Source organism: Crocodylus siamensis, chromosome 6 (assembly GCF_052110815.1).
Source record: "Crocodylus siamensis isolate JL-2025a chromosome 6, ASM5211081v1, whole genome shotgun sequence".
Lineage (NCBI taxonomy): Eukaryota > Metazoa > Chordata > Crocodylia > Crocodylidae > Crocodylus > Crocodylus siamensis.
Genome location: NC_143400.1, coordinates 64,962,985 through 65,203,533, shown reverse-complemented (window position 1 = coordinate 65,203,533; position 240,549 = coordinate 64,962,985). Strand labels below are relative to the sequence as shown.

Sequence of the window (240,549 nt, the reverse complement as noted above, 5' to 3'; positions counted from 1 at the left end):
GCTTCCTTGCTTTAGTCAGTGCCACAAAGCTGAGAATGACCCTTGCAGTTCTTCAGCATCCCACGATGCGCTGCTCCCCGCCCATTCCACCCCAGGGTCCTGGCCCCCAGCCACAGCTACTTGCAGCCCCCCCGGGGCAAGGTCTGGCCCTGCAGGCAAGGGGCAGTGTTAACCCTGAAGGTGCCACTGTTCTCAGCACCTCCCTACCCCGTGCATGCAGGACCCGGCACCTGCGGCACGTGGCGACAGGCCCCGCTCCTGGGGCCGCCCCCAGGGCCGGGCTAGGCCGGGCGCTGCCTGTCTTGGAGCGGTGCCCTTCACTATGCAAATCAGCGGAGGGAGGCGATCAAGTCCGTGCTCATCTCCCGCCTCTACGAGACCCGGGGTCAAAGGCAACCGGACACTCCTAGGGCGCATGCGCCGCCCCGACCCCCGGTTCGATCCACGCCTTGGCCCCGCCCCGCCCCCGCCGGAGCAGCGACTGGGATTGGCGGGCGGATTGTGTACACACACGAGGCAGCGCCAATGGGCGGCTGCCGGCGCCTGACGTCAGGCGGAGGGCCGGCCAATGAGAGCGGGCGGTTGTCAGACGCCGCCAAGCTTGTGCGGGGGAGCTGTGCTGGGCTCAGGCGCCGGGAGCTGGGTCCGGGTCCGCATCGCCGCCGCAGGGCCGCTCTCCGCGCCGGGCCCACCGGCACCTGGTAAGGACGCGCCGAGCGCCGCGGCGCCCTCGGAGCTGCCTGCGAGCGCGTCCTACTCCCCGGCGCGGCAGGGACAGCGGCGCGGGCGGGCCGGGCCCTTGGGCTGACAGTGCACCGGGGCTCTGCGACGGCGGCGCGGCTGGGTTGGGCGCGGCGGGAGCAGGCGCGGCGGCTCTTCCTGCTCCGGGCCGGGTGGTGGGGGCGGGGCCTGAAGCGCCGGCGCCGCCCGGTCTTGGCCCTGCGGCGGGGCCAGCCGGGTCCTTCCCGACTCCTGGCGGCGGCGGAGCAGGCAGCGCCCGCGGTCGCTTTGCGCCGTCAGGGCCCCGGGAGGAGTCGGGCGTGGGCGGCTGCCGACGCGGCCTGGGGTCGGGGAAGGCTGAACAGCCCGTGGCTCGGCCGAGAAACGCGGCTCGGGGCTGGGTAGCCGCTCCTGCGCTGAGGAGGAAGTTGTCCGGCTGCCCAGAGCTTCACCCGCATCCTTGGTTCACCCTTGTATTGCCTGGGAAGCCAGGCCTGGCCTCTTCTTGAGGCGGCTCTGTCCTCTACGAAGGGCTTCGGCCTCCTGTGATGTCCACCTGGCTCGACTTGTGCCCAGAGTTGCCAACTTAATAGAAGAGTCAGCATAGAAAGGGGGGTGTTTGGGGGCCTGTTTAAGTATGCCAAAGCTTCTTTCTTCTTATTAAAGCAACTTGGCTTTCCTAAATTTGTTCCTCTTCAATAACTTAAATCTTCTTCCTTGAAAATCTGGTTACATTTAGCAAAGATATTGTCTGGTGGTGACTGGGTCACACAGACGTTGCACCTAGTTCTTAGAAATTCCCCTGTAACTGGCTCGTGAGCTGGAACTTGGATTCTGTTACCTGGCAAACGTGCCCTTGTATGCTAGAGTATGCTGATCCTGAAAGCAACTGCCTTCTCTTTAGGTTAGTTTGTGGCTAGTAAAACAGTTGATCTGGTGACTGAGCTTTGTCTTTCACAGTATTCGCATCAAGGTGATAGAAGTGAGTTTACCGACGAGTTATCTGAACTGCCAAATGAGGTTACTTGTTTGAATCCTAGCACTGATATTTTATACATATAGACGCACTTAATGTGTGGAGCCCTTCCTTAGACTAGACTACTGGACATTAGTGCAATGCCTAGACAGCAACTTGATCAAGCCCTAAGGAGAAAGCAAAAAGTAGGGTGCCTCACCCTAACTGGTTCAGAGAGGCATGAGCTTTGGTAGGCAACTACCTACTTAATTCGGAGCATCTGATTTAACTGACAGAAGAGAAATTATTTAATGGGAAGGAAGAGGCTACAACAGCAGAAGTGGTTACAAGAGGGGGATGACTTTTTCCAAAAAAAAAAGAGGGGGTGGAGGGAAGGGAATACAGAATATTTTCCCCATTCCCACCACTACCTCCCCAAGACAACTTTTGCTTGTTAACTTTAGACTGGGATGACCTCTTCTAGCGGAGATGCCGATCACATGGTACACCTGTGCCCTAAAATAAGAGGGAGAAGAAAAATGGTAACACGGGAGTTCCTCTTCATAGGACTGTTGTATATTAGCTAATTTCTAAGAGCAATCTTGTATTCGGCTATAAAACCCTCAAACTTTTATAACCACTTCCTGTTTGTGCACAAAATCATTGCTGTAATACAAAAAAAGAAGAGGCAGTTAGACTTAAGTTATACTTCAGTGGATACAGTTTATAATCTTTATTAAGTTATACACCTGTCATTTATGTACTGCTGTTAACACAGCGCAATGCAAGCTTTCTGCCTATCTTGCTACTTGTAGCCTCAGCTGAGCAGTTCAGGTGTTACTATATTAAATATAATCTATCTAATATACTATCTGATTATTTATTACATAAAGTGGTTACCTTCTGATATCAATTGATGAGACAAAAACCCTGTATGTTCCTCACTTTTTTTCATCATTCATTTCAACATGAAGCTGAAAAATTCTGTTCTTCTAGTACCATTATTTAGATGCTTAATGTGAAGACCTTTTTCCTTGGATGATCAAGGTATTTTAGTGAATTACTGCACCTGTTAGAAAACTTCAACTCTAGTAATCTTGTGAAACTTATCCTGTTGTTTTGTTCCTGGTGGGTGCTTTTCTACACTAGAAGTTGTGTGACAGTTAATATGATTTGATATAATCTTTCTGCTCATCAAAAGCCTATTGCTAAAAGTATGGCAATTCCTAATTCCATTCATTTAGTTGTGTGAAGAAGCTTGCTTGATTTTAGGCTGTCTATTACAAACTGCTTCTAAGACGTTCAAGCAGAATGATGTTCAAAAGGTGCTTATTCTTATGTGAGAATTTATTGAATTTATTCTCTTTGCATACTTTTTGGAGCTTCTTGTGCACCTGGAAGGTCATGAGCAACCTCAGATGAACTGAGAAAGGTGGTGTCAGCTTCATTCTGCTGTAGAGGAGAATCTACTTACAGGAACAGTACCAAAAAAAAAAAAAGCCATAGAGTGGTGTAAGGGAGGTTCCTGGAGAACTTGATCAAATTCAGTAAGAAAGAATAAAGAGGGGATATAGCTGGGAAAGGGAAACTGTTTAGCTAAGTTGTATGTCACATTTTTAACTGCAGTTGCTACAACTAAACAGGCTCAGATTAATTGGGATGGTTTTATTGATGTTTCCTTAAAGGTTTTGGCATTGCATTGACTTTTATTTGCTTTCTAAATGTGTGGCAATGATTAGAGGAAAAATGCCTCATTCTCTATTGGCATAATTTATGGGATCTTACTACTAGCTAGAGGGTTGTATGAGTAGACTTTTGTAGACTAGTAGGTAGTGGATACTGAAAAGTAAAGACAAACACATTTTCTCCTGCCATGAAACATGTTCTTGAAGCTGGGCCTTGGCTGTATCCCCATAATGTTAATGCGAAGTCAACAGGCCACACAAGTCCATGCTTTCTTAAATGTACCTAACTTTGGTGTTTAAGTAATTCAGTGGAAAATCAGCTAAAATAGATTAGTCCCCTGAGATATACAAGTTAAATGAAACCTGGCAGTTTAAAAAGCTGGTAAGAAATATCAGTATGGTGATTTGAGGTTTCTTTTCTAACTTTTTAAAAGGTGGGGTGCAGAAGGTGGTGGAAATACTGAAACTCTGAATCATCTTGGCTTTTACGCTTACAGTTGGCAACTAAATGTTTACGCTTGTATAAAACTGTCTTTTAAGAGAAATGGCTTAATAAACTTAAAAATACAGCTGTATTGTAAGAAGATGGTGAAAGATCACTGGCCAGTGTCTATTTCTGTAGTTTTTCTGAAATAACATTTTGCCATAGTACCAATTTTTCTAGAAAATGATGGTCTTTAATAAAAAGCATTTACTGCTTCATGAAATGCAAGTTGTGTCTTGTGGTTTGTATGCTTTTACTAGAAAAATATAGAACTCTCTTTAATTGAAACTAAATCCTTATTTCAATTCAGTTTGAAGAATATTATAGAAAAAACTATTAAACTACTTCAGTACCGGGGTAGGACTTGGCATAAAATCAAAGCTTTCTCATAGGATATCTTAATTCTAGTAAGAAGTGTAGTTATTAAATAAAAAGTAAGAGTTTTATAAGAAGTGACTTCATCTGGTCAAATAGACTGAATTGTCAGAACTGAGAAATTCAGGCCTTTAGGTGCAGTTAGTAGAAGTAAGATTTCCCACAACCACTTGTCTATCAGAATTATTAAAAAGCAATTAATCTTGAGAGAGACTTCAGAACAAGTTCTAATAAATTCCAGAAATAAAGACAGCCAGTTGAAAACATACACTGTATGCCTATAACAAGCTAGTGAAAGCTAGGATGCCAGCTGTCTAGAGCCACCTGTTTCAGTGTCTGAACTGTTATCAGTTCAGACATGTCATTTCTGGCCAACTTGTTTTGTTGAGAAACTTTCCTGATTAGTTATCAGGAAAATATTTCTTGAAAATTAGCTTCAGTAGTGCCAGACTTTTGGTCTAAATGTTTCGGTCTGAACCTCTAAATGTTTGTCACCAAGCAAATGTTAAAATAATCAGCTTGCATTTAGCTCGGATGACTGTAATAGAAAATCAAACCAGGTTTGATACTGTTCTAGAAAACAAACAAACACCCCCCCCCCCAAAATAGCAATATCTGTACACTTTCTACTGCCCCATATTGCTATATTTTTTTTCTTTTAATTATACAAGATGAAATTTCATGGGTGCTTTATGAAACAGTCATGAATGCGTAGTTTGAGGCCTGAGAGGGCTTGCATGTGAGCAGGTGCCTGTACCTGGTACTGTTAAGACAGTAACTTCTGCATGTACCCAGAAGCAGAGTTTTATGTTTTCTGGGACACTTTATTGAGAAATATAAGATGCCTTGTAGTGTGAAATACGGTGGAAAATATAAGGTGGCTGCTGAGTGAGGATTTTCAGGATTGTGAGAGGCAAAGACTTTTTCAATTTTAAGCATTGAAACTTCAGATTCAACTAATGTGTTGGTAGGTTGACCATATTTCCTTAGTCTTAAAACAGGACTACCTTTCCCCAGTGCCACTGTAGCATACTCAGCTGAGTGCACCAGAGAGTAACAGTCTGGGAGCTGCCAGGACTCCAAAATATTGACTTTGGTTCTATTTCTTTTGCAAGTGCCTGATTTTTTTTTTCCCCAACATCTTCTGACATTAAATATTCTTCTTGGGTTTTATATTGAATGCATGTCTCCAGTTGACAATCTGTGCTTCATTAGTGCTGGTCTATAATTTGATAGTGCTATGAGTGCATCAGTGTCTGGTTCTGGTTTTTTTTGGGTTTTTTTTTTTTTAATTTCTTTTAGAAGTTGCTTTTATATTTTTTTTGCCACTCTGATCTAATGTATTTAGATAGCCACTAAGCCCCATTGTTGCCAGTGTCTAAACCAAAATCTCAGTGCCAACGTTTTGAGCTTATATCCATCGTCAGACACTCCTATATCAGGTTTACCATATGTAAGAAAAATAGATTTGATGTGCACTATGTGCATGACTGGGAACATCTTCTATGAAGCTGTCTCAGATGTGAGGGGTTTTCAACCCTTTTTAACAAGTATACCCCTTCTCTCAAAGTTTCTGCCTGGGTACCCCTTTATATTTTTTTTTTCTCTTTTTTTTTTTTTTTCTAAGGGGGGGAGCAGATCATGGCCCCCACAGTAAGGGAGGGAGTGGGGCCGGGACTGCACTGCCATGGTGGAGCATGGGACAGAGCCGTGGGTGGATCGTCCGGGGGGCTGCCCAGTCAGGGTGGGGTGTGGGACTGAGCAGTGCAGGGAGTGGCTCCTGCTGCTACGTGTACCCAGAGAGGGTATGGAGGTGTGTGCCCCCAGATCTGTGCGTGGGGTGAGGGTGAGCTGCTGGTGCAAATGGGCCAGCACCGGGTTCTTCCCTGCGGAGAACTGAGCCAGGCTGCTCTCAGGGTTGTGGGGGCTACAGTGAATTCTGGAGTGGCTGCAGCCCTTCCTGTAGCTCCCTTCCAGTACTGCTGCTGCTGCTTGCCCCAACCACAGTTTGGTGCAGCCCTGGCCCCAGCCTATGTGAAGATCCGGAGGCATATCTCCCCATACCCTCCCAGGGTGCATGCAGCAGCAGGAGCTACCCCCTGCACAGCTCAGTCTGGTGCCCTGCCCCACTACCTCCCCCACTGGGGCCTCAATCTGCACCCCCACAGGCACCCTTCCTAACAACATGCTTACCAGCTGGACCTGGCTGCTCTCCTGGCCACCTGTGCTGACAGTGCATGCATGTGGCATTTATTGGACATAGTCATTCTGTGCATCCCCTACAACCTTTTTAAGTACGCCTAGGAGTACATGTACCCCCGGTTGACAACCATTTGTCTATAGCAGTGAAGGAGCCAACCTTTTTGGTAGGTGGGCACCCCCTCCTCCCCCCCCCCCAAGTGCCACCTTGATCCCTCTCCCTTACCAGATCTGCTGCTTGGCTTTCTGCTCCCAGACCAAATTGCTGCTTTGCTTTCTGCCTTGGCTCTCTTGCCTGATCTGATGTTCATTCTGCTCCCATCCCCATCTGCTGCCTGTCCCCTTCCTCAGGCAGGGTGACTACCCCTGTTGTAGAACACATAAGTAATCCTTTTTTTTTTTTTTTTCTTTTACTGTAGACAAATTAATGTTTATTTTTCTCTAAGAACACAATTTATATATACCACAGATGTGAGTTCTCTTGCTTAATCTGGACTGTATTTTGTCATTTGTAGCTAACTTTGTAGACTTCCTTGATGTTTCTGTCAATATAATGTCAATCTTTGATATTCATTAAACCTTTTTAATAGCATCTTTGTTGTAATTTTTTAAGGCTCACTATATTGGTGCTTTCAGACAAATTCTGTTTAGTACTGAAACAACACCCTTGTAATGGAAATAGGTGCCTGGGCTACAGCTCTTCCAGTAGTCATATGCTAATAGCTATAACTGCTGTGTGCAGGATCTCCTTCTGCACTGTTGCTCAAACAGCTGTCCCTATTTTCTCTGAAAGTGGACAATTTTGTTTTCTTTCTCTCTTTATTTCTCAGGTACTCCAGAACTTTGTATCTGCATCCACTAGATTTCTTCCTGGCTTGTATTCAGTTTTATAAACTATACAGTTGTTACAAGGGAAAATTTTTAGAGGGGGAGCTGTTTGCCTGGCCCCTTTTGGCAAGAACAGTAAATTGCCAGTTTATATTGGCCATCATAAAATAGTTAAGCTTTTTACATCTAGAAACTGAAGCCATAGCTGCCTTTTCTGTATGAGTATATTGACATTTAGTTCTTGTAGACATGTATAAAGTCCTTGGAGGTACCTATGAATAGCCAAGTATCTGTAAACCTGTGCCTCTTTAATGCCTTAAATGTCTTGGATTTTTCAGAAAGGCTAGGGAGGGATTGGACATCCTTATGCTTTCTCAAGCTGAGGTTCAGCAGCTGAATTGGGTGGATATTTCCCTACTTAAGTCATAGTTCTGAGGAATTTTTATATCCTTTCCTTGTCTTGGAGGTGGGCATGTAATTGGTGGTTTCAGTCTTGCTGCAACTTACCTGTTCATTGTTCTGTTCTCTTTCAAATAGGTTGTTTCTGTTGTAGAGAGGTTTGTTCTGGTCTTTCTTCAGACTGTATTAAGCCTCTGGCCATGTTCTTACTGTCTTTCTTCCAGATAACAATGTTCTCCGTGTAGACTGTAGTACTCTATTCACTACCAAAATCATACTTATAGGGCTGGAAGGGACCCCGAAGGATCATTTGGTCCAGCCACCTGGATGAGCAGGAAAGACATCTGGGGTCAGGTGACTGTCCAGTCTTCCCCTGAAGACCACTAGGGTAAATGATTGGACCACCTCTTGGGGGAGCTTTTTCCATAGTTTGGACACCCTGGTTGTAAAGAAGTTTTTTTTCCTAATGTTCAGCCTGAAACTATCTTCCAGGAGTTTGTGGATGTTGTTTCTAGTTTTCCCCCAGGACATCCTGGTGAACAGTTGTTCACCAAGCCCCTGCTGTATACACCTCTGATATAGTGGTAAGCCACAATCAGGTCCCCTCTCAGCCTTCTTTTCTTTAGGCTGAAGAGTCCAAGATCCCTCAGCCTCTCTTCCCTCAGATATGAAGCTGGCAGCAGTGTGGATTCGCCATGGCTGTTCATCCTAGCTCCGCTCATCCTGAGGTGGCCACCCTGATTTGCACCCCCCCCCCCGCAGGGACAGTTCTGCTCTTGAGCTTTAGCACATCCTAAAATGTTGTTGTCTTCTAGTGAAACACTTTAGGTGCCAATATAACCAAAGTGGTAGTATGTGGAATCGGTGCTTTTTGAAAAGATATTTTGCCAAAATGTTGTATCCAGGGCAGAAATGATATGTGCTATCAGCTTCATTCTGTGTTTCTGTCCTGCTAACTAATGGATGATTGATTTGGATGTGTATGTAAGCTAAATGTTCCAGCTCTTTCTACAATGACTTCCAAGTTTTACCCTCTCTGTTCTGCTTGCAGTTGTTCCCAGAGCTATGAGCTTACTTTGCTCCTGTCTTACTTTAAATTGTAAGGGAACCTTTTTTTTGGGGGGGGGGAACGGGTGTTGTGGGGTGGTTGTACTTCTAGCTCTGTTCAGTACTCTGAGGGTGCATGTAAACCAGACTAATCTACTGTGCAGTAAAACATCACTATGTAACCGAGAGCTGAGTCCTGCAGGCTGTCCTGTGCAACTGGGAGATAGGTCCCTTCCGACCTTAGAAACTATGAAACTGAGTAGATAATCTAGTCCGACCCCCTGTCATGGCAGGAAGGAGTACTGGGGTCAAACGACCCCAGCAAGGTGTTCATCCAGCCTCCTCTTAAAGACCCCCAGGGTAGGAGCCAGCACCACCTCTCTTGGAAGTTGATTCCAGATCCTAGCTGCCCTGACAGTGAAGTAGTGCCTCCTGATGTCTAGCCTAAATCTACCCTCTGCCAGCTTGTGACCGTTATTCCTAGTTACTCCTGGTAGTGCTTGAGGGAACAGGGACTTCCCCAGTGCCTGCTGATCCCTCTGACTAGTTTGTAACAGGCCACTAGATCCCCCTGCCCCCCGCCTTCTCTTGTGGAGGCTGAACAGGTTCAGGTCCCTGAGCCTTTCCTCATAAGGTCTTCCCTGCTCCCCCCTGTCTATGCGAGTGGCCCTCCTCTGGACCCTCTCCATGTTGTCCACATCCCTCCTGAAATGCGGCGCCCAGAACTGGACGCAGTACTCCAGCTGCAGCCTGACCATTGCCACATAGAGGGGGAGTATTGCCTCCTTGGACCTGCTTGAGATGCATCTGTGGATGCATGACAAGGTACGGTTGGCCTTCCTGACTGCATCCCCATGCTGCCGGCCCACGTTCATCTTGGAGTCAATGATGACTCCAAGATCCTTTTCTGCCTCTGTACTGACAAGAAGGGAGTTCCCCAGCCTGTAGGTGTGGTGCTGGATGTTCTTCCCCAGGTGCATCACTTAGCACTTGTCGGTGTTGAATCCCATCCTATTCTCATTCGCCCACCCATGTAACCTGTCTGATTTGTAGCGTATTGCTCCCTTCTAGTGTGCCCACATCTTAGTGTCATCAGCAAACTTGAACAGGATGCTTTTTACTCCCTCGTCCAAGTTGCTGATGAAGATGTTGAACAGTGTGGGCCCGAGGACCGAGCCCTGCGGAACCCCACTGCCCACGTCCTTCCAGGCTGAAAATGACCCATCCACCACCACTGTCTGGGTGCGGCCCTCCAGCCAGTTGGTGACCCAATTGACTGTATGGGTGTCAACACCACAGTCCCCCAGTTTCTTAATGAGAACAGGGTGCGAGACAGTGTCGACGGCCTTCTGGAAGTCCAGGAAGACTATGTCCACTGCTACCTCTGCATCTCGTGATTTGGTGATCTGATCATAGAAGGCCACCAGGTTGGTCTGACAGGATCTGATGCTAATCAACCCGTGTTGGTTGTCCCTAAGCACACCCTCCTCTGCTGGCCCCTCATGGATATGTGCCAGAATAATTTTCTCAAAAAGCTTGCCCGGGATTGAGGTAAGACTAACTGGCCTATAGTTTCCTGGGTCCTCCTCCTTCCCCTTTTTGAAGATGGGAACCACAATGAGTACCACACCAGAGCACCACGAGTGCTCGTAAAGCCGTGCCAGGGGTCCTGCAATGATCTCGGCCAATTCCTTTAGTACTCTAGGGTGGAGATTGTCTGGAATGGCTGACTTGAATACATCCAGTCCCTCCAGAAATTCCCTAACTAGTTCCTCACTAACCCTTGGCCTAGGTGCGCCTCCCCTGGGGCCTGAGTGGCCCAGTGAGGGGGTGACTATTCCGGTCCCTGCTTAGGAAATTGGAGGCAAAGAAATCGTTAAATATGTTGGCTTTGACGTCTGGTGTGACGACCAAATTTCCTAACGTGTCCTGCAGGGGCTCCACATTACCTGGAACCTTCTTTTTACCCCCTACGTATTTAAAGAAGGACTTATTGTCCTTAATCTGGGAAGCTAGTCCCAGTCCCATCTCTGCCTTGGCCTTCCTGACTGCCCCCCTGCATCCCTGAGCAACTGCAGTATAGTCCTCCATGGTGATGGCCCCTCCCTTCCATTGGGTCTACGCCTCCCTTTTAGCTAGATGTTCCCAGATGCTTTTGGTGAGCCATGGGGGCTTGTGTGCCCTCCTGCTCCCTTTGATCTGTGTTGGGATTACCTCCCTTTGGGCTTGGAGGATCGTCTCCTTGAGGAGCGACCACTGTCCTTGGACACCTGGCTCCCCTCCCCTCTGGGACCTCAGTGCTTCCCTGACTATATTCTCCTTAGCTCATTGAAGTTTGCCTTCCTGAAATCTAGGGCTGCTGCCTTGCTGCAGGCCTTTGCCACCTTGCACTGGATGGTGAATTCCAGCAGACGATGATCACTGTCACCCAGGTGGTCGAATACCTGCAGCCCCCTCACCAGGTCATCTCCCATGGCCAGCACCAGGTCCAACAAGGCATCTCCCCTGGTGAGGCTGTGCACCTCCTGGGTTAGATGGAGATCCTGCACTCTGGCTAAGAACCTATGTAAGCGATCATTTCTGGCTAACTGCCCTTCCCAGCAGATGTCTGGGAAGTTCAGGTCCCCCATGACTACCACATCCTTAGGTGGGTCAGGAGAACCACACCTTCTGGAATATTGCCCTTCTTGAGGGGATGCTGGAGGTGCAGGAGAAGCAGGCTGCTGTGCTGGCTCAGGCACTCGAGGCCATGGAGGAGGACCCCCAGGTGCTGAACACCAGCCTGGCCCTGGTAGTCACCTGTTGTGCTGCCTGCCACCCAGTCCCCAGCTTCAGTCCCACCTGGCAGCTGGCCCTGGTTCTGCCTGCCACCTGCAGCCCCACACCAAGCCCCCCGTGGGCCTGGGAGGATGCCAAGGAGTGCTTGCAGTTGCCAGGCCCTCTGGCCCCACTCCCCAGCTGGGTCCCTCGGCAGCCAGGCTGCTGCCCACCACCTCCCCACCTACCATGTAGCCCCTGATTATGAGATGGCCCCTGGTGGACCCGGCCCTGTGCAGGAGGAGAAGGGAGCAGAACCTGGGCCATTGTCTTTGCTTTAGTGTCTGCGCCATGGTGGTACTACCAGAGGCTGGGGTACCAGGCACCTATCCTCTGGCTCCACACCATAGGCACCTCCAGCCTACCATTCCCCTTAACACTCGCACCCACCACACTCCTTTTGGGGTGGGGCTGTTGTTGGGGAAAGAGTTGCGGGGAGGAATAAAGATTTTTGATTGGAAACTGTCCAGAGTGTATATAGTCTTGGGGGATGTTCTCTTGGCCTCGGGTTGGTGGGCAGACACTTGGGTGCCTTACTGCAGGGGATGGGGAAGGGGGAGGAAGTGGTCTGCAAGTACCCTATGAATATGGTGCCCTGTCTACTGCTGCCAGGTGGAGAGCGTGGAGCATCCATGGTGCAGTTGCCACAGGCTCCTGGGACAGCATCCCCTGCCAGCCTGAGTCTGCCCTCCCCATAGAGACCTTTGGCACCTGGGCAGATGCATCTGGAGCTTGCAGCTCCCCATGGCAGCTGCAGGAGGTCAGAGCAGAGCAGGAGCAGGCAATCTTGATGGGGGATCTAGTGGTTGTTTACAAACTGGTCAGAGGGGACCAGCAGGCACTGGGGGAGTCTCTGTTCCCCCAAGCACTACCAGGAATGACAAGAAATAACAGTCACAAGCTGGCAGAGGGTAGATTCAGGCTAGATATCAGGAGGTGCTACTTCACTGTCAGGGTGGTTAGGATCTGGAACCAACTTCCAAGCGGAGGAAAGGCAGCAAGAAGGCACAGCAGCCCCCCTGGCTCTCCAGAGACCTAGCGGACCTACTGTGGCTAAAAAGGAAAGCCTACAAAGGATGGAGGATGGGATTCACCTCCAAGGAGGATTACTCCACGCTGGTCCGGTCCTGCAGGGAGCAAACCAGGAAAGCCAAGGCTGCAACTGAACTCCAACTAGCTTCAGGCATCAAGGACAACAAAAAGTCCTTTTTCAGATATGTGGGGAGCCAGAGGAAAAGCAAGGGCAACGCTGGACCCCTGCTAAACCAGATGGGGCAACTGACAACTGACGCCCAGGAAAAAGCCAACCTATTAAATAGGTACTTTGCGTCCGTCTTTCATCAGTCACACGGGATGCCCATGCCTGCTATGGGACAGGGAAATCTGGGTGAGGGGGATCCCCTACCCTCCATCAATGCTGACCTCATGAAGGAACACCTTGAGAAGCTGGATACCTTCAAGTCAGCTGGCCCTGACAACCTGCACCCCAGGGTACTGAAGGAGCCGGCGAGCCTCATAGCCCAGCCCCTGGCACGGATCTTTGAAAACTCCTGGCGCTCTGGTGTAGTGCCCGAAGACTGGAAGAAGGCCAATGTGGTGCCGATCTTCAAGAAAGGGAGGAGAGTGGATCCGGCTAACTACAGGCCCATTAGCCTGACTTCTATCCTGGGGAAGATCTTAGAAAAGTTTATTAAGGAGGCCATCCTTGATGGACTGGCCCAGGCTAACATTCTAAGGGATAGCCAGCACGGGTTTGTTGCGGGTAGGTCTTGTTTGACCAATCTCATTTCCTTCTATGACCAGGTGACCTATCACCTGGACAAGGGAGAAGAGGTTGATGTCATATATCTTGACTTCAAAAAAGCTTTTGATCTGGTATCCCATGATCACCTCTTGGCCAAACTGCCCAGTTGTGGCTTTGGCTCCACCACGATCCGCTGGCTGGGAAATTGGCTTTGTGGTCGGACCCAGAGGGTTGTGATTGATGGCAGTCACTCATCGTGGTGCCCTGTGACCAATGGGGTCCCTCAAGGCTCTGTCCTGGGACCCATCCTGTTCAACATCTTCATTAACGATGTGGACATTGGAGTCAGGAGTGGACTGGCCAAGTTTGCCGATGACACCAAACTTTGGGGCAAAGCATCCACGCCAGAAGATAGGCGGGTGATCCAGGCTGACCTGGACAACCTCAGCAAATGGGCAGACGAGAACCTCATGGTGTTTAACACCGATAAATGCAAGGTTCTCCACCTTGGGAGGAAAAACCTGCAGCACCCTTATAGGCTCGGCAGTGCTACGTTGGTTAGCACTACAGAAAAAGACTTGGGGGTCATCATTGACCACAAGATGAACATGAGCCTGCAATGCGATGCTGCGGCTAGTAAAGCGACCAAAATGCTGGCATGCATCCATAGATGCTTCTCGAGCAAATCCCGGGACGTCATTCTCTCCTTGTACTCGGCCTTAGTGAGGCCGCAGCTGGAGTACTGCGTCCAGTTTTGGGCTCCACAATTCCAAAAAGATGTGGAGAAGCTTGAGAGAGTCCAGAGGAGAGCCACGCGCATGATCAGAGGTCAGGAAAACAGATCTTAGGATGACAGGCTGAGAGCCATGGGACTCTTTAGCCTGGAAAAGCGCAGGCTCAGGGGTGATCTGATGGCCACCTACAAGTTTATCAGGGGTGACCACCAGGATCTGGGGGAACATCTGTTCACCAGAGCGCCCCAAGGGATGACTAGGTCGAGCGGTCACAAACTCCTGCAAGACCGTTTCAGGCTGGACATAAGGAAGAATTTCTTTACTGTCCGAGCCCCCAAGGTCTGGAACAGTCTGCCAGCGGAGGTGGTTCAAGCGCCTACATTGAACACCTTCAAGAGTAAATTGGATGCTTATCTTGCTGGGATCCTATGACCCCAGCTGACTTCCTGCCCTTTGGGCAGGGGGCTGGACTCAATGATCTCCCGAGGTCCCTTCCAGCCCTAATGTCTATGAAATCTATGAAAGCGAAGTGGTGTTGGCTCCTACCCTGGTGGTCTTTAAGAGGAGGCTGGATGAACACCTTGCTGGGGTCGTTTGACCCCAGTACTCACTCTTTCCTGCCATGGCAGTGGGTTGGACTTGATGATCTGCTCAGGTCCCTTCTGACCCTACCAACTATGAAACTGTTAATCCTATAAGGAACAAATCTGATTCCAACAGGATGCATGTGTAGACACCTTCCCAGGGCTCTCCTACTGTGCAGTAAGTCTAAATAGCATTAATTGTGTAGATGCACCCTCTGAGTATCCCTAACCCCTGGAAGATGTCTTCAATCTCTTCCTCAGTTGTTTGGGTCCTGGGCATCCTCTTGATGGGGGCTTGATTCACTTGGAAGCTTAAAGAAACAACCAATTCTAGTTCCTTGAGAGTTGCTTAGAATTTTCCAACAGTAATTATGAGTCTTCCAGTAGTCTCTTTCTGAGCCTTGTTTGATTTCCATTAGTCTTCTGCTAGTTCCCAGGATTGCAAAATTGACTCTTCAGCCTCAAATTGCCAGAGACCCTTTTGCAATTCTCTCTCTTTTACCCTTTGTGTAAAACCTCTTGTTTCATTTTTATTCAGAGTGCAGTATTCAAATATCTTTACTCCTGCTTACAGTTGTCTACCTTCATTAACTTGAAATGGTTAAACCTCAAGTGCTTCAGAACTGGTTACTGTCAAATAATACTTTTTTCAGTGTTGTGTGGCTGGCTTACTTTTTCCTGGAACTCGATGGCTATAGATGCAAGGTGAAGTACTCTTTGAACTTCATCCACTTGCCCTCCTATACATTCACAAGAATTGAAACTTAGAAGCTTAAGTGTTTAGTTCTGCTACTCAAGATATTATTTTTAATCTTTGCATTACATCTGTCTCTCTCTCTCTTATTAAGCCCTTCCTTTTCTCAGTGTTCTTCTTGTAGTACTGCCTCTATTAATACATGCCCCTTTAAAGACAGCTACTTGCAGGAAAAGCAAGGAAAATCCGTGGTCCCAGATATAAATGGACTCAAGCTGATGTTTCTCTTGATGTCATATACACTTATTTTGTTTCTCTTTTTTTTATTTTAAAAAGGATATTAACCCTCTGTAGGTAAATGTTATGGCTTGTTTCCCATGTTACATATCCAAATGATTAAGCACACTTTAAATTTTTGCTTAGCTGTCTTTTGTAAAATATAAATAGGAAGAAAATGAAATATCCATATATTTCACGGTAGGTGCTCATAAAATTCAGGGTTTGCCCACATATTAAGTCTTGCTTGTATATTGGATAAAAGCAACTGGATGCTGTGTTTTCTAAAATGATCACAACATGCTTAGTTTAAATAAAGTAGAATTTCTGAGAGGTCCCAATTTGTTTATTAGCAAGCCTGTAATTAAGTTGTCACTCAGGAAACTTAAGAATTTTTTTCCCCCCTCTTAAACTAGATACACTGATTAGCAATACTTTCAGTAATGGTTGTTTTTATGACAACCTGGAATTTACTTCATTTGGGAACTGAATATGGCAGTATATTTGGAGAAACAAGATGGCAGTAGTCTTCCTATAGAGAGAAAAATCTGATAAATGCTTGGGCAATTAAGGACTTTACTGGTCTGAAAACTGAGACAGTTAAGTAGCATATGTGTAACAGGTGGTCTAATCCATTTAGCCACTGTGCATAAATTAGTGGTTTAAAATTGAATTTGTACTGATTAATCCTGGAACCTTTTTGTTACTCTGTGGCCTTCTTGAAATCAGTCTTGTTCTGCACTGGGCTGAAATATAGTAGCACCAGAGCTGTATACAGAACCCAAACTTGTATCTTCTAGGACAGATGTTTACACACTCACTCACTCTCCAAGTGCTGCTTTCCTTTTCACAGATACTGCCAAGCTAATAGTGGTAGAGTGAGTGTGATTATGCATACTGCTGCTACTGCTAGGTCTGCTGTATCTGTGAAAAGGAAAGTAGTACTTGGAACACATTAAAATAAGATTCACATTGCAATTAACAGGAGCTATTAAATTCCTTGGCTAAACAGATTGTTCCAGTACCTTTTAATCAGATATGTAAGTACTGTATCTGGGTACAGAAAAAAAGATACTCCTGTAAGCAGGAGTAAAGGTATTCAGATACTTAATGGAATACAGGAAAATTGTAATATTACACTTCATTAATCCACAGAGTAGCAGAAGGACCTGGTTCCATTACTCTGAAGTTGAGAGAGCAATTAGTTGGATACTAGCATCATAAATGGCACATGACTTCTTGAAGACTGTTGCAGAGGATTATTGGCTTTTACGCTGGAGAGTTGATGTATGGTGCTCGTCTTTTTGGAGACGCAGTGTCCAAGATGCTGATCTGGAATTTGTGCCAATCTAATTTTAAATTGAGGAAGAAAGTAGCTGTAACATGGTCACTGAAACAAAGGAATACATAGAAATAGTTCCCCTCCACCCCCTCCCCTTTCCAGTTTAAGACTGTATGTAGTTTTCAGGTGTAAGTTTGTTAAACAAGTCTGGTTAAGTTAACAATTAGACAGAAGTTACGTCAGTATGTGATGGAACATATTGTATGGCATGTAAACATCCTGTAACTTGTGCTGTATGTTTCCAGTAAATTAGCTGTATTTTAGAGCTCTAATATTAATAAAAGTTCAGTGCTGAACAAGCTTTTTTTAAGCTGTAGAGTAGGATCAGTTTAAGTTGTGGGTTTTTATTGCACTAAGTAACTCAGTTGGACACGGCTATCCCTTAACTAAATTGATAACAAAACAGGGTCTTAATTTGTTATAGCATGTAAGTATTGAAACCAAACTTCTGGCTTGTCCTGGGAGGTCTGCCAAGTATAAGCCTGTAGGCTTAAGCTTACAGCAGTTTTTGTCTTGTTTAAGTATCTGTAATGAAAATTCCTTGGTTGGTTGTTTGGTTAGCTGTTTGGTTACATTCTCTTTTAAAAAAAAAAAAAAAAAAAAATCCTAAATTCACAGGAAACAAATACCCCATGCCCTAGGACTCTGTAGACTTAGTTTCTGCAGAAAACAGTGGAAACAAAAAAGTCAAGTTTTTACATTTCTCTATCTGCTTGGTGCAAGCTGTCAAGTAGCAGTTGGGAATAAAAAGAATCTGTTTTGAGGCCATCTGTGTGGGTTTCTTTGTCTGGAACTGACAAGAGGTCCTGGCAGATGGTGGGGTCACAAAGTTTAGCTGCTTCTTGAGCTTGACAAAATGTGTTCATAAAACTGGAAGAATACCAACTGTTCCTACTGGCCAAAGAGAGCTTGGTGACAAAAGACTAGCAGAGTTTTTGCAGGAAGCTTCTGGATAATTAAACTTATCCTCTAAAAATACTAAGCAAACTAAAACCATTTAGCAACTACATACTTTTCCTAGCTTCAGTATACTATCAATAACTTAAAAGGCTCTTAGATGTTAGAGTAGATGGAGAACTTCAAAGAAGTTGGGGGCAAATTCTATCAAATGCTGAAATGTTTCATGCAAATTAATGAAATCCATAGCTATCTATCCACCCAATTTTTATGAGGGGAGAGAAGGGGATGAGTAGGGAGAGCAAACAATGTTAATGGAGAGTAAGATCCCAATCCCATTTTCAAGATTGATGTTGGGGTGCGGTTCTGCCTCTCCCTCATCCTTTTGTACCCTTGTAGAGAGGTGGTGGACATGTTTATGTAGGGTTTCTGAATCTCTGCACTTCTAGAACCACAGGTTCAATACCCCTTCCCTGGACTTTCACCCCAACCTTTTATGCTCTATCCTATGTCAGGTTACTTCATGAAGTAGAGGAGATATGAAGGTTAATTGGTATAGCAGTTCTCCTCTCCACCCAAAGAAATTGGGTGACTAACAGCTTTGTGATATAGAGAATATTAAGAATTTCCTTTGTGCTTCAGTTGAGATTCCTTCTCAACAAAAATAATTGAATTCAGGCTTGAGGTTTTTATTGCTATAGTTTCTGATCAACTTTGAGGGGTGGGGAGGATGGGAAGGCTCTGGCCATGGCAGTGAGGGCTCTCTTCCCCCCCCCCCCCCACTCATGGGTTTGCGGAGCCGGCTGGATGGGGAGGAACACAAAACTTTTTGCTAAACTGGTCATCTTCCAGTTTCTCTTGCATCATGTTTTAACTTCAAAAAATAACTTCAAGGTGTTTACTACTTAAAGCATCTGTGCTTTATGGTGAGGTTTTTGCTAGTTGTTGAACTAGTCCTAACATTAAAGTGTTATAACATTAATACTGTCACATTAATTTCCACATTTTCCTTGCCTCCTAAAATATTTCTTTATTAGATTTATATGCTACCCTTTCAAAATTGGGTATCTAAATAAAAGTTGTTAAGCAATTTTGTCCCTGAGATTAGACTTTTTTTTTTTTTTTTTTTTTTGAGAAACTTATACACAAAATGGAAACACTTCTTTTTTTATTACCATTTTTGGTGATTACTCATTACTTTGCTCTGTGGGCATTGAAAATAGAATAGTTAACTTTCTTAATTCACTTGTTCTGGTGCCTCAAATCAGAAAGAAAGAATGAAAAGAAGAGTGCACTTTTTGGATTGCAATGCAACTGAAATTTGATTAATCTGTTGCAATTAATGTGCATCTGGAAATGGCTTCCTCTGATCTTTACATTTTTTTTGTTACAAAATTTTTTTTCTTTAGGAACTGATTTTGACTTTAGTGTTTAAGATGTAGCCACTTGGGATTGTGTTCAGTACTCTTCTTGAATGGCTTCTTAAAAATCAATCCCAGTGACTTAAATTAGGCGCTGTGTTTCTGTGTACCTAGCACAAGGCATGGCCTGATCCTCTTGTCTAGTATGTTACTAGATCTGGGTTGAAGTCTAAAGACTTGGCCCTCTGAAGCATTATGTGGGACCTGAGATGCAGTGGTGACTGCTCTGCTGCTGCTGGGCTCCAGAAAACTTGGCACCTAGCATTTCATTGGATGGAGGATTTCTGAGACATTAGCCTGCATGAAGGACCTGGGAGGGATGCATGTTATTTTCATAGTTTCATAGTAGTTTCATAGTTTGTATGGTCAGAAGGGACCTGAGCAGATCATCTAGTCTGACCCCCTGCCATGGCAGGGAAGAGTACTGGGGTCAAATGACCCCAGCAAGATGTTCATCTAACCTCCTCTTAAACACCCCCAGGGTAGGAGCCTGCACCACTTCTCTTGGAAGCTGGTTCCAGACCCTGGCCACCCTGACTGTGAAGTAGCGCCTCCTGATACCTAACCTAAACCTACCCACTGCCAGCTTGTGACCGTTATTCTTGGTCAGTCCTGGCGGTGCTCGGGGGAACAGGGACTCCCCCAATGCCTGCTGATCCCCCCTGACTAGTTCATAACAGGCCACAAGATCCCCCCTCAGCCTTCTCTTTTGGAGGCTGAACAGGTTCAGGTCCCGTAGCCTCTCCTCATAGGGCCTGCCCTGTTGTCCCCTGATCATACGAGTGGCCCTCCTCTGGCCCCTCTCCATGCTGTTGACATCCCTCTTGAAGTGTGGCACCCAGAAATGGACACAGTACTCCAGCTGCAGCCTGACCAGTGCCACATAGAGGGGGAGGATCACCTCCCTGGACCTGCTCGAGATGCATCTGTGGATGTATGCCAAGGTGCGGTTGGCCTTCCTTACTGACTCTCCACACTGCCGGCCCATGTTCATCTTGGAGTCGATGATGACCCCCAGATTTTGCACAGGCCCTTCACAACTCGCAGTCTGTATTTGTTGTAGATGATAGTTTCATAGTTGGTAGGGTCGGAAGGGACCTAAGCAGATCATCTAGTCCAACCCATTGCCATGGGCAGGAAAGGATGCTGGGGTCAAATGACCCCAGCTAGGTGGCTGTCTAACCTCCTGTTGAAGACCCCCAGGGTACGGGCAGGCACCACTTCCCTTGGAAGTTGGTTCCAGCTTGTAGCTGCCCTGACAGTGAAGTAGTGCTTTCTGATATCTAGCCTGAATCTACTCTCGGTCAACTTATGGCCTTTGTTCCTTGTTACCCCCAGTAGTGCTCGGGGGAACAGGGAGTCTCCCATTGCCTGTTGATTCTCCTTGGCAAGCTTATAGGCGGCCACCAGATCCCCTCTCCTCCTTTTCATAGCATCATAGAAGTAGGGTTGGAAGGGACCTTGTAGATCTTCAAGTCCGACCCTCTACCTGGGCAGGAGAAAAAACTGGGCTCAAATGATCCCAGCTTAGGTAGGCATCAAGCCTCCTCTTAAAGATCCCCAGGGTAGGAGCCAGCACCACTTCCTTTGGAAGTTGGTTCCAGATCCTAGCCGCCCTAACTGTGAAGTAGTTCTTACAAATGTCTAATCTAAACCTACTCTCCAACAACTTGTGGCCGTTATTCCTTGTTATGCCAGGGGGTGTGTAGCAGGAGTCCTACTTCCGGAGTCCTTCTGGACGTGTGGCTCCACCCTCCTGCAATGGGCCAACCGCCTGCTTACTCTCCTGCCATGCCTTGATCTTACTTGTGATTAATAGATGATTAGAATCAGTAGGAGGCTGCCCATTTTTATGCGCCCTGATGACAGGGGGCGCTGTCTGTGGCTCCTTTTCCTCCCGTACACCGCAGCCCAAGCCTCCCAGATGGTGCTGGTATGATCTAGCTTGGGCCGTATTGTTATGTCTCGGCCCTTCGTTTGCTCTCAGGGATCCTCGCCGCCCCTCTTCATTCGGGGCTCCTTGCTGCCCCCTCCCAGCTCCAGGTCTCCTTGCTGCCCCCCCCCCCCCAGCTCCGGGGCTGGGCCAATGCGCCCCCAAACAAAGTTGCACCCCCTCCGGTGCTATCATGGAGCTCTTATGAGGCCTCATCCAACCCCTTTATAGCCTCACTCGGTCCTCTGGTAAAACACAAAGCCCCCGGGCTACAACATAAAAGCTAGACCGTTCTGGTCAAAATACAAATCTCTCCCTACCAGAGAGGCGGAGAGAGAAGAGAGCGCATCAACCCCCAGCAGGAACCAGGGGATGTTCTGACTGTCAGAGTTCTCCACCTTGTTCTGGCTAAGTTCCTCATCCTTTGGCTGCTGGAGGGAAACTGCCCTCCTGGCCTTCTGCCTGGGCTTAAGAAAGGCTAAGCTCCGCCCCTTCCTGGCTCTAGGTTTCTCTGGTTGCTAGGGCAACCAACACCTGTGCAGTCCTGGTGACCGGCAGCTGTGCTTCCCCCTTCCCGCCACTAGGGGCCTCTCCCAAGCCATTTCTGCTCTCAGTTGCAGAGCACCTGAGAGCTCTGTGACAGGGTGCTAGGGGAAACAAGGTCTCTCCCAAACCCTTCTGGTCCCCCCTAGTGAGTTTATAGATGGTCATCAGGTCCCCCCTCAGACTTCTTTTGTGAAGGCTGAGCAGGTTCAGGTCCCGCAGTCTCTCATTGTAGGGTCTGCCCTGTTGTCCCTGGATCATGCGGGTGGCTTTCCTCTGGACACTCTTAATGTTGTCCACATCCCTCCTGAAGTGGGGCGCACAGAACTGGACACGGTATTCCAGCTGTGGCCTGACCAGTGTTGCACAGAGGGGGAGGATAACCTCCTTGTCCCTGCGTGAGATGCACCTGTGGATGCACAACAAGGTCCGGTTAGACCTGCCAACCATGACTTTGCATTGTCGGCTCATGTTCATCTTGGAGTCGATAATGACTCCAAGATCACGTTCTGCCTCCATGCTCTCAAGAAGGGAGTTTTCCATCTTATAAGTGTGCTGCTGGTTACTACTGCCCAAGTGCAGCACCCTGCATTTGTCAGTATTGAAATGCATCCTGTTTTTGCTAGCCCATCCCTATAACCTATCCAGGTCTTGCTGCAGTCTCTCTCCCTACTAGCATGCTCACCTCACCCCAAATTTTGGTATCGTCAGCGAATTTAAACAGGTTGCTTTTCACCCCGTCGTCCAAATCACTGATAAAGAAATTGAGCAGCGCGGACCCAAGGACCGAGCCCTGAGGGATTCCGCTGCCCGCTTCTCCCGAGGTCGAACATGACCCGTCCACCACCACCCTCTGAGTATGACCCTTCAGCCAATCTGCAATCCATCTGACTGTGTAGGCATCAATGCCACAGTCGCCCAATTTTTTTTAATGAGGCCTTGCTGAAGTGTAGAAAGACTACATCCATGGCGACACCTGCATTCAGTGGTTTTGTGACCTGATCATAAAAGGCAGTCAGGTTGGTCTGACATGACCTGCCCCTAATGAAACACCACACCCCTGCCTTTCCTTCCTTCTCTATCCCGCCTCAAAAGCGTATAGCCCCTAATGCTCCTTTTGTGGAGGCTGAACAGGTTCAGGTCCCGTAGTCTCTCCTCATAGGTTGCCCTTGAGCATCACCTCTGCAGCCAGCCCATCGCAGATATGCTCCAAAGAGTTTCCCTAGGATTGAGGGAAGACTGATGGGCCTATAGTTGCCCGGGTCCTCCCTCCCCCCTTTTTTAAAGATGGGGTCCACGTTGGCCATCTTCCAATCATCTGGCACCTGGCCCGAGCACCACGAGTGCTTGTAAAGCTGTGCCAATGGCCCTGCAATAACCCCTGCTAGCTCCCTCAACACCCTGGGGTGAAGAGCATCTGGAACTGCTGATTTGAACGCGTCCAGCCCTTCCAGAAGCTCTCTAACCCGGTTCTCCCCAACCTGAGGTCTGGAGGTGTTCCCCTTGAGGCCATCTTGCCTCACAGTGGGGAAGTCCCGGTCCCTGCCCAAGAAAATGGAGATGAAGAATTGGTTAAAGAGGTCTGCTTTCTCCTCTGGCACAACCACCAGATTGCCCAAAGGATCTTGCAGGGGCCCCACATTTTCTTCATCCTCTTAGCTTTCCTGACAGCCCCCCTACAGGCCCGAGCAGAGGAGGTAGCGCCCCCTTCCACCGGTTGTACACTGCCTTTTTGGCAGTCAGGCATTCCCATACACCCTTGGTGAGCCAGGGGGGCTTTCAGGCACTCCTGCCCCCCTTGCTTCTTGTTGGGATGGTCACCCCTTGGGCCCTGAGTATCATCTCCTTAAGGAATGACCACTCATCTTGGGCACTGAGTTCCCCTGCCCTCGAACCCCAGCGCCTCTCCAACTAATCTCAACTCATTGAAGTTGGCCCTCTCGAAGTCTAGGGCTACCGCCTTGCTGGCCCTTGACACCCTGTGCTGGATGGTGAATTCAGGTCCAACAGGGCATTTCCTCTGGGAGGACTGTGCACCTTCTGAATTAAGTGGAGGTCCTGTATCTCGGCCAGGAACCTCCTGGAATGGTCCGACCTGGCTGACTGTTCCTCCCAGCAGATGTCCAGGAGACTTAGGCAAGGGATATAGTTATCATGGGTAATTTAAGTGCCTCTGCAAGCTGGCCTGAAAATTCCTGGTCCAGCTCCTCCCCTTGGTTGGGGGGGGTCTGTAGTAGACCCCCGCCGTTGGATCCCTCTCCCCACGGCCCCCTTGTATCTTGTCCCAGAGCACTTCCGCTTGCCCCTCTGACCCCATTTTGCTGGCAGAGAATGTGTATTGCTCCTTGACATAGAGCACCACACCCCCGCCTTTCCTTCCTTCTCTATCCTGCCTGTAAAGCCTATAGCCCCTAATGCTCCTTTTGTGGAGGCTGAACAGGTTCAGGTCCCATAGTCTCTCCTCATAGGCTGCCCTCTCATCATGCGAGTGGCCCTCCTCTGGACCCTCTCGATGCTGTCCGCATCCCTCCTGAAGTGCAGTGCCCAGAACTGGACATGGTACTCCAACTGTGGCCTGACCAGTGTCTCATAGAGGGGGAGGATCACCTTGGACCTGCTCATGATGCATCTATGGATGCATGATGAACTGTGCTTAGCCTTCCTGACCATGTCCCCACATTGGTGGCCCATGTTCATCTTCGAATCCAGTAATGCCTCCAAGATCCTTTTCTGCCTCTGTGCTGACAAGAAGGGAGTTCCCCAGCCTGTAGGTATACTACTGGTTCTTCTGCCCCAGGTGCAACACCTTGCACTTGTCTGTATTGAAACCCATCCTATTCTCATCCGCCCACCTCTATAACCTGTCGATCTAGTTGTAGCCTGTCCCTCTTTTCTAGCATGCTCATTTCTCTCCAAATCTTAGTGTCATCTGCAAACTTGAACAAAGTTCTTTTCACCCCCTTGTCCAAGTCACCAATGAAGATATTGAACAGTGGGGGCCCGAGGACCGAGCCCTGGGGAACTCCACCGCGCACATCCCTCCAGGTCGAAAACAACCCGTCCACCACCACTCTCTGGGTTTGGCCCTCTGGCCAATTTGTGACCCATCTGACTGTGTAGGCGTTGACACCACAGACACCTAACTTTATTTTTTTAATGAGGATGGGGTGAGAGTGGTGAAGGCCTTCCTAAAGTCCTGAAAGACTCTGTCCACCACTACACCTGCGTCCAAGGCTTTTGTGACCTGGTCATAGAAAGCCACCAGGTTAGTCTGACAGGACCTGTCTCTGATGAACCCATGTTGGTTGCATAAACCTAAGCATAAACTTCCCTGCTGGTCCCTTGCAGATGTGCTCCTGGATAATTTTCTCAAAGAGCTTCCCCAGGACCGAGGCAAGACTAACAGGCCTACATTTTCCTGGGTCCTCTTTCCTTTCTGTTTTGAAAATGGGGACCACATTGGTCCTTTTTCCAGTCCTCTGACACCTCACCAGAGCACCACAAGTGCTCATAAAGCTGTGCCAGAGGTCCTGCAATGACTTCTGCCAGTTCCCTAAGCACTCTGGGGTGGAAGTCATCAGTACTGCTGATTTGAACGCCTCTAGTCCCTCCAGAAGTTCCCTGACTAGGTCCTCATGGACCCTGGGCCTGGCTGCGCCTCCCCTAGGTTTGTCCGGAATCCCAGTGGGCCGGATGTCCCTGTCCCTGCTCAGAAAAACGGAAGCAAAGAATTTGTTAAAGAGGTTAGCTTTGTCATCTGGTGCCACCACTAGATTACCAAGCATGTCCTGCAGAGGCCCCACATTATTTGGCACTTTCTTCTTACCCCTCTATGTATTTAAAAAAGGACTTTCTTTGATCCGGATTGCTAGTCCCAGTTCCATCTCTGCCTTAGCTTTCCTAACAACCCCCTTACAATCTCGAGCCAAGGAGGTATAATCCTTCTTGGTGACGATCTCTCCCTTCCATTAGGTGTACGTCTCCTTTTTAGCTGGAAATTCAGATAGGATTACTGTTTGGTTATCAGAGGTGCTTTGTTTTGTATGGCCACGGGAGAAAAAGCAAAGGGCAGCTAATTCTCAACGAGAGTAAAGCAAGACTTCTTTATATACTGATAAGTCGCATACAGATCTGCCCGCCCCGTAACATACTCTTGGCAGTCTGACAGCAACTCATCGTGGTGTCTTGCTGAACCAGGTGCGTTTTTCTCAACCTGTTTCCTGATAAGCTTATCTTGAAGGCCACCGTATTGTTCCTGCTTGGCCTTCACCCACATCCCCCATGCTGCCTTGACAAGTATACACTTCTTTCAGTACTTTTCCATTCCTCATCATTTCCCCCCTTGTAAGCGCTTGTGCTTACACCTCTATATTCATAAGGCCTTTGACACTTTCTTGTCATTTGCACTCATAGGCCACCTCCTTGAGCACCATCATATGTAACTTGGTCCTAGAGAGTCTAGAAACACTCTGCAACTGTCTCCTAATTGTGTGGAAGTCTTTTTCCACTCTTTGGTGCTGATTGATCCAGGTGCAGCAAGCATGGTTCACGACCACACATACCCTTCCTTGGGCAGCTAGAAGATAATCCAAAGCCATACAGTTTTTGGTAGCCACCTGTCCTATCTGGGTGATTATTATCATTAAGAGCTCTTAAAGGATTGATGCTGGCATTAAAAAATTTCTCCATAACTCCCGAAATGTTTACAATGGTCCTTTCTAATTCAACTACCCCCAACCAAGGGAGAAATGTCCTGGTAAATTGATGGAATCCAGTGGGTTGGTGAACCAGTGGGCTTTCAACAGCTCGCGTATGTCTGGGCAAACCAGGTGGGAGATTGGACACCTCATGCTGAGAGAGGCTTGGATGTAAATCGAGCTCCAGGACGAGTCTCCCCACGGTACAGGTGCCGACCCAATGCCATGGCAAAATCTTGTGGGCATCATTCCTGTATAGCCAGAACAAGCCTGGAGTGGCTATAGTGCTTGGGTCCCTACAGGTCATGCTTCCAATTCGACACTTCCGATTGACCTGTAAGGCATAGGAAGGGGCACGTTGGCTCCCTACCAACCTGCTCTGACATACTGATTGATTACAAGAAATAGAACCTAACAGCAAGTAAAATGCGGACCTGTTCATTACCAGACTATGGGTATTTTCCAGGGTTCTATGGATAGCGAGAGACGTGTTGGTACATTGAAAGCGCATGTTTCCCAGCAGGATCCCAGATGTATTATGGGAATGATAATCAAAGGTTACCCGGCATTTGGGGTAGTGCCCCACTGAGTAACCAGCTTTGCCCATCCTACTGCTTCCATTGGATCTATAATAGAGGGCTGCCTCAAGTCTAGAGGACGGTCTCCAGCTGTCTTGAGTCTTTTTCCACCATTTAGGGATCAACTACTGCGTTCTATTAGAGTGGGAGGAAAATCTGGCAAAGTTAGTATTGGTACTGTTTCCCCAGTCCTCAAAGGGAATCAGTACCCTAAGCATTGGGATTCCTCTGGCTGGGTGTGTAAGCCCATGTATGCACACCCAGCAGTTTGTAAGGTTTTCTGCACTAGCAATGCTCTGCCCCAGGAACATAATATTGTTCTCTTCCCATGCCCTGGCTAAAACTCCTGGCATGAAGCAGAGTAAAAGAAAAGATAACATCTCAGAGCCTACTTGAGTAGTATCCCAAACGCTGCTATCCCTTGGAACTTTGAGGGGCTACCCTTAACTAAAATTTTGGCCTCCAGCACACTACTACCAATAAAATACTGACCATAAGAATACAGAACAGTGTTACCCCCTAGGGAGTTTCTAAATCTATGTAATTATCTGCGTCTTCCCAAGGGTTAGTGTGATTTCATACTAAATTACTAAAGGCAATTCAGCTCGTAGAACAAAAGTTCATAGCCTCAAGTAAAACTTGGCTAGCTGTGCAGGCTGTTTTTTCGAGATTTCATTGTCTGATCTTCACTCGCAGGGAACCCTCTGGATCTTGGAGGTATATCGCTGGTGAGAGAAGCCTTCCACTCTATCAGAGCAGTTACCTTCTTGCAGTGGGAGGTATGGACCCAAGCAGAAACCTTGGCAACTTTCACAGCAGTTGAGGTGGTTAGTGGAACCTGGAAAGGCTCCTTCCACCGAGGCTGCAGGCAATCCTTCCTCTTGTGGACCTTAATCAGAACCCAATCTCCTGGTTGGACCGGATTGACAACCGAGCCACCATCTAGAGACTGATGTTGCGCTGTGGCCTTAACCTTGAGGGCCTTGGTGAGCTCTTGGCAGTAGGTTAATAAGGAATCATGGGGATGAGTCAGGTGTTTGGTGGGGAGGTGCAGCAAGTCCCCTCATGGGTCAACCCATAACAATCTCAAAAGGGGTCAGACCTGAGGACCTCTGAACAGAAGTTTGGGTTTGGAAAAGTACCAAAGGGAGGGCCTTGGGCTACTTTAGGCCAATTTGTTCACAAGTCTTCACCAAACGAAGCTTAATATCAAAGTTTTTTCTGTTCCACTTCCCTAGTTTCATAGTTCTTGGGGTCAGAGGGGACCTGAGTAGATAATCATGGCAGGAAAGAGTAACGGGGTCAAACAACCCCAGCAAGGTGTACATCTAGCCTCCTCTTAAAGACCCCCAGGGTAGGAGCCAACACCACCTCTCTTGGAAGTTGGTTCCAGATCCTAGCCGCCCTGACCATGAAGTAGCACCTCCTGATATCTAGCCTGCATCTACCCTCTGCCAGTTTATGACCGTTATTTCTGATCACTCCAGGTAGTGCTTGGGGGAACAGGGACTTCCCCAGTGCCTGCTGGTCCCCTTTGACTAGTTCGTAACAGGCCACTAGATCACCCCCTCAGCCTTCTCTTGTGGAGGCTGAATAGGTTCAGGTCCCATAGCCTCTCCTTGTAGGGCCTGCCCTGCTGTCCCCTGTCCATGCAAGTGGCCCTCCTCTGGACCCTCTCCATGTTGTTTACATCCCTCCTGAAATGCAGCGCCCAGAACTGGACACAGTACTCCAGCTGCGGCCTGACCAGTGCCACATAGAGGGGGAGGATCACCTCCTTGGATCTGCTTGAGATGCATCTGTGGATTCATGACAAGGTACGGTTGGCCTTTCTGACTGCATCCTCACACTGCCATCCCATGTTCATCTTGGAGTCAATGATGACTCCAAGATCCTTTTCTGCCTCTGTACTGACAAGAAGGGAGTTCCCCAACCTGTAGGTGTGGTGCCAGTTGTTCCTCCCCAGGTGCATCACTTAGCACTTGTCAGTGTTGAATCCCATCCTAGTCTCATCTGCCCACCCTTGTAACCTGATTTGGGGTGTGGAGCTGGTATCAGATGGAAAGGACCTTGCAAACGTGTTGGACCACCTGGCCAACAAAATGGGAGCCACAGTCCAAGTCCAGGGAAAGGGGTAGACTGAAGCAGGGCAGCAGGTCAAAAAGAAGCTTTTTGGTCACAGTGGGGGCATCAGCCCATTGGCAAGGGTATGCCTCAGGCCAACCGCTAAAAAGGCAGACTGACCAACACATACTTCCAGGGTCCCAACCTGGGCAACTGGATGAAGTCTATCTGGAGATGGGGGGGAAAAAGGGTAAAGACCTAATGTCTGTGGAATGCGTGTGGCTGGCGGGGTGGTCAGCCAGGATTGTGTCGCTGACACTGTGGGCATTGGCGACCAAAAATGGGCGGCCACGATGGAAAAATTGGGGGCATACCACTGAAAAACGGGGGGCATACCAATGGCGGTCAGCTTCAGCTACCATTGCCCCTTCGGCTGAATGGGCCACTGAGTGGGCCATTTGAGCCAAGAGGGATAGCAGGGCCTGGGGGATACAAGGTGACCAGATGGATGCCACCACAAGGAGTCAGAGTGGAGAGAGCAGCCCCTAGAGATCCGGGCGTCCTTTTTGGCGTCTGGGGTGACATCCTGGAGAAAGGGAAGGTCAGGGGAGATGGGGGAAGAGAGGTAGAGAGCAGCCTGAAAGACCAGAGAGTTCTGACAGGGTGGTGGTCTTGGCCGCCATGTCTGCCCTAGTGTTTCCCAGAGTCACAGGATCATCAGTAGCAGTGTGTGCTTTGCGCCACAGAACAGCAAGGGTAGAGGGAAGGAGAACAGCATCCAGAAGAGCAGTAATAAGGTGATGGTGAGAGATGAGAGTCCCAGCAGAAGTAAGAAAACCCTGCTGTTTCTAGATCTGTCCAAAAGAATGGCAGACACCAAAGGCATAGTGAGAGGCTGTATAGATTTTAGCAGATTGTTCAACGGCAAGGTGACAGGCACGAGTGAGAGCAATGAGTTCAGCAGCTAGAGCACTAGTAACAGAAAGAGGAGCGGATTCAGTAACAGTGTGATTGGAACAGACAGCATAGCTAGCTTGGAGAATACCGTAATTATCTCAAACAGGAGCCATCAACGTAGAAAATGAGGTCAGGGTTAGTCAGAGGGGTATCAGAAAGATCAGGACGGGGAAGAGAAACAAAGTGCACAAGCTGAATGCAGTCATGGGGTTGGCTGTCTGAGGGCGAAGGAAGAGAGGCAGGATTGAGAGGATCGCAGTGGACAAAGGTCACATGGTCCACAGCCAGGAGAACCACCTCATAGCGGGTTAGACAGCCAGGGTACAAGTGCTGAGTCCTGCCACATTGGAGGGTGAGGACAGCGTGCAGGACAGCAACAGTAAGGGGGTGCCCAAGGACAAGGTTGTCAGTTTTAGAAACCAGCAGAGCGGCAGCAGCAATGGCACAGAGGGAACTGGGAAGTGACCTGGGTCAAGGGAGGCACTATAGTAAGCAATAGGACAGTGTGGGGAGGGTCCGAAAGGCTAAGTCAAGACACCAGAGGCAGTGTCTTGGTGCTCGTGGCAAAAGAGAGTGAAAGGCTTAGAATAATCGGGCAGACCTAAAGCGGGGGAAGAAGAAACGGCTTGCTTGAGCTGACAGAAGGCAGATTCATGGACGTCTTCCCAGGGTAGTGGGTCAAGGGAAGAATCACAGGTGAGAAGGGTGAGAGGTCTAGAAAGTCTAGAGTAATTAGGAATCCACTGTCAGCAGTAGTTGGCAGCACCTAGAAAACCGCAGAGTTGGTGTTTAGTCTGCGGGCGTGGGAGGGAAAGAACAGTAGAAAGATGATCAGGAGACAGGTGACGGGTACCGTGAGAAATGATGTAACCCAGGTAGGTAACAGAAGTCTGACAGAATTGGAGCTTAGTGTGGGAGGCTTTGTGGCCCTGTGCTGTAAGTTGTTCTAAAAGAGCGACGGAGTCAACTTGGCAATGAGGGAGGGTATCAGAACAGAGGAGCAAATCATCTGTGTGTTGGACTAGCACAGAATCATGAGGCAATTGGACTGTATCGAGATCAGACTTGAGAAGTTGGCTATATAATGTGGGCGAGTCACGGAAACCTTGGGGCAGATGGGTAAAGGTGTATTGCCGGCCCTGGTAAGTAAAAGCAAATAAATACTGAGAGTCAGGGTGAACTGGTATAGGGAAAAAAAGGCAATACAGGGATCCACCATGGAAAAATAGAGTGGAAGCAGGTATTTGAGAAAGTACATTGGTGGGGTTGGGTACCACAGCTGTCAAGGGAATCACAAAATAGTTAATTGCATGCAAATCTTGGACAAAACGATAAACAGGCAACCCCTCAGGTGTACATTTCTTCTTTTGAACTGGAAGGATTGGGGTATTACAACAAAAACAGGTAGGTACAAGGACACCCTGTTCTAGGAGACCTTGTATTACAGGAGCAATGCCTCTGGAGGCAGCAACTGATAGCGGGTATTGCAGGATCGATGGGGGAGATGCTCCTGATTTAACTTTGATAGAAACTGGGATGGCACCCTTGAAGTCCCACATAGGTTGTGGAGTGGGACCAAAAGGACTCAGGAAGGTGAGCCAATAGTTCCTGTTGCAACGACGAAAAATTGGGCTCAGGTTCCTGTTCCTTTTAGTGTCATCATGAAGGCAGGAATTTGGGTCTGGGGTAACATGAGGAAGACCCCATCTGGAGAACAGTGAACTGTTGCCCACAATTTGCAGAGGAGGTCTCGCCCCAACAGACTTGGAGGTGCAAGGACTCAGCAAAAAGACATGTTGCTCAGTAAGGGGACCCAAGGTAAATGAAAGTGGCTGTGTAATGGGGTGGTCAATGGGCTGATCCCCAATACCTACAGCAGCGATTACTTTACCAGAAATGGGAACCTTAGAAACAAAACTGGATCTAAGCATAGACAAAGAAGCACCGGTGTCGACAAGAAAGGGAACAGTTTGTCCTCCCACAGTAACAGGTATCGTAGCATCGGAAAAGGTAGAATGTAAAGGGGCTAGAGTCTCTGGGTCTTCTTGGCTGTCCTAATACTGATTTTCAACTTTGAGGGACTGGAGAGGAGCTGGTCCGGGCGGTGGAGCTCGGTGGGCACATGGCTGAAATGGACGGGTACTAGCTGAGTGGGGGCCCCCAAGGTTTATTTGGGCACTCATTCTTCTAATGGCTTTTTTGCTTACAGTAGCTGCAGACATCAGTGGGAAAGGCAGAGGGACCGGGTGGTCGGGCCGAGCAAAATGGTCCTGGAGGGCACCGGGGTCTGGCACCACCCTGGAGATCTCTGATTTGCAAAGCCATCAGTTTGTCCTGAGGCTTTGATTTTTGCTGCTGCGCTCTAGTATAGAAACGAGTGGCAGCAGCCAAAACTTCAGTGAGGGGTTTAGTTTCCCACCCAATCACAGTGTTTTGCAGGGCCTCAGAGATCCTAGGTAACAGCCCTAAAACAAAGGTCTGAATAATCATGGCAGGGAGGCTAGTTTCTGGGTCCTGATTGCCAGAATGTGCCTTAAAGGCTTGGACCAGGCGAGAATAGTAGTTGGCAGGATGTTCTTCTGGCTTTTGCTGCTTAAATTTTTCTTCATTATCCTTATAGGAAGCCACAAGGGAGCGCTTGTGGCATTTTTCGGACTCGTCTTCCCATAGGTACCAGGCTTCCATTTGAACAGGGTGCTTGCTTTCCAAATTCTCAGAGATGCTTGAGGATATGATGATCCCATGACTCATCTAGGGACCAGCACATTTGGGGTCACCTGTCACAATGGGGCCACATTGGTATACCGGTTCCATTTAATTAAGTACTGCGTTGACTGGGGCCCATATTTCAGATACATAAACCAGGCGGGATCCCGTGGCGGGACCTCAGAGGTCCCACTACCCATTGTCACGCCTAGGACTTATTGACACCGAAACAGGCAGGTACTCACCCTGGCCAGGGATTTTTCCAGAGCCAAACAGATGGATGGTAGATCAGGGTCCGGGGTGTTGAGGCCACAGAGCTGAAGAACCGAGTTGAGGATAACCTTCTTGGAGCAATGGAGTTGAAGATCTGAGACAAGGGTCCTACTCAGGGCGGCCTGTGTGAGGGCACATCCTGGACGAGCCCCCAAGATGAAGTGGAAATTCAGATAGGATTACTGTTTGGCTATCAAGCGCTTTATTTTGCATGGCCATGGGAGAAAAAGCAAGGGGCAGCTAATTCTCAACGAGAGCAAAGCACAGACTTCTTTATATACTGATAAGTCACATACAGATCTGCCCGCCCTGTAACATACTCTTGGTAGTCTGACAGTGACTCATCCTGGTGTCTTGCTGAACCAGGTGAGTTTTCTCAAGATGTTTCCTGATAAGCTTATTCTGAAGGCTGCTGTGGTGTTCCTGCTCGGCCTTCACCCACATCCTCCATCCTGCCTTGACACATATATACTTCTTTACTTTTTCCATTCCTCATCAAGGCATTTGTGGATGCATTTGGTGAGCCATGGGGGCTTTAGAGTACTCTTGCCCACTTTGATCTGCATGGGGATTGTCACGCTTTGGGCTTGGAGGATTGTCTTCTTAAGGAACAACCACTCTTCTTGGACTCTCAACTCCCCTCCCCTCTGGGACCTCAGTACTTCCCCAACTAGTCTCCTTACCTTGTTGAAATCCGCTCTCCTAAAGCCCGCTGCTGTCTTGCTGCAGGCCTTTGACACCCTGTGCTGCATGGTAAATTCCAGTAGGCAATGGATGCTATCACCCAGGTCGTCGAGCACCTGCAGTCCCTTCACCAGGTTGTTGCCTGTGGCCAGGACCAGGTCCAGCAAGCCATTTCCTCTGGTGGGACTGTGCACCTCCTGAGTTAGGTGGCGGTCCTGTAACTTGGTTAGGAACCTACGCGAACAATGCAATGATCACATGCAACAGAGCATTGTCTGTAGCCTACAACCAAAAACTGTTGTCTTTAAAAAAGAAGTCCAATGGATTTTTCTGTGAATGTGTTAAAGGTAGAACAACATATTTGCATGTTTACTGGAAGTCTTTACTGTCTTATGTAGGAATAGTTTCCCATTACCAATATCACTTCAGAAAATTGGCAGTGTAAATTTCACCTTCTCTATAAATTAGTGCTCACAAAGCAGGATATTTTAATCAGCTGAGGTTTTTTGTGATTTAACTTTCTTGAACTGCTGGAAGCTTTGACAGGTATTTCCAGAAACAATGGTATCTGTTATCTTCATGAGAGAAACCATGTATGAGATAATGAAGACTTCCTAAAGAGTTCAAAACTTTTTAGGTTGTCTTCATTATCTCATATATATGGTTCCTCTCATGAACATACGAGTTCATTCCAGCTTAGGCTTTTAGTAAGGAGTCAATGTCATAACTGGGTTGGTTGGAACCTATTCTTGAAGACTTCAATCTTAAAAAGATGGCCTGAAAATATTAAATGTGTTTTGCATTTTTGTAATGTCAGACACCTGGAATCTCAAGTCTTTTGTGTATTCTGAATGCCTAGTACTTTAGTAAAATGTGACTGAAGGTGATATTTTTGTTTAATTTATTGAAACTTCTCACCACTTAAAGATGTGTGTATACAGTCTGTAAAGTAATGCACTAAATTAGTGATATGTTATTGAGGAATGCATTCTAACTGAGGTGCTACAATTTGACTTCTTAATAGGATGGTCTTTCTGAAGATTTCTTGAAGATGAAAAAGGATATTTGATGGTTTTACTGAAGAGAAAGCAATATTGTCTGACATGACGGCAAAAAATGTAAGTATGTAAGCCTACAACAAATACTACATTTTTCATACCGGAAAAATCTGCCAGTTACTTCTGGCTATGTGACTGTAGTCCATGTGGAGCTCCTGTATGAACAACTGTATCACCCAGGGGATATGAGTACATCTCCAATATTTTGTGTGTTAACATGGACCAAAAGGAGTCTTGCGTTTTGGTTCTGAAAAGTAGTTAGATTTCTGGTTGTTTTATGTCTTCCTCTTGGAGTAAGTTCTGTAGTCAGAGTTAAGCTGCAGTGATTTCTATCTCTAGCTCAAGCCTTTTTCCAGCGAACTGACAGTTCGGTTGCTTTGGTTAAACATAGATGTCTCAGGAAGCTCAGGTTGCTGAAGGAAGGCTGTTGTCTTGGATATCTAGGTCCAGTCTTGTAAAAGTATTTCAAAAGCAGGATAGTAACTTTTTAGCAGTCCTGTATGGTAGTAGAGGGAGTCTCGTGCACAGAGTAGAACACTCGGAGTATTTTGTTCAGTGATCTGTATTGCTAAGCAGATGGACTTTTGCTTTTTCTGGAAGTGTAGCTTGAGTCCTAAATGTAACAAATTGGAATGCAAAGCCTATGAATGAAAATGACCCCTGGGATCTAGACTAAGAGGATAACATGAAGCCAGATGTATACTGTAATGGCGGGTAGATGAGGCAGATGGTTTAGAACTTCCTGCTTCACTGCAACGGCTGAATTTGCATCAAACTAAATCTTCCCACTGAGACTCAAACTTCCAGAGTTTTAACTGAAAAGCCTTATTTATTCTACCATTGCTTGTGTGTCCCTGATGCCACGTTCCCCCTCCTGGCCTGTGAGAACTTGATGGATTTCTGTATTTATTTATTCCTTCCTCTGAATATGGTCCAGGTATGTTTAGAACCCTAGCAGTTGTCCTTGTGCCTTCTATCCACAATTCAAAGGAGGCATCCAGTACAGAATCATAAGATTGACATGTTTCCTGGCTGAGCACCATGCCTGATGTACCTGAGCTGAGTGTGCTTTCATTAAATTTCTACTTGGTGAATGAAATGCTATTTTTGCTACTCTACAGCAGACCCTCTGGTGGTCACTTTATATCAAAAGCAGCTTGCTTCAGTTGGAGAACCACTTTAGGAATCATTTAATAATGTAAATGTGAGAACCGAGTTGTGAAACTGATGAAGCTACCTTAGGGTTATCTCAGGATATTGCTCCTGTCTCTCCTTCCCCCCCCCCCCCCCGAAGGATTTGATCATCACAAAATTTGGCATGCCTGTTTGGTTAGGTTGACTTCATAAACAAAGATTCTTGTCCTGTTGGTTTAGTTATAATGTAGTCTGATGTGAAAGTTGAAGTTCATGTTTAATTGTCACATGGTGACTTTGACGCAAACTGACAAATGCCAGAGAACTGCTGCATCCAAGACTCCTGGCTGTTTGCATTAGAGCATGTTTAAAGAAGGGGTGGGGGGTGATGGGAGAGGAAGGAGTTTTCAGGTTGCTAGTCTCTACTCTTCAAGCAAAGGATTCCCTTTGTCTTGGTCACTGAGATTCTCCATGTCTACCTGCTTATCCATGTGGAATAACAGAGGGAAAGCCAGATATTCCCCTATACCTCCCTTATTCACCAAGTGTTTTGTCTAAACACCTTGCTGAATATGATCTGTGAGCTAAATATGCAATTTTAGAGTAAACAAATAGCACTTTATTGTAGTATATGGGACCAGGCCCTCCCTCAAGTGCTCAGGCTTGGATGGTTTTTATGCATCAGTCGTTCTTGGGAAGAACTTAAGCTGCATTCCAGCTGCAAAATCCCTTGGGACTTGTATATGTGATGCCCCTGTCCCCAGTGCACTCAAAGGGCTCAGGGCTACTCCCTGCCAACAACATCAGTCTAGAAGACTAGAGGAAGGAGAGCACACTGGAGGGCGTTTGCACCCAACCCTAACTCTATTCTGTTTTTTTAGGGGCGTGGGGCTCTTTCCTGCCAGCAGTGTCAGCACAGACAGTAGTTTATACAGTGTTCCGAGGACTGTAAATTGTGATTGAGACTGGCAGCAGCACTGGAAAAGCTATAGCTTTATATCCAACTTGGGAAGGTATAATAATGGCATAGACTTCTTGCCACACCTAGAACTGGAAGAGATGTTGTCCCCAGCTGCCGATGTGGATTGTGTCCTATTACAGAGTTTCTCAACTGGTAGGACTCAGGTTGTAGCAGCAAAACCAGAAGTGCCATGGCGGGACTCCCAGCTTCACATTTTGTGCATTTTAATTGGCTGCTGGGGGACCTCCCTCCCAGTCTTTGACTGGCCTCTGGGGAGCACTCCCCCTGTGTGCCCCCCCTCCCCCAATAACTGGTAGGACCAGGATTTTTATGACCTTATGTAGGTGGAACGTAAGGTGCAAAAGGTTGAGAACTGCTGTCTTATTAGATAGTAATTTCCATGTTGCTGTTGGTCTCCAGGCCCATAAGTCTAGGTTTAACAATATTACCTTTATGAAAAATGCAGCCTGGACAGAAAAGAATCCACGTTTACTCATTACTGGACACCCTACTTGTCTGAGCCTTATCCAGAGTGGGTCATAAATGCCTTCCCTGACCTTGGGGGGTGGGGTGGGATAGGAGACTGTCTATAGCCCTTCTTTTGTGAAAGTCAAGCTTTGGGTAGAAACTCTTAGGAAGGAAAAATGAGGGAAGCTGAGAGAATGTCTCAAAACAGTCAGTCTTTCAAGGGAAGAACTCATCACATGCTCCTCTAATCTCTGTTTAGTGGTCTCTGTGGGTATTTTTAGCAAAGTTATGCTTTTAGGCTGCTATAGAGAGAGCTTCCCCTTAGTTGTCCCTTAGGGAAAGGAGGATTCTCAGGTTACTTTTGGCAGATGAGCTGGCAGATTCAAGTTAGCGTGGAGAGATGGAGCACTTACTTGGGTCAAGGACAGTCTAAGACAGTGATGCTCAACTAGAATGCTGCAGCACCTTAGGGTGCCATGAGGTCCTTTTAAGGATGCCTCACAACATAAGCACTGTTAAGTGTCCAAACTTTCACATGATTCATAGGATTAATCCAGAGCTTTGAAATGGGAATCTGTAGTATCAAAAGCATTCTTATTCAATAAGGTCTTTCTGAATTCTTTGTAATGGAAGAACCTCTTTATTATTTTGTCCATAAGCGAAACATGAGTGAAAGCTAAAAGCTGGCATTTTCTGAGGTGACTTGAGTCTAATGAGCCTGAGAACCACCAGTCTAAAGCAGGGATGGCATCCTGTAACGCAAGTGTCACAGGTGGCATGGGCAGCCTCTGTGTGGTGTTCAGCAAAAGGGGGAGAGAGCCGGTAGCACAGTAGCAGAGCAGTAAATTGGGCAGGGGAAGGGGATCAGAATGGCAGTTGCGCAGGGTGTTGGCCTAAGTTGTGGTATCATGCTGGGCTGTATGGCTTGTCTGTAAGAGTACAGGCACCCAGGGTGAAAGGTGCACCAATGGATTCCAGCAGCAGGGAACAAGTTCCCCTGTGCTGCGTGAGTCTTGAAAGCCCAAGTAGCACCCTGATAAAGTCCAGAATTGGGGAACTAGTTTCTCCCATGTTGGGCTGTGTGGCATAATGGGAGACTGTTATGAGGTTATTTGGAAAGAGGGAGTATGCATACTTTTTTTTTTTTTTTTTTTAGCTTTCATAAAGAAACCTATGAGCTTATATTCAGGGGCCTGACTTCATAGTTTCTAGCGTCAGAAGGGACCTGAGCAAATCATCTAGTCCAACCCCCTGCCATGGCAGGAAAGAGTACTGGGGGCAAACAACCCCAGCAAGATGTTCATCTAACCTCCTCTTAAACACCCCCAGGGTAGGAGCCTGCACCACTTCTCTTGGAAGCTGGTTCCAGACCCTAGCCGCCCTGACAGTGAAGTAGCGCCTCCTGATATCTAACCTAAACCTACCCACTGCCAGCTTGTGACCGTTATTCCTGGTCACTCCTGGCGGTGCTCGGGGTAACAGTGACTCCCCCAGTGCCTGCTGATCCCCCCCCGACTAGTTTATAACAGGCCACAAGATCCCCCTTCAGCCTTCTCGTTTGGAGGCTGTACAGGTTCAGGTCCCATAGCCTCTCCTCATAGGGCCTGCCCTGTTGTCCCTTCATCATACGAGTGGCCCTCCTCTGGCCCCTCTCCATGCTGTCGACATCCCTCTTGAAGTGTGGCGCCCAGAACTGGACGCAGTACTCCAGCTGCAGCCTGACCAGTGCCGCATAGAGGGGGAGGATCACCTCTTTGGACCTGCTCAAGATGCACCTGTGGATGCGTGCCAAGGTGCGGTTGGCCTTCCTAACTGCCTCCCCACACTGCCAGCCCATGTTCATCTTGGAGTCAATAATGACCCCCAGATCCTTTTCCGCCTCTGTGCTGACAAGAGGGGAGTTCCCTAACCTGTAGGTATGGTGCCGGTTGTTCCTCCCGAGGTGCATCACCTTGCACTTGTCTGTGTTGAAACCCATCCTAGTCTCATCTGCCTGCCCTTGTAACCTGTCTAGGTCTGATTGTAGCCTGTTGCATCCTTCCAGTGTGCCCATGTCCCCCCCGACATCTTAGTGTCATCAGCAAATTTGAACAGGGTGCTTTTTACCCCCTCGTCCAAATCACTGATGAAGATGTTGAACAGTGCGTGCCCGAGGACCGAGCCCTGCAGAATCCCACTGTCCGCGTCCTTCCAGGTTGAGAAGGACCCATCCACTACCACCCTCTGGGTGCGGCCCTCCAGCCAGTTGGCGACCCATTTGACTGTGTGGGTGTCTACACCACAGCCCTCCAGTTTCTTAATGAGAACAGGGTGAGAGACAGTGTCGAAAGCCTTCCGGAAGTCCAGGAAGACTATATCCACTGCTACCCCTGCATCTAATGATGTGGTGATCTGATCGTAAAAGGCCACCAGGTTGGTCTGACAGGACCTGCCACTGATGAACCCCTGTTGGTTGCCCCTAAGCATGTAGTCCCCTGCTGACCCCTCCTGGATGTGTGCCAGCATAATTTTCTTGAACAGCTTGCCTAGGATCAAGGTAAGACTAACCGGCCTATAGTTTCCCAGGTCCTCCTTCCTGCCTTTTTTGAAGATGGGGACCACGTTGGCCCTCTTCCAGTCCTCCGGTACCTCACCAGAGCACCACGAGTGCTCGTAAAGCCGCGCCAGGGGACTTGCAATGACCTCGGCCAGTTCCTTTGGAACTCTAGGGTGGAGATCATCCGGACCGGCTGACTTGAATACGTCCAACCCCTCCAGAAGCTCCCTAACTAAATCCTCGCTAACCCATGGCCTAGGTGTGCCTCCCCTGGGGCCCGAGGGGGGCCCAGCAGGGAGGTGGCTGTTCTGGTCCCTACTTAGGAAGACGGAGGCAAAGAAATTGTTAAACATGTTAGCTTTGCCGTCTGGTGTGACGACCAAGTTTCCCAACACGTCCTGCAAGGGCCCCAGATTACCCGGGACCTTCTTTTTGCCCCCCGTGTATTTAAAAAAAGGACTTCTTATTGTCCTTAATCTGGGAAGCTAGTCTCAGTTCCATCTCTGCCTTGGCCTTCCTAACTACCCCCCCTACATCCCCGAGCAACTACAGAATAGTCCTCCCTGGTGATGACCCCTTCTTTCCATTGGGTGTAAGCCTCCTTTTTAGCAAGGAGACATTCCCGGATGCTTTTGGTGAGCCACGGAGGCTTGTGTGCTCTCCTGCTCCCTTTGATCCTCGTTGGGATTACCTTCCTTTGGGCTTGGAGGATCATCTCCTTAAGGAGCGACCACTCTCCTTGGACACCTGGCTTCCCTCCCCTCTGGGACCTCAGCGCTTCTCCAACTATCCTCCTTAGCTCGTTGAAGTTTGCCCTTCTAAAATCTAGGGCCGCTGCCTTACTGCATGCCTTTGCTACCTTGCGCTGGATGGTGAATTCCAGCAGGCGATGATCGCTGTCACCCAGGTGGTCGAGCACCCGCAGCCCCCTCACCAGGTCATCACCCGTGGCCAGCACTAGGTCCAACAAGGCGTCTCCCCTGGTGGGGCTGTGCACCTCCTGGGTTAGATGGAGGTCCTGCACTCTGGCCAAGAACGTACGTGAGCATTCAGACCTGGCTGACTGTTCTTCCCAGCAGATGTCTGGGAAGTTCAGGTCCCCCATGACTACCACATCCTTAGCCTTCCCTACCTCTGTGAGCTGACCCAAGAATTCCTGGTCAAGCTCTTCTCCCTGGTTGGGTGGTCTGTAGTAGACTCCCACTGTTAAGTCTCTTTCCCCTCAACTGCCTTGTACTCTAACCCAAAGCACTTCAGAGTGCCCCTCCCCTGACTCCTTGCTAATTGACAAGGATGTGTATTCCTCCTTAATATAGAGTGCCATGCCCCCACCTCTCTTTCCTATCCTGTCCCTCCTGTACAGCCTATAGCCCTTGACATTCACCGCCCAATCATGCAGTGCGTCCCACCACGTTTCCGTAATCCGCACTATGTCCGGGCTGGTGTCAGCCAGCAGGAGGGTGAGTTCCTCCTGCTTGTTACCCGTACAACGAGCGTTTGTGTAGAGGCATTTGAGGCCTCCTGTGGATGTGTGTACTGACCCCCTAGTCCCAGCGTTACCCTGGCCCCTATCTCTTACCTGTTTATTCGCTTCGCTTCACTCGTTGGGCTGGGCTGGGCTGTAGTTGTGGGTGCTGTTTGGTCTGGCAGTCTGATGTTTCCTCCGCCCTCATCTTCCCTTTCCCCCGACGAGCCTAGTTTAAAGCCCGACTTAATTACAACAGTTCTGTTACTCTTTCTGTGTGATCTTATAACAGTATATAATATTTTACATAGTCATATAGGTATCAAATGCCCTGAGTTTTCTTAATGGAGCTATACCTTTCCAACTACTGATTTGCTCTGCTTCTCAGGCTTCATAGGTCCAAATCATGGATCTGTTTTAGCTTTCTTGCTTGAAAGCTTCCTTTTGTGAGGTAAGAATAAATAAATTGTTCCTATTCCTTGATCTGTGCAAAGTGTAGCTGCTGAGATAATCTTACTGGTTTGTAAGTTTGCCTAAGTTCTACCACCTCCCTTGAATCCATTCATTTGCCAAAAAGAGTGAAAGCCAAGAACTGGCACGTTCTGAGGGGTGTCTCAAGTTAAACCAGGGTTCCTTATTGCATTTTGTGCCTTTTCAAAGCCACGGTTTTGATGCTCTTTATCAGCGTGTGGTCTGGCAGCATTGCCAACTGGCCTCTTAGAAGTTCCTGTGCATTAAGATGGAGTAAACAAACAAACTATAATAAAAGTGTTTATACTTTTAAGGCCCCTGGTCTGATTTGCCGCCTGCAAAGAATTAATGTAAATATTGTATCGGGCTGAGAGCCTGAGTTGAATATTGATTTACATTACCTACGATGGAAGAAGGAGAAACTTTTTCCAAGCTGTTGGGAGTATCTGACCTCCAGCTGTAAAAAGGAATCTTTTGTTACCTGCTGACTGAAGAGGATGGGCTGAGGTCTATTTAAGATACAGAGGCAACTGTTGGCAAATTAGCCCAGATCACTTTAGAATATCCCTGGATGAAAACTGTCTCAAACATCACCTGCTGGGAGAGGGGTTTCGAGAAGTGAGGCAGACATGAACAGTGCGTAGAGGCTAACTGACAGCAAAACTAACTTACCACCAGGTATGCTGCAAATAAGAATAGTAGTCAAGTGTATGTGTGGGCCCAGAATAGGGGCACCTGCCTCGTCCAGTTCTGGCTAAACTGCTTTTGGTTGCAGAGTTTGAATGCTGCACATTTGCCTTGGGAAGCTATTCCAGATCCCTTCCTCTTCCCCAAAAAAAAAAAAAAAAAGTCCTTATCCATCCCCATCCAAGAGCCCAGCTACTGTTATCCTAAAGATCCTTTTTACTTGATCAAGACTGGAACAACAACTGGCTGGAGGGCTGCACCCAGAGAGTGGTAGTGGATGGGTCATTTTTAACCTGGAGGGATGTGGGCAGTGGGGTTCTGCAGGGCTCGGTCCTCGGGCACGCACTGTTCAACATCTTTATCAGTGACTTGGACAAGGGGGTAAATAGCACCCTGTTCAAACTTGCTGTTGACATTAAGATGTGGGGGGATGTGGGCATGCTAGAATGGAGGAATAGGCTGCAATCGGACCTAGACAGGTTACAGAGGTGGACGGATGAGAATAGGATGGGATTCAACACTGACGAGTGCAAGGTGCTGCACCTGGGGAGGAAGAACCAGCACCATACCTACAGGCTGGGGAACTCCCTTCTCATCAGCACAGAAGCAGAAAAGGATCCTGGAGTCATCATTGACTCCAAGATGAACATGGGATGGCAGTGTGAGGATGCAGTCAGAAAGGCCAACCGTACCTTGTCATGAATCCACAGATGCGTCTCAAGCAGGTCCAAGGAGGTGATCCATCCTCCCCCTCTATGCAGCACTGGTCAGGCTGCAGCTGGAGTACTGTGTCCAGTTCTGGGCGCCGCACTTCAGGAGGGATGTGGACAACATGGAGAAGGTCCAGAGGAGGGCCACTTGCATGATCAGGGGCAGCAGGGCAGGCCCTACAAGGAGAGGCTACGGGACCTGAACCTGTTCAGCCTCCACAAGAGAAGGCTGAGGGGGGGGATCTAGTGACCTGTTACAAACTAGTCAGAGGGGACCAGCAGGCAGTGGGGGAGTCCCTGTTCCCCCGAGCACTACCAGAAGTGACCAGGAATAACGGTCACAAGCTGGCAGTGGGTAGATTTAGGTTAGATATCAGGAGGCACTACTTCATGATCAGGGCGGCTAGGATCTGGAACCAACTTCCAAGAGAAGCGGTGCTGGCTCCTACCCTGGGGGCCTTTAAGAGAAGGCTGGATGAACACCTTGGTGGGGTTGTTTGACCCCGTTACTCTTTCCTGCCATGGCAGGGGGTTGGACTAGATGATCTGCTCAGGTCCCTTCCGACCCTAGAAACTATGAAACTAGTAATGCTACAAGTCTGTCAGGTTGACCATCGCAAAGATCGTGTGTAGAAACGTGCCCTTATGCTTAGTGAACTCTCCATAGTCATAGCCTCGGCCTGAAATGAGTATTCAGTGGGAAACTTGCTGCAAGGCTGTTATTTCAAAGTATTTGCCTGTGTAGACAAGTTCCTTGATTTTTACTTTTAAAAAGTAAATATATGTACTTAGGCAAAGCTGCTCTGTGCATGTCCTTTCACAACATCTGACTGAAGTGAGCTCAGGCTACCAAAAGGTTTTGCAACACATCTCTAATAGAGTTAATATGTAAGGTACAACTCTGTCGTTGGGGACCTACCTAAATCATGGTTTTGCAGATTTTGTGGAAACTGCCAAAAACAGCATTGGCCACGATTTTTTGCAGACACACACACACACACACACACACACACACACACACACACACACACACACACACACACACACACACACACACACACACACACACACACACACACACACACACACACACACACACACACACACACACACACACAGCAGTATTGACAGACTGAGTGTAAGTACTCTCCGCTAATCAGTAGTGAAGGTCGGGACCATTGCAAAATGCCCACGAAATTGGCTCTGCACTGCAAAAGTTTTTGTCTCACTGTGACTTGGGTCCCAACTATCATGTCTTCAGAAATCATTTTGGTAAATTTTCCATTGTCGGATGCCAAAATACATGAAATTGCCTTACAGACCGCAGAAGTATCACTGGGATAGTGTTATTGCTTCCTGCAGTGTTAAGCGCTTGAAGAATACACCTTTCTCTATAGCCTGAATTATTTCTTTGGCTTATGTGTGTTTATAATTCTCTCTGGTATTTGCAGAAATTACTAGAAACAAGTTAAACTGTAATTAAAAACCCTCTTATTTGAAACTCCAAAAAAGGAAAAAAAGCTTCTTGTTTGCAGATTTAGCTCCTTTGAGAGATCAGATACTTTCACTTTTTAAATATTTGATGGATATAAATTCACTTTCACAGCATGCACCTTTTCACTTATTCTAAGGGTACAAATGATAATGGTTTTGTGAATCTTGCATGTCACATAGGGAAACTACATGATATAATCCAATCAGTAAGTTGTATTGAATGACTTGTTCATGCTTCTGACTAAAGTAGTTTAAAAGTTGTGTGCAAAAGGTAAATGCAGTTATACTTATAAAATGCACCTTCCTTTCATAGATGAAACATTTTTTTGAAAGCTTGCTGTGAAAGTTTCTCAAAGTGGCTTGTTTGCTTCAGAGGTTTATGAAGAATTTTATGCCGCCTCTGCGCTTCAGAGATGCATGCTTTTTACAGCAGTACATCTTTCTGAGCTGGGATGCAGGACAGATGACACTGCCCTGTAAACCACAGGGCACTGAAAGAATTGACTGAAAGGATACTTTCTGCTTTGCTCAGCTTTGAATATTTATTTAAAGTTTGCAAACTCCTTAATTTTTTATGGTAAATTGGTGGAGCATTTCTCCTCTGCTGGATTGCCACACACTCTTTTCCAAGGGGGGTTTCACTTCTTCTTGAATACTGTTTGTGTGTGGATGAAGGAAGTTTCAGAAGCACTCCCTTTTTTTGTGTGTGTGTGTGTGGTTGTCATGGATATTAAAATTATTTGGGACTTGTAAATCCTCATACTAGAACGCTGTAATGTGCCTCTGCTTGTAATGCAGCATCACAACATGGTACCAAACTCATCATTTTCATTGTCTGACGGAATAAATAAACTAGTTCAGATAAGTTCCTGGTGAGCTGATTTCTCTTTCTTTGTCAAGTTCAGTTTGATTTTTCAGGCTGTTATAAATTCTGGATATGGACTAACAGGGTTGCCAACCCAAGAATTTTGTTTTTAATTGATGATCAAAAAACTTTTACAGATGCATTTTTACTGTTGGTTTAAAAAGTGTTGGTAACCCTGTGTGACTGCAGCAATAGTTTTACACTGCTACCCTCGCTACAGGGGTCCCTTACTAAATGCACACCAGCACATATCTCCAGCTGTTCCTGGCACCATGTGCTGCCCCTACCCCCCTGCCATTCCAGTATGGACTCCAAAAAAGCTTATCTGCAACCTAGCAGAATTACAGGACTGGAAACAGCAGCCATACTTGGCAAGAGGAGCAGTCTACAAAGCGCTGTGAAGCTTTCCTACAGGGTGGTGTGCTCCTGCTTAGACAGGAGGTGGTGTTGCTCTTCTCTTATCTATGCTTTGATCAAGCTCCAGCTGTCCAGTTTTTTCTGCAGAGGGAGGTTCACAAAGCAACTAGAGCTTGATTCTTTTCACAGATGGCTTAAATTTATTTATGGACTTTTCAGGCAGGCATTTTTAGCCTGAATTTTTACTCATTGTCTCTAAATGTACAGACAGTGGGCAAACCTGTAGACTACATCCAAATGGTGTTACTTTCACAGGGATTATAATTGTTGAGATGAAAACACCTGTCTCATGGGAGTATTTCATTGAGAGGTTAAGGATGAAATGTTGTCCTGAATGTGGGCACTCTTTACATGCATCACTAAGCTTCTGCTATAATGCTAAATAATTTGAGTTTTTCAAGTTGTCATTCCAATTTTCCTTTATAGCTAGCTTATTTCTTTGTTATTAACAAATATTAAATGCAAAATCATTTCAACTGTTCTTTGCCCCATTCCATCAGTACTAAATGGTCTAAATTCATAATCTTTATAAAGAATAAGAATGTAAATGAACAAAGTTTTAGTACAGGAAACGCCTATGCTATTGTCCACAAATGTAGAGTGCCTTCAGTGTTCTGTTGAAATGTATAACTGATGCAATAGGAAAAACAAACAATTGTAGAGCCTGAGTTAAGAATTCAAGCATAAATAAATCTTAAATGGTCAGGTATTGTTCCCAAGGACAGTGATTCCTGCCTTTTGCCTCCTTAACAATACTTCTGGCTCTTATCCGTATTTAGTGTTCCTAACCCTTATTCTGTCTCTTCCCCTCTTCGGTTCTAGCTAGTCAAGGTCTTCTTGCTATTTCTCTCTAATCTCGCTCCCATTTCTTTCTGGTCCTCCTGCTGCCCTGCTATGAGGTGGGGTTCTTATGGGGGGGGAATATTACATAATTATTTAATGTATGTATGCCTTGTGATACATACAGAACAGTTAAATCAAGTTGCCTGGGCAACCTTAATTCTGGTATTTCCTTACTTTTGAAATCTTGACTTTGCGGTCGCAGTGTTCTTCGAAGTAGTGTTTTCTATGTACCTTAAACTTACCCCTCCCACTCCCCCCCCCCCCAATATATTTCATTTTTGGGAATTGTATTGATCCCCACTAGTATAACTAGTGGTTCTAAAGGTGTCTTATTTAAGAACGTCTGCTAACCCAGATGTGGACAATTTATAGACAGCCTCTGTGGCATGTGGCAGATCAGGAGATGGGCAGTGTGGTAGCAGCTTGGGCATGGGAACAGACTGCAGAGTAGCAGATCAGGTAGGGAGCACAGGGCAGGGGAAGGGGCTCACAGTGGCACTTGGGGAAGCTGCAAAACTAATTTGTGGCACAACTGCCAGAAAGGCTGGCCCTCACTGCACTGGAGGGTGAGGGAAATGCATGTATCGTTAGTGACTTTCACAGCTACTTTCTAGACAGCCGGGATATGTGGAATAATGAGTTCTGGTTCTTTAAGGAGTGTGCTCCATTTTTCTTCTCCAAGCACCCTCGTTACTACCCCATACTTGGGTGAGGGAGGCTCTTGTTTCTCCTCCTCAGGTTAGACATGAGCCAGGAGGAGGAAACTATAGTCTTTTCTGTGCTTTTAGCCTTCCTGCTCACAGTTCTAATGCTTGATGCTGCAGTACCCAAATACTGGGAAGAGCAACTGCAGAAGAAACCCTGCTCTGTTCCCACATAGAACTTACTCGGTTGAGATGGAGCAGGGCCAATATCTTCTTTGAGTTTAGCTGATGAAGTCTGGAAGTCTGTACAGAGGATATGCAAATTGGAACTTCTCAGAATATTATCATGTGTTGACAATGCAGGGAAAAATTATAAATGATGGTAATGAGCCATGAAATACCGTGCCGTGGGAAAATTAGCTCTCTTTCTTACCTCCAGAACTTTTCAACTAAATAGTTTTATATATATTGTACACACTTAAGCTTCATCTGATGATCTAATTTTTGGAAATGATTGAAATGCTTTAGCAAGAAGAAAGAATCCCAGAAAAAATTGGCCCAAATGATTGTTTTTTACATGTAGCTACAGTTTTTTTTGCTACATGTGGGGTCCTCTGTAAAATATTTCCATATGTAACTTGCAGAACCACCAGAAAGTCAGACTATCTGCATGATCTTACTTTTTTAAAATAAAGCCTATATCCTTCCTTGCCCTTTATGTATCTTCTCAGAAATTTACATTAAGTTCATAGAATCATACCATAGGGTTGGAAGGGACCTTGTAGATCTTCAAGTTTGACCCCCTGCCTGGGCAGGAGAAAAAACTGGGCTCAAATGATCCCAACTAGGTAGGCATCAAGCCTCCTCATAAAGACCCCCAGGGTAGCAGCCAGCACCACTTCCCTTGGAAGTTGGTTCTAGATCCTAGCCGCCCTGTCTGTGAAGTAGTTCTTACGGATGTCTAATCTAAACCTACCCTCCAACAGCTTGTGGCTGTTATTCCTTGTTATGCCATGGGGTGCTAGGGGAAACAAGGTCTCTCCTAAACCCTTCTAGTCCCCCTCTAGTAGTTTATAGATGGTCCCCAGGTGCCCCCTCAGCTTTCTCTTGTGAAGGCTGAGCAGGTTCAGGTCCCGCAGTCTCATTGTAGGGTCTGCCCTGTAGTCCCCAGATCATGTGGGTGGCCCTCCTCTGGACCCTCTCAATGTTGTCCACATCCCTCCTGAAGTGGGACGCACAGAACTGGATGCAGTACTCCAGCTGTGGCCTGACCAGCATCACATAGAGGGGGAGGAGCACCTTCTTGTCCCTGCTTGAGATGCACCTGTGGATGTACAACAATGTCCAGTTAGTGCTGCCAACCCTGACCTTGCATTGTCGGCCCATGTTCAGCTTGGAGTCAGTAATGACTCCGGGATCCCTTCCTACCTCCATGCTCTCAAGAAGGGAGTTTCCCAAGTGCAGCACCCTGCACTTGCCAGTATTGAAACGCATCCTGTTTTTGCTAGCCCACCCCTGTAACCTATCCAGGTCTTGCTGCAGTCTTTCCCTCCCTACTAGCATGCTCACCTCACCCCAAATTTTGGTATCGTCAGTGAATTTAAACAGGTTGCTTTTCACCCTGTCATCCAAATCGCTGATAAAGAAATTGAACAGCGCAGGCCCAAGGACCGAGCCTGGGGGGACTCCGCTGCCTACTTCTCCCCAGGTCGAATATGACCCGTCCACCACCACCCTCTGAGTACGACTCTTCAGCCAATCTGCAATCCATCTGACTGTGTAGGCATCCATGCCACAGTTGCCCAATTTTTTTAATGAGGATGGGGTGGGAGACGGTGTCAAAGGCCTTGCTGAAGTGTAGAAAGACTACATCCACGGCAACATCTGCATCCAGTGCTTTTGTGACCTGATCATAAAAGGCAATCAGGTTGGTCTGACATGACCTGCCCCTAATGAAACTCTGCTGGTTGCCCTTGAGCATCATCTCTGCGGCCGGCCCATCACAGATGTGCTCCATGATGATCTTCTCAAAGAGTTTCCCTAGGATTGAGGGAAGACTGACATGCCTATAGTTGCCCGGGTCCTCCCTTCTCCCTTTTTTAAAGATGGGGACCACGTTGGCTATCTTCCAATCATCTGGCACCTGGCCCGAGCACCACAAGCACTCGTAAAGCTGTGCCAATGGCCCTGGAATAACCCCTGCTAGCTTCCTCAACACCCTAGGGTGGAGAGCATCTGGACCCGCTGATTTGAACGCATCCAGCCCTTCCAGAAGCTCTCTAACGCAGTCCGCCCCAACCTGAGGTCTGGAGGCGTTTCCCCTCAAGTCCGTCTTGCATCACAGTGGGGAAGTCCCGGTCCCTGCCCAAGAAAATGGAGGTGAAGAATTGATTAAATAGGACTGCTTTCTCCTCTGGCGCAACCACCAGTTCTGAGGGCAAGGAGTACACTCTTTTTTTCATTTGCCTAAAAACCCAAAGTATGTTACTAAGATTATATCCAAATGGATAATTTGGGACTTATTCAGTACTTGCCCATTAGATGAGGCTGCCTTAAAAAAGAATTTGTATCCAAAGTAGAAGGCAGGGCAGAAATCCTTGCTTTTTAAAACTTAAACCTCTCTCCCCCATAATGAGGCAATCTTATTGACAAATATACCTTATCTAGAAGCTGTTAAGCCATCTCCTATAGACATGTGCAAGTTGGACATAAGTAAGCTCAGACTGTCTTAAGGAATCCTTTGCAGGTAAAGCAGAGGTATCAAAGATACAGCCTGCAAAGTCCTATGATCCAGTCCATGGTGCATGTGGTACATGGAGCCTGTTTGGTGCATGCAGTATGCAGGACCTGGTCTAGGGCATGTGCTGCATTCAGTGCCCATGCCAGACTGGCCTAGCCCTGCATGTTGGATCCAGGGCCAGTCTGGATTGGATTGACAGACCAGCCGTGTGTACTGCATGTAGCGTGCCCTGAACTGGTGCAGCAGGTAGGGCCAAGGCATATACTGCGTGTGGCTCATGGGGCCAGCCAAGGGCATGCACTATTTCTGGTGTGCAGGGCTGGTCTGTGGGCCCAAACCAGCCCATGAACTAGCCCTGTACTCCATATCTGTCTTTTGGGGCCAGATGACTTTAATACCACTCAAATTAAGTGTGTGGCTCAGCTCTCAATTAAAACCTTATCTCCTTCCAAGTTTGAGGATTTAAAAAATTGAAATACTGTGAGAATCTCAATCTAAATACCCTTTTCCAATTATTTCTTTCCAAGTTGAAAGCACTTGGGAGTGCTCTGAAATGTATTGGAATAGATTTTAATTGAGAAACAAAAAAACCAAAATGACTGCAAGTGAAAGTTGGAAACCAGATTCATTATGTCCCATCTTTTTGTTTTGTCCTTGAATAGAACAGTGGGATACTGGTCCATGAGGCTCTAGGCACTACTGTAATAGAAGTAAATCCCAAGACTGAGGATGAAATGATGTATCCAGCTGGTGAACAAAATAATACATTAAGTAGCTTGAAGGGAACTCTAGCTTTTGGAGCTTCATTCCACAGCTTTGGAGCATATTTCCAGAGGAGTAATGAGCTCCTTCAGTGGCTGGGTAATGAGGGGTATGCTGACCACTGGAGAGTGGGGGCATGAGGGGAAGGGAGAGAGAAAGCTGTCTTACCTGCTTATTGCTCTCTGCAGTGAAGGCAGTTGCTGCTGCTGCTGCTGCTGCTGTTGTTGTCACTGTCCCTGGTGCTATAGTAGTGTTGGCTTAGGCAGCAGCAACCCTATAGCTGAGTCTCCTGAGAGCTGTTCCTGGTGCCCTGTTCCCCTAAATATGCTACTGAGCACAGAGATGCACCTGCTGTGGCAGAGACACCCTAGGGGTGGAAGGTACCCCTTTATGCTCACCCTTTGGCCCCCAGATATGTTATTGGGTGCAAGGTCAGATGCCCTGCCTGGCTCCTATGGCTGGGCAGGGGCAGCACAGGGCTGTACTGCTATGGCAAAGATATCCTAATAGTTGGCACCCAGGGCTAGTGCCCCACTTCCCCTGTCCAATTTATGCAACCAGCAGTTTCATATTCTTAAAACCAGTATCTTACTCCTTTTTGTATATTTTTGTATTTTATTTTGGATTACTATTTACAAATCAGCAGATAAATGATTTGTAAGCATTTGAGGATGCAAGCTTACCTCTTTAAAAGTGCTCTTGTTTGTATAGTGGCAAATATAAATATACATATACATATTACCATATTTTAAGACTTCTAAAATGTTTTGTTCAGGTTGGTGTAGCTTCCACAAATGGAGACTTGAAGGGATTTATAGATCAGAACCAGAGTCCAACAAAAGGTAAGAGCAGTTGAATTTGTTTATCTACAGTACTTTGAAATTGGGAGGCTTATTTTTTCTCTTATTATTAAACCAACTGAAAACTTGCCCTAAATTTTTTTTATAAACCTCCACTATATAGTTGATTCAGTTTTGTGGGGGTTTTTTTGTTTTTTTTTAAGACTTTCACTGGAAATATTGAAGCTTTAAAATATCAGGTACATCTATATCTATTGACCCATAACAGTGGCTCTACAAGTAAGATTTTTAAGATGGCAAGTCACTGAGCTTTATAATAAAAGCTGTTAGAAAATTTAAATGTCACTGCTTGCAGGACAGATAGAGTATCTCAACTTTCAAACACAACCCTCAGGCTGTTTCAGTGACTTCCTGGACCAAAGAAAAGTTTGATCAGACTCTTTCAAGGACTTATGCTACTGAGGGAGGATAGGTATGTGTTTAAGTTACTGGACTGGGACTCAGATCTGGCTTCATTTCCCAACTCTAACTCCTGCCTGTCTGGGCTTGGACAAATTGATTAACTTTTTGTTTCAAAAGAATTTTAATACTGGATTAGATCTGTGGTCCCTCTAGTCCAGTTTCCTGTCTACAGCAATGATCAGTTATAAGTTGTTTCAGAAAAACTTGTATTCTGTCCTGTTCTATGTAGATTCTTATACTGTCCTCATTGTTATAGTACAGGGATAATTAAACCTCTGGCCCACAGAGCCTTGAAATGTGGTCTGCAGAGCTCCCAAAGAGAGAGGAAATTGGGTGGTGAAGAAGCAACAATGGTTTTAATACTGCCACCTCTCCCTGCAGCCAGAGTCCCATGTGCTGGATCAGGGCTGGGCCGTGCCCCCTTCTGTCTGCATTTGACTGGGGCTGTGGCTATGCCCTTCCTGCCCTCAGGATTAGAACCAGACTAAGCCCCCTTCCCTTGCGTGGCTGGACCGGGTCTGGGCTACTCCCTGCCACCCCATCCACATGGCTGGATGGATCCCTGCTGTGCCTTCCCATACTAGATTGTGCCCACCAGCTGGATCTGGCCTGTAGAGAGACTGGGCCCTGCCCATCCAGCCTGTTGGACAAGACCACTGAGTACCACTGCTGTAGTATGTAAGTGCCTTCCAGTAGTGTATAAAGTAATTTGACTGTGCACTGGTAAGAGAACCTGCCCCCTGCATGTTACTGGCTTAAACCTTGAAGCATGAAGTTTTATACCCAAAAATGTAACAGGAGTTCCAGACTTACTGTAGTTAACACTTCCTACAAATGTCTACACCAGCCAGGAATCTTCTGGGGAAAGTATTCCACAGACTGATTTATGTATTATGGTGTCTCCCTCCATTCTCCATCTGAAAAAAAAAACTGTAATAATTTATTTGCCTTGGTTATTTAACTCAGACATGTTCAGGTGGCTGTTTGGTGGCCAGATGCAGCCCACAGAATCCCAGTGTAAGCCTCTCATTGCTCCAGCTGCTGCTACTACTAGTCATCAGGCCCTCATGCCTTTCTACTTCTGGGCAGTGCCCCTGGGGGGCAGAGCAGCGTGGTCTGTGGGGCAAAGGAAATTCATGCCCCAGATGGTTGGGACAGGTCTAGGGCCCCCATACAGTGAGGGGGAAGGGACGCCTGCCATGTGATGCATCGAGGGGGAAGGGCATGTGTCAGGCATGGTCTGTGGGTAGTACACAAGTAGGGTGTTGCAGTGTGGAGACTACCAGTACAGCGTAGGTGAGCGGGGCTGCTGGCATGCAGGACAGGGTAGTGTGCTGTGTGGCCTGCACAGCATGTGACACAGGGTAGTGTGGTGTGTGGCTAGGGGTTCCTGACCAAAAGCTGGCAGCCCTTATTTAGCTCACAGGTCTATTGGAACAAGAATTGTCCCTCACAGTATCTACCACTATGTGGCCCCAATTCTTGTGGGCACTATGGGTGTTGTTGTAAGGTTAAAGAGATTCGCAAAGTTTAGAGCAGCTTAAATGCAGTTTAGACCTGAAGGGGACAGACACAAAAACCTGTTAAACCAGTTAAAGATGTGTGGAAAAGTATAAAAATATTCCTGGAAAATCAAGTACTATTATGAACCTGTTCCCTGTTCAATTGTATACATGTAAACCATAGGTTGGAAAAATATGACCTGAGGGCTGAATCAGACCTGCCAAGTGGTGCCATCTGATCCATGGCAAATCTCTTGGTCTTGCTTGGCCCAGGGGGAGGGGGAAGCCTGGGCTGTGGCATAAGTGGCTGGTTCCTCTGCCCCCAAGTGTTTAGCTGGTATGGGGTGGCACAGCTGCCAGACTCTGCTTCCCTGTAGCCCAAGGAGCAGTGGCTTCATTTGTCTGCCACTGACACCCTGGCCCATCTGTCCCCCACCCACTGCCAGGGGTGCCTGATGGAGCAGGTGGGCTGGGTTTCCATGGAAGCTGGCCTGGGACTTCCGTGGACAAGGTGCACTTGGCTGTGTGGATGGAACGGGGCTGCAGGTGGGTGAGGGAGTGGGATGAGTGAGCAGGACTAGGCCTGGGAGCAGTGATAACACAGGACTGGGGGCCCAGGGCAGAGGTCTTCTGCCAGCACAGCCCTGCCTGTGGAACTGGCATCCGTTGCAGAGATGTGTGGGGAGTGGTTATGGTCACCATTCCCCAATCCTGTGCTGTGATTCTGGCCCCAGCCCTGGCCCAACCTGTCTGTCCCACTCACGGATACTGCACCCCACCTGCCCATGGCTACATCCCATCTGCCCAACTGAGTACTCCCTGCTTGCGCAGGTCCTGGGCTAGTCATCATGGAGACTCAGGATCACTGGGCATTGCCAGTGCAGAGCTGGACCCCTGGGACAGAGGCATTTGGGGAGTTTTGGAGAGCTGTTGCAGGGGAGGAGCTGAGTCAGCCTGTAACAGCTCTCTCAAACTCCCTAAGTGGTCCTCAGGCCCAGATAATTGCGTGTGGGTGTTATGGGCTGGGTTAGCCTAAATAAAATGCATTGTGGGTATAATGTCCCATTGATGTACTTCTAACTGTTATTGTTAGTTGAGAATGTGCATTCAGTGATTTTTTTTTGGCATCTGGCAATATGAATCAAACTATGCTTTATCAGAATTCTTCTCAAGGTTTTATTTTAATTTTTATATTTTGCCTCTTATGGATTTTTATGTTTAATTCATCTTAGAACTCCAAATTAGGGTGTATTTTTTTTCAGATGTTAACACTATGGTTTGTAAAAATCAAAATATTACTCAATATTCAAGGGAACTTTTCCTTTATTAAACTCCTCAAATTATTGATTAAATACAAAGAAACTGAAAAACAAATCCTTTTCTTCCAAAATGCTTGACACTTTTTCACTTGCCACTGAACTGCAGCCTGTGCCAAGTTGGAAAATGGAGTGCCACCTATGGATAGTCAGCTTCCTGTTGCTTCTCCAGTTTTTCCAAGTATTGAACAACCTAACTCTGCTTCTTTGGAGATTTAATTTTAAATAAAATTCTCATATCCATATATTTAGTGAAGAGGGGATCATTTTGGGGCTTGTTAGTATAACAAAGAAGAACATATGGATCCACTTGCTACTGCTATATCTATATATATTAAAAAAAAGTATAATACAATAAAAAAAAATTTTTTTTCAGGTTAGTAACTTTTGTATTTTTAAATTTTGTATGGTTTTGTACTACTCTTCCAAACACTTTTGGATGTGCTTGTTTAATTCAAAATAAAACTGTTGCTGTCCAGCAGTTCTCCTAACAAATCTAATAGGTAAGGTGTGAAAGCTGGAGTGCACTAAAGTCAGTAGTAAAACTTTCATTGACTTGTGCTTTTTTAAGTGCCTTCTAATCTTCAGCTAAATTTGGAGAAGTCCTCTGTGGTCCAGTAAAATGTGTTGCGTTGAGTCTGCTGTAAAATACACAAATGATCTTGGAGTCTAAGCTTCCATGTTTCTCTGCACTTGGACAGTTTCTGATTTAAAGCATCTTCAAAGTGATTATAGATTAATATATATTACCTACGTGTTCCTGTTTTTATTGAACACAAAATTATCACGTCTCCACATGCTGAAGAAGAGGTGGTGCCTGACCTCAGTGGTGCACATTATCAACTTGCCATCTAACTTGATATAGCTTCAGCACTTGTCAGTTGTTCATATGTCATATCATCCAAAAAGGCCAGAACTGCCGGCATTTTTCTTTACGGTGAAGAGTCCTCAGGGCATGACTCAATAACTAGCTCGTGTATTGCCTGATATGGGAAGTACCAGGCTGCAACTAAGCACTAGCCTCCCTGAGAATAAGGCCACTGTTTACTATGAGGGAACAAAACAACCTGCCCAAAGCTCCTGTGGAGCTGTCCTAGAAGTTGAGGTTCTATGGGAGAGTCTCCTACATGTACTATGCAGGGTAAACCCCACCATTCCCAGCATAGTGAATTGGAGAAAACTATTAGTAAAAACTTAAGAGTTTACCTTGTTCCTCTGTGGGTTTTTTCTTGTGTAGTAGGAATGGTATAGGCTTCAGAATATCAATACCTATATCAAGCTATAAGTATATAAAATTAATTGTGGAATAAAAACATTTTACTACAGAATGTTTGAAATGTTTGAAAATCCAGAAGAGTTTATAGCATCACAAACCACACCTGCATGCTCATCTGGATGTGCCTAGAGAGTTCAGATAGCACATTTACCAGTTAAAATTGGTTTAGGATGGTGTTTCTGATAACTGTGTTCCAGAATTTAGGGCTATGGAGATACTATTTTTATGAATAGTAATGGAAGCCAGTGTAAAAAATAAATAAAAATTTACAATACTTTTGTTTTCTGGGTGAGGAGATGAGGCACAGTACTTAGAATTTCAGAAATCAACTATAGAGACTGCAGAACAACAATATTTATCTACATTAGGTTTATCCCTTATGTCAGTGGTTGTCAATCAGGAGTAAGTGTACACCTATGGGTGTTTAAAAAGGTCATAGGGGGTATGCAGGCTGCTTCATGCCGTTGGGAGCTGGGGCTGTGCAGGCAGGCAGGCAGGCATGTGGGGACTGAGTGTGCCCTGGGGTGTGGTGATGGGATCTCCTCCAGCACATTCCCATACTTTGCCTCTTACCCAGGGGTGGGGTGCATTGGGCACTGCCAGCCCCACATGACACATTATGGCCCCCCCCCTTCCCCCACCTCAGCTCGCTTTCCTGATTTGCTGCTGGGTTGCTGCCCTCAGCTAATAGCCAATGGAGAGGAGGTACCATGGCCACCCCCTTCCCGCAGAGCTGTGAGGCTCTGAATGGTAGGAAGGGGGGTGTAGTAAAAACATCTACTAATAAAAGTCAATCTGTTCTCTGACTGCACAATTGGCTGGGCACGAGACCCAGCAGTAGCCTCCTAAGCCACACACGTGGCCAGCTGTGGGAAAGCAGCATGGGGTGTGGCACAGGGCCAAAGGGGGTGGCAGTGGTAGTGCCAGGCATTGGCCTGACCATAGGTAGAGGAAGAAAATATGACTGTGTGGTGGGCTGAGCACTTGCACACATGCACCCCCCCCCCCCAAGCAGGTAGGTCTGTTGTTGGGAAGGGCGGAGGGGGCAGATCGAGGCCCCCGCAGTGAGGGAGGGAGTGGGGCAGGGGCTGGAGTGAATGGGGCCCCAGGGCAAGTCATCCAGGGGTGTCAGGGGGCTCCCGGTGCCATGTGCACAACCCCATGGCAGGCACAAGGGGGCATGTGCCCCCTGGATTTGCATGTGGGGCAGAGGCAGCTTTTGCTGTGGGCTGTGCTCTGCACCCTGCTGCTGGTGCCCTGGCAGCCATATGATGCCACGTGCTTCCCACTACTGGGCAGGCAACGCAGCCAGCGTGCAGGAGGCACATGGCATTGCACTGCTTCTGGGGCACTGGCAGTGGGGTACAGTGTACACCCTGCAGCAGTAGCTGCCTCCACCCTACACACAGATCCAGGGGACAAGTGCCCCTTGTGCCTACTCCTCTGGGGTTGCACATAGCGGCAGGAGGCCCTCCCTTCCCCCCCCGCCCCCCCGATGAGCCACCTGTGTTCCAAGCATTCCATAACCTACCCTAAGGCCTTTTTCACACCCCCCCACCCTGCCAGGGGCCTTGATCTGCCCCTCACCTCCATGCCCCTTCCTTTCCCCTTGCGGTGCTGCAGCTGCCTGGAGCTTGCCTAAGTCCTGTTAGCCCTGGCCTTCTGTCACCTATGCCCCGACAGACATGACACAGCACGATTCAGCCCTGTCTGACACATTCAGCCAGCAGCATTATCACCCCAGCAAGCTACAGCTGTGGCTGTGACTGGTTTCCCTCATGCCATGAAGGGCCTATGTGGCCATCCCATGCTGAGGAGGCTCTGTGTGCTCCTGCCGCGGGGGCATGGGAAGCGCATTTAAAAACAAGAAAAATATAAAGAGGTACATGAGCTGAAACTTTGAGGCAGAAGGGGTATACTTGTTAAAAAAAGGTTGAAAACCCCTGCCTTATGTAGATGGTTCTTTTCCCTCACCTGGCTCCTGTGTTTTTAATCAACGCACAGGGCAAGCTGTGTACATTTAATGAAGACCTCTCCAGTAGTTTTATTGATCCTTACTATTGAAAGGCTGTCCTTTTGCTTTATTTACTATCTGCTTTTCAGATCCTTGTTGACTTTTCCTTAGTGCTTATCATGATAATATCAGAAGGCTTCACAAACATTGATTTTTTTTTCTTTACGCCCCTGTTACATGAGGAGGGTATTATTGCCTTTTAACAGAAAGGAACTGAAATATGTAACACCTACATTACTAAATACTTTCGATCATTAACTGAGATGCTATAGAACAATATTTTTGTAGCATAGTTGTCATTATGTAATATTTAGTATGTTCAAACATAGCTCCTTTTGACATTACAGTTCAAACTGCAGTAATTCACTTGGAAAATGAGAGAAATAGTGACTAGCTGTGAAAAATTTTGTTTTTGTAATATGCTAACTATCAGATAGGAGCACACTGGTACAAGCAGAGAGAGAATTCAGCTTGATAAGTCAGTATTTAAATATCTGAGTCATAAAGTAGTCCTTTTTCTTCCTGAAGTCTCCTGCCTTATTCCCTGGGCACCTTCTACAACTGAAGCAGCCAAATCCTACAGACAAATCTCCTTTATTATAAAGCCCTGGTTTACCCCTGGAAGAGATTTATGTGTACTGGTATGTGCATTGAATCAGGTAAAGGTTTCCCAAATCTGCCGTTGTCCTACTCCTGTTTCTTCCTAACCTGAGGGTCTTGCAAAACCAAGAACACCCTACAACATGCCATGATAAAATGCAAGGTACTGCTGAAGCCTGTCACTGCAATGGCAGAGAAATAATTGGTTTGCACAGGGCTGTCAAACAGTGCAGCCAGGGGTCAGCGTGGAGCCCCCAGGTCATACATCTCATGGCCACACACTGAAGGGGTAGGTCCTTGCAAGCTCCTATCACACAGGTCATGCTGGTGGCACACAATACCCACAGGGGTGTGAGGAGGGTGTGTGTGCCACCCCTTGCTCTGTGGCTGTGCTGGCAGCATAAAATCTTTCCCCCCAAGCTGCTGTAGCAGCACACTACCACAATTAAGCATTCCTTTACCTGTCTCCCCTGAGGAATTCAGTCTGCAAGACATTCTCGGAACACACCTTCTACACCAGACTCTGCGAAGTAGAGTGGCAGTTACCATTTTCTGTGGTGGTCATAACACCACCATCACTACCCTTTTTATACAGGTGCAAAATATAGGAGAGTTGGGATCAGATCCCTCCTCAGGCTGAGGGAGTCCAAACCTACATCTTCTACTTTTCAGGAGAGTATCCTAGCCACAAAGCTGCAACAGTTTTCAATGCTCTCCTTCCTTCCCATGAAAGCTGTTCTGTGTCACAGGGAATACTTAAGAGATTCACTGGGCAAGAGAAATTGAGAGAGACCGACAAATGTGACATGACTCTATAGTTTAGTGGTTAAAAATACCAGGCTGTGCAAAGCTTTGGGTCCTGATTTGATTCAGAGGTGATTAGACCCGATTCGGTGGCTGTATCGAATTAGGGGACCAGTGGAAAGGTCTGAATCGATTTCAGAGAGCTTCAGAGATTTGGGCAGTCCCCATTCACTGCCAGAGGAAGCTGGACTGGGACTCTGTGCTGGTAAGTAGGGGGCAGGGGAGGGGTGGCTGAAGGAAGTGGGAGGGTACCATGGGGGGAACCCCACCAGGCCCCATCCCCTGCCTGTTCCCCCAGCCACCCTGAGCACCCTCGACCCCTGCCCACTCTCTCAGCCCCGTCAATGGCTGCCCTGCCCGGCCCCAGCTCCTGGCTCTTTAAAAAAAAAAAAAAAAGGCCCCACTCATCAGCTGCTGCCAGACAGGTGGGGGCGATCCCCACTAACCCCCCACTGCCCCATGCTGTGTGGCACGCTCTGCCACAAGCCCCCGTCCCACCCCCCATGGTTGCCCTACCTGGCCCCAGCTCCTGGTTGTTTAAAACAGAAACAAAAAAACCCCTGCCACCCTCACCGGCTGCTGTAGCAGCCGTCAGGGCTTCTGGGGGCTTGTGGCAGACCCTCCCCACATGCAGCCTGGGGCAGTGGGGTGCACCAGGGATCACCCCCCACCTGGCAGGAGCCAGGGAATCAATCAAGGATGGAGGACGGGATTCACCTCCAAGGAGGATTGTTCTGCACTGGTCCGGTCCTGCAGGGAGCAAACCAGGAAAGCCAAGGCTGCAACTGAACTCCAACTAGCTTCAAGCATCAAGGACAACAAAAAGTCCTTTTTCAGATATGTGGGGAGCCAGAGGAAAAGCAAGGGCAATGCTGGACCCCTGCTAAACCAGATGGGGCAACTGACAACTGACGCCCAGGAAAAAGCCAACCTATTAAATAGGTACTTTGCGTCCGTCTTTCATCAGTCACACGGGATGCCCATGCCTGCTATGGGACAGGGAAATCTGGGTGAGGGGGATCCCCTACCCTCCATCAATGCTGACCTCGTGAAGCAACACCTTGAGAAGCTGGATACCTTCAAGTCAGCTGGCCCTGACAATCTGCACCCCAGGGTACTGAAGGAGCCGGCGAGCGTCATAGCCCAGCCCCTGGCACGGATCTTTGAAAACTCCTGGCGCTCTGGTGTAGTGCCCGAAGACTGGAAGAAGGCCAATGTGGTGCCGATCTTCAAGAAAGGGAGGAGAGTGGATCCGGCTAACTACAGGCCCATTAGCCTGACTTCTATCCTGGGGAAGATCTTAGAAAAGTTTATTAAGGAGGCCATCCTTGATGGACTGGCCCAGGCTAACATCCTAAGGGATAGCCAGCACGGGTTTGTTGCGGGTAGGTCTTGTTTGACCAATCTCATTTCCTTCTATGACCAGGTGACCTATCACCTGGACAAGGGAGAAGAGATTGATGTCATATATCTTGACTTCAAAAAAGCCTTTGATCTGGTATCCCATGATCACCTCTTGGCCAAACTGCCCAGTTGTGGCCTTGGCTCCACAACGATCCGCTGGCTGGGAAACTGGCTCCGTGGTTGGACCCAGAGGGTTGTAATCGATGGCAGTCACTCAACGTGGTGCCCTGTGACCAGTGGGGTCCCTCAAGGCTCTGTCCTGGGACCCATCCTGTTCAACATCTTCATTAACGATGTGGACATTGGAGTCAGGAGTGGACTGGCCAAATTCGCCGATGACACCAAACTTTGGGGCAAAGCATCCACGCCAGAAGATAGGCGGGTGATCCAGGCTGACCTGGACAACCTCAGCAAATGGGCGGATGAGAACCTGATGGTGTTTAACGCCGAAAAATGCAAGGTTCTCCACCTTGGGAGGAAAAACCTGCAGCATCCTTATAGGCTCGGTAGTGCTATGTTGGATAGCACTACAGAAGAAAGAGACTTGGGGGTCATCATTGACCACAAGATGAACATGAGCCTGCAATGCGATGCTGCGGCTAGTAAAGCGACCAAAATGCTGGCTTGCATCCATAGATGCTTCTCGAGCAAATCCCGGGACGTCATTCTCCCCTTGTACTCAGCCTTGGTGAAGCCGCAGCTGGAGTACTGCGTCCAGTTTTGGGCTCCACAATTCCAAAAGGATGTGGAGAAGCTTGAGAGAGTCCAGAGGAGAGCCACGCGCATGATCAGAGGTCAGGAAAACAGATCTTACGATGACAGGCTGAGAGCCATGGGACTCTTTAGCCTGGAAAAGTGGTATCTCTATCCCTGGAAACTTTCATTAACAGGTTAGACAGACACTTGGCTGGCTTAGTCACGAATGCCTTGAGCAGTGGAGTGGATTAGATGACCTTTTGAAATCCCTTCCAACCCCACTTTCCTACAAACTTGTGACCAACACAACCCAGCACCACTGTGTTTTGAGATTGGATCCTGATCTTGCATTGATGATATGTACACATAGGGCATTTCATAACTTTCAAAGATTTCATAGACATTAGGGCTAGAAGTGACCTTGTAAGATCATTGGGTCCAGCCTCCTGACCAAGGGGCAGGAAGTGAGCTAGGGTCAAAGGATCCCAGCAAGATAAACATCCAAATCTTTCTTAAAAGAGTCCAGAGAGAGTGCTTGCACCACCTCTGGGGGGAAGTCTGTTCCAGGCCTTGGGGGCTCAGACTGTAAAGAAGTTTTTCCTTATATCCAGCCTAAAAAGGTCTTGCAGGAGTTTATGACTGTTGGACCTTGACGTGCTGTAGTGAACAGGTGTTCCCCCAGATCCTGATGCACACCGCTTATATACTTATAGGCTGCCACCAAGTCATCCCTGAGCCTTCACTTCTCCAGGCTGAAGAGTCTCATGGCTCTTAGCCTGTCTTCATAAGGCCTGTTCTCTTGCCCACTGATCGTGCACGTGGCTTTCCTCTGGACTCGTTCAAGCTTCTCCACATCCTTTTTGAATTGTGGAGCCCAGAACTGGATGTAGTACTCCAGCTGTGGCCTCACCAAAACTGAGTACAATAGGAGGGTGACATCCTAGGACTTGTTTGAGAAGTGTTGGTGGATGCAAGCCAGAGTTTTGTTCGCTTTGCCAGCTGCATGATCGCATTGGTGGCTCATGTTCATCTTGTGATCAGTCATGACCCCCAAGTCTCTTTCGGTCACTGCTAGCGAGTGTAGCACTGCTGAGCCTAAGTGTGATGCAGGTTTCTTCCTCACCCCCTCTCCGAGGTGGAGCACCTTGCATTTCTCCATGTTGAATGCCATCAGGGATAGGCAAAATACAGCTTGTGGTCTGTTTTTGGTCCACCAATTGATTCTATCTGGCCTGTGGGTAGGTGGCACTGGCAGCAACTCTGGCCTCAGCTGATGCCACAGGAGACACTGGCTGGAAGCAGCCCTGCCTTCCTGGCTCTGTGTGGCAGGCTGGGAGCAAGCTGTGCTCAGGCCCTAGCACTTCTGCTTAGGCTAGGCTGGCTGCCTGCCTGCAGCTCAGAACTGGTGGGAGCTGCCCTGGGCACTAGGAACAAGTGGTGGGCACTCTGCACCTGTGCCTGGAGGTGGCGGAGCTTACCCAGAGCTTCCTGGCAAGTCAAGCTCTGGTCCTGGCCTCAGCCCTGGCCTCACCTCCTGCTTTGCCCCATGAAGCGCCTTGAGCTGGCCTAGCACCCTGCCACCTCCTGGCTGGAGCCAGTGCAGCTCCCATTCTGTCTGCCCAGGTGAGGCTGCCCCTAGCACCCTGGGACTCCTTCTGGGGGAAGGGGCACCCCTGGGCTGTGGGTGGGTGCAGCCTGCATGGCTCTGAAGGGGGCTGGTGGACTTTCCCAGGCTTTGTGGGGGCAAGAGTGGACAGGAAGGGGTAGAGTGAAGGCAGCTCTTGAGGAGCATGTCAGGGTGCAGGCTGAGGCAGGAGCTTCCTTGTGATTTGGAGGGTGCCTGGGTGGTGACAGAGATCTGATGGAGGTGGAGGTGTCCTCCCTTGCCTGAGTGTCCTGCTGGCTGGTTTTGTTCCCTTACGAGAGAGATTTTATTTTGAGCTGTTATGCAGTCACTTCTATATATACACTACTCAAAAAAACAAATCAGGACAAAAAATTATTTTTTGAAATAAGAAAAAAATATTTTATAGTAGATGTTTGATTTTTAGCATATGATTTGGAGTTTTTTAAATCTATAATTTGTTAAAATGGTATCTTCACCATTAATTTTACGTGTTCAGTCAACAGCTCACCAGAACTCATTAAGTGGCCCACCAGCTGAAATAATTTCCCAACCCTAACCTAGAAGATAACCTGATGATATAAGCTACAGTGAACATGAATTTGTTGAGAATAGGCTATGCCACACCAACCTGATTTCTTTCTAGGACAAAGTCATGGGCTTTGTGAATAAGAGTGTAACACTGGATGTGATATCAGATTGGTACAGGGGGGAAGGCAGCTCCCGTCACTGCTTGCACCCTGGGAGAGCACAGGTGGGGGGGTCCTGTGCCCCTGGATTTGCATGGGGGCAGGGCAGGTGTGCTGCAGCTGCAGGCTGGAGCCGGGGCTGCGTTGGGCTATTCTCAGCAGGGGCTGGGCTCGGGAAGGGGGCTGCAGCCGCCCCAGATTTCACTGTAGCCCTGCTCCCAGTGCTCTCACCACCACTGCACACCCAGAGCAGCCCCAGCTCTTCCTGGGGTGTGGGTGGAGGTGGGGCATTGAGCCAGGGGTATAGTGAAATTTGGGGTGGCTGCAGCCCCCTCCGTAGCCCCCTTTCCGAGCCCAGCCCCTGCTGAAAAGAGCCTGACACAATCCTGGCTCCAGCTCACAGCTGCAGCCTGACTGTCCTGCCCCACGCAAATCCAGGGACACACAGTTCCCCCCCTCCCCATGCCCTCCCGGGGTGCAAGAAGCAGCAGGAGCCGCTCTGACAAACTGCGGCTCCATCCCACATCCTACCTTGCCCCAGCTGGGAAGCCCCTGCCCCTTTCCTCACCATGGGGGGTGTTGATCTGCCCCTCCACATCCCTTCCCTCCCCCCCTCCCTTTCCACTACAATGGACTTACCAGCTGCATACAGCTGTATTGGAAATCTGTTTGTTGTCGACCAGTATGCCTCCTTAAATATTGGCTATCGGTATCAGCCCCCAAATTCTCTGTTGGTGCATCCCTACTAATTAGAATGCTCCAACAGCCTCACCATCGCATGTATTCAGCACCCCCACTTTTCCATTGAACGAGCTTTAGTTAAAGCACCACTGCCACCATTTTGAAGTGCAGGATGCTGAATATACAAGACATTGCTGGTGTTTTCATCAGTGTCACCCTGGATCACGTGTACAGATCCTCACAGAGAACAGGATTAGGATTCAAAATGGGCTTGATAAATTGGGAAAAATGGTCAGAAATAAATAAATTCCGTAACAGTGGGTGCATCTGAGTGACCAGGGAGCAAGTGAACAGGAACTGCGAACAGGTTAAGCAGTTTACAGGCAGTTTGCAGGCCAGTTCATGGGCCCCCACCCCTTTTTTAGGGGCAAGTCTTTCAGCTTGGTGTGAGGAAGCAGGGGGGAAAAAAAGAACCCTTTGGGGCAAGGAGCAATAAACAGGCCCGTTCAAGGTGAGTTTGCTAGAAAGGGTCTGCTTGGAAGAAAAGCAATAAGATAGAGAAGGCAGATTAAGAGACCCAGGGAAATAGGTGGAGGACATTGCAATGCCAGAGCCACTGCCAACTGCCTCTGCTTGCACCTGTGAGGCTTCTCTCCAGGCAGGACTGCTCACCCTCGAGGCTTCCATCCAGGTCCAGTTTTGGCACTGGGGGGACTGCAGCTTGCAGGTTCCTTCCAGTGACGGCCCGGTCGGGGAGTGCCTGCAGTGTGAGGAGTGCCTCCTGGTGGTGTCTCTCAGGGAACAGGCAAGAGAGCTACAGGAGGAGGTGGCGAAGCTCCAAAGTAGCCTCTGACATGAGGCACTTATCGATTTGATGCTTGAGGAGACCTCCGGGACTGTGGAAATGCCAGATGCAGAGCTAGAGAAGAGAGAGAGTGTGCATTCCTAAGAGGGTGGAAGCTGGAGCCTTGTGACTTCTGGCAGCAAGCAGTGATCTTCACCTCCATTTGCAGTTGTTCATCTGGAGAACAGATATGCAGCTCTAGCAGCATAGAGGGAGGACCGTGTTGCATTGGTGGAGGAAGACAGGCCTGGACTCACCAAGGTGGGAAGGATTGAGATTTCGCTACCAAGAAGAGCGATGGGTGGTGGTTGGACAGAGGGTACCATCTGTCAGCCTGACCTCTTGTCTTGGGAGGTCTGCTTCTTCCCCGGGAAGACTACTACTGACTACTACCTCATGTTGCTAACCCATGTGGGCACCAATGATACTGCCAGGGGGGACCCTGAGTGTATCAAAAGTGAGTACAGGGCTCTGGATGCAAGGGTGAGAGGGTCTGGGGCTCAGATTGTGTTCTCGTCAGTCCTTTCAGTCAAGGGAAAGGGTCCAGAAAGGAGCAGGTGCATCTTGAACACCTGGCTGTACAGGTGGCTTCACCAGCAGGGATTTGGCTTCTTCAACCATGGGATGTTGTTCCAAAAAAGAAGGATTGTTGGGAAGAGATGGGGGGATCCACCTGATGAAGAAGGGGAAGAGCATCTTCGCACACTGGCTCGCTAACCTAGTGAGGAGGCCTTTAAACTAGGCTCAATGGGGGATGGAGACCAAAGCCCTGAAATAAGTGGGGAAGCAGGAGACCTGGAGGAAAGGCAAGCAGGAGGGGGCAATAGGGGAGGTGCTGTCATACTCCTGAGAAATCAGGGCGATTGACTAGTTACCTCAGGTGCCTGTACACAAATGCACAGAGCCTGGGAAACAAGCAGGAAGAATTGGAAAAACTTGCACAGTCACGACACTGTGATGTGATTGGAATAACAGAGACTTGGTGGGATAGCTCACATGACTGGAACATTGTCATGAATGGGTACAAACCGTTCAGAAAGGACAGGCAGGAGAGAAGAAGAGGAGGAGTTGCACTTTATGTAAAAGAGCCATATAATTGCTCAGATCTCAGGTCTGTTGAGAGTCTCTGGGTTAAAGTTAGAGGGGAGAACAATAAGGGTGATGTCATGGTGGAGTTGCTATAGACCACCAGACCAGGAGGAAGTACTGCATAAGGCTTTCTTTAAACAGCTAATGGAAGTTTTCCAGTCACAAGCTCTGGTTCTCATGGAAGATTTCAATCATCCTGACATCTGTTGGGAGGGCAATATAGCAGTGCACAGGCAATCTAAGACATTTTTGGAGAGTGTTGGGGACAACTTCCTGATGCAAATGCTGGAGCAGCCAACTAGGGGCCCTGCCTTCTTGACCTGCTGCTCACAAACAGGAAAGAATTGCTGGGGAATGTGGATAGCAGCTTGGGCAGCAGTGACCACGCAGTGATTGAGTTCAGGATCCCGAGGAAAGAAACGATGGAGAGCAGCAAAGTAAGGACCCTGGACTTCAGAAAAACAGACTGTGACTCATTTGGGGAACTCATGGGCAGGATCCCCTGGGAACCAGACTGAGGTGGAGAGGAGTCCAGAAGAACTGGCTGTACTTTAAGGAAGCCTTACCGAAAGTGTAGGAACAAACCAGCCCAATGCACAGGAAAACTACCAAGAATGGCAGAAAACTAGCTTGGCTTAGCAGGGAACTCTTTAGTAAACTAAATCACACAAAGGCAGCTTATAAGAGGTGGAAACTTGCAGAGAGAATTTAAGAGCACTGATTGGACATGCGGGGATGAAGTCAGGAAGGCTAAAGCACAGTTGGAGTTGCAGCTAGCAGGGGATGTAAAGGGAAACAAGGAGGGTTTCTACAAGTATGTCAGTAGCAAGAGGAGGATCATAGAAAGTGTGGGTCCCTTACTGAATGGGGGAGGCAACCTTGTGACAGAGAATGCAGAAAAGGCTGAAGTGCTCAATGCCTTTTTTGCCTCAGTCTTCACAGGCAAGGTCTGCTCCCAGACTACTGCACCAGGCAGGAGTTTGGGGAGGAGGCAAGCAGCCCTCAGTAGTGAAAGAATAGGTTAGGTACTACGTAGAAAAGCTGGACGTATACAAGTCCATAGGTCAGATGGGAGGCACCAAAGGGTGTTGAGGGAGTTGGCTGATCTGATTGTAGATCCATTGGCCATCATCTTTGAAAACTCATGGCAATCAGAAGAGGTCCCAGATGCTTGGAAAAGGGCAAACTTAGTGTCCATATTTAAGAAAGGGAAGAAGGAGGATCCAGGGAACTACAGCCCAGTCATCCTCACCTCAGTCCCTGGAAAAATCATGGAGCAGATCTTCAAGGAATCCCATTTCTATGTGGGATTCTTTTCCTTCTTGGAGGAAAAGAAGGGGATTAGGAACAGTCAGCATGGATTCACCAGGGGCAAGTCATGCCTGACCAACCTGATTATCTTCTATGACGAGGTGACTGGCTTTGTGGATGCGGGGAGACCGGTGGATTAGTGTACCTTGATTTTAGCAAGGCTTTTATATGGTCTCCCACAACATTCTTGCAGGCAAGCTAAGGAAGTATGGGTTGGATGAATGAACTGTAAATTGGATAGAAAATTGTCTGGAGCATTGGGCTCAGAGGGTAGTAATCAATGGCTTGATGTCTAGTTGGCAGCCGGTATCAAGTGGAGTCCCCCAGAGGTTGGTCTTGGGGCTGGTTTTGTTTCATGTTTTCATCAGTGACCTGGAAGATGGCATAGGGTGAACCCTAAGCAGGTTTGCAGATCACACCAAGCTGGGAGGAATAGTAGATATACTGGAGAGTAGGGCTAAAGTTCAGAGTGACTTAGACAAATTGGAGGATTGGGCCAAAAGGAATCACATGAGGTCCAACAAGGACAAGTGCAAAGTCCTGCACTTAGGATGAAGCAATCCCATGCACCAATACAGGCTGGGGGCTGACTGGCTGGGCAGGAGCTCTGCAGAAAAGGACCTGGGGCTTACACTGGACACTAAGCTGACTATGAGTCAGCAGTGTGGCCTAGTTGCCAAGAAGGCTAATGGCATACTGGGCTGCATTGGTAGGTGTGTTGCCAGTAGGTCAAGGGAAGTAATTATTCCCCTCTATTCAGCACTTGTGAGGCCACATCTGGAGCCCTGTGTTCAGTTTTGGGCCCCCACTACAAAAAGGATGTGGGCAAATTGTAGAGAGTCCAGCAGAGGGTGACAAAAATGGTGAGGGGGCTGGGGGACATGACGTATGAGGAAAGAATGGGGGAGCTGGACTTGTTTAGTCTACCGAAGAGGAGACTGAGAGAATACTTAATAGCAGTCTTCAACTACCTGAAGTGGCGTTCGAAAGAGGATAGAGTTAGTCTCTTTTCAGTGGTGGCAGACAGACCAAGGAGCAACGATCTCAAGTTGCAGCAAGGGAAGTTTAGGTAGCATATTAGGGAGAACTGTCTCACTAAGAAGGTAGTAAAACACTGAAACAGGTTACCCAGAGAGGTGGTGGAAGCTCTATCTTTGGGGGGTTTCAAAACCCAGCTAGACAAAGCTTTGGCTGGGATGATCTAGTTGGGGCTGGTCCTGCTTTGATCAGGGGGTTGGACTAGATGACCTCCTGAGGTCCCTTCTAACTGTAACTTTATATGAATCTATGATCTATATGAGATGCTTTACTGAAGAGCTAGCTAATTAGGTCTGCAGTATAGCATCACCATGTACGTGCGTGGCGCTATTAGGCTGCAATAAATTAACTCTACTGTAGCATAGTACTGCCAGACACAAGTACTATCCTACAGTGGAGTGGTTTCATGTGGTGAAACCATGTGGCTGGCTGGGGCACAAGGGGGCTATAGTATGGGGACTGCCTGCTGGGTAGCCCCATGCTGTAGCACCCTCGTGTCCCAGCTAGCCCCTCTATAGCATGTTGGGCCAAGGCGGGAGCAGCTGTGGGCTGGCAGGGTGACCCCCTGGACACCTTGCTAGCTGGGGCTGTACCACCCCAACTCAACGTGCTATGGTTCCAGGTGCATGTGTAAATGCAACTGGGAGCATTAAACTCTGGCGTGAATTAATGTGTCATTAATATCATGTGTAGATGTGTCCAATAAATATAATATACTATGCTTAGGAAAGAACAATCAGCTACATGAATGCAAAATGGAGAGTGATTGGTCAGGCTGCCATATTGCATGAAAGATTTTAGGGGTTATAAATAGATCAGAAGTTGAATCTGAGTAGGCTTGGCAGAATTAGATTTTTTTAAATATAATTTTGATGGCTAAAACCAATGTTTATTTATAAGTATTTGTTTTGAGTTTTATTGATTTTCATTTTCAGAATTGTGCAAAGTTAGGAGCGTGGGGGGCAGACAATTTAGTAATGACAGTATTCTGTTTAAAAGCTTTTTAAAATCTCATCAAAGTATAAAACATAACTATTCATAATTCAGTAAGCCATACCTGCTTTAAACAATTCTGTTCATTCATTGGGGAAGAGCTGAGTGGACAGAAACTATAAGAGGTGGGCAGTGGCAGTCCCAGAACTCTGTGTACCCAAGGAGAGACCATGGCTGCCTTCAGCCCCCCCGCTACCACCTAGGGCTTGGCCTGGACAGGACCCTGCTGCTACTGGTAGCCTGTTACCTCCCTCCAGCCTGCTTCTGGCATCTGTGAACAAGCAGCCAGTTGCTTAATTGACAAATAATTAAGCTTCCCATTGTTTTGTTCTTTAATCCCTCCACCCTCTGTCCCTCTAGCTCTCTTTCTCCATGGTTCAGTAACAGGGGCAAGGTTTCCCCTTTCTATAAATTTCAGTTATTACTGATGGGAATATTTTTCTGTTGATCTGTGTGTGGGGTGAGATCGATGTTTATCAATTTAACAACAACAACAACAGATTTTTCCAAGCCCAAATATGAGTCACCAGTGTAAAATTGTTTCCAAAAAAGATAGTGGCAGGCTGGATATACTAACAGTAATGTTGTATATGAGTCATGGGAAGTGATTCTTTTGATTCTGTTCAGCACTTGTGAGGCCTTGCTAAAGTACTGTGCCCAGTTTGAGGCACTGCACCAAGAAAGATGCGGGCAAGTTGGAAAGAGCCCAGAGGAGGACAGCTAAAGTGATTACAGGTTTAGAAATTGTGATGGATGAGGAAAGGTTGGAAAAACTGGGATTGCTTAGCTTGGAAAAGAGAAGATTGAAGGGTGATTTAATAACAGTCTACAAAAAAGGGTTGCAGTAAAAATTATAGTAACCAATTATTTTCTTTGTAGGGGACAGGAGAAACAGTAATAAGCTTAAATTGCAACAGAAGCCATTCAGATTAGATACTTGAAAAAAACTTTCTATGAATGTGGTTAAGCACTGGAACTGGTAATCTTGAGAGGATGATTAGAATCTCTATTATTGGTAGCTTTTAAATAGAGGATGTTTAGGATGGTTTGATGGGGATGACCTTGCCTTGTGCAGGAGGTTGAGGATGACCTCCTGATGCCCTTTGCAAGCCTATTTTTTATGATTTGTTGATTAAGTAGAGTCAGTGAATCAACAAATTATTTCTAGTCACTGTATGCCAGTTTTTCAAAAGCACTATTTCGAGACCATCTAGTCCAATCCCCTAGACAAGAAGGGAAGATGTCTCTTTTCATCTAAAGATGAACATAGATCAAGGCTGGTTAACTGGCAGCCCACAGGCTGAGGGGTTAAAAGGTGGCCTGAGAGCTCCTGCCCAGCTGCTGCTCCCTGTATTGTTCTTGATGGGGCACCTGCCATGGTCTCCAAACTCTCCCTCTCTTCTCCATCTTCCACTTTCTGCCCTCAATTCTGGAAGTAGGATGGTGCACTGGGAGGGGGCTGGCTTTTGTTTAGTGCATTTGTGGCAGGGTTCTGGAGTGCCCGTCGTAACTATGTGGCAGGGGCACCGGGGTGCCCAAGGGAAGGAACGGGCTCTGCATACAGCGGGGGAGTGGGGGGTGTTGCCAGTGCAGCATCCCCAGCCAGGAGGGGAGTGGAGCTGTGTGAATGGCGGGGGTAAGCCGGGCTGCCTGCGCTGTGCAAGTGGCAGCAGGGACAAGGACTAGGCTTCCTGTGCGGGGAGGGATGCTGGGGAGGGGCTGTTATTTGCATGGGAAGCATCCTACACCAGTGTTTCCCAACCTTTTCCAGCCCAAGGCACACTTACATTAATAAAATTTTTCTGTGGCATACCTGTTAAGGCATTCCCCATCCTCCTACCTATTGTAGCTCATTGCCATGGCAAAATTCCATGGCATACCTGTTCATTTCTGACCGCACACTTTTGTGCCATGGCACACTGGCTGCGAAACACTGGCCTACACAGAGTGTCTCTCCCAGGTCTGCAGCCCGTGTGGCAGCCTGACATAGATGATGTGTAGTCAGATGTTTCAAAACACCTAAGCAGGTTAAGTGCCTAATGCATGTTGATTCAGGGTTCTTTGGGTAGATGTTATATCTTTTGTTAGACCAACTAAAATAGTTGGAAAAAAGTTCTTTGCAAACTTTCGGGCACAAACACCCTTCTTCATGAAAGAGATTAAATCAATGGGCATTAGACACCTTAACTACTTTATGCACTTTTGAAGATCTGCTGGGAGTCCACCTGCATCTTTAGGTACCTAAGTACCTTTTCATCTGATTAGGTATATAATTAAAACACAGAGTTATTTAAATTTGAGGCTAACTTCTTGATTTATCATTTTATTTATTTTTTAAATACTTTTAAAGCATCATATTAATTTTAGACTTTAGGGCACCATAATCAAATTTTAATTTTAAATGGGTTTCTATTTAAAAAGAAAATCTATTTAATATAATACAATATTTTATTTCAGCAATATCTACTTTTTAAGTTGTGTATATACATTTTTGTACATCACTGATTGTTATATACCTGTTCCTCACTAATATCAGGAATGGATTTGCTAGCCAGAGCAAACCAGATCCAGATTTTTCTCAAAAGTTCTTAAGTGGGACTTGGGTGGCATTCAGGTGCCTAGCCCACAAAAAAGTAGTCCAGATCAGCCATGAGCTTGTGAGTGGCCACAAAACTACATAAGTTCCTAATGTTATTAAACATGTCCATTTTGGCCTGAAAGATTCCCAGGTATCTTGGTTTGAGCTTGCATTTATGTTTAGAAGTTATCCATCCTATGGTTTAGGTGTCTGTCTCCCACCCAAGCTCAACTGAGTCAGTGTTGGAAGTCTGTCTCCCTGATCTCTTCCTAGGCATTTGTGGAGCCCACAGATGAGGGGCTTCAGTGGCAGACACTTTGCATGAGCTGCCATTGAAAGAAGTGGCAGCTACAGGTGCTTTGGGTGCTTTCACTGTGCTGCCACAGGGAGAAATAGTGGCTGTAGGTGGGTCCTTGAGCCTGCCATACCACCTCTGACCCAAGCTGGGTCATTCTGGCCTGGCAATCTCAAAGGTTGCTGCCCTCTCATTTAGACAGTCATTGGTTAAAAAAATAGAAATAACCCTGGCAGCAGTGGCAGGAGAAGCATTCAAGAGCAGAAGTTATTGCGGGCACTATGCCATGGTGCTCCGAATGCTGTTTTGGTGTGACATAGGTACTTCTACTTCAGGCATCTCCATCATCATGGGGTTCAGAGCACCTAATTTGCTGCCCTAAATCTAGAGTCTACGCTTTGGGAAGAAGCAGTAAACCAAACTCACATGTGTTTCATATTTCCTGTTGGTCTGCTGTAGTCACCCATTGCTCAGTGCCTACTTGCCCTGGATTGATCTTGGGAGGTGACTCTTTGTCTCTGTGGACTGTATGGGAACCCAGGTGCATAACATGTAAATGTGCATTGTCCTCTTTGTGGATGTCTAATGTAGAGGCATTGCAACAGCTATGGGGGTGCCTATGAAAATGATTTGAATCCACCCAAGGTCAGACATGTTGTGAGGAGTGTGAGGTAACTGTTCCAAAACAAAGAAGTGGGCATCTTAGTTCAAAATTTAAAATGGACTCAGAGCTCAGCTCAGCTTTAAAGATGTATCAAGGCTTCTCGCTCTAAGACTGTTAAAGTTTTGATGCAGCCTGGGAGCCAAAAGAACTTACCAAATAATGCAATTTAGAGGCTTCACTATTGCAATTTTTATGTGGAGATGGTATAACTGCTTGAATTAAATTAATGACGTAAATGGTAGGTAGACTATAGAAGACATGACTGAGTAAAAACAATTCTTTTTAAAGCCAGGAGGAGTTGTTCTGTCTGCAAATAACAGAGTATCAGTTCTTGCAAAATGTTTTATTTTAACTTCAGTGTTTCATCTTTATTAAATAGAGTTGATGCATAACATCTGTCCAGAGCATCTTTTTGGTATTCTAGCTAAGTATTTGAAGTGGATTTGTTCTGAGTTTGATTGGTTATGTCTGGCACAGTCTCAAGTTTCCTCTGAATGGTAACAAAGACTGTAGAGTGTTGTTGGTACTGCTGTGAAAGGCATGCTTCCTTAGTCCAGGTAAGAGAGATCATTTTGTTTCTGTCTGCTGTACAAGTATTTTGCAACAAATACCTTGCAATTTAAACAGCTGTTGTTTAAAATTAACAAAGAACTCCTAGGGGGCTAAATTTAAGACATTCCTGAAAGTTGCAGGCAGGAAAACTACACTCTGTTGAGGGGGAGGGGTAAAGAGTTAGTTCAGTTTGTCACTTAAATGCATAAACAGATACGATAGAATTTGGAAATCATTTGATCTCTGTAGCACAGTGGTAGGATGTGATGTTGGCTAATAAAAAAGCTCTGAATGTGGCATATTGATTGTGGATTCAGGCCATTAAATCTAGTCAAAATAGCCATACCTCCAGTTCCTTATTTTAAATTGCTAAAATGAACTTTACCCCTTGTGATTTATACATTATTAATTCCTTGTTTTAGTAATGTGCAAGATGCAAAATGCTTATGTTTTTATAGATTATTAGAAATAAGTCCAAAAGTAGATAGCTGTGTGTGCATTTTACTAGGTGGTATTTTACTATCTTAATTAGTATCTGGTACTATTTTCTTGACGTATTTGTGCTTTGAAAATGTCAGCTGTATTCTAATGAAGCCAGGGTATTGTTTGTTCATAAAGGGGCTAGTGCATTCCACTGCTTTATGGTTTATTATGAGGCACAGTGTGAGAGTGTGGGTGGCACCATTTGGTGTCTGCTTCTAGGATTGTAATTGCTATTATGCAAGTTTTTTTGGATTGGCAAAAAAATACAGCAAATGAGTTTCTGTCTACATCGACTCAGCATAAGCAAAGACTTTAGCAATGTATATTTTTAAAAGTTGAAGAAACATACTTGAGATACCTAGAATGCTTATGTATACTTTTAATTCTGTTTATCCATTGCATACCTTGCCATGTACACTATTAACTTTTTTAAATTTTGATTTTTAGGGATGATTCCTTCTAATACTTTGCAGGTTTTGTTTGTGGAATAAAAAAAATTGTAATCTGCTCAGAATTATTAAAATAATAATTAAATCCCTGTTGGGAATAAAAAAGATCTGATTTTTTTGAAAAGCTCTTGATAGTCTTTGAGCTGGGAAATGCCTGATGATGATTTGATTCAGAAAAAAAGAAACAGATGTCTTTCCTGTTACAATTGCGGTTGTTTCAGTCAAAGCTTGCAGTTGCAGATGGGGGTGAGTGGGTCATAAATTTAACTTAACCAGCTTATTTCCACAGAAGAATTTACTGAAAATTAAATTATATTTATTTGATTCTCTGTTTTTAATTGTACTGTAGCAGCTTAGACTTAGTTTTTATCATTAACTTATTTCTAAAATTCTTAAATTTATGGGAAGTTTGAAAATACCTGCAAAAGTTGATTTACACGTGAATTTAATTATGTACATAAGGAATTGACTTTGTAGAAATATTTTATTATAAATTAATTATATGCCCAAATGACTTGAGAACATATCTAGATATGCTAATGCATGCGACACATACAGAAGTTGCCTGAATTTCATTTTAAGCTCTTCTACTGAATTTTAAGGTCTATAGCAATTGACACATTTTGTCTATGAATAGGAGTCAGCAAGCTGATAGTTATCAGTTGATAGGGTGTGGAAGAGACAAGTGGTAGCATTTAATTGACTTATTTAAATATTTATGGAAGTGCCTGTTTTATTGTAATGTAAAAAATATAACATAGCATTAAGATTCATAGCAGTAATTTAAGAGGAATTAAGGGCTGAATTTTAAGTATTCTTGTATTTTATTTTTTTGTGATAATATTCCATTAATGTTCATAACTTTTAATATTTATTGTTAACAAGATAAATAACTTAGTCTTCAATCCTGCAACTGATTTTTTGAAGGAAAGGCCTCTCTGCCTCAGTCTCCATTGAAATCTTTGGGCTTTGGATCAAAGCACTTATTGGTAACAATTTGTGCTATTGTAACAGTTTACAGTATTTAAATAAAATAAAGTATTCTTAATACTAAGTTGTGATCCCTGATGCAAATGCAAAGGTCAACTCCAAAGGTCCAATTGTAGGATTGTCAGCAAAGACATCAGTTGGCCACTTTTTAGGATTGGATTCATAGACTTTGAGCCACTGATTCTCAACTGGTATACCATGGCACTCTGGTTGTCTTGAGATCCTTTCAAGGGTAGTTTGGGGTAACAGTGTTAGCACTGTTTGGTGTGCAAACATGATTTACAAGAGATTACAAATAGGGATTACCCAGAGATTTCAGATAGGGATTTATGGTGTTGAAAACATTCTGTCCTGTTGTGGTGTTTCAGAGTTCTTAGCAATAAAAGGATTGCTCTATTATTTTTGTAGCCAAAAATCAGGTGGAAATTAGGAGTTGACATTTGCTGAGTGGTGTCTTGAATCTAAAAAGGTTAAGAATCACTGATTTAAGTACTTCAGGACTTGAGCTATATAATGTACAGTGCCTAGTTTGAAAATGATAACTGTGAGCTGGTGATGTCCTGTTTGATCTCACAGGAAAATTATCCATGTTTGGTACAAGGTCCCTCTTCTTAAAACCAATATATTTACCATTTAATATTTTGCCTTTCAACACATGGCATAAGCCAATACGTATCTCAATAAAATAATTTTTTTTTTTACATTTTTTCCTTTGAAGATTATATACTTTCTTTAATTTAGCTTTTGTTTGGTAAATATATACAATAAATAAATAAATATTGTATATTAAAAATATATGTGCCTTATAGTAGTCAACAGCAATGTAGGGATGTGTCTGAGTGCCCAGGGCAAAGTAGAATTAGCGACTACCAATTAATGAATGTGAACATACAGCTGTCAGCGGCAATCACCTTTTTCCTCCCCAGCAGTTGCCCTTATGCCCCTCCAGTTGGACCCACTGGTAGTCAACTCTGCCATATATTTTACTGTGTCATATTATGACTTCTGTAGCTCATTTTAAATGTTTCAGCTTAATAGAAACCAACACATGGGGACAAATCACATATCCTTATTGCAAAATATCCTAATATACACATCCAGTATTCTATAACTTTAGCGCCTGTGTTAGATTTGATTTTTAAGGTTTGCTGCAGTCTATAATTTTACCATTAAAGTAACTTAATTGTAGATCTAAGCTGAAATCCAGTGGCCAGAAGTTTCCTAAATTATAAGTATTCTTTGGATATTAATTTCTGGGATTTAAATCTAATTCCAAGTTGGCAACATATTCTTAAATTAAATGCATTTTCTCTACTAAATGCAAAGGCTTTCTTTCTTGTTGACATATATTCAGTGTTGCAACCCCAGCTGAGTGATGTATGCTTCCCCCATGGTTTGCTTCAGACGAGCAGTGACAAATTCTAGAGTCACGGATTGACATTGTTTCTAGTTTAAATTTTAACAAAACTTAAGACCTGGCAGATTTTATACAGAAAAATAGATGGAAGATCTCTAGCTCTGCCTTATAAAAGATGCTATTTGCTAAGTTTAAATGGGATGCAATATATAAACTAAACAGTTTTTATAAACTAAGTGTGGAATGATTGACTCTGGTTTCTCTTCAGATTGCATAAGTCTTTTGCCTTTTACTAAAGATTTCTATGGAGGAGAACTGGTTAAATTTTTGTTATAGTATAGAGTAAGTTTAAAATTATTTAGTGATTATAGGAGTAAAACTTGAAGCCAAGTAGCATAAAAATGAAATATCAGGCTATCTCTGTAACTACCTGTAGGAAGTGTAGCTTTTTCCTGAATTTCTTGCATAGATTAATAGGTCCTACTTTTTAAATAGTATTTGTATTTTTCAAAATATTAAATAATAGTAGAACTGGTGATTCTGTATGATGCCTAATTATAATGGTGATAGATACTGACAGAAAAAAAAAATTTCTATTATGCCCCTCTGTCAAGAGAACAATAGTATTTTTATGTATATATCTACTAACAAATTTTTATTTTGAATTTGTACCAGTGACCAATAGTACTCATCTTATGCATTGTTTTGCATACAGAATGGTTATAGATACAGTGATGGGGAAGTTTTTCACCTCCCAGTGCCTCTTTTTTCATATTTAAAATAGAGGTAACTATATTTTTCCCCTTTGTAAAATGTTTTGAGAGCTGCTGATGAAAAGTGCTATATAAAAGCTAGGTCTTACTATTACATGAATCTTTGCAGTTGGATTCAAATATACTCACCTTTTTCATCCATGTGATGGGATTACTGTGACTAACAGTAACATTTTGCATGTGCTTACATAGTTGCTGGCATGTATTCTCTAAAATGTGAATTTGCAGTCTTTTTGTCTTTTGCTTTTCCCCAATACACGTAGAAAGCCCCAGTGATTCAGAAGGATTGATGGTTGCCTACTGACCAGGATATGAGGGACACCAGTAAAATTTGTCATCTGTATAACACTTTCTCATGTGTAAAGGTTGTCCAGGCACTCAGTAATTAGATATATACTCCCTGTTTGACTTCTGATAGTTAAAGAATTATAGAATCATAGAAAATTAGGGTTGGAAGGGACCTCAGGTGGTCATGTAGTTCAACCTGTGCTTAAAGCAGGACCATCCCCAACTAGATCATGCCAGCCAAGGCTTTGTCTAGCCAGGTCTTAAGAGCCTCTAAATATGGAGATTTCACAGACTGTCTGTGTTACCCGTTCCAGTGCTTTTCTGCACTCCTTGTTAGAGCCTAAACTTCCCTTGCTGCAACTTGAGACCCTTGCTTCTTGTTCTGTCATCTGCCACCACTAAGAACAGTTTAGCTCCATCCTCTTTTGAACCCCCCCTTCAGGTAGTTGATGGCTGTGGTTAAATCTCACCTCAGTCTTTTCTTCTCCAGATGAAATAAACTCAGTTCCCTCAGCCTTTTCTCATAAGTTGTGTTCCCCACCCCCCATCTATTTTTGTTGCCTTCTGCTGGATTCTCTCCAATTTGTCTACATCCTTTCTGTAATGGGGGGCCCAAAACTGGACACATTACTCCAGATGTGGCTTCATCAGTGCCAAATACAGGGGAAGAATCACTTCCCTCAATCTGCTGTCAGCGCTCCTACTAATACAGCTCAGTATGCTGTTAGCCTTATTTGCAACATGAGCATACTGTTGGCTTATATTAAGCTTATTGTCCACTGTAAGAGCCAGATCCTTTTCTTCAGAGCTGCTGCACAACCCTTCAGTCCCAGCCTGTACTGGTGCATGGGATTGTTCCATCCTAAGTGCAGGACTTTGCACTTGTCCTTCTTGAACCTCATGAGATTTTTTTTTGGTTCAGTCCTCCAATTTGTCTAAGTCATTCTGAATCCTAGCCCTGCCCTCCAGTGTTTCTACTTCTCCCCCAAGCTTGATGTTATCTTCAGACTCGCTTAGGGTGCAGTCCATCCCATCTTCTTGGTTGATGATCAAGATGTTGAACAAAACTGGCCCCAGTACTGACCCTTGGGGTACTCATACTGGCTGCCAACTAGACATTGAGCCCCTGACTACTACCCTCTGAGCCCAATGATCCAGCCAGTTTCTGTCCACCTTGCAGCCCATTCATTAAATCTATAGTTCCTTAGGTTGTTTATGAGAACTTTGTGAGAGACGGTATCAAAAAACTTGCTGAAGTCAAGGTGTATCGCGTCCACTGCTCTTCCCGCATCCACCGACCCAGTCATCTTATCAGAGAAGGCAATTAGATTGGTCAGACATGCCTTGCCCTTGCTGAATCCATGCTGACTGTTTGTAATTATCTTCTTCTTCAAGAGAATATATATACCTATTACACTGAGCACGGACAATTTATTACAGTCCTCCTGTTCCTATTTAGAGGAGACCTGCAAAGAGAAACGTGTCTATTTCCTCTTTTGATTCTTTAACATATAGAAATAAAACCTAAAAAGCTTATTTTATTGTTTATTTAATATGGAACACTTTCAGTCTTAATATGTGTATTTTGCTGAAGAACTAGTAGTCTGTAGGTGTGATTATTGCAACTCATAATGACAAAAGAAGCCATGTTTACTTAAAAACTTCCAACTGGTATAAAATACCACAGACAGTCTGTTTAGCAACCCATTATTCTGCTTTCTTTCCTGGCTTCCAGTTCAATACAATTTAATTCAAGATTGGTGTCCTGATTTTAAAAGCTCTCCAGGTCCCTGCTGTTTTAGGATGATCTCTTTTGTGACTGTGATCTTTTCTAGCAGTTCTGTTCCACTGGACCACTGAAATGGTTGACCAGCAGGGGAAGGTCTGTGAGTGCAGGAAGTAGAACTGTCACTGGGCACTATAGAATTTACTTGCATATTTGGGCTTCACTGTTTGAAGAAGTAAACATAATACTCATTTGAGGTGCTTACCCAAACAAATGCAAACTCTAGCAGCTATCTGGCAAATTATCCTATTTAATTGGGAAGAAAGAGGCATTTCTGTTTCTACCTGTTTGGGCAAAGTCAGGTGAACACCTGGGCTGTGAGACTCAAGAAGAGTAAAATTGGAGAGAGATTTTTTTAGTTAGGTTGTTTAAAATGCTTTAGCATTTCTGTAACTCGAGCTCTTGACAGATATTTAGAAATACTGCTCCGCTCAGAACTTTTTCCCCTTTGGTGTATTATGAAAGAGTCCTTGCCATACCATTGCTTAAAAACCAGGAAGCTAAAGACCGATATTTCCAAGATAAAAATTATAGTAGGATCCCTTCTCTGTTGCATTAAAATGTTTAAGTTTGTATTTTTTTATCTTGAAGCAAAAAAGGAAAAACAATTGTGCAAGAGGGCCAAGAAAAAATAACACTCCTTTTAAGATTGTTTCTTGGGGCTGTAAGTTTACCATCCAAGGGGGATTTGTGGAGGTACTGAGAGGAGGTAAAACAAAAACAACAAAGAAAATGCACAAAGCTATAACAATGAAGCTCCACCAAAAAGACACTTATATACTTATTGTGTCTGAACTATATATATTGTCTTTGCCTAATTTAGGACTATGAGCTCTTTGAACAAGATTCATACCATCAACATTTTTATAACATCAAACACAATAAAGGTGTCTAATAAATAATTATGACTTTATGGAGTCATCTAGGTTGTGTTAGAGTACAAGACACAGTAAGGGTGTGGCTGTCCTATGTAGTAGGGGTGTGTGGCAGGGCACTGCAGGTGCCTGCCACTTTAAGGGCCTGGAGCTGGCAGCTACCAGGTGCCTGATGAGGGCAGCCATTTTGAATCATGGGCTGCCCATATCAACAGGGCAGTTCTGCTGCTGGGGGCCAGGCAACAACATCGCCTAGCTGCAGAGCTGCTGGTGTTATCTGGAGGTAAGGAAGGAGCTGTAGGGGATGGTAAGGAGGCTCCTGGGCCTGGGCACGACCTAAAACTGTACCCTGCCAGGAGTGGGTGGCCTGGTAGGGCTCCCAGTGGTGCAGGAGCCCCCAGGAAATGCCAGGCCAGTTACCAACCTGGTGAAAGGCGGGTTGGGGTGCCTTAGCCCCTAGCCCCCACAACCAGGTGGGTTACCCCTTGTTTGGAGGGCCTGGAGGGTGGACCCCCAGAGAGAGAGAGAAAAGGCCATAGACTCGCACCTGTCTGGACATCCCCTGGCTGGTCCATGCTGGGGCCAGGACCGGAAGAGTCATAGAATCATAGAATCATAGAAGTAGGGTTGGAAGGGACCTTGTAGATCTTCAAGTTCGACCACCTGCGTGGGCAGGAAAAAAACTGGACTCATATGACTCCAGCCAGATAGGCATCAAGCCTCTTCTTAAAGACCTCCAGGTTAAGAGTCAGCACCACTTCCCTTGGAAGTTGGTTCCAGATCCTAGCCACCCTGACTGTGAAGTAGTTCTTACGGATGTCTAATCTAAACCTACTCTCCAACAGCTTATGGCCATTATTCCTTGTTATGCCAGGGGGTGCTAGGGGAAACAAGGTCTCTCCCAAACCCTTTTGGTCCCCCCTAGTGAGTTTATAGATGGTCCCCATGTCCCCCCTCAGCCTTCTCTTGTGAAGGGTGACCAGGTTCAGGTCCTGCAGTCCCTTATTGTAGGGTCTGCCCTGTAGTCCCCAGACCATGCAGGTGGCCCTCCTCTGGACCCTCTCAATGTTGTCCACATCCCTCCTGAAGTGGGGCGCACAGAACTGGACACAGTACTCCAGCTGTGGCCTGACCAGTGTTGCATAGAGTGGGAGGATCACCTCCTTGGCCCTACTGGAGATGCACCTGTGGATGCATGACAATGTCCAGTTAGCCCTGCCAACCGTGACCTCACATTGTCAGCCCATGTTCATCTTGGAGTCAGTAATGACTCCAAGATTGCGTTCAGCCTACGTGCTCTCAAGAAGGGAGTTTCCCATCGTATAAGTGTGCTGCTGGTTACTGCTGCCCAAGTGCAGCACCCTGCACTTGCCAGTATTGAAACGCATCCTGTTTTTGCTAGCCCACCCCTGTAACCTATCCAGGTCTTGCTGCAGTCTTTTCCTCCCTACTAGTGTGCTCACCTCACCCCAAATTTTGGTATCATCAGCGAATTTAAATAGGTTGCTTTTCACCCCTTCGTCCAAATCGCTGATAAAGAAATTGAACAGCGCGGGCCCAAGGACTGAGTCCTGGGGGACTCCGCTGCCCGCTTCTCCCCAGGTCGAATATGACCCGTCCACCACCACCCTCTGAGTGTGACCCTTCAGCCAATCTGCAAACCATCTGACTGTGTAGGCATCAGTGCCACAGTCGCCTAGTTTTTTAATGAGGATGGGGTGGAAGACGGTGTCAAAGGCCTTGCTGAAGTGTAGAAAGACTACATCCACGGCAACACCTGCATCCAGTGCTTTCGTGACCTGATCATAAAAGGCAATCAGGTTGGTCTGACATGACCTGCCCCTAATGAAACCGTGCTGGTTACCCTTGACCATCATTCCTGAAGGTGGCCCGTTGCAAATGTGCTCCATGATGATCTTCTCAAAGAGTTTCCCTAGGATTGAGGAAGGACTGACGTGCCTATAGTTGCCCGGGTTCTCCCTCCTCCCATTTTTAAAGATGGGGACCACACTGGCTATCTTCCAATCATCTGGCACCGGGCCCGAGCACCACAAACACTTGTAAAGCCATGCCAAAGGCCCTGTAATAACCCCTGCTAGCTCCCTCAACACCCTGGGGTGGAGAGCATCTGGACCCACTGATGTGAACACGTCCAGCCCCTCCAGAAGCTCTCTAACCCGGTTCTCCCCCCTGAAGGGCTGGGGGCCCACCGCAAGGAACGCCCAAAAGCCAAGGGCCTGGGGTCCCAACTGGCTTGGAGGTGGGCCAGGGCTAGTGAGCTGAAGGTCCCGGGGGGACCACACCCAAAGGGGAAGCGGTTCAGGGAGCTATGCTGCCTGGTATGAAGGCTGATGAGACTGCCTAAGGAGAGGAATCCAGGCGGGGTTCACTTAGGAGGATTCTGGGGCCCAGTTTGGGGGCCGGTGATTATGATAACATCTGGATGCCATCAGCAAAGATTGGGCTGCGGTGTAGGGGAGGAATGGAGCCTCAGATAGTGCCCCCTAGCATCGGGGCAGAAAATGGGCAGCTTCCTGCTTAATTACATCAATGAACTAATTAACAACAAGGCGTGGTGGGCAAGAAGGCGGGCGGTTAGCCCAGAAACAGGTGGGCAGGCCACGGTTAAATTGGCCCCAAGAAGGCCCCCTGTTACAGGGTGCTAAGTGTCCAGCCCACAGGGCTCCCCCAGGTCTGAAAATTTGGTGGCAGGAGTGCAGTGTCAATTAATACTGCCACCTTCTCTGGCTGCCAAATTCCCGAACTCCAAGCCCTGCAGGGGGTTGAGGCCAAGCCACTCCCCCTCTCCACAAAGCTGGATCAGGGCAGCCATACACTCTGGAGGTTGGATCAGAGCCCTACGTTTAGTCTCATCACTGTCATAGCAGCCACTAATAGCTCGAATATTGTAATGGAACATAAAGTTCAAGTGCTGGTCAGTGCTGGTGTAGTATGTTTGTGAACAAGCCTAACTGGATACTGGGTGCATCTGCACATGAGCCCAACTGCACAGTTGTTACTGTGCAACCATTTAGTACTTGCTTTAGGAACTAGACGTCGAGCCATGGCTACTGTGCAGTAGCACTGGTATCACAGTTTGTGCCCGCTGACACTATGTCGCTATGGTGTCTCATGTAGATGCACCCAATATCAGTGAAAATACACCTATATATAACTTAATTTTAAAATGTCAACTCCAGGTGGGCATAGATAAACTCAACTTTATGAATATGCTTTCCCCTTTCTGTTTCTAGTGGGAGTACATTATTGAAAGTTTTAATGGAAAAGCTGTGCTTTGTGTGAGGGCACCTCGGGATGGCATAGAAGAATGAGTAATGGGAAGTGAGTAAAGGAAGTATTTGAAAGAGAAGCTTGAGAAGGACTTGGGCAAGTAAGTGTGAAGGAAGTGAAAACAGCCACCTTGGCAGAGGAGGATTTGGCCTTGTGGTGGAAGACAGGAAGTTTGAACATGATGTGGAAAGGGAACGGAAATCAATGAAGGAATGTGGGGAAGAGGATAAATTGGACCAGTAAGGAAGCAGATTTTTTCGAGAAGTAACATTTTATATAACCTGTGCAAGGATGAATGGGACTGAGCTTGGCATAGATATGTCTTCCAAATGTGGAGGGATGGTGATGGACTACTAGTGAAGAAGGTTTTTACATTAACTTGGCTATATGTTGGTAAAAGAAGAGAGGTTATCACGTTTATGCGCTGGGGAAATGGAGAAGTTGATGGTGTTGTCAACTAATGGAGAAAACAGAATTGAGAGAAGGAAATATGTTCCAGATCATGCTTTAGTTTAAGATGATATTGTACCCAAAACATGATGATTAAGGTGAGCCATTCAGTAATGCAAAACTGAAGAGAGACTGTAAAATTGGAGGTTACAAGAGAAACTTCAAAGTGTGTTTTCTTACACAGGAGTCAGCAGCCTTTGTCGGTGTGAGTTGCCCTTTGTGACTCAGCCCCCTATAGTGAGCAGCTGCTTGTAATTACCCTTATCACTGATCCCTAACCCCTCTGCAGTGAGAGTAAGTGCACACATGGGGAACAGCGGGCTCCGCAGCGAGGAGAAGCATTGTGGAAGGGATGGGTGTCATGGGGCAGCTCCATGCCATTGATCTCCCCTATGACAGATCAGTCGTTCATGGGTCTGATTGGACCTCTTTGGAGGCTGTATCCAGCCTGAAGGCCATGGGTTGCTGATTCCTGACATAGAAATAATAACTGAAACAGAGCACATAAAGTCACTGAATAGTAGAATGTAGAAGGGGAAGAAAATAGATGGAGGATAACATGTTTTGAAATTCTGGGGTGATTCACTTTGCTGACCCGTCTGTGGGCATGTAAAGGAATCTGCCACATGATGTAATAAGGTCTGTGTCACCACTGAATAGTAACTCTTCCTGTTTGTTGAGTAGTAACTCTTCCTCTGCTGCTTAGCCAGTTATAGCAGAGGGATGACAGAATATGTGTGGGTTTTGATGTTTAAATATCCTTGTGATCTCTGGTGCCTCATGTGTCATAGAGTATGCATTGGAATGTAAACCTCCACAACTAGAGCACCTGCTGTATTTCCCAACACCAGTTTGATATTCAACTTACAACTTCTTGAGGTATATAGTGATGTCTCTTTGAAAACTTTTCGACAGTGAGTGATAAATTTATGCTGGTAGAATGGTGCTTTAGTGTCAGTGCTAGCCCACCATAAGCTTTCCAAAAAATAGCCTTTTTTTTACGTGTGCTTTTAGCTCATTCCAAGAGTCAGCAACATTTCAGTCTCAGGAGCTTGTGGTCGCAGGGTTCCAAACTGATACTATTCCTGGGGAGCATCTCAAGCTCTATGCAGAGCCAAATATTCGAGGGAAGAGGTAAAAACTTTACCTAAGCTCCAGTAGACACCTTTCTTTTTTTTGCTGAGTATTCATCCTGGCCTGTCTTCTGAGAAAAGACTTAAAATAATATATGCACAAAGCATTTGGTAATTTTTGCATTAATTCCCTTGTGAGGATGAGTTTTATATAGATATATCTATAGAAATATATTTAAGTACTTACTTTTTCGTGCTAATTCCTGAAAGTATTACTGTTCTTAAATATGATTCCATTTATCGCAGTTCTGATGCTTCTTCTACTTGATCCTACCATGAAATTGTATTGTTGAATTTATGACTCTCCAATCATTTCATGGCAAAAGATTTCTTTCCTAAATGAAGAACTGACCTCACTTCAGGATCAAATGCAGAGAGGAGCTGGACAGTGTATGCTTACTGAAACATAGCTTCAGCAGTTAGCAAAAAGAGGAAAGTTAGAGGAAACATATGAAAGGTCAGTGGATTCATGTTTCCATCTGACACATTCTGAAGTTATTCCCAGAGATTTTCTTTTGTTCCTAAGTATTTTCCTGGTAAGGGATTATAGGTATAGATAATCTAATGGTTACATCTCACAAGGTATATTTATTTAGGATATTGACAAGTTCTTGTAATTGAAAATGTGACATACCAGCTATATTTTAGAACCTAATAAGAGCTTGCAGTAGGTACTCCTTTGTTTATTAGATTTATATGTTGTCCTTCCCAACAGAGGCTCAGGGTGGCTTACAGTAGGAGACATAAAAGCAAATGGAGTAGGATTGAAGCAAAAGCTTGTTAAACAGTATCTTAGCCTCTCCTGGATTACTAAATGTTTGCCAAAATAGGACGGTCTTACAGTGTTTCCAGAAGATGTCTTGGCCTGGACTTCAGCAGGCCTCAATGGGGAGGGAATTCCAAAACCAAGGAGCTACTATTGAGACAGACCTATATATTTTTGCCAGGCAAGCTTGCTGCACTGATGCATCAAGGAGGAGATTGCTCCCAGCTGACCTTGGGGATCAAATGCAAATGCAGTGGAGCATAAGGGAGATGTTACATACTTACAGCCCAAACCTACCCCTAAGGGACTTCTCACCCTTGTGCTGTGTTGCTCTGATTTCTTTGTGTATGTATTTTGTTGGAGGCAATGTAAGCAAGATTCTCAAAGTCCATGAAAACTAAGTAGACAGGTTAATTGGAGTAAATGCTACCATCTAAGTATTAGGATGTGACTATAGGTATGATTAGATAAACTACTAGAGCTCTGTTCCTGACTCTTGTGTGGGCTTGCTTCAAGGGCTTGAGCAAATGGTGCAGTCTTCGTGCTTCATTTTTCTCCTATGTGAAATGAAGAGAGTACCTTTCTCACAAAGATAGTATACAGCTGTATCAGTTAATACTGGTGGAATGTTTTGGGATGATGAAAAGTGTAATGAAAAGTGCTGACACAGTGGCCATGTCTATATTGTATGTATACATGTCACTGTGGAAGTATTGTTGTGTTGGTTTATTTTTTTCAGGCTACTCTATTGAGTTTAGCTTTTTTTAGTGTACCAGCCTATAGGTTCTTCTTTTTTTTCTAACAGAATCAAGAGGATGCAGAATTTAATACAAGTTTTAAATTGCGTAAAGTTTTGAGACCTGATAGTTTTAACAGGACCTCTTAAAAAGGCTCAACTTGAGTTTTTTTGAAAGTATGTTTAAAAAAATATGTAAAACAAGAAATGTGTATGGTTCAAAGCCAAACATTACAGTGAAGATTCACCAGTGTTATTGACAGTTTACTTTATAAAGGAATAACTTAGAATTTCTCTCTCTTTTCTTCAGGTAGTATTTCAATAATTGCATTACCAGTTTCCAGTACAAACTCACCAACCAAGATATTGCCAAAAACCTTAGGACCAATAAATGTGAATGTTGGACCCCAAATGGTAAGTAATATAATTCTGGGCAACATTAAATTGCTGGTGTGAGTGATTTCCTGTTTTGTGTAGCATAACATTTTTAAATGTGAAGATGTAAACTATGTTAAGTTCTTCTTGCAGCTTCCTCCTGCAGTTGTAAAGGCTAATAAATAGATTTAAATGAGCCTCCTTGTATAGACAGGTAGTAAAACAGGTACAGTGATCTTGGCATTCAACCACACTGCCAGTCCCAAGATTCTGTGTTTTATCTGAGGCGTAATATGCCTAAGCTTTATAACGTGAGTGGTCACTAGTACAGAAATGGACAGCTACACCAATTGGTTGATGTTTTATCTATTAATCAAAATTGTATTAAAAAATAGAGCAGCAGTATTTTCCCTCATCTGAATGTTACCGTAGCTGCTGCAGATTTGTGTGTGTTCTCTCCACTCAGGCCCTCGGATTGCCAGAAAATGCCTGGCATTTGGTTATGTGCTCAGAAATGTAAGTTGTTGCCATTTCTGTAACACTACTAAATATGATCTTTTCCCTATCTATGCTAAGTGAACAGCATATAACACTCATGCAGGGAGCTGTATTCTAGAGAATGATTTTCAGGAACTGCTCAGTTACCTAGGGAAGAGGGAGCAGTAATGGTTACCAAGATAAAGGTTACAATAAACCCTTACTTGACATACCTGAGACCTTTGATCTACATGAAACAGCCAGTTAAGGTGTAAGAGAGGGCTTGTCCAACTGGTGGCCCATTGATTACACACAGCCCACAAGGGGTTAGCGTGCAGCCCTGAGGCTTCCGTCTGGCGGCCACTCCCCTCCATTGCTCTGGCTGCTATAGATAGGGGGCCTCTGAGCTCCTCTTTTCTCCTTTGGCTTCTGCTTCTTGCCCTGCTCTTGAGGGCAAAACAACATGGTGAGAGAGGAACCAGGGAGGGGTCTGTGCTGCACACATGGCTAGGAGTGGAACTGACTAGCTGAATGGCAGGGAGGTCCCCAGGAGGGCTGTCGCCATAGTCTGCAGGCCATGCGCTCTGAGGTTCTGCCGTCTGTGGAACTTGCCACCCCTGCTACCACCTAGATTAGAGTTGGACAGCCCTAGTGTAGAACAAGAATTTGTCATAACAGTTTTTGGTCAGCCACAATCTCCAGTAATTTTCTGTTCAAGTTAGGTAGGAAGCCACAAGCATGAAAGGCAGGGCTCTTAACTTCATTTCTCTGTCCAGTGCCTTGCCTTGCTTGCAAATGGAAGAGAGAGACACCAAGTTCATACAGTCACTGCTGTCTAAGCATGCTCCTGTTCTATGCTTATCCCTTGTCTTTTGGCAAACATGGGCTCTGGAAGCAACAGTAAAAGTTATAGTGTGACATGTAGTACAGCATTTTTACTACTGTTTTCTTCTCATTCTGCATCACATCCACACATATACACGGTCTCTTGAGCTATGTCTTGGCCAGATTAGGCAACATGTTGGTGAAAACTCCTGGCTTGCCTGAATCCTGTAATGCTAATTTTCACTTTTGCTATCAAGTGGTGAATTATGGGTCATATTTTTATCAGCCTAGATGCAACTTGTAGCCAGTTTCAAATGTGTAAGTGAGGGCAAGAGGCTGGGAAGTGACTTATTCTGTTAAAATAAAGCCACAAAGCTAACACACTTTTGATATGTGTTTACTTCGGAGGTGTCCATTTCAGGACAGTAGGTTAAACTAAACTTAGTTTAGTCCACTGTCCTGTTAAATTTGTTGATCTGTTATTGACAAGCGCACTTAAAATTACTACAGCTAAGAAATAATAAAGAGAAAGTAATTTCATTTCTCAAGTAGACTTCAGTGAGACTAATTGTATGAGGAACATCAAACACATAAGAAACTAATCTTGCCAGTTTACCTGTTGTGTGCATATGATTGTCCTTTGTCTAACATTAACATTACATTAAGTCTTCACTCGAGTCATTTATTCTTCTTTTTCACACGGTAACAGAAGACACCCAATTTAGAAAGACAGGAAAATAATTACCAAATGACAACACTTGACAGTAGAATCTGGGAGCAGGTATATGAGCGATTTCAGATTCTAAATTCTTCCTTTAAAAAAACCACCAGATTTCAAGTGATGGGAGTCTCTTGAAATACATGCAAATGGCACATGTAGGACAGCTCTTATTTTGACAATCAACATTGAGCTCACTAATCCAGTCTTGGGTAGTTAGGCCCCCTTATAAATCTGGATGCCTAATTAACATCTTTCTTCACTGATCTCTTGTTTTTTTTTCTAAAAATGAACAAAGGGAAACATTTGTTTATTAAATACACTTGGTCTGTTGGTTCTTTAATTAAAACTAGCTTGAGTCTTTTTCTGTCTCCTCTCTTTTATGCTTCATGGAAAAGAGTTTTTATCTAACTGTATGGAGGGCACATAGATGACAGCCGACATAAATACAGTAGTAAGGGCACTACGAGCTGTGTAGATGGAGTTAGATTAAGTTGGTAGGTAGGGGGTAGGAGCTTGGAAAAGTAGCTGTGACCCCTCTTCCAGACATCTGGTAGCCCAAGGAGATCTGAGAATTTCTTGTGTCCTCACTCATCCAAGAGACCCCAAAGCTAGCTGTTACGCAGGAGGAATGCTCCTGAAGGGATTGAGAAGCTGACTAGCAAGTAGTGCTGGTCAGCCTGGTTACTAAACACATCTTCAGCTTGTTTCTTTCAAGAGCCCGTTCAGACATCCTCCAGTTCTTTCCCTTCTTCTTGTCAAGATTTCTACTGGTGGAAGGATAGAAACTGTTGAGATTCACACTCCAGTGCAAAGTACAGGGATTATAGGGCTCCCTAGAAGAGGAAAGCTGGGGAAACTTTCAGCCCATTTCATTTTTTGTCTGTAGCATGGAGAGAAAAGGTGGCCAGCCATCAGACAGGTGTTCTTGTGATTCTGCAAAAACAACAGAAAGCAGGAAGCACAATGTTTAAGCCTCTCAGTTTCACTGTATGCCAGCCTCATGCTCCCTGGAAGAGTGTAATGACTGGGGAACAAGTGGTCATATTGCAGGATACTGAGGATGAAAGCTGAGAAACATAGGGACAAAGAGAATTTTAAATGAGCTGTTTAAAACTCTAGGATTTGAGGACTGCTATTTTGACATCAGAGACTAATGAACAGTGTGGCATAGTCTGTGTTAAAAATGCAGGTCCTGGACCTTCCAGTTAAGATGGGGTAGCTCACAGTAAATGGACATCTCAGAAATCCTCCCATTAAAACATAGCGATTGTTGAACACAACATTCTTGATATTTTAAGATAGAAAAAGAATTGGTTAAAACAACATTTTACAAAAATCAAAACTCAATTTTAATAAGATCTTTACAGGGCACTTTTTGAATTAGTCCATCAGTACTGCACTTCAGTCACTTCCCAACAGCAGGAATTTGTATGTACATTGGAAAAGCAAATCAAGTTGTAGCAGTTAAAAGTACAGTATGATTGAACCGCTGTAGCAATCTACCTGTAATCATGTTAAACACCTGGAAAGTCCCAGACATTGACCTGGTCATAAAGACGTAACTGTCCAACTCTGACATACTCTTCACCGGCTTGCACTCAAGACAGTTGCTGTAATTAGGTCTGTTCATTTAACTATAATTGTAGAAAGGGCCTTAATAAGTGGAGGATGAGGAATGACATCTGTAAAAATGACTTACTCTGTTTAAGTTCTAGACTGAAGGTGCTTATCCTTCGGTCTGCAGGCCAAATGTAGCCCACAGAGCCGTGGAATCCAGTCCACTGGACTCCCGAAGTGTTGGAAATTTGGCAGCAGGGGAGCAGTGGCAGTTAAAGAGTAAATGTTTTCGATCCGAGCCTTCAAGAGGCCGAGAAGCGATACTACCACTTTTTCCCACCACCAAAATCGCAAACTCCACACAAAGGATTGGGGCCAGGCCACATCCCCTTGCCTCCGCATGGCTGGATTGGGGCCATAGCTATGCCCCTTCTCCCTGCACAGCTGGTTGAGGGGCAGGCCATGACCCTTTCCCCCTTGGGGCTGGGTCATGCCCCCTCCCTCCTTCCCCTACATGGCCAGACTACGGCCAAACCAAGCCCCCTTCCTTCACCCCTCCTGTGTGGCCAGATGAGTCCACCAGCTGAATCCAGCTTATGCATGAACTGGGCACTGCCTATCTCGCCTGCTGGACAAAGTGGTTGAGAACCACTATTTTGGACTGTGCCCATGGCCTGGTGTCTGAGGGCATTTCACTACCCTAGCAACATAATTAGTTTTGGCAATATACTTTTCTTTTCTGTTTTCTGGTCCTTTCCACAGGGGAAGACTGCATGCAGATAGATTGTTTTCAGTTTGAATTTAAAAATCGAATTGTGTCTGTTGTTTTTCTTACTAGTAAAGGCTAGATCTCAGGAGTGTGCCGTGGGCTTTGAATGGAAGTTAGTAAGGTATGTGGTCATTTTTAGATCTTCTGGGGGTTCATCCCTGCCTTGGACCAACCCCTGTTCCTTGGACCGAGGAAGTTATTTTGAATTAATAAGTACTTTGAAGGTAAAGCCCAAGACCTTCAGTTTGGTATGATATTTTATGCAGAACTAATGTAATCAGTAGAGGATAGGCCAGTTGTGCTTGTGATAGCCTGTATTGAAGAGGCAAGGTGCTATTTTTCATATTAGTTATAATTTTTCTGAGGCTGTTGCTTTCATGTCTAGATGGATTGCACTGCTGTAGTCTAGATGGGAGTTGACAGAGGGGACCAGGTTGTACTTCCCAGGATGTATTATCATCTCCCATAAAGTGATTTCAGCCAGACAATGCCTCCCTGGGTGACAGCGTTCTGAGGAATAGAAATTTGGTGTCATCTGCCTATTGTAGATGTTGAGCCTGTGTTGCTTTGCCAATTGTTTAAGTGATTGTACATTGAATAAAAACAATGGGAGAATAGAATTTTATGGAGTTCTCTATATGTGAGGAGCGTGGTGGTAGCAGTGTAGTTTTCCATCATTATCTTTTAGGACATCTTTCCACAAAAAGGACTCATAGAGTGCATCCAGATGGATGCACATATGCAGTCTGCAGTGCCTCAGAGCTGTTTGAGGCACCACAAACCACACGCAGTGCACATGCAACCATTCGCCATGCTGCAAATTTGACACTGGGCTCTCCTGGTGTAAAAAAAAACCCAACTGCTGCTGCAAAAAAAAGCATTGTTGTGGTGCATGCAGTAGCAGGCCACCAGAAATGGAGCCTGGACACCCAGAGCCATGCTGTGGCTGCATGCCAGGCTCCATGCTGTTGGATTGGAGGCCCCCAGGACTCCAGGTAAGACTGCTGGGGCCAGCACTGGTGGCACTGGTGCTGGCCCAGCCTCTCTTACCACACCCAAGACGATTTGGTGCATGTCAGAGCACACGGGGCACATGGGGCAGGGGCATGCCCTGGGGCACAAAGCAGCAGCACAATATGCCACTGCTGTTGGTGCTGCAGCGAATGCATGTCCCTGCACATGCACACTTGTCTTGATGTGCCCATCAAGTTTTATTGCATGCTTTGGATCCCTGCCTCCTGCCTCCCCGACTCCAACCTACGATCAACTGCAAAGAATGCTTCCATGTCTTCCTGTCCCGTCCCAGTGCAGCTGCTGTTGCCAGAGTTCCACTGACCTCGGTCCATTGTGCAGGATGTATAGTACATAAGGCCACTCTCCCTCCAGTCTTCTCTTCACATGTCATAGAGTGCATATGCTATCAAGTGACCCCTCTTGCAGCAGAAGAAAATAACTAAAATCTCTTTCATAAAGGTCAGGCTCTTCAGATTTTTCTTCTGCTGCAAGAAAAGAAAAAAAGTGAAAAACAGATGAATTAATTCTAAAGACATTTGGGATTGGAACATGTTTGCAGCTGTAGATATGGTAGATATGGTTTTCCATTTTTCAGTGCGAAAACTTTCTTTTCTCATTTGTGGGTTTGCTTAAACTGTCTGCTGTTTTCTGGTCAAACCTGCATTTCCTTAAAAAACCCCACAGTCTAGTATTACCTTGCTTAAGCTTGTAGAAGATTATATTTCAGAAAGCTATCCCGATCTTAAATGTGCACATTTAATTCTATGATATAAACTACAATAATGACACCATATCCAGGTGATCACTTCAGAAACGAGCCCTTCCTTTGAATGGAATGGATGTATTTAGAAAAACAAGAAATCTTTTGTTTTAATAGCTTTTCAAAGTGGCTTTAACTTTAAGAGTAAATAGTTTGTACGCCATCAAAATAGCATCTTATACAGACCTTTCATATAGAATATCAATCCACTTAACAGATGTCAGCATTCTTATGTATAATAGTTGGCATTAGATCTACATTTATAAGTATATAACTTGTGCTCCAGACTCTATTTTGACTCTTTATGCTAGGAAATTTAAAGTTGGCTCAGTTCAGCAGTGCTGGTAGAGGGCGTCCTGTCTACAGTGAGGGACTCAGTATTGCTAACATAATTTTCAAATTTAGGAGCATTAGGCAATTAAATCCAAAAAACAGCCCTAAAGACTAACTAGTATTAAGTTAGCAGCCAAACACTACCATATAATAAAATAATTTTCTTTTTTTTTTTTAACTGTTTGCACTAATTTTGTGCTCTTTGGCTAATGTTTTATTTGTCCTTTTTCAAGAAATTGTGCCAAAAATCTTGTTAGCATTTCATGTGTATCTTTACTTTCTACTCGCTGAACTTGTTGCATAATTGAAATTTCCCAACTTTCTTCACTAGAAACAAATATTTAAAATAAAAAATTGGTGAGATTACATGGGATGCAACTCAGCAGAGGATTTTGTAAGATCCTTCAGCCTTTTTTAATCACAGAAATTCTTGAGTTTTTCCCTGCTTTTGTAATGGCATTCTCTCAGTACCAAAAGCTTCTCTGCAGGGAGAACATTTTCCTTTTGTACAGTATCTGTTTTTATAAATTGTTGCCTCTTGGTTGAGAGATCATTGATTTCAAGGCTTTAAAGCAGGTAGTTACTATTGTTACAGAGAAACAAGAGTCACAGAATTAGGTACAGTATGATTTATTTGTTTATACCATGCAAAAGTTGCACCATAGCTATGCTTCTTGTTATTCTTAAACTAAAATACACCCAACTGCTCACAGAACCTCTCAAAACCACAGCGCAGTTGTCCTGAAAAAAACCGTGTCAAACAGATGCTTTCACTGCTGTTTTGACAAGTCTCCAACTATTCTCTCAGCTTCATTAAAACTCTTTCTTTTTGGCTGTCCTATCACCTGCTTGGAGAATCAGGAGCCAGAAAAACATAATTTTGGATTCATCCTAACCACATCATGCTCTCTGCTAATGTGTTGTTGCTATTTAGCAGATTCATGTCTTGGTTATAGAACTTGGTTGTGTTTTTCCTTATGCCTGACTTTTTAGTCAGGCTTCTTGCCCTACCCTAAGTGGCCAGTCTGCAAATATGTAACTGAATTTTTTTATGACATTACATAATGTTTCCTGTCCCACTTAAATTCTACTAGCTTTTATCACTTAATTCAAAATTAGGCAAACTTGTTTGAAGAGGTTGTAGTCCATCTTGTTGAATCTCCTCTGATTCTACAAGAATGATTTTAAGCAAAATTTGAAAAGATAGTAGCTAATTGTTTGAGGCTTTCCCCCTTCCTTTTGTGAAAATTAAAACCCTTTCCATATTTTGTATAGGGGAAGGGTGATCAGGGAGGAATTTCTTCACTCTGAAATTAAACATCTATTCCCTCAAGGGAATGGATCTTCTGCTGTCTTCAGTAACATGCTCTGTCAAGCACAGCACTAAACTAACTAAAATTAGCCAAAAAGAAAGCAACGGTTTACACTTAAAAATATGTATCTTTAAAAAATCTTACACAGTTAAACTGTTTCTTTAAACAGGATGTTCTTAAAAGCAAAATATATTTGGACCTTAATTTTAATGGAATGCTTACTAAGAAAAGAGTAGACATTTTGCAGCTAAGAAAAAGCATCATATCAACATTTTAATGCACTTTACCTCATTATGGAACAACTTATACTTCAGCCAGCACAGAATATGTTGAGTATTATGTAAGTATTACCATAGTGAAATAACACTTATATAGCATCTAAGTAAACTCCAGATTGGTCCGTAAAGTGCATCTAATTTAGCTGTCACAATGTGTAAAGATTAAGCCCAGGATGGTGAATCAAAGAAATGGGCACTTTGGATCCAAATACAGTCAGTGGGGAGAGGTGGGAGTTCCCATGGTTCTGGCTGGTTTGAAACCAATGGTTGTCTCATGTAAAACACATGAGCAGTCCAAGGAGCAGTGACTGCAATATAGGTACCCCTTCCTAGGCTCCTAAGTGAGGTTCCTTCTTGCTTTCTCTCTTCCTCACATCTTGGATCTTGCATTTTTGGCCCACTTTCAGCAGAAGTCGAGTATGCCTCTATCCAGATTTTCCTGTAACATGGTAGCTAGGGCACTTTGTTGAGAAGCATGAAATGTGGGTTTGAATCCCCTCAGGCTGAGGTGGGCCTAGAACCCATGTTTTCTATTTCCTGAATTAGTGTAGTCTCTAGAGTAGGGATACCAACCTCCTGACTTAGGCCCTTTAAGCTGGGCTGGTCCACAGACCAGATGAATGGTGTATGCTGGGCCACTTGGCAGATCATAGTGCAAACTAGCCCTATGTGCCAGCTCCAGCACAAGGGCCAATCTGGCATGGGTGCCACATGCAACCATGCCTTTAACGAGCCTCACACATTGCATGCAGTACACCTCCCAGATCTGCATTTGGTATTTGGGTCTAGTCCAGGACTCATGGGCAGCACCAAAGAACAAATGATTAAGCTCCGCAGACCAGATCTAGCTTATGACACTCTTGCTCTAGGGTAGGGGTCAGCAACCTACAGTCCATGGAACCTTTGGGTGGTGGGGGGCTTTGGTTGTGGGTGCTCTCCCCCGCAGCCACTGGAACAGCTACTGGCTAACAGCCAGCTGCCCTCCTCTAACCAGCCCAGAACCAGACAAGGTTGCCTATTCCTGCTCTAGGGTATTTGGGAAAAGGTAGACACCAGAATAATGAAGTCTTTGCCTTTTTGTGTAAAAGTGTGTGTGGCTCCTGTGTTCTGTATTGAACTCAGGGCTGCTGGTGTGCATTTGCCATGCTGACAGTATATCTTACTGACCACATCTCTCTGGGGACCAAGAGAGAATTTAGTGCCTAAATTCTTGAACAAATGGAACTCAGACAGAATTAGGTGCAAAGGTCAGGGTACTTCTCTACCTGTGCAGAAGCCAAAGTATAGACACATAGGGATTTTTGCAGTCCAAAATATAGGTACCAATTTTTGGGCTGGTGGAGTAGGGATATTCTGAATTGCTCTTTTTGTGACATAGGTGAGATTTAGGTATCTTAGTCCCATTTGGATTCCAAGTTTACCAATTTCAATTTAGCCTTAAGTTTCTTAGGTCCATACAAAGGAGCTTAGTTGTGTGACTCTGGACTCCCAGCTTAAGAGTGGAATTCATAAACCTGAAATAGGCTACTAAAGCTGCTTAGACATTAAAAAAAAAAGTGGTGCTTTAATTTAAACTTGGCATGCTCCTGTGCCAAGCCCAGTGCATACCCAGAAGAGGCATTGCGTTACTTGGACCTTGCTTGCCCAATGTCTGTATAGATCCAGGTGCTTTTGTGGGGTTTTTTGTCGTTTTTATCTAATAGCTAATTAAACCAGCTTTAGATAAAAGTGCCAAAAAGCCCCACTGAAGCGTCTGATCTCTACAGGTGCTACAGAACTGGGTCGAACTAACGTGCTGCTTCATTCCAGTAAAGCACATTTTGGGGTTTTTTGTTAATGTCTGTCAGCAGCTTAAGTTTCCTGTACAATGGATAGGAGCACTGGTGTGCCTATGAATAGAATTCACCATAAGAAGTGTGCTGAGTGTACAGTGCCTAGTGTAGCCAATGGGAAATGCTGGAGAGATGGATATATCTGAAATCCCAACTCTACTTGATTTAGGCACTTGTAACAGATTGGGATTCAAAGTTCAAAACCCCTAACTTGTTTTAGATTCCTGCGTTATTCCTTGGATATAGACTGGCTCACTCTATTCTTCAGAACACAATAAGAGTTGGTAGTTGCCAACCACCTTTTATATAATAACCTAACAATTGGAGCAGGGGTGGGCAATTATTTTGGATGGAGGGCCACTTAATGAGTTTTGTTGAGCTGTCAAGGGCAGCAAGGGTTACACCCCTTGTCAAACTGCTAAGCCCCCTTAACAGGTGCCCCATCCCCTGGATGCCGTCTTGAGATTGGAAGTCCCAATCCTCCTCTGTTAACGCCTTGACCTTAGCCACCAGAAGTCTCACTCCCACCCCAGAAGTACTCCTTTTTGGAGGAGGGTTGTGGTTTTGGAACCGGAAGTCCCACCCTGTTACATGGTCTATGGCATAAGAAGGCCCATCCATCCAACACCAAACCTTGCCCCGCTTTTCACCATGTTGGTCCCAGAATCTCCTGCCCCCATCATGTGATCCCTGACATTAGAAGGTCCACCCCTTGACTGGGAAACACTATCCTTCCATAGACCCCACCCTCAATAGTGCACGGCCTGCCCTTGGGGACCTAGAAGTTCTGCTGCCTAGGCAGTGAGGCATAGGCATGACCTATCGGGTAGCTATAGGTTGTGACCCTTCTAACATCCTCCCCCATGACCCTCAACCAGTCACATAAGTGTCCTTGCTGTAACAGCTGCCCAGATGTTCAGGAACTTGGCCAGGTAGCCAGGTGGGGTCTGTGATCATGCCAGTCTAGCGGGCAGTCTGGAAGTCACGGGCATTGTGCCATCAGGGGTAGAACTGGCGCACGAAGAGCAGGCACATGTGGGCCAGTAACTGGGGAGGAGCAACAGGCCTTCTGCGGAGACACCAGCTGCTGTCCATGTACCTACCAGGGCCTGGCCCAGTCTGCATTGCCCACAGCTCCTGGCCCAAGTCCCAAGTGTGGCAGAAAGCGGGTCTGTATTGGCCCAACTCCATCACCTACAGCTCCCTCCCAAGTCCCAGGAGCCCCTCATGGGGCAGAGAGTGGGCTGGGGCTGCTCAACCCTGCCGCCTGTCTTCCCACGGTTCCCACCTGAGTCCCGGGAGCTGCATGTGGAGATGTGGAGTCAGCCCAGGCTGATGGCGCATAGATCCTGCAGCTCTCAGCCAGAGTGCCAGGAGCCCCACATGGTGGCACAAAGCTGACCCAGCCCAATTACGCATGGCTCTCCATAGCTTCTGGCAGAAGCACTGGGAACTGCAGGGAGCCACACACCATCAGGCTGGGCTGGCTCTGTGCCTCCACGTGAGACTCCTGGCACTCCAGTGGAGAGCCATGTGTGAAGACACAGAGCCAGCCTGGCCTGGCTGAATGGTGTGTGGCTCCTGCAACTCCTGGCTGGAGTGCTGCGAGCTACATGTGGTGGCACAGAGCCTGTTCACTAGCCTGATGGTGCGTGGCTCCCAGCTTGCATTCTGGGATCTGCACATGGTGGTACAGAGCTGGCCTGGCCCGATGGCATGCTGCTCTGCAGCATCTGGCTGGAGTGCCGGGAGCTGCAGAGAGTCACACTCCATCAGGCCAGCTCCATGCCTCCATGTGGATCTCCTGGCACTCCAGCTGGGAGCTGCAGGTGGAGGCACAGAGCTGGCCTGGCCCAGCCAATGGTGCACAGCTCCCTGCAGCTCCTGGCTAGAGTCCTGGGAGCTACACACAATGGTGCCAGGCCAGCCAGAGTTCCTGGAGCTGCACATGTGGTATGAAGTGGTGCAATCACCCGTGGCTCCCCCAACTTTCTCCCAACAAGAGTTCCTGGGGCCCTTCTTATCTTAAGTTCCACCCTTGCATGGGAGGAGGACTGGGGAACAGCCACAGAGTTGCCAGGCGGAAGCCTCTGCTAGGCAGAAACTTCCTGTCTCCAGTGCGTGCTACCTTGGAGCTAGGGGTAGGGCGGATCAGTCCAGGCTGGGGTGGGGGTTGGTTGTTTAGCAACCAAAGCCCCTGAAGTCCATCCCTCCTGCAGCCTGCCCCTCCCAGCAGCTTTTAGAGGGGCAGCTGCAGGCTGGTAATAATTGTCTTTTGGAAGAGCCCTGATAGTCCAGATGGAATGGCCTGGCGGGCCATATATTGCCCCGTCCTGAATTAGAGCATTGGCAAGGAAGTGAGAGGCCAGGCACTACGTCTTGCTGACCCTGAGGGTCTCAGAGATAGAGAGAGAACAATTGGCTATTGAAGTCCTGGGGAAAGAGAGATTTAAGTTTAGTAACCAAAAGTTTCCTTAGTTATTTATGGCTTTGAAAAACTGAAAAATCCTCTTGGTCTCAGCAGCCCATCTGTTAGAGAGAGGGAGAATGCATTGAACGCTCATAAGAGGTAGCTGGGGTTATGTCTACTCGGCAAAACAAATGTGCGATTGTGGCATCAGTTAGCTTATCTGTGCTAGCCCAAGCAAGAACATCAGTGAAAATGTGGCATCATAAGCTGTAGCACATTTTAGCAGCCAGAGTACAAATTTTCCATGGGACCTGGGTGCATACTCTTGTTAAATGCCATAAGGCTTCATCTTCACTATTAGTTACAAGGGAGGGTAATATGTGTTACCGCTGCCCCTTATGGTGAAGCCATACACTTGGTAAGAATTACTTTGTACTGGCTTTGACAATTTGAAGCAGAAGTGCTCGCTCCCCAGCCCACAGGCCAGATTTAGCCCCTGGTGCTGTCATTGTGGGGGGCCCCTGGTAGCCCCCCCCACAAATCCTATGAGGAGCTTCCTGGGCTGTGGCCCCATGTGCTAGATTGGGTGTGCAGGGTGATGCAAGGCCTGATCATGGCATGTTGGTGCTGGGCAGGGGTGACATGGGGCCCCAGAGCCCAATCCCAGCTAGGCAGGGGCAATACAGAGCCCTGTGTTGCCTCTGCCTGGCTGGTATAAGGTCTGGGGTCCCACATAACCTCCATCTAGACCTGGGGACCCATGCTACTCCGACCCAGCTGGGGTCAGGCTACAGCTGGGTGGAGGTGGCCCAGAGTTCAGTCCTGGCACAGTGCCTGGTCTGGCCTATGGACTGTCCGCAAGCCATTCATCTAAAGCAGCAGCTGGCAAAATGTGGCCCATGGGTGAAAGGACTTTGGCCTGCGACATATTCTTCAGTCCAGCCTGGCCCAGGTGCCATCCAGCCCATGGCATTTCCTGCTTCCCCCAGGGGTGCAACAGGGCTGGGTGGCTCCACAGCTGGACTGCATTTCTAAGCAGGCCAGGCAGCAGTGGCTTCTTTTGGCTGCTACCACCATTGCTGCTGCTGCTGGCCTCAGCTCCATGGTACTGACAGGGACCTGCACACACAGCCCTGGCCTGCACCTGGCCCACCCCACACCTGCTCTGGACCCGCTCTAGACTATCTGGGACCCACATGCACAGTCCTGGTCCTGTCCTGCCCTGCACCTGCTCCAGACTGCCCACCCATGATGAGCAGAGGTGGCGATGGCAGCATCTGGGCAGAAGCTGCTGCTGGTTGCAGGGGAAAAGCAGCCATTTCCCCCTCCCACTGCCGGACTCTTCTTGATGCAGCTGCTCAGAGTCTGTGCCCGAGCTGCCCTGCGGCTCCTCTCTGCTGTCGTCACCACTAACTCTGGCCCACGCAGTAGGGCAGCAGTAGCAGTGGAGAGGAGCCGTAGGGCAGCCTGGGTGTGGGTTCCAGGTGGATGCAGTAAGAAGGGACTGGCAGCAGCAAGGGGGAGGCAGCCACCTTTTCCCCCCACGCAGGAGCAGCTTCTGCCCAGCTGCCACCATCACTGCCCATTGTGGCTGGAGCGGTCCAGAGCAGGCATGGGATGGCCTGGGGTTGGGGCTGTGCACAGTTCTCAGCTGTCTGGAACTGGTCTGGTCTGTCCCGGGTAAGTCTGGAGTGGGTGTAGGGCAGGCTGGGGCTGTGTGCTCAGCTGCTCTTGGGCACTGGTGGCCTCAGGACATGAGGAGCCTCAGGGTGTGAGGGCTCCAGGCTGTTGTAAAGGTGGGGCAGTGTTAACTGGCCCGCAGCAGTTCCCCAGAACTGTGTATGTGGCCCGCTGACCCAAATAATTGCCTGCCCCTCAGCTAAAACAATATAGAAACTATTTTATCATTGTGTGTTGCAGTTCAGCTGAAAGAATTTAAAGAATCAGTCTGTCTCCACTAGGAAAATAAAAATATCTTTCAACATGTTAAAAATCTTAGTGAAGACAAGACAGTATGTCATTGTTTAAGTTTGTCACGTATTAGTGATTTACCTTGAACTGCTTGTGGGTAAAAGCTATTAGGTGTCTTCCTTTGTCACCTAGTGATAGTTACAACATGGCAAAAATGAACCTCTTATTTTCTAGTAAAGTTGAGGACAAAGTGCAAATAGGCCCCTCCTGTGTAAGCGTGTTTCCAGTTAATGCTTAATAATATTGGCCTGTAAATGGCCCTCTGCTATTGGTAGGTTTTGAAATGAAGACACCTATTGAGGTAGAGTTGGAGAGACTGGGAGTGAGGCAAGACCTGTTAGATGAAAGGGTTCATGTACATGGGAGAATTTCCTGGCATAACCAAACCTATATGACTCTACTGTTGTATAATTTATCCTGTAGATAGAAAGGAAAAGAAGGGTGTTTTTTTCCTGGTTTATCTTATGTTACTAATTTATACAAGTAAACATATATCTATTCTGGTAAACTTCCCCATGTAACATGCCCACAATATTTTGCCTGCTACATTTTTGCAAGATGCAGTAACAGGGAAGAAGGATTGTTAGTTTGCACCCTGAGAAACTGCAGATTTGAGTGAATTTTTCTTTAAAGGAAAACTTCAGATTTTACATAAAGTAAATAAATGTAGGTGCTAAAATAGCTTATTCACTATGTTTTGTGCTTCCTAATTTTTCAAGTGATTGATTTATAAAACTGAAAGGTACTAGAAAAGATCCATACCATCGGCAGTGCTGATCCAGGGCTCTCCAACTTCTAAATGGCCACAGGCTGCACCAGTGAGGGCTTCACTCTATAGGAGCTGCACTAGTGGAGCCATAGCCCCCCCTGAGGCTTCACCCTACACATCTGGGTAGGTATTTCCCCACCCTGCTGCCCTGAGTGTGTGGGTGGGTGTTCCCACATCAGGGTGAAATGTGGGTAGGTGCTGAGTGTGTGGGTGGACAGACATTCCCAACCTGCTGCACTGCTTATGGGTGGGTGGGTACTCCCTGACTCCACCTTTGCATGATATAGTATCTCAGCTGCAGTTTCCTACAAGTTTCCCCATGGTGTCATGCTGCACAGGTGCTCTGGTCTGTCAGCTTCCCTGGCACTACAGACTGCCCCCTCTGGGATTGGGTCTGGTAGCAAAACCAAGGGAGGGAGAGAGCTCCAACAGTCTTGGCTGCTGTTGTAGCCAGGACATTGGGACAGCGGTGGCTGCAATCCTGGAGGCAACAGGTTAGCCCAGGGGTGGGGAAAATGCAGCCCGTGGGGCGAGTGCAGCCCGCCAGGCCATTCTATCCAGCCCACAGGGCCCCTAAAAATTTAGAAAATTAGTATTTATCTGCCCCAGCTGCCTGTCATGCGGGCCCTGATGGCTTGCCAAAGCTCAGTAAGCGGCCCTCCACCCAAAATAATTGCCCGCCCCTAGGTTAACTAGCCCCTCATGGTCTACTAGTTGGGTAGTCCTGCATTAATCTGTTAGAACACCTATTGTATTGTAAATTGTGGCTGGGAGCTCTGAAAGGATGTTGTGTGCACTGTTGTCTTTTAACTCTAGATGGCACCAGAGTACAAAAAGTGAAGATAACAAGGTCCATGCTTTTGTACTACATAAATACACAATGATTTTAACAGTCTGATTATAATATACTGGTTGTCATAATAATGCTGTTATGACCCGGTTAGTCTCTTAATGATATATTAGAATTGTGATTTAAAGGAAAATTCCACTCATTTAACACAATGCAGTTTTAAAGCGCACAGGGGTTGCATCTACAAGTTCATTATGAGCTTTAGGAGGTACTACATAATGTGTCTACACATGGGCTGTAATGTGCATTATACTACTTTAATGAGCATTAGCTAAATAGCACGGTTTTTTGTGATGCTTTAATGTGCATTAAAATAGGCTAATACGCGTTAGTGTGCACATGTAGACACATGCAAGGAGAAGAAAACATCTCTGACAATTAACTACAAAGCATTTGAAAATAAAGTGTTAACATTTTACAGTAAAATACTCATTATCTGGCACGAGTGGGGAACGGGGGGTGCTGGTAATCTAAAAATGCCTGTTACCTGAAGCACAGGGGTTTCTGGTTAGACATGGAGTTGGGCTGGGTGGGGATGGCGGCAGCGGCCGCATGCAGAGCAGTGGCAGCTGCAGGGTGCAGTGCAAAGTGAAGCAGAGGCAGCACAGGGCAGCCCATGTGGAACGGCAGCAGCATTCAAGTTCCCCACCCCCTGCATCTGGCCGGCAGAGCAAGGGTGGTGGGATTGGGGGTGGCAGCCACTGTGCGCGAGCTTTGTTCTGCGGCCAGCTGGCTGGCCAGAAATTCCAGTTAACAGACTATTCTGGCTAGTTAAATGCCAGATAACTCATACATGCCAATTACAGTAAAATCTCTGCTATGTGCTGGTCAGGCACAATATCCTAAAAGACACATCATGCTGCTAGAGATTGGTATAGGAAAAGGTTATTAAAATCTTAATACTGATTTTACAACTGGACAAATTATTAGATTCATATTTTAATGAAAATCCTTAATGTATAATTACTCAGTTCTTTCTACTATGTTGTTAAGCCAGGTCTAAAACTGATAAACTGTGTAAAAATCAGTTACCAAAGAGTGGTAATGGTTAATTTCTACTGCTCAAGTTTTCTGGTTCTTAAGCCACTATTGAAGTAAGTTTGCAATGGGTCTGTATTCCCCTGGCATCCATCTGTACTCTACTGATATAACTATCTTGCGAATCTGTTTTCCCCAACACTGCTTTTAAACAACTCACTTTTTAAATTCAGATAACCCTGAAAACAGGCCAGTTTTGTAATGAATATAACTCAGGTAATATCAAAATACCTTAGTATCTTCAATTGCATTGTTTCTCCCATTTCCAAATGAGTCTCTCCTGCTCAGGTGAGCTGCTACTAGCATTAGACACTGAATTGCTATTGACATCTTTTAAAAAGGAAACTCAAACTGGATGGAAAAAAATATTTGCTATATTGGCACCATTTTAATTATGTTTGTTGGGAGCAATAAAATAAGCCTTTTGAGAAAAGTATTCCACAACAAAGTTACCAGAGAGTTTACGGGAATAAAATGGAATTGCAGGAGTAAAATCATACATGGTTTTGTATCTGTAATAGTTTTAAATGAAGGAAGAGTATGACATCCTGGTGTGTGCTACCTGCCTGCAATCTCATTGTTTTGTCTGAGCCAGCACCTTGATATTGCAGTGAATTGTTTTCCTGTGCAGTTTCTGGTATTTTGTTTATTAGAACTGAAATTAGAAGCAAGAAGTGAAGGAGTGAGTCTCTTGGTTTGAATGCACATCTGAAAATAATTGGTATAATAAATGGGCTGCAGGGTAGGCAGCTTGTAAATTGATAAGTCATTTGTTCTGTGATAAATGAATGGTCCAATTTATTCACAATCCTCTCAGCTCTACTATTCAAAAAATTTTCACCAGGTCTCATTTTATTTCATGAGGTTGAACCAGGTCACTGTTCTATGTGACAAATACTCTGGAGACAGAGCTGTCTCTAGGGGTGTGGGGCCCAGGGATGGGGGTGGCAACTGCCTGCAAAGGCCACGGGGGCAGCGGGTGGCAACTGCCTGCAGAAGGCAGTGGTGGCGGGGCCTATGCAGCACTGTCCATGGAGCCTGGGGTGGTTGCCCTGATTTGTGCCCCCCCCCCCCGGATGGCCCTATCTGGAGGACATAAAAAAAATCACGATGGAAATTTATGCTTAATTATAAATGAGGCAAAGAGATGAACATGTCTGAATAAGTGTTAGACAAATAAAAAATATTTTGAACTTAAATGTTTTTTGTATAATAATAATGACTAGCAGTTTAGTGGTAATAACATTTGCTTGTGTGGCAGCTTTGCATTCTAGTCCTATGCTAGGATACTGCAAACATTGGTTTTTTTGATTATATGGGACATTGCTCCGCTATCTAAGGGCACAATCCAGTGGACCCATAAGTAATGCTCATCACTGGAAAGGGCAAAATACACTTTCTCTCAGAAGCAAGGTCCACAAGATATAAGGTTTTTAAGGTTTAGAGCAGGAGAATAACAGAAAGAGTGCACCGTCACTCTAGACATCTTGGCTCAATGAAGAAGTTTATTTAGCCTTAGCAGCTATAAAGAAAAGCTGCAGAGGGAGAATTTCCTCCATGACGGAGTCTGAGTGACTTTCTTGGTCATGTGATTTTGAATTTCCTGTTTTCTAAAAGCAAATTAACAAATATGAAACCTAAATAAATCTGATTGATTTTTAAAATGCTATCAGAAAATTATCTTGTTTTACTGTATTTCTGCCTTTGTGAAATATCTTTTGTGAAAAGGAAACAGTGTCTTTTTTTTAATGGATTCTGGAAAGAACAATAATCGCTGAGGAAACCTGAAACAGTGAAGTTGAATCCAAGAAAGGTGGTAAAGTGAAATGCAGGAAAGAGGAGAAAGAGGTGGGTGCTGATTAATGTGAGACCTCCTTGAACTAAACGTGGAAACTACATTGCAAAAGAGTCCCTACAGTTCTTAATACATGTCCATGTTTTCCTTTCCTGATAAGGAAGCAAAGAGACTTTTTAGTGCTTGAGTGTGGCCTATATCAACGAAATAAAGACTGGAAAGCAGTGATGCTTAACCTCTGGCTCATGGGCCAGATCTGGTGTGCAGAGTCATGTCATCTAGCCCATGGGACTCCCTATAGGTCTGGAAATTTGGCAGCAGGAGAGCAGTGGTAGTGTTAATGGCTGTGGCTCTGGAAGTCCTGGCAGAAGCTGTCTCCTCATCTTATGTAGAGCCACAGTAATTAACAGTGTCGCTGCTCCCCCATCGCTAAATGTCCAGACCCATGAGAAGTCCTGTAGGGCAAATGACCCAGCCCTGTGGGCTAAACTGGACTGTGTCTGGGTCTGGCACATGGGGTCATTGTAGCCAGATATGGTATGTGGGGTTGGGCCTGGCGCCCTGGATCTCATCCATGAACTGGCGTCATGCACTAACCCCATGCTAGAATAAGCCCAGGGACCACCCCTGCCTGCACGATTCGTCCCCGCATCCAGACCAAGGGACTGAATTTGAGTACCGCTTCTGTAAAGCATTATGGACATTAAATAATTTAAAGAAACATTTCTCTGGTGTTATCACCAGTTCAGTTGAACAGATGGTAACACTGGAAAGTTCTTTGTGTAATACAGTTACTGGGCATTATAGCAGAGTTATTTGCATTAAAAAGTTTAATTCTAAGATTAGTAGCAGTATCCAGGGTATCTGATAAGGTCTCTTTCTGAGAGATGCTTATTTCAGGGCCTAGGAAAACTGAATAATGGATCTAGGGATTGCTGTCATTTCTGTCAGGTAGCTAAGACAAGAGTGAGAGTCAGGAAACTTCAGTTCCATTTTTAACTGCTGCTAGTTTGCTATGTGACGATGGACAAACTGCTTACTTTCCATGCCTCGGTGTCCCCATTTGTAAAGCAGGAAAACTGCTTCTTGCATACCAAAGTAAAGCATTCTCCAATCTACGTATGAAAAGTAGGTTGTAATAGTGATAAGGATTAAGTAGTTTGTTACCCAGTAGTATCCAGGAAGAATGCTGAGAACAACACCAGGAACTGTATATGGCCTTTATTGATTTGACCAAAACAACTGCTGTATTCCCAACTCAGCCACGGACAAAGGACACATGGAGCAAAGGAAACACTTCAAGGACACCTTCAAGGCTAACCTTAAGAAGTGTGGCATTGAAAGCACAAATTGGGAGAAACAGGGCTACATGGCAATGCCTCGTGAGAGAAAGTATGTCCAACATTGAGGAAAAGCATCTCTGTCTGGAGGCAGAAAAATGATAGAAATGGAAGGGAAGGAAAGGAAACAAGACTGAGAAATCCATGGTCTGACCATCCCTTTAACACCACCTGTAGCATTTGCCAGAGTGCGGCTCTAGGATCAGCCTTCTTAGCCATCAACAGACCTATTTTACAACCCTTTATTTGACCCCTGGGAGAGTGATCATCCTCGATCATGCAGGATCACCGCTGCTGCCACGAATTCAGACAGTAGGAACAATGACCAGGGAAATTAACTTTTATTCTGTATTTTGAGATTAAATCCTCAAGGGATATGCAAAGAGATTACAGTGAAATTTATTTTAAAAAATAAGTTATTTTTTTATTAATCTTTATAATGCCATTTTGTTTTAAAGGTGCATGGAAACTACCTAAATACTATCTTAAGCTGAAGTCCTATCTCCACTTTTCATGGCAATTGACTTTAAGAGCTGTATTTTACACCTGGTTTATGAGAACCAAATAGTGTTCTACTTAAAACATTAAATTTTAGTAATGTTTCTTTAATATTTGCTTAAAATCTACTGTGTAAACAAGCATTGTGAAACAGCCACACCATGTTTGAACAACTACTGTGCATCTGAATAGCCTTTCTACATTACCAAAATAGGCTGTCCTGACAGTATGCTTTAGCAGTAGGTATAGCTGAACCAGTGATGAATCTGTCCTTTTCTTGTCTGTGGGCAGACATACATTTGCAGCAGCTTAAAAAGGGGAAGGAGAAGCATACATAGCAGGTGTTACCTTGTTATTGTGCCTGAGCCTATAGGATACAAGCATAGCACAACCGCTATAACTTTAACCCTGCTTCATCCAGGGTCAAAGATAGTGCCATTTAATGTACTTGTATGCCTACAGGCTGTGTACATGCAACAGTTTCAGCAGTGATTCTCAGAGTGCTGTGGCATCTTAGGGTGCTATGAGGTTCTTTAAGGATGTTGCACATTATTAGCACTGTTAGGCATGCAAATACCTACACATGATTCGCAAGATATACCCAGAGATTTCAAAAACGAATCCATACTGTCAAACCCAGTGTCACCTGTTGTGGTCTTTCTGAGTTCTTTGCAACAGAAAAATGTTGGTATTTTTCCAGAGCCAAAAAATGAGTGAAAGCTGGCATTTTTCAAGTGGTGCCTTGAGTCTAATGAGGTTGAAAACCACTGAATTAAAATATAACAGCAGGCACATGCCCTCATTTTTAAAGCAGTTGCACGTGTACATTTGTCCATACCCACAATCAGCAGTATGTCTCTACTTAATGTTTTAAACAGAATGTTTTATTTTAATGATTAAATCAGTGGATGTATATGATTCATGCATCCGTCTTTAATTCTGCAGAATGTTCTTAATTCATAGATGCCGCAACAGCCTGCCTTTACTTGTGGCAGTATGCATTGTAAGTTTTTGTAGAACTGGGGTTTAATGAGGATAAAGTCTTTATTGGTGAAATCTCCCAGTGATGTAACTGGGTAGGGGGAAATTTCTGAAGGCCAGTGATGTTGGGTCCTGATTTTTGCTTGAGCTATAACTTGCCAAAGTGGTGTTTTAAGAGGAAAAACATTTTAATGATGTCTCTTTGATGTTAAATATATTTGACTGAAGTTTACACAGTGCCAAAAGTGCTTTTCTTTTGATTAAAGCCATGGTCAGTATTGATTTATGACCAGTGGCCTTTAATTTTTCTACAAAGTATAATTTGTTGTTTTTTTTCTAATTTTCGTAGATCATAAGCACACCACAAAGACTGACCAATTCAGGGAATGTTCTGATTGGGAGTCCATATACCCCAGCAGCAGCAATGGTCACTCAGACGCACATAACGGAAGCTACTAGCTGGGTTCCAGGGTAAGGTTTTATTTTGTTTTAAAATAGGTGTAGACGAGCGAGGCTTAGCTGCTCTGACTTTCTTCTGTTTACCCTTGTGTACATATGATGACTTATGTCCTTGGTCCTGCCCAGTTCGGCTGTGGGGATGCTCTTCAGCATACTTGGCAGTTTTGATGTCTGTTTTGTGCAAGCAGGAAGCTACATGTACCAGTGATTTCATATATGATTCATTTCATTACCTTTTTTGTGTGTAAGTTTATAGCAACGCCTGTTTTCATACAATAATGAAATACATTCATGCTATTTGCGCAATTAAAACAAGTCTTTACAGTTTCCTTGAACTCCTGCCAAATGTACAACATCCTCATTGTAGGGTATAGTGGCATTTGCTACAGTGCAAAGTTGTGTCAAACATGTTCCCAGACATAGTTTGAAAAATAAGCCATAATTCTAATGGAAACCTACGTGTTGTCAATGTCTTCATTTTTGTATTGCTGAATTACAGTATTGCAGTCAGTAAACAGTGAACAGAAGGGTGATTAATTCTGTGGGCCTTGTGTTACAGTTTTGATCTTTAAAATATTTCAGGACCTCTTTATTCCCTGATTCTAGTATCCTGTATCTGTAATCTAGACAGATTTAGTGCAGCACTGTTGAAAATTTTTAAAATATTTTCAAAAAACATTTCTACAGTGGGTAGGGCCCTTGCCAGGGAGCAGGAGACCTGAGTTCTAGGCTCCACATACACAGATGGGGTTTGAACTGTCTCCAGCTTCCCAGAAAGTGGCTATGAGTGAGGCTTTACCCAGAGTGCTCTCCAGCCTTTATTTTGAAGCTGGCCTGTTGGCAGCCAGGAGAAGATATGTGAAGCCATGAGGAGACCAAACTGCAGCCCTGGGCTTTGCCTCTGAATGGGACAGAAACTCTCCCATTACTGTTTAACCATTTTTTCCAGAGCACTTGCCGGCTCTCCTTTTGAAGCTGGCCTCCTGGAAAGGAAAATAAGAGGGGCCAGGAGGAAGAGAACAAACCAGAGGAAATGTGGCTGGAAGGGAAAGGAGCCTTGGGCCCCTCCCCTCACTGGGACAGAAACCATTGCACTGTTGTTTATCCATTTTATACAATGAATATCAAATACAAGGTGCAGTGGCCAAGCTTCAGGAGGAGTGCTAAAGATACTCTGGGCTGTAAATGGAGCATTTTGTTGGGAAGCAGGAGATGCAAGTTTAGACCTCCTCTGGGTGTATTTGTGTGTGTGCCTGGCACCTGAGTTTTCTGCTGTCCAAGCAAGTGCCGTAGCCATTAGGGTTTGGGCTACAACTTGGAAAGACTGTCTTTGTCCTTTATTTTACTTTCAAAAGGTACGTGCACAGGATGATTTGTTCCACCACAGAATCCAAACTGTGTAAGTGCAGAAAGTGCCATTCTGTAGCTATGTAAATGCCACCTAGACATGTCAAGGTGAAATAAGATTTATCTTTAAGCATCTTCCCTGAAAGCAAATTAATGACAGACCTAGGAACAGAAGCCAGTTTTCCTGAGCTGGTAGTCTAGCCACTAGCCCATGCTACCTCCAAAATCTTAACTATTTCACTCTCCAGTGAAACAGCTCCAGTGAAATTCTGTCCAGTGTTACAGAAGCATCATTTTCCCCTTCATTATAGTTTGCATAGTACATTTAACTACCGTATTTTTCGGACCATAAGACGCACCGGACCATAAGACGCACCCCTCCTGGAGCCTCAGTCTCCGCGGCAGCGAGTCCCTCCTTCGGACTCCTGCCCCGTCTGTTCCGGCCGGCCATTTTTATTGCCGGCTCCCGGCCACCGGCACGGGCGCCGGCTTCCGGTCTAAACAAGCGGCGGATGTCCCGCTCGGGCTCTGCCGCCTCCGCGGGCAAGCTCCGCCCCGTCTCCCCGGGACACAGCATAAACAAGCGGTGGGTGTCCCGCTCGGGCTCCGCCGCCTCCGCGGGCAAGCTCCGCCCCGTCTCCCCGGGACACACACCTTCGGACCATAAGACGCACCCTCGTTTTCCCCCCACTTTTGGGGGGAAAAAAGTGCATCTTATGGTCCGAAAAATACGGTATGTTAAAAATGATTTTTTTTCAAATGCCCAAACACAAGTTACTAACACTTATCTTCAAATGTATATTCTGGATCTACCTAAAACAGATGTCAAATTCTCTTAAATTGTCTTTCTTTCTTCCTAGGGACAGAAAACGGACTCGGGAATTTATAGAATCAGATTTCTCAGAAAGGTGAATATTGCTGAATGTGCTCCTTCTGTATACTTATACCCAGATTTACTCTTGATTCAAATGTGATGTTTTGTTCCACTCAGCTTTATTATTCAGGGAGAAATGTCTAGGTCTCACGTTCAGTGGTTTCCATTCTTCTTCAGAAACTTTATCCTGCACTTCATTCTAAATCCATTCCTTCAGTACTTTCTTAGCTTGAATATTTTTAATGACAAATATGGAAAATGCTATTACAAGAGAAGAACAATAGCCATAAAAACAAACCAAACATGTTCTCAGTAGTAAGATGAGTCTGGTTGTTTTTCTAGCGGAGTTAGCAAATAGCATTCATTTTCGCGTTGTTTCCAAATAAGTCTCTAAAAAGTTGTTTATATTTGCTAATTGAATAGAAAGAAAAAAGATTTCAGCTGACTGGCTTTCCCAGCCTCCTACTCCATACTGACCTTGTACCCAGTGTAGTTTTGTTACCTTTTCCTTTTTTAAAACACAATTTTTTTCATATCCTTCAAAAATGAATGAAAAATGTAACTATACTACCAAGGAGAGAATCTGATCTTATTTCTGTTTTTTTTGGTAAATTGGTAGATGTCTCTAAAATACATAATCAAACTAACTAAATACTGATACCGTGACACACACATTTCAAAAACAATATGAAGGCATAAAGCCTGGGTGCACTGGAAATGGTACACCAGATTTTTTTTACGACCAGAAATGCTGACTAGAAGAATACTGGCACAGATTGTTCCAAAATGTAACTAATGCATTAGATTGAAAGCATTGTTGCTTCCAGTTTCCATATTAATGTTACAATCAAGAATGAGGGATAATTCCTGTATAGCTTGTCCTGGAATACTTCAGCTGTTTGGTATTACTGTAATTGTTTTGTTCTATCATATTTGATTCAGACATATTTTGAGCCAATGCCTTATAAAAGGTAAATTGAGCTTTTAAAAGCTGACTTTTATCAAATATATTTCAGAGATCTGCATTATATTTTTAAGTTTGGCAAAATTAATGCTTCACTGAAAATCCCTTCTAGAATGTATTCACTATGAACTCCCTTACAATATAAAATATTTCCAGTTGTATTTACAGTTTACATCTATAAGCCAATTAGTTACCTCAATTGAGAAGTTTGGAAAATTTAGTGAAAGAAGGTGAGCTTCAGTTTGTCTGTGTGCTCTGCAGTAAGTCTGTCTGGCTTTCAAGCCAGATACAGTGTAGATGACCCTTCTTGTCAGAGTTAATAAGCATATTATGATAAAGATCCTGACTGAAGTTTTCTGTTCTTTTAGCAATCCTGGCAAATATTTCAGACATCTGAAATCCCTTGCTATATACACCTCCAAATTTGTTTGCAACCTGCTTAAACAGTAATGCTGTCCTGCCAGTCATAATAGTTCTGTTTTACTATTTTGGGTGATAATTTAGGCTAAAATAGGGGAGCTGGAAAACTAGCCTGCAGGCCAGATCTGGCCTTTGGAGCCCTATCATTCACCCTGTGTGCTGCCTGTGGGTTTTGGACTGGCCCTGTGCATTATATGCAGTAACACAACCCTGGTCCTAGTAGTTCCCTGGTTCTTAATCTAGTCTTGGCAGTTATCAGTGTTAAACTCATCAACCCCAAAGAATTATTGGAGGTAACTGATGAAAATGGTCATGTGATCAGCAGTACCTTTTTAAAGGCATCAATGATTGTGTATATTTTAGAGGTGCACCAATACATCAGTCTGATATCAGATTGGCACCGATATAAAGAAAATTGACTATATCAGAAATCGGCCTGAAGTGGCCAATAATTTGGCTGATAAACGCCCGTGCGTGCGTGCAGCTGCAGCACACCACACAGGCAGTGAACAGCACAACCCAGCAGCATGGAGAGCTGCGTGCAGCTGGTATGTCTGTTGTGGTAGAAAGGGAGGGGGAAGGAAAGGATCGTGTGGGGGGCAGATCACCGCTCCCCATAGTGAGGGAGGAGCGGGACAGGGGCTGGGGTAGGCGCTGTTCAGGTGTTGCAGGGCACAGGATGGAGCTGCGACTTGTCCAGGAGGCACAGGGAGGGGGAGCGGCTCCTGCTGCTGCGCACACCCCAGGAGGGCATGTTGGGGGGGGCATGTGCCCCTGTATCTGCATGGGGGGTTGGGGAGGGTTGCAACTGGGGCTGGGGGCCACGCCAGGCTCCAGCCAGTGAGGCGGGGTCTGGGCCACACTGTGCTCGGGGCGGGTGGCAGCGGCGCTAGGAGAGAGGCTATCGGGGAGAGCGCTGCAGCCACCCCATATTTCTCCATAGTTCCCCCATATGCCCCCCTGCCACTGCCACATGCCTCGAGCGCAGCGTGGCCTACACCCCACCCCCCCACTGGGAAGAGCCTGGTGTGGCCCCTGGCCCCAGCCCACAGCTTCAGTCTGCCCCTTCCACACAGATTCGGGGGCACACGGCCCCCCCCATGCCCTTCTGGGGTTCACACAGCAGCAGGAGCTGCTCCCCCTCCCTGTGCCCCCCAGAAGAACCACAGCTCTGCCCCGCCCCAGATGGGCAGCGCCTACTCCAGCCCCACTCCCACCCTCACCACAGGGGACACTGATCTGCTCCCCCATGCCCCTTCCCTCCCCCCTCCCCTTCCACCACAACACACTTACCAGCTGGATGCACCTGTATCAGAAATTGGATCAGTATCGGCCAACGTGCCTCTTTAAAAATTGACTATTGGTATCAGCCCCCAGAATCTCTATTGGTGCACCCCTAATATATTTTTAAGCACAATAACAAAGCATAAGTTATTTCCAAACGTAAAAATTGTTTCCAGGCACGAAAGGACTGAATGAATAAGAATGTCACCAAAGTAATGCTTTTGTTCTCATTTATACTGCTGCTCAGGCAAACTGTTGTGAAATTACTTAGTGACTAAGACGAACTAGAGCTAAAACATTTTGCAGTTAAATTTTAAAAAAAAATCATATTGTAGCAGTTCATGAGGTCTGGATGGGAGATTGTACTCCTCTAGCATACTAACATTTAGTTTCAGAATGGACCTCTTGTTATTTCAGTGACCTGCTTTGTCTGTGGATAACCAAACTCTACTTCTTTTCTATCTGCTGAGCAGCAGAATAGTATCTTGTATTTTGAGGGATCATTCAGTGGAGTTTGCACTACTCTGCCTTTTAGAGAGTGAACTTATTTTTACCCCAACACTGGCTTTGGATTTCCTGGTAGAGCATAAATTGGTTGCATGGTTAGCCATTTTTGTATGAGTCACTACTTGCACTGTGGTATGTAATCCTACCCGCTTTCACACCCTAGTCTCAAGGAAAGAAATTTTCTGTGAATCCTTATGCGCTGTGCACAGGTACACAAGGGAGGGGAAGAGCGCCTGCTTTGCTCTGCCACCATCAGGAGAGCACAGAGCTATTACTTTTGTTCAGTAAGAAAAGGTTTTTTACGAAATTTGTTTTTAAGAAATTTGTAATGTCCTGTCAGTAGGACATTTCCTTGAATAAGATGATTGGGGTCAGGCCCAACAGCTACATCCTATCACTGAGGATTACAGCCCAGAAAATGTCATGGTTTTTAATACTGGCTTCCATTTTTGGTCTCTTAAGGGCTTGCAGTACCACTGTACCAGTGAGTCCTGGCACCAAGGGACCCCAGCACATTCTACCCTCCCACAACAGCAGACACATTCCAAACCTAGAAAGATACCACTGAGGCCACTCTGAGCCTCTGCACCTTCAGCTCTGGGTCTCTGGCAGGCCTGAGAATGGCTGCTAACAAGAAACCTGGAGTAGCCTCACTGGCAAGCTCCTGGGCTTGGAGTGTGCAAGTGGTCAGGGTGTTGCTCAGCTATCAGTTAGGTTTGAGCAAAAAAACTTCAGATACCCATTGTACTTCTTGGAAAACTCTACTTGATTTATTTATTTTACATAGATCATGCTTTCAAAACATGCAGTTTCTTTATGCAGGAAGGCTGGCCAAAGTTAGGTTCACCAATTAGCACTTTTTGCTAATAACTTCAATGTTACTGATGTTAATTTAGAAGGAATATGTATAGAAGTTATTTTGTATAATACTTTTGTTCTGTTTTATCTTGTTTGCAATTGAACCTATTTTTCTAGGTTCCACTCCTAGCATTGTAGTCACTGTGATTCCTTGACTTTTTGTATCTTATTTTGCTACCAGGAGGTGATTCAGTGTTTCATAATACAGCGGTTTACTAATAGAGAGATAGTGTTTGAAACTGCACTTTTTTGAAAATATTAAAGTGTATTCTGAATATTATGTAGAGTCCAAATAAGCATTGAAGTACAGTAATGCTGTTGACTAAACTGGACAGTAGCTAGACCCATAGTTTGATATCATTTTATTACCCACCTCCATTATTTGGTTAACTATTGTGGATGAGGAATCTGAAACAAATTTATTTTGACAGCTGACTGCTTTAGTCTGACATCTACCAACTGATGATGATGAATTTCTCTCTCACTGAGTCACCTCTGGCAAATATGAAGCTTTTGTAAAGATTTTAAATGGATAATATGTATAATGTGCCAGAAATCAATATTGTTTTATATCAGGGCTATCAAAGACACCTGTGCCCCTAGCTGGAAATGGATCTTTGGGCATTTCACAGGCTGGATTCAGACCATAAGGAACCTTCTGGGATGGATCTGGACCTGGCAGGGATGATAGGACAAGCATGTAGTAGGGAGCAAGTGGTAGAAGTGATGAGGCAAGCAGGGTGTAGGGGTTAATATAGCCATCATTCATTTCCCACCCTGCCACCAACATGTGTGCTCATCCATAGCAGGGCTTCATAGCATAGCAGGGAATTCAATGGCCGGCTCTGCCCCTGAATTCCTGATCCCTTTGAAAGCCGCCCCGTGAGCCAGATTCAGCTCACAGGCCAGATGTTTAACACCTGGTTTACACCAATATTTTGTTAGTAGCTTTCAACATTTTGGAGAGGAGATATGAGAAAAAGACAAAATTCCAAGTTAACACAACAACAGCTGTACCAAAATGGTAAAAGTTTGTCTAGCCCTGAACAGAGACAGAAGTGGCTCTATGCATTTAGGGGTCTCCGCTCTGAGATCCCAGAAATTTTTCAAATTCCTTGGTCCTGTTTGCTGCTCCTTGTCCTTAAATCACTTTGCCTTTCATATCAGACAGGTGCTTTTTTCAAAATTTTGCATTACTCGCCATGATATCAGTGGGATTGGATCCAAAGAAGTTAAAATAAGCCAATCTATATATTGCCCTGATTCTTTGTTTCCTGTACACCCAGACTTCCATTTCACTTCAATGCTCATTTTGGATGCAATTGTCATCATGTCATTTCTAAGTATTAAACAGAATTTTTCTGAGCCAAAAGGATCCGTTTTTTTAACACTAACATTTTAAATTTTCTTTTTCCCAACTAAAGAAAATAAAACTAATCTAATTGGCTCTGGTAATTTACATAAATATGTGACACCAGTTGTCTGGAGCCAGCCATCTTCCTCTCCAAAGCTATTATGAAAGCTTAACCTTTTGCTGCTCCACCAAATAAAATAAAAAATCCATGCATCTCAATTACTTATTTTTCTCTCTCAGCAAAAGAAGCAAAAAAGGAGATAAAAATGGAAAGGGTCTGAGGCATTTTTCAATGAAAGTGTGTGAAAAAGTCCAACGGAAAGGAACAACATCCTACAATGAAGTGGCTGATGAACTGGTATCAGAATTCACAAATTCTAACAGCCACTTAGCTACAGATGCGGTAAGTGGATATGTTATGTTACTTGTTATTGACTGCTACAAAATTATTGGGGTTCTGTTGGAATCTACTCATTCTGTTTTTGATCTGACTGGTCATGTTCTTTATTCTCTTCCGGTCATAGCTATAGACTTAGGCCCAATCCTTTCTGCTCAAAAATAAACGCACAATACGTATAACACAGATTCAATTTTAAATATAGAATTACCTCCACTAAATACTCTGTAGAAGGCAACAAAAAAGGTACTGAGTTGAAAGGCTGCCTTAAAGTTGGCTTTTAAAAATTCTGCTCCTCACTTGAGGCGAATTTCTCACTTACATGAGAAAATGAAGTGCTTTGGTCTCCCTGAAATGGAGGACACTTAAGTGCACAGTTTCTAATGTATATGTACATACAAAACTGCAGAGGTTATTATATTAGACTGTAATCCTTTTTTGCTATGATGGAGAAAAATCAGTTTCTATGGAAATTATATTTCTGTAGGATATGGTACGGTCATGGTTTTGTTGGCTGAAGTTGTTAATACAAAAGAATTTTAAGTATTCCCAGCAGTAAATTAATTGGCAGCACAGTTTTATTCTACCACTCTCCCAGTCCCTCCCAACAAACTGATAGCCCTTAATATTTGCCTGCGTGGCCTCTAGCTGCTTTCACTGTGTCATGTGGCAGAGCTGGGTTAGTGACATGGATGTTGTGTCAGATCTGCAACTGTAATACAAGGAAATCTGAGGTGGTCCTAGTCCTCTGTACGGCTTGACCTTCCCTATGTATGTTAGCAAAAGAAAGAGGTGCTATATATCTTGAGGAATTCAGTATGCTTCAGTGCTGTGTTCTGTACATTGTGTCAGTAATGTCAAGAGTCTTCCTGCCTTGGAGAACATTTAGCAATGAGCTGGGATATGAGATTTAAGAGTAGGTGAGTGAAAATATAAACTTAGAATCCTGTGTGTAAAAGTGAAGGGGTTATAACAGGACATGTAGAGATCATAACATTCATCTGGTATGGGATCACTTCTGTGAAGTAGACAGTGTTTGAGAGTGGAATGTATGTGGGTATAATTCAACTAAATACATACTTTGTCTTAGCAAAGAAAAGGCTCTAGTTTTTGTGTTACACTTGTCATCTGCTCTAGCCCCTGAGTGATGTGGGGTGTCTGCAAAGGGAGAAAGTAAATGTATGTCATGAGTGTATTGAGGTATCACTCGAAGAGGGCAGAGTTCCACTGGCATGCACCTGAACTTTACGTTTTCTGGTTTCCAGACTTTCTAGTATTGCCAGATTCAAAGTTGGAAAGGCAGTAGATCAGTGGTCAACCTTAGACCCATGAAGCCATGCCATCTGCTCTGTGGGGTTTGCCATGGATCCAAAAATTTGGTGGCAGGGGAATGGTAACAATATTAATTGTTCCAGACTCACAGCAATTAATACTGTCACTGCTCTCCACTACCTAATTTCTGGACCTGTAGGGAGCCCCACAGACCAGATTACAAAGTACACCCATGCCATGTCACGCAAGCCCCCTTCCTCCACATATGTCACCTGCCATGCTAGGTCGTGCCAGCATATTGGATCACACCCACAGACCAACCCTGTATGCCAGCCCCATGCTGGATCAAGCCTGAGGACCAACCTTGTGTGTGGGATCTGGCATGCAGACTAGACCTGCCCTACTCATCTGGTCTGCAGGGCTAGAGAGGTTGAGCACCACCGCACTCTGTATTAATGAAGAAAACTTGTCAGTGAATTGTAGTCAGTGTCTGATTTTTCCGTGCCCTATTGCTGTGTTGCTCTTAAGTTGTTGTTTTTGTTCTTGGGAGTATTATCAGAATACATGGTATGAAAATGTTCTCAGTAGAAGTGGAAATGTTGCTGGTAATGGCTGTTGCTCTTGCCAGGCATTTCCACCATTTTGTTGCAAACAAGATACATTTTTATTCCAAGCAATACCATAAATTAAAAGAGTTGTATTAGTGCCATATTCACTTTAACTGCATTTATTTATATGTCCTCATGTTTTTGACAAACCCACAAAAGGCAATGCCAGCCTTCATTTTAACTTTCATTTTCACTGTGGTCTTGACATAATTAACACTACAAGGTTTTTTAGCAGGCTTATGACCAGAAGAATATTAGGCGGAGAGTATATGATGCCCTCAATGTGCTGATGGCAATGAACATCATTTCAAAGGAGAAAAAGGAAATCAAATGGATTGGCCTTCCTACAAACTCAGCTCAAGAATGTCAAAACCTAGAGGTAAGTAAAAGAGATGGGAAATCTGTTATAATGTAGGTCATGTTCTGTGGTAGTAAAGAAGTTCTACTCTAGAAGACTGGGGGAATTTTACATTTGCATAATAAATATTTAAAAATATGATCTTGCAAAATAATCTGATAGCATGCCTGTAAGTGTAAAAATCTCCTTTTGAGCTGTAATATATTTTATATCCAGTCCTAAATCTTGTTTCTGTGACAAAAATAAGTATCAATGAAGTAAGACAGAATGTTTAAGAACTAGATTAACTGCAGTTTGAATTAACTACAGAAGTGATAAAGGGAATTTATAATAAAGTTGATTGAAGAATATATTGACGTACCTATTGATATGAATGAAAAGGAAATTGAGTTTGGAGAAAGGAAAAGCTGAAATCTATATATACATGCAAAGTACAGGCAGTCCTCGGACTTATGACACAATTGGTTCCTGAAAACCACGTCTTAAGTCGAAACGTTGCAACTCACAACCAATTTTCTCATAAAAACAATGTTATATATGGGGGATTGGTTCCTGAACCAAGGCCCGATACCCTATTTTCACCAAAACTACCCCAGAATTTTGTATTCGATCAATTATAGATGAGTAATATAGCTTCATTAATGTATTTATATTGTAAATAGCAATCATATTGATTTGGAAGGACTTCTTTGAGGTGACTTTGCTGGACTTTTTGAAAGGCTCTTGGTTGGACTTTTTGAAGGGTTCTTGGCTGGAGTCTTCTCAGGAGTCTTGGCTGCGGGTTTTTCTGGAGTCTTGTCTTCTTTCTTAAAGAAAATGTCCAGGAAGTTTGAACAGATGTTCTCCAGGGAGATAAGCAATGCAGCAAACTTGTTCGCTGGCATGGCATCACATTGGATCAAGCATTGTAAAGTCAAAACTGACATCATAAAGTTGAAATGGTGTCAATTTATAAATGTCATAAGTGTGAAACGTTGTAACTCAAAACATTGTAAGTCGAGGACTGCCTGTACTGATGAAATGAAGGAAGAAATAGTTTAAAAGTCCATATATTGGAGTCTTTGGCCAGTATTTCCAGCAGGCAGAAAATAGCAGGATTCTTTTTTCAGAGATGTCAAACTTTCCCTATGAAAATGTCACTTATGTGGTAGAAAACAGTTATTACTTTACACAGGTATACATGTCACTGTGTTCACAGCAAAATGTTACACTGACTAGCTGAAATTCAGTGTCAGCATGTGTCAAGTTTGTGAGATTTTGTCCATATTTGAGGGAAATACGAGATATTTCCATGTCCAGAACAAACAATGTATTTTATGTAGTAGTCCTATCCACCTTTGAGGGTTTGCAAGCAGGAGATGAGAGAAGATAAAAAAGAAACACCTGTACTGTCTTAATTATTGTGTCAAAAAATAGCAGTTTGATATGATATAGCCATGGAAAATGGCTGTGCCTAATCATTTTAAAGTAAATTTTACACTAAGTATTTTGTGGTGTTTTTAGAGTCTTTGATTTTAATTCAAATCCATTTTTAACCTCTGCTCATATGAAGGCATAAGTGAACTTTTTGCTGTGTATCATGTTGCAGTGAAATGACAAACTTTGATTATATGTTTTCTCACTGTCCTATCTGCAATAAAAGAGATTGATCAAATTACTCTCATTCCCTTCCATGTTTATGGCTTTAATTACAATTGCACAAAGCATTTCTATATTAAATTGTGTCAAGTGACATTTAACAGAAAAGAAGTAACATTGCTTTAAAACAGTAGATTTACCAGTTTGTAGATATTCTCCAATTAGTGTTCTATATTAAGGCTACCTTAATACCAAAATACATTAGTATACATAGGACATGTCTACACAAGGTGCTTTACCGTGCACTAGACTAATCTGCTGTGCAGTAAAATGTCACAGTCTACACATGCAGGGCATTTACTGCATAGTAAATTAGGCTACTGTGCAGTTAGTTAGTATCTGTACTAGATTAACTGTCCAGTAGCTACTGTGCAGTAGTGCACGTGTATATGCTGACTGGGAGCAAATTTGGTCCTGGTCAGCCTAGGCAGCTGGGGGACACAAGGGATAGGGAGTTCTCTGTCTCTGGTCGTAGCGCTGCTCAGCTCCCAGTGCCACCTAGAGCCACTCAGCACCAGGACTGCAGAGTTCACTCCCCAGAGCAGTTCTGCATGGCACAGAGCTGGGAACGCAGCTCCCACCCACCCCCTGGAGCAGTTCTGTGTGATGCAGAGCTGGGAACTCCAGAAGGAAATTAGGGGCTGGGAACCCAGCCTGCCCTCTAGAGTTAACAGCTTTGTGCTGCACAGAGCTGCTCTGGGGGGCAGGCGGGGGCTAGGAACCCAAATAAGGCAGCTGCCAGCGAGCCCCCTGCTGAGTGGGGGGCACATGGCGCTTGTTGGCAGCTACCCCGCACCCAGGATAGTTCCCAGCCAGCTTCCTGCCAAGTAGGAGACCTGCACAGCAGGAGGCTCACCGGCAGCTTCCCCACACAAGCCCCACCCGGCAGCTGTATGTCCCAATGTGCACAGGGCCAGGAGAGCTTTGCTGGATGCAGTGGCAGCTATCTTCTGGGCCCATGGACATATTCTGTCCCAATGTGCACAGAGCCAGAAGACAGCTACCACTGCAGCCAGCAAAGCTCTCCTGAACTGGTGGGCATTAGGACCAGCTCTGTGCCCCAGTCCCCAGTGGAGCTCCCCCTGGCTGCTACAGGGGGGCAGAGCAGGGTAGAGCAAATTTGCTTCCAAGAGGGTGCACATGTAGACTTGCTTCCAGGGAATGCTTACTACACAGTATTTTACTGTGCAGTAAGCCTAAAGTACATTAATATCATGTGTAGACACACCCAGAGAGAATATCTAAATTAGACCTGTTAAAATTAACTGTATTTGATAGACTTTTAAGTTTTCTGAGTGGAGCAAGGCCCTATACTTAAATGCAGAAAACACTTTAGACAATTATAATAGCATTTCAAAAGACATTGCGGGGGGGTTTCTAGTAGAGTTAAGCGTCACAGTATTATTAATGTATGACTTGAGCTATATCATTTGAATGTTTAAACAGGATGTTCCCTGATCTAAAGTATAGAGTCTGCTGTACTGGTAGCCTGATATCATGGTCCAGAAATACAGTTATTCCAAATGCTGAATGGTAATTTCAAGATCTGTTTGTTTTTCTGTTTGTGGCATTGCAATGCTACAGGAAACTGCCTCCCTGCTAGTGCAAAATGGACAAGCTGTTTCTCTCCATTCCTTCTTGCATTTTGTCTGGTTACTCATTTCTTTCAGATTAGCAGTCAAAAAAGGTGTTCACTCTTAGCCTAATGATAGTACACTATTGCATGCCATTCTAGGTCATCTTAAGCCAATTCTTTCTGTTTGCCTTTCTGTCCTGAATAGATAGGAACTTTTGTGGAGTGGACACTATAGCGTCCATATCCATATTTGGGAAAGAACATGGAGCAGTAGGGTGTAGTCTACAATGATGCTGTATAAATTCTGATTCCTGGGGAATCCTCCTCATGAATACTTCACATGAAAATGGAGAAATCATTTGGCTTCTGGGAGGACCCGATAAGGTTTTGCAATTTATGTTGCAATCCACCACCCTGCAAAAAGAAAAAGTGCTCAGTTTTGCACAGAGAAAAAGATCAGGTATTTGATGTATTTCCAGTTTTGTATCCTAATGTGCCCAAATTTATGTTTTAAAGATAGAGAAACAGAGACGAATTGAACGAATAAAACAGAAGAGAGCCCAGCTACAAGAACTGTTATTGCAGGTAAATTTAATTAAATTGATGTTGTTTTAAACAGGAGCATCAGGATAAAACCCAACATTTTAATAAGCTCTTGTGTTTCTGGATATCATTCCTTTTTATTAATTTAGCACCAAGGAAAGCGCTACTGTGCGTGCCCCAGTTTAAACTGAAAATACCCCTGGCATTCTTTGAGTCTTAGCCTTCCTGTGCACGTTTGCTGTGCAGCAGAATAATATGTCCTGTCCATTGTAATCTATACAGTTTGTAAACATCCCCCTCCTGTACCTTTGCTACTGACTCCAGTGGAAAAGGGAGCAGGACCATATGCCTCCCATTTCATCCTCTAGCAATTAAAAAATGTCAGTTTTGACACACATTTGTATGGGTTTAGTTGTGCATTCTATAGCTCAGAATCTTCTGTTGCTGGGGAACTTAAATGTTAGGGTTTAATATAAAAGACTAATGAGTCTGGCATTGGTACTTATTTCACATTCTGAAGTAGTCACCTAGGGAAAGTTTTTATGAAATCTGCTGATTTGGCCTGGAATAAAGAAGTGTTGTACTTCAAATGCATTTTTGTTTGCAGATAGGCATTTCTTCTTCTTTATTTTAAAGTCTGTAACTGTATTTATAGTATTTGGATGTATGCCTGGGTTATGAATACTTAACATAATGGAGCTCTTGTATAAAAATCATATGAGTTAAAGTCATAGGGTAATGAGGCTGAAAACTTTTTCATCTTGGTGCAAATATAACAAAGCAGTTTTGCATCCCATCAGATAGGCATTGACATTCAGAGCTTTCTGATGTTCCTGATTTTTTCAGTAGCAAAAATCGTTTTTAGTGAGTGCATTTACACATGCACCCGACTGCACAGTTGTTACTGCACAGTCACTTAGTACTTGCTAAAGCAGGTGTTACTGCGCAATGGGGTCAGAAACGACTTGTGCGCCACCAGGACTGCGCAGTAACGGTGGTTACTGCACAGTCATTTAGTACTTGCTTGTTGCTACTGCACAGCAAGTACTGCTAAAGCAAGTACTAAATGACTGCATAGTAACTGCACAGTCATAGCAGCACACAGGTCATTTCTGACTCTACTGCACAGTAGCAATGAGCTGCTGCGCAGTAGCATTGGTGTCATGGTTCACACCTGCCAACACTATACTGCTGTATTGATGAGCTATGTTGCCATAGCTTGTTGCTATGGCAATGTGGCATCTCGCGTAGACGCGCCCAGTAGGGCCTAATTCTGACCTTATTGGACCAGTGTAGATCAGCAATGAACAACACGGAAGGAATTGTAGAGGAAGTGAAAAGCAAATCTAGCCCCTAAACTGTTAATTCAAAAAAAGATTTTCCTTTGCTTGTCTGCATTTTCAATACTGCTGTGTTTTATAATACCTCTTCAGTAGTTGATTTTACTCAACTTTTTAAATATTTTTCATAGCTGAAATTACTTTTAGCAACTCTTTCCATTTATTTGCCTGTTCTCTTACTGTCTGTATTCAGTTGCGCCCCAAACTGGAGACAAATCCCAGATTATCTTCAGTCCCTGCATGTCAGGAATACATACTCAATCCCAGGTCTCTGGCCCACCTGTGTCCCTTTACTAAAAATTGCACAGAAAAAGAGGAGCTGTGGAACAAAGAGAACACATAAGAGGTAGTGTGAAGGGAATGTTTGCAAAGCTAATGATTTGCAAGGACTGGAAGTTGTGGAACAAAGGAGAGAGATGATGGATGGAAAGGAGAATAGGGATCTGTTGAAGGTTCTGTTTGCCATATATACCACTAAATTTGGCCTTAAGCATTGCTTTTATGTTTAAACTTTCTGCCAGTTTAATTGAATAAGCACCCAGCTGTCAGATAAAGCCTCTGTTTTGCCCTTAAATCTCAGATCCTCATTATAAATGGCACAGAAATCCTGTCTGCCCTGGGTGCAATTGCTCAATACTGTGCCTCATTCCCAGAACTCCAGGAGCTGCATGGGAACATGTTTAGTGTGCCACCCTTGTAAAAGGTGCAGCATCCACTCCTTTCTGCCTCTGGCCAGGTTGGTTGGCGGTGCAAAAACTGAGGTTTTAGTTGCTTCCTCTTTGGAGCGATGCCAGACAGGTGTGGGAGATACTTGGTTAATACAAGACCTGTGAAATCCTAGCTCAAGGAAGTGTTTGTATGTACATTTGACTATCCCTTGATCACTTTTCCCTTTCTTTCAACAGCAAATAGCTTTCAAAAACTTGGTACAAAGAAATCAACAAAATGAACAACAGAATCAAGGCCCTCCAGCTTTGAACTCTACAATACAGCTCCCTTTCCTAATAGTCAACACTAGCAAAAGAACCATTATAGACTGCAGCATATCAAGTGATAAGTAAGTGGGATGTGGAAACGCATACTGGATTATTCCAGTCTCCTTTGTAGTCAGCATGGGATTTTTCTTTGAACAAAAATGGCCAGTGCACTTCACACTGAATCTAACTTCTTTATTCTGATACTTCTTTCAATGCATCTGACCACCACTTGATTGCATAAGGCTAACTTCATGGCTATCATCCTTTGGCTTCCATCTAGGACAGCAGCCACAGTTCATATATAGGAGAGTTTGATTGCATAAAGTGGATTGTTTTTGCTGTACAAATAGTTGGATTTGTTTGGCAATCTAGTTTGTTCAGAATTGAGATACAAAAATAGGCAATTATTAAAACAAATAAATATTAAGTCTTCTTTACTATTCACAATTTTTCATTAGAAAGGGTACAAAGACACAGAGGAGTAAAATGTTTAATTTTTTTGGTTTTTTATGCCTGAGATTTAGTTGTGAGCTTTTCTTTGCTGCTAACCTGAGAATCATGTTTACATGAGAGATTCCATACAAGGGATCTTGGGTTTTTGCTGTGTTCTTACTTCTTTCGTGGATATTATCAACTTGCAAAAATAATAGTGTCATTGTTAGTGTTGTTTACTGTGCTGTAAAAAGAGTCCTTCAGTAGTAAATGGATCTATTTGCTTAAAAGAGATCTTTATGGACTTCATTCTGTGGATCATTGGTAATGCACTACAGTCCTTCTAGTGAATGTAGATATAACAAAATTTTGTGAAAAGATGGTCTATAACTATTTCAGTTTCAGCAAGCAAATTTCAATTTTGGCTTTAGTAAAGAAGCTAGGGAACAGGTAGAATTGGGACCCTCAGTATTCTGCAGTATATCAGTGCAATAGTATACAAATTCTGTGACAGCTACTGATGAATTCAGTAATTTGCATTTTTCGTTTAATGTACACACATTTAATACAGTATAGTGCATTATTGTACAACCAAGATATGGATGGTTAAGTTTGACCTCAGGCATCAGGAGCAGACAAGGTTCAGACAAGTATCAGGGGAATCGAGATCGGGCAGGTCAGGAGGCTGAGGTCTGTTAGGGACAGAGACATAAGTAGCCACAAGCCAGAAGAGGTGGGGGGAGGGTTAGGAATAGGAGGCAGCAATCCAGTGCCCTCATCTCCCTGCTTTACCTGTGGGAGGTCAAAGGGGATTTTTGATGCGTTGAGCATGGTTGTTTTAAGAATAGATTTGACAAACACTTGTTTAGTATGGCTTAGATGGAGATAATCCACTCTAACTTCCTTGCTCAAGGCAGGATTGTCTGTGAGGTCCATTTCATACCTATTTTTCTATGAGTCACTAACCAGAGAGTCTAGGGAAGGTAGCTGTAGTTGTAAGGGAGCAAGACATGGTCAGTCACCAAACTCAAGCCATGAACCAGAAGCCAAATGTCAGAAGACAGGGTCTGGACTGCAGTCTAGATCAAGGTAGGGAGAATATGGGGTCAGGAACTTGTAAGTCTAGAGAAAATGGGTCTGGCCTGTGGAGACAGCAAGCAGGAACCAGGATGAAACAAACAGGACCCAGGGAACAATGAACAAACATGAAAGAACCAGGAAGAGGGAGTCAGAAGCACAATGTTGGGGGTTTTTTACATAGAGAAATTATAATAGCTAAGCTTTTCATTAATTATACAACATCCCAAACAATTACTATAACTTTCCACTCTCCATGGGAACGTAAATTCTAAAGGCCAAAATATAGCCCTAAACAAACAAATCTCTTTCCATTATATTCTCTCCCCCCTAATTTGTTCACACTATTCATTATTCCAAAGGAAATAAAATTAACACATTGGAGTAGGCTTGTTACATTCACAGCTTCATCAGGGCCCTGTCCAGATCGTGTATTTAAAAACAAAAAATGTAAAAAACAAAACAAAACCAAGACACACACATTTCCTTTTTGCTGCCCCTCTGCAGCCTACTCTATTTGCTGCGTCCCTCACCATTAATATATGGTACAGTAAAGGGCCCTTCAGCCCCAAATTTTAAAAAGACTTCTGTAAAAAGAAATAATAATAATACTACACAAGAGCCATCACTGTACCCATATATCCCACTTTCCCTTTGCCTCTTCCACTCCTCAGTCTCTTAGGGTACTTTTACACATGTTCTGGCGGTGGGGGAGCAGCACTTTAATTAGAGCAGTTCCTAGAGCTGCTCTAACTAAAGCGCCATAATATCTTGTGTATCAGCGTCCCTGCACTTGACAGTGGCAACGGGAGCACTTGAATTAAAGCTTGTTCAATGAACTTTAGTTCAAGCATCGCCGCTGCCATTTTGAAGCGCCGGGATGCTGATAAATGAGACACAGGAGGCTACTGGAGTGCAGTAATTGCCATAGTCCAGCAGACCTGATTAATCAAGTCTGCTCTGAGGTGTAATGACAGTGCATTCTCCATGCTCGTGTATAGGCACCCTAAGGTTCAGACTCCTTCCTCATGTTCCTTCTCTGGTCCTTCCACCACTTCTGTGCCTGACCTTTCTTTTTGTAGCCAGTGATTTCTGGCATGTCCCCTTCTCTCCACAAAGGTCATGTTGCCCACAACTCTGTGCTAAGTGTCCTACCTGCCTGCACGTTGAACGAATAGTTAATGTGCAGGCTGCTGCTAAGTGTCCCAACCCTCCATATCTCTGAAGAACTTTGGACATTCCATAATACATAGCACTGCCAGTTAGCACTTATTGCTCTTGCAGTGAGGGGGGTGATATATTTTCCCCTGGACTTAAAGGGCATTTTTACACATGCTCTGGAGGGACAAGGCAGGAAGCGCAGGCATTTTAATTAGAGTGCTTCCAGGATTTGCTTTACTTAAAGTGCCTGAAGCATTTCATGTATCAGCATCCCCACACTTTAAAGTGGCAGTGCGGGCACTATAGCTAAAGCTTGTCGAATGAGGTTAAGTTAAAAAGTGTCCCCACTGCCATTTTGAAGCACAGGGACACTGATACATGAGAGACAGAGGCTGGTTGGAGCACAGTAATTACCACACTCCAGCAGACTCAGTTAATTGAGTCTGCTCCAACATGCTATAATTACAGCATGTCAGAGCAGCTTCCTAGCTCATGTACAGGCACCCAAAGGGTTTGCTTTCAGCAGGACTCAGGCCATTCAGGCACCCATCCATATCCAGTCTTGATCCCCTGCTTTACTAGTCTCTCCCGCTTTTTCACAGTGCCTCTAGGCACAACTCTGTTCACAACTCTGTTTTAGCTACTGTTTTAAATACATTTTCAGTACTACAACTCTATTATTTGGGGAGATACTAGAAACAAAATGTCACAGTACTTACTCAACACTAGCCTTCTGAACCCCTAACACTGCATTCCCAGTCCAGTCTCATGGGCACAGCCATTAACAGTTTAGATCTGCTGGGAAAACATTCTGAAGTACAGTCCGATGCATTTCTAGATGCATCATCTCTAGTACCAGATATATCATCTCTGGTACTAAAGCAAAATTCCACTGCTGCATGTATCCTCACAACTAGGAACTGCTGATTCCTGTAGGTTCACCAGTCATCACCACCATTCATCCTCTGTTCTCCTTCCCCTTCCCCAACAGGAAGGGTAGAAAGGGAGGGTTCCCACAGTCACTGTTCAGTTCCTACCAGTCATCCTGTCAGAAGGTCAAGTAGGCAAGAACCCCCACTGCCTAAGCAGTCAAAAGCCCACAGCACTAGAGAGAGGGGTATCTGTCCTGATGAGTAGCCTCCTGAGCACTGAAAGAGCTTTTGCTTATAAGCAGGCAACCATCCCCATCTGCAGGCAATTGGGGCCACCAAGGGATGGTTAGGCCACTAACAGCCAGGCTAACTCGGGTAACCAAAGCCAGCTGAGAGCAGTTTAGCCTGCTTGCTGCTTTGACTCCTGACAAATGATTCATTCTTCAAATTCTGTTCATTATTTTTAGACCACCCTAGAGGTGCGCCAGTACATCAGTCCCGTATCAGATTGGCACTGATATAAGGAAAAGTAACTGTATCAGCAATCAGCTTTTTTAGGCTGATATGGCTGATAAGGCAACTGATTAATGCCCTGTGCATGCACACAGCTGCAATGTAACATGTAGGTGCCCAGGAGCGCAGCCCGGCAATGTAGAGAGCAGCCAGGTTTGGCTCATAAGTCTGTTGGGAAGGGAAGGGGTGGGGGGAGGGAAAGTGTGCAGAGGGGGCAGATCAAGGCCCTTGCAGTGAGGGAGGGAGTGGGTCAGGGGCAGGGGTAGGCGCTGCCCAGACGGGGAGGAGAAGGGGAGGTGGCTCCCACCACTGCATGCACCCCAGGAGGCATGGGAGGCGTGTGCCCCCAGATCTGCACATGGGTCGAGGGCAGGCTGCCACTGCTGGCTGGGCTGGGCTGTGCTTGGGGCAGGTGGCAGCATTGGGCAGGGTCTATGGGAGGGCACTACTGCTAATTTTGGGGTGGCTGTAGCCCCCCTGTAGGCCCTCTCCCAGACCTCTGCCACCCACTCTGAGTGCAGCCCAGTGCCCACCAGGAAGAGGTTGGCGCCACCCCTGGCCCCAGCCCACAGCATCAGCCTGCCCTTGTCCCTCATGCAGATTCAGGGGCATATGCCCTCCATGCCCTCCCAGGGTGCACGTAGCAACAAGAGCCCCCTTAACCCCCAGACAACATGCTCATGGCTCTGTCCTGTGCCCTGCCTGAGCTGTGCAGTGCCTGCCCCGTCCCAGCCCTACTCTGTCCCTCACCATGGGTCCTCGATCTGCCCCCGCCCCACGCCAGTGAATCCCATGGCAGAAATACAGAGTACCCGGTACATTTAATTTCCCTGTTTGTTCAACAGAACTCAGCCAAGAGTTATGTCTAAAAATCGAAAGCAAATCACTTCAGTAAAAGTAAGGTTTGATGCTACTATACAGCTTACTGTTTTGGGGGTGATGTGTTTTTCAGGATTTATTTGAACACAAAACTTGCACTGATTCAAATTCATTGATAAAACCCACCTTGTATAGACACAGTTATAGCAACATAAAGGTTCCTTCATGGTTTGGCTTATTGGTTAGGCTTATCATCCTTCCCATGTGATTAAATTATATCAGTCTCACTTTGTCCACATTATAATTAAAATGCTGATTTAATTAATGGGGGAATCTCTTTTTCCTAACATTAAACCTGGTAATATGATGTCAACTTATTAGAACAACTTGGTAGGTTGGAGAGCACAGCATATCCTGTACATCTGTGCTATATATAGATTGAGTTGATAACTCAACTGGTTGGGGCTTACTGTAGGTCAGAGTTGCAGTCCTAGTTTCAGCTGTGATATCTTGTTCTTTGATGTATTACCACCTTGAGAAACATAAAAGATATTCTTCAGATGCTCTCTGCTGTCTTTCAAAATGAGTGAGGATAAGAGTTATCAATTATTCTTGATAATTGGCTGGTGCACTGTTTTCCTTCCGAAGTGTGTAGTAATGTTCATTCTTCTTGTATGTAGTTTTGCCAGTATGATTTTTCAGATAGAAAGCACCTGAGAACAAGACTCATTGGAGTCCCCTTTTGCTTCATTCTTTATGGTGATCATACTCTTGTAGGTTTCTCTGGCAGGGATAGGCCTTAGATTGGCAAGCATTTTTTTTTTGTTTGTGGTTAGGTTTAGCTTGGTTTGTTTTTTGAGCAAGTGTTGATGCAAGTCTATTAAGAACCTGTGGCAAACAGTTCCTGTATTTTGTTGACATTATCTTTTCACCTTCCTTCACATCTAGATATTTGCAGCTTGTGATCCCAGATTCATCTCCAGAATCCATCTCCAGAATCCACAGCACAAGTTCCCCCACAATTATGTAGAGCAGCTGCCAGAAAAAAATCAGCCCACCAGCTTGTGAATGATTTATACTACCCATATGTATTTCAGGACTGAGAGTAGTCCTTCCATTTAATCCCTTGAACAACTATTGGGGGAAACTGGATTAAATTGAATGGCCTGGAAGAGGGGTGGGCAACTTGTGGCCTCTGAGCTGAATCTGGCCTGTAGAACCTTTGGGTCTGACCCATGGACATGGAGCGTCATTGGCATTTGGTGGTAGGAAGCACCTTCTGTGGTTGCTCTCCCTGTGCTGCCATGGGAACAAATGCCAGCTGTGGGCACTTTCCCTTTGCCACCAGGAAGATGAGCAGCAGTGTTGCCATTGTCTAGGTGCTTGCTTGCCTTTAGCACAGGGTGGGTCATTCTGGCTTACAGCCTATGATGTACTGAAGCCAAATCTCATAGGTCGCAAAAGCCAGAAGTGACATGGAATCTTCCTAATAGCAGTTACTAAACTGTAAATATCTGGTATGCACTATAAAGTATTTTGTGAAAATTAGGGCAGGACTCATTTTCTAACTCCTTGGACCTGCTTTAGAAGGTTCTTAATTAACTGACAAACTGTCCAAAATGTTAACTATAGCAAAGTAAATACCATATTTGCCAAATTTCAGGATGACCTGGAATTTAAGAGCCCCCAATAGTTAAATTGTACACATGTAAAATTATAAATTTGTTAAAATTTTCTATGTCTAGGATCTGTTTCTTGGGAGGTTGTCTTAAATTTATCCCCCTCACGGCAGGGGAGCAAGTGGCAGGGGAGCAGGAGGTGGGGAGACAAGCAGCAGGTGGGGGCAGGAGACCTGACCCTTGCACCCCAGCTTATCCCCCACACACACACACTATTTACTCTCTACTCCCCTTTGTCTTCTCCCTCCCAGCACCCGCCCACTCACCACTTGCCTACCTTTCAGGGCTGGCCCCTCCGCCCCCCACCCACCGCTGCCTCCTGACACTAATGCTCCACACTGCAGGGAGAAGCTGTGTAGGGATCCTGATTCAGTTGAGGAGTTGCAGCAGCCCACAGGTTACTTCTTTCAGTGCCTGCTTCCTGCTCGCTCCCTTTTCTCCCCCTTCTCCCATTTCCCCCTCTAGGCCGCAGCAGGGGCTACAACAAGGAACCTGCACACTGCTGCTGCTGTCTGCAACCAAGTGAGGCTCCCTGCGCCCCCTGCACAGCTGCTCCCTGCCATGGGGAACAGAAGCAGTTCTAGGACTCCTCCATGCCTGTATCAGCCAGGGACAGCAGCAATGGTCCCAGCCAGCTGGGGAAATGGGGAGAGGAGAGCCTGGCAAGGAGCAGGTGCTGCGAGGAGGAACCAATGCACTCCAGCAGCTGTCCTTGGCCATGCCAGGCTCACCACACAGCTGCTTCCTGCAGTGTGGGGCAGGAGTGGCTCTGGGGCTCCCTTTGTGCCCATCTCAGCTGGGGACGCTGCCACTCCCCACAGCTCTTGGCTGGAGTAGTTCCATATTCGAGTCTAAGATGAGGCTTTGTTTTCCACATGTTGATTGGGGGGAAAACGTCTTGGAATTGAGTAAATAGGGTAGATCAGTTCATAATAGGGATGTTGTGGATTGGGACAGAAAGTGGAATATAAAAGGAGCAAGAATCAAAATGGTTATTTCTAGTGAGAAGGCTGTGGTTGACCTTTAAAAATTATTGGATTTAGTACAGGGAAAGGTTCTAGCTTGAGCAAGATTTTTCTTTTCCTCCTGTTAAATGAGGCAGAAAAATTTATGGGCTCTGACTGCCTGCTGTGGAAAAAAGTTGTTTTAATTGGGAAAGACGATCATATTTGAGTCCTGCAGAGATGCCAATCTCAGGAGTACAAAATAAAAGCTCTTGCTGTATCTAGCTGTGCTTTTTTTTTTAAAAGGCCTGGTCTCTAAAGAAATACTGAGATATTATATATCTATATACTTATTTCACCAGCATATAGCACTGTGGTTCTTTTCAAAACAAGCTCACTTTGACTTTTTTCATGTACAGATTTGAATACCTCTTTAATTTTGATAACACGTTTGAGATTCATGATGACATTGAGGTGCTAAAGCGAATGGGAATGTCCTTTGGTTTAGAGACAGGCAAATGCTCACCGGAAGACCTCAAAACTGCTAAATCATTGGTGCCAAAGGCTTTGGAAGGCTATGTCACAGGTAAGTTAACTGAAGCTTTTAAATATTACTCCTGATTAAATTCAGAGCCATAACTTACTGAAACACATCTAGTAATGTCTAACTACATGAGCATGTGGCATGAGGTAGGTTAACCAGCTTTATGAAAAGCAGCAGGATTCCACAACTGAATAGTTTTAAAATTGATTTTGGACAGTTATAGTACATAGACTCCATTTACAGTTGTTTAGAATAGAAAGTCATGAATGTATGGAAATACAAAGTAATTATTCCATTAATAGTGTCTGGTAGCAGCATGGCCCTTGAAACTTAGGTCATAGCCAGAGCTCCTTAAAATTATATTTTCTTTGTGTCATTGCTGCTGCTTTTTAGGGATCAAAAGATTCTAGATCACGGATGGTCAGAAAGATCTGTAAGGCCCACGTCCAGGCAGCAGGGGCATGCAGTTTATGGGGCCACAGACCTCTTTGTGGTGCCACAAACTGCGCACACCACAAATTTGCAGTGCAGCAAAATCTGCCGCTGGGATTTCCTAGTACCAAAGAAAACATTAAAAAAAATCAGCGCAATGCATGCAAAAATAGTGTCTGCTGGCACAAGCAGAGACCTGACCATATGGAGCAATGCTCTGGGTGTTGGCCAGGCCCCTGTGCTGCCCAGATTGTACCCCTACTGTTCCAGCATGCTACCAGGACACCAGGTAATACTGCCGGAGCCAGCACAGGTGCTGGCCCTAGCCTCCAGCTCTCCTTGTCTGAAGAACTGGAAGGAGCCGGGGAAAGGCAGTTTGCCCCAGGCAGGACAGTGTCCCACAATAAAGCGCACGTGTGGGGTGTGCACTATGGCACAAAGCAGCACAAATTTGTGCCACTGCAGGCGCATGCCCCTACTTGTGGACATGGCCTAAGAGTCCATTCCTCTTCTGTCCTTTCCTCTACCTCCTCTCCAAGTATTTGATAGAGGACACACAAGCAGAGGACACACCTCATTACTGATACCACCTATAATATTTATAAGGTATTCATTTTTACATTATGGTTTCAGATTATTGAGATTCTCTCATTTATAGATCTTTCTCATTTTGCACACATCGTGTATTCCTTGGTATTCATACAGTACCTAGCACAGTAAGTCCCTGGTCCTAATTGACTCCCCAGATGCTACTGCATTATAAACGTAAATTAGAGGCACTGTGAATCTAATGGATAGGGCTTGTGGATTTAGTGACGTGAGGATCTGTTGTCAGCTGGGCTATCGGTTCTGGGCAAATTATTCTTACCTCTCCATGGCATAGTTTATTCATCTGTAAAATGGCAGAATATGCAGAATATGGATAAAAGGCAACATTTATTTCTAACTAAATTAAACTTTTAAACAGGAGGGTGAGAGAATTTTATTTATTTGAAATGTAACTTGTTCTTAAAATCAAGTATGTTCATCTTTTTTATTAGAATGACAATGTGCCAGTCTGAAAATGGTACCTCTGAGTAAGATGCTGGATATTTTTACACAACACTGTAGTAAAAAAGCTCTTGATATTATTTCCTGTATTTTCGTATCATTGCCGTTTACCAGTATAGTTGCAATATAATGCTTTTTCCTATGTAGTCAGTCTGTATTCTCTCTAATTCAGTGATGCTGGAGTCCAGTGTTGTATAACATTTCTTGCTTTTTATGAAACTCTTCATGTTAGCTCCAAGGTACATCACATTGCATATACAACGAGGATATTATCTTTCCTTCCCATTTTTCCCTTAGACATTCTGCATGAAATACCACCTTCATAGTTAGAACTCAGTAAACTCCCAGTTCTGGATTTAGACAACATGATGCTGATGATGTGGCATTGTAGCTTACTTACCTGCTTCTGGGCCTTTGTTGTCAAATTGCATTCCTTTTGCTCTGACCAAAAACTTAAAATTATTGTAATATGTTCTTAATCTTTCTGATTCACTTTAGCAGATCATTTTGTAAAAGTAATGGTACTCAATAAATCACTTTAAAATATTTCAACACTTCATTTTGGAAAAATTGGAACACTGCTGTTAGTTTGGCTTTTGTGGTGTTAATCTGATTCTAACCTGGCCTAGTGGATGAGGGTACAGATTTCGTTTGTTTCTCCTGTAAAAAAAAATGTTGAGTGTGTCTCCTGCATGGTGCATTAATTTCAATCAAAATGATTTAAATCAGAGATTAGGATCATGATTTTATCTGGCAAGTAAGGTGCATTAATTTAAACAATTTATTTTAATCTTGTTTTGTATTTGTATTTTTTATTTTTCTAAAGAGATTTGGTACTTGTGAATTGGTAGCCATTATATTGGGGAGAGGGGTGTAGTTTTGTTATTTTAGTTCTCATGCTAACCAGTAAACTACACTCTATCTATTCATTTATTTAAGCAAGCATGTAACTTAACATACATTTATTTATATTCTTGCAAAGGGTCAGTGACATTTCTTAGCTACTGCATCAGGGTTCTCAAACTCATTGTGTCCCCCGAGCCAGATCTGGACCACAGGAATCCTCATGGGTTGGATCAGGACATGGTGGCACGGTGGGAGCATTGATGGCAGAGGACCCTCTGCCTCACTGATGCTCGTTGTGCATGGGGCTCTGTGATAGGGATTTCAGTTGCAGACCCCACCCCTGAATTCCCAGTCACTCTACTAGCCTTGTGAACCACACAACACAGCTCTGTGGGTGTCTAAATTGGACACCCCTGTATTAGATTATGATTTTTAACCTGCGATTTGTGTAAAATTTCATTTTGATGGAAATTAGAATTAAAATATATCAAAATATCATATAAAATTATTAAATGACTTAAATGTGCTAGGTGTATTAAGAAGACGAGTTTATAAAAAGTAACAAAAAATATTATTTATAGTTAATTAAATGGATTGTTTCTGATCACTGTGTCCCTCAGTTTTTAGAATTTAGTAGACCTCATTCTCTCACTTCTTTTTGTAAATTAGAAGAGGGAAACAGGCTTTCCATTTTTTGACTCTTAGTAAATTTCTCCATTTTGAATTAACTAATTCAGATCCAGCCTGTGGAGATATGTCATCTGGTCTGATGGCTCCCAATGGATCCAAAATTTGGTGGCACAGGAGTAGTGGAAAAGTTAATTGCTGCTTCCCAGCTACCTAATTTCTGGACCTGTGGGGGAGAGCCCTGTTGGGATAGTGTGACTGCTTGCTAGATCAGGCACGTGGGACTAGGGCAGCACAGGGCCTGATCAAGGCATGCAGGGGTGGGGTGGCAATCCTGGCTGCACAAGGGTGGATCCCTGTGTATGCAGACTGCTCTGGGGGGGTCACAAGATGGGATCCGGGTGTGCAGGGCTTGATCCAGGTGGTGTGAGGTCCAATCTTGGCAGTGTGGGGCTGAATCCAGGCAGTGCAGGTGGTTTGGGGCCCAAGCTGGGCACAAAGGACCTGACCTCACACAGGAAACAATCCATGGATTGGCCCTGCACCACCCATTGGACCTGAGGGGCCAAAAGGTTGAGCACCACTGAACTAGTCAATAAACTGAAGTAATAAAATTAATGAAGAACATATTGTCTCTGTATTCACAGAAGAAGTTATAGCCATCCCAACCTTCAACAAACTCCAGTTCAGGTGCTAAGCTAGTGATTTGTCTTGGTTTATTAGTCTGATTTGCTTTAAGAATAATATTAAAGCAGTACACATTTGATAATAATGTAAATGGTTTTAATAGCTTAGATTGTAGCACATAAGAACAGAAGTACTACACTAAGTCCACTAGCTGAGTATCCTGTCTCCAAGGCTACTAGGTACAGTCAAAATGCCCAAGGCTGAATTGATTTAATCTTTGCAGGTTAGTCTAAAATGTGTAGCTTGAACCAATAAGCAAGTGAATAGACATTCACTTTTGATTCCAGAAATGTAGCCACATGCCTGCAGTGGCCCAGGCCAGAAGCTGGGGGGACACTAGAGCATGCCTGGCTGAAAGGGACAGCTTGGGCCAAGGGTATCACACCCACCCTGTAAGCGGGGGAAGGGCTGGGGGAGAGCTGTGGGGAGGGAAGAGTTGTGTGGGGGGGTGAAAAACATTCTGGGATGTTGAGGGACTGTGGGTTAACTTGAAGCTGGAGGGGATCTGGGACCAATTTAACCTAAATCAGTTAAGTCTAATACTATATCCATCCAGGTTTATCTTACACAGATTTAGGCTGTTTTGAAAGTGTTTTACATGCACTGAACTTCTGGTGTGTTACAGATCTGAACTGGTTTCTGATCACCTATACCAGTGTATATGTGTAATGTCTGTCCCTAGCCTATTTAGTGATCTATCCCTTGTCTACACTCTCTGGTACCCATAATCATTGGTTAGAGATATATCCCCAACTCTTCTGTTTAATAGCTATCAGTGGATCTATCATCCATGAATTTGTCTCATCCTTTTTTTGAACCTGGATGTACTGTCTGCCTCTACAACTTCCCATGGCAATGAGTTCCACAAGTTAAATACATCCAGCATCAAAAAGTTAATTTTAAGCCTGTTTCGTGCTAATTTCAGTGGGTGCTCCCTAGTTCTAGGATTCTGAGATTTGGTAAGGAACAGTTCCCTGTTCCCTTTGTCAGTACCCATCCTGATTTTATAGAGCTCTATCATATCCCTCCTCAGCCTTCTCCTTTCCAAACTGAAGTCCTAGCCTTTTTAATTTCTTGTGGCATGGCAGCTGTTCCAGACCCTTGATCATCTTGGTTGCCCTTGTCCATACCTTTCCTAATTCTGTTACATTATTGTTAAGATGCATAGGCCAGAACTGAACACAGTGTTCAAGATGTGGGTGTGCCATGGATTAGTGTAGTGAAATAATGATATTTTCCATTTTGTTTTCAGTTCCCTGCTTAAGGATGCCAGACTATCTATTAGTTGTTTTGGTCACTGCTGCACACTAAGCTGATGTTTTTGTCTCCAGGGTCTCTTTCCTGAGTCAGAACAGCTAATTAAGAACCCAACATTGTATAATTTAATTGAGGCTATTTTCTCCCATATGCATTACCTTGTACTTGTTGACACTAAAGTTCATCTGCCATTTGTTTTGCCCACTGGCTGCTAATCAAGACTTGCCTTTATTCAGACTACTATGCACTTTAGTTATGAGTTGTTTTCACTACATTTTTCAGCAGCTGTCTTGGGCTGTGAGAAAATGAGGCCAGAAGTTTTTTACTGTATACCAAAACATGCATTTAATTTAAAGGTTCCTTTTCTTTGTTGTTGTAACATAATTACACTGTGTATGGCTACAGACAGATCAGTATAAATTGCATAGCTACTGCAGTCAAAGGTCTATACCAACAACTGAGTAGCTAATTTAAATATGATTTGCATAGTTGTCGGAAAGATGGTATTTGCCTGATTACATGGCTTTCTAAGCAAAGTATAATTTATTTTTAACTTTTGTGTGTTTTACGAATTATTTCTTAAACCAAAAGCACAGTGAAAGAGTTGTCCTCAGTTCAGTGTTTCCCATGGTATTGAAATACATAGACTTGAATTAACTGCTGTACAAGAATAGAAAATCAATGGCTTGTATTTATTCACTAGCTAAAGTTATTACAACCATCAACATTAGAACTTTCCCACACTGTCCAACTCCATGAACTATAGACACTAGGATGGAAAAATAGTAAAGAATTATCTGAATCTCATTGCTAAGTATCTCTTTAGCAGAGCTGCTTCTTGGTGGAGAATGGCCTGAGCTTTAGAGATTGAAATAATATTCTGCCCCTTAGATCAGAGACTGAAAATTAGTGATTAAGTCATTCCCATTCTTCAGTGGTATATGTACACCCCATTAGCAATCACAGTTGGAAGAATTGAGCTATACAGTTAGACCCAACAAGAGAATGCAAAAATAATATCAAAATCTGAACTATTGTAGCTAAAATAATTGTTCTTAAATAATCTTATCTTCCAGCTGCATTAAATGGTCCAAATGACTGTTTACACAGGCTAATTAAAAGTTAATAAATGTACAAAAATTGTACGTTTAGCCCTTCTCTCACAAATCAAAATTTCTCTGTTACAGAAATCTACACTTGGTTTTTCTAGATTTCATTGTATAGAGTTTAGTCATGTTGAACATTTTAAATAAGTATTTGTGGGTACTTTACTAAACTATTTTACTTAAAATATTATCGGTATGGCATATTGTTACTCATTCTGGCCTAGAGCCTCAAAGGTGTTTAAAGTGCCTAAATAAGATAGCACAGGTTATATAGACAGAGAGAGCCAAGTTATGTGCTTTCTCTCTCTCTCTCTCATATATAGATAGATATATATATATATATATATCTTATTCATTTAATCTGTAAAGGTGCATATCTACTCTGCCTTCTAACTGCTTTCAGTTTAACATGCCTACCCACCTCTCTCTGCTCATGGCTAAAGAAATGGAACCGTGCTGTATGCTCCTTCTCTCTTCCGTGAGCAACTGGACCAAGTATGATCTAAGTCACAGCTGCTTGCTTTTCTTTGATTAGTGTCCATATGGACAAAGGGACTACTGAAATTTCTACACTGAAGTTTTGTTGGCAGATGTTTGAGTGCATCTCTACCCAAAGCTCCCTGTTAATGACAGAAAGTGTTCTTCCATTGCTTTACTCCACCTCTGCCAAGTGGGGTAAAACTTCTGCTGCCAGCTAGCAGAAGGCGTGGTTGTAAGTACACAGCCATTACCTTCCCAGGGTGCACTTCAGGTCTTGCCAACATAGTTGATGAAGTGGAAATGCATGAAGCACACGCATGCCTGCTGACGCCTTCTGTCTGTCAACAGAAGTCTCCTAGGATAGACGACATCAGGACGTACAATTCTATTGTAAAAGTTGGCATAGTGTTGAGTCAGCATAGTGCTGACACGGATCTGTGCGGTGCCAAGAAATTGTCATAAATCAAGACATTTGTTTATGTTTATTGTTGGAAGGAGAAACACTTTTCAGCTTTCTAGAATAATGTACATGATCCACACAAATGAATAGCTCACACCTACCATTTTCACTCTTCCACAGCATAACTGCAAATCTCCTTTTCCCCAGAGCGTCAGATGCTAGCAAAGAATGTGTAGTCACCTCCCTTTATGAAACAGTAATAATTAACTTGAAAATGGAAACTGGTATAGAAAAAACAAGCAGCACCCACACCTTTAAACATGATACTCTAGACACACAATATAATGGGTGCATCCAGACGAGCGCGCACATGCAATATGTGGCACCGCAGGCCTGTCTACAGACATGCACAGACATGCAGACATTCCCCATGCCGCTAAGTTGCAGCGTGGGGGGATGGGGCTTGACACTGGAAGATCCCACACTAGAAAAACAGAGTGGCACATGTGGCGGCAGTGAGGACTGCCCAAAACTGGAGCCTGGCCGGCTGGAGCCATGCTGGCTCCAGCTGCCAGCCAGGCTCCCTGCTACTGGATCGCCATCGCTGGAGCGCCAGGAGGCCCCCAGGACTTCCAGTAAGGCTGTTGGGGCCAGCCCAAGTGCTGCCCCCAGCCTTCTACCCCACTTGGGGCAACTTGCCGTGTGCCACAGTGGATGTGCAGGGGCATTCCTTGGGGATGAGTAGCAGCGGCACAACTATGTGACACTGCTGTTTGTCCCCGGGGGAACACGTGTATGTTTGTCTGGATGTGCCCAATTTTTGCAGACCCTTTTCACACCAGTTAAAATCAAATTCTGATGCAGCCTTAACTGTAGTGATTCTGCCACAGTATTGGTGAAAGTTGGGGGCATTTGATCTTGGGGGGAGGATTAAATAAGGGCCTAAGGGTACTCTAAAATCCACTGTATAACAAGATTGGCTGAAAAAGTGGGCTGGGGTGGACTTGGAGAGAGGGAGGGGAGCCCCCATTGATTTAAGCATGTTACTTCCCCTATCTGAAATCCTGTGTTGGGGAGAGTTGTGCAAATTGTCCCTTCCTCATGCACTGACTCCCATGGGAAATATAAAAAGAAAGGTGTGAATTTGAAGTGGTATACCCCTTATGTGGAATGTGTTCCAGATCTTGTTTGATCATTAGCACAAAAAGCAAAATGCCTATACTTACAGTTGGTGGAGTATGAAGCAAAGAGAAAATAGCTCTTCTCCCAACACAGATACACACACAGTGACTTTGAAGTTACTTACATTTAAAAAGTGACAGTCAAGGGCAGTGGTGGTCACACCTGAAAAATGTTTAGAGAACTACTTTTGGTGTGGGTGACTAGCAGTGCTATAATTAACTTGGCAAAAGCAGAATATCTTGATAGCCAAACCCAAGTTAAATGCAGACTCAGGATCATAAAGGGAAAAAAATGTAACTTTAATGTATAATAACTGTGTTGGCGTTTTTTAGATATGTCTACAGGACTTTCATGGGTGAACCAGGGAATACTTCCAAATTCTGCTCAAGCAGGTTCAAATATAGAAGTGACTGGAGGCACCTCTATTTCTAAGTCAAGGTACGTAGAGAAATGTATCTGTTTCACATAATAAAAGGGTAGTTTGCAGTGGACACAGGATAAATTCACTCCATGTACACACCCCAACTGAATATAAAGGACAGATAAATTTCAGTTATGACTAGGGTTGGCAAGCTGGTCACAACTGACCAGTCAAATATTATCAGTTGGGTCAATTGACTGCATATTTTTGACCAAAGACTGTAGCAATTTTACAAAAAAGCTACTCTTTTTTGTAGTTTTCGTGACAGATATATGATTTTTTTCATATATTTTTCTTAAAGGAGTTTACATGCTTTTTCTGTGTATTATTTGGACCTATTGGCATTTTTTTACAATTTGTGAGCAATATTTGACCAGTCAGTGGACCAAACTTTATTTGACTGGCCACATACCCAATCCTAGTTATGACTGATTTTTTTGAGCATGTTAATTTACTAGACTACTTTAGGTGTACAATTTGTTTGTAGTCTCTTCTCTTCGCAGGGGAGAAATTTAGATTAATTAAGGGAAATGTTTTTATTAGTAGACTTCAAAAAAGTAGTGGCTTTTGAAAAACAGATATAAAATACAGAGGTAATTCAGAATGTTTTGAAGTGACCACCTTCAGCTTGATTATTGATCAGTGGCCACGTCTACACAAGACGCTGACTGCACAATCGTTACTGTGCAGTCGTTATTTAGTATTTGTATAAATAAGTGCTAAATGACTGCTCAGTAATGAGTTACCGTGCACAGTAGTGTTGCATCGCTTCCTGCCATGTGACACTACTGTGCAGCAGTAACAACCTACTGTGCAGTCAGCATCTTGTGTAGACATGGCCAGTGAGAACTCGGCTAAGATTTTTTACCAATTAAGTCAGACTGTTGAAGATTTTAGATTGCTTTTGCAGCATGTATTTTATTATATCATGTCATATTATATATTACTATATACTACTTCCATGAGAGTTTGGGCAGCAGTTCCACAATGACCTATCAAAGGCACATTGAACTGGAAGGGATTTTTACTCCAGTTCCTTTCAATTAGAGGCAACTTACATGATAAAGATTTGTGTAGAAGGATTCAGAAAAAGAACCACTGCAGCTTCTTCCAAACACTGCTACCACAAAGCTTCCCTCCTGTCGTGTGTGTCCCCCCCCCCATAACAGCCATAGGAACTTAGTATCAAAAACATGCCACAGGAAGAAAACAGGAGAGACCAGGGCATCATCAGCTTCTTAGCATCTGTGAGGTAAAATATACCTATGTGATCCTAAGAAGTGGGCCTTGCACTAACATACAGCAAAAAGGTAGTGGGGAAGAGAAAAAAATCTGCCAATTGCCTCTGACTCATGGTTAACGTTATTTCCAGCCCCAAATGTAGCAATCAGTTTGCCCTAAAGGCTTGTGCAAGACATATAAACCAAGCACCTCAGAAGTTTCTCAGTACCATTCGGACCAGCAGTGCACTCCAACCAGGTTTTAGCTAAAGTCTAGGTCCAGGACTTCAGAGAAAGGCAAAAAGAGGAAAGAAGTCAATAATGCCTTTAAAGGTAAATTACACTTTCTTCCTAGTCCACTGATGACCAGCCCTGAAGCATGGGCTTATATGATATGAAAAGTGCGGCAAATATTATAGGCATATTAAAAGTCCAAGGAAAAGGAGGAGAAACAAGGGAAGAGTAACTAATGCAGAGAGCCATCCCAGCTACCTGGCCAGGCCTTCCTTCCTTGCACCCACAAAATCATTGCATTTCCTCTAATCTAAAGTATGTCCGTAGAACACAAAATTGCCTCAAGTAATGCAAGCATATCACTGCAGTGCAAAACCACTTCGATGTTGGACCTCCCCCTAGCTCTTGGAGCTTATGTTATGTCCCACCCTAAGACCATGTCCCCTGGTTTCCATACCCAGCCTACCCTCACCATCAGTGAAGTCAGGAAGTCCTGTGCCATCAGACACCTCACACATATATAAGCAACACGCATAGCAATTAAGTTTCCCCTTCATGGAGCTATCAAACATTTGAAGCCTTGTATCACATGCTTTTTTAACCACACCAAAAATATTTGTATCCTGCCATAGCATTTATGACCTAAACTTACCAAGCACCATCTTAAACCTGTTAGAAGGACATTCCAGAAAACTTCACTCTTCTGGTGCTTAAACCTCCTACTAATCCTTTTTTTTTTTTTAAACTCTTAGTTGTGAACTAAATGTATATTTGAACACACAAGTCCTGCGTTATTGTGGCCCCCAGAAATTTCCACCTTCAGCTCTGGGCTTATGCTGCTTGGCAGGTCCCTGTATGCACATGCTGAAATGTAGACACGACCAGACAGAATCATTCCCTTTTGGTCCTGCCCTTGGTTTTAGCATCGCACCTTGCTGTGCTTCCAAGCCGAGTTGGCATGCTACTCATTAACCTTTGCACTTCCACTGTTTCCCAACACTTCTAGCACATTTCATAAATGTATTAGCTTAATGTTGTTAGGGAATTCCTTCTTGGTAGTTTTTGTTTTTAAATACAAATGAAAAGCCAAGAGAAAGCTCTTAACTATTGTGAGAAATTCCCTCAATTTATGGGATGACTTTTTTGTTGTTTTGATAGTGGAAATCCAGGGTTGTGTTTGGATGCTGAAGTGGCCTTAGCAACCGGGCAGTTCCTTGCCCCTAGCAGTCAGCAGTCCAGCAGTGCAGCGTCACGCTACTCAGAGTCACGAGGAGAGACTCCGTGCTCATTCAATGATGAGGATGAAGACGAAGATGATGATGATTCTTCCTCCCCAGAATAAAGACAGTAGAAAAAAGAATATATAAAATGCTGCTTTTATGTGTTTTTAGTGCAAGCTCCTGTTTTGAATATTATTTTAGTTTCTTGCCTTTGTTTGCACTGTATGTTCAGTGAAACTAAATGGAAAATTCAAACAAAAAATCCGAAGTTGAGACAGGTTGAAAAATATTTATAACTGAACCCAGAGCTGTATGTTGGCATGGAGCAAACAAAGGGCTTTTGCAACTGCAACCAAGGAAAAGAACAAAGTCCCTGAAGATTTGGCTGAGTAAACGCTAAGTGCACAAGTTTATTTTCCATAACTTGGGATGTTTCTCTTTTCCCTCCATTTAGCCCACTCAGATGGATATGGCTAGAGTGTCAGGCAAGAGATACTGATTCTCCTGTTGTCTTTTGGCTACGCTATCTTTTAAAAAAAAATCTAGATATAAAACAGCTCATGTATTAAAACCATTATAGGGAGGGGGCTGTCAGAATGTTTGCTTTGTTCTGTTCAACTTGCTGTATAGAAGAATCTTAAAGTAATATAAATTACAAGTGATCAAATGAATCTTTAAGAAGATTAAATCCATTTTAGGTACACTAAAATAATATTAGTATGCATCTTTTAAAAGGTTCATAGTTTTCCATTGATATTTCAGACCTAATTTATTACATAACTGATTAGCGTTAGCCATTGCTAGATAGGGTAAAATGGTAGCATTCTCTGCACCAACACGGTTTGTTTTATTTTTTAAATTGGTGAAAAAAAATGGTGTTCAGAGATTTCTGGCAATCCAGTGCTGTTCTCCTTTACGTATTTTAACAGACCTTAAGAATAGTTATCCATAAAATCAAACCAGAACATAACAGAAAAAGGTTTTGAACTATAGTGGAGATTTCAGTCCATACATTTTCAGGCATCATTTTCATTTTTAAGGAGACATTTATGTCAAAACCAGTATTTTAGGACATAAAACCCTTACTTTAGGGTAGGATTGATAGGAAAAATCTAACTTTTCCATGTTTATACAGTATGACTTTTTGCATTTCACTCACCTTGGATGATAAAAATTGACCAGGTTTTGTTTCTAAGTAATCTCACTGTTTAGCTATCCTGCACTACTATAGCAGTTAAAGAAAAGGGAATCTGATCTTTGTATGCTGTCAAATCAACAAATAATTTTTGCATTTCAAAAATAGGAATTGGGTTAGTAGTAATTTTGCTTTAATATCACCCAGTAGATTTTCATATTGTGTTAACCCAAAATGTTAGTGGTTCTTTTTACTGAATAGAGTCACCTTCCTGTTGTGCACCAAAGGTTGCATTAGTTGCAAGCTTTTTTTTCAGGTTTGGATGAGATACTTCTCAAGTACTCTCTTATGTATTTGGCTCGATCATGGCCCAAAGATGCTGTTGAATATACTTTGCCAAAGTGTAGTCATGGCATGTAGTAAAATAAAAAAAATCATACCAATTACCATGGTGGTAAATATAAGAAGCCAGTGTTTTAAAACAGTTGTTAAATGACTGAGGCTTGAAATTGTCTGAAGTCTGTATTTTACATCATACGCTGGTGCTCAGAAGGTCTGATGAGATCTTTTTAATGTAATATTAATATATAATTTATAAAATATTTATAAGCTAGCATTATATAAATATAATATATTAGTATATAAAGACCTGATGAGAGGTCTTTTTCTATGTAATATTAATATATAAAAACAAACTACACTTTCTGTAATACCAGGGTAGGAATGAACTGGTTAAGGGCATCATTTTACCTTTGACCTTGTGTTTTTGTATTGTCACTTTAAACTGGTCTCAATATTGTCAACTTCTTAAGTAACTTAAAGCTTATGCAAAGTGAATGGCAAATTGAAATGATTCCTTTCAGTCTTTGCAGCCTATTAAACATTTTAGGTATTTCTAAACACTACTATGTTGGCCATTCTACCATGATGGTACTCAATCTGTTTTTTTATGCGTTTAAACTATTTGTAGTACCACTTTCACAGAACTATTGTAGTCTAACATGTTTACACATACAACAGAGATGATTAGCAAATGTTCAAAGATGTATCCTATATTATTCAACGGTCTGGACAAGACAGCTGGGATATGCTACACAGAGGCAGATAACCCTTTGACGTGCACTGAAAATGCTTTCTTCTTCTTTAGAGCGGGTGCCAATATGTGAAGAAAAACTTTTATTACTATAGAGATATGGAAGACCCAGTGATTGCACAGACTGAAGCAATTCACTTTGTAGTAAATAGAGAAGTAATTAACAGGCTTTGTGAATACTGACAATTGTCCAAACTCAAAGGGGCTTTTTGGCCTGAAGAAACAGGCAATGTTTCTTCAAACCTCTGTCTTGATTCCTTCTAATAAACTATTAATGAATAGCTGCCATTGTAATGACCTCTGAAACTGGAAGTAGCAGTATACATGCTTGATTGTTAGTATCCGGTGAGGTCAGGATATTACATCAATGCCACTTAGAAAAAACCTTTTTGGAAAGTAGGTGTTTTTTATATAGTTTTTAAATATATACGATTAATGGCAGAGTGAATGGTGTAGGCTGTATCCCACAGAGCCTTATTTCTAGCTGGCCTTTAGAAAACAAAAACAAGTTATACGCCACTCCAAACCACTGTTCAGAGGGACACTTAAAAGGATGGAAAGGGTACCTACCAACTGTTTCCACCCAGGATCTTAGCTTAGAATTTCTCGGTTACTTGAGTCATTTCTGTTTTAGGTGTGAAAGACCTACAGCAAAATCTTGCTCCCACTGAAGTCCTGAATTCAGATTCCGTCAGAGCAGAGAAATGCATTGCTTGTCACTTTTGGCATGCACCGTGACATTGGACTGCCAGTCTTTCCATATTTTTGTTAAACCAGTTTCAGATCTTCGAAACAAAAATCTTTAGTTTGAGATCCTCTGTGCCAAGCTTCAGTCCACAGAGAATTGTTACTGAAGACGTTGTGCTCTTGTGGTTACACTAGTCTGGGAATAGGAAGATCCTAGTCCTCATCCAGGCAAGAGAATCACTCCCTGTGGGGACTCAAACACATCATTTATCCTCCTTTTTTTGTCTCTGCAAAACCAGGCACATGCAAGACTGCACCAAAAAACAGAGCCTGCATTTGAACTGACCTGTAAGTAAATGGGAAAAATAATTTTTCAAAAAGTTAAGCATCCACCACTCCCATTGACTCAATAGGCTCTCCACTATGAGCACACACAGCAGCTATGACCATAGCAGGCCTTGCTAAGAGGGCCAGAGAACAGACACCGTGCATGTGTCTCTGACCATACCTGTAGCCCAATGGATAGGGCACTGACCCAGGATGTTGGAAAGCTGGAGTATGTCTTTGCCTTAAAGCAGGCAAAATGAAGATTTGAAAACTGGTCTTTCAAATCTCAGGGAACTGACCTAACCATGGGAGAATTTGTTACAGTGGAATGTGGGGCAGTATTTTCTCTTGGGCTGATCTGGGTTGGACTCCAGCACCAGGGAAAGGGTAATTGCTGACAAGCCTGAACTGAGATTGATATCTAAGTGTAGGTCAGAGGGAAGATGCCCAACTACTTTTGACGGGCAGGAGTTAGGATAAAAGGGGTGGGACTTATTGAGAAGCTTAAGCTATGTCCCATTGAAATGGTGTGGCTTTTGTGAGTCCAAGCTTTAGACCCCTGAACTCTCCCTCTGGATGGATCATATGAGAAACCTGAACACCTACTGGGTAGCAGGGACTCTTGAGTTGAACATTATGTTGCCTTAGTGGATTAAGAACAAACTTCTCCATGTAGTTAACAGCAGAATTTTAAAATCTAAGTAGTCTTTTCTTTGTAATTATTTTTTAGTCTATTATCCTTATCCAGCTGAGTGAAATGTAAAAGTTAATCTCTGTCACTTTCTGGCTCTTATGCTGTACCATGGAGCAGCAAATGCTGCCAGGGAACATTTTAATCCAAAACAAAGCATGCACAACCCCACTCTTCACTAGGACTTAAAAATAAATTCATGAAAACCTTTCATTTCATCTTGAAAGTAGCTTTATTTATCACATGATAAACATTATAGACCCTTAGCAGGAAAATTCAGCATGAAATATTAAGCTCACAGTTGATGGTTTGTCCACACACTAAATGTCATACTTTGGTGGGCACATAAAACCCACAATTTTAGCCCAAACTAATTTTGGGGGGGTTGGTTTGGATTAATATTAGGGTGGGGCTGGTTTGGGGGCACACTGATGAGTAGGTAAATACCTGGAGCCAAACAAGGCAGCTCTAAGCTCCATGCACATTTTCTTGTCTACAAAGTCATGGTGCATGCATCTTGCACAGAGCACTTCAGTGTATCATGTGGAGATGTTGGTGCATATTTTATACTATATAGCTCACATTCATGGTATGTCTTCACCTCTTTTTGGAGTAAGCTGAAGCCTTGTGTTCACCTACCCTCACCCACGTGAGCTGCCCTTCCGTGACTTTGCTTTGGGAGTATCTGGGAAGTAGAGAAAGAAACAGTATTTGGGCAGACTAATTCGCAGAAGGGCAGGAAAAGAAAACTCAGAGCCTGCTCCTTCTAGGAGTCATGCCCACTCTGTCTCTGCTGTGCTAGACTTGTTTTGGGCAGCTGACAGACACTGGAGTGCTGAAGAGCCAGGACTGCATGTGCACGCCGTGCTCAGATGCCTTACGCAGACACTGGGGCTTCCTTGAAGACAAGAGCTTCAAGAAAGATCAACCATTGGCTTTGATGCTCAGGAGAGTGTCTTAGGGGTGGCTGGACTACTACCAGCTTGTGAGCTGAAGGCTTTGTAATAGAATCATTATGCAAATGGTTGACAGGTTTGGGTTATTGGATGGGTCTGGGACCAGCCCTTTAAGCACACAGAGTCATACCGTGAGAACAGGGCTGTTCTCAGCAACACTGCTCAGAGGAAACCTGTAAGAAATAAATGGGGCACAAAAGTCCAACCGTCTCCACAGGTCTTGAGCCCTGGACTCTAGTTGGCAACAGTCCTGGCAGGGGTGAGGGAGGGGGTATACATGTCCTGAACATCACTGTGAGATAAGACATTAGAGGAAACCAGCCCACATTTTAAAACTTATTACATATATTTCTAAAATAGGGTTGAGGATAGACATTTATTACTGATGCTGGACAAGTCTTAGTGACTTATTTTATAGAACCACTATCATGAATTATTCTAATAAAAAGGTAATTTTCTAACTATAGTAGAACAGCTATGGACTATTTTATATTATTTTAAATTTACATTCACCTTCCTTTTTTTGGTTTTGAACTGCAAAAACCATTAAAAGCTATTAACTGTTTTAAATTAAATGGGTGGAAAAATTGGTTAAAAATAACTCCGTCTCAGTCATTGGCTTGGCTGTTTTATTCCAAGTTTCAAAACAAAACTTAAAGCAAGGTCTGTAAACTAAAAAAGGAAGCACTCAGATAACTTTCATTTTTGTCAGTAACTCCAAAGTCATGCTGCTGCAAAAACTCTATGGGATTTAAAGATTTCTAGAGCTTTATTTACTGAATGAATTGAAATTGCTGACCTGTATTTTATGCTGATCAACTGAGAGCTTTGATTAATTCTATTTTTCTTACTGAATCCAATAACCTATGTTTTTTTCCCCTTAATGCATCTTCTGGCATAAAATATACTACTGTATCTGCCAATTTTTTTGTGCATTAAGCTAAAAGCATTTAAACATCTCTTTCCCATTAAACCCTGTTAAGCTAAGACTTTCCCAGACTCAACTGCCATCCAGTACACTGCAGCAAGTTGCCCAGAAGCCTGTAAACAATTTACTGCAAATTTTTAGTATCCTGAGAGGTTCTTTCTTGAGACGTCAATGATAAACCAGTTGTTTTTTGTTTTTTCCAGAAAAGCTGCTATTAAGCTATCTTGATGATTTGTTTTTGTCCTGATCGAGTAATGTTAATTTTCACTAGCACATTGTATGTGGCTAGTAGTAGTGTAAAAGGAATGTGGTAGTATTATATATGCTTTAAATATTGACAGACAGAAATACAAATCAAAATGCATACACAGAAGTTTTACTTTCCTAATGGGAACATCGGCATTAGTATATAGTGTATTTGATCTAATAGGAAATATTACTTTGTAGTATCACACACTTTGTAAATAAATACCTGTTATTTTTTTAATGAAAATTTTATAGAAGAAGCTATTTCTGTATACTCAACTGATCTCATGTTTACCAAAATTGCTGCAAGGGGGAACTGTACTTAACAACATGAGGGTGGGGAAACTGCATCTGATTGAAGTGAAAAGCATGCACTCATTGGAGAAAAACAACATCCAGCTGTTTATAATCTGAGAAGTAAAGCTGAACTGTAGAAGAACAGAATAAAAGAATTTAAAGACAACCAGGGTTTGTCTTGTTTTTAAGCAAAACATTGTTGTAGGAGAAAGCTGCTCAAGGTTAATGTTCATAGCATGAGTTCTGTTTCATAAAAACTACCTTACAGTGTAAGCTCTAGGGTCAAGTGAATTTGATACTTTGAAAACAAATAATAAAATTCACTAATTGCAGTCCTAGTGGATCTCTCAGAAGAACTTGCCATAAAAATATTCAGTCAAAGGGGCTGGATTTTTTACCATCTCTAAAATCTGTGTTGAAATTTTTTTTTCAGACTACACTAGGAAAAAGTACTCTTACCACATCAAAAAAAATCACCCAGTGTAAAGCTGTAAGTGACTCAGGATCATTTAATTAATGTCCTTGCCAAGGTAGGATTCTTCCCTATTTGGAAATTTAATATGGTTTTGTTCAGTTGAGTTTTTAAATGACAAGTGATGATTTTCCTGTTCAACAGTCAAATACATCATGTTAGGAAAGCTTTCTTGGTATAGGGATTGGGATGAATAGTGACCATAGTGTGCCATTAAATAATTCCTCTTTCTCCTTGACTAACTTTGAAGCATCTCTTAAACTGTCCCTAATCCCAAGTCTCCTTATGCACGCACACGTGTGCGCACATAACACACACATAAGTGGTTGATAAGGCCCCATGTAATACTTAATAAACTTTTTAAGTTTGTCACAGGTTATTGTTGAGTTGAATACATCTTTAAAGATCTTTAAAGATGAAGATGAGACTTGCAGGAAAAAAATTAAATTCTTGTTAATTTACATTAATCCTCAACACCCATCCTGTCTACCATGCCTCCCTCCCTTTGCTATTCAAGAACAGGTAAATTGCTACTGATGGCTTTAGGAGAGGTTTGTTGCATCACCTATAAACTTGCACCAAACTCTTTGCTGCATCTTTGTAAACTCTCGCCTACCAACACTTTCCTCTTCAACCTGTTCTGGAAAAAAAAGTGCAGGTTCTTGTCCATCTTTACTAGTCCTAATTTTTGCTTAGCTACTTCCTCTGTGAATCTGAAAGTAAAACTAAGGAAATGTTTAAGCATTATTATCAGTTTCTGCCCCCATTTCCTTGCTCTCAACAATTAGAACAAGGTATAGAAGAAGCCAGTGATTCTCAACCAGGGTGCCACAGGGTGCCACACAAAGCTAGCATTGTTAGGTTTATGAACATGATTCACAAGACAAACCTAAAGATTTCAAACAGAAATCCAGACCTGTCATTTTTGCTACTGTTTGTTTTTGAGTTTTTTGCAACAGAAACACTGCTCTATTATTTTTTTTTCTGTAGGCAAAAAAAGGGAAAACTTGAGCTGGCACTTCCCAAAGGGTGCCTTGAGTCCATCCAGGGGTGCCTTTGAATCTAAAAAGGTTGAGAACTACTGCTCTAAGAATGCCTCAGACTGTTTCACAAAGAAGCACCATGCACATTTTTGCTGTTTCAAATTGTTCCTTATGCAGAGCCGTACATTTCTTGTAAGCATATAATAGAGTAACATTTGCTGTGCTCTAAGGACCAAGATTCTGTTTGTATCACTGCTAAGTAGCAGAAGACTAAAGGTAACTAGAATTTTTCTTGGGGGGGAGGTGCAGAATGATTCTTCAGTATTTCGCACATTTCATCTAAACCCAACCCCCCCCAAAAAACAAATGCTAGTGGAAACTACAATAACAGCATAGTTGGGTGGGTTCATTATTCATTACACTTTGTTTCAACCTCAAATGTAGGATAGAGGGACAGGTTTGCACAATATCTTCATTGTGCAGCTCCAATGTCACAAGCACCAATCTTAATGAAATGATGGGTGTATATTCAGCCCCCTACAGCATAAGCAAGATTTGTGTAGGTTGCTCCATAACACTGTCCAATTCTACTGCAGGGGTGCCTAAATTTCCGTGCAAGTATTCTGCACCGTCACATGGCCCATCCTACGTAGTAGCCATTTTATTGCTCCTACTGTACATTTAAAGGGCTCTAGTCACTCGGTATCACTGGCCCTAGTTATATCCTGATGAAATGGTCATTCAGCCTGTTCCTGAACAATTCCACTTGCTATTCTCAGCCACTTATTTATTAATACGAGTTAACATTTACTGGGGAAGCTACGTTATGCCATCTACATACAGTTATGAAAATAATTCCTTCTAACCTGATACTAGAATGCCAAAACTAGCTGAAGAATTGATTATTGGGTCCAGGGAAGAAATAAGATCCAGTAACATTGTTGTCTTCTGTCGTACGTAAGCCAAAAACGCCTTTCATCCCAAAACAATATAAAGCAATAAAGTATACACATCACTTCCTCTACTAGTGTGCATCAGCCCTTGTGAGCTGTTTAAACTTAGCAGTGTGATGTTTTTCTTCTGTATTGCTTTCCCTTTCAAACCTTGAAAGCCAGGTGAATAAAATAATTGTTCTTTAACATTATATTTAAAATAAAAGGTTTTGTTTCTTTCTTTCTCTGTACTTAGAATAATTGTTACCAGTAACAGCAGTGGCATTAACTTTTCTGTGTATGCAAAGTGAATTTTTTTTTTCTCCCCCACAAATACTGGATAGTTTCTAAACTTCCAGGGTCTGAAGAACAACATGTAAACAGCACCACAGCAAAAAAAGCCCCCTCCTGGGCAGTGAGTAAACCCTCTTGCTGTCTTTTAAATCACAAACCTGTGAGATGACACAGGTCCTTCGTGATGCATTAATACCACTACCTGAAACGTTATTAAGAGGCTTTGTCTAGTCTCTGCTGATGTTTAAACTATTTTCAATAAGAAAGGACCATTTTCCCTTAAAAACAATGTAAAGATTAGTTCCATTATGTTAAAAGACCCACCACATAAGCTGATGCTCTTTAAGCACTAAGGAAAATGCAGTTAAGAGACAACTGATGCAGATTTGACTATAAAGCATAGTAACGTTGCCAAAGGGATGGGCTCAGTCTGCAATGAAGTTTGTTTCAATTTCTCACACAGTTGGTCTAACACTGTTAAAGATAATGGCTCTGCAGCAGTGGTAAAAGCACTAGGATAGCTTAAACATGTCGCCCAAACCTGCTCTGAGTTAAGATACAAATTGTAAAGCCCTGCAATGTGGAAGTGACATCAATAGAAAAAGGAATAGCTAAACAGGAAAACTGATTTTTTTTAGCATAGAATGAAAAAAGATGTGACAAGTATGTCTATGTACCACTGATTCCAGTATATAAACTCTGACCAGCTTAGCTTTGTGTCAATGTCCTATTGTCCTTTACTTCAAGCACCAGATTTGGAAACACAAGAACTATTAGCCTGTCGTACTGGATATCCAAGGTGTGCCATTTGATGATAAAACTGACATGTCAAACATCAATGGATTTATTGCAGAAAATGTAGAAATTCCTTCTAAGGAATTAAATGCCATCTTTTCCTACAGCCAGTGTGCCAAGTAGCACACACTACTGCAGAGATGCAAGTTACACATATAAAATGCAGCAGCCTCTGGCATAAAAGTTAACTATAATACCTGTGAAGTAACTGTAAAAAGGGCATTGCCTTCCTGCCACATTCAGGCGCCAAGACTATTTCAAGGTAGTATTTAAACCGTAATGACCTGGGGCAGGGAAGGGGCTGTGCAGTCGAATGCCCAGGCACGCATGTTCAGTTTGGGCATCAGGTTTCCCAGAATGAATCAAACTATCCCTGGATTCAAAACACTTTTTCAGGTAGGATGATGGTAGGCTGAACGTGAAGTATGGCCATTTCAGGGAGTTCAATTTTGTAAATCCTCTGTGGTCAACTGCAGGAAACAGACAGGCAACTGAGCATGCACGCATCTCAGAGCACACCAGCCTGACCCTCATTCTGCCCTCTCTCAGGAAGGTCTCACAGGCTGCATACAGATGAATGTGGCCATTTAGTGTCTCAGGGACAAGTAGCAGCAGCACACCTTGCACCACTGCTACTTGTCCCCAGGGCACACGCACTTTGACACGTGGCAATTACTGTAGGTAGGAGATGCTCGGGCAACAGCAGGCTGGGCCCAGCAGCATTACCTGGGTCCTGGGGGCCTCCCAGCAGCAGCAGTGAGCCTGGTCAGCAGCTGGAGCATAGCTCCAGGTGACCCACTCTGCTTTTGAGCGGTGTGTGCTGGCCATGCATGTGCTGCTCCGCTTCTTTTTTTTTCCTCTATTTTTTTGTTGGATCCAGGGGTAGAAAAAAACCCATGGGAAAAAAAAAAAAAAAGAGTAGCACATGCATGGTCAGCATGCTTTTGCAGCACAAAGAACATCTAAATGTGTGGTATGTGGTGCCACAAATGTGTTTGCAGTGCCATATCACACAGCCGCACTTGTCTGGATTCAGCCAGAGGCCACCTGTACCTCGCACTTGGAGTCCAGTGCTCCATCTCCATGGGGGACTTGCAAGATAATCCCAGAACAGAAAATCCTACTGGGCTGACAAAAAGGAAGAGCAAGAACAGTGGAGGAGCAGGTGTTACAGCAACTGTGTAGAGGAGAAGAAAAGGAAAAACATAGGGGGAACTGCTGCCATTCTGCTTCCTGTGATATAGCCCAGGTGTATTCTGGAAAGTGGGAAGGATGGTGGTTTTCCCATTCCATCACTAGTTAAGACCCTAAAAAAATGTCATATTCGCTTAGACCACTCCATGGGGGACATCTAGTCCTATATTTTCTGGCAGGAGTGGATGTTTTAGAGGGAGAGCACATGAACAGGGTGTATCTAGAGCAGGGGTAGGCAAAATGTGGCCCACTGGGCCATTCTATCCAGCCCGCAGGGCCCCCCCAAAATTTAGAAAATTAATATTTATCTGACCCTGGCTGCCTGTGATGCAGCCCTCGATGGCTCATCAAAACTCAGTAAGTGGCCCTCCACCTGAAATAATTGCCTGCCCTTGATCTAGAGCAATGATTCTCAACCCAGGCTGCCATGGCAGCCCACTGTGCCTTGAGGTGCTTTTAAGGATGCCATAGGTTGTCATGCAATGCTGGTACTGTTAGGTGTGCAAATATTATTCACAAGATAAACCTGGAGATTTCAAATAGGAATCTAGGTGTTAAAAATATTCTGACCTGCTGTGATCTTTGAGTTCTTTGCAATAGAAGAATTGTTATTTTCTAGATGACTGAAAAGTAAAAAAATGAAACCCAAGAGCTGGCATTTTCTGAGGGGAGCAGGGAAGGCCTGGAGTCTAACAAGGTTGAGAACCACTTATCCAATCTAGCCCCTGTTTGGTACCTTACCCAGCATCAAGTTACTTAAGTTATATAGCCTCTATTACCATGTTTTCCACAGAAGTACCCTTATTTCTAGCAATGGCAATCCATCTCTCCAAGCTAAATTTGTTGTGTAAAAGTTGAAATTTACTGCACTCACTTGTGCCAGAGATTATTGTTGCTCCTGTTGCTTCCCATGATATTCAACACAGGTTTTGACTTGTACCAGATGCATGCAATACAGACACATGTGGACAAGAGCACGCTTGTTCCGTGAGAGCTGACTGTGGGACACAGCAATGAAGACTTATTTAACCCTTGTGCTGCTGGACACTCGGTATATTTTTTCAATTAGAAATAGTACCAGCAAACAAGTGAACCTGGGAGAAGTGGGAGACCGGGGGCTGAGCTTTGTCCTTTCACTTGCACCACTGATCACCGCAGGACCCAAGCAGACTGCCTGAGCAGAGCTTACCCGGGGGCACGCCATGATGAAGCTGTGGGTGCCATTTCCAGTTTGGCCAGAGGCAATGCTGTCCAAAGCCAGGAGGCAGAGGTTGCTCATCCTGCTCTGAGAATCACCATTCTGGGGAAAGAGCAATAGTCCAGGGTGGGGCTGAGATGGGATCTGAAAACAGCATTTTACTATGTTTTGTCATATCTAGCTAGTCTGTCCCCCAAGTAATACTCAAGGTTAACACTCTAAAGGGAAAGACTACTCCATGTCCCCTGAGGAATTCCCCACTGACAAGTAGTTTTCTGACCCCATTTTCAAGTCCAATTTAACTTGCATCAGACTCAATGTAAAGACTTGCACTGACCTGAAGGGGAGGGCGGGTGATGGGGGTGGGGCAGTTGGCCGAGTCCTTAGTGCAGCCTAGTTATCCAACTACTTTGTGTCGGGAAATGTGGCACTTTGGCTAATTCTCACTTTTCTCACAGGCTTTGCAATACATGGTAGCTTATGGGAAAGCCCCAATTTCTAAACTTATACATGTCAGCTCCCATTTTAGAAGTATCCAGCTCTTATGACTGCAGAGAAGTTTAAAAAGAATTATTTGAACAAAACCTGAATCAGACCCTGAAGGGAACTCAAAATGTACCATTTTAAAAACTCAAGATTTCTCAGTGCTTGGGACTGGTAACACTGAAATGAAGTTGGAAGCTCAGATTTTTTAAAATCTCTAATGACTTGTTTCATATCTGCCTGCAAAGCAGACTCAGGAAAAGGGGTGGGGCATTATAGCTGTTATGACCCCAAAAATGTATGAGGCAAAAGTTTTCTGCGGAAACTTTTATTACACCAACTATATAGTTGGAAAAGAAGGCTGACAAGTTTTCAGGCACAATGCACTGAAAAGCCCCAGAAGGGGACGGCGTGATGGAAGCTTGAAAGAAGGTTCTTTGGGAACTTGTAGATGTGCTCCAGGGGTGGCACTTTAATTAAAGTGGCTCCAAGAGCCACTCTAATTAAACCACTGTAGTATCTCGTGTATCAGCTTCCCCAGACTTCAAAATGGCTTCTTTAGCGAGCTTTAGATAAAGCACCCCCACTGCCATTTTGAAGCTCAGGGACGCCGATACGGGAGGCTGCTGAAGCACAGTAATTACCATGCTGCAGCAGACCTGATTAATCAAGTCTTCTCCTACACACTGTAATTACAGTGTGTCAGAGCAGCCTCCATGCTTATGTACAGGCACTCTTTGTGCCCAAATCTTATCAACCGTCTCCCCCAGCCACACAGTTTGTAGGGGGAAAAAAAGACGACATCACACAAAAAAACCCCTTACCTCACGTTATAGAGCAATTTGTTCTAAATCTGGAAAATTTACACCTTTTTTCCCCAGTGAATCATAAATATATGTATATTGTTATAACATGTATATGCATATATATTAAGTATGTATTAAATTGATTAGTTTTCAGCTAAACAATTCACTGGAAGAAATGTCAATTAATTTTCCAGATTCAGAACAAAATGTACATAAAGTTGCTTCAGCCTATTTCCTTTCCTAAAGAGTTTCAGTCCTCTAATTGCAATGGCTGGTTAATTGCTTGTACTCATATCAAGGAGTCAAATATTTTCAACTAAAACACCCCCTGATCCAAATTACTTCATCCCTTCCTGTTAATCACCCATAGTTTGAGCACGCTTTAATTTCTACCATTTAAAAATTAAAAAGCACACAATTGCATTTGCCTTTCCCGTTTCTGTTCCATTTCTCTTTTCCCATTCACCTCTAAGCTTACTGAATGCACTGTTTATAATAACTGTCTAGAGCGGGAGTAGGCAGCCCCCGGCACCGGTGTCAGAGTGTGCAAGCAAAGGCACTGTGCTTGGCATGCGCACTTTGGGGCGGCCAGCAGGGAAGGGGTCAGGGCTGCACTGCCACAATAAGGATCACATTCCTCATGGCTTCTCTGCTGTCTGCCCTGGCATGCCAACATCTTATAAGTCAAGGTTGTGGGTGTTTTTGGTGCTCTGCCCCAAAACATTGCCAACTCCTGGTCTAGAATGCATCACCAGTTCCATCCTAGAGCCTTTCCAATGTGACCTCTTGACAAGGTCTTTGGTTGAGTCTTCTTGGCCGAATCTCAGACCCAGTACTCCATCCTTATGATCCTTGAGACCTGTCAGTTTCCTTCTACACAATTATGCTCCTCTTGAAATCTTGTCCCCTCTTGGTTTCCATCACTGTACTGGTTTTTCTCTTACTTCTTCACATCATCCTTTGATAGATCTTCATCATCCTCATTCCTTTCTTTAGGGGCCCCTGCATGACTACCTGGCTCTTCTTCTCTGCTCTTTTTATACCTCATCTAATCAACAACCACAAGCAACTACTGTATCTGCACTGATGGTTCTCAGATCTCTCTCTATTCCAATACTATCTCCTTTCATCTAAAGCAAACTTAGCTCCATCAAACATCTCCTTATGGATGTCTAGCAACCAACATAAATTCAGTACATCTAAAACAGAGCTCTGAAGCCTCCCACACAAGCCCTGTCCATTATCTTTTTTCCTCTCACAGCTGCTGTGGATACAGCTACCACCCTGCCTCTCACTTAGACCCACAACCTTAGGGAAAGAGGGAGAACATTTAAACTGCACAATGCAGTACAGTGTAGAGCTACCAGTGTAAAGAAACCTAGCTTTAAACCAGATCAGCTGAGAAACTGCACAGCCAAGAACTGTGTGAAGTTTTGATCCCCACACCTGAAAATGGATATCAAAAAAGAGCTAGAAAAGGCATAAAGAAGGACAACCAGGATAAATCAGGGAAACAGTCAAGCTTCAATCTAAGGAAAGACTAAGCTAGGATGCTTTAGCTTAGAAAAAACACACTTGAAGGGGCATGCGACATAGATATTAAATGGTACAGGGAAAGTGTAATGTAACTTGTGGAACTCATTCCCACCAGATACTGTGGAGGCTGGTAGCTTAACCTAGCTCGAAAGGGGATTGGACCTATTTTTGGAGGGCTAAAAGGGCTCATTATCCTAGAAAAGGTGGGCAAATTATTTGGGGTGGAGGGCCACTTAACAGAGTTTTGTGAACTGTTGGCAAGCGGGTACAAGGAGATGCTAATTAATCCTATCCAGCCTGTCAGCCACCTCATGGAGCCTGAGGAGGGAGGGCTGCACCCTGTACTGCTCTACTCTGCTGCAGCCGGGGTCGGGTGTGGCGAGGTAGCACACAGACTCCTCTGCACCACACATCCATCTCTCCCCCGCCCAGCTGTCTGTTAGCATCACACATTCAGTTATGGCAGAGCACCTGCTGGCATCTGAACCCACACAGGATGGGGCTGAGTAGCCATCCCACCCACCTGCTCGCCATAATGAAGAGCTGCCACCATGCCGCACCAGGAAGGTCAGAGGTAAACTCACCTCCTTCTGGCGCTCCAGCAGTTCATTGCGGTAGGTGGGCAGGCAGGATGGCTATTCAGCACACTGCATCACCATCCTGCACAGGTCCAGCTGCCAGCAGCTGCAGTGCCAGGACTGTGCAGCTGCAGTGCCAACAGGAAGCCAGTTGGGGAGGGGGTGGGAGGTAGGGAAGGAGTCTGCACAATGCATGCTGGGCAGCCCAGCCTGACCCCAGCTGTGGCACAGCAGAGCAGCGCAGGGCACAACCCACCCTCCTCAGGCTCCCAGATATGGCCTGTAGGCCAATTTTTGCCCACTCCTGTCCAACAGAGTTTTCAAAGAAAGTTCTTGGTATGGCTTAGTCATAATGGCGTTTCTGTTCGTCTCTCTCTCCTAATATGCAACATGCTATTACTTGAAATCTATACATGCAATTATGTACACACACACACACCATCACACTTACCTCACATTCAGCTTATGGTCTAAGGTCCCCATATATCCTTCTCTGCAGAACCACAACACAGGCACTCATTCCCCAGGACAGAATAATTGTATGCACAAATGAAGCCTAAGTACAGGGCTTCACATCTGTCCTTACTGAATCTCATCAGATCAATTGTGGACCACTTCTTCAGCCTATCCAGATTATTCTTAATCGTTCCAGAATGATAGGCTTACATCTATCATTCTGGATCCTAGCCCTATGCTCCAGAGTACCTGCAACTCCACCCAATTTGGTGTCATCTATAGATTTCCTAAGCATGTGCTCAATCCCATTGTCCAAATCATTAATGAAGATACTAAACAATACTGGACCCAGGACAGACCCCTAGGGAACCTCCTCTTGACTAGACAGAGAGCCATCAAGGACAACTCATTGATAAGGATCTACCTAAATTGCGTCTGAAATGTGCTATGCAGCTGCTCTTTAATCTTGGTTTTTTCACCATGTGCTCCCTCCATTGCTGACTGGGAGAGGAGCTCCAGCAGCCACACCACTTGCTGCTGATCAGCTGGGAGGTAAATGCTGTGGCATATTTAAACCGGCAGTCTTTGCTTCCCAGCCAATCAGAAGCAAGCAGCAAGAGGCAGGGCTGCTGGGACCCCTCCACCTATCATCAGCAGGCAGGGGGCATGCAGCAAAAAGAGCAACATTAAAAGGAGCTGCTGTGCAGTACACTTCTGGTATGATTTAGGTAGATCCCTACTCACTGAGCATGAAGTCCAACTAGTTATATATTCACTTTACAGTACTGTAATCTACCCTGTATTTGCTTAGTTTGTTAATGAAAACACTGTGAGGCACTATGTCAACAGTCTTGCTAAAGTCAAGATATACTGCGCTGCTCTCCCCTCATTCACAGAGCCTGTCACCTTATCACAGAAGAAAAGCAAGCTGGTCAGGCACAACTTGCTCTCGGCAAATCCATACTGGCCATTCCTGACCAGCATGTTCTCCTCTAGGTGCTTCACAATAGATTCTTTGACAAGTTGCTTTATGATCTTTCTAAGTAATAAGGCCAGGCTGACTGGTCTGTAGTTCCCTGGATCCTCCTTCTTAAAGATGGGCACTATACTGGCACTTTACCAGTCATTTAGGACTTCTCATAACCTCCACCAAGTTCTCAGAGGATAGCTAAAGGCCTATAAATTACCTCAGCCAATCCTTCAGTACCCTTGGGTCCACCCCATTCAGCCCTGCTGACTTGAAATCTTCTAGCTTCTCTAAACAATAACTAACCTGTTCTGCCATTACTGTAGGCTGTTCGTCTCTTCCCATCCTTGTTGCCAACTGCATCCATCACCCAGTAGCTGTCCCTATTTGTGAAAACTGAAATAAAAAGGCACTAAATACTTCAGCCTCCTCCAAATCATACACAACTAAATTGCCTTCTGCATTCTGCAAGGGACCCATGGTCTCTCTGGTCTTCCTTCTACAAGTATGTCCCTTTCTACAAGGGACTTACTTGTAAAAGCAATAAAGAGGGATTCTATATCCCTTGCCAGTTCTCAAATTGTGCCTTAGACTTCCTAATTTTCTCACAGCATGCCCCTGTAATCCTTATACTCTTTCTTAGTATCATGACAAAGTGTCCACTCTTTATAGGGTTCCTCTGAGTTAGAATGGAATAATGGAGTTCTAAAACCAACGTAAGCTATATGTAAACAGGAAAACAGTACAGTCAACCCAATGGCTAAAAACCCAGTTACAGAAAAGGTCTTAAGAATTAACCTGTTTCCTTTCCACATCTGAAAGAATAATTGCAATTTAGTACGACAGACAGATGCTAAAAAAATAAAACCAAAACCACTTTATTAAAAGAAGCAGTGTGTTACTTCGACTGGTTCTGCAGCACCTGTATAGATCGGGCACTCCAGCAGGACTTTTTGATGCTTTTACCTAAAGCCGATTCAATTAGCTATTAGATACAAGCACCAAAAAGGCCCTACTAAAGCCTCCAATCTATATAGATGTCTGGTGAGCTGTATCCAAGCAGCCACTGATGTTAACCACTTTAAATATTAACCATGTTGGATATGTGGGTTTTTGTTTCTATCCTGTTTTCAATTAGGAATTTCAGTATAATGGCAGCTGCTGAGTCAGGATCAACAGTCACAGCAGGTTTGTGAAAGACCTTGTTAGGTACAATAAATATTAGAGAAATTATCACCACAGGAACTCCCTTTAAAAATCAGAAGAAAAAAGCCCCCAGAAGAACACTTCCATGCTTACAAGTCACAGAACAAAGTTGAATCTTTGTTCAAAAACTTATAGCATCACATTCAGTTGATCATCTTTCATACCCTCATCCTTCCATAGTACATACAAAACTTCATTAGCCATCTAGAATATAGAACTGGATCTTTTAACATTGTTTCAATTGGGTCAGACCCACTCTCCAACCATCCTTTCAAATGAGTTATTTGTCCACAAACCAAGTACCTGCTCCCACCTCTAAATGACTATGAAATTAAAGCTACCTCTGACATCAACTATTCAGAAGTCATATCGAATATCATGTACACAATTAAACATTTCAGCTTTCCCTCTGACGCTTAAAATCTAAACCATAAGAACCATAAATAATCAGGCTAGCCGACGGAAAAACATGCTTTTATTTATTATTAAATCAGCCTTGAACCTACAAAATGCTGAGTTAGGTAAGGTTCAGAGAACTCCCAACTTTTATTGCCTTCTGTGAGAATAATAGATATTGACAAGCTTTCTGAGTCCATTTCAGACTTGAAAGCAAAACCAAAAGAGCAATAACCTAAGAAAAGATAGGTAGTTCTGTATCACTCTCTCTGAAGAGTGCAAAAACTGCTGCATAGTTAAGACACCCTAAAAAAAGTTTTTTGTTTTTGTTTTTTTTAAAACAGTCACTGTTAATCAAAAGATATGAGGGTTGAGCTATGTACCAGTTTAAGACACAGCATAAAAGCAGCAGACAAAACTGGATTTCTCTGTTCCCTGAGCAGTCCCCAGATCATTTTCCTACTGCTGCAAAGATAAGTTTAGGACAAGTTTCCAGCCTCTCATTCCACCCGAGTGATGCAGAGGCACAGCAGGGGTCAGGATCTGGCTTGCTAAAGCTTAAAAGGCAACAAACAACAAGCAGTTGTTTCCAGTCTTTTTTATACTTTGAGAATCCAAAAGTTTGAAACATTGTTTCTAACAGCACAATGTATACCCTAAACAAATAGAATTTTCATAGACGGCAGCCCTACAATAAATGAGATTATTTAGATGATATTGCAGTTTAAAAAAATTGTAATTTTAGGATAGACTAAATAAGAGTGTATTGCCATAGAGAAGATCAGTGACTGTGTGTAGACCACCAGTGGACTATCACTGATTTTGCACTGTTTTTGACATGTCTTAAGTATCTGGCATTACCAACTTGAAAGAATAAAGACTGTTGCTAAAGATAGCAAGCATGCAGGATCTGCTAGAAGCAAGGGCAAGGGGTGGGAGTTTTCCGCTAACCTGCTCCTAGTCCTGACAGAAAGGCTACTAAAGAAATTTACTGAGGAATGTGACTCAAATTGTAAAGAATAAAATGCTTGTACAAATAAAAAATTTACAGAAGCAGAAGAACATACATTATATAGATGTTGTGCTTGCTGATTACTGAAGGCAAAAAAAAAAAAAAAAACAAAAAAAAAAAACAAACTAACATTTTTAGCCAAATGGAATAAAGTCAATTAAACTTCTGAAGTGAGGCCCCCTTCTTCCCTAGACCAATTTTTGTAGGCTAAATTAATAGTCTCATTTTAGAATCAGTATTAAATGTTCAAATATTTATTAACTTTTTCCAATTTCTTTGAGCCACTATGAAGTGCTTAAACAAAACTGGCCAATCAATAAAAATAAGTTTTGGCTATGGGGAACAGCCCTTGAACTAGACACTTGTTATTTTTAAAAAGTGTTTAGACTGCAAAGTGATAGTTAGGAAATGTCAAACACTCAGCTGCTGTACAACACTGAGTTAGAAACCCAATATTAATGTATTGTAATATTGTCTTTAATTGTATGATTAAATTTTTTCCTATAGAATTCCTGCCTGATGCAGTAACTGAAAGGAATATACTCACTGAGTGAATATTGAATTTAGTACTTCTTTTTATTCTCATCAGTTCTCATTTACTGCTCATCAGCCAAACTCTGGGCTGAAGAATGTACGTATTAGTAAAACACAGGGGAAAATTATGTCACTTATCAAACATCAGAAAGCCACAAAAATATTAATGAATATATTTTCACAATCCCATGGCAGAAGCAGGTGTAACTGCTCTCAATTTGCAGCTAAAAATTAAAATAAGATATTAAGACTGAGATCATCCAAATTATGGACTGACTTTGAAAGCCTAACTTAATCCATCAAAAAAAAGTCATCCCCCAAGACTGGGGTAGGGAAGCTGATTTTCTGCCTGGAATACAAACACCTCTACTGATTACCACTCCACCCAGAAGCAGTGCCATTTCTATTCGGACAGCAAAGGGAAAGGGGAGTCAATTGACTTAACAGCTCATAGTTCTTCATTCCACGGGTATTAACAATATTTTCCTCTTTTCACTGGTCTTGATGTTCCACTAAACTTTCTTTAGAGCAGCTAGCAGATAGCAACATTGCTTTTCTCCCATTTCATTTGGAAACTGGTTTTAGGTCTTCTCAAACTCATAGATCTACCATGCAGACCAGTCTTTAGCAGCACCCATGGTTTCAGCTTGTGGTTAAGCAGGAAAGGGAGGGTGCATAAGCTGAAAGGTAGGCTCTATACAACTAGATTCAGGTGGGAGGAGGAAGAAGGGTGGGGGAAAGAGGCACTTGGGGGCCTTAAAAGTACACTAAGTAAACCATCAGTTTCTGGCCACCTGTGAAGAGGTTAAGTGATTTTCCAGGGAGAAGTCAGGGTGGGTTTTAACTGCAAATCACAAATTGTTCTCTCTTTTCCTTCAGTCCTCCACCTCTTTCCCAGCATATATTTCAATTTCTGCTACATTAGATGGTGGGTCTACAAAATGCATTCCTTTAACAACTCCAATCCATTGCCTGTTGATTTGGCATCTTGTGCTCTTGTGGAAGCAGAGTGTTGTAGGAAAAAAGATAGTTCACTTCAACAAGCAACATGCTATCATCCTTCTAGATTTGGAACATGCCATGGGTTGGCCACCCCCAAAGTGGCATGGGTAGCTACTGTGTGGTATAGGAGCCCCAGACACTCAGTAAAAGGAAGTACTGGAATGGAGGCAGGGGACTTCAAGCCTCCAGCTGCCTAGAGCAGAGGGTGAAGGATACTGCTGAAGAGGTGTCAAAGGTCACAGCCAAGAGCCAGATTCATCAGTCCTTAGCCCTGCAACCACTGCCAAATTACAGTTTAGGTCCTCAACTCATCATATAAAGTGAGGAAGGCAGGTTCAGGACCAGGGAAGAAACAGTTCAGCTCTTGGTAGTAACACTTCCTCTCAGCAGCATCCAGCCCCTGCTTCACACAGCTGGAAGCAGGAGCCCTCCCATCCATTCTGGCATCACAGGGAATGCTGTATCAGGTACATTTCTGGGAGGCAGAGATCAGAACAGCACTTAACTTGGAAGAGATTAGCTTGTGGCACATGTTTAGAAAAGTCTGGCCATCACTGCTCTACAAGAACTAGCTACCAGAGGCAGGAGAAATAATTTTGCCAGTGGTTTTCAGAGCTATTCAACATAAGATGAATTGTGTAACTGCAACATTCTTGGTTCAAGAAAGGATTAGGTTACAGTGGCTGTAAACAGAGCCTTTCATTTCTAATCTCGCTATTTTTTCCTCTCCAACAGCTATTTGTCTGTAGCACTCCCTGCCTCCCCCACCCTCAAACTCACCAGCCCTTTTTTTTTTTTTTTTTTAATGCATCTGAACAGATCCCCATCACCCTTGACATACATTTGTTCTTCTACTCTTCAGTTGCATACATCTGCCAGGGGAAAGGCAGGCAAGAATTGACAACATTCTAAGAAAAAAGCATTTCCTAGTGTGCTTAGGATTACAGCAGTCCCCAGAAACTGTGACAAACAATTTCTTAGCCCCTATTTATCCATCCATGGCTAACCAGTGTTCAGCACAGACAGAATCTGAGAATTCTGTTGCCTAATGCTCATTGACCAAGTATAGAAATCTCTTCTAGTTCAGACTGAGCTGTTTCATGATTAAAGCCTACACAAACAATTAGGGAAAAGTAGCACTGATCATGCATCAGAAAGACTGCAGGATTTGGAATTAATCAGAAATCTAAATGGCTGCAAATTACTTTGGCATAAGCAGCCATGTTGAGAAAAGTTGGTCTATTCACAAACTGTTGGGCAGTTTTAAGGTAGGAAGGTGGGCAAAAACAAGTTTCTCAAAAGATGGATGAGAAAGCATGCACAAAACTCAATGAGGAAGAAAATACCAGAAGTGGCAGAAATGATGCAAGGAAACAAAGCATAAATTAAATAAAGGAATGTTTAATCAAGACAATTCTCATTTTATTTTTAATCTAAAGTTCTTCCCCTTGGGGAATTTAAAATTTTTATTGGAAAAGTAAAACCTACTCTTACAATAAATGAGACCATTTCTTTCAAGCAGCTCTGAAGTACAACTGTTACCAGGACACTATGCCATTAACAATTTTAAAAGAAATTGTTTCATACAGATAGTTTTGAACTAAAAAAAGTTTTAAAATGACATTGTATAGGTTTTATATGTGCTCCATATACTGCAAGCAACTAACAATATGGTGAGATTCAATTCCTCAACTGGAAGACCAAATATTACATGTATACACAATACCTGCACAGTGACAGCACAAGACAAACTAGTTGAACACTTAAATAAATTTCAAAAATCCAAACCAACACTTTTAAAATCCACTTTATTTCCATTCCCCCCACCCACCCAATACCGAACTTAAGGCATTTCCACATACATACACACGCAAAATTCTTGCAAAGTTTTGTGGTTTTCTTTTCTTTATCTTGGTCAGATACCATTTATTCTCATCACTTATCCCTAAACGTGTGTCAGCATTCATATATGACAGTTAAACCAGTGTTAAATCAGTACAATATTTACACAGCATAGCACATAAGCTTGAGACACTCACTTGGGGATAAAACCATATTTTTAAAATAGGAGAAAGACCACCATTATTACATGTCTGGCATTAGCTATTTACAGGTTCCTAATACGGCATAATTATGGTCTGTACACTGGTTCAATGAGGCAAACAGAAGCATGGACTACAGTTATTTTACGTGGGATTTTAAATGCAGTTTGGAAGCACATTATTATGCTACCCTGAATGCCACATGCCACCCCAAAATTCTTCAAGGTGATCTTAAATCCTAAAATGGCAGGTCCTGTTGATAGAAAAAAACAAAACCAAAAAAACACCCAACCAACCAACCAAAAAACCCAAACAAACTAAAAAACCCAGACAGACAACATAATATTTACTTTATGGTGATTTTCTGACTGCTAGTCAGACATCTGAACTTTGAAGGAAATTCGTCCCAGAAACTTGTCACGGTCATCTTCATTTTTTAAATTGGGTGAGCCCAGGATCTTACACTCAATTGTTATTTCTTCTTTGGTACTGTTGGAGTTAATTGCTAGCTGAACAGCCACTAGTGGCTGTAGATAATGAGCCTGGTAAACAGAGATGGGGAAAAACAGGTTTTAGATACTACAGCTCATCACCAAACATAACAATTAAGATTACAATACCATTCCACCAACTAAAGTACTGGACCAAACAAAAGGGACCAAATTCTACAAAACTTATGCCAAATCATTCAGTTACAATTTGTTTTGTATAAGAGTGAGATAATTTGGCTTAAGTTCTTCATGCTAATGATCAACTGACTAATTCTGCATAAACAGTAACAGAGAAGATTGTGAAGAGGCAAATGGGAATTAGGTACCTGTTTCTACAGAATGAATAAAAAAAGCTTTTCTGTCTTCCATGTCTTTGAAAAATCTAAGCCTCTGTGTGAGCTCAAAAAGAATATCTGCTTCACTTGCATCTAAAGTCCATTTTTCTTAAAGAGATAGATACTTCTTAAAAAGTAGCTTCTTAAGAACTTGAATGTAGCAACAGTTTCCCCTTTGTACTTCAGCTTCTTTCTTTATGCGCATCCATTACTCTTTTTCATGTTTCAATGGTATGCTTAAAGGCCTATGGTGGAGCTAACATTTACATTTTTTAGACTTCGACTTTAGGAACTTAACTAGCAATCACTCTTTCCAAAGTATCAATAAGCTAGTTTTTGGTAGAATCCTCCCAGACATGCTGACTTTACATTCTGGTCTTGGTTATTCTTTAGAGAAGCTATAGTTTTTTAATTAATTCCTACTGTCAAAGTTAAAATACGGGAAGAAATTACACTAAAAATAATGTTGCAACTAAAAATAATCCAAATCAAATTGCAAATATGGAACTATTAACTACAATATATATAACTTTCAGAGAACAGTTTTAAAGTTCATTATAGAGATTCAGCTAGCAAAAAAATGATTTTAATAGCTTTAGGATCAGTTTAGTAAACCCATATTTTACACACGTGCTGTTATCAGTGCTTATATAGATCCAGGTTAGTTATTTCAGAAGTTCTTAGTAGCCGAGTGCATCCATTTTTGGCTGAACAACTTAAGACACTTTAAAAAAGGTCCAGATTAAAAAAGATGGATAGTTAGGAGGTACAGAAATACATTTTTAGAACTCTGCAAAGCAATTAATCCCTTAAAAGGTGGTGGCCTGAGGAAGACTATCAACTCAATTACTGCAACAAATTGTGTAGCTAGATCTAGCAAATAGTGGGAAAGTCTTGTGTATGCGTGTTTCTCAAGATTAGAGCAAATTACTGCACAGTAAGCATCACTGTCTACACAAGCAGATGTTCACTGCACAGTAATTTCCTCTAATAAATAAAAGTAAAATGTGCTAGCTGTAAATACAAATAGCAAATTTACTCGGGAGTAATTACTGCACAGTATGGCACACATAGAAGGCCGAAAGGGAGCATATTTGCTCCTGGTCCACCAGGCAGCAGGAGAGCTGCCTGCTGCCAGGGTGGGCTCCACCACAGAAACCCAGATGGGGACAATGTCCCCTGACCCCAGCAGCATGGAGCTCCCAGCCCCTGTTCTGCAATCAAGGAGTGGAGACTGGGAGAGATTGTTATCTCCCCACTATAGAAAGGGTGGGGACAAGTTGGAGAGAGTCCAGCAGAGGGCAATGAAAATGGTTCGGAGGCTGGGGCATATGACTTATGAGGAGAGCCAGAGGAAACTGGGTTTATTTAGTTTGCAGAAGAGAAGACAAACAGAGGATTTGATAGCAGTCCTTAATTATCTGAATGGTGGTTTCAAAAAGGATGGAACTAGACTGTTCTTAGTGGTGGCAGGTGACAGAAAAGAGAGCAACGGTCTCAAGTTCCAGCAGGGGAGGTTTAGGTTGGATATTAGGAAAAACTCTCTCATTAGGAGGGTGAGGAAGCACTGGAACAGGTTACCTAGAGAGACAGTGGAATCTCCATCCTTTTGAGGTTTTTAAGGCCCACCTCAACAAAGCCCTGGCAGAAAACCCCGTGCCTTTTGAGGTCCCTTTCAACTCTAATTTTTTTATGATTCTAAACACTCTCCCAGCCCCTGCTCCATGAGCACAGAGTAGGAGCTGGGAGCTCCCTGCATAGGAAATGTTCCCCGTCCAGCCTGGAGCTTGCTGGGACCTGCCACCAATGACCAGGACAGTTCCAGGTAGCCCTGGGTTGTACAGGGAGGTCTGCACATGCAGCCTGGAGGTGGCTGGGGACTGTCCCATTTTGGGCAATCACTAACCAGCTCCAGGCTGCACATGCAGACTTACTTGGGCAGCCCAGGGACTGTCCCTGTCAGGAGCAGGTCCCAGTCCCATGCCCCGATCAGGCAATCAAGGCACACAGCTTGGAAAGAGCTGCAGGGGAGCTGCCCCACCAGCAGATCAGAGCAGTAAATCTAATACGTATGACAACAAGTAAACTAGTATCACAGAGAAAAAGTCGTAGTTAAATTAGAAAAAATATGACCAGTACAACTTCAGGTGGGCAAGAAACCAATGAAAGGTACAAACAAAAAACAAAAAAACAAAAAAAACAAAAAACAAAAAAACACCAGGTTGTGCTAATTGGGCAGAGGCAGGATACTAGTGGTATTTTCATTCAGCTGGTACAAAAAAGAACACGTTAAATTAACTTGATGGTACAAAGCTGGGAAATTTAAAATCAACAGATATGAGGATCGATGCATCTTACAGAAAAGAACCGACTGACCTTAAAGACTGGAATAGGAACAGGATGAAATTCAGTAGCATGAAATGCAAAGCCATATTTTAGAACCACCACTGATTGAGTGGGAGCTCAAAAGTTGGAAATAATAAAGGAGAAGGACCTGGTGTACTAGTTGATTACATAATGACATGAACCACCACACTGACAAATTTGCTATTTTCATAGCTGCAGTCTTAGGATGCATTTGTCAAAGCATTTCAAGCAGAGACGGAGAAATACTAAAAATGCCACCAGAAGTAGTATTGAATCATCATAGAATCACAGAGTCATAGAAGTAGGGTCAGAAGGGACCTTGTAGATCTTCAAGTCCGACTCCCTGCCTGGGTGAAGGGCCTTAGATGAAATACCACATCCACTTCTGCTTCTTCACTGTTCAAGGTACACGAACTCAGGTAGAAGTAAGGGCACAGGAGAGGTAGTAGGGTGATCAGGTGAATGGACATCATAGGAGAACTTGGCTTATTATGACTAGCAAAACATTGTACTCCATAAGTACAGCAAGATAAGCAACAGCTTCTTAAAAGTACAAACCAACCAAAAATAATTTTAGGTTGGTAATTAGGTTTCTAACCACAGGGGATTCTGGAACAGCCCACCAACATCAGTACAAAAAACATCCTAACTTGTTTTAAACTGGAGGTTGGTGAGTTTATGAAAGGAATTGACACAGATTTCTAAAGGGAAAACCCTATGGCCCTACAGCTTTCAACTAAAATGTTGTAATCATTCAAAAAAGTGGGTTCCTTTTAAATAAGCCTGTTCACCGAGTCTATGCAGCAGAGTTTCCAAAACTATAACTATGTTTGTCTGCATACATTTAGTATGAAACAACATATCAGCAAATTATACAAAAATATCTATGCAGCTCTCACAAGGGACAGAATAAATAGAGAATGTGTGTGCTGAACCAATCTAAGTTAAAACAATGTACAAGCTCAGATGTAAACCAAAGACTTAAGTTTAACACAGCTATTAACTACATTTAACTATACTGTATGTGGGCACAATGGCAATAACTAGTTACTAATTATTAAAAACAGTAAGCTGGCCTATGTGGAATGCCTGCTTTTATGTCCAAAGGATGCCTAGTAAAACAGCGAGTACACTGTACACTGAGTACATTGAAATTACATTAGAAAAAACATGGCTTATTATCTTAAGGTAATAAAGCTCAATTTATTCACCTGTGCCTAGGAAAATTGAACCCAAGGTCTTACCAGGTTACATAAAATATATCTGCATATAGAATACTATACATGTATACTTCACTGTAAATTCTCAACCTGAACACTATAAAACGAACCATTCTAGAAATGTGGTAACAATACACAAAATAGAAGGATCAGTTAAAATACTTACATGCAGCTTTTTTCCATAGTATGGGAAATACATTAAGTCAATTGTACCCCCAGCAGGAAAATAAGTTATCTGAACTTTGCCTTCTTCCTATGGTTGAAGAAAAAAGTCAACAGATATGTTTTATTAATATTTTTTTTTAGATTTTTGTTTTAATTAACTAATGATTAGGTGCAAACCCGCAAAACCAATATTGGATTACTGTAGTACTACAATAGCTGGTAAAAGGCAGGCAGGAGAGACTGGGGCCACTGCTGGCAGGAGTTGTCAATGCCTCACTTCAGGAGGACAGCATGCCAATATTCTTAAGTCTGTGACTGTCCAGTCCTTATTCAAGAGGCTGTCTACTGGTGCTGACACCCCAGCCAGCTCTCTTTTTGTCTTATCTGACCAAGGCTCTGCAGTCTCGGTCCTTATCTGGTGCCTGGCTGTAATAGGGGATTCCATTAGAATGAACTAGTTGAAGCTGAATCCAGACAAGACAGTGAGGCTGGTGGTGGACACACCTCATAACTGTGGGGGAGCAGAAGGGACAGGGGGAGACTGGGACCATCTTTGACAGAACTTGCCTCCCCTTGTCTCTCAGGTTTGCAGCCTTGGTGTGCTCCTGGATCCTTCACTGCACCTAGATCTTCCAGCAGCAGCAGTGGCTAGGAGCACCTTTAACCAAGTCTATCTGGCAAGAAGCCTACAAACCTTTCTTTCAGATTCTCATCTGGCCACCATTATCCATGTTTTTGTAGCCTCAAGGGTAGACTACTGCAATGTGTTCTACATGTGGACCATCTGGTAGTTGCAACTGGTGCAGAATGCAGGTGTCCCATCTTCTCATGGGGATAGGTTGACAGCTGCATATAAAACTCAGTGCTCCAGAATCTGCAGTAACTTCAAACAGCATTCTGGGTGCAATTCACGGTGCTGGTTTTGACTTATGAGGCCCTATGTACATAGTTAAAGGACCACCTTTTCCCTTGGGCTCCATCTCGACCCCTCCAGTCAGCTGAGAGCAATTTCCTGCAAGTACTATCAGCACACCAGCTTCCCACGCATTTTTGACAAGTGAATCATCCTTAGCAGTTTGAGGCAGACCCAGAATTTCCAAAAGGGGTAGAAGTATGCTATACCACTCCTCAGACCATGAGATGGATAAGAGTGAGAAGTAGCCAAGCCCCTGGGCTAGCAGGGGACAGAGGAGCCAGACAGGGATCAGGCACTTGAAGGGGGGAGGGGAGGAAGGGAATCCCTGTTGCCACCACCACTGTTCCTTGGTGACCCAGATATGGGGGAAGCCCCAGCCCCAAAGCCACTTCTGGCCCACTCTAGCCACAGACTTTAACGAGCCAGACTCAGCCAGCCCCAGCTCCATGCCTGGCTAACTTCCCACAGCCTTCTCTTCCCCCCTGGTGTTTCCCACTGTCCAGAAGCAGGTATAAGGAAGAACCCAAGTGTTGCTGCTGCTGCACCTGGATAAAACTCAGCTCCCTGGACAGCTGCCTGCAGCTGGAGCACGGCAGAGCGGGGCTCTCAGGCTCCCCACTTGCTTGTGTCAACAGTGGTGACAGGGAGTGTGTTCCTCCTTCTAGCAATTGCTCCTGGCTATCAGGAAAACAGCAGGGGAGTGGAAAGAAGAAAAAGGAAGCTCCTGTAGTAACCTGTATAACTGCAACAGCTCTGGGGCTCCTTTCGCAACTGACAACAGAAGGGAAGAGTGTCTGCATCTATGCATGCCCCCCCCCCCCATTGATAGTCACTCTTCAGCTTTGGCACATCTTCTGGAAGTACTGCACAACCTTTTATTTGGACAGACATTTAGGAAGCAAAACTAAGTTGGGGTACTGGTTATGTGTCTTTGCTATACATCTTATTTTAGTATTGAGTCCGTTTTTATGAATTAAATTTTTCCTCTTACTGTAATCTGCCCCGAGCCTTTGTTGGGAAGGACAGTATATAAATCCAACATGTAAATGGCTTCAAAAATAAAATACTCTCTCTTTGCCAACTACAAGTCTCATATACAGGTGTGCAATCTTCTGTATATCCAAGGAAGAGTAATGTTTACAAAACTAGAAAAAAGTCAAAACAATTAGAAGTTTTATCCATAAAACTTTAAAAGATTTAAGGACGAACTTCTTCTCTGTAAGGGTCAACAGAATCTGGAACACTCCCAGCAGAGGTGGTACAGTCACCATCCTTGGAGGTGTTCAAGAGGAGGCTGGACAGGCACCTTGTTGAGCTTGTCTGAGCCCAATAACTTCCTGTCCATGGCAGGGGACTGGACTTGTAGAACTGAAAGGGACCTATAAGATCATCATCATTCTATGATATGCATGCCCTGGTGCTAAAATTCTCCCCATTAAGAACTCATATCTAGCATTAAGAAACGTTATTACCTCAAAAAGATTACTGGATTTTTTTCCCCAGTAAGACAGCAAGACAGTGGATACCTATAAAATAGGTTGTTAGCTGTCCCTGACAGTAGGATGGAAAATACAATACACCATTAAGTCGAAAGAGGTGGTGGTCTCTCTAGAAAAGCAGATGACCCCACAGACATCCCTTCAAATGGCTTTTCCACATACATTAACAGCAGCAGTTTTTCTAAAGCACACTAAAGAAAAGGGAACTACAGAATAAGACTTTTTAAAAGTAGACCTAAAAGAAGCTTAGGAAACTGGTAGGTAGGCGGACATTTTTGGAAAGAAATCTAATGGATAAAAGGAGTGCAACGTAGTTAGAAGTTGCTGTCATCATAAATATACAACAGCTAAATAAATCAAGGACTTGTCCTGTATGAAGTAACACACACATCTGAAGGCATGCAGTGAACTTAAATAGATTTGATTTTATAAAGTTCTCATACTTGAAGAAAAATGTTATTCTGAAAATTAATTCTGAAACTCCACACTGCAAATTTATCTTACCCATCATTTATATAACTAAGATGCAGCATGCAGAAAAAAAAAAAATATTGGTTATGAAATGGGAAAACAAAATTCAACTTGCACTACAGTAAAATACAAAAACTGAAATGTTAATGGGAAGTTACATGTATGCTTTTGTTCTCTGCTTTAATCTGAAAAATCGAAAAGATCTATCAAGTCTTAATGCCATGAAACACACAGAGACCTTTTTGAACAAGCAGTCTCTTTATGAAAAATTCATTAAATATACTAAAATGGTAACCTACACATACAAACACATCCAATAAAAGAAAAAAGGGAGGACTTAAGAGTTTTAAAGAAAAAAATCCATGATGTTTATTTTTAGCATTTATGCTTTTCACTCCTTTCTAAAAGGAAGGGGGGAAAAAAAAAGTAACCAGATACTTATCTTGTATTCCAAACTCACCTTAGAAAAGCACTGTATATATGGTTCTCCTTCAGGCTTTAATCCGATTATCTGAAACACAGAAAGTAAAAAAAATATTTGTTTATGGAAACCTTCCCTGTTTTAGTTATGTAAGCTGAACGTATTTGCAGTGTGATAAATAGTATTATTGTGTAATGTGTGTATATATCTGAACATCTTTATTAACTGTGCAAAACACACAAAGCAGTCACCAAATTCCAGCTCTGCAGCCCCTGTAAAATTCATGACCACATCAAAATTGCATTTTCCCCTCCCAACTAAAATAGTGCCAAAAGATTCTCAGAGGTTGGATCAGAACCTCTGTTTCACTTACGCTGTGCCATTTAGTGTAGATGGGCAGGCAAAAGTGCAACTGTTTAGAACAGGGGTGGGCAATTGTTTTGTGCAGAGGGCCACTTACTGAGTTTTGGCAAGCCATGGAGGGCCGCATGATAGGCAGCCGGGGGCAGATAAATATTAAATTTTTTTAGGTTCCCCATGGGCCGGACAGAATGGCCTGGCGAGCCGCATCCGGTCCCCGGGACGCATTTTACCCACCCCTGGTTTAGAACTTAGTAAAGAATTCTGATGAAGCACGATTAGAAATGGAATTCCCCGTCTACTCTTTACATTGTATTGGTCCTGCAGAAGAAAAAATAGCAACAGCAAAAAAACCCAAATCCCTATTTTCTTGTTAAAGAAAATAATTGAATACACACAAATTTGTTGAACGAGAGCCCCATTTTAAACAAGATTAGAAGTAATATCCAAAATACCCAATTACTCCTCAAAATAGGTCTAATAGCCACAGTTACCAGGAACTCTTTACTTCAAATTATGCATGTAATGTTATAGGTTAATCCATATGGTACGTAAAAAACAGCCAACTATGACGTACGCATTCAATTATTGGCAAGTAAAATACCCATTTACCTACCTACTTGGTGTTCAACACAATTTAAGAGTTAAGTATATACCATTACATATCCCTGACTCAAATACATTTTAGTATTGTACACAAATTGTATTTCACTTCAAGCTTTTGTAAAGCCTGCTAGAAAGAACAGTGGGCATAGAGCACCATCTTAGGATTTCAGGAATTTTGACTACGGGAAACAAAGAATTAGGGATTTAAGAACTTCATAAGCACCTGTTTATCCTCCAATTCAGTTATTTTAGTAAATGGACATATACTTCATAATACAGAAATATTACACTAAAACGGACAGGAAAGGGAATCTGGCCATTCTCTGTAGTAGGTTGTTTTGTTTTAAGTATGTAGAAAAAGTAAAATTTAAAACTTGAGACAATCAGTCTATGCACTTACTCTATTCATTTTCACAAGTACACATGGAGTTCCTTTAGCATAGCCAAAATTCTCATCTTCAAGTCCAGAGCATGGTCCAAGCTGAGTACGATTAAATCGACATGCCTTTTTACCAAGATCCTCCTTCTGCTCAAACAGTTGTCCTGAAGTACATACTACGTTTCTGGATTGCTTTGAATCATTATATGCTATTTAAAAAATAAAATAAAAAATTATATATTCTACAGAAACAAAATGCCAAACAACAAGCTACTTCAAGGTCTTAAGACTTTATTAGCTTCAATGTACAAAACACTACATAGTTTCATAGTTAGGGGCTGGAAAGGACCTTACAGATCATTGGGTCCAGCCCCCATGCATGTGGGCAGGAAAGACTGCTGGGATCGGATGACCCTAGCAAGATGGGTGCCAAGATGCTTTCTGAAGATCACCAGGGTGGATGACTGAGGGGAACCTGTTCCAAACCCTCAGCACTCAACTTGTAAAGCTTATGTCTAGCCTGAAGCAATCCTCAAATGAGCTTGTGCCCATTATTTGTTGTCCTCCCCTGGGAGGCCTTAGTGAACTGATGCTTCCCCAGGCCCTGATGCCCTTGATACACTTATAGACTGCCACCAAGTCCCTTCCAAGTCTTCTCTTCTCCATGCTGAACAGTCCCAAGTCTTGTAGCCTCTCCTCATAGGACCTGGACTCTAGGCCTCTTATCATGCGTATGGCCCTCTCACACTTCTCCATGTCCTTCCTGAAGTGTGGCATCCAGAACTGGACACAGAACTCCAGCTGTGATCTCACCAAGGCCAAGTAGAGGGGGGATGACACCCTTAGCGTTGCTTGAGATGCCTTGGTAGATGCATGCCAGTGTTTGGTTAGCTCTGCCAGCTACGGTATCACACTGGCGGCTCATGTTCATTTTGTTGTCCATCACAAAACCCAGGTCTCATTCAGATGTGGTGCTAGCAAGTGTAGCGCTGCTAAGTCTGCAAGTATGCTGTGGATTCTCTTTACCCAGATGGAGCACTTAACAGTTCTCTGTATTAGATGACATCTGGTTGAGGTCCACCCACCTCATGAGCCAGCATATTTACTGCTGGACTTAAAGGCAAATTAAATTTGGTTTTGCTAGTTCAATTGCAAATCTGAACTATAGTAGATTTCAAGAATAAAGTATTGTTTTTGTTTCCAAAATACACTGCAACCTTTTTACAAGTTTTCTACCCTCTCTTTATACACAAGATAGAAAAAGGGCTGCATATAAAGCCATGAAATTGAATAAGCAGGCAACGGGGCTTCTCTGCCCCAAATTTCTAACAGTATAAGCAAAACAAGACTTTAAAATAAAAGTATATAGGTAACCTAACCACTGAAGTGGAGGGTGCCTCTGGGGAGTGGGGAATTAAAAAAAAAAAAAAAATCAAGGCTAGCACAACCACAGCCCTAATTTCTAACTAAGGAAACAAGAAAAAAAAAGTACTTTAAATCTCATTTATTCTCATTGCTTTACACATGTTTGCAAGATAATGTTAAGATGAACAATTTTACATAAAGCACAGCCTAAAAAAAAAACACAATATAAATTTGTAAAGTTTTCAGCTTGAAAATAAGAAAATAATTTCTCAGATATACACAGTAGCAAAACCTATCTTGAGGTATATTGTTATTAACAGACAACATCAGCAATTTACATATATTAAGCTGGACTTCAAATTACTTCCCAAGCCCCTTCATTTCAAATCACAGTATCAGTACTGTTAGAAGTGCACTGGAAGCAGAAAAACCTAAGAGAAAGTAAAGTACATAAATCAGATGGTCACAAAAAGCTTAAATCAACAAGTGAGCAATGTGCCATCTTCACCACCACTCAGAAAACAGGTGTACCCTGAGCAGATGTACCATAACATGGGGACAGAACTACCAGTCTTGCAACTACTGTCTTGTAGAAGCAGATAAATCACAAGACACAAAAAACTCTTCCTAGGACTTCACACTACTGACAGCAGAAAAATGCAGTTCTCATATGCTTTAGAAGACTAGCACAACTACTGGCAAAAAGGAGATACTGTAGAAAACAGAAATATACCAATAGCCTCTAATCTGCTAAATTGTTGAAAATATGAAATAATCTAGGAGCAATATCTAAAATAGGTGACCATGGAACCAGATTTTGAAAGATGCATGCATTTCTGCATACAAATCACAGAAATTTACAAAGTTTCCTGCAGGTTGGATATATGCTATAGCTTTGCATGTTCTAATGTTGTCAGATGTGAACAGTCTCAACCAATTCTTACTTCTTGCTGTTAAAACATGCAATTGAAGAGTTACATTTGCGCAATGACACTGGGACCTGGCAGCTCAAAATAAAAGACTGCAAGATTCAAGCATAGGTCAAGACCTCCATGTTATAGAATCTGTCTCAGAGTAACTGACAAAAGATAAACTTAAGTGAGGAGGCCTAAATGGTAACCAAACTGTAAAAATAAACTGCTGCTGCAGTTGATAAAGTTTAAAGAAGCATAGAGACCAACCTGTCAAAGGTTACCTGATGGCAAGGGAACACCATTATGATAGTTTCATTCTAACACAAGAGGTATAAAAAAAAGTCTTTAAGACCAGCAAGTCTCTCTCCTGGAACTATCATGGTACTAGGAGAAAGAGCCTTTTAGGACTCTTGGGTCCTTAGCCCAACTCTGACACACAAGTCCCTCAAATTATTCCTCACTGGTAGGACGCAGTATACAGAATTCTCAGCACCACGAGCTCCCTAGATAAGCAATTATTAACCAAGGTGCCATGAGATTCTTGTAAAGGTGCAATAAAATATTAGCACTGTTAGGTATACAAATGCCTACACAATTCATTAGATAGCCTAATAGATTTTAAATAGAAATTCATAGTGTTAAAAACATTCTAACCTGTTGGGGTCTGAGGTCTCTACAGCAAAAAAGAACTGATCTATTTTTTGATTATGGAAAATTAAAGGAGTAAGCCAGCAACCACTATTTTCCTAGGCATGCCTTGAGTTTAAGCTTGAGAAAACATTGCCTCTGATAAACCAGCTGACTACCATCAAGGTTCCTTCTAAGCCACGCGTGTGCGCAGCTGCGCACAACTTGAAAAGGCTGTGAGTGGCCATACTTTAAGGCCACGCACCAGGAGAGGTTGGGGCAAGAGCCTGGCGCGGGCTCCGCTGGTTCCAGGGAAGCGCTCCACTCTACCACATCAGGGCCCAGAAGTGGAGCACTTCCTCAGAGCCTGCGCTAGCCCCCTGCCCCGGCCTCCAGGCCCCAGCAATAAGTGTTCCATGCCAGAACGAGGCGGCACACTCACAGACCACTACTCCTTAGAGGGAACACTTACTACCATCAGAGAAAACGAGTCCTAGGTCTCAGTGACAAGCACTCAGCATAAGGTATCCCAAGATACCATTCAACTCCTTTGGATCTCTTTCCTATAGCTACAAGTACTTTGTACATTTTTATAAATATGCTGCCACAACAAGAGTACAGTACAAAGCCTACAGTTTTTGCCTCTGCCATCAAAGAAAAAGAAACCCGTAGTGCAAAGTGATCATTGTTACCATCTCACAGAACTTATAGTACTAAGGGTGACAAACTATACAATCATTTATCTCAGTGCGCCTTTGTTACAAAGAAGGCTAACAGCATACTGGACTGCATTGGTAGGGGTGCTGCCAGCAAGTCAAGGGAAGGGATTATTCTGCTCTACTAGTTAGAATATTTGGTTTAGAGAAGACAGAGGGGATTTAATAGCAGCCTTTAACTACCCTGAAGGGAGGTTCCAAAGAGGATGAAACTAGACTGTTCTCAGCAGTGACAGATTACAGAACAAGGAGCAACAGTCTCAAGTTGCAGCAAGGGAAGTTTAGGCTACATATTAGGAAAATTTCTCTCACTAGGAGGGTAGTGAAAACACTAGAACAGGTTACCCAGAGAGGTTGTGGAATCTCCATCCTTAGAAGTTTTTAAGACTTGGCTAGACAAAGTCTTGGCTGGGATGATCTAGTTAAGCGATGGTCCCAAGTTGAGCAGGGGGTTAGGTTAGGCTAGAGGTCCCTTCCAACCCTAGTTTTATGATTCTATATTATATTTATATGTAAGCAACTGCTATCATAGAGACTACAGAAAAGTAGGAAGGGATCTCTGAAGGTCACGTAGTCCAAATTCCTGCCTGAGGCAGAATCAGTCCCAACCAAACCAAATCTTTGCCCAACGTATTGCTAAAACTACATGGGTAACTCTGTCACACAACCATAAAGCACACCATCTGAACTTGCCACAGGTAAAGCAGGGGGACAATAGTGGACAATGTCATCCTACTATAGGGCTTGTTAAAATGGTCAAGCGATCTAAAGACTGTCATGGCCAGTGCTACAGAAGAAGGAAAAAAAACCCTCAGTCGATGCCAGTCTAACCAAGGGGTAAAATTCCTTCCTGGCATCAAATGTGTCCAGTATGACCTGAGCAGAAGGGTAAGACAATCTAACTAGGAATCTCCAGGTTTTAGCCCTAGCAGGACACCCCAGTCAAAATCCAGCAGAGCTCTGAATCAGGGCAAATACCCATAGTAGAGAGTAGGCATAGTTCATCTCAGATCATCTCTGACCAACGCTTATCCAATCTCTTCTTGAACACCAGAAGTTGCGGAAACTCCATGCTTGGAGAAGGCAGTCTATTCAACTGCCTCAGTGAAGCAGCTTTTCCTGATAACCAACCTAAACTTACTTTGCTGCAACTTCGAGCCACTGGTCCACATCCTCTCCAGCTCTCTACAGCTAAAGAGAAAAGGTGTTCTCCCTCATTTTTCTGGCACCCTTCAGATATTTGAAGACTGCCATCATATTCCCTCTTAAGTGTCTTTTCCATAAGTTTAACATGATTATTTACTTCAGCCTCTCTCCATGTATAGCTTGCCCTTCCAATCCCTTTTATTATTTTTGTCCTCTTCTGGACCCTAACTTCTCCACATTCTCTTTTAAAATGTGTGGCCCAAAACTGCAAATTATTCTAGATGAGGACTACCCACTACCATGTAGAGAGGCACCATCACCCTCATGTCTTGCACTGAATATTCCTACTTATGTAGCCCCAAAATGTCATTTACCCTTTCTGTGGCTGCATTACACTGCAAACTCAAATTGAGTCTGAGATCCACTAAGACATCTAGATCCTTTTCCATAGAGCTGTCACTCAGCCAGATGTCACTTGTTCTGTATTTGTTACAATTACCACAAGAATGTTACATGATTGCAAATTAGACAAAGTGATCCACAAGACACATGGTTTTTATGAAGTTTTGAGAATTTCTGCTCCTGTGACAAATTGTTTTCTACCCTCTTTTTGTCAAATATGCTTCAAGCTTTGGTGCTGCTCAGAAGTTTCATCATGACTAAATTTATTCCAAAAAAACACAGGACTAAAATATACAAAAGTAAGTTAATTAATATTTTTTCCTCTGGTTTTAAAATGTAGTGGATGGAAAGAGCTCTGTGAAACACCAAGAGTGAAAAATTAAAACTACAACAAGCATCATGCTGTAGGACAGGTGCTACGTCTGTACCAGAAGAAATACCCCAGCAGAAAAAGCTAGCATACAGACAGATGTTCAAAGGACTTTCTATGGAAGTATACTGGCTTTGCTGCCCCCCCCCCCAAAAACAAAACAACAAAACAAAACAACAATCGCATCCAGCCAGGACAGCTTGAACAGCAATGTTTATCTTCTGAATATCTCCAGTACTCACAGTCTTCCACTCCTTCCCCCCTCCCCATTCACAGCTACAGTTCTGAGCATGTTCATAAAGCTTCACTATGGCCACACATGACCTTGCATGCAGTTACACATCTGTATAAAAGTCCCCAGGAGTGTGATCTCCAAAAGATATGACTAGTAAGACCAGGGGAATGGCCCTCTCACTTTTAGTTCAGTAACTTAGAAGTAAGGCTATTCCATTAAAAAGTAGAAAACCCACATTCTGAGGTCTCCCACAATGATAGGGTCCTTGAAGGTGCATCTTCTGCTTCCCTGCAATGTGCTTAACCATTAGGCCCTTGGTTACACATTGCCCAAAGCACCTTCCAGCTGTCCCTTTGAAGCTGGTCCACTGGGCAGGATGAAAACAAACCAGAGGGAACATGTCCGAGTGAGATGTGCACTGTCCTGCAAGGAAGTGGCCCAGATTCTCACCCCTGTTCCTGTCAAATGGCTTTTCTGCCCTTTACTTTCAATAATCATGGGATAAAATGAATCAATAGCAGTGTGTTGGGTGCTAAACCTTTGGGGCAGGAGACAGAGCAAGAACCCAACTTTAGAGCATGGACTTGAAATATGGGCACATACACATTTGGCCAAGTTAGAAGACTTTGAAAATTAGTCTGCATGTGCTCTACTGAGATTTCTCAGATTAAGTGATGAAAGGCCCCACAGATTTTGTTCACATTGAGCATCATAGTACAGGGCAGAACAGAACTTTCCTAGCACTTGCATCTGTGGGTTATGACAAATCCCAACCTGGGAAAATAAAAATGAAAACAAGAAGCTTGTCTTTATTATGGTGTCAGAAGGCCCTGGTGACCCACAAAGCATGAAAGCAGAAGCTACCCAAGTCAGCTGCAGAGAGGACAAAAAAGGGAGAAGGAAGAGAAGCAGCTGATACGGTAGGACCCGAGGCAAGGAAGATGCAAGTGACTGGGAGTTAGAGTATGGAAGGCACTGGGACAGAGACCAGTAAGGGAAATGGGAAGAGAGGGCAGTGAAATAGTACTGCTCCATGGCAGAGACAAAGATCAAATAAGGCAGGCAAGGAGCAGGTAGGCTAGGAATGGGGAGAAGCAGCATGGTGCTCTCCAGCAGTGAGGAGCCAGAATCCTTGCATTGATTGCCCACAAATTGAGACAAATGAAAGGGCAAAAGTGGGTGTCAGTGAGGGAAAGGGGGGCAGGGGAAGGAGAACTAGCTTGTGGGGAGAAGGGTGGGGGGGAAAGGGCGACACCAGGACGACATAGATGAGGACAAGAGAAAATGGGATGAAGGAGTAAAGGGTGGAAAAAAGATAAGACTGGGATAAGGGAAGGTTAGCAAGGACCTGCTCATTTACATGCAAAAATTATCTACTCTGAGAACAAATTAAGTAGTATATTGAAAAGACATAAGAGGAACTCCAGCTTCGTTTGTGGCAGAAGCAGAAGAGGGGAGTTTGGTCTTAGGCACTTCAAACTGGGCACACAGAATTATCAGCTATTTGTAACATCTATGTCTGTACAGCTACCCCTCATCTGCAACCAAAGTACCAAGGTTTCATTTGACAGGTAAGTTGTAAAAATAAAAAAAATTAATACAGTATTTGTAAACTGATACCGTGACAAATAACACAGACTATCTTCAAGGAGAGAAAAAAACCACCAACACCTCACTTCAGAACATGGAACAAGAGCATCAAAGTAGTGTTCATTAAGTGAGCGCTGCCCCCCTCCTGAGCACTGAAGAAAACAGTCATCCTGTGACAAAAGCATTATTAAGTCATGTAATTTAATAAAGTGTCATAATGGACACAAAGCATCTTATCTTTGCTGTCATAAAGTGAGTGCTTGACTTAGCAGCCGTTACTTTCTTTCAACTTAAGCTCTACTCATGTGCCCATATTACCTAAAAAACAGAAACCAACGCAGTGAATACCATGAATAAGCTTAAAGTAACTGCCCTTTCTTTATTCACCTCACCTGATGTTATCTTCCCTCACCATGTTCTAACTTTGATTGTGATTTTTTTGTCAAGATTTATATGCCTATATCATGTACCACTGTGACACTGAAATAATGTGCACTATTTTTATGCAGTGTTTGTGCACATCTGTTTTTTTAAACCAGCTTAAACTCGCTTTTGAATTCTTGTTGCTATATGAGGCAATTTCTCCCTTGCTTGTGCAACCATAGAGTTCTCTGATATTGAAACAGAAAAAGGTGACAAAATTCAGATGTCTTGAAGCCTTATTTTCAAAAATCACACGTGACATGCGATCAGTGCTCAAAGTGGGCCACCAGAATTCAAAACATTTGGATACTGTTACTAGCTTGCTACTGGAATACTTGGACAAATCACCCCTCTCTGTTACTTAGGTTTCTTATCTGGAGGAGGGAATAATGATACTTACTTCCTTTGTAAAACACTTGGACTCTATGGATAAATACCACCAAAATCTAGCAGAAGCACCTAGTAACATTCCAAGAACTAACTTCAAAACAAAACTTATCTAACCTTGTAGCAGACCAAATGAAAATACATTTTACAGTAAGTATGCCCTAAAGAAGAATATTTTGAGCAGCTTTACTGTAGTTATAAAGGTTTTAATTAAAACATTAAATAACAATAAAACATTTGCACTTACATGCAAGAAAATTTCTAAGTGAAGCAGTGTACGTCTCATACGACCGAGAGTCAGACTTGTTAAAAGCAAATTCCAATGCATTGACTGGCTTTGGTGAAATCATAAGTCCTTAAGAGAGAAAAAAAAAAGTGTAAGTAAGGAACTGAACAACTTTTCCCCTGACCTTCACTTTTTAGAAAAGTATTTCTCAAATTATGAATATGATATATACTGGGATAATCCCTATAGCATTTAAAATTCAATTTGCTATATCCATCTAATTTGTATAAAATATCAAAAATCAGAAGAACCTTAAAAACTAAAATATTCAGTTAAAACGCGCCATCAAAACCCAAATGACTGAACAGCAAAATTAGCAACTTAATTACTTGAAGCTTCCATTCAATAAGTTTATTGATTCCAGTTTGACATTACACTTCCCATTTCAAACATAATTTTACCATGTATTCTTAGGGTAAATCACATTCAGTTTTACACAATAAAAACAAGTTCAACAAAACAGCCCACAATACACTATTCATGCCTTCAGTTTCTTTGCAGCTATGTGGCAACAAATCTGGCTATTCTTATATACTCTTAATTCCATTATACATTTGTTTCAAAGTAATGAGACAATTTTATTTTCCAGTTACTTCCTCTCTATGTTTGTAATATGCCAGTTTTAAAAGAAGTGGTTCAAAGCTGCAAACATTTAAAGCATGCTGTAATGGAAAAAGCTCTTTTTTTTTTTTTTTTTTAAACATACAAATTTTCATCTCAACAACAAATTTTTGGGTCTCTCTATCATGCATGGAGGTGCCTTAAAAGGTTCTCCAGCCCAGCCTGAAAAGGCTAAGTGTTCCTTTCTGCCCTCTCACTACACACCAGAAGTGCAGATGGAAGGGCTATTTCTTTAGTAGAACTAAAACATTTGATTTGTTGAGAGTGTACTTTTTATTCACACTGTTTAACTGTTTTGAGAAGGAATAAAAAAAATTGTTAAAAATTCATTATCCACTCACCCCATCTTTAGTTAAAGCTGAGAAAGGCCACACATCTGAAACACCCAAAAAGTTATTGATAAAATGAAGAAAGACTACACTAGACATTCCTGGTATTTGGAGGGTAGAGGGAACTCCTCCCAATGTTTTGTAGGCCTCTTTATACAATTTAAAAAGCAAAGAGGAACAGAAAAAAAATCCCCCCTCATCTGTAAATATAACATATATGTATACTACAAAGTTATTAAATAATTAAAAAGATTTTTCAGAAATCACATAGAAAGTGCAACTAGAGAGAGCAACCTATCAAAGAACTACTTAATTGCCTGGAGGAACCTTAGGAAGGCAAAGAAATTGGTGTAGTGTAATTTGTTAAAAATAGGGAAAAAGTACTTGGACAAGTTTTCTGACAAAAAAAAAAAAACTCCTTTGGATTTCATACTGTTCTTTTTTAAATGCACTTTGACTCAGTAATTTTTCTTAAGGCATTCACAAAAGCACACCTTGTGACCCCAGCACTCTTTCCTGCCTAGGCAGGGGGTCAGACACAATGATCTGTTGAGGTCCCTTCCAACCGTAGCATCTATGAAACCCCTGAGCCCAGTAGCCAATTTATTTCCTATCTGAATGCCAGCAGTACTAAATATACATCTACAGTCAGAATGGGGTTTGTTGTTTGATAAACTGCCTTCTGCTTCACTGTTACCCTTTAACCTCCACAATGAATCAGGATGCCAAGAGATGTTATAAAAATTAATAAGACCCAAAAAGGACAGTTACATGTCAGAAGGAGTGCTAGACAGAGAAGCTGCATCCCAAGGACTTGCATAAAATCTCCTGAGTGCATCTTGACTGCTATAAAATGTAGACCACAAGGGTGGCTGTCAAGTTCTCCAACCCACAACTACCACTTATCCATCCACATTTATCCTGTAGTGGCTATTCCTCACAGATCAGGCATCTTCATGTCTATATCTAGTTATACCTATATACTATACATAAATACAAAGGATGCCCAAGCTGCAAAGAACAGTCATATAAAATTATGTTTATATGTCTAATTTTATTTTATTTAATTATTCATTGGGGGCCTTTAAGAGAAGGCTAGATAGGCATCTGGCTGGGGTCATCTAACCCCAGCAATCTTTCCTCCCTAGGCAAGGGGTCGAACTCGATTTGTTGAGGTCCCTTCCGACCATAGCATCTATGAATCTATGAAAAAAATTATATAAATGTCAGGACCCAAGACAAAATTACATGTGGCTTAGAGTGCTTGGGTGAGAACCAAACATAAGCTAGGAGGGAGAGGCTGACTTAAAACAAGAATTTGTTAAGACCTGACATTTAGGAGAGCTGGGGGGGGATGGGAAAGGGCAGGCTAAGGCAAGCTAATGTAAATGTCTTAATGCAATGTAGTAAGGTTTAGGCTGAAAGGCAGTTTAGATATAGCCTCAGAGAACAGGACAGCAAACTTTCTTCCAGAAATAACTAGCCAAAAAATGTGTGCAATGGCAAATTTGGCTCCATGAGAGCAGTTTGGGAAGAATACTCAACAGGAAGCTCACCTAACTTGTAACAAACCAAGATTCATGATCTGTTATTACTTCCAAATAGTAGATAAGCCACATTTTTACAGTTGTCATGAACTGACTAGATGTCAAATACATTTTTATTTGACAGATATTGCTATATCCCAATGCACAATATGAATTAAATAAGTCAGTTTGATTTTTGTAACATGGAAAATAAAACCCTTGACCTACACCATCCAAGTTTAGCACATGGAATTTTATAAAATTAACATTTTTAGCCAGGAACATGATATCTGTACTGTGATTGGAAAAAGTGGCAGTTTCATTGATATCTTCAATTATTCAAAAATGAATTGCTGTAAGAAACTTTTATTGCTATAATAAGTTAGAAAAGTATGTGAAACAAATTAAAGTTAACATACCTGGTAAAACTTTGGATACAACCTTAAAGGCAAGGTTCATTGTTCAAAGAAAATAGGCACAGGCACAGACAAAGTATCCTAAATAGCAAAAAGGTAAGGAGCATGCAATGGGACCCATTTTAAAAATTTACCTTCCTTTATGCCTGTATCATGGGGGGGGGGGGGAAATAATCACAAAATAGTGGGATTATCACTATCACCACAGTATTCCACCAGACTATGGAACAGAATCTATGGTAAAAAAAAACAATAGCAGGAAAAGAAAGTCATTCCGAAAAGACAAACTCGCACTAGATGGGATGGATTTAGATCAGGGATGGGGAAAATACAGCCCGTGGACTTCATCCAGCCTATGGCGAGACCTCCGGCCTGGTCCAGTCCTGGGGACAGCCCGGGATATGGCACATGCACCCGGTCCTGTGCCTCCAGGCAAATGCAGCAGAGCTATGGCAGCGCAGCTACTGGACTCACTTTGTCTTCCCCACTGGCAGCAGTATCCTTCTGCTGCTGCTGCCAGACCAGGCCCTGCTGCCTGGGCACCTAGACCCATCTGCCCTGCACCTGCCACTGGGGGCAGGACCTGCATAGGTAAGGCATACTCGGCCAGGCGGATGGGATGGGGCTGTGGGCAGGCATCCCACAGAGTAGGACCCTACAGTAGGGTCCAGGAACAGGACAGGGCTGAGATCATGGGGTGGGAACAGCATGGGGCTGGGGCCCAGGGCCAAGTCACAAACTGCTCCCTGCACATCCCTGTGACAGGCGCTGGTTCCATGTGCAGCAGTGTGCAGGGCCCAGATCATGGCTCTGCCCTGGCTTCACGCTGTCACGGCCCTGCACTCCCAGCCTAGGCACTGCCCACCCATGGTGCCATCCCAGCTGCCTGGCCAAGCATGGAGCAGAGCCACTTAGGGAGTTTAGGCAAGCTGTTGCAGGGGGAGAGGGAGGGGGAAGGGGATGGAGAGGTGGTGCTGACCCAGCCTGCAACAGCTCACCAAAATGCCCTAAGTGGCTTTTGGGCCCAAATAATTGCCCACTCCTGTATTTTTTAAAAACCATCTAAAACATGTCATTTTTACATCTTAAAACTATATATAGCATGTTCCAAAGAACTCTTTACCCCCTTACTAAAACAGTGTTACTAAAGATGGGCCCCATATCTAACCAAACAGCTGTTTAGAACTCAAAATGTCCATCTATCTTGTGTTTTGGCCCTCAGACCTCAATATTACTCACAGACTAGCTCTACATTCTAGATCAAATGCAATTATAAAATCATATATAACTCCAGCTAGCCTACACAGAGCTTGGACACTTTGAAGCACCTTTAAAAATCCTGAGCTCACTCTTACCAGAAGTTTAATATTAATCAAACAAGGACTAAACCCAGCTTAAGGATGCAATTTTCTAAAGGACCACCCCCATCCCCACCTCCCATACACAAACCCATCCAACCGCTTGTAATGTTTGTGGTAAGGTGGTTCAAGATTTTAAGTCGCATATACTTTCTTCTGAAATTGTGCCTACAAATCACTTTAGGCTTCTCTGGCACAGACAGACTATATAGTTTATAGCCATCTTCACCGGCAAAATCGGGCTGCTACTTAGAACACAGCAAGGTATTTTCATGACATATTTCACTTTAGTCAAACTCCCTTAGATTGAAGTTATTCTTATGTATATAACTCTGTATCACTCTATAACAGTTTGCATACTATTTGTCTAAATACATTTATTTGAACCCCTAAAGCATTAGAAATGAAAGACTAAAACTTCAGGCTGAATGGCCAAACAACATACTCAACAATTCTCTGCTCTGTCCTCAAGAGCAAAACTCTGAGACAGGTGTCAAACTCAATACATCATCCATAAGTTTTATTTTTCCAATAATAAACAGTTATTCCCACTATTAATTTAAAAAGCTGGTTCTTTTGAAGTACTAAGCGCATTTGGTTTTTCACAAGCTGCACCCTGTTGTGTATACCATCCAATTTTACTGTATCATTAGATACATAGATAATTTCTACCTAATAAGCTCTTCTATAGCACTTTTTCAACTGTAGATTTCAGAGTGCTTTATGTAGGCAGTGAGCATCAGTATCACCATTTACAGATAGAGGTGAACTGACCTTGAGCAAAGACACTTAACAGGTCAAAGGTCAGTAAATGATGCCAAAGGCTATTGAATGAGCTTATATTGCAAGTCTACAATAAGAGAACAGCACATTCACTGTCAAAGTCCTTCTTTAAAGCTTAAACAATTTAACTGCAGCATGTACTCAATCTTTAACTTCAGAGAACTTCACTCATCTAATCCTAATTTGAAATCCAAACAGAGCTAAAAACATAGTTACCTGGACTGGAAATCCGATCACGATATTTGGGAATATCACTGCTCAGCGTCTGAAGCATAACCCACATTGTGAATGTAAAGAGTGCTGCCAGGAAGCCATAAAATACCAAGTAAAACAACAAGATTAAACCTGTAAAAGTTAAAAGAATGCAAAAATCAACAAAATGTCTCTATTAAATTTAAACTAGATTCTAATTTTATTTTTGACAATCAGGACGAGAAGCCAAGAACTATAATCTGCACTGGAATCAAATTCCATGCATTCGTCTTACACACACGCACAGAGTTAATTCTTTGTTCATGAATCAGTAAAGAAACAAAAACTGAACTAAAGGAAGTCTCTTAGTATAATCATCATGATCCCACACATCACACAATATTCTGAACAATAGGATGCAGTTTTTGCAAACAATACTTTGATGTACTACAGCAGTTTTCTGGAAGTCAGCTGTACTTGCCAAGTACAGTGTGTACATTAGTGCAACAGAGCTAGTACACTAGCTATGTCTGGAATTACTCCCAGCAGAGTCATATATGAAGTACAGTGGAGTCACATCATACACGCATTTAACTTACGCGAATTAAACTATATGTGCTCGGCAAAAGAGAGAAAAATAACAATTTAAATAGTGCAGGCGATTCCGCTCGCCATTCCACTCAATAAGCGCATGCCCTGGAGTGAGCGTGAGATGGGAGATGTAAATCTGCTGTTCCCTCAATCAGTCTCAGTTCCCACATGCCTCTCATAGCGTGAGCATCTCACCACACGTAAATATGGCCGCAAAAAATCTAGCATCCGTGCCATCAAGATTCCATAATTTTGACTATACATGATTTTCGCTGTATGTGCTGACTTTAGAACCTAACCCCCATGTAAGATGCGACTCCACTGTAGTCAGAGGTTCACCGATATAAATCAGCCACATATCAGATCGACACTGACAAAAAGAAAATTAACATCATGAGCAATTAGCTTTTTTTGGCCAGCATAGGCGATAATGTCACCAATAAATGCTGCATGCGTGCTCACAGCTAGGAATGAAGCCAGGCAACTTGCAGAGTAGCATTCGGCCATTAAGTCTGTTGGGGGGAAGGAGAGTGTGTGTGTGTGTGGGGGGGGGGGGGGTCAGATCAAGGCCCTCAAATGAGGGAGGGAGCGGGGCAGGGGTAAATGTTGCCTAGCCAGGGCAGCGGATGTGACCCCGCTGGAAGTGGCTCCTCCAGGCAGCATGGGGGGGAGGGTGGCTCTCCACTGCACACACCCCTGAGGGAGGCATGGGGGGCATGTGTCCCCTCAGACTTGTGTGTGGGGCGAGGGTGAGCTGCCTGCTGTGGGCTATGGGCCAAGGGTTACGCCAGCCTCTTCCCAGCAGGGGGGCTGGGCAAGGGCTGTGCTCTGAGTTGGTGGCAACACTGGGAAGGGGAGCTACAGCAAATTTTGGGGTGGCTGTAGCCCACCCTGTAGACACCCCTCCACGTACCGCCATTTCAATTTAGGGAGAACTAAAACTGAATTCAACCCTTGTGGCAAGTACAAGCAGCCATAGTGTCACTTGGCTTGTAACTTTTCACTCTGCGACGGGCGTGTTTTGCTCCCGACTCAGCTGGAGCAGTAGGATGCAACCCTACATGCAGGCACATTTATCTGCAGTGGTAAAAAAGGTACCAGCATGAATTTGTGCTGCTACTTTTTGCTGCAGCACACACCCCTGCACATGTTTTGGTGTGTGGCAAACTGCCCTTTTCCCATTCCTCCTAGCTCCCAGAATCCTTGAGGAGCCCTGCGGACGACTAAAGTAATGGAGATGCTCTGGCTCGCAGCCAGACTGTTTCCTGGGAAGACCAAGCCTCCATGTCTGCTGGCACATGCTCCTTTTGTATGTGCCATGCTGTTTTTTCTCAGCCTTTCCTTTTTTTGCTACCAGGACTTCCCAGTAGCACAAATTACCCCCGTGCTGCAAATCCGCAGTGTGTTGCACATTTTAACACATTTCAGGTGTGCCATTTGTGGTGCCACAAACTGCACATCTAGATGTGGCTGGAGAGTCCAGCAAGCTAGAATCGTAGGGTGTTTTGCTTCTACTCTCTCCCCCAGGAGACTTTTGCTTGCTGGACTCTTCCGCTCTAGCTGAGCAGGGAGCAGAATATGCCCCCATCACAATTCCCACACTGCAGCATGGTGATGGACTGGCTCTGGACAGTCTGGATCAGCCAATCAGGTCTGCCCTGTACACTGCTGCTATCTGTCTCCAGGCAAACTAATGGAGCCTGCAGAGTATCCCAAGATGTGTGCACAGTAAGAGTGCAGCAATAAAGATTTTCTGGACCGATACTGATGGCCAATTATTAACAAGCCATATCAACTGATACTGATCTGATTGCCAATATGCAGCCTGGCAGCTGGGAGAGCAGCACCCAGCTGGTAAGTCTGTTGGGGGGTGGAAATGGGGATAGGGGAAGGGGCCCCTGAGGTGAAGGAGGGACTGGGCCAGGGGCAGGTGCTGCCCAGCTGGGGTGGAGCACAGAACAGAGCCACAAGTGGCTCACCCAGGGGGCAGAGGGAGGGGAGGCATCTCCCGCTACTGCACACACCCCTGGAGAGGCATGGGGAACATACGCCCCCAGATCTGTGCGCACAGAGAGGGCAGGCTGCCACTGCAGGCTAGGGCCAGCACTAGGCTCTTCCTGGTGGGTGGGGGTTAGGCCAGGGTTGCCCGCCCCTCACCCTACACACAGATCCAGGGAGGCACATGCCCCCCATGCTTTCCTCAGGGGTGCATGCAGTAGTGGGAGCCACCCCCAACCAGCATGCCTTCCAGACAAAAGCCACTCAAAGCTCTGCCCTACACCCTGCCCCATCTGGGCAGTGCTAGTGCCTGTTCCTGTCCCTGCCCCGGCCCAGCCCTACTCCCTCCCTCACTGCGAAGGCCTCAAGAAGCTGCTGGGCTGGCTGCATGCATGCTGCACCTGCATGCAAACGTGGCATTTGACGACATTAAAATCGGCCACATCAGCCCAAAAAAGCCAATTGCCAGCAATATAAATTTTCCTTTTATTGGTGCCGATACAATATGGACCGGTGTATCAGTGCACTACTAGTACACAGGACCACCCTGGCTGTACAGCATCAGCACTGCAAGTCTTGTGCTCTTCAGGGCCTCGGCATTCAGGCACATCTGGGTAAACTTTTCTACTCAGAAAGCAACCCAGGAAAAAAAACCTCCCCCAGATCATTTAAACATGTGCGACAGACTTCCCCTCCTCCATAAACTGCTATGGACATATGAACTGGTCCCAATTAAAATGAAAAGTGTAAGGTTAAGGAGGTAAAGGTTTTAAATACTACAGATGAGTCTTTATTATGATTACAGAAAAATTAGCCTGAATAAATTCACATTAACAAACCACAAGATAATATTCTAGAGACAGATATTCTGTAGCTCTCAAACATATCTGCAATTCACACAGCCTCATTAACAAGTTGCTTCCCTTTCTATTCTGTTTAGTGTCTCCCTCAAACTAAATACTATTTTAGCAATGAAATCTGTTATACTATGTCCTATCAAGCCAAAACAAAAGCTAATATATGCCCATTATTCAAGCCATTTACTAAAAGTATATTTTCATTTCATGTTATCCTTCTTATTCTTGCAGGATTCACACAAACCCCAATTTTATTTTAAAAATATTTTCAAGCTCTGGACTGTTCTCTCACTCATACTGAAATTACCTATAAACAACAAACTTTTGAAGAGTGGTCTGTCTGTATGTAACCAAGTGATTTAGCATTCTGAAAAAATGAAACCAACACAGAGAGACTTTAACATGTAAATCTTGGAAGAAAGCAACTACATGCAAGATTTTTAAAAAACTGAGTTGTAAAATTGACAGTCATGAACCTGAATGCATATTTCATACCCAATGACCTGTTATTTTGCAGCTTGCCAAGGAAAATAACTGCATATATAAATGATAAACTAAAATGACAGCCCCTGCAATAGTGCTGTTAACGCAAACCTTGGGTATGTAGTCAGGCAGAAGGTTTTCACTTTAGAAGTTCTGCATCACAAATCAATTTGAGGGTAAAGGGATGCAATTATCCATGTTAGTGAGCCACAGTAAAAAGGCTTAGCTTGAACAGTAAGCTTTTAGAGGAATTCAGATCATCCCATGACCGTAACAAAAAATGTTCCTGTAGATAACAGAGTATTTCTGAGCATAAAAATTGTTAAAAATTTGACATTTACATTGAAGCTAGATGCCCAATCTAAACTCTGAACTCAGAATTAAGGAGGAACAGCTATTATCAATTTACCAGAGTGTACTAAAAATAGCCCTCAATGAATGCGATTTTTTATGTTGTAATATTTAGGTACAGGACCTAAAGAGTCATAAGGAAATTACTAGCACATGGCCAATTCAGATGAGAAATCTTATAGCAGATGTAAAAAAGCACTGATAGAGGGGACAGTGCAAGAGATAGAAGGAAAATATGCATCAGCTCTGCAGCTGGGTTCAGCCTTTGGACACTCCTATTCACCTTAAGATAGTAGCTATTAGATCTGGAATTCTCCTCCCATTATGTATGGAAAGAAAGTAGAAACTCTTCTATTTCTCTTCCACTTGTCTCCAACCGTTTGCTCATTGCTTCTTCCTCCGCTTTGAATGCCTAACTCTTCTGCACTCTCCTTTCCTGTAACACAGGCTGCTTTTACCGCATTTCTGCTTCACTGTGAAAGTTTTATAATCCTAAAAATTGACTTTAGAGCTCCACCTGTTACAACTAAAGTTAACTTATAAAATGGTAAGTTTCAGTCTCAATCCAGTTTGCATTTATTTTCCTACACACAACCCTCTTCTATCCAAGAAATTGGGGGAGGTGGGAGCGGAAAGGAGAGAAGATGCAACGCCGCAAACCTTGAAACATAAGAAAAGAGCAGCAATGCTTACTGTGTCTGATCATTTAAATGAAATGTTCATTAGTTAAAAAAAACAAAAAAAACCCCCTAAAAATATCCCAAACTGTGGTTACAAAGAGCCAACTAGTCATAAGGTACCAATCTCTTTAACTAAAAAGAAGCTAAAGATAGATTAAGTGATTTCCTATTACCATTCCTGCATGGGAACAATTGCTCTAGTTGCCTCTGTAATTTCAGATGAGAGTAAAGCATACTGCATGATCTTGAGAGAATGTCTGAATATGGTACAAACTGTGAAAAAGTTAAGCAATTCTGAATCCCAAGACATCCTGCAACAATGGTTGGCAACCTCTAATAAGCCATGCACCAGAACAACCCAGCTTCACTACAATGGAAGCTGGGTCACTTCGGTGGCAGCAACCAGGGGATGGCAGGGGGCTAACCCTACACCTACCCAAAACAGGTAGCAGATACCATGCTCCTTGCCACTGCTTTCCCCAGGCCTGACCCCACAGCCTCATTGCAACTTTCAGTTGGTGGAAGGTTCCACTGAGACAGGGGACCTACAAATTGCAGGTGTGGTGGTGCTTCTCTTTGCTCTCCCCTCATCCTGCCACAGTATGGAGACAACTGAAAACTGCAGTCTGGGTGCAGCACTTTCGACTGCACCTGCACCAGGACTGAGCAGCAAGGAACTGTGTTGAGGAAGCCTGGGCAAAGGAGCTGTTTCAGGGTTGTACAGATATTGCAGTAGTTTCCAGCTGCACCCATGCCACTGTCACTCCCTCCCCCACCAACTGTGACACAGGCAAAACTTCCAACTGTTCCCACACTACAGCTGGGAGAATCACAAATACATATGCAGTTTGCAGCTCCCCAGCCCCAGCACAACCCCCACTGGGCTGGAAGCTTAGTGAGCACATAGCCAAGGCACTGGGTGGCAACAGCACAGGTGCAGGCAACACCCTCCAGCTCTGCAGAATGGATCCATTGGCTCAACAAGCTGTATGTGGTCAAATCCTCCTCTACAGCATTTGTCTTACCACTGTAATCCCACCAACAAAGAGACAAAATGAAAGAGATTAAGATCTTTTTACTTAACTGACACGACAGCATAACTAAACAGTAGCGATAACCTCGAAAAGTGACTGTGAAAAGTAACTAGCACTATTTAATTTAAAGGGTTTGGATCTATTATATATTCATACTTGAACACACTTTAGAATAAACCAACACTGATGATGCACATAAAGATATTTTCAAAGGGTATACAGACAATCTGACAAAAATTTAAGTTTATTTTAGTACGAGTCTGACATTCCATTTAGTTCCTTCCATTCCATGGACTTGTGTTAATTTCGTTCATCACATTAAAAGCAGCACAAGAACAACGTAAATTATACGCACAGCACAAAAAATACTGACTGTTGTTGCAAATGTAGCAGCCAGAGTTTCTTTCAAAATAGGCTTGTATGCAAGACTCTTAAGCAGAAGATTTTGATTCACAGAAATGTTTTAGAATCACAAGGAAGTGGCCAAAATCTTGTCCTGTACTACACTACACTGTCTTTTTAAATTTACAGAAACTATTTTACAAATTTACAACTCCAAAATTAGATCATGCACATGTCACAAATCACTCTGGAATTGGACTGAACCCATCTGTCATGCATTTCAAACTTTAGGACCATGTAACATACTTAGAACACTGAAGAGAATAAATGTAAGGGAGAATGTCATGGCCAAATACAAAACCCCAGAAGAAGTTTAAAAATGCTAATTTCAAATTCAGTTCATATGTAACAAGCATTTTTTTTTTGCTCTTGTGAGCTTTCAAAATACTACTGAGCAAACAAGATGAAGTTTTTCAACTAAAAGCAAAAATACTGTACAACCCAAAACAATGCTAGGTGATTATCAGGTTTTGAATCAAGTATCTCCTTCCTGCAAGCGTAATATTCAGTCCTGCCAACAAAGGCTGAAGATTGTTCTATACTAGAACTCCCTTTGAGAGATGGAGAGTACAAGCTCTTTGCCTTCAGTTTGCAAGAATGAAAACCTCAAAAAGTAATCTAACGCAACAACTTTGCTCACAAATTAGCCCATGTCCACCTTTAAAAACAAATAAGCAGCTCATCTACAAGACTTTGGATGGCAGTTAGAAGTGTTTAATGCAATAGATAGTGATATGGAAAGCCAAATGACAATTACACAGAAAATGAAATTTCTGTAAACCTCTAAATAAGCCACAGGTAGTCTGCATAAAAAAAGCTCAATTTTTTGTCCAGCCACAACAGTACCTTTCCTATGTCCAAAAAATAAAAAATAAAAAAATCCAAACAAGTCAACAACCCTTCTCCCCCCCACCCTCAAAAAAAACCAAACAAAAACTCTACCACCTTTGTGCCATTCCTGGAAGTGATTAAAATTCCCAAAACAATACTCCTTTTTATCTAGCATTAAGATTTTCCGTACCATAGTAATAAGCTTTTTATAACACATTTTAAAGACTCACAAATGTGTTTGCCAATCACTTGCTTTTGCAGGACAATAAGGGTTCACTGATATTAGTGATTCTCAACCAGGGTGCCACAAAAATATTAGTGCTGTTAGGTGTGCAAATGCTTACATAGGATTTATAAGATAAACCCAGAGATTTCAAATAGGAATCTGTAGCACCAATAACATTTCTCATCTGTTGTGGTCCAAGTTCATTGCAACAGTAAAACAGTTCCAGTATTTTTTCCATAGTAAAAGAGTGAAGTCTTAAGAGTTGGCATTTTCCAAGGGGTGCCTTGGATTCTAGCCAGGTTGGGAACCACTTGTTTATAACGCAGAGGGCACAGCCATAGCTTAACCTAGCTCTGCACACATTACTCCAAATCTGGAAGCAGCATACCCATGCTATTAGCCTAGATACAGCATATAGGCGACATGACTATGCTGCTTCCAGAGCTAACGCATGCAGAGCTTGTTTGTATCTCCATCTGGCCCAAGTCAGCACCAAGCATTCTTCCTGCATACAAAATAAACACTATCACCTGACTGAACACCTCACAGAAGTATTATGCTATATTAGAGTACTCAACCACTAGTCCACTGGCTAGATCCAGCCTGTAGAGCAGTGTCATTCAGCCCAGAGAGAACCCCAGGGGTCTGAAAGTTTTGTAGTGGTGGAACAGGATAGCATTAATTACTGCTCTCCTGCTACCAAGTTTCCAGGTCTTCGGGGAGCTCAAAGGGCCAGAAAGTGTGGACCTGTATCCTAGATCAGGCCCATGAGGCTGAAGTAAAGCAATTACAAGTCCAGGCATATGGTGTCAACCCCATGCCATTCATCTGGCCCACACAGCCAAAAGCTTGAGCACCACTGTTCTATATGTCACTTTAAGCCTACCGTGTAGAACATGGATGACAAACATAAGATCTGGCCCCCAGAGCCAGTGTAACCAACCCACCCACTTACCAGAGGGTCCACCAGAAACTGGGGGAATGGGACCCAGCATGGGGGGTGGGGGAGGGAGAAGAAAGGGACGGGACGGGAGGGAGTGACCTGCTATAGCAGTAACCACAGCTCCCTGACCACTGTCCTGCTGCCACATGCCATATGCAAGATCCAGAGCTGTAACCATCATCATCGTCCATGCCAGAGGCAGAACTGCCACCCCACCACAAAACACATCAGGGGCACGTGGCACACAGCAGGAACAGCCACCACTACCAGAACTACCTCATGTCCCAGACAGAAGCTGGAGCTGAATCTGCTGCCACTGCCAGAGCCACCGCGTGCACCAGCTAAGTCTGAACCAGTTTCGGTCCAGATCCAGCCCAGGGCAGGAAGCAAGTTTTACAACTTTTATATAAAACACTTCTTCTAACTTAAATATGCAAGGCAGGAACAAAGATTAAGTGTAAAGACATTAAAATTCAGCTACAGTGAAACAATAATAAGGATTATCTGGATAAGGAAGGGGGCAAGCTGAGGGAAGAGGTAACAAAAAGAGATGGTCAGAGAACTTTCCTGGGTCTGAATGAATTCAAGTCAGCAGGGACAGAAACTTCATCCCAGGATACTGAAGGAACTGGCAGAAAAGCTTTCAGAGCCCTTGACAATAATCTTCATGAAGTTGTGGAAGATGGGCCCAGTACCAGAGGACTGGAAAAAAGCCAATATAGTGCCCCTCTTTAAAAGAGGCATGTAAGAGAACCCAGGGAATTACAGATTAGTTGGCCTCATCTTGAATCTTGAAAAGTTACTGGAATGCATTTTAAGAAGGTCATTTGCAAACACCTAGAGGAAGGGCTGACTGCAAGCAGCCAGGATGGATTTAAGACAGACAAATAATATAAAAGAAACTTGAGCTCCTTCTTTGACAAAAATCTGCTTTGGTGGATGAAGGGAATGCTGTGGATCTACTGTTATCTGGACTTCGGCAAGGCTTTTAAAAAGGTCCCACCGGACCTTATCATAAACAAGTTAGAGATGTTTGGGCTAGATAAAACTAAGGCAGATAGATAATTAACTCAACAGCCACAAGCAAGGGTATATTATTAACGGGTCCATGTCAATGGCAAGAAATTTCAAGTGGAGTCCTACAGGGGTCTGTCCTGGGCCCAGGACTGTTCAACACTGTATTAATGATTTAGTTACTTGCATAGTTTCTTGAGCAAGTTTCCAGACATGAAACTGGGAAGGATCACAAACACATTGAAGGATACGAACTCAATTCAGAAGGATCTCAACAGATTGAAAAGTTGGGCTACAGCTAACAGGATGAAGTTTAATGAGGACAAATGCAAGGTGCTATACCTCACAGGGAATAATAAAAAACAAATACACGAACGTTTCATAGATTTCACAGACATTAGGGCTGGAAGGAATCTCATAAGATCATCAGGTCCAGCGCCCTGCCCAAGGGGTAGGAAGTCAGCTAGGATCCCAGCAAAATAAGCATCCAACTGTTTCTTAAGTACCCAAAGTAGGTGCTTGCACCACATCTGGGGGAAGTCTATTCCAGGCCTTGGGGGCTCAGACAGTAAAGAAGCTTTTCCTTATGTCCAGCCTAAAACAGTCTTGCAGGAGTTTGTGACTGTTGGACCTTGTCATTCCTTGGGGTGCTCTGGTGAACAGGTGTTCCCCCAAATCCTCATGCACACTCCTTATGTACTTATAGACTGCCATCAGGTCACACCTGAGCCTTCACTTCTCCAGGCTGAAGAGTCCCATGTCTCCTAGCCTCTCTTCATAAGGTCTGTTCTCTTGTCCTCTGATCATGTGCGTGGCTCTCTCCCGGACTCTTTAAGCTTCTCCATGTCCTTCCTGAATTATGGAGCCCATAATTGGATGCAGTATTCCAGCTGCTGCCTCACCAAGGCTGAGTACAACAGGAGGATGACATCCTGGGTCTTGCCCGAGATGCACTGGTAGATGTAAGCCAGAGTCTTGTTCATTTTCCCAGCTGCAGTATCACATTGGTGGCTCATGCTCATCTTGTGGTCAATCATGACCCCCAAGTTTCTCTTGGTTGTTGTGGTGCTAGCAAGTGTAGCATTGCCAAGCCTATAAGTGTGATGTGGGTCTGTGGTTTGCACCCTCCTTTTCTGTTATATTTCAAGGTGTTTTTATGCCTTCCTCAGAGGCACTGGGTGTTGGCTACAGCCAAGGCTGGGGACTGACTGGGGTATGCCAATGCTCCTGCTGGGACCAAAGCCTGGAGGGTCTTGTTCCTCCTCCACTCAAGGTCGAGCTGATTACCATATTTCAGGTTGGGAATGAATTTTACTCCATGGTCAGACTGGTATGGACTGTGCAAGCTTTTGTCTTCCTTCCTCTATAACAGGGGAGGGAGTGGAGGACATGGCCCTTTACCCAGGATCCCTTGCGTATATACTGACAACAGGTCAGAGGAGCAGGACATTGGCTACCATGGATACACTGCTCTACCTGCAACAGACTAGAACATTATGTCTGTGTTGCCAGGGTTGATGATAGTCTTACAGAGAATGCAGATTATGAATTGCACAGAATGGTTTGAATAGGGATGATCCTACACCCCAGGCAGGGGGTTGAACTAGAAGATAACCTCTGGAGGTCCCCTCCAGCCCTATGATTTTTGTCTGCAAACATAAAACTTATCTAGTACGTCCATATCCAATTACAAATTCTAATCTTGGCTATCAGCAATATAACTGAAGCTTATTCAAATCATAAATGACTGGACATAGGGATCAGCTGCAGACAATACAAGCTTCAGTAAATCTGAATTTATTACAGTTTGTCAAAATTATCTAAGCAATTTGAACCATTTGATAAATAAGACTCTCTACATGGAAAATTCACCCATTTCAAATGAGTATTTATGCAGTATTTAAATCAGTATGCATGACTGTTTCCTATTGTAAAGGTAAACACAGGAAAAGGAAATATAAAGACTATGGCTTCACAAATGTCAGGATTTTCCAAGGGGACTATGCTACTTCCAGTTCCAAAGCTAATACATGCAGAGCTAGTTTATATCTCCATCTAGCCCAAGTCAGCACCAAGCATTCTTCCTGCAAACAAAACGAACACTACCACCTGCCAATCAGAGTGCAAATACAGCATCAGAGACAGACAGAGAGACTTAGGCGTTTATAATATTAGAACATTAGGCTGCTCAACCACTGGCCCACAGGCCACATCCAGCCTGTGCAGAAGTGTCATTTAGCCCAGGGGGAACCCCAGGGGTCTGAAAGTTTTGTAGTAGTGGAACAGGATAGCATTAATTACTGCTCCCCTCCTGCCAAGTTTCCAAGTCTGCAGGGAGCTCAACAGGCCAGAGTGTGGTCCTATACCCTAGACAGGGCTCATGGGGTTGAGGTAACGTGATGCCTGATCCAGGCACATGGTGTCAACCCCATGCCACTTATCTGGCCCACAGGGACAAAAGCTTGAGCACCACTGTTCTATGTCATCTTAAGCCAACCTATAGAACAGGGGTGACCAACATAAGACCCACAAGCCAGATCAGGCCCACGGAGCCAGTGTAACCAACCAACCCAGTCACCAGTGGGTACACCAGAAGTTTTCATATTTTTAATTGACACAAGTTTCTCAGAATGGGGACATCACAACAAACTCATGTATTTGCATAACCAAAAACAAACTTAAATTCTGTACATCTAGCAACACAAAAGAACAAAGGACCAGATCAAATTATGCACTGAGTGAACATGCAGTCCAAAACCTTGAGGTTTAAGACTTGTTTGTGGAGTACATGGTGTGTAACATTTGAATAGCCAGATTATTTATTAGCAAGACTAAGAATTAAAAATGTCTCCTTTTAACATTTTAATTCCTTTTTTTTTTTTTTTTTTTTTTTACACAAAATCACAATACATGCCTCTACTTGCAATTTAAAAGTGATTAAAAGTTAAGAGAAGTGCCCACAATTTGACATTCTTTGCTATATTCCTCTGAACTTTGCCCATTTCACCATAATTTAACTTCAAGAAGTTTTAGAATGGCCTGCACACTTCACAAATTACAAGTTATAGATTTTAGTAGAAATGTAGTAGAAATGTACCTTGTAATACCCTATCTCCTTAGTCTGCAGCAAACAAGCTCACTGTTTGAATACAGGACCTATAAGAAGAGCTCAGGATATTGCAGTAGTACAAAATGAGTAAACAGATGACACTCTTTCCTTTTAGTTAATACTCATACAGTTAGGCAAGACAACACTGACAACATTCATTGTGTGTACACAATGCATGCAAGTAAAGATGCTGCTGCAGTTCTCTGGAATACGTTTGGCAACCATATTCTGCCCACAAAGTCCTTCTCCATTTTCAAATGGAAGCTTTCATTTAAACTAGAGCCAAAAAAAAAAAAGCACTTTAGCACCTAGGGTACACAATATATGCTGCTGCTACTTGTGCCTGGGGAACACGCGCACATGCACACACACCAGCAGCTTTTCCTAGGGTCCTGGAGGTCTCTCAGGTCCGGTAGTGGCAATCTGGCAGCAGGGCACTTGGCCAACAGCTGGAGTGTGGCCCTGGCCAGCCAACCTTCAATTTTGGGCTGTGTACACTGCTGCTACATGCAGTGCCCCGCTTTTTTTTAGTAGGGTTTTTTTTGTTTGCTTTGTTTTTGTTTGTTTGTTTTTAAATCGGAAAAGCCCAGAGTCAACCGCCACCCCCCATCCTGCAAGTTAGTAGCATGGGGAATGCCTGCATTTGTGGTGCCGCAGATGGGTCTGCCACACCACACACCAAAAGTGCACACTCATCTGGATGCATCCCCAAACTAACTTAAGCACCTAAATTCTGCTGAAGTCCAAGAGTGTAATCCACAAAAACCCTGCCAACTGCTAAGACACCCAAGTTACTTTACTGGCAAAAAGTTTGGCACTTAAAAGTTATGGCGGTGAGCTCAACTAAGATGACTGCCTCTGGGCTTGCTAACTGAGCTGAGAATTTCAGTGCTACTGGAGACCTAAGGACATTCTGGATTCATAAAAGGCATCCCTTCAGTTAAGTTTTTTGAAGGGCCTGATCCAGTACGTCATGAGGAAGCCAAACACACCAGAAGCTTTAAGTTCCACCCCCCCCCCCCCCGTCACAGTCCTTTCAATTAAAAAACAGAGCTGCTGGTGGTGCCTATATAAAGCCTACTGATTACAAAAAAATTGAGTTATGACTCTCTTGGGCTGAGAAGGACATAAGGGTCTAATGCAGTGGTCTCCAACCTTTTTAAGTAGATCACCTTTGGCATTTAAAAGCAAACCAAGATCTACTGTGTGCCACCACCACCGCCACTCCCCCCCAACCCCCACCCAGCAGGTAAGTTTGTGGGGGGGGGGGGAGAAAAGTGGGGGCAGATCAAGGCAGAGGGAGAAAAAAATCATTTGGGGGCTTACCTCCCCAGCAGGTAAGTCCCACCCAGCTGGGACCCCACTCAAATTACCCCTGCTCCTGCCTTTGCAACACTGTCCCTCACCACAGGGGCCTCAATCTAGCCACTGCCCCTTCCCTCCCCCATGGACTGATCTGCTGGTCTGGGGGACACACATGCATGCATGCAGGCAGGCACTCAGCCCCCAACCCCAGCCTCAGATCTTGGAGGCTCTTGGAGTCAACCAGTGGATCAAGATCACCAATGGATCAAGATCCACTGGTTGGTGAGCACTGATCTACTGTTAGTAAACTGAATATGCCTCCACAACTCAGTGACAAATGTACCTCCATGGGGGAAAATATGGAAGGAGAGAGGGGACAGATTCATACCAGGACCTGGATAGCTCACAACATGGTATGCATTTTAGCCAATAATTCCTTAATGCAAAATATACAAACAATCCCTGCAGGTCACTGTTCTAAAAAGCTTTGGGGAACTTGTTGTGACTGGTTGGCTACCAAAGAAAACATGTTAAAAAAACCCTATAGGGAAAGTAATAAAGTGCCTAAAGTGTACACCATAACTCAGTAAGTCTAGCAGTAGGCTGTTCTAGATTGCAGCACAAGAATTCTAACAGAAAGTGTTTAAACTTCAGTGCCAACGCATTCCCCCCCGCCCCCAAGAGGAAATTTACAAGTCCAAAAATGCAAGTAAAGCACTTCCTATGTTTGCAAGGAAGTAGGACCTGCAGGAAAGCCTTTATTGCAAAGCAATTACAAAACCAACTCACCTTTTTCTGATCATTTTAAATGTATAGTATACCAAAATTCATTCAGAGGCACAAATTCAAGTTCTGCTCTGCGCTTGTACCACGGGCTGACAACAATCAGCCCAGATAACAAATGGGTACTTGGTCATTCAGGCTAAGAATTCAAAAGTAAGGAATGTGATGCTAGCTACATCACTCCGCATGTGCTGCTGGGTAAAGAAACTCATGTGCTTTAAGCATGCCATGTGAGCCTTGAAGAACTTGTGCCCCACCCCTGCCTCTCCCTCCTTTAAAATACTTAAGACTTACTACTGCTACTTTAACAACACTAATTCAAGATCAGATCCAGACAAGGATAGACCAAGACAGAAAAGTGTTCTTTAATGGGAAGCCTACATGTAAATACACAAAGGTGCAGTGATGACATCTTAGTAGATGCTACTTTTAATATAATTAGGGACCTACCTAAACCACAGCAAAGCCAAAGGAATTTTTGTGGGCCACTCACAGCATGCGGCACCAATTTCTCAGTCTTTTCAGAGTGACACCCCTCCCACACACACACACCTTGATTGGCCAACAGGCCCAGCAACTCTGCTGCTTGCTGCTGATTGGCCAAGAAGCCAATCACTCATTTTCAGATTATTGCAGTGCTGCAACATTGCAGCTATCTTCTTAAAAGATGGTGCCAAAAATCCATTCACTTCCCTGATTGGAGCCTTTACTGAGTTTTCATCTCTATCTCAGCCTCTCAGCAGCACTCTCTCAAACCACATGCACTACAGCTGCAGGGACTGCGGGACTGCTGCCTTTTCTTTGTATTCCAGTAAGCTTTTTTTTAAAAAAGGCAATTCTGCACAAAATTGAAGAACACACCACTTTGCGCAGTGATCACAGAAACTGCCATTTTTTTGCAGTTTCTATGAAAATCATGACACCATGATTTAAGTAGGTCCCTAAATATAATATAATTATAACTTAAGTAAGGTAGGGTGTTAATTTAAAGCCAGCTAAGCTATAGGATGCCAAGAGACTGTCAGCTTCTGATTAAGTCCCATGTTTAGACAAGCCCTAATTGCTAGAAACTGACTGTACACTCAGTACCATAAAACAAATAAGGCCCCTACCTCAAGGCATTTGCTGACTGATGGTAGCAGCCCCCCCAAAAATAACCCTTTGAAGTATTTAAATGATGCCAGGTATTGAATCACTGAGTCATCAGTGGGCTCTGTGGTGCACCTGATATCACGTAATGCTTACATATTCAGTACTTATTGAAGTAACATCATCTTTATGAAACATATTGCAATGAATACAGTATTTTTAAATGTAATATGGAGTATGATTCATAGATTCATAGATGTAGGGTCAGAAGGGACCTTGTAGATCTTCTAGTCCGAACCCCTGCCCTGGGCAGGAGAGAAAACTGGGCTCAAATGATCCCAGCTAGGTAAATGTCAAGCCTCCTCTTAAAGGCCTCCCCAAGGTAGGAGCCAGCACCACTTCCCTTGGAAGTTGGTTCCAGATCCTAGCCGCCCTGACTGTGAAGTAGTGTTTTCGGACATCTAGCTTAAACCTACTCTCTAACAACTTATGGCCATTATTTCTTGTTACTCCGGGAGGTGCTTGAGGGAACAAGGTCTCTCCCAATCCCTGCTGCTCCCCACCTCGTAAATTTATAGACAGCTACCAGGTTCCCGCTCAGCTGTCTCTTGCTAAGGCTGAACAGGTTAAGGTCCCGTAGCCTCTCCTCATGTCCCCGGATCATGCGAGTGGCCCTCCTTTGGACCCTCTCATTGCTGTCCACATCCCTCCTGAAGTGCAGCGCCCAGAACTGGACACAGTACTCCAGCTGCAGCCTGACCAGTGTCACACAGAGGAGGAGGATCACCTCCTTAGCCCTGCCCACTTACCTCCAGGTTGAATATATGACCCATCCACCACCACTCTGAGTATGATCCCTCAGCCAATTTGCAATCCATCTGACTGTGTAGGCATCAATGCCACAGTCACCTAGCTTTTTAATGAGAATGGGGTGGGAGACAGTGTCAAAAGCCTTTCTGAAGTCCAGAAAGACTACATCCACCGTGACACCTGCATCCAATGATTTTATGACCTGATCGTAGAAGGCAATCAGGTTAGTCTGACAAGACCTGCCCCTATATGAACCCATGCTGGTTGCCCTTGAACATCACCCCTGGTGCTGGCCCATCACAGATGTGCTCCTTGATAATCTTCTCAAAGAGCTTCCCCAGAACTGAAGTAAGACTAACGGGCCTATAGTTGCCTGGGTCCTCTCTCTTCCCTTTTTTAAAGATGCTGAATCCATGTAACATTACTTTTCACTATTTGATTAGTAAGGGATATAGCTCAATGTTTCAAAACAAAACAACAAGATGGCATGAAGAAAAACACTTCAGTGGGGACAGAAACAAATTAGTAAAAGCAATCAGTACCACAAACTGATAACAATCATGATCTAACTGTAGTACTTCCTAACATGCTATATTAATGGATAATCCATTACTATTATTGAAGATACTATAGCAAGGATGTGCACAGAAGATAAACAGAATGTCTTCAGGAAAAGTATGTGCTATACAATGACTGATACTTGAATAACAGAGCTACTTGGAGTCAGTCCAGCAAGTACACCTGTCTTACAGTAGTTTTAGACAGCTGAACATCTCAAGTAAAAGTATTATATATCCCTGTGGCGTTTGAAAGCTGGAAGTGTCAAAAAAAAGTGGTAAAAATGCTATAGTAAAGACATCAATACACATTCTACCCATTCTTTGGGTTCAGCCAGCAAGACAACTTACTTTAGCTTCTATAAAACCCATAGAGCTAAAAAAAGTTGGTAAGTCTTCTCTTTAAATGTACCCAGACTACTAACTTATTTTATACCCATTTCTGCCACTTGAAATAATCCTTCAATACAGTCAATACATTTTATGGTTATTATAAATATCTTTTAAGTTACCTGGATTTATTTGTATAAAGTTTCTCCCATTTTTCAAAAGGAATGCTAATGAATATTTATGTCTATTTATCCTTTCCATTACATTCACCAAGTTAGCTTTTGTAGAATAAGTACTTCAGCTTTAACACATGGTCCAACTGGACCAAAACTGCAGCAGTTGAACTTCTGAAGATCTGCCACCAAGTGACAGAACCAGCATACATCACTTGACAAATCAGTTCCCAGTGGGACACCAGAACTGATTTCAAGACATAAGCCTTCCTGTTTACACCTTCCATTGCATTAAAAGGACCAAGACTTGCACCAATACTGTACTTACAGAACAAACTTAAACACCCAAAGAACACACACTTTGCAACTAGCCTAAAGCTAAGGAAATCCTTTTCCATGGGATTCCCCTCTAAAGAACCTAGCATTTCAAAGACAGAGGAGAAAGAGTTGCACATACTAAGTGAAGGAAAAAAATCTGCAGTTCAAGAGCAAATATAAAGTCCAGCCTTTTGATCAAGCATAATTTCAGTGAGATGAGTAACTGGCAGGGATCCAGGTTTTCCGTTTACTGCAAAAAACCAGACTCTCTTTCTCCTTTAAGAAAAAAAAAAGGGGGAGAAAAACCACAGACTTTCTCCTTTAAAGGAGAAAAACATGGGAAATCACGGGTGCCCCTTGGAGGCTGGCAGAGTTCCAACCTGCAAGGGGCTGCTTGGGGTTAGAAGAAGCAGAAGGATGGTAATCAAGCAGGGGGCACCACGTGCACACGCTTGTGCACAGAGTCACATGGCAGCCAGGCAACATGGAAAGCAGCTGCAGTAGCTTACCCACAGTGGACGGGGGCTTCTGGTAGTGGTGTCAATTGCTCTACCCTCCCACACTGGGTCCCCCCCACTAGGCCACGAAGACTGCAGGGCAGCCCGCATCCTTCTGCGCACCCCCCAGCTCCACTCCAGTCGTTTTGCCCCAAAGCGGGGCTCTGCTCCAGCCAGTCTCACTTGAGTACAGCTGGAACAAGCAGGTGGCTGCAGACCTTGGCACTGTCCCAGTAGCCCTGGCAACTAGGGGCCCCTCTGTACAGCTGGACCCAGATCCTGGTGAGAAAGGAGGCAGGGGAGCTCTGATTTTCCACAATTACAATAAATCAAAATCAAGTGCCAAAGTATGTAGATATTTATAATTTATGATAGTGATTTAGGCACTGGTAGAATTCCAAATTGCTTTACAATTGTAAATATATCAATAAAATATTGTGGTCAACTGATACTTATGTATATAATAGTGTTTCATTTTAATCACAGAAGAACACAGAATTTGGAAATTAATAAGAATTTTGGATTTTTTTTTAAACCAGAAATTTTGCTATTTAAAACAAAGAAAACCAGGATCCCTGGTGACCACAATCAGAGACAGTGTCTCTGCTACACTATGCTCTCCTGCGCTGCCTAAGCAACACAAAAGGAGCAAGAAGAATTATTGCCTTGCTGCATATGTCCCTGTTACAAAGGAGTTCAGAAAAGGCACAGATTCCACCCCTCTGGACCGCAAACAATCCACCATTATGTCAATGCCAAGGAACCGCTAATCTGCTTACCATACACCTATTATCTGAATTCCTATTACAGAACTAATTAGAGTCAACAACATTATATAAAAGGTCCAGGGAGTATTTTACCCAATATATTTACTAAATTCATACTTGAAATGAGACTGAATCCTTTACTGTAAAATCTGTTTACAAAATAGTTACTCAACTGCTAGGCATGTCATTTATGTCACGAAAAATGAAATCCAGATGTGACCACTAGCACAAAAATAAGCCAGGCTAGTGGTATTAAAGGTCAGTCTAGCTAAAAAGATAGAGATGGTTGGTTCTTTCAAAGACCTGAAGCATGCCCAGCACCCACTCCAGCCCTGCCTCAAGTGGATTTCACCACACACTCATTCAAGTCAACCCACGCACTTGAAGGAAACCTGCTGATGAACTGAAGAGATGCACTAGACTGACAGCAGCAGAGTGGAAATTTCCTTTCCTTCTCTATTCAAGCAGCAGGGTCTCATTTCCATGTGAATACAGGGCAGCTCACACCAGAGCCCAGCATTTGACAGACACCAAGGCGACCTTGGCACCACAAAGGCAGAGCACCCCCCCATTTTCTGATGTTGGCTCCTCCTAACTATTTCAGGACATCATTATTCATTGAGTTTATCTGGGCCCAGCTGCATTGAGCAACTCTCTCTACCCCATGCCGTGATGTCTGTTGGTTTTAGCCATGCCGTGATGTCTGTTGGTTTTAGCACCATTCCTGAATCTCTCAGCTTCACCAAAGCAGGAGAAAGAACCCAGGCACCCTCCGGAGCCAACACAGCCGCTCTGCCTACATGATGCTTCACCCCTCATGTCCCCGCTCTCTCCAGAACAAACACTGGCCCAAGAGCCAAATATTTTGCCTCACAGCAGAGAAACCCTCCGCTTCCCTCACCCCCTTCCCGGCTCCCGGAAGGGGGAGAGAGTCGACGGGAAAACAAAAGCAGCGGTTTTTTGTTGCCCCGGGCGAGGCTTCAGGGGCCGGATGAACTGTCGATCACCCCCCAGGAGGACCCCGGAGGCTGCAGCAGTAAGGAGCGCGCCACGCGGCATCCCCCCGCCCCGGGCTCCTGCAGCGGCGGAGGGAGGGAGAAGCCCAGCGGCCCCACTGCAGCAGCCGCCCTCCCCGCACCAACCCCGGCTCCCCCCACGGTGCGGGCCCCGGCGGGAGGAAGGAAGGGGCGCGCGGTGGTTGCGGCCCCGCCCCCCGGAGCTGTCAGGCTCAGGCCACGTTCGGAATGGAACGCGGCGGGTAACGGCCGCGCCGCGCGGCAGGGTAGGGCGGGGCGGGGCTCCCCGGCCCCCCGCGCCTACCCCAGCTCTTGGCGGTGCGCCCCAGGAGCTCGCCGCTGCGTGGGTTGTAGATGAACTGCCGCCACTCAGCCATGCTCTGACGAAACGGCTTCTTCTCCTCCTTGGACATGGCGACGGGCGCGGAGCGGAGGCTGCGGCCGCAGCGGTGAGGCGCGCTCCCTCCGGCGCCGGGGAGGAGAGAAAGGCCCGGTTGTCGGCGCCAGGCGCCTAGAAAACTCGCGGCCGCGTGACGTCACGCCCCCCAGCCAATCCGGGCCCGCGCTGGCTCTGGCAGGCAGGCCGCTGGCAGCCGGGGCGCGCTGCGGACCTGCCGCATTGGCTGCGCGCGCGCGCGCGGCGGGTGGACGGGCAGTTGGCTCTCTGCCTGCGCCGCAGAGCCGTGGGCAAGCGGGACTGGGAGCCAGAGACCTTGGCCTGCCCCGGCTCTGCCTGCGCCACCCCGCAGCCGGGCTCGTCTCTCCGCATCTGCGCCGAAACTCCGGGCTGGCACGGGGGGTGCTTGCTGCGTCTGCCTCAGCACCGCTCCTTCTTCCTCCTCGAGGCAGGTCCCTAGCTCAGTGGCGCCACACTGGGGTGGTGCGACCAGGCCGGCACTGCAGGGTGAGGAGGAGGCTCTGCTGGCAGCTCTGTTTCCAATACAGATATCTAAGGGGGAAAAGAAACACCCAAAGAGATGACTGGCCAGGGGATATCTCAGCTCTCCCTTTAAGTTTCCTTGAATGAAGGAATCAAGGAGTAGACAGCAAGTACATCTTCAGTTCCTCTCCTTAAGGTACAGGGACACCTCCACTTCTTCAGTGGCTTGGATAAGTAACTCCCTGTGGCTCCAGTTGCTGAGCTCCCCACCCCTTTCAAAAAGCCTTAACCATTGCACCCCATGAAGTGCCAGCCCAGAGCCAGCAGAACTTCTGATCAGCTCTCAGATAGATAGATAGATACATATTAGCTGTATACATTATATATTAGATGGATGACTAATTAGTGGCTCTACAAAAATTCAGCTACTGTAGCAGGAGAGCTCCCATATTAGTAAGGAAAAAAAAAGAGAGGCTCATTTAGCATTCAGTCAATAAGCTGGAAATCTTGAGTAAAGATGGGTCTGAAAGAGTTAGGGCTACAATGTAGAAGATTGTAATGGAAACCAATACATTTATTACAAAAAACAAAGCCTTAAAAAATACGTTGATGTAAACTTTGTTTTAAGTGATCCTCATGGTGAAATATGCACCAGAGGAGAAGCAGAAGACCTTGTGACCACAATTGCCAACTTCCTATTCCAACATTTTATCCTTTCTTCTAGGGAAAGAGGCATCGCACAAATTATGCCATTTTCTACCATTGTCAAACAGCAAAGAATAAATCACTCCAGGCTTATAGGTCTGACTGACCAGTGTATCCAACTTCAAAGTTGAAAGTTTTCAAGCTTCTTTTCTCAGTGTTCTGGCAAATGTAGACGGACAGCAAATGAAATACCTTCCTGCCCCTTAATTTGTTTTGCCAAATTCATTTTCCCCTCATTTTGCTCAGCTAGTTGTGTTGCATGAGGCACTTTGGGAATAGTACACCCTGCTAGTTATCTCTCATATGGCATACAATGCAATGGAATCAATGTTAACAGTGATACTAATGCTAGTTTTTATTTTCATTAAAGGTTTGATAGATTGCTTTTAAGGAAAACAAGATACTCTATTAAATTTTTAATTATGTTATCGTGTTCATTTTAAACAAGTTTGTTACAACTGAAGATCAGGTTAGCTATAAGACAATACCATGCAAGTTGTCTTTGGAATTTTCCTCATTTAAAACAAAATACACAATACCCTTACCTGACCTGCTTCAGTAGGTTCAAAGTGTAATGCTTTCAGTATAGGAAGAGCAAAACCACCTGCTTTTCAAAAAAAGTGGCGCATCTCGACAGACCTCACTAACTTGAGCTCAAACTGGGAGTACTTACTGCCTTTGAAGATCAGATTGCCAATATCTAAAGTTGTTGACCAAAGGAAATGTGGGCCAGTTAGCCTAACATTGATCCTAGGTAAAATAAAATAGAACAGTCTGTTTAAGACTCTATTTTCTAATTCTTTGTTGATAAAAGTTACATTAATAACAGCCAGCATGTTTTCATGGCATGTAAATCTTGTCAAATGGCTTTTTTGACAGGATTAAAGGTTAGGTTGATCAAGACAGCAGTATTGCTTTTGTACACTTGGCTTTCTCCAAGCCATTTGGTTTAGTACCATGTAGTACCTTGATTAAAAGTTTCCTGCTTTATATGGAATTAAAGAAAGCGCATATTACATAGATTAAAAACAGGTCTGCTGATGTTTCAAAGTGTAGTTGTCAATGGAAAGGTATTTACAAGCAGTTCTTTGGTTGAGAGCCAATTAATATTTTCATTTGCCATCTAAATCAGGAGGGTCAAACTCAAATAAGTTGATGGGCCATATCCAGACCACAGGGCCCCTCTCAAGCCAGGTGGCCTACCTCTGGATCCAGCCAGCAGGGGGCCTACCTCTGGACCCAGGGGCAAATGCTGCAGCGTTTAGTCACCAGTGGCAACCAAAACCACTACAGTTAGTGGCAGCATTCACCCTTTTGGTGTAAGCCACATTGACACTGTGGCTTCAGCAGCATTACTGAAAAGTCCCCTTGGCCAGATGACCCACCTGTGGGCCACAGCCTTTTGTTTGACACCCCTGACCCAGATGAGGATATTCTTCATTTCCGCAACTAAACATAGATTGGGAGGGAAGTAGCAAATAACAAAGGAGCACTGATTTAAATCACTGTTAAGAGAGCATGGTTCTCTAAGTCCTGGGTCAGACACAAGGTCAACCCGGAACTCCGCGGCGGGCCCGATGCCCAGTCCAGGCCGGGCCGAGCGGGAGTTCCAGGAGGCCGGCCACAAAAGCATGGTTGTATTACATGATTATGGATGGCATCTGGTGGTTCTATATCAAGACATACACCTCTCTTAGTCCACATGTTACCTTCTGAACTGGAAGTAAAATTATCCAGAGCCACTCTACTAAGGTAGATGTACTACTGCTAGCAAGAGAGATGGAGAATTAAAAACAGGCATCACCTATTTCAGTATAGGCTTACTTCTGTACCATTCCACTGTAGTAGATCTCAGATATGCTGCAATACATTCAAATGCCAGGCACTACACATCTATAAGCAAAACAAGCTACACCTGTAGGATGGAAGACTACTTTAGAAAGCAGGACTCAGAAGTATGCAAGGGTCTCTGTAGATCAGGGACAAGCAAAATGTGGCCCGTGGGACGGATGCAGCCTGACAGGCCATTCTATCCAGCCCATGGGGCCCCTACAAAATTTAGAAATTAATATTTATCTGTCCCTAGCTGCCTGTCATGTGACCCTCAATAGCTTGCCAAAACTCAGTAAGTGGCCCTCTGCCAGAAATAATTGCCTGCCCCTGCTGTAGATGATTGCCTCAGCATGAGCTCTTAGTGCAATGTTGTTTCCAAAAGTGCTAGTGTAATCTTCAGATATATAGAAAGGGGATGGTCAAAATAGTGGGGAAAGCGATTTATGTCTCTGTACACAGCACTACAAAATTCTGGTGTTCACTGTTCAAGGCAGACATAGAACTACTAGGCAGGGTTCAATGGATGGCCACATAAATGATCCAGGAGCTTTTCTGCATCATCCATAACTAGATTGCCTTTTGCATTCCATAAGAAGCCTATGGCTAAATTATTTTACTGCACATTAAAACAAACAAACGTTAAAATGTGAATCTCAAGGAACTTAATTTATTCATCTTATTCTCAAGGAAAACATTGGGGAAAATTGCTGGATTAACGTATTTACAAAGTGGAAAAGATAACTAGTAGTGTGGCCTTTCCACTTTGCTGAAAAGTGCATAACAGTACTGGAAATTGAAGTTTGACGATTTTAACCTTTGATATTTCCTAGGTGTAATGGTAATCAAATATTTGAATAGCAGAATAAAAGAGAAAGTGGATGTGCGTTGGGATCATAGCAAAGTAGGACAAAGTAGGGTTACAGTCATCTAGTCTAGCCTCCTGCTCAAAACAGGATCATCCCTGACAAAACCATTCCAGCCAAGCATCTGTCCAACCTGTTCTTGGAAGCTTCCAAGAATGGAGACTCCACAGTTGCTCTTGGTAGCTCCTTCCTCTCCCTGCCCCCTTTTCTTATAAACAAGCATTATACATTTGCCCTTTTCCAATCATCCAACTGCCACAAGTTCTCAACGAGGATTGCTAATGGCTGTAAAATTACTCCAGCCAATTCCTTCAGTGCCCTCAGATGCATGCCACCTGGCCCTGCTGACTGGAAAGCATCTAGCTTCTTCAAGGAGTCCCTAACCTGTTCTTCTATTCTCACTTGTTCGTCTCCTTCCCTATCTTTGCTGCTAAGTACACTCATCAGGTAGCTACCTTTATCTGTGAGAGCTAAAGTAAAAAGGCATTAAGTATATCAGCCTTCTCTGCATCATCCATAACTAGACTGCCTTTTGCATTCCATAAGAAGCCTATGGCTAAGTTATTTTACTGCATATTAAAGTGTCACGTAAAAAACGATGACATTACGCTCATGCACAGTAAAATAGTCTACTGTTCATTAAGCATCACTAAAAAGTGTGCAAATATGTTACTGTAGATTAGCACAGCCTAATGTGTATTAATTTAGTACCTCACAGTGCAGGTACTAAATTTAATGCGCATTGGAAAAGGCACATTAATGCATGTTTAGATACATCCTGTGTATGTTTTGGAAATGAGTCAAAGCAGGGTATGAGCTGACAATTATGTGTCATCATGATGTTTCCCTGGACTGCTCTGACTTGCACTGGGATCATATTTGGCTCCCAGCAGGCGTGTCTACACAAGATGCTATATTGCCATAATGATGAGCTACAGTGACGTAGCTCGTTGCTATGGTGATATAGTGTAGGTGGACCCCAACAATGACACTGCCACTATGTTGCAGTAGCTCATTGCTACAGTGATATAGGGTTGGAAACGACCCATGCGCCACTGGGACTGCACAGTACTGGTAGTACCAACTGATCAGTCAGGGGCATATGTAGATGTGCCCAGCCAGCTCTTGAATCTGAGAGAAGGTAAACAAGTAGGTTAGACCCATATGTATCTCTTCATTCTCAGCTGAGTCTAGAGCTTAGAATCGGGAAGAAAGAAAGCAAATCATAACTCATGAAAGATGACATTTATAAACATGTTGACAGAAAAGAATCTCTGAGACAGCCTTACACTTATTTGTACAGTAAAGTAGAAAGCTTATTTTTACAAGCTATCAAAAATAATAACAAAATTCCCACTTTTTAGGATGAGTAAAAAGAACACAGGAACAGTTTCCCTATATTTGGCAGCCTGCTACTGTGTCTTGATGGCTAGAGAATGGTATTTAGAAGTTTGCTTTTGGGAATTCACTTGTAGGTAAAGTAGACACTATTAGAATAATGGTCTACGGCAACACCAAGGGTTAATTGATTTCTAAAAAGCTGTTTATGACAAAATTCCTTCAAGGCCCACTGTGTCTGACACAAGCAAGCGGCAAGCAGACACACAGGCTGGGAAATTGAAAATATATACCACACTGTTCCATAACAGAGATAAGGGACTTTGCAGCATTGGCACCAGGTCATGGTGCCCAACTACAGGGCCCTTAAGATTTCCAGTTTTGGTAGATGGACCAAATTAGGAAAAAACAGAAAAAGCCCAAATTAAGATGTGTGCATGTGATGGGTTTGTGAAACAAAGGAATATGCTGACAACACAGAACATGGACAGTATGACAGCCGCTGACAACACAGAACATGGACAGTATGACAGCCACAGAGACACCAATCAGCAATGCCCAAAGAAGAAGAATCATCTGAAGAGAGAAAGAATACAAAAGAAGGGATTTCAGAGCAGCAAGGGACCCCCAGGAGGGGAATCCAAGGCCACCATGGACAGAGGGCATACTTCCAGCTCATCTCATCCACCCCACTGGGGGTGCAGGCTCTGACCTCCAGGCTGCTCGCATCTGACATTCAAGAGAGAACCTCAGAGTGAAGCTTGCATATTGGCCAGACATACCTTGACTCTGTGAACCCTGGGACTGGTAGATATAGAACTGTTTGCATAATTCTTATCTGCTATCATTGTGTGTCAGTAAAATTCACCTATAATTGAATGGAGAGGTTGTGGTCAGTCTGAGGGTTTAGGTCTGTCCAGAACAAGGTATCTGGGTCATAAATCCAGTGCCAGCATGTCTAAAATTGATAGTAAAATAAAATGGATTTATTGTGTAAATCCTCTCACCACTGAGACCATCATCTCTTATAAACAGAGACCAGATTCTGCTCTTAGTTACACCAGGGAAACTCTCAGACAACCCAATGGGATTTGACTTGCATTACTGAGAGAGTTGCTCAGATACTCAAGGTAGATTGATACTAGAAAAAAGAGAGAGGTAGTTCGCTGTGTTAATCTGAAATCTGACAGCAGGCAGGATAGTTTTGCACCTTATAGACTAACTAAATCAGACGTGGGTAACATAAGCTTTCATGAGCCCCTGCTCACTTCAATGCTTTGTTGGGGTGTCAAATTTGAAAAAGACCCATTGCTGACAATTCTCAGTGACAAATCTCCTTGAACCCTTAGCTGCTGTGGAAAGTTATTTAGCTGCTTTTCTTGCAATTAGAGTTTTGAACTGGGGAGTTTCTGTTTTGTAGGTGGTTCATTGTAGGACTTACTGTTTTTATTCGTTTTTGTAATTTACATTAAATCCCATGTAATCAGCTTTTGATATAAAGATAAGCAGATAAATAAGAGTGTTGTCAAAACCATTAAAATGTGAGAAAGGTTTGGAATACTGTGATGTACGTCACAATTTCTGAAAATAGCTTTATCTCACCTACACTTTCAGTTAATGCTGAAAGTTGAGTGAAGGCCACAGGCATAACCGTTGTTAACAAGAACTATTTAAAATGGGTCATATTCTTGTCTGTAGCACAGTCAGGGCCTAAAAATGCCTCTTTTGCTTCATTATGATACATGTCAACAAGCCACAGTATAGGTTTGTTAAGGCTTTTATATATTGTCACACCACTTAAGCCAATGAAAAATTGGAAAATTAACACTTTACTGGGTGCATCTACACATGCAGTTAGCACATATTAATAAACTCTGGTGCAGTTTGTGCTGAAGTTTGCTTCTAGGTGAAGCATTTTACACATCCACCCAGGACCACAGTATGTTTGAGCTCTGGCAGAGCAGTCCTGGCTGGCAGGGAGTCAGGGGGTCAGCCTGCCAGTGCTAGGCTGCTCCACCCTGGCTCAACATGCTTCAGAGGGACTGGCTGAGTCACAAAGGTGCTACAGTGAGGGGTTAGCTGGCAGGTAGCCTCCTCACTGTGGCAGTCTTGTGACCCAGACAGCCCTGATCATTGTCGACATATGTGTTTCAGTGCACATAACTAGTCCAGTGTAGGATAGTACTTGTCCCTGGACAGTACTATCTTACTGTGGAGTTAATTAATTTACAGCTGCCTGTGTAGACGGTGATAATAATTACTCAGCTGTACAGTAAAGCACACATGTAGATGTACCCACTATGCCCTAAAATACTTCTCTAATACAGGATTATCAGCGGGGCTGGTAGCCTGAAGTTAAGGTTGCTTAATCACAGAACCCTGATTTCTGTAGCTAATGTTTGCAAATTTTAATTATTTAGGCAGAAACTATCCATTCTAGGTGGCGTGGTAGTTGGAGAGCTCTGGAGCCAGTGGGTACATCTACACATGTGCTTTACTGTGGTATTGACTAATTAGCTTCACAATAAAGTGTCACAGTCTACATGTGCACCCTACATGTATTCGGGTGAGTAAAGTAATTAACTTTGCTGAGTAAAGTAAATAACTTTGCCATAGGATAGTACTTCTGGGGATAGTACTATCCTATGGCAAAGTAATTCACTCTACCAAAATGCACATGTAGACAGTGACAGGGGCTGGCTGGGGCACCAGGGTGCTAAAGTGTGGGGGTTGTCTGCCACCTAGCCCTGCACTATAGCACCCTTTTTGTGCCCTACTTAGCTCCTCCGCTGTCCTCTGTGACCACCTGAAGCTTGGGGCTGACCCCTGGCCCTCCTGCCAACTCAGGGCTGCTATGCTCTGACTCGAAGTGCTGTAGTCCTAGGAGTGTATTTGGTAGCAGTGTTGGTCTGAGACAAGAAGACATACAAAAAACTAGAACTGTTGGTTCCAAAATTATACCTTTTATTAGAACAACTGGGAAATAGCAAGAAAATTGTCCTTTTCTGCAAGCTTTCAGGATCAAAGTCCCTTTATCAGGCTCTGGGAAAAGTATAGATGGGAGCACATGCAAATACTGTGCCTGGGACCAGTTTTCTCTGGTGCAAACCGCAGTTTATCACGTCACCTTAATGGCACAGTGAGGGTCAATGCAGATTTGAGATAGAATACAGAACTGTGGGGGAGGTTAGAACTGGCTGAAGGAGAGTGGAGCAGGGAAACGGTGAGGCAGGAACAGAGACAAGAAAAGGCTCTAAGCTGATAGGTAGTTGAAAGAAAAATCAGAGAGAATGGCAAGTCTGCCTGGGAAAGGAGACATTGGAGAATGTAACATATTTGTACTTATGGGTGAAGACTGGATTCAGACAAGAAGTCAGGAAAGGAGACTAGGACTCACTTGGCAAAGAGATTGTGATAGGGAAGAGGAGCGTTGCAGGTGAAAATGGGGATGAGAAACTGAAGTTGAAGGCACAGACAGAAAATGAGACAAGCAAGAGGGAACAGAGGCAGAACAGTGCCTCTGTCAGGCATGGGGACAACAATTACAACATTCTTTTCTTACCGATGCATATTGTCCTCTAGAACCTGGAATGGAACCCAAGATCCTCAAGTTTCACCATTCCTCTATCATCAGCAAATAGCCATGAAGACCACTTTTGACTCTCAACTGCTGGCCTGCATAGAAGATGATAACCTACTATCACTAACAATTACTCCATTAGTTCTAGTAGCAGAGGTCTGCTGGATGGATTTCAAGTTTCAATCCTGCTGATGAAACATTCAGTTACATGATGACATGTGGCATCCATTTGATTATTTTTGTCAGTTTGCCTTTTTTTTTAAATAGGTTAGACACAAAAAAAGCTATTTTAAAAGAATGCTAAACTTACCGAGTCAAGCACTTTTAAGTTTGAAAATGACAGAATTAGCGTTCCCTATCAAATGTTAATTTGGCCCTTTTGTGCAAATGTATTAATTACTTTAACACAATATTTGTTTGCCCAGGACCCAGATCTACCCTGCAACCCACAGATGTTTATAAAGCTTGGGCAGAGATTCCTGAGATAGTTTTAAACTGCTACTCAGTACCTGAGCTAGCTAATGAAGTTGTGACAGAATGGCTGCAGAAGCCAAGCAGGACCATGTATAAGTATGTGGCACATGCTGTTGTAGTTACATTACTATCTGAGTCAGCTAGTTAAAAACTAGCTTGGAAATCCCCATATGAGCTACAGTTACATTTCTGGATTCCAGTGTAGCCATACTGTCCACCATTGCATGAGATGGACCATGCTCAGGGAATGAATGGATTTCTGGAGGAAAAGAGGCTGTGTCTGTGGAACCCTTGTTCTTCTTGTATTTGGTGCAGAAGTTGTAATGTGCAGAGTGAATAATGTAGGGGACTGTAGGTAGACAAAACAAGTCTCATGGTTATGGCAACTGAAGGCCTTGGAGAACTGTCATCCCTGACAAACTTGAATGCTTTCTATGATGAGATAACTGGCTCTGTGGATGTAGACATTTGTGATGCATAAGGGGTGCACCCCCTGAGATCACCCACGTATCCCCTGGAAGTGCCAGCCACGAAACTAGAAGTGCCACTGGAAGTGCTCTTCTGATTTTGCCGTTTTGTGCTGCTGGCTCTGCTGGGGAATCCCCACCCCCTGATCAGTGATGGGCTGCTGAGGGACTGCCCCTCACCCCCAGTCAGGGATCTGGTCCCCCCCATCCAGACTTGGGAGGCACCAGTCACCCATGGATGTAGAGAAAGCAGTGGACATAATATACATTGACTTTAGCAAGGCTTTTGATATAGTCTCCAAAAGCATTATTGCAAGCAAGCTGAGGAAATATGAGTTGGATGAATGGACTGTAAGGTAGATAAGAAAGCTGGCTGAATTGTCGGGCTCAATGGGTAGTAATTGATAGCTCAATGTCTAGTTGGCAGCCGGTATTAAGTGGAGTACCCCAGAGCTTGGTCCTGGGGCCGGTTTTGTTCAACATCTTTATTGATGATCTGGAAGATGGGATGACACCAAGCTGTGGGGTGTAGTAGATATACTGGAGGGCAGGGCTAGGATTCAAAGTAACCTAGACAAATTGGTGGATTGAGCCAAAAGAAATCTCAGGAGGTTCAATAAGGACAAGTGCAAAGTCCTGGACTTAGGATAAAACAATCCCATGCACCAGTACAGGCTGGGGGCTGACTGGCTAAGCAGCAGCTCTGCAGAAAGGCACCTGGGAGTTACAGTGGACAATAAAATGAATATGAGTGTGCCCTTGTGAAAAATGGCTAACAGCATACTGGGCTGCATTAGTAGGACCACTGCAAGCAGATCAAGGGAAGTAATTATTCCTCTTGGCTTAGGGTGGGAAAAATAACCAGTAGGGCAGAAGTGCTAGACTTCAGAAAGACTAATTTCAGTGCACTCAGGAGATTAGTTAGAGAGACACTGCAGAAGAGGAGAATTGGTGAGATGGGAGTCCAGGAAGAGGGATCGTTCCTAAAGAGAACAGTCCTAAGGGCGCAGAAGGAGACAATCCCCTTGTGCAGGAAATGGGGCAAAGGGGCCAAGAAACCCTCTTGGCTGAACAGGGAAATCCAGGAAAGCCTTGGGGCAAAAAAGAGGCCTATCGGCTGTGGAAGCAGGGAGTAGCTACAAAGGCAAAGTATACCTACTTTACTCACACTTGCAGGGAGGCAGAAAGGCCAAAGCAGAAATGGAACTTAGGCTGGCAACAAAAATTAAAGACAACAAAAAGTCCTTCAGGTATATAGGGAGCAAAAAGAAGGTGCAGGATAGCACAGGTCCCCTACAAGACAAACAAGGGCAATTAGTGACGGATAGGGGTGGCAAAGCTGAGCTCTTCAATGAGTTTTTTGCTTCCGTATTCCTGAACTTGGATCAGGAGAAATCTCTCAATTGGATCATAGACAGGCATAAAGGGGGAACCAGCCCACCAACTGTTAGCACTGACTCAGTGAAGAGACACTTGGAAGGGCTGGATGTGTTTAAGTCACAGGCCTGGATGATCTTCATCCAAGAGTGCTGAAGAAACTGGCCAGTGTCATTAGCCATTGGCATGGCTGTTTGTGCACTCTTGGTGTTCAGGTCAGGTCCCAGAGGACTGGAAAAGGGCCAATATGGTCCCTATTTTCAAGAAGGGGAGGAAGGAGGATCCACGTAACTATAGACTGGTTAGTCTCATCTCTATCCTTGGGAAAACCTTTGAAAAAATTATTAAGGATCACATTTGTGGGAGTCCAGAAGGGAAAGCAATTCTAAAGGGTAACCAGCATGGATTCATAGCAGGTAGATCCTGCCTGCCTAACTTTGTTTCCTTTTACGACCAGGTCACAAAATGCTTAGATGCAGGAATCAAGGTGGATGTCATCTACTTGGATTTTAAGAAGGCCTTTGATATGATATCTCGTTAAATTCTTATAGATAAACTGAGTGACTGTGATGTAGGTGATTACATGGTCAGGTGGGTGGCAAATTGGCTTAGAGGTCATACCAAGAAAATGGTGGTGGATGGGTCAGTATCAGCCTGGAAAGATGTGGGCAGTGGAGTCCCACAAGGCTTGGTCCTTGGACTGGTGCTGTTCAATGTCTTCATCAGTGACTGAATGAGGACATGGAAAGCACTCTGTCCAGATTTGCAGATTGCACCCATTGGGCTTTGATCATTCGGTCCTGTGCTGCACAGCTTTGGATATATATGGCTGTTCTTCGGTCCATCTCTGGTCTTAGTAAATAGACGTTCCTCCCCAGCCCAGTCTATTCCCCAATCCCGCCTGCCACGACTTCGACGATTCTTTCAGTGGTGGGGTCCGACTACTGGGGCTTATCTATATCCAAGGCCTTGGGGTGGAAGTCTTCTGCAAGGCTCCAACCTCCCCTGTACCTCACCCTAAACCCAGCCAGTACAGGTTGCTGATATCTTTCTTGGCCTGACCCTGACTTGCAGGTATCCTAGTTTCTCCCAGAAGTACATGTTAGGCTTCACTGTATTACCCAAATCCAAGCTACGTGTTATGGGTCTGCCTGACTGTCTCGATTCTTTACATGGCAGAGCTCTTCTTCCTACTGGGTTGGCCCTAGGATTCTATGTGACCAACCTCCCAGTCCCTCCAAAGGTGGGAAACCAAAACCAAAAGAAAAGAATATTTACAACACCCGTGACCTTCTAACTACCAAAATCAGCCAGCTTGGTCCGAGCGTTCCCTGATTAGCCCTGACCCACACCTTACTGCACCCTAGTCCCACTCTCTTCCCTTTTCTGTGGAGAGTGATCTATGAGCTAAGCAGAACCCGACCTCCTTTCCAGCTTAGGCTATTTTCTATTCCCCGTTGGGCCGCTTTACGTCCTGGGGCTTGTTTCTAGTAGCCCCATCACTGCTTAAGCCTTCCGCCTCCCACTTAGGATTGTCCCTGGAGCTGGGTTGAACCTGTATTGGTCCCTCTTGACTCGGTGCCTCAAATCCCGTAGTTCTCCCTTCTTCTCTGGGACCCACCCAGGTTACCCCACTCAACTTTCTGATGCCCCAGATTCTCTCCCAAGGGTCCTGCATCGGGATGTAGCGTGGCCGCTTCTTTTCTCTTTAGCCTGCTGCTGGTGTCTTCCTCCTGGAGGACTTGGAGGCAGCCTTCTGCCCTGTGAGAAGCGTTCTTGCTTCCTCTGCCTTCAGGAAGGGGTCCTGGGAGTACCTCCCCTGTTGACTCTCTTACCGCTCTCTCCTCCTCTGCCTCGCTTGCCATGCCTCTTATCTCCCTGTGCCGGCTCTCCTTCCCCCTCTCCCCAGCTGGCCGCAGTTTTAAAAAGACATGGCTAACGAACCGCGTGGGTCCTGCCGCCACTTCCGGTCTCGCCACAGCTCCAGCTGCAGGTAAGGGATTTTCCCTCACTCTTTCTTTCTTTCTGTCTTTCCCAGGGTGTTCCAGCCCCCAGGGGTCCCCCTTGACCCCTTGGGGTCCATCCCTTGTGTTCTTCCTGTGACAGAGATGTTACCAAATTATGGGATAAAGTTAACACACCAGAGGGCAGGGAATGAATCCAGGCAAATATGCACAGGTTGGAAAAGTGGGTGGAACAGAATAAGATGCAGTCCAATAAGGACAGATGCAAGGTGCTGCACCTAGGCAGAAGGAATCATCAGCACACTTACAGGCTGGGGGAGGACCTTCTCAGCAGCACAGCAGCAGAAAGAGATCTTGGACTCACTGTTGACTCTAAGATGAACATGAGTCATCAATGTGACAAAGTGATCAGTAAAACTAATCGCACTTTATCATGCATTAGCAGGTGCATGACAAACAGGTCCAAGGAGGTGATACTTCCCCTTTATGCAACATTGGTCAGGCTGCAGTTGGAGTACTGTGTCCAGTTTTGGGCACCACACTTCAAGAGGGATGTGAACAACCTTGAGAGGATTCAGAGGAGGGCTACTCATATGGTTGGGGGCCTGTAGGCAAAGCCCTACAAGGAGAAATTGAGGGCCCTGGATCTCTTCAGTGTCTGCAAGAGAAGGCTGAGAAGTGATCTTGTGGCCACCTACAAATTCATCGGGGGGGACAGCAAGGAATAGGAGATGTTCTGTTTACCAGGGTACCCCTTGGGGTAATTGGGAACAATGGCCACAAATTGATGGAAAGGAGATTTAAGTTAGACATCAGGAAGTACTTCTTTACAGTAAGGCCTGCCAAAATCTGGAATGGGCTTCCAAGGGAGAGGGTGCTCTCGCCTACCTTGGGGGTCTTTAAGAGGAGGCTAAACATGCACCTGGCTGGGGTCATCAGACTTGATGATCTGCTAAGGCCCCTTCCAACCCAAACATCTATGAATATGAAGCTCTTTGGCATTGGTGATGCCACATCTGGAATACAGTGGCCACTCTTGGGCCTCTGACTATAGAAAGGATGTGGACAAGTTGGAGAGAGTCCAGCAGAGGGCAATGAAAATAGTTCAGGGACTGGGATGTATGACTTATGAGAAAGGGCTGAGGGAACTGGGTTTATTTAGTCTGCAGAAGAGAAGACTAAGAGGAGATTTGATCACAGCCTTTAACTATCTGAAGGGGAGTTCGAAAGAGGATGGAGCTAGACTGTTCTCAGTGGTGACAGATGACAGAACAAGGAGTAATGGTCTCAACTTGTAGCAAGGGAGGTTTAGGTTGGATGTTAGGAATAACTGTTTCACTAGGAGGGTGGCAAAGCACTGGAACAGGTTACCTAGAAAGGCGGTGGAATCTCCATCCTCTGACGTTTTTAAGGCCTTGCTTGACAAAGCCCTGGCTGGAATGATATAGTTGGGAATGTTCCTGCTTTGAGCAGGAGGTTGGACTAGATGACCTCCTGAGGTCCCTTCCAACCCTAATTTTCTATGATTCTGATTCTAACTGGATCCTGTACTTTCTCTCATGGAGATGCAAAGGGAAGCTGGTGGAATTGCCAAGAATGGACTTTTTATGGGTAACTACAAATAATATGTTCCTCATTTCTGGGTGCTAAGCTTGAGGCCGTTTAGTCAAATTTGCAGAAACAATGAGTACTCTAAGTCTATGAGAACTGTACACTGAAGAAGGAAAGTATATTATAGTAAATACACAAAAAATTTAGGACATGTCCCAGTTTGGCCACCTAAACTTTCTATGTGCCACAAGTTTCCCACCTATGCAAGGGAATTATAACATAAATCTTTAATGTTTGGAGGCAGTGAGATAGTATGGCAATAAGTGTCATGGAAAAGCCCCCAGGATAGTTAGTATTGTCTTCAGAGCAGGAGTTGAATGGCGTACAGTAAATAAGACATGGGGCCACACAAATAAGGTGAAAAAAACCCTATTGTATAGCTGCTCCTTCAAAAAGCACCAGTAGTCCTATACACTTCATGAGGTAGGGATCCTATGAAAAAATTGTATATTATTTTCTAATTAGAAACTATCATAATGCATGTACACAAATGGACTGAATTAAGGTTACACAGACAACCAGAATTAAGGCATACCTTAACTTTTTGAATGCTATGGAACATTAATATTCTTTAAGCATAGTTTTGCTGTGTAATATTTTAATTTTTTTCCGGACATTTTTCACTTGACCATGCTAATGCCATTGGCCTGAATGGAAATTTAATTAACAATACCTATTAATACAAATTTATCTTCAAGGTGGGGATAAATTACAAAAAAGAGGCTAGATTTCATAGATTTCATAGACATTAGGGGTGGAAGGGACCTCAGAAGATCATTGAGTCCAGCCTCCTACCCAAAGGGCAGGAAATCAGCTGGGGTCATAGGATCCCAGCAAGATAAGCATCCAATTTGCTCTTGAAGGTGCTCAATGTAGGTGCTTGAACCACCTCCGCTGGCAGACTGTTCCAGACCTTGGGGGCTCGGACAGTAAAGAAATTCTTCCTTATGTCCAGCCTGAAACGGTCTTGTAGTAGTTTATGACCGTTCGACCTCATCATCCCTTGGGGTGCTGTGACAGGAGTATTACTACTGGAGCCTTTCTCTTGGTGGTTCCACCATCCTGTTGTGGGCCAACTGCCTGCTTACTTTCCTCCCATGCCTTGATTTTGCTTGCTTGCTTGCTTGTAGTTAGCAGGAGGCTGCCCACTTTTTGTGCCCCGGTGCCAGGGGGCGCTGTCTGCGGTTCCTTTTCCTCCCCTAAACTGCAGCCCAAGCCTCACAGATGGTACTAATGTGGTATTCAACCTGGGCCCTGCTGTGATTTGGCCCTGTCCTTGCCTTCTCTCAGGGGCTCCCCACTGCCCCGCTTGCTCTGGGGCTGGGGTCAGCACACCTCAAATGCTGTGCCCTCTCTGGCCCCAGGGCCCCCACACTACCATGGAGCCCTTCTGAGGCCTCCTCCAACCCCTAATAGCCTCACCCAGTCCTCCAGTAAAAACAACAAACACAAAAACACAAAGCCCCCGGACTATAACATAAAAAGCTAAACCGTCCGGCCAAAACAACGTTCAATCCCTACCAAAAAAGGACACTCCAACCCCAGCAGTGACCAGGGGATGATTACACAGTCAGAGTTCTCCTCTCCATCTGCACTAGCCGAGCTCCCCCTCCCTTGGTCGTCAGAGGGGAATTGCCCTCCTGGCCTCCTACCTGGGCTTATATGGGCTAGGCCCTGCTCCTTCCTGTCAGCTAGCTCCCCAGGAGTTGTCCCAGCAACCAGCACTTGCTACCCTGGCTGCCCTGGTAACTGGCAGCTGGGCCTCCCCCTTCTTGCCACTAGGGGTCTCTCCCAAGCTGTTTTTCTGCCCTCAGGCACAAGGCACCTGAGTGCTCTGCAACAGGTGCTCTGGTGAACAAATGTTCCCACAAATCCAAGTGGTCACCCCTGATAAACTTATAGATGGCCATCAGATCACCCCTGAGCCTGAGCTTTTTTAGGCTAAAGAGCCCCATGGCTCTCAGCCTGTCATCGTAAGGTCTGTTTTCCTGACCTCTGATCATATGCATAGCTCTTCTCTGGACTCTCTTAAGCTTCTCCACATCCTTTTGGAATTGTGGAGCCCAAAACTGGATGCAGTACTCTAGCTGCGGCCTCACCAAGGCCAAGTACAAGGGGAGAATGATGTCCCAGGATTTTCTTGAGATGCATCTATGGATGCAAGCCAGTGTTTTGCTTGCTTTACTAGCCACAGCATCATATTGCAGGCTCATGTTCATCTTGTGGTCAATAATGACCCCCAAGTCTCTTTCTTCCGTAGTGCTAGCCAGCATAGCACTGCTGAGCCTATAAGGATGCTACAGGTTTTTCTTCCCAAGGTGGAGAACCTTGCATTTTTCGGTGTTAAACACCATCAGGTTCTCATCCGCCCATTTGCTGGGTCTGTCCAGGTCAGCCTGGATCACCCGCCTATCTTCTGGCGTGGATGCTTTGCCCCAAAGTTTGGTGTCATCAGCGAACTTGGCCAGTCCACTTCTGACTCCAATGTCCACATGATTAACGAAGATGTTGAACAATATGGGTCCAATGACAGAGCCTTGGGGGACCCCACTGGTCACAGGATACCATGATGAGTGACTTCCATCAATTACTACTCTCTGGGTCTGACCAGAGACAATTTTACAGCCAGTGGATCGTGGTGGACCCAAAGCCACAATTAGCAGTTTCACCAAGAGGTGATCATGGAATACCAGATTGAAGGCTTTTTTGAAGTCAAGATATAGGACATCAATCTCTTCTCCCTTGTCTAGGTGATAGGTCACTTGGTCATAGACGGAAATGAGATTGTTCAAGCAAGACCTACCCGCAAGAAACCCATGCTGGCTATCCCTTAGGATGTTGGCGTTGGCCAGTCCATTAAGGCTGGCCTCTTTAATAAACTTTTCTAAGATCTTCCCTGGAATAGAAGACAGGCTGATAGGCCTATAGTTAGCCAGATCCACTTTCCTCCCTTCTTGAAGATTGGCACCACATTGGCCTTCTTCCATTCTTCAGGCACTACACCAGACCGCCATATTATAATATTTATAATAAATATTATTTAGTTTGAAAGTATTTTTAGGCCAGACTCGTCCTTATTGTGACTCTGTTAACTTGCAAGTCAGTAGATCAAATTTCATAGTGCCAGAGGTGAAAGGCTACAATGGTAGCTGATGTTATTATACCCTGGGAAAAGTCTCCCTTTGCATCTTCCTCTCTCCCCACTCCACCTCTTTATGTGCGCACATAAAACACCCCTCCATACAGCCCATACACTAGGCTTGTTCAGTTCACACAATTTGGCCCAGTAATTTATTAAAAATATTTCAAGGAGGAAATATATATTATACAGATAATACATCCAGTAGAAGAGACTATAATATCATGAGTACACATTTTGAGAGGACAGTTTTCATTTTCTTTTTATGTGCCTGTCCTGTTTGTTAGAAGTCTGTCATTGGCATGTGTCAATATTTTTAATATTTCCCATTAATATTTCTCAATATCTCTCATTAATATTTTTCTTTTTTATGTCTGCCTCTGCAATTTCTGTATCTGTGCAAATTAATTTTCTACAATGTTGATATCTTTTACATAAGACTGAGACATAAAATAGGTTATCTTCCTCATTTACTGAAATATTACCAAGGAAACTAGCATCACAGTGAATGGGAAAGAGAAAAATTCGGTTTTCTCTTCTGTCACATTGCACTATCTCATTCCAGCTGAGACACTGTTTCACTCTGTAATCTCAGACTAGAGTGACCTCATTGTGCCTATGTCAAGCCAGCTGGAAAACCAAGTCAAAAGCAGCACTTCAGTGAAAACCAAATGCTGTGTCTCAGCTATTCTTTCCTCAGTAAACAAACCAGAGTGAGGCAGTCTCAGTTTGCCCTTGGGACTATCAACAGAGAACCAAACATTTCAAATACTTTCCAAAACCCAGAGGATATCATCAAGCCAAACCTTGGAAAGTGTTTTCTTTATTATAATAATTGGCACACTATATTTTTGTTTCCAGGAAAATAAATCTTAAATATTTGACAGCAAATAAAGCTGACTTTAAAGAATCACACATTCATGGTTTCAAACTTATGTTAATTCAGATACACTTTAAAAATTCTATATCTCAAGAAAAATGTTTTTATAATAACTAGTAGCATCCTTAATTAATGCTTATGAATCATAATGAACATCCAAAAGCTTAGAAAAAATGGTATTACGGTAAGGCAACTTTTCATGTACAGTTCAACAGAAAGATCAGTTTACTCTATAAGCCACTGACATAAAGACTAGGTACAGAAATTCAAAAAGCCCAAGGTGGAATCAATCAAAGTAAATGTGGTTTTCTGTAAGCAGCGTAGTTTAGATTGGTAGTGAACAGAATACACATTTACCTTCGGGGGGGGGGGGGCGGGGAAATCTTAGGGCACTGACAGAAGTGACTTTTTGTCTCATGATAAGTCCCTGAAAGAGCTCTATAGCCATACACTGACAGAAGTGCATGGCTGCAGAGTGGTTTAAAAAGTGTTTGATTATACAACAAATAAACCCAAAGCAGATCGGGAGTGCCCAGCTCCATCCCTGGTACTGTCTTCAGAATGGGAGGGGGAAGGGAGTGAGTGAGTTCTTTCTGGGGTTTGCCCAGCCTGCACTGGGGGACTGGGCAGGTGGACTGGAGCTTCCCCCCGCCCCAAGGTAGAAGGCTCTAATCCACCCTCCCTCCCCAATCCAGCACAGGCTGGGCAAACCCCAGAATGGATCTCCCTCCTCTGCTTCTCCCACTCCCATCCTGAGACAGCACTGGGGCTGTGAGAGATGGGGCAGGGCTAGGGAAAGAGGCTGCAGACACAGTCTCTCTTGCTAGATTGACTCCAAAATGGAGCTCGATCCTCTACCCTCCCAATCCAACGGTGAATGTCTGTTGGGTCAGGAGAGTCAATCTAACTCATGGTGCTCTGTGAAGTGCCATGAGTTAGACCAAGGAGTTGCACAGCTGTCAGCACCCTTAAACCAGGCTCCACCATTTTTAAACGAGTTTGTGTGCACCAAACTTTTGTTCTATTATGGGTATAGACTGGTTTCTGATCATTTATATCCATAAAAGTGTAATATCTGTACCTGGACAACTTGTCCTTATCAGAATTATTTATTAACTGTTAGGCACCTATTATAGTTTGCCTGATTTGAGAATATTTGTTTCATTCCAAATCTAAAAAATGTAAAGTGTCTGCAGACACATTGTGGATGGATGCTTCAAAATAAAATAATAAAAATGTTTAATCAGCTTGTGTGTGACATACAGCACTTACAAGCTGCTAGGTATATTTATTTGAAAAATGTGTATGTGATAGGGAGCCATCCCTGGTGCTAATCACAGTATCAGCCTGCCCACCTACCTCGCCTTTGTTGTAATCAAATAGGTAGTTGTTTGTAAGGTGCGAGGCTGCTCATTTTAATGCCATGATGTCAAGGGTGCAATACACGGCTACGACCTCCCCTTTATTGTGTCCCATGCCTTGTAGATGGCATCCAAAATCACTGCTAACTCCCCCAGCCTCATTGCTGGGCCACACTTGGCCTCTGGCCAAAACTTGGCCTCAAGCATCCAAAGACTTACCTTGGCCACATGACCCCTCACTGAGGCCTCAACTCATGATCCCTCACTGGGGCCTCAACTCATGCCCTGGGCTCTATGGGCATCTCACCAGGCTTCTAGCCCCTTATACTATAGCCCTTTCTGGGGTCACTACTCCGCACCCGAACTGGATCTTACACCTTTTAGGCCTCAGGTGTCTGTTGCTATGCCTGGGCCCTGCCTCAGGCCCCACTCAATAGGCTTGGGCCCCTTTGCTTTTCTGTTGGGGTGTGCTTCCCCAGACTTTTGCCTCCATGGGGTACCCACAAGGCAGCAGGGGCTCAAACGTTCTGGTGCCCCATACTTACCCTTCACTGGGGAGGCATAGGTGTGGCATTTCGTGGAAGCTGCCCTGCCACAAGCAACCCCACCACACCATCCAAACCCAGCGGGATATATTTTTACGTCATTCCGCAGGAGCAACGTAGGCCTACCTGCCATGGTCTTTCCTCACTGAGCTCCTATATGTTGTATCTGAGCTGCTCTCTCTCCTGGGCCCTCTATTGCAGCCTCCATCTTCTGGCTTCGTCTCATCTGGCCCCAACTTTCCAGACCCCTCATTGGATGCCTCCCATCCAGAGGCTGTGCTTCAGTCTCCTTCATCACAGCCTGTGCAGCAACAGCTGACCCTCTTATTCCACAGAGGTTCCTCTCTGGGCCATACCATAAACAGCTATCTCTTACTGGGCTTGTCTAGAACCCCCGAGATCTTATATGAGGCAGCTGTTCACTCAATTGGTTTCACCTGAGCCCCTGGTCTCACCCTTGCCAGTTCTAATCAAGGGCTTGCCTAGCCCCTGTGTAGGCCCACAAGCTATAAGCCCCTTCCTAGGCTGGGCCCTGCTCTCCCTAGACCCAAAGCCTTCTCCCTGGAGCTTGGGACCCCACTGGGCTCCTAGGAGCCTCCTCCATCCACATAGTTCCTACTCTAGACCTCCAGATATACCTGGGAGAAGCAGATCTCAGGCTGCTGGCTCTACTGCTCAGGGTCTGCTTTTATCTTGCAGTTGTGCAGCCCTGCTTCAATCAGGCGGCTTCCTGATGGCCATATGACCCTCTTGATTGGCACTGCTCAAGCCCTTAAAGTAATAACGGCCACAATATAATAACTGTTTATGGGTATTGTGTCCATTCAGTAAGAGCCACTGAGCCAGATCCTGTGAAATTCTGAGTACCCATGACTCCCATTAACTTTAAAAGGAGGTAAGGATGCTGAATGCTTTTAAGGGTTGTGACTAATACATATGTGTGTCGATAGGTTTATTTTATTCTATATTGAGAAAGAAACAGAAATATTCAGAAGGAACTTCACATCTCTAAAGTAACAGGAACTTTACTCTCAGAATGAATCATAATGTTGGGTAATTCGATTTTCTTCACTTAATGCAAAAGGAAGTTTGAGAAGCAAATACTCTAAAAATAGAAAATGACAGTCAGGGTTTTTCCAAGTCTGAAACTGGGACTGTTCTATCACACTTACATTTTCTAATGTCCAGTTCAGAAGTTTCTTCCATCTTTAAGCTGGTAAAAGACTTGATGCCACTTTTAAGGAAAATTCTTACTGAATTTAATGGAAAAGGATAACCTGTTTGGTTGTTTTAACCATCCTAAATAACTCAACAGAGAATTACACTATTTCTGTAACTCTTTAGGACAGTTCAAACAAAAGCTGTAAACAAAATTTAATAGAGAATCAAATCCTATTGGTTTTAAGTGGAATTATTTTTGCAAACGTATTTTGATTCTGCAGAACCCTCTAGATTTCATTCTCATATTCTTCAGCATTTTCATACAAGGGCATCAATATTTTGTTTTAACATTACATTTCTTCATAATTTTGGTATATGTTAGTGCAACCCACTTCAGGTACAGCACTTCCAACAGTTCTCCCTTTCTAGTTTTTCATAAAATCATGGAGGCAGCTTTGTTACTAGTGCCTCTTGAACAGCTTTATATTATTGAAAAAAAGAATAATATGAACTAAAAATATGGATGTGTTGATGTTGAGATGCTTTTGTTTTTCTACATCAATTCATTCTAGGTACAGAGGCCAGATGCTGCCCTTTAGAAGAAAAATGTCCTTCAGCTGAAAATTTTAGCTGATCTCTACAGGCTGTAAAGGGCAGCAGGATTTCTATCACATGATACCTTTTCATAAACACCAGGGGGTCCTGGGCAGAGGTTTGCAAATCTACACATCAGAAAAACATGGCTGAGTATTCACACAGCTAATAGAAGTTTTGTGTTTTCTCTCCAGGTGGCCTGCTAGCCTGCCTCCTGAGATATTAAGTATCAGGGTCAGTGGAAGTACTTAAATAAGAGGAAAAGGATTTGGCTTGTTACAAAGCTAAAAACCAAGCAAGTAAGAGTTTGGATCATCATATTCACAGCATAATAAAGAGGAAAGAAAAAGTAAACTAAAAAAAAGGTGGGTATGAAAAGTGATCCATAAGGTTTTTGTAATATTTTTCACACTGCAGTCCTTCCCTGTGGTAATTTTAATGGATGTTTGTTGTAATATTACCACTATATTTTCATTTCTTAATTTTTTAATTACATTGTTCACCAACAGAACAGAAGAAAAACATCGTTTTCAGTAAAGGGCCTTCTGTGTGAAGCTGTACAAACATAATGGTGCATAATCAGCTTGTTCAGTTTTGGGGACATATACATCTTCATACCTGCATACATTTTTGGTGTGGGAGAGGGGGGAGGGGGGTGATGTATGTTGTATGTGAGAAAAACATGATATTTATTTACTGCTGCAAGGACTTGGTCAAGCGAAATTCCATTTCTGTGAAGACTTTTGAACTTTGGCAGAATTCAGATATGTGTCTGAACTTTGCCATTGGTCTTATTTCTGTAATGAAAAGACTCAAAATCTTAACGCTGAACTTTGGGAAAGTTCATATATTAATCCAATGATCACAATTTAAGCTCATCTCAACTTTTTGCCTAACATTTATGCAGAATTTTTTATACTTCCACGTAAGTGTCATCAGTTTTGCATCCTGGTATGAACTAATTTTAATTAAGTGCTGGGAGAAAGATTTATTACACTGTGAGTAAAACACAAGGAAATGGAATTTTAGTTGTATTTTTAACTATAGTTAAAAATGTAATATATTTACACAGACAGACAAGATTCCTTGAGTAAATGTAATATCTTTTATTAGACCAACTAATAAAAGATATCAGATTTACCCAAAGAACCTTGTTTGCCTATGTCCTTAGACCAGCACAGCTACAACCAACATCCCTGAAACATGGAAAATATATCTACACTGGAAGTTTTAATTCTTGAAATTAGTTTAGCCACATTTTTCAATTATAAAAATAACAGCCTTTTTCTGTTCCATACACTCTGGACACATCGACACGAGGTGCTGACTCTGCAGTTGTTACTGTGCAGTCATTTAGTACTTGCATACCCAAATACTAAATGACTGCACAGTAACCAGTGTTACAGCATCCCCTCATGGATTCTTGGTGACACTGACTGCACAGTAGCTCGGTACTACTGTGCAGTAACTCATTACTACTGCGCAGTAGCATTGCACAGCATGAACCATGATGCAACGCTACTGTACAGCAGTAACGAGCTATTGAACAGTAGTAATGAGCTACTGTGCAACCAACTTCTTGTGTAGAGGCAGTCTCTAAATACTTTTCTTATCATAGGTATAGCGGCGAGAAGCCCCCACAGGCTCTTGAAGGGGATGGGGCAGACCCTGCGGGCCCCAAGCCACACAAGCAGACACCCCCCCCCACCGGAAAACTTACCTCCGGGAGCACAGCTGGAGCCAGAGCAGGAGCCAGAGCAGGAGCCACGGCTGCGTGAGCCAGTGTTATGCTGGCTGTTTAATCAGCTGTTTCTGGGGTGGGGAAAAGCTGAGCCAATCACAGCAGCCAGAGCAGCTGCTGCGGGAAGATTAAAAAGCCCCAACGGAACCCAGCAGAGAGGAGAGGGAGCACACCAGTGTGGAGCGTGCCAGGCATGGTGAGGCTCCTGTGACAAACAGGAGGGTTGCAGCTGGCTCAGTGCCGGCATCTAGAGCAGGGGGAGCAGAGTCCCTGGGCAAGCTGGGGAGGGAGGAGCCAGTCCACCCCCTCCTTTGTCCAGCTGCCTACATTACTGACGATCGTTAGAGGTGTCTCACCCAGAGGCGGTGAGGAAGACACCAGCAAGCAAGAGCCTTACTCGTCAGCACCCAAGGCAAAAGTGACAGCCAAGCTAACGCACCAGTACCTGCGCCGATGCTGATCCTGTCGAGAAAGGGGTCTACAGGGCATGGCAGAACAATGCAGTCTGCACCATTGGTTTGTGAGTGGATGGGGTGTAGGGGAGGTGGAGCCCTGTGGAACATCACCTCAAGACTGTGAGTACCACTGTCCCTGGGGTCCCCAGGAAGAGGATCACCACTGAACCCCTCCTTCCATTCAATAACACCAAGTCGTGGCAGGAGAGTGGAGGGGAAGGGGGCTTGCTCAGGACGGATGGTATGGCACTCATCTTACCCCACCTTAGGTGCTTCCACAATAGGATAGCAAGATTTTTTTTTAGGTACTACTGTGATATGTGCCAGAGAAAAAACTAAGGTAGATTTTTGATGACCCTACTCCCAGGAGGAAACCCTCAAACAACAGTGTGACAGGGGGCAAGCTTGGGGCCAAGTCTCAAGTCGGCCCACCCACCTGTCTATGGGGCAGTTTGCCCAGTCTTGTCTGCCATGACTTTGCTGTAACAATAAACTGGTGGAAAATGCAGGAGGCTGCTCATTATATGCCGTGATGCTAGGGAACACTATCTATGGCTCCATACTACCCCTACACCATGGCCCATGCCTGCAGATGGAATCCAGTATGTCACTATGCTCCCAGACTAAAGCTGGGCCAATATCAGGTCTCATTCACTCACACATTCATACCACCCCCCTCTCACTGGGGCCTCTTGCACTTCACCCTCTCTCACAGGGTCTTTTGTCCACTGCACAATACTGTTCCTCCTTCACTCTGCCCTGCTCCCTCAAGCAGCCCCGTAGGCCATCAGGATTATTTGAATCATGCCTCAGGTGGCAACATGTAGTCTTCTGGGCCTCTCCCGCAACCCTCACCTGGGTAGTGGTCAGATGATTCACCAAATGGAGGGCTAACTCTGCCCTAGCCCCTCACTAGGCGGAGGAGACGATGAACTACCAGGCCCAGCAACAGCCAGCGAGCCCAGACCAATGGTCAAAAGGGAGAAACAGGTAAGTGATGGGGGATGGGGCATTGCTGAGACTAGGGGGTCAGTGGGCACAACCGTTGGAGGCCTCAAATGCCTCTACATGAATGCTCGAAGTATGGGGAAGAAGCAGGAGGAACTCGCCCTCCTCCTAGCTGTCACCAGCCCTGACATAGTGGGGATCACAGAAACGTGGTGGGACTCATCGCATGACTGGGCGGTGAGTGTCAAGGGCTATAGGCTATACAGGAGGGACAGGATAGGAAGGAAAGGTAGAGGAGTAGCACTCTACATCAAGGAGGAATATACTTCCTCGTCAATTAGCAAGGGGGTAGAGGGGGGGCACTCTGAGGTGCTCTGGGTTAGAGTAAAAGGCAGTCCAGGGGATAGAGACTTAACGGTGGGAGTCTACTATAGACCTCCCAACCAAGGAGAAGAGCTCGACCAGGAATTCTTAGGTCAGCTCACAGAGGCAGTGAGGGCTAACGATGTGGTCATCATGGGGGACCTGAACTTCCCAGACATCTGCTGGGAAGAGCAGTCAGCCAAGTCTGACCGCTCACGTCGGTTGTTAGCTAGAGTGCAGGACCTCCATCTAACCCAGGAGGTGCACAGCCCCACCAGGGGAGGCGCCTTGTTGGACCTGGTGCTGGCCACGGGTGACGACCTGGTGAGGCGGCTGCGGGTGATGGGCCACCTGGGAGACAGTGATCATCGCTTGCTGGAATTCACCATCCAGCGTAAGGTGGCAAAGGGCTGCAGCAAGGCAACAGCCCTAGACTTTATGAGGGCTGACTTCAACAAGCTAAGGAGGATCGTTGGGGAAGCGCTGAGGACCCAGAGGGGAAGGGAACCAGATGTCCAAGGTGAGTGGTTGCTCCTTAAGGAGAAGATCCTCCATGCCCAAAGGGAGGTAATCCCAACAAGGGTCAAAGGGAGCAGGAGGGCACATAAACCCCCATGGCTCACTAGGAGCATCCGGGAATGTCTCCTTGCTAAAAGGGAGGCATACACCCAATGGAGGGATGGGGTCATCACCAAGAAGGACTATGTTACAGTCGCCCGAGGATGTAGGGGGGCAGTCAGGAAGGCCAAGGCAGAGATGGAGATAGGACTAGCTTCCCAGATAAAGGACAATAAGAAGTCCTTCTTCAAATACATAGGGGGTAAAAAGAGGGTCCCGGGTAATGTGGGGCCCCTGCAGGACACGATGGGCAACTTAGTCGTCATGCCAGATGACAAAGCTAACATATTTAATGATTTCTTTGCCTCTGTCTTCCTAAGTAGGGACCAGTTCAGCCACCTCCCTGCTGGGCCCCCCTCGGGCCCTGGGAGAGACACGCCTGGGCCAGGGGTTAGCGAGGAGTTAGTTAGGGTACTTCTGGAGAGGCTAAACGTGTTCAAGTCCGCTGGTCCAGACGATCTTCACCCTAGGATTCTACAGGAACTGGCTGAGGTCATTGCGGGACCGCTGGCGCGGCTCTATGAGCACTCGTGGTGCTCTGGTGAGGTGCCGGAGGACTGGAAGAGGGCCAATGTGGTCCCTATCTTCAAAAAGGGAAAAAAAGAGGACCTGGGAAATTACAGGCCAGTTAGTCTTACCTCAATCCCGGGTAAGCTCTTTGAAAAAATTATCCTGGCACACATCCAGGAGGGCCTTGCGGGGGAATGCATGCTCAGGGGCAACCAACATGGGTTCATCAGTGGCAGGTCTTGTCAGACCAACCTGGTGGCCTTTTACGATCAGGTCACCAAATCATTAGACGCAGGGGTTGCTGCGGATGTAGTCTTTCTGGACTTCCGGAAGGCTTTCAACACTGTCTCTCACCCTGTCCTCATCAAAAAGCTGGGAGACTGTGGTGTCGATGCCCACACAGTCAAATGGGTCGCTAACTGGTTGGAGGGCCGCACCCAGAGGGTGGTAGTGGATGGGTTCTTGACCTGGAAGGACGTGGGCAGTGGGGTTCCGCAGGGCTCGGTCCTCGGGCCCGCACTGTTCAACATCTTCATCAGTGACTTGGATGAGGGGGTAGAAAGCACCCTGTTCAAGTTTGCTGATGACACTAAGATGTGGGGGGATGTGGGTGCACTAGAAGGGTGCAATAGGCTACAAGCTGACCTTGACAGGTTGCAACGGTGGGCGGATGAGAATAGGATGGGGTTTAACACTGGTAAGTGCAAGGTGTTGCACGTGGGGAGGAAGAACCGGCACCACACTTACAGGTTGGGGAACTCCCCTCTTGCCAGCACGGAGACAGAAAAGGATCTTGGAGTCGTCATTGACTCCACAATGAGCATGGGCCAGCAGTGTGGGGAGGCAGTCAAGAAGGCCAACCGTACCCTGTCATGCATCCACAGATGCATCTTGAGCAGGTCCAGGGAGGTGATCCTCCCCCTCTATGCGGCACTGGTCAGGCCGCAGCTGGAGAACTGCGTCCAGTTCTGGGTGCCACACTTCAAGAGGGATGTGGACGATATGGAAAGAGTCCAGAGGAGGGCCACTCGTATGATCAGGGGTCAGCAGGGCAGGCCTTATGAGGAGAGGCTACGGGACCTGAACCTGTTTAGCCTCCACAAGAGAAGGTTAAGGGGGGACCTTGTGGCCTGCTACAAACTGGTCAGGGGGATCAGCAGGTATTGGGGGAGTCCCTGTTCCCCCGTGTGCTGCCAGGAGTGACCAGGAATAACGGTCACAAGCTGGCGGAGGGTAGGTTTAGATTAGATATTAGGAGGCGCTACTTCAGTCAGGGTGGCTAGGGCCTGGAACCGGCTTCCGGGGAAGTGGTGCAGGCTCCTAGCCTGGGGATTTTTAAAAGGAAGTTAGATGAGCACCTTGCCGGGGTCATCTGACCCCGGTGCTCTTTCCTGCCAAGGCAGGGGGTCGGACTAGATGATCTACCTAGGT

General features: G+C 44.2%; 2 protein-coding genes and 1 non-coding gene across 8 annotated transcripts; 2 read left to right on the top strand and 1 right to left on the bottom strand.

Annotated features, from left to right (window-relative positions):
- The first annotated feature begins 584 nt into the window (after positions 1 to 584).
- Positions 585 to 151,911, top strand: TFDP2 (transcription factor Dp-2). 5 transcript variants are annotated; one of them, XM_090051161.1, is made up of 13 exons: positions 585 to 701; positions 34,661 to 34,754; positions 51,667 to 51,733; positions 87,811 to 87,914; positions 109,756 to 109,877; positions 112,073 to 112,120; positions 117,714 to 117,876; positions 119,986 to 120,129; positions 123,839 to 123,907; positions 126,111 to 126,262; positions 134,099 to 134,265; positions 142,623 to 142,728; positions 145,324 to 151,911. In XM_090051161.1, the coding sequence occupies exons 2-13, from the start codon at positions 34,740 to 34,742 to the stop codon at positions 145,505 to 145,507; spliced, it is 1,341 nt and encodes a 446-aa protein (XP_089907287.1). In that variant the 5' UTR covers positions 585 to 701; positions 34,661 to 34,739; the 3' UTR covers positions 145,508 to 151,911. The 5 variants fall into 5 exon arrangements, with proteins under 5 accessions (XP_089907287.1, XP_089907286.1, XP_089907289.1 ...); XM_090051160.1 differs by having other exon boundaries at positions 119,983 to 120,129; XM_090051163.1 differs by lacking the exon at positions 51,667 to 51,733 and having other exon boundaries at positions 682 to 701; positions 119,983 to 120,129.
- On the top strand, positions 77,651 to 77,767 carry LOC149862927 (U5 spliceosomal RNA). The gene has a single exon (XR_016443379.1). It is a non-coding gene; the product is annotated as a U5 spliceosomal RNA (small nuclear RNA).
- Positions 151,912 to 167,970: 16,059 nt separating the features above from the next.
- ATP1B3 (ATPase Na+/K+ transporting subunit beta 3) lies at positions 167,971 to 212,245 on the bottom strand. Of its 2 annotated transcripts, XM_090051209.1 has the most exons (7): positions 212,016 to 212,241; positions 191,572 to 191,700; positions 186,284 to 186,391; positions 177,883 to 178,070; positions 176,556 to 176,606; positions 173,211 to 173,297; positions 167,971 to 169,173 (listed from the first exon to the last, which is right to left on the bottom strand). In XM_090051209.1, exons 1-7 carry the CDS (start codon positions 212,122 to 212,124, stop codon positions 169,003 to 169,005), a joined length of 843 nt encoding a protein of 280 aa, XP_089907335.1. In that variant the 5' UTR covers positions 212,125 to 212,241; the 3' UTR covers positions 167,971 to 169,002. The 2 variants fall into 2 exon arrangements, with proteins under 2 accessions (XP_089907335.1, XP_089907336.1); XM_090051210.1 differs by lacking the exon at positions 191,572 to 191,700 and having other exon boundaries at positions 212,016 to 212,245.
- Between the last annotated feature and the right edge of the window lie 28,304 nt (positions 212,246 to 240,549).

Bases quoted from the DNA above. Each gene is read 5' to 3' on its own strand.
- TFDP2 (XM_090051160.1), top strand. The intron at 120,130-123,838 runs GTAAGTAAAAGA...TATGTTTTAAAG, and splicing joins AAGAATGTCAAAACCTAGAG to ATAGAGAAACAGAGACGAAT. The intron at 126,263-134,098 runs GTAAGTGGGATG...TTTCATGTACAG, and splicing joins TGCAGCATATCAAGTGATAA to ATTTGAATACCTCTTTAATT.
- ATP1B3 (XM_090051209.1), bottom strand. From the start codon at position 212,124: ATGTCCAAGGAGGAGAAGAAGCCGTTTCGTCAGAGCATGGCTGAGTGG. The intron at 186,392-191,571 runs GTAACTATGTTT...TTCTCTCTTAAG, and splicing joins TGATCGGATTTCCAGTCCAG to GACTTATGATTTCACCAAAG. The intron at 169,174-173,210 runs GTAAGTATTTTA...TCTGTTTACCAG, and splicing joins ACTATGGAAAAAAGCTGCAT to GCTCATTATCTACAGCCACT.